The 248,562-nt window shown below is 39.7% G+C and overlaps 6 protein-coding genes across 17 annotated transcripts; 4 read left to right on the top strand and 2 right to left on the bottom strand.

The window, feature by feature from the left end:
* The first annotated feature begins 6,478 nt into the window (after positions 1-6,478).
* LOC121511213 (zinc transporter ZIP9-A) lies at positions 6,479-20,688 on the top strand. Its single transcript, XM_041789813.1, has 7 exons — positions 6,479-6,766; positions 7,022-7,127; positions 10,515-10,679; positions 10,764-10,832; positions 13,600-13,685; positions 13,771-13,905; positions 13,992-20,688. The coding sequence occupies exons 1-7, from the start codon at positions 6,671-6,673 to the stop codon at positions 14,253-14,255; spliced, it is 921 nt and encodes a 306-aa protein (XP_041645747.1). The 5' UTR covers positions 6,479-6,670; the 3' UTR covers positions 14,256-20,688.
* Positions 20,689-26,528: 5,840 nt separating this feature from the next.
* Positions 26,529-30,420, bottom strand: LOC121510621 (coiled-coil domain-containing protein 177). Its single transcript, XM_041788752.1, has 2 exons — positions 29,666-30,420; positions 26,529-27,450 (listed from the first exon to the last, which is right to left on the bottom strand). Exons 1-2 carry the CDS (start codon positions 30,418-30,420, stop codon positions 26,529-26,531), a joined length of 1,677 nt encoding a protein of 558 aa, XP_041644686.1.
* Positions 30,421-34,912: 4,492 nt separating this feature from the next.
* On the top strand, positions 34,913-40,395 carry nsmce4a (NSE4 homolog A, SMC5-SMC6 complex component). The gene is made up of 11 exons (XM_041788936.1): positions 34,913-34,981; positions 35,802-36,049; positions 36,130-36,210; positions 36,440-36,570; positions 37,364-37,509; positions 38,358-38,457; positions 38,615-38,705; positions 38,791-38,885; positions 39,421-39,469; positions 39,954-40,039; positions 40,135-40,395. Exons 2-11 carry the CDS (start codon positions 35,839-35,841, stop codon positions 40,204-40,206), a joined length of 1,062 nt encoding a protein of 353 aa, XP_041644870.1. The 5' UTR covers positions 34,913-34,981; positions 35,802-35,838; the 3' UTR covers positions 40,207-40,395.
* A 2,542-nt stretch (positions 40,396-42,937) lies between these two features.
* On the bottom strand, positions 42,938-46,068 carry LOC121511184 (zinc finger protein 665-like). The gene is made up of 3 exons (XM_041789780.1): positions 45,789-46,068; positions 45,559-45,693; positions 42,938-44,371 (listed from the first exon to the last, which is right to left on the bottom strand). Exons 1-3 carry the CDS (start codon positions 45,958-45,960, stop codon positions 43,419-43,421), a joined length of 1,260 nt encoding a protein of 419 aa, XP_041645714.1. The 5' UTR covers positions 45,961-46,068; the 3' UTR covers positions 42,938-43,418.
* A 1,763-nt stretch (positions 46,069-47,831) lies between these two features.
* On the top strand, positions 47,832-178,129 carry tacc2 (transforming, acidic coiled-coil containing protein 2). 12 transcript variants are annotated; one of them, XM_041788692.1, is made up of 27 exons: positions 54,431-54,549; positions 61,817-61,907; positions 64,598-64,666; positions 83,316-83,560; positions 86,325-86,432; positions 91,314-96,551; positions 100,909-101,739; positions 120,763-121,068; positions 148,424-148,530; positions 150,550-151,939; positions 156,541-156,598; positions 156,687-156,891; positions 158,371-158,420; positions 158,544-158,653; positions 158,987-159,140; positions 159,491-159,643; positions 161,774-161,866; positions 162,620-162,679; positions 164,810-164,890; positions 167,329-167,472; positions 169,309-169,385; positions 171,436-171,479; positions 172,036-172,044; positions 174,899-175,059; positions 175,179-175,285; positions 175,476-175,596; positions 177,167-178,129. In XM_041788692.1, exons 2-27 carry the CDS (start codon positions 61,875-61,877, stop codon positions 177,230-177,232), a joined length of 10,020 nt encoding a protein of 3,339 aa, XP_041644626.1. In that variant the 5' UTR covers positions 54,431-54,549; positions 61,817-61,874; the 3' UTR covers positions 177,233-178,129. The 12 variants fall into 12 exon arrangements, with proteins under 12 accessions (XP_041644624.1, XP_041644627.1, XP_041644623.1 ...); XM_041788694.1 differs by lacking the exon at positions 64,598-64,666; XM_041788690.1 differs by lacking the exons at positions 54,431-54,549; positions 61,817-61,907; positions 64,598-64,666 and adding an exon at positions 47,832-48,198 and having other exon boundaries at positions 150,553-151,939.
* A 3,392-nt stretch (positions 178,130-181,521) lies between these two features.
* Positions 181,522-189,664, top strand: ly6pge (lymphocyte antigen 6 family member pge). Its single transcript, XM_041789002.1, has 3 exons — positions 181,522-181,582; positions 186,657-186,773; positions 189,492-189,664. Exons 1-3 carry the CDS (start codon positions 181,522-181,524, stop codon positions 189,662-189,664), a joined length of 351 nt encoding a protein of 116 aa, XP_041644936.1.
* Positions 189,665-248,562: the final 58,898 nt, after the last annotated feature.

The following is a 248,562-nucleotide window of genomic DNA, read 5'->3' as shown; positions in this document are numbered from 1 at the left end:
TCTCTTCAGAGTCTGACTAGCTGTCTTTCTAAGGCTTCTGCCAGTGCAATAGTGATGTACAACTGCCTCACATTTTATAATGACCCACATTAAAGTTTGGAGGGAAAGATGAGATTTTTCAAAGCTGGGATGATTGAAATGTTGGAGATGCTTGCCAGAGTTTTGACATGAAAACTAAGCCATGTACTACGTTGGATGGGTTTGAGGCTAAAAGTACTTGAGTCATCTTAAAAAACGACCTTAAATCAACAATATTAGTCAGTGGGTGGCGAACCTTTAATGTGTACATGTAGTGCCTTTCATAAGTATTCCCCACCCCCCGTTTCCCACATTCCATACTGTGACAACCTGGAATTAAAATAGTTTTATTTGGGCTTTTTCTCATTTCATTAACTCAGTAAGTTTTAAAGCAACTCTCAAATCAACCTGACGGAATTGGTTATTTCAAGGGTTTCACAATTCATTTTTATTCATAAACAACTGAGCTACTTGGGTCCGTGTTCAAAGGGCACTTTGTGTACTGGCAGCACTCGCAATGTCAATTTTAGAGCTGGTCACCAGCTTTTTTTTCTAATGTTACCTCTGCCTCCTTTAATTTTATCTTCCTGGTCCATGTTCTTATGTTTTTCTTTATGAGGAAAATAGACATTGTTACATTGTAAGGGACTCCTGACCTGGCATTAGCAGGAAAGAATTTTATCCCCACAAAAAGATTTAATCAGGTTAATTTGTCCTACGCCATTGTTGTTGACAAAGCTGATATAAGAATCGACGCTTCTTCTTGATTTTGATTGGTCAGAAAGGAAGAACTGACAAGTGCAGCATGGATATAGTTCACCTTCATCAGGGATGCTGCCCCAGAGAACGTTTGGGATGGATAGGACTCTTCAAAAAATTCTGAGAAGGTGACTGGACAAAAGTTCTGTCTGTCAGATTCATGACGTCCCAATCAGGGCAAGACAAAAGTTGGTTATACACATGCCAGCTCCAAGAGTGCCATTAGCTTGACAGATGAACTGTGAGAAGTCAGGAGAAGAGCAAAAACATCTTCTCTGCTGAGAAAATCTTATGGTGCAGCTCTTAGCTCTTGTTTTAATACAATAATGCAGCAGCACCCCCCCCCCCACCCCACTTAATTATTCAGTTCACAGCTGCCAGTAGTAGTGCATTCAAAATAGCAGCGTTAGATGTCACTATTAACAAAGAGAATCCTTAAATTTACAGGGCAGAGAAATAAATATTAATAAAGATATAATAAAAAAGTTACATAAAATGTTAAAAAATACATTTTTGCTCTAAAACACTGGACAACATTGTTTTTTTATTGTGGCTGAATGCTCCAGAGCAGAAAGTGCCACGTTTGGACACAGCCCCTCATATCCTCTGTACTAAAAGTGTGGTTTATTTTGTGGTCATTTATTGCATTACGCCCGGATAAAATCTGTTTTTATTCTTAAGCATTAACACAGACTGGGATGAATACTTGTGTAAGGCATCCTTAGCGCTCATTTTCATACTTAAACTTCTCCAAACAAAGGTGATATTAAAATCACCTTCTACTGTAGGTAACACACTGTTTATAGACAAGAACCTCATACAGCTCTGACTAAAAAAGTCAGAACTGTCCCTTTAATTTTCTCAAGCCATAATAAGCAGCTCTAGATAAAAGTACATAATGAAACAATAAAAACACCAAGTGAGAAGTTATAAATAGAAACACAGTGCCCACACAGTGATGATCTTATTCAGGATTTATCAGACGTCTCAGTTCTTATTTTTTTGGTCAGAACAACATCATTAGCTCCCCTGATAAGCATTCAGAAGAATTTTATACCTGTATCTGTCATCAGGGACCAATTAATGTTGTTAGACCTTGATAAAATACAATAGAAATGTAATGTTTAGCTGCTCGGAGGACCATTGTGGAAATCATGCACTAATTTTACATTCACTTGTATGATTGACAGAGAAGGATATGCTAAGTTTTATCCTTTCTTTTCCATTTAATAAAAAAGCATAATGTGTTATTGTTTTGGTACCATCACAAGTACTACTGGATGCACTTCTCGTCATGATAAGGTGATTTCATCTTTTATACCTCTTCATTTTTATACCTCTGACATATCTTGAAATCTCTGAATGTGCTCAGTCACAATAACAAACTTTCCAGCTCTGACGGAGATTCTTTATGGTCTCATTTTGTCTAACAGCTGTTAATGTTTAAACGCTGAATGTAGGTTAATTCACAACTTTTTCTAAGGTAAAAGTGGCTTAAGCAGCAATGTGGTGGCTGTTCTTAAAGCTTTAAAGGGCAGTTCATCTGTTGACCTGAAACAAAACTTCCTGTTGTCCAGTTCCATGTCACGACATTTCATCTCTGTTTGTCAGTCTGATAGTTCAGCTTCCTCCTAATGCCTCTTTATTAGATTACTTTAGAGCCTGTATAGACAGTGGGACTCACTGGAAATAAAATGATTGTTTTTGGAAACAGTGAGGCACTCTAATAGAAGTGCTGAGCTTTCTTCAGTGTTTTTATAATGTCACTGCGTCTCAAACGGGCTCAATAAGAATGTTTCTGTGCTCTCTGCCTCTTTTTTAGTTTGACATTTTCTAGATAGAGTGAGTAACAACAGCAGCATTTGACCGTCTCATTTTCTTTTTGTTTTTTCTCCAAAGGGCCGTTTGTAAACCAGATATTTGTCTGTATATCTTTACCCCCCCCCCCCAGCTCTTTGAAAATAAATCTGTATTTAATCAAAGTGTTGACAACAGGCTTTCTTTGCAATCATTTTGTACTCAAGTCACCAAACTATACAGTATATTATTTTGAAGAAATGCTACATTTATACTACCTGGGAAACCACTCATAGACAGTGTTTGGGAAAGGGCAGAGCCTATAAAAAAGACTCGGAGGGTGATTGGATGAACATTCTGACTGTCACATCTTTACAAGCCAGTCAGAGCAACAAAATACGTGCTGCTACCGAGGTGCGCTCCTACCGAAGGAGTAAACTCCATAGAGAACTACATATCGTGATCCATGGCGACTGTAGACATGTCAGTACACAACTTTTGTCATTTTTGAAAAGAAAACACTCATTGCTGTTCTTTGTTCTTCTTTTAACGAAGAAAGGTCGTCAAGTTCTGATAAAACTGGCACTTTAGCAGCATCCATGCAAATGTCTTCTGCCATAATTGCACCGGCCTCTTGTTGCTGCTTAGTTACATCACGACTCTGCCGCTCCCAAAAGTACTACCCCTCGTCGCTGATTGGTCCTGTCACTTTTTAACCGGGGCCAGATGAGATTCAGATGGGAGCTTTGCAAGATGGATTCGCCAGTGAGAAACACGAACATGGGCGTATCCATCTGCTTTGCAAAGTTAACATTTATATATACAAATAAATAATTACATCTGTTAAATTCAATTTACTTTGGTAATTTGCCGCTAAATCTTTATTTGGTCTATTATTTTAGTAGCTTATGTTGCAAAAGCAAGAAACCTTTCACAGATGTAAGTAAATGGTAAACGGACTTGAGTTTGTATAATGCTTTTCTAGTTGTCTGACTACTTAAGACGCTTTTTAGACCACAGGTAAAACCTACCTATTCATACTCAGTCACTCCACATTCACTGATGCTTGAGGCAGCCATGTAGAGTGGGATACAGTATTAGCAGATCCCATTCACATGCATCCATACCCATTTAGCGGTCAGGATTAGGGTCAGGACCTTCAAGTCTGAGGCCATGGTTCTCTGCCGGAAAATGGTGGGTTGCTCCTTCCAGGTGGGGAGGGTGTCTTTGCCCCAGGTGAAAGAGTTCAAGTACCTCTGGGTCTTGTTCACGAGTTAGGGTAGAAGAGACCGTGACAGGCGGATTGATGCAGCATCTGCGGTATTGCAGACGTACCAGACCTTTGTGGTGACGGGGGAGCTGAGTCAGAGGGCAAAACTCTCAATTTACCAGTCGATCTTTGTCCCAGCTCTCACCTATGACCATGAACTCTGGGTAATGACCAAAAAAAACAAGATCATGGGTTAAACCACCGAAATAAGATTCCTCAGGAGGGGGGCTGGGCTCAGCTTTAGAGATAGGGTGAGGAGCTTGGACATCTGGATGGATCTCGAAGTAGAGCCGCTGCTCCTCCAAGTTGAAAGGAGCCAGTTGAGGTGGTTCAGGCATCTGATCAGGATGCCTCCTGATTGCCTCCCTGTGGAGGTTTTCCAGGCATGTTGAAGACCACGTTGAATCACAGAGCAGAGTTGCCAACACTGCTGATTCCATAGCTGAAGACTTCTGAACTTCCACTGGTATTAATGTGAGCACAAAAACTGTGCAGCAGGAGCTTCACAGAATGGGTTTCCTAGTTTCCCCAGAATTCTGTATTCACTGCCGCTGCATGCAAGCCTCACATCAACAATTCCAATGTCAAGTGTTGGATAGAGTGGTGTAAAGCACGCTGACACTGGACTGGAAATGTGTGCAGTGGAGTGATGAATCACACCTCTCTGTTTGGCAGTCAGATTGGTGAGTCTGGGTTTGGCAGATGCCAGAAGAATGTTGCCTGCCTGACTGACTGCATTGTGCCAGCTGTGAAGTCTAGTGGAGAAAGGATAATAGTATGGGGCTGTTTTTCAGGGTTTGAGCCCCTTAGAACCAGTGAAGGCCAATCTTAATGCTTCAGCATAGCATTTTGGACAATGCTATACTTCCAACTTTGTAGCAACAGTTTGGAAAAGGCCATTCTCTATTTCAACATAACTGTGCCCCAGAGCACAAAGCAAGGACTACAAAGACGATGGTCTTTATAGACCAAACTCCAACCATCTGGTTTTAGTTCAGTGTGGAAGAACTTGCCTGGCCTCCACAAAGCCCTGATCTCAACCCCATCGAGCACTGATGATAGATCATTCGGAAATTAATAAAAGTAAAAATGATAAGTTTAAAGGCTCAAATCTGAGATAAAAATTCCACATTATTATTTCAAAAGATCAGAACACGATATTAGAAATAGAAAAATAATGTTTTTAAAGAGCAAATATACAAGGAGAAAGTTGAAATAATACATTTGAAAGGTAAAAATATGAGGTCAGATTTGAAATCATGAGTTTAAAAGTCCTTTATGTCTTAAAATTTTAAACTGTGAGTCTGATAGTTCAAAATATGCGATTAAAAAGCCAAAATTAGGAGTTGAAAATGTCAAAATATGAGCTAAAATTCAAAATGATGACTTACAAGGTTAACAATGAATGATTTGAATTAAAAATTGGGAATGTAAAAGGTCAATGCATGATATAAAAGCAAAAGTTATGAATTTATAATGTAAAAATAGAAAAAAATGAAATCATGTGTTTTAAAGTCAAAATATGGGATTAAAAAGCCAAAGTAAGGAGTTGAAAAGGTCAAAATATGACTTAATATTTAAAATTGGGAATCTAAAAGATAAAAATGTGACATAAAGTCCAAGTTATTAGTTGGAAAGCTCAAAGCATGAAATGAAAAGTCAAAACCATAAGTTTGAGTCATAATCTTGAGATGCAAAATTGAAAATATGAAATAAAACAAATTATTTTTCCCCACATTCTTCACTTTTTATCTAATTTTTCTTACTCTTTACTTTTTCAGACTTTTATGTCTAACAAGGATTTTTCAAATAATCAAGTTGAAGTTTACATTATTATACTGGAGGATATCTGCAGTCCTCATACTGGTGGGCCAGTAATAATACAAGTATGGTATGATCTCGCCGGCCGGATGTAATCGTTCCATGGGCCGGATTTGGCTCCCGGGCCTTGAGTTTGACATCTGTGCTCTACAGAATGAGTGGGCACAAATCTCCACTAAACACTCCAAAATCTTGTGGAAAGCCTTAAAGCTGGGTGGAGGCTGTTAAAGCTGCAAAAGGGGGGCTGAATACTTTTGCCCATATAGTGTGTCTTCATATCAAACAGATTATTGTTGGGTAGATCCTAACAGACATATTGGGACAATGAAATGTTTAACTTGGGTATTCCTATGCCACATTTGGGTATGTCCCGTTCATCTCTGACTTTGTTACCTGTAAAGAGATGCTGCGAAATGTTTCGTTCCCTTGCTATCATTGCTTTTAGCTAAAAGGTAAAGGCCTTATATTAGGCTTTATCTTGGGCCCCAGGCTCATTAGAACAGGCCATACTTACCTGTTTATTCTGAAACATGGTGCCTGTCAGCAGTTTAGGGCTTTATTTCAGCATGTAGTTGAGTTTGAGAAGTTTAAACACGCCTTTAAAGAAGGCTATTTTCAGTCATATTTCTACATTCTGAGGTGGTGTGACTTTACACCTGTCATTAAAGGTAACTGCCACATCATATCAGTAGTTAAGATGATGCAGGCTGTGTTGGTACATAAGGAAGCAGATGATTGGAGGGTCAGGAGTTTATCTGGGCGGGTGCACTTCTCATGTCAGACACTGGGGGGAGGGAGGTGCGGAGGGAGCAGCTGTGGTGCAGAGGAGCAGAGAGAGGCGCGACGTGGAACGGCAGAATGGCATTTACGTCTTTTCTGATCCAACACATGAAACCCAGTGATTACACGATACCAGAGCGTCTGCTTTTTAGGAGGATTTAACCCTGACATGTAGCCGACAGAGTCAGCATTTTTATAAAAGAAGAAGAAGAAGAAGTGATCGCCATGGACGGAGGCTTAACTATCACTTTTATTTCTGTTGCCATGTTTATAGGCTGTTTTTTACTTGGATTCATTCCGCTTTTGTTCAAGCTATCTGAGGTAAGTTTATAGAAGTAACAGATCTCCTCAACAGTCATTAAGTTAAACAATATCAAAGACACCAAACTTGTTTTATATGGATTTATGTGCACCCTTTTCGCTGTATTTGCTTAAGTGAATGAGCTTTGGTACAGCTTTATTTGTTTATCAAAGTCTGGGAAATCCCTCCAGCTGTTTTTTCGTTGAAATAAATCAGAGTGAGAGCTTCACATGGATCAGCTGAAGCCCTGTGTCTGTCTGTCTGTCTGTCTACAGAAAAGTCTGCAGTTCGTCTCCATCCTCGGAGCAGGACTCCTGTGTGGGACAGCACTGGCCATCGTCATCCCAGAGGGAGTGGGTTTACTGGAGGAGTCGTGGAGAGGTGAGCAGCTGTGTGGACAAATATTACCATAACCTTTAAGTTTAGTGTTTATCTGGATGTCACACCCTTTGACTACAGTGGCCCTGAAGGTCAACTGTCAAAATGCTACCCCTGATTTCTTCACAAAGGAGAAAGATTTCATTAAATTCACTCCTCTCAGTTTTATCTTGCAGCCTGATGTTACAGGAAAAAAAAATACTCTCATTGATCTACATTCAGTACCCCATAATGACAAGGTGAAAACAGAATTTTAGACTTTTTTTTTTTTTTTTTTTTTTGCAAATGCTTCCCAAAAAACCTGAAATATCACATTCACATAAGTATTTGGACCTTTTACAGTTTATCCCAGGTTCCTACCATTTCTCTGGATCTTTGCTGAGATGTCTCTACACCTTGATTGAGTCCACCTGTGATAAATTAAACAGATTAAACATGACTTGGAAAGGCAGAATTGTATGTACTGTATGTCATGAAACACTGAACACATTTCACCTTGTGAAAAATATTTCCAAAGCAGATGAATTGATCTGATTCCACGGCTCAGTCCCAAATCTCCTTCTCATGAAATGGAATGATCCTTTAATGCAGGGGTGTCCAAACTATGTCCCTGGGCCAAATGTGGCCTGCGGTCCAATTTTGATTGGCCAACAGCAAATTCTAGAAATGAAATAAAACATGGCCCACATTTGAAACTGGAGCTTGTGCTTGACTGCAGTGTACTTCACACTTTCAGCACAAGGCAGCTCTGCCATGCTAATTCCATAAACAAACATCCTCACAAGAAGAATTAATTGATGTGTTTTATGTGACTAAACTGAGACAACCCTGAACATGGTAAAAAAATATGGGAAATCAAAATATTAACGTTTTCCAACTCCTGATAGGTTACAGCAGCAAAAGCAGTACCATTTATATCCCAGAGGCTGAGCCAGTGGCAAGTAGGGCCAAATAAGGCCCCTGAAATCTGATTGGTATTCCTAATAAACCTGGAAATGATTGTCTATTTTCCTTGTCACTCATTAAACCGAGCGTTTAGTGCAAGTTCAAACAGTCAAACTCTGCCCAGCTGATTTGCTTTAAGCATGCTGTTGGCTAATCATTCTCATGCTGCCTTATTTAAATTGCTCTTGCCTGGCAATGCTCTGCCACTCTCCCTGCAAGCTGCTCTTTCAACTCTTCTCCACCCCAGCTCCTCCTTTATTCTGCTTCTGACTTCATCAGTGTCATATACCTCACCTTGTGGATATTAAAGTGGCCCAAACATCCTTATGTATTTCTGAATGTGGCCCTCAGTGGAAAAAGTTTGGACACCCCTGCTTTAAAGCTACAATATGTAGAATTTTGCACTGAAATGTCAAGATTAAAAAACTTGTATTGTGTAATTTCGATTGTGATTAATTGTATAGATGCTATAGAGATGATATTAGATTTTTGCTGATTTCCTTTGTGAGGGTTCAAATCACTACCAAAACATCCAGACACTAGCATTTAGAGCATTTTATTCCACACCATGGTTATGTAGACTCATTAGTTCCTAACCTGGGTTCCTGGACCCCTAAGGAGACTAAAGATCTTGGAGCAGGCAAGGCTTGCTCTGATGTTGTGAATATTAAACTTATACATAAAAATTAAAATTATGATGAAAATTTATTAAATGGTTCATGTAAAGGTCTTTGGTAAGAATAATGTGGTTTTCTTTGGGTTTTTTAATGAAATGGTTAAGATTGCTTATCTTTTTTCACAGATGTTAAATATTTGTCTTTCTTGTGGGTCAGTTTTTATTGGATACAAGTAGGGGGCCTCCAAGGAAAAGGGTGGGAAGCACTGACATAGACCTTAAAACAAACTCCAGTGCACTTTTGATATCAAGGCAAGTTTCAACCCAGTTGTATCAGAGAATTTACTCTGGTAATTGTTACAAATAAAAAAGGTCTTAATAGTCCGAAAAGCTGGGCTTGATATTAGCTTTTTTGCTCACTGACCATTTTTTTGTGTTTTTTCAAAGTTAATAACCACTCTCAATTTTCATTAGCCACAATTTTGTTGTCAGAAAATAATATTAAATATGAATAAGGTTGACTATGGCATGCTTAAATGTACTTAAACCTGATTTACAATCCTTCAAAATGTAAATGAAGACCATACTTCCAATGTTCAAGCATGCTTCTTCATCCAACCAAGTTTGCAGTTTTATATAAAGTGTCTATAAAAAGTATTCAACCCTTTGGATTATTAACCCTTTCTGGTTTTATATATATCAATCATGGCCAATATAATTTGCCTTTTTTGGATCTTTTTTTTCTTTTACAAAACAACCCATTCAGTGTCAAAGGAAAAAAAGATTTCTACAAAATAATGTAAAATCCTTCCCCAAGCCTTGGTTCTCTCCCAGACTGAAAAAGATTGTCCTCCAGGATTTTCCTATATTTTGCTGCATGTGTTTTACCCTCTACCTATACAAGTCTACAATGGCCAGCTGCTGAGAAGCATCCCCACAGCATGATGTGGCAGCATCATCAATCATCACACTGTATAATTCATAAAGTCAATAAAAGGGTAGAACATCCAAGGGGGTGAATACTTTTAAATGGCACAGTAAAAAAAAAAAAAAAAATTCCAGAACATGTGGAATGCCTGCACAAATAAAAAATCCTGTTACAGAGAAATATGTCACACTTGGCTGTTAGATACATTCACAGAGACATTAAGGTTTATATGTTCTTGTTACTTGTTATCTTTCCACTATAGGAAATGACACCTTTCCTGTTCTGATCTGTGGTTAACACATTTTGGGCATTTTTTTCTTAAAGCAACATGTTCTACGGCAAAAAATCAGCCTCATCTGTTAGGTCGCACAACGCACAGAGAGGTTGAGCTACTTAGCAGTCATCTGGGGAAAAATCACCCCTTTATGTGAAAATCGGTCTCAATGCAGTTAACATCTGATTCACATAAAATGGCGCTTACAGCCAGGTACAGTCAACGTGAAACATAGGCTGTGATACAGATAAATTAAACCCACCAGAGTGGCATTTTGGACTTTCTTCAGTACCTACAACGGCTGAAATGCAGCCATTGTGGGTACTGCATTTGCCAGGTTGGGGGGATGTTAATGTCAAGGGGTAATCAGAGAATCATAAGATCATTTGTAAAATGTAAGAATGTGTGAGCCTGTGTCTTTCTGTGAAGGATGGGATAATGATTTTTGGTTTGAAACCTGAGTCAATCAATAGATGTCTGTTTCAGGTGAGAAGAATGCTCTAAAGATGAAGGTGTGTTAATTATCTCTGTGATGATGCACATGAGGATGAAAGCAAGCTCACCAGTCTAAATGTATGCATCTTTTTTGTGCAGATTCTAATCAAAGCTTTCATTTTATCTCCACAGCTTCCTCCTCTGATTTGCAATCCAATCAAAACTCCTCTGAAAAAAATGTCACAGAAACGACAGACGAAGGCCCTCCACCTCGCTTCTTCATTGGAGTCGCTTTAACCTTTGGGTTCACCCTCATGTTCATCGTGGATCAGATTGGGAACTATTTTTCTATGCGTGGTAAGATGGCTGAACTCTGCAACTTCATGCAGAACTTCTCAGTTTCACTGTTATTTACTACAACATGTGAATTTATCATTTCAGGCCAATCAGCTGGTTTGAATAGCAGTGTCGGCATCACAGCCACTTTAGGACTGGTTATTCATGCTGCAGGTAGGAGAAACGTAACCCCACATGGACATCTGTATTGAACTGTGTTTGCACAAAACATGCTTCAAGGAAGTCCAGGCCACAAGCACAGAAACTCCCCACAAAGCAGTGAAGTTATTCATTACCTCATGTGATTCAGCATGTGATTCTTCTGCTGTTTGAGTCTTTTATGTTTTTAAAGACTTCACTTTTCTAAGCCTGAAGGCTTAAGCTCACTTCTGCAAAATGAAACATTAACCATGGGGAAATGTTAACAACGAAACCAAAACATCTAACCGAGGGATGTAACAGTGTTCTGCAGAAAGTTTAGAAAAAGACTTACATTGACTTTTACACTTTGATACACTCATAAAAGCAGTCAGAAAAGTAGACTTCTGTTGCTCCTTCTTAGTCAGTGTGGCAGCCAAATCATTTTTTATTTTACAAACCCCCATTCCATAGATGGGATGTTGTGTAAAATGTGAATCAAATGGGTGCAATTCTTTACAACTATATTCAGTTGAGTACAGCACAAAGACAAATATATCTAATGTTCAGACGGATATATTTTATTGTGTTTTTCTTTTTTTTTAAATATACACACAACCTGAGTTTAATACCTGTTAAACACAACCAAAAAGTTTGGACAGGGGCAAAAAAATTAGGAAGTTGTGGAATGTTCAGAAATCACATGGAACATGCCATGGGTAAGAAGTTTAATTGGTTACAAGTGATAATGCCATGATTGGCCTCTAAACAGGCACACCTCATTTGTCCATGATCCACAGTGGTGTGAGGTTCTTCTTTACTTAGCAAAAGGCTGTGGGCAAAAAGTCCTCCAGTTTATGAACAACGTTCCTCAACTGGCGTTTGCAAGGTTTTAAGAGATTTTGCCGTCTACAGTCCACAATTAACCTTGCAAAGCAGATGGACTGGCCGGATTCTACATCTGTCATCAGGCAGATCCATCTTGCAAAGCTGCAATCTGAAACATATTCTAACGAGTGAGAGAGAACAAATAATTTATTATTTATGAAAAGCAATGAAATAAACTTTAAAACTGAACAGATCTTCTGCATGGATGTGTCACTCTTTTGCTTTTAATAATCAATGTATTTTTCATCAGAAGTGTCTTTCTAGTTTTGTATGATTTAAATATTAGTCTTACCCACAAAAGAAGGGTCTTTATGAAAATAAAAGGTAAAAATCACTGTATTAATAGTAAAAAAGTAATAAGAATTTTAAAAAGTCTGTCACAACATTGAAAATATCTATCTTAAATAGAATGATTAAAGTGTCTATCAATTCAGCTGCATTGTGGTTTATCCACGTGGAGTTACCGTTGTCAGCAATATTTGACGTCATTGGAAGATGCAGGACAGAAGGTGCAGGACCCTGGACAGATCTGGTACCTACACCGGTGCAGCAATCAGCTCAGATGTAGCTGTAGTATAGAAGCTATATTATCAGAGCTTCAACACCTTTCTTTATTAAAACAAAGATCCAAACTAAAAGCCTCTTTTGGCAGAGAAAATGTTTTGCACGTCTCCCTACGTCACCATTCATAAACTATGGCAGTACCAGCCTGTCAAGCTCAGGTTAGTACTGGAGCTGTGCATGTCTTCTACCTCATTTTGTGTTGTTGATTGGCCTGTAATTAATAAGATTTTTTTTGAAAAGTCCTGCCCTTCCCAAACACTTTGTATGTGAAGTTTCACATGAATGTTAAATATACCCATATCTGGCATGTCAGGTTAGTCCATAATATCATCAGAAGATTCAGAGAATCTAGAGAAATCTCTGCAAGTCAGGGCAAGCACAAAAACCAACACCGAATGCTCATGACCTTCGACCCTTCAGATGGCACTGTGTTAAAAAATCGATATCCTTTGTTGGATATTATGTGGGCCCAGGAACACTTTCGAGAACCATTGTCAGTCAACACAGTACAGTACAGTACTGCATCTGCAAGTGTAAGTTAATACTCTACCGTGGAGAGGGAAAGTGTCAACGACATCCAGACTTGTCACTGACTTCTTTGGGTCTGAGCTCATCTAAGATGGACTGTAAACGTGTGCTGGGGTCTGTTGAGTTCACATTTCAGTTTGCTTTTGAAAATGATGGCTGATGCTTCCTGTTATCAAATGAAAGTTTAAAAACCAGCATCTGTGATGGTGTGGGGGTATATTAGTGTCTGTTACATGGGTCACTTACTCATCTGTGAAGGTATCATTATAACTGAGACTAAACTCAGGTTTTGGAGCAAATCTGCTTCCATCCAGATGACATCTTTTTCAGGGACATCCCTTTTTATTTCAAGGAGACAGAGTTGAGTCATATTCTGCATGAGTTACAACAGCATTGCTTCACATTGAAAGAGTGAGAGTACTAGACAGGCCTGTATGAAGTCCTGACCTGTCTCCCCATTATACTTCAAGAAATAGTGTCTTCAGTTCCCATGCAGCTGATGGATGTGCCATGGTCGGTAGCAGTTGTAGGCTGCAGATGGCCTTGAGGTTAGGTTGAGCCACTTTTATGCAGGTTACAGGTCTTATTGACAGCAGCCGGTTCACGTCAGACCTGCCACACCAAATAATCTCAAATTTTTGGGTTGCTTTTGGATTGATCCATTCCATACTTTCTGTAAAAACAATCATATCCCTTTAAATTTGCAATTTACAACAACAACATACAAATTGATTTTTAAAAAAGCATAGTATTGTATTGAAACACTGCACAAACATGAATTGAATAAGTAAAAAGTTTTTGTGTGATTTTTCTCTGCATGCAGCTGATGGATTTGCTCTGGGTGCAGCTGTAGCAACAGGCCAAGTGTCAGTGCAAGTGATTGTGTTTTTTGCTGTGATTCTACACAAGGTGGGGAACATTTCAGTTCTAAATTCCAATAGTAGAAGTAGTAACTGAGGCTATAAAATCCCTGATCTTGTGCCTTTTCTCCCAGGCGCCTGCAGCTTTTGGTTTGGTCTCCTTCTTGATGCATGCAGGCCTTGAAAAGAAATATATCCAGGGACATTTACTGGCCTTCTCAGCTGCAGCACCTATACTGGCCATCACCACTTACTTCATTTTACATGCAGTAAGACAGCTTACATCACACTGATTATAGTGTCCTAGCTGATGGTTTGGTACATCTATAATTTTTTTTTTTTCCTGTGTCTGTAGTCTGGCAGCTCTTCCCAAAGCCAGCTCAGTGCGACAGGTGTTGGGATGCTCTTCTCGGCTGGGACATTTCTCTATGTGGCAACCGTGCACGTCCTCCCTGAGGTCAGCAGCAGCAGCAGAGCAAGTCATCAACCGTCAGACCTCCAGCAGCACACAGGGCCAGAAACCCACCAACATCGACACCTGGGGCTCTTGGAGAGCCTCACCCTTATCCTTGGGGTTGGGCTCCCAGTGGTGCTCGCTCTTGGGCTGAACGATGACTAAGACAGAAACGTCAGGGCATTTAAGTTCAGTGTGAGACCACACCTGAAAGAAAAACTGTGAGCACCTTTGAAGAGAACAGGATGTAAATCCTGAACAGCAGACAGTGATGTAAACAAAAACTGCACTTCTTCTGAAAAAAACAAGAACCTTGGAGTCTAAGGAGCTTTTTTCAAGGGACCAGAAGGTTCCACCTGCAGACTTTTGTCTGCATTTTCTCTAAGGTCTTAAGGTTCATTAAAATGGGGCAAATGATTTTACTGGCATGTGAAAAGGTCAAATCTGTTAAAAGAGGTTACACCCATAATATTTAATTGTTACATTTGTGCAACAGTTTCACCTACATTTCAGCATGGAGAGCTTTTCCCATGCCCTCTCTTCTATTTTAAAGTCTGAGTTAACATGTGTATAATTTTTTAAAGTGTTTTTAATATTTAATATGAAAACAGAAGCACAAACAAACATGCCTTTATAAAAAATCTACTTTCAAAGATTTTCTTAAAGCCTTAAGATTTACAAAAATGTTACGCTTAAGACCCAGAAATCTGACCCTTTCCACACCCTGCTGGGCAACTGGATACCAAGTTGGCTGTACTTTATCTTGGTCATTCACACTTTTCATAAACAATACATCTCCAGTGACAACCTGCAGTCAGAACTCACTTGCCACCTCTTATGCAAACAACAGCTCAAACATCCTTTTATGGTCATTTTCCACCAGTGGGTTGCTGCACTCCTCTCTAATGCTGGATTTTTTTTCTACGCTGTACAATGCCACCTATATCGGGTAAAGCCTTCTGGAGCCCCAAGTCATAAGTGGGCCTATGAACATGGTCCATCAGAAATTTAAGCAATGATACCTTTCATACAAAACATTTTTGTATACAAAAACACCCACATATTATTCAGGTTTTCATGGTTAAAAGACGATTGAATTAAAAAATATATGATTTACAGTGATTTACTTTAGAGATTACTCTCAAACCAAGTCAAACATTTCAAAACTTTTTTGTTGTAAGCTTATGATTATGGCTTACAGCTCACAAAAATAAAAAATATTCCATTCTCTCACTTTGGCTCAGTACACACCACTATGGGGAAGACTGCTGACTTGACTTTATCCAGAGGACAATCATTGACACCCTCCACAATAAGGGGAAGCCACAGAAGGTCACTGCTGAAAGGGCTGACAGTTCTCAGAGTGCTGTATCAAAACCTATTCATGGAAAGTTGACTGGAAGGAAAAAGTGTCATAAAGATCCAAAACTTAGAATTTTTGAGATTATAAAGTTGAAAATTGCACATTGCGTGGAGGAAAATCATATCAGATGACAATGTTTTACTTGCACAAGTCCTGCAGTTGTGAACCTGATCAAATTCTAATCTATAGTGAAACTTTTCAATAAGAACGTACTTGTGATTTTAGCCCATAATATCACATTTTATCATCATCAAGACCAGGGATTTTCAGACTTTTTTTTTGCCCAAGGCACACCTGAGATCATGCCAAAATCTCAAGGAACACAGAATTCATATCCATGCAAAAATCACCTCTGTAAATTTTCTTACAATATCTATAGTTGAAGCAAGAATCTATGGTTGCTCAAATCCCCTACACTATACTGTTTTGGAACAACTGAATTGCACAAATACAGGCTAAAATGTATATTTTTGCATCAGCCTTTTTCACAGCTCTTATTCAGATCTACTATAGAAAATCCAAAACTTTTTGTGCCTGTTACAAGTCATTTTTACACCAAATTATTAGGAAAAACGTGAAGTATGAAAACCACAGTAATACTACAGAATATGTTAGTTTTCTAAGAGGTTGTGCAATTTTTTGATACTTGTATAGTCATTATGAAAATGCATGGTTGTACGAATTCCCAAGGCAAAACCTGGAATAGCCTTGAGGCACACCAGTGTGCCTTGCCACACCATTTGTGAACCACTGATTTAGACTTAGAAGAAACATTTCTGTAACCTGTAGCTATACAACCACTGTTTCACTTTCTGAACTTGAAAATTTTAAGTTTATAAAGTCAAAATGTATGACTTTTGAGGAGTGTTGCAATTATGGGTGTTTGGCAATAGTTAGGTGTTGGCAAACTGTGCAGTGTGCTGAAGTACATAACGGAAACCACATAGATCTGTCATCAGATGTGAAATAATGAGCTTGTTGCACTTTGTATATGAGCTAGTACTGCTCGTCAACACCAGGGGGCAGTAAATAAAACAAAATATGCTAATTGTAGTAATGATCAGGCTAGGACTTGTATTTATCACGGAAAATTAAAAGAAGGGAGATTTTATGTTCCAGGTGTTACTGGTTTCTGCCAGTGGGTGGTGTTAGGGCAAAACCATAAAGTAAGCCTTTGAATGTGAAGAGGGGCAGACCTTAATCAAACTTGTGAAATCTGAATGAAATCAGGTGTTTTATATAAGGATTTATGCTTGCCGTCGTCAGTTAGGCGTCCGTTAATGAAACATGTCAGTGTTGTGGAAATTTATTGAGCACTTCAGTTAAAAATCTGAGCTTGAATGGTTCAGCACATTGAGAGGAATTAAACAGATGACCCATCTATATCACTTCCTGTTGGCAGTAGAGGGCGCTATGATGAGATGTTTGCATGTTGGCGTGTTCTGTGTGATACTGTTGTCTCACCAGAAACTGTAGGATGTATACAAAAGTCACAACAGGTTATGTTCATTTGGCACCATCAAAAATGCCTTATTTGGAAATTGAGGTGAAGCTAGTGGACCTCCTGTTGGGATTTTGGTAAGGAGGCTATTAATGATGCATTTGCAGACCAAAAATCATTAAACTAGGCTGAATGGTTGCGGGTGCTGATAGTTTGATTACATTTGGGAGGTGGAAAAAATCATGATTTAAACTTTGGGTCAGATTGTGGCCCCGCCATCTCCTCCTGACATTATGGCTTTCCTATAACATACAAATTTGTAATGTCCTTTGAAGTTCAAGTAATTTTCTGAGAATGTTTAGAGAAATTGCTGTGAGATTTTCCAGAATTTTCATGGAAATTTTAAGTGATTTGTTTTGATGTTTTGGGGAATGTGCCTGGAATTTTTAAGTATTTTCATCTGAGTTTTGGGGAAATGAGTGCATATCTTGGAGAGTTTTGTCTTAAGTTTTGGGGGGAATTTGCTTTAATATCTTTGGACATTTCCATGGGAATTTGTGGAATCAGTTTTGAAATTTTCTATGGGTTTGGTAGGTATTTGTTTAATCATTTTCAGGCATTTTTATGGAAATTTGGGATATGTACTGGTTACTTGGGGAATTTTATTTGAATTTTTACAGGAAATTTGCTTTGAGGTTTTAGTCGGAAAAATAACCAAGATATAGAAATCATCTATGTACACTTTAGGGAATTGGGTTGGGCATTTTCCAAAATTTTCATGTATTTTTGTTTAGTTTATTTGTAATTTTTTTGTGAATTTTATAAGAAATTTAGGAGGCAATTCGCTTTAAAAATTTTCAGATAAGCTTTCAAGAATATTTATGGAAGTTATGGGGAATTTTTTTATCAGGATATTTAGGCTTTTTAACCAAATTTCACTGAAACATTTAGAAGACAATTCTGGGTTCTTTTATGTGATATTTTAAGATGTGTTTTAGAATATTCAGACAAATTTTGGGTAAATTCTTTTCAAATCCTGGGAATTTGTGTAGATTTTGGAAAGAAAAATTCCAAGAAATTCAGAACTTTTACTTATTCCAAATAAGCAGGAATAACTAATGATGCATCCCAAACAAAAGCTCAGGTCCCAGGAGGTTATGTTGAAATGTCACAGTTTGCACAACTATAGACCTCCAGCTCGTCTAGAATGACCAAAAAAAAAAAAAAAAAAAAAATTCTTAATCAGATAAAATCCCTTCAGATGTGACAGTTATAAATCCTCCAAAATTTTACTCTATCCTCTATTCTCTCACTTCCTGTATATTTTTTAAAACATAGTACAATACTTTTTTTGTTCTTCTGGATATGATATGTACATGTGTTTACTGAATCCCATGCATCTAGCTCAAACTTTGTTGAGGGGCCCTCAAAAAAGGAAGTTTTTGGCCTTGTGCAACCTTTTTTTTTTAGGAAAATACATGAAACCACCAAAATACAGACATTTTCACCAGGACTTGTATGTCCATACATTTTTGTGAGCTTGGAGGCATGTTCAGGCTGCAAAATTAACAGTTTGTTTGGTACTCTGGCCCTTATTATTAGGTACTTCTGCTTTTGCTGCAGATAATGTTGGTTAACTTTAATGTGTGCTAAGTGTCTACACTACCAAACCAATCCAAGTTAAAGCATTGTATGCAGTCTGAGATGTTGAATATCAAACTGCTGTCAGTCTACATTTAGGTGCACCTCTATTAAGGACTAGCATTTGGTACTACCCAACATGGATGCTAATACAAGTTGAAGACAGGCGTCTGACTTACCCATGTTTACAGAGAAAATGTTAAATCAGCATTCATGCTTGTGCTCCTGTTGCTGTTATTCATGAACGATTAAAAGAGTAAGACACTGCAGGGGTTAATCAGATTTATAAAGCAACCTCATACACATTTGGTGATGTAGCTATTTGTTAAAAAAAAAAAAACAGATTTTTTGCATAAGTGTGTCAGAGGAGGATGTGCTGTTGGCCTTCTACAATTGTGGCTGCTCGCAAGTTTCCTAGATGCTATAAGTTCTTAATCATCAGTTGCGTTTAGTGCTGCTGACCCACTTTTAAATACCTTTAATGTGAAAAATTACCACCCCCAAAGCTGGCTCTTTTGATAGGTGTTTGTGACTGAATCTGGAGCCTAGTCCCAGCTCTGGAGGCGCAGTGAAAGGATGATGACCTGAAAAAGTTTACTCAGGTGTGTTCTTCGAGTTCATCTTTTGTCCGTGTATCAATAAAACCTCCATGGGGGAGAATCTGATAGCAAAGTTATTGTTTGGTGGGATGCGTTTCCATCCCAGGACTGACAATAGAAAGGCGACATCTGTTGCCAAGTTTGAGTTTAATATTCACCGTGTCTGGAAGTAAAAATTAGAGGAAGGGAGTGCCATGTTTATGTTCAAGGGTGAAATGCCAGGAAGTGGATCAATTTACAGGAACAACCACCTGATATGAACTGTCACCTCAACAATAATGAGGTCATTCATCTCTTAATAATTTCCTCGTTGTTTGTTTGTGCAGTCAAACCGGCTGAGCAGCTCTTAGACGTTAGTGAGGAATTTTAATCTGCTTATGGAACAGAATAAAATCTACTCTTACATTTCTTTATGAGCAACAAAAGACCGCAACATGATCAGTGGTTATGCCTTTAAAGGTTTAAGGCCTGAAACAACAGCAACAAACAGTAGCAGCATTATTGATTTAGGTATAATAAAGTAATCAAGGCTTCTAGTATTCATGTTATAGGCTATTCAGTAAGAGAGCTGGTGCACAAATGATCCAAACTCAATTTGTGCCTGTATTCAACATGCAAATGTTTGCTGTGCTTCTTCAGGGGCGCTGTAAATTCATAGGCACTTTTCTGCATTTTGAGTTGCCAGACTTGCTTGATTTTAATATTTTGTGAACGCTTTCTGCAGTCTCATCTCAAAATTCTGGCTTTGTTTAGCTACTTTGGACCTGTTACAAGCAAGTCATTGGTTCAAACACACCTTTAGCAGATAAACCAGTTGCAGTGAAGAAGTGCTCTCATATGACAGTAAGTCAAACCATCCCAGCACACAACCTAAACAAAACAAACCTCTGACAGCAGCTCTGACACAGGGAGGAGGAGTAGGTCTGCTTTTCCCACAAAGTCAGTAGCAGAAAAATGGGTTTAATTTATGAAATTTACCATAACAAAATCCCTCTGTTAGGTCAGGCTCGTTCTATTTACCTGCCCTGGTGGTTATTAAGATTTACAAATTCACCCGACGCTGCTCAAAAGTACCTGCATTTGGTTGGTGGTGGGTGCTAATTCCCACCCTGATTTTTAGGCCTATTTTCTCAGGGTTTTGTCAGTGAAATAATTTAGATTGATGTTGATTTTTGACTGCAATCTATTATTTATGTGGGGCTTGGGGGAGCTTGGGTTTTCTTAGATACAAATGGGCTCCAGGAAAACCCGACTGAAATGTCTAAGCCAGTCTTAGACATTTACAGGACAAGAGACATGAGATGTGCCACTTTGTCCACAGGGAGCGTCAAAACCAACACCGAGTTCTTCAAAGGAGCTTTAAATAGTTCATGCATCTGTGTTTTTGAGACAGAAACAGGAGGCTGATACACACTACTGTTTGTAACTGGACTTCAAATCATCTTATCACATGTTTTTCTGCATACTTTTCACTTTCGGTGGGTTCTTAAATGTTTTGTGAAGTTTGCACGAGATAATAAACATTTCAGCTCTCGTTATCGCTGCTCTCGTTTTTGTTTTCCTCGCTTCTCACTTTTTTTGGCACTGGGGGAAAGTGTCCAGTGTCAATCCATTTTTTATTGCCAGTGCGTCGGGTTGCACCTGACTTTAAACAACATCCCTCTACATCTTGGCATGGATGTGCCAAGTTGAGCCGTGGCAGTTTCAAACATAAACATGGAAACAAAATTCAAAAGGTAAAACACTGGAAGGTACTTAGTGATATCTGGGCTGTACTGGCAATCTTGCATCCTGGGAATTTTCCTCGTGACGGTTGGACTTTTAAAAAACTATTTCTTCTCGATAGGCTATAAAATGTTCACTGAGTATAGTAAATGAATGAACAATGAAACAGGAGTAGAATCATCTGTTTTAATGTCAAGATTTTAACAGTTCTTAATCAAATACATGAATGTTATACTTTTAGTTCAGCTCCTTGCATGACTAAAAATGGTATCCATCATGTATTTTTGTAATTTTGAGGTTGTAAACATGCAGTGCCCATAAAAAAGTATTCACCCCCTTTGATTGATCTTATAAATCAATTGTGGTCAATATGATTAGTCTTTTTAAGGGAAAGAATGACAAAAAAAATACTGTTTGGTGTCAAAGTGAAAACAGATTTCTACAAAGTAATGTCAATCAAATAAAAATCTTTGATGTGGGCGCGCCAGTAGTCGAGTGGTGAGGGCACGCACCATGTACGCAGGTGACCCGGGTTCGAATCCAACCTGTGGCACTATTTCCTGCATGTCTCTTCCCGCTCTCTTCCCCATTTCCAACTCCGTCCACTGTCCTCTCTCTAATAAAGGCACGAAAAAGCCCAAAAATAAAAATCTAAATATATATATATATTTGACGTAAAATAAGTGACTGCATAAATATTCACCTCCTTAAAAGTGACTGACCTAATTCGACAGAGGTCCAGCCAGTTGGTGCTAGTTAGTCTCACAATTAGTGAAATGAGGATCACCAGAGTGAAATTAATGTGTCCCAAGTGGTTGTAGTATAAAGACACCTGTGTCTGCAAAGTTCGGCCACTGGTTAATCAGTATTCCTGGCTACCATTACACCATGAAGACAAAAAACACTCCAAGCAACTCAGAGAAAAGGTCATTGAAAAGTATAAATCAAGGGATGGATGCAACTAAATTTCTAAGGCACTGCACATCCCCCAGAGTTCAGTTAAATCCATCATCAAGAAATGGAAGGAATATGGCATATATGTAAATCTGCCTAGATCAGGCCATCCTCACAAACTGAGTGAGTGTAAAAGAAGGAGACTAGTGAGAGAGACACCTATGACTACCCTGAAGAGTTCCAAGCTTCAGCAGCTGAGATTGGAGAGACTCTACAGACAACAACATTTGCCTGGGTTCTTCACCAAAGCTTTATGGGAGAGTGGCAAAGAGAAAGCCTCCGTTAAAGAAAACTAGAGTTCCCCAAAAGACATGTGGGAGACTCCATGGTCAAGTGGACGACAGTTCTTTGGTCTAATGAGACCAAAATGGTGCTGCTTGACCATCAGACAAGATGCTGTGTTTGATGGACACCAACACTGCACATGCACAAACACATCACACACACCATCCCCCAAGCACTGTGGTGGCAGCATCATGCTGTGGGGATGCTTCTCAACAGACAGCCCTGGAAAGCTTGGAAAGTAAAATCCTGGAGGGCAATCTTATCCAGTCAGTCCAAGAGACAACGGCTTGGGAGAAGATTTATTTTCCAGCAAAGCAATGACCCAAAGCAAACAAAAAAGCTATGCAGAAACAGTTTAGAGACAACAAGGTGAATGTCCTGGAGTGGCTGAGTCAATGTCCAAACTTCAATCGAAAACAGAATTGGTGGCTGGACAAGAGCTGTTCACACAGGATCCCGAGTAACCTGACAGAACTTGATCATGTTTGCAAAGAAGAATGGAGACAAATTACAGTGACAAGATGTGTAAGCCTGACAGATCTATCCACACAGACTCAGTGCTGTGATTGCAGCCAAAGGTGCCGCTATCAAATATTGACTTGAAGGGGGTGAGTCACTAATTTTACATCACATATTTTGTTTAATTGACATTACTTTGTAGAAATCTGTTTCCACTTTGACAATATTATTATTTTTTGTCAAAAAAAAGCCAAATTATGTTGACCATGATTTATTTATAAAATCAGTAAACAGGTTTATAGGCACTGTAGTGGTCAAGTTCTCTGTCTTTCATTGTGTCATAAACCAGGCATAAACTTTGACTTTTGGCACAAGCAGGTCATTTATTATAATAGACGTATGTCAGGTCTCTCAAAGCCACTGCTGTGGTAAACAACAAACAAACAAACAAAAAAAAAATGGTAAAACAAAAAATAATGATAACGTTTCTCATTGGTGTAGGAGATTCTTACAAACATGACATAGACATATATGATATTTAACAAGAAATATACTTGTATTTAAAAGTATTTTAGCAGATCTGATTATGAATACACAGCAAAGTCCAAAATGGCAACAAAACACAGGCTGCACTGCTCAAGTCTGCAGCGGACCCAGCAGAGGGCGCTCATGTTACACTAAGCTCCAGTCCCAGTGGAAACTTGTGAAAACAGATTACAAGCAGCATTGACTTTAGTGCATTATTAAAATGACTGATAAACTTGAGTTACTTGTACTGACTGAAAAATGAGAGCTGTAGCATTTTTTTTCAGTCAATTTAAATTGTCAATATTCCTAATAATTTTATCAGGGCATCCCCATTCTTTATATAAACAAATACAATCAGTGTTCCTGCCTTAATCGCTTCTTAAATTAAAAGAAATCTCCCAGTGGGATATGGTGATGTGTTTAGACAGTCCAAAGTCAGAGGGCCGAAGAAAAACAATTATCAGCCTCTTGTGAACCAACAATCCGGTTCGTCTTAAGTTCACCATGGCACTGCACTCTGACTCACCCTCAACCACCCTAAATTCCCCCATAATTCCTCTCTTATCTGCCCTCCACTGACTGCTCATGTCAAATTCACAACACTGACGTCAGCCTTCGAGCACTCAGATGTTTACAGAACACAAGTTAACTCCTTACTCTCTGGTCTACAGTCCTAATATGCTCAAAACATCCACATCTGTCTACTGATACAACTCCAGTGGGTCGACTGAACCAGGGAAACCCACATTTGCTCTAAAATCATGGAATAACTAACAAACACTCTTAAAAGTGACACTTATTTCTGTGGAAAATAAAGACACCACTTTACCACAATGTGAAAACTTCACTAATTTTTCCTGGTTTGTTTAAAATTGTGCGTTTTTGTATTAAAGCATCATCATCAATGCCTTTAACCTACAGTCATTTTCAAGGCTTAATAAAGATTGATAAAGTCTGATGTATTCTTACAGTGGTAGACCACTTTGTAACTGAACCCATCTTTATTATTTCAAAAGAAGGCAGCTACAAGGTCATCTCAAGCTTGTTGATGTTACATTTAGAGATTTATAAGTCAATAGAGAAATGTATGAATGGCACAATCTGAAGGACTCTTTCGGCAAGGCATTATTGCATAAGAAGCTTTGACTGTTTCACTTCTTACACCACTTTACATGTTGATCAGTTAATGATTGAAGGCATTTTTGAGGGCCCCTGTGCAGCTCTGGCCCCAGTATTCACCTTCCACCTGCACCCTGGCACACATTTGCACACTTACATGTCAGGTTCATGAAACACGCCTTATTTTTGGACTAAAAGGATGGTTTTAAAGTTTAGTTCAATTTATAGTTAATTCACAAAAATGAAAACCAGTTTTGAAGAACCTGAAGATGACCACATTCCTCTCGTGTGCTCACATGTCCATATCTCTGCTCTGGTGGATCTACACTTCATGCACATCTTGTACAACTGCCTTGCACCTGTAATTGTTTAGACAGTACTGCTGTGTACTTATGTTTACATATTTCACTGCTGCTGTCTTTTGCTTAGTGCACATTCATCATGTTAGAGGCATTACAGATTTGTCTATTTTGCTGCTGTTTTATGCACGTTTCCACATCCACTGCACTTTGCGATGTCATGCAGGAAGGGAGCGGCTGACTTGAACCTGGGCCATCCATGTACATGGGACACAGCCATACCACTGGGCCATTCGCATCCCAGTATGTCATTGTTTAACTTTTTTCCTTACAGTTTAAATAAAATATCTAACTCAGCAACTTCTCAAACAAGAAGCACCCCTGTATAGTATTTTTAAGTTGGCATGGTAGACATATACCTGACAGTCTTATCTTACTTAAAGCTGTGGTTTTTCACATCAGTTTTCCATGTAAGTCCTTTTGAGAATGCAATTTCTCTTTCTGAGAATCTACACTGAAGATATGTTTCCTCCATGTGTTTTTGGCCAATCATGACATATTATATTAGTATCAAACTTAGTAATGGACATCATGAGAGGTCCAGATATATGTAGCTAAAATATTTCAATTGCCCCCTTGTGGCTGGCTGCAGTAAAGGTGATAAGGGCTGAATATTGATTTTTGTTGTAGTTAATTTCAATGTTCGGCCCCAACAGCATCAGTCAAGAAAAATCTGGCTCTTGTGCAAATGGAGTTGATGACCCCTGCCCATCATAATTTGTTCCACATTCCATATAATGGCAATAACGCCTTGTATAGTATCCTGTGGAATGTATTGTTTTGTACTGCATCAATCATATCGTGTTATATTGCAATGCATTGCCTCATATCATATTCTTGGATTATATCATCATGGAATATCATCATAATGTATCATTTCATTGTAGCATATCCTATCATTCTCTATCATCATATCTTATCATACAGTATTGTACAGTATGGTATCTTCATATTGACTCATCATATGCTATCATTGTACTGTATCATGTCAACGTATTATATCATCTTATCAAACCATTTTACTGTTCGGTGTCGTCATATTGATCATTGTTTTGTATCATCATGTAGTATCATTATATTGATCATTATATTAAATAGTGCCGTACCTTATGATATCTATCTTTTTGTATTGTATTGCATCACCTTGTATTGTAATATATAGTGATGTATCGTTTTTACTGTATTATTACATTGTATTATGGTGGTGTACCGTATCAGTCCATTGTATCATATCAGCTAATCATATTGCATCCTACTGTATTGTAGAGTACCATATCGAATTGGATCGTATTATATCAAACTGAATCACATTATTGTATGTTATCATATTGCATAATCAAATATTGCATTGTATCATAACATATAAAATGAAACATAAGAAACTATATGGTACTGTGTCTTATAGTATCATTGTATCGTATTGTTTAATCCTATTGTATCTCTTGGTTTGACGTAGTTTGGCACCGTACTGATGGGTTTGTATCCTGATGCACTGTATTGTTTTTTTTCGTCTCTTGGTTTAAAAAGCACTTTGAATTCAACTCCATTAGCAGCATCTGTCGACCTGAAAACTTGACCCTCTAATAGTCATAATAGTCATAATAATAGTCAAGTCATAATAGTTTCTCCTCTGTCATTGCTGCTGATATTGCTGGTTTTGCGGCATTGAAGAGCATTGCCCTGTTTTTAGTTTAGCTTAATTGACCAAGTGAGAGCAGCAACAAAAAGCAGCTGATGCTGAGGGCTTTTTTGTGCTCAGGATGCTGAGCCCTGACAACACTTGTGCATGACCTTTAATTAATAAAAAAAAAATCAGTGCTACCAGTTCAAGAAGCTTCTGAACATTCAGAACCCTAAACTGTGTCTCCCCTTTACAACATATGAGTGGTGTGTTTTGTAGCCGAACTATCCTGAAGACTGTTAGAGGAGGTGCTCCTATAAACTCAGGATGGTTAGTCATGCCTTTCATAGTTTCATGTGGCTCATGGAGGCAGTCAGCTGAGCCTCCAGAGCCATCTGATCAAACGTCCGTCTGTGTGTCTGCTGCCTCACTCTGTCCCTCATGTGGAAGCAGGCCCGGGCCAGCCTGTGTGCCTCCTCCTGTATCTGCTCCCTCTGCCTTCTTAACCTCTCCCTCCTCCACTCCTTCATATAGATGTTGCTCTCCCTGACCTTCCTCTCCTCCTCCTCCTCTCTCTGGATGCTCTCCCTAAGTCTCTGGTGGCACAGCTGTCTGTGTTTGTTGTGTTGTTGTGTCTGCAGGGTTCTGGAATGGCGTTGGATGGCGGCGTACATGGCGGCTCTCTCCATGCGTCTCTGACTCAGCTCCATCAGGATCTGTTTGTGTGTGAGCTCCTGGATGTTTTGCAGCTTTGCCCTTAGCTGTGCTCTCTGAATCTGCTCTTCCTCCTGAGCTGCCCGCTCCTTCAGCTCCCTCAGCCGTTCCTCTGTAACCCTGGCCCGTTTCTCACAGGAACGCTGAAGCTTCCTCTCTAATTTGCTCCTCCTCTGCGCCTCCTCTTCCTCCAGCTGTTGTTCCAACTGCTGTTTGAGCAGAACATGTTTGAGCAGCTCCTTACGATTCTCCTCCTGCAGCCTCCTCCTCTCTTTCTTGTCCAGCATGGCTCTGCTCCTCCTGGCCTTATGCTCCCTCTCTGCTGCTACCTGTCTCTCCCTCTCTCGCTCCCTTCTCTCCAGCTCCTCCCTCTCTTTCAGCAGCTGCTCCTGGTAACGTTTGCGTCCTTCTGCCTCTCTCTGTGCAGCCTCCATCTTCTGTTTCCGCTGCTCCTCCACCTCCTCCTTCAACCTTCTCCATCTGTCCTCTTGCATTACAACCTCCTGCTTCAGTTGTACCATTTTCTCCTTCTCTTGCCTCTCTCTCAGTCTCCTGCAAGTAAAAGTGGGACCAAAACATTGATTGAATTGATTGAAAATTTCTGGGATCAACCACAGTGTGAGTTGAGATCAGACTGAAGAGACTGTGCATGCCGGCAGGAACAAGCAAGGCACAGATCTGGGGAAGGATACACAAAAAAAAAATCTGTTGCATTAAAGGTTCTCAAGAACACAGTGGCCTTCATAATTCTCAAATTGAAGAAGTTTGGCACAACCAGGACTTTTCTAAGGTGGTCACCTGGCCAAACTGAGCAATCGGGGGAGAAGAGCCTTAGTAAGAGAGCCAATCAAGAACCTGTCACTCTGACTGAGCTCCAGAGATCCTGCAAGGAGATGTGTAAAAGTTCCAGAGGGACAACCATCACTGCATCCCTTCACCAACCTGGGCTTATAGCCAGAGTACAAGACGGAAACCTTTACGCAGTGCAAAATACATGAAAGCCCACTTGGCATTCATTTGGAGTTTTTTGAAAACTCCAAGCGGGCTTTCATGTGTTTTGCACTGAGCAGAGACTTCCATTTGGGCTCAGTCTGAGGTCCTGAGCACTGCCCAACAGGTTTTCATTGAGGATATCTCTGACATGACCAATCTCCCAGTCCCTGCTGCTGGAAAACACCCCCACAGCATGATGCTGCCTTCACCATGCTTCACTGCTGGCATGGTACTGAACAGGCAATGAGACCAAAAAGTTCAATTTTGGTTTCATCAGGTGCTTTTTTTGCAAACTCCAAGTGTGCTTTCATGTGTTTTGCACTGAGGAAAGGCTTTGTCTGGCCACTCTGCCATAAAGCACAGGTCAGTGAAGGGCTGCAGTGATGGTTGTCTTTCTAGGACTTTGTCCCATCTCCACACAGGATCTCTGGAGTTCAGTCAGAGTTAACAACTGGTTCTGGATCACCTCTCTCATAGGTCATTTCCACTGAGCGGTTCAGTTCTGTGTGGCACGGCACACAATTTTTTTGTGTTTCCATAGTGCAAAAGTTGGAAAGGGTCCCAAAAAAATGGACTCACACCGTCCCACTTTTTGGCACTCTGTTGAGGTCTGATTCTCCTAATCACTCATTTTTGCTCAGTTTGGCTCGGTGGCCAGCTCTTGGAAGGGTCCTGGTTGAGCCAAAATTCTTCCATGTGAGAATATTGGAGGCTATTGTGCTCTTGGGAACCTTCAGTGCAGCAGAAATGTTTTGTAGCCATCCCTAGATCTGTGCCCTGCCTCTCTCTGAGCTCAGCAGGCAGTTCTTTGACCTCATGGCTTGGTTTTTGCTCTGCTATGCATTGTCAGCTGTGAGGTCTTCTATAGAGAGGTGTGTGGCTTTCCAAATCATGTCTAATCAGTTTAATTTACCAAAGGGACTCCAATCAAGGTTGCATAAAAATCTCAGCAATGATCAATATAAATAGGAGGGTTAAGGTTAGGGTTAGGGTGCCTTAGCTAGATTTCAAGTGTTCTTTGCAAAGGGTCTGAATACTTATGTCAAGAGGATATTTCAGGTTTTTTTATTTTTCATAAATTTGCAAACATTTCTAAAAGTCTGCTTTAACTTTGTCATGATAGGGTAATGAGTGTAGATTCATGAGAATAAAGCTGATTTCTTTTGACTGTTACAGCCTGCAACATAACAAAATAGAATAAAGTGAAGGGGGTCTGAATATTTTCTGAATGGACTGCATATATTATATGAATTTATTTTTTGGACTTTTTCTGCCTTTATTTAGAAAGTAGGACAGTTGGAAATATGGATGAGAGATTTAGATAGAGACATGCGGGAAAGGAGCCACAGGCTGGACTCGAACCTGGGCCACCCATGTATGGGGTGCAACCTAACCACTAGGCCATCTGCGCCCCTTAGTTACAATGCTATTAATGATATACAGGTGTGCTACTGACATCTCTCAGTTGGTACTGTTTAAAGAGACCTTTAATTTGCAGGAACAGATCATCTTGATGTTGCAGCTGAGTGTTTGACGGTAAGAAAAACAGATGATGAAAAGCAAAGACTGACTCACATGTGATGTGCATTGTTTTTGAGAATATTACTCATGATATTCTTTACTTGTATTATGTGACTTTTTTTTAAGGGAGTAAAAATTGCAATCTTCATTTCTATTGAATCGTAATACTTCACGATTGCAATACAAATCAAATTAGCATCCATGCATGGTGTTAAAATGGTAGCATAGCAAAGGCATACCATCCCAGTCCTACCTGCGGGCCTCCAGCTCCTCATACCAACGCTTCATACTCTGCCTCAGCTTCCTCCGTCTCTTCTTCTCAGCCTGGGCACGCCTGGCTTCCTCCTGCCTCCTTGCCTCCTGCCTCTCCTGTTCCTCTTGCTGTGAGAACTTCAGACTGGCTTCCTCCTCCTCATGCTTCACCAGCATCAGAGCTGCTATCTTGCGGTCTTTCTCAGGCAAAGTCACACACATCTCCTTCTTGATGTCTTTGGTGAGCTTTGCCAGTTTCCTCTCAGTCTTTGGGGAGTGTCTGAGGTCTCCCAGGCTGAAGCTGCACACCGTACTTCTGTCTTTGTGGGAGTTACATGGCGATCTGCTCATAGTTTTCCCTTTCAAGCACAGATCTGCATACAGGACTGGTCCTGTTGAAAGCCTTGAATCGTCCCTCGCTTCCAGGGCTGACACTCTCCCACCATGTGGCCACCTGCCCCAACCCTCCCTGATAATCCTCTCCCTCTCCTCCCGGCACATTTGTAAAAGCTTGTTTCTTTCCTTTTCGTAGGACTCGTGCATGACTCTTACAGCCTCAAAGGGCAAATCCTGCTGCTCAGCTATCAGCTCATTCAGAGATTTGATTAAGAGTTCAACCGGTTTGATACCCAACCGAGCACAGGACTCCAGAGAGCGTGGGCTCGTTAAGACATACCGACTCTTCTCTGCCTCAGCTGAGTCAAAGTTGTTCAGGTCCAAGCGGAGACCAGAGGAGGTGGACCTCTGCTCCTCCATTGCTGCCAAATTCATCCAGGTATTGGCCTCAAACAGGTGAAGTTGTCCCTGTGCTCGTACTCCAACACATTGTCTCAGGTGCTCAGCCTGGAGAGGTCATGGAGGGATTAACTGAGGATTTCCAGACATGTCTTCACCTCAGCTGTAACAAAGGACAGACTGTTAACAGTTGAGCTCTATTTATAGATTACACATGACGGGATACATTCAGTTCATTTTGTTATGTTTAATATGTTGTGTTCATCAGAGTTTTTGATGTGTTTTATATGGCACTCTTTTTAATGTATGTTTAACAAAATGTACAAACAACTGTACTTATTTCAGTGATCTAAATTTATCTAACCAGGAAACCTCACTGAGATCAATAATCTCATCCACCAGAGTGCCAGGCCAGGACACTATTTACTACTTTGTGTAAACACTGCTGATGATTTAATGAACTTCCACTGGGACTAGTACTTTGTGCAACATGAGCGCCCTCTGCTGGGGGCCAAGTTGGAAACAGGTGCCGTCATGCAGTGCTAGAGGTAATACACATGGTGCAGTTATTGACATCTATCAGTTTAGAAAGGTTAACACAGCCATTTCAAAGGCTTTGGGACTCTAGCGAACCACAGCAAGAGCTAATATCCACAGATGGGGAAAACTTGTAACAGTGGTGAACCTTCCTAGGAGAGGCCAGCCAACCAAATTACTCACTTGACTCAGTTAAGGTCAGTGCTCATGACTTCACAATAAGAGAGAGACTGGGCAAAAATGGCATCCATGGGAGAAGCCAAGGAGAAAACTACTGCTGACAAAAAAAAAAAAAAAAAAACCCACAAAGGCTTGTGTTACATTTATCAAAACATAAATCTTGATGATCCCCAAGACTTTTGAGAAAATATTCTGTGGACTGACGAGACAAAAGTTAAACTTTTGGAAGGTGTGCGTCTCATTACTTCTTGAGTAAAACTCAATATTTCATAAGAAGAAAATCACACCAACAGTGAAACATGGTGGTGGTTGTGTTATGGTCTGGGGCTGCTTTGCTGCTTCAGGACCTGGATGGCTTGCGGCAATTGACTGAGCCATTTATTCTGCTCTCTACCAGAAAAATCTTGAAGGAAAATGTCCGGCCATCATTTTGTGACCTCAAGGTCATACACACTTGGGTTATACAGCAGGACAATGATTCAAAACACACCAGCAAGTTCACCTCTGACTGGCTGTTCTGGGTGGCCTAGTCAAAGTCCAGACTTAAATTGAGATCCTGTGGTATGATCTTAAACAGATTGTTTATGCTCAAAAACCCTCCAGTGTGGCAAAATTAAAACAATTCTGCAATGCAGCAGGCTAAAAGTCCCTCACAGTGGTGAAGACTCACTTCCACTTATCACAAATGTTTGCCTGCAGTTGTTGCCACTGAGGGCAGAACAACCAATTATTAAGATGTTTAGTGGAGGAGGGATAATGGTGAGGCTGTTTTTCAGGGTTTGGGCCAGGCCCCTTATCTCCAGCGAATGGCAATATTAAGGCTTGAACATACCAAGACATTTTTAGACAATGCTATACTTCCAACTTTGTGGCAATGGTTTGGGGAAGACCCTTTTCTATTCCAACAGGACTGTGCCCCTGTGCACAAAGCAAGGACTATACAGACATAACTTAACTGGTCTGCACAGGGCCCCAACCTTAACTCTATCAAGCACCTTTGGGATGAACTTGAATGAAGTTTTTGAGCCTGGCCTTCTCATCCAACATCAGCACATGACCTCATAAATGCTCTGCAGAATGAATAGGCACAAATTCCCAGACTCCAAAATGTTGTGGAAAGCGTTCCAAGAAGAGTGAAGGCTGTTAAAGCTGCAAAAGGGAAGCAACTCCATATCATATTATATGGATCTGAATATGATGTCACTACGGTCTCTGTTGGTGTAATGGTCAGGTGGCAAAACACTTTTTCTATACAGTGCAATTCTTGGTTGATTTAAATAATTTTGAAGGGAGCTGATATGCCATTAGGAAAGTATTATTTTCCATGTTTCAGAATTTTTTTGAGCTTTAGAAGAGACTGTGAAAGTTGATTTTTTTCCCTTAAAATAAACAACATGGTGGAGCAAAAAGAAAAGGTTTATACCTGCTTCATCAAACAGTTCAAAGAAAGAGATCACAACTAGTCAACAAGTCAGACAAGTACTGTGCTTGGCATTAGGGGTGGGGTTGTATACAATATTATCATGACACTTGGGTCAGGATTCGATATTATTGCGATTTTAAACATTTTGCAATACAGAAAGTACTGCGATAACATATATTGCAGTCTATACTATTTTTTTTCAACTGTTTAACTGATTTATCATTAGTCTTGCCCTCATGTTTGTCATATTTCTGCAGTATTTTATTTCCTTGTAGCACTTCTTGCAAACCTCATGTGTCATGCCCATCTCATTCATGCTCTGCTTGCATTCCTAATGTCCTTCCCCTGGTGCTGCCATGTTTGTTGTACTAACTTTCTCCTGCTCTAGGACCGTCACCTCTGCCAACCTCACTGGACAAACAGTTGTCCAAACAATTAATTTTATTTTCCATTATCATAGACTTCAGGTCATATTAGCAATTAATTTGAAAAGAACGATACTTGGTGGATGAAACAATCGATATATCGGTAGTCAAAATATCGCAATACTATGCTGTATCGATTTTTTCTCCCACCCCTACGTTGCATGCAAAAGAACACAATGAAGCACTTTTATTCAATTCTAAAAAAACATGACATAAATGACTTAAGATGACCAAAGATGCCCATAATAACATAAAATACTGACATCATTTTAACCACTGTATGTATTAAAGGAAAAAAAACTGTCCCTGTCACTTAGAGATATCTAATAATTAACCTGGACATGCTAGAACATATTAGACTGACAAAGGAGACAGTGACAGTAAATCATGACAGGCTCAACCAATCAGCTAACAGCACAAATCACCCTTTTCTCCCCTTTAACCTCTAGCCTATATGACTGTATGTAACCTGCATTTATATTTAGATGTAGGCCTGTGAAGTTGTGTTATGCAATACGACCCATTTAGTCTTTAATTTTATGTCCTCCCTCTTTGTATTTTTTTTTTTTTTATCACTGGGAAGCCCTGATCGACAGCATACACAAACACACAACGATAATACACGACAACAAACCTGAAATGCTGTCCCAATATTTAAGGATATAACAATGATGAAATAAAATTGGAAAAAAAATCAAAGTGAAATAAACAATATTTTTTCCTACTTAAATCTCCAATACTAAGAAAGTAATCCCGTAATCAGCTGTTGTGTTCAACAGCTGATAGTGATGGGGGAAGGAGACGCTTAGGTTTCCTTGGTAACAAACCAACGAATTCGCAAGAAAGAGAGTCGTCATCAAACTGAACTTACAATAGAGCGCCCTCTGCTGGTCAGGAGACACCTGGGAGGACCGCCCCGTTGCTTACACGCTTTCCCTCTCGTCCAATGGGCTGATGTTGTCGAGGGTTACTGAAGTCAGTTTCTGATTCGTTAGACCTCAAAGAAAATCTGAGGGTAAATTACGATTTAAAATATTTTTACAACATTTTAATTTTAAACCTTTGTTTTGTTTTGAAACCATCAAACCATTACTATTTACGTCCGCATCATTCATAGCCTACAGCTGTTCCTGGATTAGGAAACTTTATTTAGATGTAAATACGTGAAAAAGATTAACATTAAACATTAAAACATTAAAAGTAATGGTTTTTATTCAAGTACATTTTGCCATGTAATTACTTGAAACATTGAAACACTTAAAACATTATGCCTTTTATGAAGCAATTATCAAAATGCCCTATTATATTATTATTTTTATAGTTGTCGTCGTTTTTATTTTTTATTATTATCGGAAGTGGAGAAACTTAAAACATATATTCATATACTGCATCTGAGTATTTTTTTTTGTTTGTTTTGTTTTATTATTTTATTTTTGTGGTTGTGTGTGTGTGTTGTACAACTCCCCAGTAGCTTCTCAGGATGATCAAAGTAGATGAATAAAGATATGTAATTCATACTGATTCATTATGTCATCCTTAATGCCCAGCCTACACGAAGGACAGTTTATGTTTAATCTATATAATATTGTGTTGTTTAAAATTAAAGATGATTTATTGCTTTTGTTTGTTGAAAAACAAAACAAAACAAAATGGGGAACTTAAAAATAATTGCATGTCACTATGCAAAATTGGGGAAAATAATCGCAGATTATTTCCCTAAATTACTTTACCCTTGTAGCTACTCAGAACTAAAATTAACTTTAGATGATCTACATTTTAACTTTTAAATGAGTAGATTTATTAACCAGCATTTTTACTTTATCTAAAGTACGTTTTAACCAGAGTAACGTTACTTTTACCTGAGTACAATAGTCGTGTACATTTCCACCTTTGTTTATTATTTTATCATTGATTACAGCCCGTTTTGCGCGTCATCTCGCTCAGGAAGGAAACTGCAAAAACAAAACTAACTTCGTCGTCATCAATGTTGATGAAATGCTAAGGCGCGCTGTCGCAGGTATGTTGCCGCTTCCTCAAAGAAAAAAAAAAACAAACAGTTTAAGTTTATAAAAAAAACGAGAGCTCCAAAGGTTTACATTTAGCCGGGCCCCCTCTACAGTAGAAGATTCAGAGATGTTAACGGCCCTAACGGCAGCTACAGCAACTGATTTTCTAGCTAAATTCGACCAACGTTAGCTCGGACCAAAGATGAAAGCGGTTGAGACAAGAGGAGTAAAGATGTGTACTTCCGTGTTATCATCAGTTGCACGCTTGGCCAACGTTTTAAGTAATTCGGAAAAATATTCCGTTAAGGGAATGTGATGTTTTGGCATTTTTGCTGCTTTTAACATGGCTCGTTAGGCTTACCACTTTTTTAGGTATAATGTAGCGTTCTACGTTGGGGAAAAGGCATCGCTAGCTTGTATTAGTACATGTTAAGTATTTATAAACTGACGGTTGGTTCACCAGATTTCTGTGGTTACAGCCTGATAAAAAAGACACATAGTTGTTATCTAAAGCCACCAAGACCAAAGGTTTGAACAAGTGGCAGTTAGTTTTACAAAGGTCTTAAACATGACTTGAATGCTTTGAAAGTGAGCTGGCGTAGCGGAGAAACATCTTGACATTTTTATAATCTTTGACTCTTGTTTCAGTCAAACGGCTATGTTTGGTTGGCGTTTAAAACAGCACACTGTCTAATTCAGCAAACGAAGAGCCACTTAGCTTTACATTAAGAGCGAATGTCGACGGAGGGGTTATATAGATTGTTTCAGCTAATAGATGCAGCTTTGAAGGGCACGTTGTTTTAAGTTTGACATCTCTCTTTCTTAACACAGCTCACACAAACGGTGAGCTAACTGACGTACGTTGAAGATGAAGAGAGTCAGAGTTGGTGATGAGGATGAGGAATGTCCTCAGCAGAATGGTACTACCAGCCGGAGGAGAGGCGGTCAACATCAGGCTAGTAACCGGGACCGAGATGAGGGTGCCTTCGACCCCGGTAACCCGGAGGACGATGACAACGACCCCGGACTCAGGAGAGAAATCCGGAGCAAGTACAGAGACCTCATCAACACAATACAACGTGAGTAGAGAGCAGAGGCAAGTTTGGGTTGTTGTGATTTATTTGTTGACAAACATTTTGTGTGTTTTCTCCTGTTACAGAAAACAGAGAAGACATGGTTTGTCTCTCCAACAACAAACTTACAGAAGTTTTAGAAGAGGCAAACAAACTGTTCAAAGATGGTAAGGATCACAAATGTAACATTCTCTTAAAAGCATACATTCTTATTGTACCAGCCACATCAGTTTATGTGGATTCATTTAAATCTTAACATAAAATCACAAAACATGGGTTATAATGCTAGGCTTTTTCATGATACCAATGGCCTGTTTCACCAGTGATGCTAGTCTTCATGCAACCGTACATCTTGCTCAGTCTGATTTTCATGTTTGTTTGTTTTTTTCTGGACAGTCAAACAAGCAAGAGAAGCAGCATTGGATGCTCAGCTCCTCGTTGTGGCCACAGACCTTGGGAAGGAGAAGGCCAGCTTGCTGTTTTCTGAGGGCACTGCTTTTGATCCCGCTGCTTACGCTCAGCACCTTGTAAGTCAGATAATGATGTAAACATTATTTAAAGTACTCGGCCTGTAGTCAACCAAAGGAAAGCTTAATCAACGGAAGCTACACCCATGCATCGACCAATCAATTGGTTATCTGGGTTCAAAGAAAACAAACACTATCTCAGGATCAATTTAAGCAGTGCCATGGTTCTCACTTTACTTTCCTGGTAGTCTGGCTGAACTTGACAATTAACCTAACAAGTTTTTTGCTGCTTCATTAATTATTTTCAAAGTTATTACACTGAAATAATAAATCACTGATGAGACAAGCAACATGCTCCTGTCTCTTTCCTGATCGTGGCAAAGTAATTACCGTCATACAAATTAACTCAAGATAAATGTTGTCTTAATTTGTAATGATAACTGTAGATAGGACTCACGTGTTCCAGCCCATGCTGTATGATTTATTAGCATTGAATATCGTGCAACATTTACTGAGATATAGCAAAAAAAAAAAAAAAAAAAAATCTGCAGCTGGATGTAAAAAGAAAAACTTTAAACAATCAAGATACACCACCTCCTCTCTCCTTTGCTCTCCATCTGTTTATACAAGAATTTAAGCTCAATGTGTGCTTACAATAGTGTCAGTGCAAATAGTTAAGCACAAAACAAAGAAGTCGTAGAACCCTAATTTTGCGAAACTAAACTAACACAAGGACAGTAGCATGATGAATAGAGAAAATAAAATATGAAATAGAAATTTGGGGTAAAAACAAGGGAACATGTTTGTTTGTGATGTTAGTATGAAAGTGACCGTCTTTATTCTTCTCTGACAGTTGTCCTTCATGGGTCTGAACCGACTTGAAGATGATGATGATCAGCAGAATGGAGGAGCTGATGGATACCTTCCTCAAGATGCTTGGCACAGACTGGCAAAGAGAGCAGAGTGCTGTTTCAGGACGGCGCCCTCCTTCCACTTCATGTGAGTGCGGCAGTGTGTAAATGTGCCAGCTGGGGCTTGAGTCCCAGGATAGGATGCACATTAAGCCAGTTTTTAATTTTGATTTTGGACACAGGAGAAAGAAGCCCAGGAGAATGTTGTTGTTTACTGCATGAATGATTAACTTTAAAAAAACACTTTCTATTGCAGACTTGATTAAATCTGAATTTAAGACCTTTTTCCCCCAAATTTTTTATCTGTATGTTTTTTGGGCTCTTTTATTTAAGGAGAGAGAGAATGGGGAATAGATCAGATTTGAGCCACAGCTTTGAGGACAACAGTCGCTGTACAAGGGCGGCAGTAGTAATGACTTTGTAATGACTTAGGTTGGGAACCAGTCTGGAAGTCTTGGTCAGTTGAAGTCTCAAAATTGGTCTGGTAGCTGGTGAGGTGCCAGTTCATTCTTGAATACTGCCGGGAGCCCTTGAGCAAGGAACCAAACTCCCAACCACTCAGGAAGTGCTCCTTCTTGTGCAGCCACTCATGCTGACACTTTCCATTCATGCATGTTCACATCATCCTGTTTGTGTTTAAGCCTATGAGTATTACATATGTCCAAGAACAGAGTGTAAACATTTAATTTCCCCATGAGAGATTAGTAAAGTGCATTTTAATCCCCCTGTTTTAGCTCTTTGCATGCTTAGTCTGTCTGTTTCTTTGTTTTTATGCTTTTATCTATTGGTTGCACCAAACCTTTATTTTCTGATTGATTAAAAACCTTGATGTATTTAAAGTACAAATAATTCTAGGAGTTTTTTTAAGGTTGTTCTTGCAGTGTCCTTGGATTATTGCTGCTACTTATCAGGGTTTTCACTCTTTTCATCTATCAGGAGGGGATCATTCCACGCAGAGCCGCCACCTCCGAGACCAAGGATAGAAAGGCAGAGACGAGTACCGAGTAAAGAGGCTAAGAGGATCATGCCAACTCAAGTAGTCACACTTCCATAGCTCCACTAATTTGAATGAACCTGTTTTAGTCCAATAATTAAATATGAAAATAAATGTATTAACCTCTCGTCATCCTACAGATCTGACCACTTCTGTTATCTATTTTCTTAAATGTATGTTGTTTGATTTTATAAATCAGCTGAAGAAAATGGAAGACTCCCAACAGGATGCCACCGTGAAAGAGGTGGAAAGGATCCTGGGATGGCTGAAGAGATACCACGAAGAAGACCGTGAGTTTAAATTTGGCCTGTTGGACATTAATCTCTTGATACTGTGTAATTATTTTTGGTGTATTTGTCTCTTTTTCTACCACAGCTACATCACCAATGTTGTATTATGAGTTCGTCATTGATCCCAGCTCGTTTTCCCGCACGGTGGAGAACATTTTTCACACGTCTTTTCTGATCAGGGTGAGCTGCTTGTGCCGAGCAGGAAAGTTCATTTCATTTGAAGTGAGGTTGTGTGAGTTACTCATCAATACACAGTAAAATACCTACAGTCGATATCCTGTTTGGAGAGGCTAACCAGAAGCTATGCTATGTTCGGCTGTGAACAAGGTTTGAAAATGAACACCTGTGGGCAACTTTTCTGTACTGTTACTTTGCCAGCATGTGTGGCAATGCAGACAGTGTGCAGGACTTAGCCTGAAAAATCTAATTGTAAATGGAAATCACTTAAAGTGTTTAATAAATGAAACAGGGGAGAGAATACTCCAAATTCAGCACATTTCTATGGAGGACTTGTATTTTACTGGCTGTGTGCGGTTTTGTATGAAACCCATCCAGCGGAAAATAATTTCTTACCATCCAACAAAGGTGAAAAAAAAGTATGTTGTTTAAGTTCCTCATATTGCCCCACTTCAAAAAATCCTGACTGTTCCTTTAATAGTAATTTTTAGCCCTCTAGTGGCTATCCATGGGTATGACAGTGTTATTTGTGTTACAGGATGGGCTGGCACGGATGTATCTGGATGATGACAAACTGCCATGTATTGGTAAGGATACTTTATTATATTTTTATTGGGGATTGTTAACTTGAAATAGTTAATATTTATGATAATGCACCCCAATCAATACTCCTTATTGATCTTAGTCCTTTTTCATACCACTATTGATCCTTTTCTCTTGCTCACTTCTCTTTGCTTTTATTTTGTTACTTTTTGACTATATATTTTTTTCATTTCAGCAGAATTTTTGTTTATTTAATTGAAATGTCAAATTTGAAAGTTTGTCAAGACATTTAAATTAATCAGTAGTAAATAAGTAAAGGTATTTGTATTGGTTAAAAAAATACATACCCTGCACCAGCAGAAAATGTGAGAGACTGTACGCATGACAGATTTAACTGTTTTCTTCTTAGAGGACAGTTCCACTCATACAGCTGCAACTGTTGTCTGCAACTGTCTTGCCGTGTTGCAAATCTGCAGTCTGACCTGGGCTTTAAGGTGAATTAACGAATATTGTCTGCTTTTTTCTTAGCTCCTGTAGAAGAGAGTGAGGAGGCAGCTGAAGGCGCAGGCAGCCGTAAACAGGGCATTGTCTCAATCACCCCAAAGATATGGAAGGTGAGATTTTCCTGTTCAGTGGAAGAACTTCAAAGAAATAAACCTTTTTTGTCTTGGGATGTAATTTAATGAACAATTTCTTTGTCTTTTCCCAGGAGCTCATTGATGCCTTTGACATCACAGGAGCGCTGATACCAGTTCCACCTTCGGACACACAGAATGAGTGATTCGCCTGCTGCTTTGTATTAACTTAACAAAAAGATTGTTTTTAAAAGCATCTCTTTTTTTATCCTTCTGCCAAATTGTTAGATAAACTAATCCTTAATGTAGGTAATACTATAACTGTTACACCTGGAGATTTACATTTTATTTTTCATTGATTTTAGAAGTTTAGATAATAAAAGAGGGAAATGAAAGTGTGGGCTTTTTTTATTTGTTTCTAATAATTAAACTGTCCATTAAAACATTTTTTATATGCAATTTTACCATCTAGAAAGTCTCATCTGAGCACCTTTCATTTTCTCATAAAGGACAGTATCATATTTTTCCACAGTCCTCTGTGGTCTAAATGAAATGTCTGTGCTATACTTTAGTCAAAATACAATATGGATCAAGCAACAAAGGTTTTTGACCCTGTATAATCCAGCTCTAAACAGTATTTCTCAGAACAGTCTGTTTTGGTGTCTCTTCAAAAACAAATCTGCTCCTTTTCACCCCGCACCTCACTTTTTTGTTACTACTTGCTTTAAGCGACACATTGTTTACTTCTAATGATATCAGAAATACCAAAATTTTAAAGAAAAAACATACACAATTATATTTCAACCCAAAGAAGCTGGGGGTGTAGAGAGAGACAGCATGCATCTTTAAAAGATATGTTTCTCATAGCTAACCATGATGAAATTTACTAATATGGAGCTACTAAAGTTAGCTAAATATGCTTGTGAATGTTATCCAGCAATTACTTCATATTTTCTTCTCCTCTCTTGATAGTAAAAAGCAGAGAAATACTTACATGGAGGAGACCAGTTGCTGGAGTTTTGGGGAGGAATGCTCTACCATTTTTTCAAAGACTTGTGTTTGGGCTTTTTATGCCTTTATTAATAGCAGAGGACAGCGGGTAGAATCGGGAACAGGGATGAGAGAGCTAGGGGGAGACATGGGAAAGTGCCACAGGCCAGATTCAAACCCAGGCCGACCCCATACGAGGGACATGTCTTAAACCACTAGACCACCTGCGCCCCCTATGCTGTTCCATTTGTGTCGGCTGTAGGCTTCTAGATGCTCAACAGTCCCAGCTCTTTTTTGCTGAATTTTTTTCATTTTGTATTGGTGAAAGGTCTGCGCTGTAGGCAAGCGAGTTCAGAACCTGGACTCTTTTATTGTGAAGCCATGCTGTTGTGATGGATGCAATATGTGGTTTAGCATTGTCTTTCTGAAATATGCAAGGCCTTCCCTGACAGAGATGCCTGGATGGAAGCATATGTTGCTCTTAAACCTCTATCTACTCTTCAGTATTGATAGTGTCTTTCCAGATGTTTCCAGAGCTGCCCACGCCATAGGCACTAATGCAACCCCATACCAGCAGAGATGCAGGCTTTTGAATTGTATGCTGATAACAAGGTGCATGGTCTCTCTCCTCTTTAGTCCACGGTAGATGCGGTTCCAAAAAGATCTTCAAATTTTCATTCAACGGAACAGTTTCCCGTTTTGCCCTAGTCCATTTTAAATGAAAGAAGACAGCAGCATTTCTGGATTGTGTTCACACATGGCTTCTTCTTACATGATACAGCTTTAACTTGCATTTGTCATGGCATGGCAAACTGTGTTGACAGAGCCACCGGGCCACCTGAGGGCCCGAAGATCACAAGCATCCAATACTGGCTTACAGACCTGGCCCTTGCTCACAGAGATTTCTCCAGATTCTCTGAATCTTACATTACATACTGTAGATGGTGGGATATTCAAAGTCTTCACCATTTTTTTCATTGAGGGACATTCTTCTGAAGTTGTCAGATGTTTTTTCCCCCAGATTGGTGAACTGAGAAACTCTGCCTCTCTAAAATGCTCCTTTTATACCCAGCCATGCTATTGACCTGTTGCTTATTAACCTAATAAACTGTAAAATGCTCCTCCAGCTGTTTTTCATCAGTACCACTTCATTTCCCAGCCTTTTGTTGACCTGGCCCTACTTTTTTGAGATGTGTTGCTGTCATTAAAGTCAAAATGAGCTCATGTTTCATGATTGGGCAACATGTCTCTGTTTCAACATCTGATGTTTATGCTCAGTTGCAGTGGCTCTCAACTGGTTCAGCCTCAGGACCCACCTGTCTGTCTTACAGCAGATCGCGACCCAAGTTTTGGAACAATTTTCAGCTATGCATATTTATTTAATTAAATATGTTGCAGTTTGGACCAAATGATTGGACCAAAACACCTGATATAAAAAAAGGACAAAACTGAAAAATTTTATACCTTCTTTCCCCATCATTATGTGTCCATTTTTGCCAATTTTTCAGAGATCTCGAGAAATTACTTCATTATCATTGGAAAAGTTGCTATATATTGCAAGAAGAGATTAATTAGTTTAAATATTGATCAAACATTTAAATTTACCCAGTTTCACAGTAAAACAAAGGTATCAATGCATGTCCAATATGGACTCCAGGACTTTTATCACCATTTTTTTCTTGACCCCTAGTCGCGACCCACTTTTGGGTTCCAACCCACCAGTTGAATACCACTACTCTACTGTGAATCAAAATATGGGTTTATGAGATTTGCATATAATTTTATTCTGTTTAAATTAATATTTGGCTCAGCGCCCCAATTTTTTGAAATTGGGATTGTAAACATAGATTACCAAATACTTGAATACAGACAAGAAACACATGATAAATCAAACGTTGTTGTAAATTTCTTTATTTACACTTTGGGTTATTAAACCATTAATTCCAAAATGGGACCATCCCCTGTGAACATCCTGCTTCTGATCCATCAGGTTTTAGTTTTAGGCTTCGTGATACTAAACTTAGTTTAGTATCAAAGTTAAAATTCTGGTATCATGACAACACCAGCGCTTATGTATCTCATTTTACCAGAGAACAGTGCAAAACTCACTGAAGACTTCCACAGTGTGGCTTTAAGAATATGCATAATATATATTTTCTAATGTGTCAAAATTCACCTCAGCATTATTTTAAAATTTTCATGCCTTTTGTCAGGTTGCCCTTAGGCAAAGGCCTAACTCTTAATTTGCTCCACAGGTTTCTTCCCAGACTGTTTGTCATCTGAATGAAAGATCTTAATGTGGTTATACATAGAGGACTTGGAACGAAATCCTTTCCCACAGGTGTTGCAGGTGTGAGGCTTTTCTTTAGTGTGTGATAGCATGTGTGCTTTCATATTCCCTTTAAATCTGAAAGATTTGCCACATGTGTCACAACGGCTTTTTCCCTGAATGAATTTTAGAGTGACTGTTCAAGGTTTTTTTTGCAAAGAATCTTTTTCCACAGATGCTGCAGGAGTAAGGCCTCACACCTGTGTGTTTATTCAGGTGTTCTTTTAGATCAAAATTTTCTCTGAAAAATTTGCCACAGATACTGCAGAAGTACGGCATATCACCTGTGTGCGTTCTCATGTGGACCTTCAAATCAAAATTCACACGGAAAGATTTGCCACATGTTTGGCAAGAAAACGGCCTTATGTTGTCATGAATGCTCATGTGTCTACCCAAGTTTGAACTCTGAGTGAATCTTCGTCCGCAGATGCTGCAGGAGTAAGGCCTCTCACCTGTGTGGACCACCATGTGAGTTTTCAATGCCTGGTAAAGTCTGAAACCTTTTCCACATGTTTCACAGGTATGTGGCCTCTCACCTGTATGAATTACATTGTGTCTAGACAAGTTTGCAGAATTACTGAATCTTTTCCCACATGTTTTGCAAGAAAACAGCTTTTCCTTAAAAACTTCACCATGTGTGCCACATTTTAAAGACTTTTTACCTCTGCCAGGATCACAAACATTGTCTGATGATTTAAGAGAGTGACTTGAATGATTGAGTGACTTTGTTTTTCTAGCAGACACTGAGTGTCCATGACTGCTGCTGCTTTCAGGATCTTGGTTCTCAGTAAGGGGAGAGCTCTGAGCGGGGAGCTGGTGATCAATGTCTGTTTCTGGTTCATAGTTGTCACCATCCTCATTGGTAAGAGTCAGTTTAATGTTTTGAGTCCCCTGTCTCAGTTCAAGCTGACTGGTGAAGACTTCCTCTAGTTCTTTTTTTATCTGTGGAGGCTGTGGGTCCTCTTGGTCCAGGCTGGAGTTCTTCACCTGGTTACAGAGCTGCTGGTCAGAGAGAACCTCCTCCTCCTTACAGACATGTTGCTCCAGGATTTCTGAAACAACACATAACAAGACTGTTTATCAGCCCAACAGATTTATGTGAGAAAAATGAGCTGCAAATGCTAGTCCAATAGAACTAAGGGGACCCCGAACAGAGGCCTGGGATCAACTGCAGTCCATGCTTCATTTCTTAACTGCATGCAGAAAATTCAAGGCTTGTGTTTAATATTGTTGTTATTCATAAGAAGAATTTGATGATGTGCATTTTTCATGGCTGGTTTTAGACAGCAAGGTTTGACCAATTATTGGTCTGGCTGATTTTTGACATTTCCCCAATTATCAGTATCTGCATTACATTCTACCGATCACCTATTTGATTGACTGCTGGAACTCCTTTGCTCACATTTCTGGTGGATTGTTGTTGTTTGTGATGTGAAACACATTTGCACCATGCATGAAGTTATCCAACGAGTTACTGTGTTTTCACACAAAGCATGAACAATGTCCTCTTCGTGATCCTCCTCCTGATCTTTATGCTGATTTTTCCATCATGTTGTGAGTGGTTCACTTGAGTTCAGATTTTTAAAAGAATTTTTGCAAGTAAGTGAATGAAGTGAAGAACATGTTGAATGCAGCACAAATTACTTGCTAAATTTGTGTGATTTTGTGTCACACAATCGTGGTGTTTGCAGTGTTTAGAGGAACTGCAGTTTTTGACATCTTTTCATTCTACTGGTTGTGGTCTGAGTTGTGTTTTGTTTAGGCGAAAAATGTGTCCTTGTAAGTTTGCTGTGATCTGTTGGCTTCAAATGGTGTGTGCCAGGACTCTGTTGATGGACTTTGAGATTGCCTTTTAGATGTTTTCCTCAGAGGAGGTGAAGCTAACTCCATATATGGGGCCTCTCAGGCTGAAAGGGTTAATTCTCCAACTTCAAATAACACTGTCAATTTAGCTGTGCATTTAACTTCATTAAAGAGATGTGAATTACCTGAATAACCAAGCTTGATATCTATTCTCATGTTGTTCTTGCAGATAAGGAAAGATCATATTTTATTGTACAACTCCTCAGTAGCTACTCAGTATTCAAAGTAAACGTTAATTACATACTTCTTACCTTCACGTGAGTAGTAATTCTACTTATACTTAAGTACATTTTAGCCAGAGTAACTGTACTTTTACTTGAATACAACAGTCGTGTACTTTCTCCACCTCTGATCATAGGTAAAACAGTCTACCAACCTATTTTATGTAAATTTATGTGCAGGTTCTCTATTGATGGTTCAGGTTGGTCCAGGCTGGAGTTCCTCTCCTGGTAGCAGAGCTGCTGGTCTGACAGAACCTCCTCCTCCTCACAGACATGTCGTTGTGGTATCTCTAGAGGAGCACAAGAAAGTCAAATGAAACTGAACAAAAAGAATTCAATGAATGGACCTCCTCTGTTAATATTTTTCTAAAGTAATATTTCTCACCTATTCTCTGTAATTTAACGTGAGGTTTCCAAACGATATCCAGCAGTCTCCTCTGACGGTTGATCTCGTCTTCATACTCGACGATAGTTCTTTTAAAAACCTCAAATATTTCTTCAGCCGCAGCCGTTAGTCTCTCGTTCACAAAACCTCTGAGAAGATCAACAGGCAACATTTCTGTTATTTACTAGTAAAGAACAAAACAAAACAAAACAAAACAGGGACATCACTCCCATCATCCTCCAATGGATAAAAACACCCGCTTGTGATTACTTCGGTTTACTTCCTTTTTCTTCTTCGTCGTTTTTTTACTCGTCTTCCTGTTTGGGGTTTTAGGTTTTAAGGCGGTTAGTGTCCGTGTACGATGCATTACCGCCACCTTCTGGATGACATATTTGATGTAAGTGCAGCTTAAATGATTGTGCAAAACCCCACCTTCTTTCACAAGACTTCTTCCTCTTTCATTTTTTTCATAGTCTATATTTTATTTATTTATTTATTTATTTCAATAAAACAAAACAATTCATATCCAACATAAAATTATACACTTTGAATGAAAAGGAGCAGAATGAAGCGTAACCTTATAATATCTGCCTCATTTTCACAAAACATATATATATATATATATATATACCCAAGCGCTACATTCATTTCAGTTCTGTCATGTTGCTGCCTGATGCTACAGTAAAAAACAATAATTCTTATTCTCATTAATCTACACTCACTACTTCATCATGACAAACTGAAGAGAGAATTTTAGATCTTTTTGTAAGTTAAGTAAAAATGCTCAGATTCCTACCATTTCTCTGCATCTTTGCTGAGATGTTTCTACACCTTGACTGGAGTCCACCTGTGGTAAATTAAATAGATTGGACATGATTTAGAAAGGCACACACCTCTCTATAGAAGGCCTCACAGCTGATAATGCATATGATGCTTATGACATTGTCTGTGGATTAGGATTGCCTCGACACAAGGAATACGGCACTTGCAGTTCGTTTCCTGGACTTCTGTGTGTGGTCCGCTGACTCCAGCGTCAGGGCTCTCCTTGTGAGTTCTTAAATCTGCTTTGTTTGACAATTCTCTGAAGGCTGAGCTCATGCATGTTGCATGTGCACCTTTTCTTACCACACTTTTCCATTCCAGTCAACTTTCCATGAGTATGCCTTGATGCAGCCTCTGAGAACAGCCTGTCCTGAGGATTGACCCTCTATGGCTTACTCTCGCGGTGGAGAGTGTCAGTGATCGTCATCTTGGACAGTAGTCAAGTCAGCAGTCTTCCCCATGATTGTGGTAGTGTGCACTGAATCAGAGTGAGATAACTGACAAGAAACTGGACTTCTTAACAATATTCTAATATTTTGAGATAGATGATTTTTTGTGAGCAGTAGGCTATGCAACAGTCAATAGGATTGAAACAAAAAAGTCCTCAAATATTTCACTTTGTATGAAATTATTCTAGAATATACGGAGTCTTAGGAGCCACTCTCCCACCTTCACTCCCCACATCTTCTCCAGTTGTTCTTTCAGCCTTCAGTATTTCTCAAGCTTCTTGTGTTCCTAATCAAAACTTCCAAAAGAAAAAATGAAGCTTGCCCAGTGTTACAAGGTGACCTATTTTAAATGTGTCCCCTTGCAAAACTGGCATTCATGATGCTCTCAAATGTTCTATCTCTAAATGCCAGTGGCAAGTCTATGTCCAAACTAGTGTATGGTTAATTGTGTTTTTTCTTTTCTTGTGAAGGCAGTGAAAAACACTCTGTGGATAAAACAAAACTCACAAAATGATTCATCATGTTTTTGCCCTAATTTCTCCTCCTGCTCTATTTCCTGGCTGAGTGAACTTCACTGTAGTCACATTTCTCTGGCTGAACACAGCAGTATCATCGTGCATTCCCATCATCATGGTGTACCACCATCATCTGCTCTCCTCCTGGGTCTTTTAAAGAGACAGGCACCCTTTTTCTGCTGCCTCTCATCTTCTCCTCTCCCCCTGTCTGTGCATTTTTTTCCCTCAGAAGCAGAGCAGGGAGGATCTCTGAGGCGGGAAAGAGAAAGAGAAGCTCCCTTTTTTTTTACGCTTATTTGATTAGGTTGGACTGCTTATGTAATGTAGGGATGTTTTTTATATAACAATGCCTTGAAAATGTATGTCACAGGAGCACCAGTGGCAAATGCAGAGCAGAGCATTTATTAGTCACTGATGCACACTCTGGCACAGACACAGAGGCGTGCACGCTCTCACTCTGTTGCTCCAGCACAGATCTGCCTGCTCTGGCGATGCTGAGGCTGACTGAGAAGGATGCAGTTCTGCAGGAAGGTGCTGTGCAAGCCGTGTAGTGCTCGAGTCACTTCACCGGAGGAGGACATGGAATACAAGATGGGGAGCTGCATCGGAATCTCACACCGACAGGTAAACACAGGGGCTGTCTGCAGCAGAGAATCTGTGCATCATAGGGATGGGCAATAGATCAATTTCTTAAGACATATTGGTATGTTTTCAAATGTGATATTAGAGTTGGAGAATATTGTTTATATCAAAATGACACCATTATTATTATTACTGGGAAAAAACAGATGTCTGGCCAAATACTCTGCAAAAGATTACTTACAATAAGAACCATTAATAGAATTCTGCTTATTGGTTATCTATAATCTACAGTGCTTATTAAAAGTATTCACCCATTTGAGTTAATTTACACTTTTATTGATTTTATGACTCAGTATAATTTGTGTTTTTGAAAAAAAAATACTTTAAAACAGCCTCTTTAATGTCAAAGTGAAAACAGATTGCTACAACAGATTACTAGTCTCACAGTTAGTGAAATGGGGATCACCTGAGTGCAGTGAATGCGTCTCAATGTATTGTAGTATAAGGACACCTGTGTCTGGAAGGTCCAGTCACTGGTTAATCAGCATTCCTGGCTACCATTGTACCATGAAGCCAAAAGAACACTCCAAGCGACTCAGAGAGAAGTATATGTCGAGGGATGAGTACACAAAAAAATTCCAAGTCACTGAACATCCCCCAGAGTTTAGTTAAATTCATCATCAGTAAATGGAAGGAATATGTTAAATCTGCCACGATCAGGCAGTCTTCACAAACTGAGTGAGCGTGCAAGAAGGAGACTAGAGAGAGAGGCCACCAAGACACCTATGACTACTCTGAAGGAGTTAAAAGCTTTGGCAGCTGAGATGGGAGTGAGTCTGCATACTTATGCTACAGAGCTTTATGGTAGAGTGGCAAAGAGAAAGCCACTGTTGAAACAAACTCAGATTAAACCTCGACTAGAGGTCACCAAAAGGCATGTGGGACACTCCTTGGTCAAGTGGGAGAAAGTTCTTTGGTCTGATGAGACCAAAATGGAGCTTTTTCACCATCAGACAAGATGCTATAACTGGCATCAAACATTGCACATCACCACAAACACCCCATCCCCACTGTGAAGCATGGTGGTGGCAGCATCATGCTGTGGGGATGTTTCTTGGCAGCCGGCCCTGCAGTCCTTGTGAAGGTAGAGAGTAAAATAAATATGGAAAATATAGGAAAAATACTGGAGGACAATCTTATTCAGTCTGCAAGAGAAGTACAGCTTGGGAGAGAATTTATTTTCCGGTAAGACAATGACCTGAAGCACTCAACAATCCAAAAGAGAATTGGTGGCTGGACTTGAAAAGAGCTGGTCACATCTGATCCCCATGCAGCCTGACAGAACTTGATGCAGTCACTAATTTCAGATTATGTATTTTTATTTAACTGACATTAATTTGTAGAAACCTGTTTTCACTTTGACATCAAAATTTTTTTTCTTTTCAAAAAAGCCTAATTATATTGACCATGATTGATTTATTAAATCAGTAAAAGGGTAAAACAACCAAGGAGTGGAATTCTTTTTCTCGGTGCTACATATAATGTTTTCCTGGTACTATAGTAATCTAAGCAGCATCTGTATGCTACATTGTGTTCTTATATCACCCCGTGCAATGTTTGACCATTTTTCTATGGCATAACTGTATGAATTTCAATAAAACCACAGGAAATCTAAATTTCTAAAGCTATGCAATGGAGGTCTATGCGCAGGATGTCTGAGTGCATTTTGTAGCTGTGAGAAATCTGATTGGCTCATGGTGTTGGAGGATGGGGCTTGGCGATAGGTGGTTCAGCGTTGCTTACTACTACTGATTGAGATACCATTATTGCCCTAATGGATCGACACATTTTACTGGTCAGGCGTGTGTTTCCCTGGCATAAGCAGAGAAAGAAGGTGCGCTTTATGATTGGAAGAGGGGTGACATCAGCAGGGAAAAGAGCTGTGGAGATGGAGAGTAGGGGGTGAGGAGGGTGAGGAGCGTTGAGCTGCTGATTATTGTGGATGATAATGGAAACCAGGTGAACAATAAAGAGGAGCTAGTGTGCGTGCTTTTCATTCACTGAGGCAGAGTTGGAGGGAACAAGTGTGTCAACAGAGAGCTGTGATGTCTGCAGAGCTGATCAAATCAGTGTTATTTATAGAGATAGTAATAATAAGCCTGCTGTGCCCACAGACTGGGCACTCAGCTGAGGATGGCCTGTGAAGACTGCGGATAAAAAGGGACCCAAAATAAATCCCCATCCCTCTGAAGTCAATATCTGGCTCATTTTTGAATCACTGCATTGTGATTCTACCCATCAGTTGGTCTGTTGCAGCAGATTTATGCTTGAGTGTTTTAACTGCAGTTTTAACCTTTTAGGCACTGCCAATTCTTTACAGATATAGGAAAGAAAAAAAAGGGATAGAAAAAGCATTGTCACATGGAAGTTGAGAGGATGAGCACATGCAGGCTTTCTGCAGAGAAAGCCACAGGTGGTATGAATATTACATTACAGTGAAGCGAGGTGAGGCAGCTTGATTTGTTACAATGTCATTTAGCAGACGCTTTTCTCCAAAGCGACGTACATTTGAGAGCAAGAACAACACAAGCAATGATCTAGACAAGAAGAAACAACATCAGTAAGTGCCATCAAGTGCTTCAGGTCCAATTGGACGCAAGTGCTGTCATGTAGAGTTTAAGGCAGAGTACCTAAAATATACGTTGTTTATGGAGTTTTTTTTTTGTTTTTTGTTTTTTTGGTTTTTTTTGTTATTAGACAGCAACAATGAATCAAGGAAAATGTGGGATCACTAATCGCCATTCATTAGACTTCACAACAACTATTTACCAAGTACCAAGTGCTGGATCATTCCCAAAGAGCTGGGCAAAGAAATCCCAGAAGCAGAGCAGGACAGTGCGAGCTAACTATAGTTGGGAAACTCATTCAACCATTGGGGGCAGCAGTGGAGAATAGTCTGGCTGAGACTCAATCTACTACTGGGGACAACAGTAGAGAATTGCCTAGCTAAGTGCAAAGTGTTCTCTGAAGAGCTGAGTCTTTAGCCTTCTCTTGAAAGTAGACAGGGAGTCTGTAGATCGAATGGAGTTGGGTAATTCATTCCACCATTTAGGGACAACAGAGGAGAAGAGTCGAGCTAGTGACTTAGGAGCATGATGTGCTGGAAGTACCAGGCGCCTTTCGCTGGCTGAGCGTAGTGGGCGAGAAGGGGTGTAGACCTGGATGAGGGACTCCAGGTAAACAGGAGCAGTTTTAGTTACTGCTTTGTAAGCAATGATTAGAGTTTTGAATTTAATGCGAGCTGCAACTGGAAGCCAGTGTAGAGAGATTAAAAGAGGCGTGACATGAGCTCTCTTGGGTTGGTTGAAGACCAGACGTGCTACTGCGTTCTGGATCAACTGCAGAGGTATAACTGTGCATGCAGGTAGGCCTGCCAGTAATGAGTTACAGTAGAGATGAGTTAGAGAGAGATGTACAGCACGCTGACCATGAAATTATGAAATTCATACTTGCTATAGGATTTATTTTGCATCTTTAAAGGGACCCAAGGATGCTTTCATGTGGGAAGAAATAAGTCAATGAAATAATGGGTAACAGCCATGTTTGCTGGGGAAGGAAATTAGATACTTAACAACCCAGAGAATAAAAATTATTTGGATAGAATGAAAATTTATAAATGAAAGGCAAGTTTTTGCCACTGTATGCAAGAATACAATGAAACTTTGTTTGACAGCAGTCCTGTGTGACAAATTTGGAAAAAACAGAGGTATAACTACCAAAATAGACATAAAAATAATAAAAGTGCTAAAATTAGTGTTTTATTTATAATGAAACAGTCTAGCCTAGTTAATGAATATGCTCATGGTTGTTTGAATGGATTCAGGGGAGTGTGAAATTCGTTCAGGAACACCTTCATCATACATTTTTCAATTTTATTGCAAAATAGATACACAGTTTTACTTGGCGGAGAAGGCTCTGCTCAGAAGATGCTCCCTGGGTTAGTCAAGCAGCATGCTTTGACTCTACAGGGAGCACATGGCTAGAAACCACACCCATATGGAGGGATACATTTTTGACAATGCATATTGAATACAATAAATTAGTTCAAAAACATTTAATCCATAGTAGCATAAATATGAATATGGTGGTGCAACAAGCTTTATGCTATAAAGGAGGAGGCTGGGGTGGAGGAGGTTAAGTTTGCCAGCAGCAGCAGTACCAGTGTGGTGCATCAGTATTAATGTGAGCAGGGATTAGTGAGAAATACGTTGTATTTAAATGGACCGCTGTGTTGAGAGAAAGAGCTGATTGGCTGTGGCGCTTGAAGGCCATGATAGGGATCAGCTGGGTGTATGACTACTATGTCCAGCTTACATAGATACAAAGCACTGCCATCAGGCCAAAACCTCCACAATCACCACTTTTATGAGAATGAAAAAAACCACTGTATTTTTCAATTTAAATGAACACTGACTAGTGATAGTCAACATCTTTTTGACACTTACATTGGTTTAGATGTTTTAAAACCCACTGATACACGTAAAGCAGGGGTGTCAAAACTTTTTCCAGTGGGGGCCACAGTCAGAAGTATATCAGGATGGGGGAGCCACTTTTACCCACCATGAGGGTATTAAAGTTAGTACAACAATTTTAGTGAAGGTAAAGATATGCTTAGTGATTAGGCATGCCAGAAATGGCTATTTAATTGCTGATGAGGCAAATAGCCGATCATTTTAAGGATTTTGGGGTGGTCAGTCAGATTTCAGGGGGCCCTGGTCAGCTCTGGATACCACTGGAACTGTGCCTGGAACATCATTGGTGCCTCTTTTGCTGCTGTAATCCATATTCAATCAGTCAAGTAAATCAAGATATCATTTTGGCTGCCAATATGTTCATTATTTACAGTGTTGTCCCAGTTTCATCAAGAAAAACAAAATTGCCTGGTCAAAATGTTTGTTTATAGGATAAGAATTCATTTAATTTCAAGAATTTGTTTGAGGGCCAATCAAAAATGGCCTGCAGGCCATACCTTGGACACCCCTGATGTAAAAGATGACCAAAATCACTGATTTCTGAAAAAAAAAAAAAAAAAATCATGAAAAATGGAGATATGAGATAATAAACTGTTTGTTTGTTTTTTGGGAAGCAGGCTTGCCAGTTCAACCTTGCAAAGCAGTTAGATCAGCCAGATTCCATGTTTGCAATCAGGCAAATCTATTTTGCAAAGCTCCAATCTGAAAAGATTGTGCCTGGTCTGTAAACGGACCTGACCAATCAGTGTTGTTTGAGGAGAGTGAGGTGGCAGCTACAGGCGGGGTTTAGTTTTACTGGAAGCTATTAGCAATGGCTGCTGCTGGTAGCAATTAGCCTGGATGTAGCTACAGTATAGCAGCAGTTTTATCACAACTGTACCAAATATCTTTATTTAGAAAAGAGCTTAGAACTACACTTAAAGCTTATCATGACAAAAAAGATGTTATCGTTCTTCTCCTGACCTGCTTCAGCATGGGTTTCTGATAGGTACAGCAGGGTTTGTTGTACTGTTAATTAGTTTATACAATGGCTGCTGCAGGTTTAGCGAATTAATAACACAAGAGCAAAGAGCCATGATGAAAGCTTTTCTTGACAGAGGAGATGTTTTTCACTCCTCCTGATCTGCTTTGGCATGAGTTTTATCCACTGACAAGTTCCACTGTTCATAAACAACAACAGCGACTTACTGTCAAGCTCAGGTTACTCTGATTCACTCTGATTGCCCCATTATGAATGTGACAGACAGAACTTTTGTCCAATCACTATCTGAAATTTTCTTGAAAAGTCAAACCCTTTCCAAACACTTTGCATGGGACGTTTCCCAGATGAGTATTAAATATATCCATGCAATGAAACAATCTATCTGTCATGTAAGGTTAATTGAAGCCTGCCTTATTTATCAAAACATACAACAACAGCAGGCCGGGAAAGGGACTAGAGTTTCCATCTAGTCTGATCTTTCTGACTTCTCATCCTGCTGTCATTCTCTCAGCCTGTTTGTTTACAGTGTTGCCTGAGAACTAACGCCCCCCTCCACAGCCTCCTGTCAGATCAGGTGCACCCCCCCTCAAACACCTCCTGGCCCAAAGCAGACATGGCTCCCCCAGCTCCGGTTCAGTCTCCTCCCTCCTCTACCCTCACCCCTGAGCCCCCCCACTCTTGCCCCCTGTTCGGTCTGTGCCCACCCTCCGTCCTTTCCTCCCACTCAGCGTGCGATGCAAAAATAGCAGCAGAGAGACTCCTCAGAAGAGAGGACAGAAACAAACACCAGCTTTAAGTCGGGCAGTAAACACAGACTGGAGGAGTTCATGAAAAGCTGCAGGTAGACACTGAGGGAGAAGAAGTCTAGTGTTTGCAGAGGTGAGTAGTTCATGAGCTGCTGCATTGCTATCGATTTTGGATTATTTCTTTGGTCTATAATCACCTTGCTGATTGATTAGTCAGTGTCTGAAGAAAGAAGGACAGTGGGGAAAAGGTAGGGTCTGTTTGGGCTGGAATGAACTTGTGTGGCATTTGTTTTGGTCTCTGTATATAATGATGAAGGTTGTCTTAGCAACTATAGGAGCATGTCTTCTAACAACATATTATCGTTCTAATCAGTACTTCATCACATGAACGTAATACTGATAATATTTTTAGAGTCAAGTGCTATTCACATTTAAAGAAAAATAAAGAGAAACTCAAGTGAGTGTATTTGTTTGCATGCATGTAGATGTATTCAATGTGTAAATATTTCAAACTAAAATCATTTTGTCTGTTCATAAAGCAGTGCTCTTCAGCCTTTAGCCTCCCTTACTTATATCTCACAAAAGTTGAGCCCCTAAAAACTGACATATATTTTTGATTTGATTATTAATTGATACTATCCAAACAGAAAAGGCCTCATTAAAACCTGTTCTAAGCAAAATACCTTTGTACAATCTGTCCACTAAGTGTGTTGATAGTATTTAGGTATGCTATTATATATATTAACTAATATAATTTTTAAAACCTCAGAGCAGTCAAAGTGTTATTCATTGTTGCACCATATTTAAAACTATACCCTAATACTGACATATCAATCAAGTTTTGAATGCAGGACTTTTACTGGTATCAGTGCGTCCCAACACTTAATATACACCTAAGAGGTCCACAGTAGACCGCATCCTGGCACTTCTGGTCCTCACTAAAAGCTATTGGGGATTCAACAGGGGATTCTTTGCAGCCTATGTTGACTTACAGAAGGTGTTTGACCCGGGGAGTAGAGATGCCCTCTGGAGGATTCAGGATAGCTCATCCAGCTGATGTCTGCCCTATATTCTGGTACAGAAAATACTGGGAAGTGTGGTGCTCCCCCTTTGACTTCTTCCCAGTTGATTCTGGGGTAAGGCAGAGGTGTGTCGTAGCCTCTCCTCTCTTCAGTACCTGTATGGACTGGATAATGGGGAGGGTAACAAGGGCAGTGAACTGTGGAGAGTCATTTGGATATCTGGTGATGATGCTGTGATCCTTGCAGAGACTGTAGATGTCCTGTGAGGAGGTTGAAGCATTGAGAATGCACATCTTCTGGGGCAAAACAAAGATCCAGGCATTTGGGAATGCTGCCATCGAGTCTGTGTCTGTGGACGATGAGTGCATGGAAGTTGTGGAGCAGGTCACCTACCTTGGGGACGCAATCCATTGACCCACTGGTTGTGAGGCTGAGATCATCAGACTTTGACAAAAGTCTTTTGGCCCTTGGTCCTCCTGGTCTTACTATACTCTTGTGAGGCCTGGATGTTGACTGATCGCCAGAGCCGCCAACTGGACTCCTTTGTGACAACTTCAGTTTGGCGCATCCTTGGGTATGGTTGACAGGACTGTGTCTTTAATGCAGACGTGCTCAGAAGAGCGAGGATGGGAAGGGTCAGCTGCCTGATACTGGAACAGCAACTGCACTTTTATAAGCACCTGGTCAGCGGCCTGATCCAGCTCACTGCATACTGAGTGCCCAGGACCGGATGGGCTGGTCCAGATGCCGGGAGCCTCTGCATACATTGTGGAAGTGTCAGCTGGGAGGACACTTGGAGAGATAGGGCATGGGTCTGGCGTAGGCCTGGAGGATGGCCATTAGGAAGCCAGAACCATAAAGGACCAAGGTTGATGAGGCAAAGTGCTGAACCAGCATATGCTGGTTATAATATAATTACTACTTTTTCTAAAGAAAACAATTTTCATCTTTTTCAAGACACTTAAGTGAAATCTCTTTAACAGAATAACCTTTAACTAAATGTTATCTCACAAAAAGTAAGCAACTCTGTTTTTTCTGCAAAGTTTCTGTCAACTTCACTCCATTCTTCAGGGCTGCTGAAATGTATTTTAGGTGTGCTTGAGCATGCCTAGAAAGGGTCTCAAATCACCCATGACACAAAATACATCTATCCGTTCATCTTCTACACCCCTTATCCTGTTCAGGGTCATGGGGGGCTAGAGTCTAACCCAACTATCACTGGGCGAGAGGCAGGGAACACCCTGGACTGGTCACCAGTATAAAAAATAACCATCCATAGGCAAAAAAACAAAACAAAGATAGAAAAAGTTAAAGCTACATTCTGTAGACTTTTTTGCACTCAAATGTCTACATTACTGAAAAAGACCTATGTCATATTTGTTGCCATATTGCCATTGCTGCTCTGTCATAGTGGCCTCCATGACAGAGCAGCCTGGACTTGACGATAGTTTTGTACTCAAGACCACACTAGCCAAGACCAAGACTTGCTCAACCAGAGTGCACTAAGCCCAAGACAAGCCGAGGCCAAGACAAAACCAAGACCAAGACCATAAAAATCAGTTAAAAAAAACCTTGACAAGGTTGAACAGTTAAAGAGCTTTCTCTTTTTCTTTTTAATAAATTTAACAGATAAATAATGTGTCTGCAACTTTTTCATAGCACAACATGCAAAAATCTCAAATCTTAACAGATTTGTTCAACTAACTTCTTGTAAAAAAATAAATCCTTGTATGCATCTAAAAACCGCTGGCAAGTCCAGAATTATTTAAAAAAATCTGAAAATTGGATGTTTATCTTGATTTGTCAGGTGGATGAAGGTGTGCAGAGGTATTTCTGACTAGAAATAAGATTGACTGACTGTCCGAGTTTTTGCAGTTGTAGCTATTTGTTGTTTTAGCAAGTGCCTCTCCTTATTATCACATTAATGACGTCAAAGAATAGCAGATCAGTGCTGGTTTCGACCGCTCTTCATGGAAAATCCTGAGTCCGGCCAGTCTGAGAGACAAAGCCGAGTAAAAATGCTCTCAAGTCCGGGACAAGACCAAGACATTCAAGACGTCGTCTTGAGACCAGTCTCAAGACTAAGACCGTTCTTGAGTACTACAGCACTACTTGATGAATAATCCATATAGCAGTTCCTCTTCTTGACAATAATTTTAAACAAAAGTGTCGTGTTAGAGGGCTGTATCTAATCAAAAGAAAATTCAGCCACATAGTGAGTAGAGTTACTGACATTTCTGTAGATTTCTACATTGCATTGACTCTGTGAGACATGACAACCTGTCGCTGTTCAGGCCTGGTTTCCCAAAATATACCAACACATGAACTCATTTCTAATGAAAATTTGGAAACATTTTATAGCAGATTCTTCCAACATTTCAAGCAGATTACTCACACTTCAGTGGACATGTTGGACAATTCTTTCAAAAATTCAGAAATTAGAGCAATAATGCAGAAAAGCCAAAATGTAATGTCCTCTTATATAAATGCAGGGTCTTAGGAGGTTTAAACAGCCATATAGAAAGGTGAGCCTTCTCACTGATGGGTTCTTCTTCATATAGCATCACTGCTCATTCCAGTCTGTTTCATAACCAGTGAAAATATTCTCCCATGACCTTTAAAAAGCAGCTTTTTGTTTCGATGAAGGCCTATTTGGGTTTTTGCATCAGTGATGGGGTCATATACAGGGCAGGAAACAGTGACCTCATCTTTAAGGGGTCCGGGCAACAACATTATGTGCTCATCTAAACCAAAGAGCTTAAAAGATGGCTCATGTTAAGAGACTGACATGCCAGCGCTGAGGTGAAAACAGACCTGGCAACTGTCTAATCATATGATTTCCCCTCAGCGCTTTCTGTGCTCTGAAACACTGTGGCCAGTTAAAGTGCACACGCGTCCACAGAGTGAGGGCTGAAATTACACCCCATTCACACAAATAGCAAAGAGGAGGGGATGAGAGACGAGCTGCCACATCACACAAGTGAGAATTAATCTGAGGGGGTTTACAGATATTAATTTCCTCGTGAGGGTAGCCAAGTAGACACGTGAGACTAGAAATTAAATAAAGAGTAAGGATGAATTTAACTGGAATAGATGGCTGGACTCGTTTGGGAATGAAGTGTGCATAGCAAATTGTGCACAAGACTGGAATAAAGTCTAACAGCAGTGGACAGGACAGATATCTATTTATAAAGTCTGATAAATTCAGGTCAGTGCTTTCTGACTACAACGTACAGTCCCCGCAGTCATATGAGGAATGCACAAACAGCCTTTCTGTGGCACGAGTGTTTGCCGCTCAGATGTAAGTCAGACAACAAAGAAATACTCCTGCGAGGCAGAGGGACTGTCAGAGGATGTGCAATAAGGCTTAAGAATGGATTCTACCTGTATATTTGCACATGAACCCATGTTTGAGCGTATTTTCTGGAATATAATTTCAATATTTAGTTCTGAAAATTGTAGTAAAAATGAGCCTGGATCATTTAAATAGCCCTGGAGTGACTTATTTTTCCTTAAACAGACACTAGAGTCATCACAATCTAATGTTTACCACTTGAAAAGCAGTTTGCAGTGTCACCCAGTCTTAGTCACTGTGCTACTCTGCTCCACTCAGTCACATGACATGCACAGACACAAACATTTGTTCCTGTTGTTGATGCCTTTTTTGAGGACCTGCTGTTCAAATAACTACAAAAGACATAGAAATAATGATTTTCTTTCAACTTAGAAGATGATTTACTACAGCTATAAACTCCACTTCCAAAAAAGTTGGTACATCATATAAAATGTGGACAGAAAAAAAACAGAATGCAGTGACTTGCAAACCTTTTCCAAATTTAATAGAATAAAGCATCAAGACAAGGTTTTTCTAGGAAACATAAAGTACTGTGCAGAACTTTTAGGCGTGTTTGGGCGAAAAAAATTGAGGCTGAAGTAAGATGTAGATGTGGTGAGGGCACCATTGGGGATGGGAAGGAGGATTGACACAATCCTGATAGTGCTCTGGATGTTCTTGCATATTACCAAGGGCATGGGAAGATAATCAGTTGAAAAAATACAAAAGTCTAGGATGGCGCAAGCATGGCCTAGCGTACCATCCAGACAAGTAGCAGGGTTGCAATGAGCTTCTGGTCACCCTTTGGATGTCCCAGGGACCCCAAAACCACGGGCCTCCAATGGGTGTATTACCAGGGGTGAAAAGGCCCAGACAAAAAAGATGCAGTCCACTTTGACCTTAGCTGCCGAGTGATGCACACTTGTCGATGTGTGTCGACCCTGACTCTGGCCACCCTCTCCCCTCACTCCAGCCCTGGGCTGTGGCACATCAGGCAATGTGATGAATCCTTAGTGCCCTGCATGCCTAAAGCTAATACACATGGCTGTACATACATTCTGAATTTGATGCCTGCAACATGCTCCAAAAAAGTTGGGATATGAGCAATTTTTACCTCTGTTACATCAACTTGATAACAAAAGAGTCTGAGGATTGAAGACAATTATTACATTGAATTCTTCACCATTCTTACTTCATGTGTGTCTTAGGTTAATAAATGCAATTAGATATTTTTTCAAAATTGTTCTGCCCTAGTTTAATCCCTAAATACTGTCTTGGATGTTTAATAAAATGATTTACTACTTTTTTTTGTTGAAAAATACATTAGATGAGCAACTCAAAAACAGTCACATATTAAATCACAATCAGGGGTAGTGGTAAGGCACGGCCCTATGCACGCAGGTGGTCCAGGTTCAAGTCCAGCTGTTTTTGACTCTATCCAGCCTGATAAATTTATCTTAAATGGCTTTCACAATACTGTGGGGGGGGGGGGGGGGGGGCATAACTACATTTATTTCCCAAATTGTTCAGCCCTGATGCAGGCCAGTTTAGTAGCCTCACTCTTACATCGTGAAGCCATGGTGTTGTAACTCATGCATGATGTGACCATAGAATTGGACAAACCCTGTGTGACGCCGGTCGTCTGCTTACAATAGAAGGACTCAAACGGCTCTTGAAGCCAATCCATGGAGGCCTCCATATTGAAATTGCGGTCTCAACCGAGCTTTGGATCAACCTAACGGCCTGCCCACTAAGCTCAACTTCCTGTCAGCCTGCTAGCTAGCATTCTGGTTGACAGAAACGGAGCCTCTGCCTGCCGAGTTATCTGTCAATCAAATGAGACGCGCCAATCAGCTTTCATCTTAAATATAATCCAAACAACTGTGGTACCAAAAAATTCACCCCCCTTACAGTGGGAGCACAATAAGACATGAGCTAATGAGACACGTTTGGTGTTTTGAACCAGGCTGTAAACCAGTTTATTTCTAGTGTCAAAACTGGCTGTTTAACATGTGTTCAGACAGGACGTCCTGTGTTCCTGCAGCCAGCCTCAAGTGGACACTTGCAGTATTGCAATTTTTTGCACTTCTGCATCGGCTTCATTTTTCAGGACCAGAGGTTGCTGCTTGGATGTGACTTGGCATTGTCTTGCTAAAATAAGCAGGGACGGCCCTGAAAAAGATGCCGTCTGGATGGAATGCTACGTTACTCCAAAACCTGTATCTGCCAGTATTAATGGGGCCTTCACAGAGGTGCAAGTGACCCATGCTATAGACACTTATACACCCCACAACATCATAGATGTCAGCTAAAGTTAGTTAAAGTTGATCTGTTTGGAAATTAAATGTGTTTTCTTTGTGCTGTATTCTGGATACAGGTCCTAAAAGTTAAACTATGAGATTTAAGTAAGAAAAATGCTTTAGAGGAATGAAGCCATCAGAAATTTCAAGTAAACTTCTGGATGTCTGAGGTGCACAGCCTTTGGCAAAACGTTGGCAATATTTGTTACACACTTCAGTAGACACAGACTAGAAGTTTCTCTTTTGGATCGCTCACATTGCCTTGGCACCAAGTCAGGTGGTAATAAAATGAACATTTATGACATGCATAAACTTTTTTTTCAAAACTTTATTAGAATTAAAAAAAACAAAAACATTCCACTCTTTTGCCAGATGAAATCGGGGATAGTTTCAGTCTTTTCAGGAGTCCTCATACCACCTTCTCTTGAATTCATTTCTAGAATTTGACCTCTCAAGACTCCTCTTCTATGAAGATTCCTCTTTCTTTTGTTTTTAAGCCTCTATCAGCGGAGGTAAAACCTGCACTTTGCCCCATGAGGGAGGCCTTACCACAAAGGCCTCTAATCTCCAAAACAACACACACTTAGAGCTCTCCCTCCGTGCTAGCTGAACCTCATACCAGAGACGTGTAATCCTGTGGAGCATGACTGTGTGACTGCTGAGCCCCACAGATCCCCTCTTCTCTCTCTGACCCTGGGTACAGCAGTTCTACTCTGATGGTCCCTCTGTGCTGGTGTCTTTCAGCCAGCTGATGTGAGAGGGTGCTAGTTTGGGCGGTTGTGGCCGTGCAGCCGGCTGAGCCATGGGGAACGACAACAGCACGACTGAGGCGTTGGTAAGGACAAGCTTGATGGTTTTGGATGGCTGGACAGCTGGTGGCTCCCCCACTTTTGCTGCTTTACATGCTTTTATTTCTTTCATGCAGAGATGACTTACCAAACTAACACTTATTGGCTTTAATTCTACCTGCTGGACTCGCTAAAACAACTCTAAAATCCTCACTGGTCTTTCTGTTCCTGTCTCCTATCAGCTTCATGGGAGACTTTTTAAACAAGGATTTCAGAGTAAAACTATTTAGAAATAAGGTTTAAATGAATATAAAAAACAGGCTGATTTTGATATGGATAGTTTTGAGGATGCCTGTAAATCATTTTCATTACCATGCTTGATTGTGGCTTTTTCTCATAAGCTTTTTGTCATGACCCATTGATCTGGTTTGTGTTTGAAAGCTTGAAAACTCATATTTTTGGGTGAATCATGAATGGCTTCTGTCTTGAAATAAAACTAGGCAGTATGGACTAAAACCTCAATACATTTTAGCTGAAGGGCAACACATGTAAACATTTTTTCTTCTGTAAAAAACACATGACAATATCAGAAATATAAACTTTGATATGAATCAAGTGATATAAATGTTTTTAAAACGTTCTACACACTTAGATACTGAAATATTTTTCAGCATGATAAAATCTCCATAATTTATTTGATCGCTGGTTTAAAAAAGTGCAGAGACTTGATGGACTTTACTCAGATTTTAACCAATAGAAACAGATCACTTTCTTAATTGCACAAATAAGTTGGCAGCATTAAGAAAAGAGGGTGGAACTGATGAATTTGGAGGGAAATCTGTGCTTCTTATCAGTGACATGTCACAAAGCTACAAAAAGATCCCCCCCCCAAAAAAATAATAACAAAGCGAACTATTCGAAAAAGTCCTTGCTCTTCGCCAGTTTTACCCACTTTTGTATTTGTAATTTGCCATTGCATTTGTGTGATTAAGACAGTGTTCTAAATCTTTGCCATCAAGTTTTAATAATTAAAAACAATAGAATTAACAAAAAATATAGTTTTGTTCATTGAGAAAAAGATGAATATAATTTGATTTTTAGTTATGACACAAATTCTTTAAAAATACATTTTTATGTATATTTCTATTAAAAATGTTGACTAGATTATCCTACAATACAATAGATCCACATTATGATGCTGTGTGAAATGACATGATATGTGTGTGATATGATATATCAGGACATGAACTGATATAATCCGTTATGACAGAACACAACCTATTATGATTGGGCAGGATACGATATGATATGACAGGATATGACAGAAAACAATACTAGGGATGCACGATATTATTGGCCAGATATTGGTATCGGCAGATATTAGCAAAAAATCCAAATATTGGTATGAGCAGATATCAAAATTTTTGCCAATATTTACGTCCGATATTTTAGCCGTGCATATCAGCATATATCAACCGTAAAATTTGGCCATACATACTAATAAATTAGTGGAGTTTTAGGCTGGACCAACACACCTATATAAGTTAAGAGTTTATTCATTCTTATTCTTATTCTTTAAACTTTAAAGTGTTTTTTAAGGAAAAAAAGTATGTTTCTTTTTTCATCCTCAAACCTAAAATTGTGGACTGAATTTTTAGTTATGTAAAACATATTTAAATATTGGTATTGACATCTGTATTGGCTAAAATGAATCTATAAATATCGGCATATCGGATATAAAAAAATTCCAATATCGTGCATCCCTAAACAATACTGTATGATACAACATGATTAAAAAAAAATGATACCATATAATGGAATATGATGATACGATAGATACAACACAATATGAAACACAAAGATGCAATATGATACAATGTTGTGCAATTTGATAATAACAATAATTGTGATATCATATAGGCTAATATAAAGATGTTATTAGAAACAATTCAACATGACAGTACACAATACAATACCTATGATATGATGATAATGATACAATACAATATGATATAAATCTGGGCTGGGCAGTTAATTACACATTAGATTTGACTGCAGTATGGCCTGCTGCAATTTTCAAATCCCAGACAGTACAATACTTCCTTAACCTGAAATGTGTTGAAATGCCAGTTTGATTAAAAAAAATTTGCAGCAGGGTTTTTTGCTCTACACATTATGAATTAATTCAGGTGTCTTTTTATAGAATAATTTCTATAAAAAAATCCAACTTTCCCTGTTCATGTATACGAGTTTCTTAACCAAAACAAGAATAACGAAACATCCTTTTCAGTACAGATTTAGAAGTTTGTGCCGTGGCTGTGATCAATGTTTTTCTGCTGATACTTCCAAACTTTCTTTGCTTCTTTTTTTAGAAATCCATCATGGTTTGAATTATCTAACAAATCCTGAAGGTTGCATGTGGAGTTGTCACTGCAATTAGATTGTTTTAAGAATTTTTTTTTTTTTTTTCAAAGCAGACAGCGTTAAAAAAAACAGACATTTCCACATGTGACTGGTGAACCTCTGCTGTGGAATTCAGGATTATTCTAATAGGATTAAGTAAACACTTCTGTCTTTAACTACAGATGACTGTGTGTGAGAGCAGAGTGGGTTTAATGTCGCTACCTCTGCCTAGTTAAAAACATGAAGTGTGTTAGTGCATACCACTAATGCTGTATGTACTGTGAAGGAGGGCTTCCCCCATTAAGATGTTGAATTCTTTCATTCCCTGTTACAGCCAGAAGAGGGCACTCCAGAGAACATTGTTCTGTTTCCACCCCAGGAAAATCAAAATGAGTCTCTGCAGGTACAACCAGAGCATGTGTGTGCAAGTGTGAAAGCCTGGGGGATTTTTTTTTATCTGGTGTGAATGTGAGCTTTACAGAACATGAAAAACTAAACAAAACACTTGTGATTATTTTGCAGAGCTCAATAATGCCACTGAAATAACAAAATGACCCTCCTGTGTGCTGTTCTATTATTAAACTAAGAATCATGTTGTCTCTTAAACTTTCATAGCTTAAAGGAAAAGACAGCCATAGGGGTAATGAAACAAATTCAGCATTAAAAAGCAGATCTAAATCAATTTCCTAATCTTAAAGATTCAGAAAAGCAAAGAAAATAGAACTGTTTGCAAACCTCATACAGCTGTTTTTGGCATCAGTTATTTAGGGAAATTCAATTCAATGCACTGTGCAATGATGCAGTTAGATAAGGTTTATTTTTAATTCTCCAGACGTTGGATTGAACTCTACGTGACACAGCAGAGTCTTGTGCTTTGAGTCTCCAGTCTGTTTATACATCTGATTGTGTATTTTGCATTTGTGTACTTTGTGTTGGCAGCTTTGAGGAGTGAAACATGAATGATTGATGGATGGATCTGTCTTATTTTACATGTCACGAACACAAAAGACCTAACCCTCATGGACTTAATAGCAGGGGTGGAAAATAACTAATCACATTTACTCAGATCACAGTTACCAAGTATTTTCTGTGGATACTTGAGTTCATTTTGAAAGCAGTATTTTTCTTCTACTTAAGTAACTTTTAACCAGAGTAACTATACTTTTACTTGAGTAAAATACTCATGTACTTTTACATAGGAGCACAAAGTGAGAAAGTGATTACACATCACATCCCAAAACAGCAAAAACTAGAGCGTTGATATCCCAGGCTTAAACATTTCTGGGTTGATTTTAACTCTATTCTGAGTGGAATTATCTTCAGAGTTATTTGACAGTGTTGATCCACCAATGTTAGTTCAGCTCTGTAAAGAGTCAATTGATCTAAGCTCCGCCCACTGGGATTTCAAATCTGGGGGGACCTCTGGGCAAAGTTTCCCATTATGCCTTTCAGCAGAGTGTTTATTTGTGTTTAGATTTTTCTCATGTCTCAAATAGATTGTTGTTTTTTATGTGAGACACATACACCATGAGTGAAGTTATCCACTGAGTTAGGGTCCCTGCCTGCGACTTTCATTGTTGTTCCTAGAGGATGCATGGGGTGCATTCTAAATCAGTATGCATTGCCTAACTCTGAGGTTGACTCTGCTTTGTTCTTGACAGAAAAGACCTACCTTGCCCCAGATTTTCAAGAGTTACTGTCATATTATAAAGTATTTAGCATTTTAAAAGTGTCGCTGAATTAGTGTGGACCAATATGGACACTTTTAAATTTAACTCATTGAGTTTGATGAATGCAGTCAATTTTGCTGTGTGTTTTATTTTATTATAGAGTGTGACTTTACCTGAACAACCTGGTTGGACATCTATCCTCCTGTTGCTCCTACCACTAAGGAAAGATCATCATCCTTTACTCAGTATTCAGCACTTAAAGTAAACTTTAAATTAGATACTTTTTAATTGTACTTGAGTAGATTTTTAGACCAGTAATTTTACCTGTACTTAAGTAAATTTAAGTAAATTTTCACCATAATAACTGCTTTTTCCACCTCTGCTTATAAAGACACCAGAGATAACGACGCAGTGTTCCAACAGAACAGTTCATAAGAAGCAGTCTGCAGTAACTGTTTGCACAACAGAGCAGTTAAAGATCCTCATATGTTATTCACCTAAGCAGAAAAGGTCAAACATATCGGAAGGAAACTCGACCTGTTTCAGATGTCAGTGCGTGCATGCAATTTCTTCTGACAGAGTTGTCTTTTTCAGCTTTCAAGTTGGCAGGTGATAATTTGTGCTCACAGATGTGTTATGGCAAGATAACTTTGTAAACATATCAAGTAAATAAGTGTTAAATTTTCCTTTTTACAGCAAATGTTAACTTTTTGTGGCATCTTGAATGCTGTGCCCTAACATCTCTTACTTTATTGTCATTGTTTGTTAATACTATCATGGATTTTTGTGTGTAATGCAGCATTTTCATGCCATTTTAAAAGTGATTTTTGTTCCATTTTTGCCTTTATGAAATGTAAAGGAAGATGGGATATTTAAAAGGAAAAATGTCAAGCAAAACATTACCATCACTTTAATGTCAAGGCCACATTGGTGACACTGATAGGTCAGAGATGGCTGTAGTAGAAACATTCCTTATTACTTATATGAGCATCTCAAAAACATTAGAATAGCCTGAAAAAGTTCATTTTCCCTGTAACTTAATTTAAAAAGTGAAACTTTCATATACTCTACATTAATCGAACATAAAGTGAAATAATCATGTATTTCTTTTTAAAATCTTGACGATTATGGCTTACAGCTCATGAAAATCAATGATCTTGTATCTCAAAATACCAGAATAGTACAGAAGACCTATTAAAAAAAGAAATTTATATTACAGAAATGTCATCTTCTGAAAATAATGATAATCTGTGCTTATTTGATAATTGTTCTGGGCTCCTTTTAGATGAAGTATGGCATCAGTGCAGCATGGCATGGGGGCAATTATTCTGTGGTACTGGAGGTGTTATGAAGCCCAGGTTGCTTTCACAGCAGCTTTTAGCTCAGTGATTCTCGACCTTTTAAGCCCGCGGCTCCCGAAATGAAAACCACAAAAAAGTGGTTAAAAGGAGTTAATAGTGGCAATAATGGGTAAACAGAAGCAAGAATAGCTGGAAAGTGTCCAGAATTGTTTAAATTGACAAAAAAATGGGTTTAAAGTGGCAAAACGTGTTAAAATTGGCAAAAATTGATGGGAAAAAGTAATGAAAATGGGTTCATATTTGGCAAGATTGGTGTTAAGTAGCAGAAGTGGGTAAAAAAAAAGAGGCAAGAATTGATCCAAATTGTGCTGAAATTGATAAAAAGTGGCAAATACTTGTAACAAAACTGGGTGGTAGACAATCATTTCAAAAGAATTCATAGTTTTTTCAGGGGGTCCTGACCCCCACGTTGAGAACCACTGCTTTCAGCTCATCTGTACTGTTGGCCCTGCTGTCTCTCATCCTCTTGATAAAACTCTGATATGGAAGCCTGTAGAGATCAAAATTTAAATGAAAAGTCTGATTTGAAAATTAAAATACAATAACAGAAATGCTTTTTAATTTTTCAATAATGGGTGCATTTGTTTTTACTCATGAATAAAACTGAAGTTCAGTTATTCATAAGTTTCATCTTCAAACATGTCACTTTCCTAACATAATTCAACTGAAAAAGAAAAGTACTCTATTATTTAATCCTCAGGAAATGTTCTTCTAAATAGCTCTCACAACTCAATTGGTTTGGCTATTTTGAAACTAAAATGCATTATTAGAAATGCTCTTTTATTTTCATTTTTGACTATCTAAAAAGTCTAATTTGAACAATACAAATGATAAGACAGCATTACAGTATCATTTATGAGTCAAAAGCACACATGTTTTTGAAAATAATGCTGTTTAGTTTTAAAAAGAACCACTCCCTTTGGATAATGAGGACAATTCAACAGAGCATTTTCTGAAATGTAAAGGTTAAATGTATTTTTCTTTTTCATTTTAATAATTTCATACATTGCGCAAAAGTGAAGATGAAATTTACAATGCTAATAAAATATTAATTTTATTTATCAATCAAAAAATGTGCACACATTTTGAAAATTAAAAAACATTTCTGTTATTCCCTTAAATGCCACTTTTACTTTTCATTTTAATAATGTCAAATATTGTGCAAATTGAAGATGAAACATAATTCACTAAATAGGTAATTGAATTTCAAGTAAAAATGTAAACACATTCTGAAAATGAAAAAGCATTTCCAAGAATGCATTTCAGTTTTCAAAATGGAGTTATGAGAGCTTTATAGCAAAACATTTTCTGAGAATGAACAATTAAGTACTTTTCTTTTTCAATTGAATTATGTTAAGAAATGTGCATGTTTAAAGATGAAAATTAAAAGGAAAGCTGAATAAATTAAGTTCAATTTTTTTGAGTCAAAAATGCATCCATTATTGGAAAATTAAAAGCACTTCTGTTACTGTGTTTTAATTTTCAAATTGACTTTATATTTGAATTTTGACCACCATCAGCTTCCATAGTATGATGCAGGAGGATGCTGTTTCTCTCTTTGCATGTATTCATACTGCATGTGTGTAGCTGTAACCAAAGCTTGTTTGAAGTGTAACCTGATCCTCCCTCTGGGGGTCACTGCAGGCCCGACCCTTGGCCTAATTCCCAGCATTCACCTGCAGAGGCACTGTCAGTCAGTCAGCTAGCCAGTGCAACCAACCAGCCAGAAAACAGCAGCAAGAGAAAGAGGAGGGGGAGGAGGCAGGAGCAGAGGTGGATAAAGGAAGAAAAGAGGGAAGCAGGAGGAGGAGGGAGTAAAAAGGAGTGGAAAGAGTTTACAGTAAAGGGGGAGGAGTCTGCTCAGCACTTCCCTGTGTCTGCTCAGTCAGTCCAGTCATCCTCAGCAGGCAGACCTCTGTGTAGAGACAGTGTAGAGTTTCTGGATTTAACGCACACTAACACACGCTGCAGGAGAGGCAGGAGGCGCATGGAAATTTAAGAGGGGAGCAGAAGGAGAATACGAGGAGAGGAGGAAGTTAGCTGAGTCAGTACGAGCAGGAGGAGGAGGAGGAGAAGAGGAGGCGTCAGCAGCATGTGTTGCAGCATGTTTGTGTCCCTTCAAAACACTCAGAGCCCTGCAGAGGTAGCAGCTCCGCACTGAGAGTCACCTTCACTGCTCGGTAAGTGAGACACAGAGGAGATGATGGGAGGGAAGTTGTGAGGAAAGGAGGCAGGATAGAGAGGATGTTGTTAACCTACCCGTGAGAGAGCACTTTGTTTATATCCCTACTGTGGATGTTTCTACCTCTGGATATGTGGCATGCTAGGGCTGTGCAATAAGACTGATAGTCCTGTCTTGATATGTGTTAGCCGAATGGCGATGCATGCAGTGGTGGAAGAAGATCAAGCCTATAGAAAAAGCATACCTGGTGAAAGTTTACTGAAGTATAAATAAAAGTACCAGCCTATAAAGCTGCTCAAGTACAGGCAAAAAGTAAGTCATTTAAAGTTTACCCAAAGTACTGAGTAGCTACTTTTGTTACCAAAGGAGCTTGCACAGTAAACTATGATCTTACCTCTGGAGACAATGAATCTCGATCCCGATCGTTTACCATAAGGTATGATGTCCTCTAAAGTGCAACAGCTGTTTTGGGATGCAATGTGTGTAGCAAAGTGCTACTGACCGTCATGCGTTTTGAAAGTCAAAATGCTGGCCAGTTTCAAGTTGGTGGAAAAAAGCTTGGACCTCCTCATTTTGGCTTTTAGTGCTTTTAATTTTCCTCAGTACTGCTTTTTAAAATGTAGAGAAGTATAATACTTCCCCCAAGAAATACTTAGGTTAAAGTAAAATTACTGATTTTTTAATGTAGTAAATATCAAAGTAAATACCTTACATACGTATATCCAGGGGTGGAAATAAACATTTATTCTAATGATTGTCACTATAGGTTGTTTGCAGATGACCTCATGGAGGAGCAGACTTCTGACGGTGTGCAAGAAGTGATTTTGGCATAGGGAAGTGCTACCAAAAGCCCATGTGTTGAGCTTTTTACGACTATGCCAATCATTTAAATTGCTAAAATAAAAACATTTTTATTTCTTAAGCTGGCCCCATCTAAAGTCTGGACAAGTGCTGTCACACAATGCTCGTGCATTGTCCGTTTCCAAAAAAAGCGGTCCGTTTTGGTTCAGTACAGTTTGTCACAGTTTAGATCATTAAACTCAAATTTTACCCGTGTTTCCTCAGCTGATGTCCATCTCACCAACCTCCAGTCTCACTCGTTATGACAGGAATTCTGTCTCTTTTAAGAGATCCACATCGTTTGGCTCAGATCAGAAGAGATAGTTGTTTGGCTCTCAAAAGCGTCTCCATTTGGTACCAGTTTGGCTTTTTAAATATGGATTAAATAATGACAAAGCACGGAGGAAAAGAAACTTGCACTCAAAGGGAGCTAACTATGGTGACTTACATAGAAGAGATGTTTCGTATTACTCCTTTGCTTACCTCACAAGGTTTATTTGATTGATAGCACATTACTGTTTTAAATAAAGGCATGATTGTGAAAAAATAAGGATTTTTTCAGGTTAAAGGGGCTCAGTTAGCCTCTTGGCTCAGTACAAGACTCCTCTTCTTGTCTCCCTTCATCTGACAAGGCTTGATGCTAGAAGGTCTCCAGGTCTGAGTAATTTACAGTAGTTATCGCCTCCATGCTAGGTAAATCTGTTAAGTGTAGAGATCGTACTGAATGTATGTAGAGCTGTAAAGGACTAACTCTCATCCGATCCCATCTGTGAATATTGGCATATCAAATATTGGCAAAAATCCAACATTGTGCATCCCTAGCTGGTACAACAAAGTACAGAAACTTAATGGTCTTCAATTGTATTTTAAATAAAAGCGAGAGAGTACTGTCCTTGCTCCTGGCAGGTTCCACATTATAAAGAAATGACTGAAACATTACAAATATAAAATATACAAAAAACACTGAGGATTATGTTTTTTTAATACGTTAATTATATGAACATTGAACAGTGGAGGGCACAGACAGTTACAGCGCCTATTAAAAGTACACCCCCTTGGATGTTTTACCCTTTTATGATTTTATAAATCAGTCATGGTCAATATAATTTGGCTTATAATTTTCAATAACCTTTTCTCTGAGTTGCTTGGAGTGTTCTTTTGTCTTCATGGTGTAATGGTAGCCAGGAATACTGATTAACCAGTGACTGGACCTTTCAGACACAGGTGTGTTGATACTTCATACTCCCTGTTTGGTTCATTGCTAATTGTTTATTCTATTAATCCCAAAGTTCATGCCTTTGCTATGTCTGTGTCTATTAAAACAATTTGTCAACATCTATTTTTTTAAAGGTGCTAATATAAATACAGCTAGTATTATTAATATATCATTATTACAGTCACTTATGATATGATACACTTTATTTGTCTTGGACTCAGAGTGCTGCACACATTCAGCTGCCAACACAATAATCTGAATAATAAATTAGAACAATAAGCACAAACTTATGACTGCTGAAGTCTTTTTCTTTGTATGTCCTCAGTCCTTATACTTTAAAGCGTATTTTAAGGACTGAAGTTTTATGTTTTTGTTATGTATTGGTATTGATATCTGCTTTTGCTCAAATTAATTTATAAATAAAGGCATTTTAAACATCCAGTATTGTTTCTCCATTACATTTTCATTGCTATCGCCCAGCTCGACTTTGGTGCGTGACAATTAGGGATCCACAGCCACAGTAAACATAAAAAACAGGACTTTCAGTTGATACATTGCACAAAACAGAACAAAAACTCCATAGTAAAAAAATGGTTTTAGATTTTAATTTAATTTTTATTTTTGCACAGTTAAAAATATAAACCACTAATAAGAATAAGAGATATTGCACAGTGCAGGGAGAACTCTGAGAGCTTATTTGATGCCCCCAACTTAAGAAATGCTAAAATATCACAGAATTAGCAAAAAACGGTTGACATACAGAAAATAAATGAGCACTTATGCATGTTAACTGTTGTAACGTCCCTTAAATGGTAAAATCTGTTGCTCAGTGGGGGTGTAGATGTTGCACAATAAGAGGCAGAGAATGGAAGAGAGAGATAAAAAAAATTAAGATAAGTAGACAAACACTGGCATTACATTTGACATTGTCTTCAGAATCATTTACAGGTAAAAACTTCTCTACGGTCAGACCTTTAACTTGGATCAGGTGCAGCCATTTCTCCTCAGGTTACCTTGTGCATCCATCAGATGTTGACTCTTTGGTCTTGTTTGCTAATGAAACGGTTTAAAGGCCAAACTAGCATGTTTGGATTCCAGGTTGTAACGGCTTTAACTGTGAAGAAGTCTGACGGGGGCAGTTCTCCTGTGAGGCTCTGTATAAATAAAGTTGAATCTGTTGTGACTCGGTGTGTATGTAAGAGCCTGTTTCTGCTCCAACACCGCCCTCTCTGTGTTTACAGCTGTCATGTGTAAAGCATTAAAGTTGTGTTAGCGCATGGGCCCCAACACATTGAATTAAAAGCAAGAAATGCTGGCTCACTGTTTGACAAGCAGCAGTTTCCATGCGGCCTCAGCTTTCTTTCTGTTTTGTTCCTGTTGGTTAATTAATAACAGGCGTTTCTTTCTGTGCATGCGGGTCAGACTAACTGAAACAAGGTTAAGCTTTTCCACCTCACTGAGCAATTACGCCCTTAAACAATGGCTGATACATTAGTGATTGAGGGGTGGTTGTAAACTTGGACATGCGAGGCCAGCTGGTGTGCTGCTTTGTTTTCTTTGAGTTGATCTGAGAAGTAAATGTGGCATTAGACAGGAAACAGGAAACCCACAACCATCAACCTCATCTCATGATATACGTGTTCATCTGTGCATACAGGACTGTCAAGGTGTATTTTATCGAGTGTTTGAGAACACAGTATCAGGAAGATCACATGCATTCAGTGTGACACTGACTTGCAGCAGTGCTTTTCTGGGCTTCTTTCAGTTTGTTCATCTTTAATGTTTTATGTTCTTTTGTTTTTCCCTAGAAAATTGGTGGCAAGGTTTTTTGTGCGAAAAAGAGTGCATCAGGAGTTAAAATTAGTACATTTAAAAATAACCAGCATGGCTTCAGCTTTGCAGACTGAGTAGAGGAGAGACAACATTTCTGACCTTCATTCTTAATAGATTTGGAGGCCCAGTACAGTTAATATTTTTTAGCTACTTCAACCCCTCATAACGACCAAAGGTTACATTCCCCTGTGAGATATAGAACTACTGAACAGTGAAAGTGCAGTGAAGACGAAGGGCTGGGTGGTTTCTGTGGTTGGTAAAAATCTTATTTCTTTAAGGGCGTAGGTGCTTCCTTTTTTATAAACCTTTAGGATGCATGATATTAATGGTGTGATGTGGTATCAGCAGATATTAACTTAATAAGTAAATTATAAATAAGTCCAATATCAGTCCCACTCTGATGCATTTCAGAAAAGAAACTCTGCTGAGTTGGAGATATGCAGCATGTCTATTTTCAGTAAATGGATCTGAACAGCCGGAAAAACTTGCAAACTTATCCGGGCAACTTTGAAATACAGCACAATGCACAGATGATCATAAATCATCACCCTAACAACATCATGTCTCATCCTGTGGTGCAAGCAAAATGTCATCAGGAGACAACTTGGTCAGAAGCAATGAAATTATGGAATCATGTTCAAAATTCACTGTACTGTACAGCCAGAGCTTGGCACAGCTGGTGTTTGTGGAAATTACGGGTCGTGGGGGGGGGGGGGGGTCACCAGCAGTCATTTGGCGACGCTGGTCACCAGTCCATCGCAGGGCTGACATACAGAGACAGATAAGCAGGCGCGCTCACACTCCTTTTACGGCCAATTTAGAGTCACCAGTGAACCTAACTAGCAAGTCTTTTTTGCTGGTGAGAGGAAGCCGGAGTACCGGGAGAGAACCCGCGCATGCACAGGGAGAACATGCAAACTTCACACTGAAAGGCCCTGACCAGCCAACCAGATACCTTCTTGCTGTGAGGCAATGGCACTAACCCCAGCCAGGTTAGTGTACAGAGGTCAAATTGGTGTGTGAAATAAATGTTATTGGCTATTGGGAACTGTGAAAAATTAAAATGATTGTACATGGTCATGAAACCAAAAAAGGATATTTGGTATAGCTCCTAAGAAGCTACAGGATGCTACAAAATTACTTTGATCGTACAGTAGGGAAGGGTGTCGTGACCATCAGTGTAGTGCAGGGTATGTGCAGATACAAAGATAATCCACTTATTTTTTAGTCTCCATTAGAGCCTGACTGATTGATTGGTGGGCTGATTAATCAAGCCAATTATAGCGTATCACAGATTACAACATTGGCCAATATGCAGCCGATATATGAACTTTTTGGTGCGCAGGATTCTGTCGCTCTACTCCTGTGTGTCCCTGCTGAACTCAGCCTGAGTGCCCTCCCCCTCACACACAAGAGTGCAGCAGCAGCTCTCCCCAACTCAGTGTTGCCAACTTAGCAACTTTGTCGCTATATTTAGCGAGTTTTCAGACCCCTCTAGTGACTCTTTTTCAAAAAAGTGGCTAGTGACAAATCTAGCGACTTTTTCTGGTGTTACTAGAGAGTTTTGGAGGCTGACGTGAAAGCACGTATCGTCGTTGCTCTTCTCAGTGAGCAGCAGGTGCTGCCGTGGGCCCCTCCCCGTCCCTAAGCACTCACAGGCAGCCCAGTCCTCGCGCAGCAGTCCCTCTCAGCTGCAGTCGGACTCAGTCGGCTGCAGCAAAGAGGGGTTAGACCAGAGAAACGGCGAGAGAAACTGCATTTTTTTTTTTTACTCCATGGTAAGCTGTGACTTTATAAAACGATGTAACACTACACTTTAGTGCCCCATGACAATAACGTCCTTGTGGAAACTGTTAGGGCACGTCAAGGAGAGCATGCTACTTTCTTCACGTACGTTTTGGAGAGCGTATTAATGGGTTTTAATGTCATCTAAGTTGCATCTTTGTGAAATAAACAATGATAAATGCAACTGTTAATTCACATGTCTACCATTATCTAATATAAGACTATTATCAGGGGTTTTAACGTCGTCTCAGTTGCATCTTTGTGAAATAAACAAAGATAAATGCAACTGTGAATTCACGTCCACATTTGTGTTCATGTACAGTATATATCCTGTGTATGTCAATGTTCTTATTTCATATATTGGCCGATATATTGGTTATCGGCCAATATATCGGATATCGGCTTTTTTTTTAGCCCTCAATACCTATCAGTATTGGCATCGACCCCAAAATATCCCATATCGGTCGGGCTCTAGTCTCCATAGAGTGAAACCAGTTCTCAGTTGCCTCTGATTCACATCCTTTAGCATTTTTTTCTTTCAAAGGATGGCAATGGCATGTCCAGCATTACTTTGCCTCTAATTGGATAGTGCTTGTTGTTTCCTTTGTTGGCTAGTTGGGTAAGAATATCATGGTTTCAGGGTAAGCCAATCAGAGGCAGAAAGGGCAGGCACTGTGCTGCTCTCTGGGATGTCTACAGACGTGAATGGAGCTGGTGGCTTTACTCTCTATCCACTTATTTTCATAATGGTCCTTCCTGCTTCAAGTCAGCCAGCAGAAGCTGGTGGTCAGTGGGAAAATACAAAGGGCCTATTTGTTGGTGCACTAATTATGTAACAACAGTCCATAGCACAAGCTGTTTATCCTGTTCTGTGTGGGTCACTAAAAAGATGTGGGGCATGAATTAAGAGTACATTTACTTCTGCTGGGACCAGGGGCAGAGTGCACTGGCTGGTTGTAACTTAGGTCGTCCTTGTCTCCTACATCTGATGTAGCTATGACAAACTTCTAGGCTCAGCTTTACAGCAAGTGCACAAAGTATGGCATAGAACAGTTTTAGCTACATTTGGTCTAATGATGGGTGTTCTCGTTAGTTTTTTAAACATACTAGCAGGGACCCAAGTAAGTCAGCACAAGCAAGCAAATAGCAACAATGCAGAATAACATACCCTTAGGAGACAGGAACCTTGAGCAAAACTTGACGTTTATGTGGACAACCATCAGCCATGACTGGTTGCTTTAAGACAGAGAAATTTATGAGCATTGTTCATTCATGTCTGTGAGAGTAAAAAGATCCTCCATCTGTGCCGAATACGTCACACAAAGGAAGCTCTTTGTAGTGGTGACACAGGTGAGGTCAGTGACTCAGAGGCTCCTCAGTGTACAGACAGCTGAACATACGCCTTCAGTTTCTGTGTCCAGGAAGTATTGCCTTGAAGGTGAAACTAGAGCAAGGAATGGCTTTTTTAAACCCAGTTAAATTTAGTTTGGCTTATTTATTGAAAAACATGCCAGAGGGGAAATCTGCACACAATTTTGACTTTTGGGCTAAAAGCCACAACAAAGTCCACAGGCTGAGATAAATACTGCAAAAGTTTAGAGCTCACAGTGAAAAATGCTAAAAAATGGCAGCAGCCTGTGGACTTTAGTGTTTTTTAGCCCAGTCGATTAGGTGTGCAGGTATTTCCTCCAGGACTGTCACACCCAAGAGTCACTTTTAGAAGCTGTAAAACCGTGGTTTTCAACCTTTTTTTTTTTTTTTTCCTTTGAGCCCCTCGTACTTGTATCAAAGAACCTGTAAGCCCCCCAGGACCGGCGCAAAGAAATAGTGACACACTGTGGTCGAAATTTACATCAATTACAATCCTTTTTTGTTTAAATTCAAACAAAATAGCCCTAAACACAAACCTTCTTACTCTAAGACTGTTGTGTGAATTCTTGTGTTATATCTAGGGCTGGGTATTCTCACTGATTGCCTGAATCAATTCAATGCTGATTCACAAGGTTCTGATTTGATTCAACTTGATTTGTGATTTGATACATGAAGGAATATTTTGGTTACAAAACCTATTTTGCGTCAACATTGAAGAAATGATCAGACAAAAAAAGTTGGAAATAGTACAAAGAGCATTCCAACCTGATACATTCTTAAAAATATCAAAGTTTTCATTTAAACACACTGAACCCAGCGAAATCGCCGGCTATGCAGTAGCACATGTGTTGTCAACAGTAAAGGGAACTGTTTGAATGTTCTCTGTGAAGTAAATTATGATCGGAAGCTTATCTTTTTGCAGATATACAGTTGGATTTTGGTGTTTGTGTCCCTTTAATATTTATTCAGAGCTTTGACACTACAAATCCACGTTGCTTAATCCATGATAATAGGACTTTATAGGATCCTTTTTATGATATAAAACTTGGCAATCTTGCCAGCTGTCCTCCATCCTGACACCGTAAGTAAAAGACATCAATTTCCCATCAACCTGCCGGCCAATCATAATGCTCAAAATTCTTCTTGTATTGTTTTGTTGGTGATAGTGACCTATCAGGGCAACCAAAGTTTAACAAGGGAGAAAATAGTTAAGAAAAAATAGTCCTCTATTTCCCAAATAATGGAAAGAAGACATCTGGGCTCCTAAAATGGGATTAATGAGCATTTTACACACTGGAATACCAAAAGACCCCAAATAAGAATTTGCTTTATGGCGATAAATGATACTGATAGTTTCTGTTGTAGTGATAGTTGCAGAAAGTTGCTGTTTATTGTCCTTATAAGCCAAGCCTGTAGGAACTAAATAAAGATGTGAAAAGGCTTGTTCAGTGTTGATCTGGGTGTGATTTTTATAAAGTTCCATGAGATTTGATTTCTGTTTTGTCCTTTAACTTGTCTTTCTAGTCATACAACTTTTAATACAGTCATCTGACATCTTAGTCCAGGTGCTTGTGCTTGAAAGGGTTGAGAGTCTACAGGCATTTTAGAATAGAAAATACAGGTGGAACAAAAAAAAAAAAGCTGAAACTGGCTTTGGGTTCTAATTTGACCCTGGACTAGAAGTATTTACATGATATTTTACGTCTCTGTTGTACATCTTGTATGTGGCCTTTCTTTGGTCCAGCTCACCTGTGTCTTTATAGTTTTTAAAAAATGCAGCCTGATGCCCTGTTTTAAGTTTTGAAGAGCCTTCAGTGGGGCCAAGCTGCCAGGCACCACCGTGTATGTTTTCAGCCAGAGATTTGTCACTTATTGTGAGTCCAAGTTAAAGCTGTAGTAAGCAATTTATTTTTAGTGTCATATGCCCACAAAAACAACACAACCTGTCAGGGTCTTGTTATTGAAGCCATCTAACAGAATAACACACTTCTGCAACGCCTCCTCGTGCTGCAGTCCCACTTGAGGAAAACGAGCAAGGGAGGATGCTTCATCCAATGAGGAGGCTAGTACTCGCAGCCAATCATGGCTCAGGTCAGAGGGAGCGTTCCTATTGGCCACTGTAGTCGGTGCGCTTCCAATTGCGAAGTTACCGGCAGTGTTCGGTCCTGTGTGGAATTTGTTCATGCTGAGACGAAGTGTTTTCTTACCTGTGATTTGGCCATTGATTTCAGTGGAAAAACGCAGCAAAATCACTTCACGAGAGCTTTGCCATCGTCAGTATTCGACCTAGTGGACATGCACATTTGTGAGGAGGTATGTGAGAAGAGGGGTGGAGCTATGGAGCTCAAACAGGGAGAAGAACAGGAAGGGAGGGGGGTAGAGTGGATTCTACATGGCCCTTATGGAATGTTACATACTCAAGCCTTAAATCGCTTGTTAAATAAACAGAAATAAATGTTAATACAGTTAAACTGATAATTGTTTCTCAGTATAAGTCCATGATGTATACTTACACTGAAGTATATAATTTTAACAAGGTGTAATTGACACAAATATGATGGTGTCATCTTCATAGAGAGTAATTTTTTTGTATTTTTTGTACTGCAACCGGTTATTTTTCGGTAAATAACAAAAATATAGGTAAAAATTGATCCTTGATGAACCCCATTATGGATTACAACCTTTTGACCATGATTCAGAGAACAGTTTCTTCTACTTAGAACCAAACATCACAAGGGATATCCAATTTATATACTTTTAAGCGCATAATAGCATGGTAAAGTCCATTTAATAAGTAAAATGTGAAGATGGTATATCTGTTTAATAAGCTGTTTAATAAGTCAGTATGCCTTAAAGCTGTCACAGAGTTTAGAGATTCTAACAAAAATTGTTGATTCTGCTAGAGAAAATTGTATTTAAAAGATTCAGATTTCTTTGATCTGTTGTTCTGTTTCCAAAGTTATATTAACTAAAAACTCAACAGTGCTGTAAATGCCTGAATAATGTCCTTGTCGTTCTAAGAGCTTCTTTAGTTCCTGCTTGTCATGGTGGTAACCTCTGCCTGTGTGCAGCCATGCTGTCTACTACTGAGTGTTAAATAATGAATGAACAGATTCATTTCTGAATCTCAGCACTGAACAGCTTCACCACAGCAAGGTTTAATCTTTCTTTACTCGCAGTTAGATAAGCTTGTCTACTAAATATCTACAAACAAGAATGCTTTAGTTGAATCTCTGCCATGATCTAGATGCACAAAATAGTTGTACCATAGCTGAAGGGTTGTTTGTATCTATTAAAACGCACATTTTTCCTGTACCTGCAGATTTCCTCTGTTTTTACCTGAGTCAGTGAAATTAGGGAAATGTTCCCTTGTGTGAAGTGGAGAAGCACGTGAGAGAGAAAAGTCATCACACAGCAGATTCACTGCTGAGTGTCGAGTGTTTTGAGGTCTGTGTTGCTGCAACATGATTCCAGAGGCGAGTGTTGTGGTTTTAGGCTGTGGTTAACTCCGTCAGCCAGATGGGGAGAGAGAGAGAGAGAGAGAGAGAGAGAGAGAGAGGAATAACAGCCAAGGGAAGCTCTTTATGTTCTCTCTGCAACTGAGATTGCAAAAAAAGATTTCTATTTTTACTAGAGTCTAATAGGGTAGGTACGTGGCTTAAATTTGGTACAAATAATTTGGAAAATTCTTAAACAGTAAAAGCAAACTATAGAGCCAGATGATACACTGATTTTGTCAGGCAGTGGAGATTTAGGAAAAGAAATAGCAAGATTTTCTTTTGGACTTCGTTGCTTTTATACCAAAGTGAAAGCCTTGTGAGACACTTGTAAAAAAATGGTGCACCTTTTACTGAAAAGTGTTAAGTGTTCTCAAACTGAAGGACAAAAAAAATCCTGCTGACTTGTAATTATTTATTATTATACCACTTACTCTGAATGGTTTAAATAGAAATAGAAATTGAACAAACATTTGATCCAAGCTCTAAAATTTTTCATCTGACACCGGTCCAGTGGAAGAGATGACGGACATTTAAACACAAATGCAGAAATGAGCAATATTCCTCTGATGGTGTTCTCTAACTCACATTGAGACAGTAGCATTAATTACAATCTGTTTGCTAAGCAGATGAAAATGTTCAGACCCTGAGTGTTTATAGATAAACTACATCCTGCACTTTCTAAGACAAGTTTTTAGCTTTCAGTCAAACCCCAAAAGAGAAATCCAGTTTACATATGTTAAATGTTTTCAATTTAATCAAAGCAAAACCTCTTTTTGTCTTTTTTCATTGTTTGTTTTAGATATTTTGTTTTAAGGATAAAGAAAAATGAAGTGACTACATTGTGCAGGGTCACCTGACACGCCACATAGCCTGTTTTGTTTATCCATTGCATGGATATGTTTGTCTTTCATCAGGGAAACCTCCCAGTCAAAGCATTTAGGGAGGGCAGGACTTTCAGAAAAATCTTGGGAGGTGATTGGGTGAACGTTCTGTCTATCACATTCATAATGGGCCAATCAGAGCAACAAGACAAAATGAGGCAGTAGATCTGCAGTAGTCCTGTAGTAATCTGAGCTCAGCAGACATGCACTGTTGTTGTTTACAATTGATGGAGCGTGGCTCTTTGCTCTTGTTTTAATAATGAAATATGGTCCAGCTCTGATAAAACTGCTGCTAAACTATAGCTACTTTCACACTGCCTCTCTTTTCCGTGTCTGTTACACCTTCGTTTCACAACGCCATTCTGTATGAAAGCGACCGCTCCGCAATGGGGGTCGATCTCGCCCCACCTCCGATCCGGATCGAGAGGTAGCATCAGAGCCGTAACAGACTTTTCCACAACGAGTGTGAAAGGACGTAAAGGCATTCTGCAACGGCGAGTGTGCGCTGCTGTCCCCATAAACAGGAGATTTAAAATCCAGCGTGGTTTAATCGAGCGGCATTTCATCAGAGAAAACAACAGGGAGATAAAACAAAGAATAACGTGGATTAACTGGAGAGACTGCGAGGTTAGAGAGCTGATCACACTCTGTACAGGAGAGGAGAGAGCAGACACATCTCTGCTCACAGCAGCTTCTGAAAAGTTCCATGATGTGTTCAAGCGAGCTCAGAAGTTTCCGACCTCTGACGTAAATACGTGCACTGTGACACTGCTTAAAGTCGGACCTCCAACTCAGAAACATGGAGGAAAAAAAGTCTATTGGATCTAATCGATCAGAATGAATGTTCATGTTAATTCCCCATATTTCATTTAGAAATACAAAGTTTTGAACTGTGAATTGTGTGAATTGCTCGTTGCGGTACAGAGACGGGCATTCCTTTTCACCTTTATTGCGGAATCTCTGTAAAAACGGCTTATAGCGACATTCAAGCTAACCGCCTCACTGGCGGCAGCGACTAATAGCAGCTTCAGCACGACTTAATCCTTCCTAAAGCTTCCGCCTCATTCTCCTCAAATATCACTGATTGGTCAAATCTGATTTCAGACCTGGCTCAATCGTTTCAAACTTGAGCTTTGAGAGATCGATCTGCCTGATGACAGACATAGAATCTGGACAATCCATATATTTTGAAAGTTAAATGCAGTGATTAATGCATTACAATGAGGAGTTAACTAGCGTAGTTCCAGATTAAGAAAATCCTTGGACATTTTAAAAATTTGGATGAGGAGAACAATTTATGTCAACATATCTCAATTTCAGTAAAGTTAGAATTTCAAGGCAGCTTGAACACATACTTCTCCAAGTTAAAATGAGATATTTTTTACTCTTTGATCATTGTTGTCCACTGAATACCGTTCCTGTAGTCTAACTGGGTCTTTGATACTTAATGCTGTATATTTGACTACATAGAACAAATGTGCGATTCTGTTCAAATCGAACGTCTCAGTTCCATACTGGAGCTTTGTTAGATAACATTTCAAATAATGTAAATATAAATGATGCTTTTGTCCAAAGCGATGTACATCTGAGATTAAGAACAACACAAAAAAGATCTCGACAGGAGGAAACAACTTGAGTAAGTGCCATAAAGGGCTTAAAGTCTGAGCAGACACAGGTGCTGCCATGCAGAGCTACAGGTATTGCACATAGAGAATGTGCAGGGTTTTTATCAAACAGTTTTAAAGTGAAGTGACACTTTATGTTCATTATATTCAGATTTGTTCATAACGTTATTGTCAGAGATCAAGGAACACTGTTGACTCAAGATAAAGACAATATATCAGGACTGAAGCGTCATACACACAGCCAAGCCTGACAATGATTAAACCTCACGTCAGCCGTCAGAGTCAAGTAGGACTGGTTTGTCTTAAATGATTATTCTTACTCTCTGTGTTGAATTTTTTTCACACCCTGGGAAAATAATAACAGTAGACCTCCTTGTTGTATTTAAAATGCGGCAGTATTGTGAACTTTGAGTGTTTTTCTGTCAGAAAAGCGGTTATGTGATGCTTTAGGGAGAACAAAGCTGCATGGATTGGTTGTGTACTGTGCATGGAATAAATTAAAGACTATATTGTTGGAAGCAATCATTTTAATCCCTATATATTTAGAAATAAGCAGACTAAGAGGCCATATTGAAGAGGAATACTTTGATTGAGATGAGCTGTGTATTTCTCTTTGCTTCAAGGTGTAACGTATGGGTGGAGTTAATTGTTTGTAATGTTGGCTGTGATTATTAAGTCATGTTTTCACACAACTTGCTCAAACCTGTTTAAATCCTCACTCTGTCATGGATCACCCTGCAGAGGATTCAACTTTTAGCTTGCTAAATTTCTCTTTGGATGTCTCACAGGGTAACGCTCAGGCCGATGATTTAACAAGGACAGACGACAGAGCGCCGCTGACTAAAAAGTCAGTCAGCCAGCAGAGTCTGCCGTCTGCACCGGTGCTCCCAGAAGTCCCAGTGATCACCGGAGTGGAGGAAAGCCAAGGAGGAGCTGGAGACACATCGGACAGAGAGGAGCTGGAGTTTCCTCATGACCTGCTGCCCAGTTTAGACTTCGGCTCCGAGTTCAACATCTGGGAGTCCTCGCTGGGGTGAGTTTAGACGTCACATACACTGGAATGAACACAGCAGAATACACAGTCATGCAGGCATAACCAGCGTCAGGAGAGAGGGAAACGTGCTTATTCTTTGTTTTTGAAAGAGTCATAACACCTCTGTGTAATAAAAACTATACTAAACTTATTTACTACATTAAAAGTGAAAAAGTACTTATTCTTACTTGTACTAAAAACTGCCCTTTGATGGCATTTCACACATTTTCTCTGATATTGTCCCATTTATTTGAGTTGGCAGCAAGTTAAGAAGGCAGCAAATCTGCAATAGAAGAAAATAGATCATTCTCCTCTTATACAAGCTAAAAGCCTGTTTTAAAAAAGGAGTAGATATTGATTTTAAAGGGTGTTAAAGGGAGGATTAGTCATCAAAACTAGAAGGACAACTTCTGGGTTGTCTTTTACAGTTTTGATGTGATGTGAATTAATGTTGTTTGTTTACCTAAATATAACACAACTGGAGAAAAGCCATGTTTCTTTGGGGGGAGAAAATGCTCTTTTTGCACCTTACAGAGTTCTATGTAACTTAATATTTGCATAATAAAAACTAACAGAAAGTTAAGTTAGAATTTCTTTTTCAACTTTTTATCACAGCAAATGTGGAAAAATGATGCACACTCACTGTATAAGTTATGTTGGAGGAATTATCCTCTATCTTTACCTTTTCTGTTGAAGTTTCCAAGATGGTAGGATAGCTACTTTAGAATAGCATCCAATTTCAGCCACTTCAACGAAGGTCAGCTAAGGACCACAAGGTCTAAGATGATTACATCAGAAAATACGTAAATAACAGTGTCAATAAATAGTTTACAGGTCAGTTGAAATGACAGCTACCACATCTCAATCGGTTTTACTCAGAGGTTCCCAGTAACAACAACCTGAAGGCATTAAACATGGTGTCTGCAGGGTCTTAAAAAATATCAACAGTTGATAAATCCATTTAGTGAAACTTTTGTCTTTTAAAAAATAATAAAAGTCTTAAAATGCTGAATAAAAAGTTATTAAATTTGTAGTTGTTTTCCGTTTTAGATTTGATCACACCTGATATTCTTATAGAACTGTGTCAGGTCTGAAAAATTCTGCCGTAAGGGGCATTTTCATTTGCTTATTTCAACTCTTATTTCTACCGCCATGTGATGTTTGATCCAAATGTCTCACTATCTAATAAAAGTTAGGCTTTTAATTTGGTAGCAAACATGAGCAGTGTTGTTGCAATGTTTGTCATCATTGTGTTTTTTTAGCTTTAGGGCAACACTCTGATAAAAAAAAAAATGAAAATGATAATCAATGATATGTCTTATGGCTTGATAAACTTCCTGCAAAGTGGCAAAAGAAAAGAAATGACAAGTACTGATTACCTGTTCAGGTATGGTTTGAATTATTTTTCTCCAAATGGATTTGCCAATTTGTCTTGACTTTAGGTCACTTTTACTGAAGGTAATCTCAAAAGCAAAAAAACTTCTTACTTCAGTGTACATTTATTACTTTCTTAGTCTGGCTGTATAGATTTCAGACTAAACTCAACTTTTATTATTTAAACCTAAATCTGTGCTCTTGCTATATTTTTTTAACTGCAGTTCAAAACTTGTAAATAAGTGTTTCTAGATTGTGGTACAACCTCTTTTTGATTGTTTATAAGGATGCACAATATTGAATTTTTGCCGATATCCGATATGCTGATATTTGCTTTTTAGACCTAAATCTTCAGTCCTTAAAACACACTTTAAGGTTTAAAGAATGAGGATAAATGAAGAAAGATTTTAACTGACGCAAGTCTGTTGGCCCAGCCTAAAGCTCCAGTAACTTGTACATATATATGGCCAATATTTAAAGTCAATATATGCTGATATTCACAGAAAAATAGATGTTAATATCGGCTGAATTTTGATATCTGCTTATACTGATATCAGGCTGATAATACCAGGCATCCTTAACTGTTTAATTTAAAAGTCTGACCTTTTACTGTCACCTCTTTTTGGTATCAAGCTAAGGTCTTTTTTCTAATAGTCTGATCTCAAAATACTCCAAAAAAATTTGTTTTGCATACTACAGTAAGAAATACTACCAAAATTTTCTTTTTATGCTATTATACACCATTTTTATCTTGCAGTTGGCACAAAATAAATATGCAACTTTATTGTTGTAATGGGTGAGAAATTGAAGGTGCGATTGCGTGATAAAATCTATGAGGAGTGTCTTGAAAAAAGGTCTTAAAAGTATTAAATGTAATATCAGATTTTCTGCATAAACCCTGTTACAGTAAACTCACTAAGGTTGGTTAATAATGGTCATTGCCTTCCTTTCACCTGAGTCTCCCAGAGGAAACACAAGACTCTTTGCCTGACTCTGATGGTCTTGGAGCCGACCTTAACAATGTTCTTCAGGCTGTTTTTATACTTAATAGATGAACCATTAAACCAGGAAATGAAGGAAAAAGATACAAGGCTTTCAATAAATAAACAAAAAAGGTCATGTAAAATAATTTTAAAGTTAAAAGAGTTGTTGACAAGTTGATAAGAGTCTCAGTTCCCAGATATCTGTATGAATCAATAGTCTGTACATCCTCACCATGAATGACACTGGCTTTATGCTCAGTTTTAATAATGTTTTGGATACTCATGTGTGCTCTATGACTGTAGGAGAGCACATTTGTAGAAATTATTCAGTTGAGGTGAAGCTACTCAGGTTTTTATTTGTTTATATTTTTCTATATGTCTGGATGCATGTGTTTTTCTGAAAGCAGAGCACAGACTGATTCAGGTGGGAGAAAATGTGAGCAGGTGAACCCCCTGCTGGACGGTCTGCAGCATCACAGTGAAGCCAGACGACCACAGTTGGTTCTAGAAACAAGGTAGACTCAGCATGATGGGGATTATCAGAGTGTGCTGTGGCTGAGTGCTACAACAAGCCAGTATCAAGATATGAGCATGGAGTGTGACAAAAAAGATGACACCGTGGCTGGATGTTTCTAACTGGTGCTTGAATTAGATGGAAATCTTTGTCTGTTTGACTGAGATCAAGGTTTGGTCTTGTTTTTTCAGTGCTTTTGGGGAAAAGTCTGCAGCTTCAGGCTGAGTGTTGGCACTGATTTTTCTGAGTCTTTAACACAAAAGCATGCCATGGCATAATTTTAGTGTAAAAAGCCTATGTAAACTCTCCCTTGGTAGGAATTTCAACAGAGGAAAAGGGACAAATAAAGAGTTAAACATAATATTTGAGGAGCATGTGCTCGTTTCCTCTAAATAACAAAAGCTAAATGAACCAGCTGAAGGAGAGCCAGGTGAGATACCAGCAATACAGGCAGGTACATGAGGTGTGCAGGGAACATGTGGTGAGGCCTGAGGCTTTATAAAGAATTTACTGACATATTAAATTCAGGGATGGAAATTATAAGTTTGTTTCCTAGTAGAATGATGAACCTTCTGTCATAAATGTTGCTGCATTTGATAGAAAAATAGAAAAAGACCTTAACAGAGCACATGTAGAGAAACACAAATGGCTCTGCAGGCTATCTTATCACTAAATAATAGCTGTGGATCAATACACTTAGTGGGGCTTACATCTTAAGATGGTCCCACTGCATTATCCTTCACTTCCAGATAAGTGTAGAGCAGTGACTCAGCAGTGGCAACCAACTGGAACAAATCTGGTCTTAAAGTCATAGACATTCACTCAGACACTCTAACACCAGGGTGCCTGCTGCTCACTTTAAGCTGTCTTTTGCAGGCATAGATTTTCCTGTTTCTCTTGTGGCAACTTTTTGTAAAATCATGGGTAAAGATATGTCGTTTTTTTGTATTTAATACTGTCGAACATTTAAAAAACACATAGCCAGGCCTGCCCCCAGAAAGCCTGGGTCCTGAAGAGCCCCAAAACACTTTGATGAATGCAGTTCAGGAACAATGTGTTCCCATCTCTATGGCAAACAACCCCCTAAAACAAAGCCATGCCTGCTTAATATTGCTGGGGTAGCTCAGTTCTGTTTTCTTTGAGGCCTGAGATGAGAAGAAATAGAAAGAAACTGTATAATTTGTTAATCAAAATTATGTATCTCTGCTGTTTGCTTTCCTGTGAACCCTTAACCTTACACTAAAAACCTCTGGTCCAAATCTTTCCGTTCATCTTTTCAGTTTTTGGTGTTGTGTCCTTCTGCTACAGACGGAAAAATTCATTTTTATTCCCATGAATCTCCACTCAGTAGCCCATCATGACCAAGCAAAAACATAATTTAAGAAATTTTAGAAAATTAATTAAAAATAAAAAAAGGAATATCACACTGATGTAAGTATTCATACCCTTTGCAAAAACACTTGAAATTAAGCTTAAATGCCTCCTGTTTCTCTTGATCATTGCTGAGATGTTTCTACACCTTGATTGGAGTCCACCTGTGGTAAATCAAATTGATTGGACAATTGATTAATTGGACCTTTCTATAGAAGGCTTCACAGCTGACAATGCACATCAGAGCAAAACAATCCATAAGGTCAAAGGAACTGCCTGCAGAGCTCAGAGACAGGATTGTTCAAGGTACAGATCCGGGGAAGGCTACAAAAATAATTCTGTTGCCCTGAACGTTCTCAAGAGCGCAGTAACCTCTATAATTCTCAAACTGGGACTCCTTCAAGAGCTAGTCAACCTCCTAAACTGAGCATTCAGAGGAGAAAGGCCTTCATCAGAGAGGTGACCAAGAACACGATGGTCACTTTGACTGAGCGCCAGCGATCCTTTGCGGAGATGGGACAAAGATCCAGAAGGCTTAATGGCAGAATGGCTGGACAGAAGCCTCTCCTTAATGTAAAACACTAACACTAAGAACTCTCAAACTGTGAGAAACAAGATTCTTTGATATGGTGAAACCAAGATTGAACTGTTTAGCCTCAATTCTAAACATTATGTCTGGAGGAAACCAGGCACCGCTCATCACCTTCCCAGTACCATCCCAACAGTGAAGCACGGTGGTGGCAGCATCATGCTGGGGGGGCTGTAATTGCTGCCAAAGGTGCTTCAACTAAGTACTGAGTAAACGGTCTGAATACTTATGCTAATGTGATATTTCATGTTTCTTTTTTTTTCAGTTTTAATGAATTTGCTAAAATTTAAAAATTCTGTTTTCACTTTGTCATGATGGGTTACTAAGAGTAGATCAATCAGAGAAAAAATATTTAAATATCGTGGTGTCAGGCTGCAACATAAAGCAGCTGAAAAAATAAATGAAGGAGATCTGAATACTTTCTGTATGCACTGTGAACACGTGCCACCTCGACAAAGAACAGCAGTCTTATTAAGTTTGTTTTCTAACAAAAATGTGGACTGCATTCAAGGCGAAACAACACAGAGAAAGAGCTGCAGTTCAACATGACATTTAAGACAACATTCTTCAGACTGGATCTATCAGCTCATCTTTGTCTGATCAGTAGCATTCCTGGAAAACATTTACCTCCTTTCAGTGCTGAAAAGTATCTGAAGTTATTTTTGGGTTTAGAAGTTCTGTGGAAAGTTGCAGTCTCTTCTCCTCATGTGCAGGTCATGGCATGGCAATGAGGTCTGACATTATGAGTAATATTCTTCAGTTCAATAGACCCTCTCATATTGTCTACACAGAAAAAAGCCAGATTCCATTAAAAAGAGCAGGACTTTAAATTTTGAAAGAGGCTTCATTTTAAGGAGTCAACTAGAAATAAGATAGGCATTTTTAGCACTGATAAGAATGATGAGTATTCAGATTAAAATAATACATAGTTATTGCAGATAAACCTTACCATGTGTTTGCTTACCTTTGTGGGCTCCCCATAAGTTTTCCACTTGCAATGAAAGTATCAAAGTAATGGCAGCCTTTGGTGCTATTTCATTGTTCCTTTCTTAACATAGCCAAGTTGTCTGCATGATCATTAACAGCATTATTCTTTGAACAGTTGAACAGTTGGCTAAACTTCCTTAAGGGAATTGGTTCTCAACTGGTGGGTAGGGGACCCAAAAGTGGGTCACAAAGCTGTTGTCAGTGGGTCGTAGGAATTGGCAGTAATGATATATCTTGGGTCATTTGATAATAGCCACAGTATTAGTGTTACAGTAGTGGTACTACTGTCATGAAGACAGTGTTTTTTAGGTGTCAGGTGATTGGCAAACATTCCATCTATCACATTCATGACAGGCCAATCAGAGCCAAAAGACAATGAGGTAGTCGAAAAATGCAGCTCCAGTACTAACCTGAGCTCTACAGACTATTGCTTCCGTAGTTTATGAACAGTGGAGCTTGGTGGTGGATAAAACCCATGCTGTTGCCTGTCAGGAGATGTGCAAAAACATCTTCTCTTCTAAGAGAAGCTTTCAGTGTGGCTCTGTGTTATTACTTTAATAAAGAAACATAGCCCAGTTCTGATAAAACTGACACTATGCTATAGCAACATCTGAGCTAAACGCTACACTAGCAGCAGCCATTGCTATCGGCTTTCAGTACAACTAGACCTCACCCTTAATTACTGCCTTGTTCTCCTAAAATGATGCTGACTGGTCAGGTCCATTTTTTGACCTGGCACAATCGCTGCCAGATGGGTTTTCCTGATGACATACATGAAATCTGGCCATACATGCAACATGCAGGAAACAGGGCAGACATTGCACAATGAAATGGATACAGTAATGCAGAAGCATCGAAAAGCATAACCTGTACGATGAAATATATGTGCTTCATCAACATCCTCTCAAGATAAGGTTCTTGCCTCCCGGTACCCTTGTAAAGCAGATGGATTTGCCAGACTCCATCTCTGTCATCAGGCAAATCCATCTAGAAAAGCCAATCAGCAAGGTTTATGCAGAACCAAAAATGTTTGGACCAATCAGCATCATTTGAGGAGAATGGGGTGGTAGCTATGGGTGGGGATTAGTTGGACTTGAAGCTGTTTGCAATGGCTGCCTCCAGTGTGGTGTTGAGCTGGGATATAGCTGTAGTATAGTGTCAGTTTTACCAGAACTTGACCATGTTTCTGCATGAAATAAAGAATAAAAACAACCCTAAAAGATTTTCTCTTCTGCTGACCAGCATTGGCATGAGATTGTGAGTTACAAGTGGAGTGATTTGCTTGGAGATAGCCACAGCAGCAGTTTGTCAGAATTGTACCACATTTTCTATTAAAGCAAGAGCTGAGAACAACACTGAAAGCTTTTCATGACGGAAAAGATGTTTTTGCTCTTCTCCCGGTCAGCACTGGCAATGGGTTTGTAATCATTATGGGTGGGGTTTGCTGGTGTATCCACTGGCTGCTGCTGTGGTAGAAAAGTGGAAGTTTAATAAGAACTGGACCACAATACATCCATGCAGAGATATTTGACACAGTCGATCTGGTTTGTCAGGTTAGTCTTCCAGAATATGACAGTAAAAACCGTCCTATTGTTCCTTAGATAACTCGCTTTTTAAACTGGTTTGTTTTGCCTGTCTCTTTGTCTAGTCATTTGTTTTTCATTCAATAAGTTTGAGTCATTGAAAAGTATAAAAATTTGCTTCAAGATTTGTCATTGAGTAGTCCGGTCCTGAGGCTAGACCAGTTGAGAACCACTGTTGTAGGGTAATGCGTATTCAAGACGAGGTTGTGTGTGGTGTGAGCATATCTCAGAATGCAGTGTGCAAGCATGGGTCTCTGCTCTGCTAATGTCAGCGCTCTGCGGCATCATGGAATGACCAGCTGTCTGTCTGCAAGTCCAGACTCTTAACTTTGTCACCCTGCCCTCATCTCAGGCCTCATGACAGCGACCCAGTTCTCACAGATGTCCAGCCATCACCTTGGCCCTCTGCCACACCCCACCCGGATGTCGGACCCTTCACCCCACCCACATCTGTGCTCCTAGACCAGGAACTCCAAAAGGCCTTACAGGAATGTGAGGAGCAAATGGCCTCCCTGGGGAGAGTTAATCCCACAGAGGCCTCCAGCACCAAGTCTGAGAGAGTTCACGCTGAAGGGAAGAAAACCGGAGAAGTGATGGTTAATAGGTCCACTGAGTCATCGTCGCTGCCTCCAGTCGTAGTCCAGCCGGGACGTAGCAACAAGAGCACAAACGGAAACAGTGAGGCAGCAAACAGGCACACAGATACAGTTGTGTTTAGTTTCAGGAATTATATTCTGGGAACTGAGAGTAGTGACGGGGCAGCTGGGACTGAGAGGGAAATAAAAGCAACACAGAGCCTAGATACATGTTCAGGGATTAAGACGGAAAAAGAAACAGAGAGAGAAGAGCAGAAGGAGACACCTACGCATGCACAAGTAGAAAGAGCAGCATTTAAAGGGACGCTAAAAGATGACTCGTTTTCTGAGTGGAGGGCTGATTTAAAAGAGAAATGTGTTGATTCAAAGGCAGCTGCAGAGGAAAATGATAGTTTTAAAGTGGTAGGGGAGAAAGACAGAGAGATAAGAGAGAGGAAGACAGAAAGTCAGAGCGATGAGGCTCAGAAAGAGGAACCTTGGAAGGAAGTTGATTCACTTAAAGGTTCATCAGAGAGAAGTAGTCTTTTAAAGGGTAGAGATGCATTAGCAGAGGTGCAGGAGGAGGATGGAGCGTCAAAAACAGACAAAATGAATACACAGCAGGCCGAGCAGGACAAAAAGGCAAAAAAGAAAGAGAAAAGGAAGCAAAGGAAGAAGAAAAAAATGTCAGATCAGAGAGAAATGCAGCCTGAAAGTGATTTACAGGCACAAGCAGACACTGAAGCAGTGATTTGTGGGCAACAGCCTGATAATGGATTCGACTACAAGCAACAGCTGAGTCCTGAGGGGAAAGTCAGCTCCAGCCCTCCGCTTTCATCCTCTCATAGCAGGCAGGATTGTGTTACCGACTCGGCCTGTTCTCCTGCGCCCATGCCGGCTTTTTCACCGGGGGCTCATCAGTCAGATAACCACAAGCATACAGACGCCCCATGTGGCACGCATCACTGTGCAGACATTAGCCGGCATGCAACCGGAGATGTCACCAATAACCAAAGCACATGCACAACAAATGTCCAAACTGCAGTTATCAATCCTGCTGCTGCTGATAAGAGATCAGTTACACAAACACATGAGGCTATAGTTACCTCAGAGGAGAGTCAGAGCCCACTCTCCCACAGCAGAACTTGTGTGGGAGAGAGCGGCGTGCAGAGTGCCCTTGAAGAGGCTTTAGTGGTGGTTGCTGCGTTGCCACTGACAACACCCACGATGCCAGAAGTGGTAGAAAGCGAGGGAGAGAGAGAAAGCGTGAGGCGTGATTCAGTGGAGAGAGTAGAAGGGATAGAAAAGTGCCTCAGCCCGGCAGATCCAGAAAAAGAAGGACCCCTGCACAGCCTCTCGTTAATCTGTTCACAAGAAAAATGCTCAAAAGAGAAACAGGCTGCATGTGAGGAAAGCTGCAGCAGCAAAATGCCACAAAACTCGACAGAGAGTGACATGAAGGGACTGAAGGAGACGTTCATTCGCAGTGCAGACACAGAAATCTCACGAGCAGAAGAGGAGCCACTCCGCTCAGAAGCTTGCATCAATACCTCTCCCCTTGGGCTACTTACTCCTCGTGATAGTCAGGATCACATTGCTGCAGGAGCAGAGGGAGAGGAAGGAGGGTTGGATAAAGAGTACAGTTCATTCAGCCAGCCAGGAGGCTCTGCTCGCGGGGTGTCATCAGCTGAGACTGAGCTGTGTCCGCCCACCAATGTTGCCGAGTCACAGCTGAAATCACAGAGCTGGAGGGAGCCGGTTGCTACCATCTCTGAAAGCATCTGCACCGAACGGGACCGTCTCTCTGGCTCCTGGCAAGAGCGGTGTGTCGCAGCAATTTCACCTCTCTCTACTCAGCCTGAACAAGTCTCCAGCAACTCAAACAGAGGGGATATAAATGGACAAAAACAGGATTTTGGTCTGGAAGAAGCACTTTCTTTAGGGCGTGATAGCACCACAGAAACAGAGAGCCAAGTTTTTCCTTCACCGCAGCCTTCGACATCTTTGACTGAGCAACAAGCGAGCAAAAATCAACAGGTAGAACCGAAAAGTAGCAAAACAGAAGGTGCAAGGGAAGTTCACTCTCAGACAGAGAGCAACAGTGGCAGCCCCAGAGTGCATGCATGTGACAGCAGAGGACGCAACCTCAGGGTTCATTTTGAGGACACGGTGAAGGAAGGGAGCAGCTCCTCTGTAGATTTAAAAAACATGGATTATGCCTTTTTGCCTCCAGTGATGGTGCACGAGAGTTTGCACCATCCTGTCGTTGAAGCCAGCTACACTTTCCCAGAATTCCTCAGCTTGAAGACACAAGACTGTCAATCAAAAGCAGCTCCTACCAAGGATGAACCAGCAAAATGGAGCAACAACGCCAACTTGGACGCTCAAAAGGATCAATCAGGTGACAAAAAGTTGGAGACGAACACTCTGGAGACCGAAACCGGCACAGAACAGATTTCATGTCCTGACAAGAAGAACCAGGCTGATAATAAAGAATGCTTGGACCTTTCACAAGCAACAGGAGATGCTATTTCTGAGGCTGATGGGCAAACAGTTGAACATGCAAAAGTGACAAAGGGAATAGAGGTGAGAACAGGAGGAGATAAGTTACAGAACAAGTCTCAGGTAGAGTCATCTTTAACTGGTGATGCTGCTAAAGAAAATGAAGGTAAGCAGCACCCTCTTGCCTCGTTGTCTGTGCTTCTGCCTGAAAATGCTACATGTGACGTTTCTATTGAGCTACATGTTGGGCAGCCTTCTTCAAAACTTGAAACTGTGACCTCTCTTCAAACGAAGCCTGATAAACTCAGCTCCACAAAATCAGATCAAACGCCTCCTTCTAGACCTGTCACCACAGACCCAACCGGTGAATTTAAAACAACGGATGAATCAGCGGCTTCAATAGCAGCCTCTGACAAGTCAATTCCTGCCATCGAGCACTGTGCCAGTAATCCTGCTTTTGTGCCGCGGCCTCCTTGCCCCATGTTGAGTCACTGGGAGTTCATTAGAGACGGTGATATCGCTCCTTCTGAGCAGACGGAGAGTGGCGCTGCCAGCAGTGATGGCACCAAAGTCTCTGGAGAAATTAACGATGATAGTGACGGAAAACAGAGACTGGATAATGTTAAAGAAGATGAGATTTGTGTGGAAATGGAGGATGGAAATGATGCTACAAAATCTGCTGTGAATCATGTGAATGTTTCATGTTCAAAGGAGGAAAATGCACCTCCTCTGATTCAGCCTTCTGGTGCAGACTCCATTGGCAAACCTGCGATCTGTGAACCATCCATTAATCATGAGCTCATTAACATCAGCTGCCCACTCAGCCTTGGTACAAACGATGGAATTAAACAGAACAAAGAGAAACAAAACATGGATTATCAGACCTCTATGATGTCTGAGAGGAAGGAGGAACAAGTTGAAAAGGATAATCGGAAGGAAACAGAAGACAGCAGCAAGATGCAAACAGGAAACAAAGGCATAACACAACAGAGTAATGAGGCAGATAAAGAGCCTGTAGAGGATGCTGGTGACTTGCAGCCACCACATAAACATAAAACACAAAACGCTGAATCACCAATAAAGGAAGATGGAGATGGGAAGAGTGGCAAAGCATCAAAATGCCAGATAGAGATGTCTTCTTCATCCTCTGACAGACCTGCAGGGTCAGCTGAAGACACTAAAACAGCTAAGATAAAGCCCGATCAGACTCAGTCACAGCCTGGACTAGATCCAAGCTGTTTTCCCCAGCAGCAGCAGTGTCCAGCATCTAAACAGGCCACAAAGGAGTTGTCAGATGTCTGTTTACAGCATGCAGAAAGGACTAATAGTGAGGTCAGACTGGCGGAAGAAGACGTAGAAAAGGAAGGGTTTGTGGGGGGTTTGTGTCAGTCAGGGAGAAGGGATGACTTGACAGATGTTGACAGCAGCAGCAATAAGCAAGTGATGGATTTAGGGAAAGGTGTAAGAGAGGAAGGGCAGACCGCAGCAGTGCTTGACAGGGTTTATGTGCCGTCTCACCATGGCAGTGATTTAAATGTGAGTGGAAGGGCTGCTGAGAAGAATGAGCTAGGAAGTTCTCAACTAGGTGAGACCAAAAGCACTGATGATGAGCAGACTGTTTCTACAACAAGCAATCTGAGCAGTAAAGGTCAGCAAAAAAGCACTTTTTCATCCATCTGTCAGACCTCAAAGAACACTGCCCTATCTGTTGAGTCTTCATCTCACAGACATGAGACTTCACCTTTCCAAACTCCTGTTTTATCAAAGGTCAGCGACATTCACGCACAAGTTCCTTCAAGTGCAGACCAAAAACTGCCTCCAGAAACAGCAGAAAAACATCATACGGCTGAGCAAAACCAGAGCAGTGAAGCTAAAGAGTGTAAAATTCAGGATTCAAAGTGTGAACATCTTGAGCTACAAAGCTTAGCAACACAAAGAAGCACAGTAGCAGAAGCAGCCATAAAAGGCCCTGATGTAGAGGAGATTACAAAAGAGGATAAAGAGGCTTTGGAAAGAGAGAAAGCAAGCAGCCAGGGGACGGAGCAAAGTGGGATAAAGGCAATAAACAATGACGCAGCAAAGAAGGAGGAGGAAAGTAGTGGATCAGTTAAAGAGTCAAATGTGAGTGAAAGTGAGCTGACACAGAGCAGCAATGCTAACACAGAGGGGAGAAATCATCCTTCTGACAACACAGAAAAAGACCGGTATACATCAAGTAAGATTGAGGCTCCATCTGAAGTTTCCTCAAAGTGCCTGGATGATTCTGACATGACCCTTCTTGCAGAAAAACCACATAATGAGGTGTTAGTGCCCCAGGAAAATAGTGTGGCAGACCCTGTTGTTACTGCTTCTGAGTGTGAAAGATCGGCTGCCCCCGTTCCTCCTGGTGATCTAGTGTCTGTGAACAAAGAGAGTCCGACTGCTGCTCAGGAGCCAGAGACAAACTGGATCAGAGCTCTGAAAGAAGCTGCATCCCGTTCTCAGAGTGAACAAGAGAACACAGAGAAGTCAAGGTAAACACAAAAGCATGGCAGTGTTTGACAACAGGACTATGTCAGAAAAATACTTAACAGCCAGACTACTCAATTAGAGGTGTTGGGGCCAGGTTAGGCCCCCTAGCTCATTTTTAGTGGCCCTTTAAGTGGACTCAGAATGCTTAGAGATGATCAACACAAGTTTATTTATTTATTTAATCATTTTTCCCACCTCACTTTGTTGTGATTGTCGTTGCGGTTATCCACTCCAGCATCTCAATGCACACATTTTAGCACCAGTGATGAAATGGTTACTGGTATTAAAAACAACGGTGATAAAGTTCCCCTTAGCTTATCATACATTCAAATTTTAATCATCAATCAAACTGTGAGCAATAACCGTGGATTAATATCACAGTAAATGTCCAGACAGCTTGCTCCAGAGATTTGTGTACTGAAATTAATGGTGAAAAAAGCACACGGGTTTACTCTGGCTTACGCCTCGTTTCCAGATTTATATGTTATTGATTAGAACTGGGCAGTTAATTGCAAATTAGATTAAATCACAATATGGCCTGCTGTAATATTCAAATCACAGAAGTTGCAGTATTTCTTTAACATGACATTTGTGTCAAAATACCGGTTCAAAACCTTTTTTGCAGCCAAGATGTTATGCATTACATATCATCCAACAACTCAGGTGCCATTATTTTAGAATAGTCTACAAAAAAAAACCTACTGTCTTTATTTTTGTAAGATTTTTTTCTGATTAAATATGAGAGTCCATACAGTTTAATACAGTAATTCATGTCCAATTTCAGCACAATTAGATATATTTTTAAAAATTGTTCAGTCTTAGTTCAATATTGTGTTGATTGTAATGTAGAATGATTTATTGCATGTGTTTGTTGGAAAATACATAAAATAGGGAACTTAATAAATAATTGCATACCAAATCGCAGTACCATTATTGGGGAAAAAAAATCGCAATTAGATTATTTTCTCATATTGTTCAGCCCTATTATTGATATGTCTGTAAATATACGGATGATGCCCTCTAGGGTCCAAAGCAGGGAGGTGCACTTTTTTAAGTATGCATATAAAGCTGATAAACTATCTGTACTCGTTGGGGAGAAAATAGTATTGTCCAGGTTTTTGACATCAAGCAGCTTGGAGTATGTGTTCCCCAGAATTAGAGAGATTAAACAGAAAAGATTTCGCATAACTGAAGATGTTGGCCAACCAGGAAAGCAGTGTATATTTCATATGGACATGAGAATGGCTGAAGGAGCTAAGCTAAGCTAAGCTAACTCATATCCATTCTCATGTTCGTTTATTTGTTAGATAACCCGTTTTTTTTCCTTAACCATGATAAATCCTGATATACTTCACATCAAAGTTATTAATCAGACTGTATTTCATGTCTAGCTAATAAATATGAGCTGTCATAGCCTGTTATCTAGTTAGCCGCTTGGTCAGCTAGCACACTGCCATACGGTCTCTCTGAAAGCTACCGCAAAAGTTCAGTTTTTTCAATGCACTTGTGGCACAATCTGTAGGAAAATATTATGAAGGGGGGGGAGTTATACAGGCAATTGGGACACCACGGAGATTCCCAGAGGAATGAAAAGACTTCGGGTTGACTTACCTTTCTAACAGTATGTATGTGGAAAAAAGGGGTTAAAGGAACAACATTCAGGGACATGAGACTTATCTGTACTCTGCAGCACAGTACCTGGCCTACCTTCGGCTTAAAAAAAAAAAATCTCAGACTGTTGGAGTGGTATGCAATCACTATCTAAAGCTGCTCCTCATCTGCTCAGATCACCCTCAAAACTTCTGCTGAAAGTATTATTTTTGAAAATATTAATCAGATGTTGAATTGGGCAGGATTGATGTTAATTAGCTCATTTAAGGATACAATGCATCGATTTTTTTTCATTTAAGTAGTATTGTTAATTCATAAAGTGACCATTCCTATGTTATATATTTTTAGTGAGTTCCTTTAGTATCTCAGTTATTTCCAAAAGTTTTCAAAGACAGAATAATTCTTGAATTTTACAGTTGTAAAGGTTCTTGTCTTGTCATGGTTGCTGCAATAGGTTGTAAGTTCATCCTAAACTCACCTCTGTAACCTGGAAACCCCCCAGACTCTGTTCAGTAATGGGGCAAATCATGAGGGATATTTACTAAACAGAAACCTGACGTGTTTTCATTCATATATTTCTCATAATGAGGGAGAAATGTACTTCTGCATGAAGCTTGAAGCAGTCCTAGAATGTTCATGTGTACTGGAAGCAACTCTAGAGCTCTTGCACTCCCAGGGACGTGCATGCAGAAGTGCACTTTTTTCAAGATACACATGTGGGCTTTTTATGGCTTTATTTGACCGAGGAGCAGAGTGGATAAATTCAGAAACAGGGATGAGAGAGTGTGGGAGAGACATGCAGGACGGGAGCCACAGGCTAACCCACATACACAGGCTGCAACTTAATCACTAGGCCATCTGCACCCAGGAATTGCACTTTTAAGTGCATTCTCCCTTATTATGAGAAATTTATGAATTGAAACAAACAGCAGCTTTCTGTTTATCCTCTTTAAATTTCGAGAGAACTTTTTATTCAACAGAATCCACAATTCAAAACAAGAAGTAAAAAGCGTTGATGGGCGGTGCTGGTCTTTACCTATTATGTGGTATGGGGCTTTTCCATCACATGCCGTGGCTCGGCTTGACTTGGTTTGACTCGGTATGGCAGTGCAGCGAGGCAGGGGATTTGCTTTTCCAGCACAACCGAGCTACCAGTTTGAGGGCATGCCTAGAGCTGATGATGTGGCGTTTTGAGTCCTCCTCGATTTCTCTACACCGTCTAGTCTGATTGACTTTACATCGTTTTACAGCAAAAATCAAACTGTAGACAGACAGCACTGCACACTGATTTTGGTCTGGCTCGGCATGGCCAAAAGTTGTAGTGGAAAAGCCCCATATTGTTTTGTCTGAGAACCTCCTCATGGCGGAATTTTACACACTGCCTGTTTAATGAGCAGAAAGACGGTAATAGTATGATATGTTCAAGGTCAGCTTGGATAACTGATGATTACAATATAAATGTAATGTCATGATATGCTCAGATGTAATGCAAGGAAAACTATGTGTAAAACCGGAGCACAGAAAAATTAAATCAAGCGTCCCTTTTAATGCACTCTCACAACCCTCGCTGATTCAGGTGACTAACACGCTAGAACGAGTTCCATGGAGGAAGGAGAGGAAAATGGTCCAGCAGTTCATATAAGGACATCTTTAGATGTGTGGAGCTATAAACACTATGGATTTGTTGCATAAAAGGACAAAAATGTGACGATGAAGTGTAAACTGTGGTCAGGTCAGAAAAAAATCTCAACTGCTGTCAACTCTGCATCAAATATTTCCAAACACATGCATTGGCAGCATACAAACACAAAGCTAGAAACTAAAGACTCCCTTGAATGAGCCTCAAGATACTTTCTGAGCAGCCAAGGCTCCATCTTTAACAGCAGCAACAGGTAACAACAAAAGATGAGATAAACAGGCTTGTGGCAGCATATACGGAGGAGGATATAATATCTACTCTAGTCTTGTTCTTGACACATTTTTCTGTGAGGTGCTGTTTTGTGATTTTCACAACTTTTCTGTCACCTTTAATGTATTAGAGAGCAGAAAGGAGAGATCTGTGTATGTCTAAATGCAGTTCAACATGTATCTAAAAGGTCAGTAGAGGTCATCATGCTCCTAATGTGCCACAGAAGGTGGCATGTTACATTAGCATGCTGTCACATATCATCTGCTCAAGCACATCACAGAAACAAAGGCCTGTGTAGCTGTGATTGGTTTGAGTCACTGGTTATAACAGTGAAAAGCATTATGAATCATTCAGGAGGAATACTTCCATTACTTTTGATATTTCTGTGGTTTTTATGCGATATTGAGCATTTTTAGCATTCCATGGGCTTCTAAGTGTTTCCTCTTAGCATTCCAGTATCAGCGTGTTCAGGATTTGTTTGCTGTGGTTTTACAGAGAGCTGTGTGACAATGAATATGAATGAGGAGGTAAACACAGAGCTCTACTTTGTATTGAGTCAGATGACTGTGCTTGTTGAAGTCTAATGGATGTAATGCAGCCCTTTATATCCAAAGAGTGACATCAGCTGTGCCATCGTCCCTGCTCTCTAGGGCAAGAATGATCCTTTTCTCACTCAGCTCAACACAATGGAAGTACTACACAAATGCACACACTTTTCAAGGGACACAAACCCCCAGACAAACACACACATTTGTCACTTGTCAGTCACTCCTTGTGCATGTGTTGTAAACCAAACAACCAGTCCATCAACCAGCCCCTTCTCTTATTTTGTTTTCCAGACGCCTCCCATCTTTGGAGTCCCCCCAGCAGGAGTTTCTCACCCCGACTGAGGAGATCGATGCTCCTCTGAAGCAGCCAGAGAGCCCACAGCTGGAAGAGAAGACAACAACAGAGATCTCACCTCTGAAGAAGCCGGTGGATCTTCCTGAACCTTTAAAGAAGACAACAGAGCTCCTGGAGCCAAGGCAGAGCACAAAAGTAGAGCTACAAGAAGAAACACTGAAGGTAACACCTCCAGAACAAATTAAGGAGCCTCCAAAGGACCTTCAAGAGCAAAATCTGAGCACAAAAGACACCTTCCTAGTTGAGACTAAGGCAGAGGAGCTCAGAGAACCATTTGAGCAAGAAGAGCCTCAAGAAGAGTTTCCTCAACCAATACAGAGCACAAAAGCAGAACTCCCAGACGACACAAAAACAGCAGAGTTTTCAGGTCCTATCGAGAGTGAAGATGAGCCTTCAGAGCAAACGCAGAGCACAAACGTAGATCTCCAAGAGGAGATAGAGAAAGAGCTCACAGAAGAACTCAAGAAGGAAGAGGAGCCTCAAGAAGAGCTCCAAGAACCAAGAAGGGAGCAGGTAGCTTCTTTGGAAACTTCACAGGAGACTTTTGAACCAACAAAAAGCACAGAAGAGTCACCAGAACCAACAAAGTATGAAGAACCAGAACCAACACAGACCACAGCAGAGCATCTAGAACCAGAACTACAAGAGGAGCCAGTGGTAAAACCAGCAGAGATCCCACCTGAGGAGCCCACCTATGAAGTACCAGCAGAGGAACCTACGGAGTTCGAAAACGTCCTGTATCCTGCTGAGGAGCAACTAGACAGTGGGTGAGTCTCGCTCTTTAAACTTTTACTGTCTTGCTCACTTAAAAACCAAAGGAAGAGATGCTGGACACTAAAGCAGCACAAGAGAGGCATCACGCTGAGAAAGATGATTGAGTCTCACTGATTCTAGTAATCCCATTCCTCCAAGTATTCAGCCTCTTCCTCTCTTTTCAGCCTGACTAAAATTGATTTTCTCTACACAGCGTATAGTGTTTATGTTGTTAAGGGCTTCAACTATGGGGAGAATCCTCAGGAGTCATTGTTTTTGTGCTTTTCATGCTGTTGCGCTAGTGATATCAGAAGAGGCGTTATGTTTTTGGGTTGTTCATCTGTACGTCTCTGTACATCCGGGCCATTCTTATGAATCAGCTATCTCGAGATTTCTTCGAGAATTTTCTTCAAACTTTGCACAAACGTCCACTCCAACTGGAGGATAAACTGATTCAATATTCAAAGCCAAAGGTCAGGGTCACTGAGCCTTATGTTCATCCTTTATTTACAAAATTTCTATGGATTACTTCCACAGAGTAAGACTGTGCATTTCTCACAGCCTCAAGATATTATATGACCACAATACACGATGGTCTTCATTTAAAAAACGTGCATAGAAACCAGCACAGATTAGGTGTAGAAATCATCTTATGACAGTGTCCACATGTGATTTATAAGATGTGCTTAAGTGGCCAATCACAGCTTAAGAATGAGTTGTTGATAAATATGATGACTGAAAACATCTTTCACATGACACGCCCCTAGGTATTAATGGTTCAGCTAGCCTGGCCCACAGAGTTTATGAAATGGAGATAAGTAAGATGGCAAAGATACCTGCTCCCTTTATTATGGTTTCTGTCTTATGGTCAGAGAAGTAGTGAAAAATTTAATATTTGTTGTTTTTCAGCCAAAAAAGTGGCATTAACCTGCGTCCTCACATAGGGTCATGACATTTTGGGTTCCTTGCACCATTTCTCTTAGTTTTGCTCAACTTAGACCTGTTTGCCTCATTTGTGGACATGTTGTCTGCCATCTTGTGGTCACCTAAGCTTATTACAATGATTAGTGTACATTAAAGATGACTGCAAAAATGTTCTACAGCTAGTCTTGACAGATTTTACACATTTTCTCATCAGTAACAAGCTACAACACTGATTACCAGCAAGTACTCACATGAGGACATCAGGACTTAGTATGTTGTTTTGTTGTTCAATAAATTTTGGGAAGACTTTGGAATGAAACCAACAGTTTTCAAGTAAAAGGGAGCATCAACGCTTTTGCATCATTGTCCCAAATAGGGGTTTTTGCACCTATTTGGCAGAATGGCCCTTTTTTGTTACACAATGGAGTCTTTCCTGTGTTAAAGTAAAGTAAACCCACTGTCCCGATATGAGGACATCCTTTTTTAAAACTACTTCTTGTCACAACACAATGTTTAGTTATTATATAATCCCTCTTGGTTGTCTTTCTTGCTTTTAAAAATATTTTGGTTTCACTCACTAAAAGTTTACTTGTATTTACAAGCATGTCTGTGTGCTTATATCTGCATTCACATAAAGTTTCTGTAATGAACTAATGAGTAGGGATTAGACAGCCTTACCTACAATCAATAAGCAGCTGTCTGAAACCTTCGTTATCAACAGCAATTAGCATCCACCACTAGCCAAATGCTGGTATTTTTGAGCAGTGTCAGGTGAATTTGCTCAACCTATAAGCCACTGGGGCAAAAATTGTCTAATATAACAAACGCAGCTTATGTAGCTTTTCTAGCATAAGCTATGTAGATAACAGAGCTACCTTGATAATGTAGCTGTATAGCTAACATAGCTTAAGCTGCAAGCTCATGAAGCATGTAGCTACATTAGCTTTAGCTGTTAGCTACACTTACTAAAGCTTGTGCTGCTAAAGATAACTTCTAACTGATTTTGTTTAAAAATAAAGTTGAATTTAAAAAAAATCTAACACTGGATATGTGTTGCACTGGGAAATTACGGCACTTAATATCTGACAGAGACGGCGTCTGACAGTAATGGTGTGCAACAGGAGCTGTCTGAGATCAACAGTCTGCAGCTAGACTGCCTTGGAAATCGTGCACAAAAATATTTAATTTTTGCTAGTCAGACACTCATAATGCAGTAAATTTATAGTCTTTAATTTGAACTACTATAAGCCTTGATTATTATATCAAGTAAAAAAAAAAGATAATGGCTGCTAAAGTTTTGAATCCACCAGCTACAGTGGCAGGTAGGCAAAAAGCTGATTTCCAGCCCTGCACTGTAAGGGTTCATGTATAAACAGTGAAGCATCTTGCATCTTCTCATCCTGTATAAAAGTTGAGGGACATTTTGACTTAATACCTTTTAATGCTAACCTTGCAAAGCTCCCATCTGAACAGTATGGGCCCAGTTAGAAAGTGACAGGACCAATCAGCGTCGAGGGGCAGTACTTTTCGGGCGAGGCAGAACCGTGACGTAAGCAAGAAGCAACAAGAGGCTGGAGCAATTATGGCAGAAAACATTAGCACGGATGCTAAAGAGTCATTTTTATCAGAACTTGACGATATTTCTTTGTTAAAAGAAGAACAGAGAACAGCTCTGAGTTATTTTCTTTTCAAAAACGACAAAGTCGTGTACTGACATGTCTACAGACGCCAGGATTTGCATCATGCAGTTCTCTATGGAGTTACTCCTTCGGTAGGGGCGCAGCTCGGTAGCGGCTACATCAAGTGTTTTGTTGCTCTGATTGGCATGTAAAGGTGTGACGGACAGAATGTTGATCCAGTCACTTTCCAAGCTTTTTTTCAAAGGCTCTGCCCTTTCCCAAATGCTGACTATGAGTGGTTTACCAGATGGATGTGTGAAACAAATCCATCTGGTGTCAGGTTAATTGACTGCTAATTAGCCTGGTGTCTTTTGTGTAGCTGGAGGGTTGTCGTGTCACTGCAGTATTTTTATCTTGTTTTTGCACTGCATGACACATGTCCAACTCCTGACTATCTGGTGTTTTCAGCTGTGCCAATAGTACATAGACTTTCTCTGCTTCTTGCTTTGTTTTGATCAGAAACGTGCATGGCCTCTTAAATAATGGCTCATACTTACTGGAAATGCATATTTGTTATTGGTCACATGACCTATGGCGGTATTGACACTAAAAAAATCAATATCAGTTGACCCCTAGTTTGTATTGATTAAAGGGTGGGAGAGAGAGAACAAAAATGGAATCTACATTGACTCTGAATGAAAGAGAGTCACACACTGGTCTGTTTATGTGCCTTTATAATCATTTTTGGGCTTCTATGAAAATCATACAACAATCAGACCAGGCAGGAATATTCAGCAATAACTCCCATCTTTCCCCCGTTTCTGTCTTTCTCACATTACATTGTGATTTTTTAGCAGTTACACATTAAAATGCCACTCAGGATGTGAAACTAGTCTGGACAGAAGCAGTGCCAGTCTCTGTGGATGAAATCAGTCAGGGAATGATGTTCATTATTCCTGTTAAGATGTTTGATTTTTACCTGAGTGAGAGTTGAGTCCCTCTCTGTCCCACATGGATCCATCTGCTGCTCAGCAAAGTGACACAATGATACATGAGCTTGTTAGTTTTACAAGCCTGAACAACTTCACACATGATAGTAGCTTTATAATAATGTCTCTACATTTGTTTAAGTGTCTTCAAATATGAATCAAAGGACAATCAAGGAAAGTCATTTTGAGGTTGGCCAGTACCAAAATGTGGGCACAGTGGACACCAAAAAGTCGAACATCTACTTCATTTCCCTCTGCTTTAGCTGCTTAATGTACATCACAGATCATTTTAGTGTTTGAGATGTATGATGGGGTTATAAATTGATGTACCAGCCTCCACTGAAACCTACCATATCCCAATAAACCTTGAAGTAATGATTCCCTTTAGGGCTGTTCCCCTTCAGTCACTGTCTGGATTAAACAAAACATAATCCTCTATTGTCTGAAATCTCAGGATTATAGCTTTGTGACATTAAGAACGGTGGGTTTACAGAGAGGGAGGCTGGTTATTATGTGGTTGACTGGTTTCCAGACAGGAAACCAGACATCACAGCGATCCGTCGGACCTGATAATTTTCTTAAAACCTATCCAAACATTTTCATTTCACTTTATTGCCGCTAACTTGTTTTTAAAAGAGGTGAATCTCAGCAGGACATGTGCTTTCTAGCTCAGCAGCTCTGCCTGTCACACATTAAAATGGATTTCCATGCACTCAGGAGAGTTGGCCTGGTGGTTTTTGTTTGGCTTTGAGACACCTCGAGGGCGTCTCGTTGGTTGCTGCTGTCTGCAGCGGTTAAATGGTGTCTTAGCGGACGAATGAAAAGGAGTCTCATAGATTTGTGCTGGTTGGGGTAATGGCAATGAACCCTTTATGCTGTTAAAACTCCTGACTGAGTTTTATACACACAGTAAAGCAGAGTGCCAGTTACTTGAACCTTTGTGTGGGCATTCATAGTTTAAGAGCCCTAACTAGACTGTCTGCTTAGAGGTGGTACAAGTGCATTTCTTTAGGTTTTTATTGTTAAAATCAATTAGTAGAAGAACTATATCAATGAGTCTTCAGCATTTAAACTGTAAAAGTAAAGAAATGCTCTGCAGTGTAAGTGTGACACATGCACTCCTGAAATATTTAGGAAATTGAAAGACTGCCTGCCCATGAAGTGTTTTGTTGTGTTTCCACCAATCAGTCTGGCTTGGTTCAGTACAGTCTGGTATGGTCTGGTACAGTAAATCCTGTTCTTTCTTGAGTTTTCACAACCAACCTTACCCTAACTTGGTAGGTCCGAGTATCAGCCAGAAGTGTGTCAAGCTCTAGCCTGTAGGGTCACATTGGCAACACCCCAACAGCGGGGTGCTGTTGAAAAGTAAGATTTTTTGAATTGTTTAATGTGGTCCTTTTCCAAATGTTTTACAGTGTACTGCATCAAACTGAACTGAACTGGACCACTTGGTGGAAATGCACCATTCCTGAGCTGTTTACCGTCCCAGTTGGAGGCAAGTAAAAGGTACTGCTGAAATCTAGGAGGGTGAACAAAGCGACGGACATTTTTGCCTTGTATAATTGGATTTATCCACTGTGTCAGTGAATGATTAGAACAACCTACAAGCAAAAAGGAGCCTCAGTATGCGCATAAAGTTCATAGAGTCAAGCAGTGGTTACAAAACATAAACTTGCTGCAGCTAATCTTGACCTAGTGGAAATTTGCCCCTTGGATGGCAGGAAAAGTGCAAGGTTGTTTGTGTTCACATATACACTATTTGGACAAAATCTTTGGCCACACCTGTTGATTACTGAATTTAGACATTTCAATCAGACCTGTGGCCGCAGATGTATAAAATATTTAGCCATGCAGTCTCCATTTGCAGAGTTCAGTGCAAAGCCTTGGATGGAGTGGTAAAGCACATCAACACTGGACTGTGGAGCAGTGGAACTGTTCTGTGGAGTAAAAAGTCACACTTCTCTGCCAAGAAAACGTTAACCTGCTTGACTGCTGTGTGCCAACTGTGAAGTTTAGTGGAGGATGGATAATGGTATGGAGCTGTTTTTGAGGGGTTGCACAAGGCTCCTTAACTACAGTGAAGACCAATCTTAATGCTTCTGCATACCAGGATATTTAGGACAATGCCATGCTTCCAACTTTGTGGCAACAGTTTGAGAAAGGCCTTTATTATTGACCTATTACATTATTGTACATAAAGAAAACAAGAAATCCTCATAAAATCAGACATCAGAGACCAAACAATATAAGCGTTAAGGCATTATACAAAGACCAAGACTATAACAAAGTGACCATTTAAGTTAAAGTGCATGAACAGTGCACATGAACGTGAATATACTTGAGGAAATCGCACATTTGCAGGCACATTTTAACCTCCTAAAAGACCATGCATGTACATATGAAAACAACACATTTTAAAAATTATTTTTGCTATTAGAATTTTCTAATTAATTGTCTAGAATGTCCATTGACTTTTAAGTAGTGGGCTTGAAATATTAGAAAATTTGCTATAATTTTTCAGGAATTTTCATGGACATTTTAGGGAATTTGTTTGGATATCTTGGGAAATTTGCTTGAAAACTTTTGAATATTTTCATAGAAATTTTGGGGATATGTTTATTTGAGGGTGTCATTGGAGGTTTTAGGAGTAAGATGCTTTGAATTTTTGGGCATTTTCATGGAAATTTGGGACATGTATTTGTAAGGTTTAAGAACTTTGACTGGGAATGGGGGGGTCAAGATTTTTTATGGAAATTTAAATGTCTTGGGGAATTTCATTTTCATGGAATTTTTGGGGAATGTATTTGCAAAGTTCTGGGAATGTGATAAAAAATTGGGGAAAGTATGATTTGAAAATTGTGGAACTTGGTTAAAAAAATTTCAGGAATTTCTTTATAGGGATGTTTAGGCATTATGCCAAAGTTTCACTAAACAATCTGGGGAAATTTTTAAGAAACTGTGGATGACTTCTTTTTGGGATACTTAAAGAATATTTTTAGGAATTTTTACGGAAACTGTAGGTAAAATATTTGGACATTTTAGGGGATTTGTGAGGATTTTTTGAAAGGAAGATCTCCAAGAATTGTGGGATTATATTTTTTTCTGCAGAAACAGAACCTTCAGAAGATTTTCAGACGTAGTCATTGATAAAAATAAGGCTAGGATTTCAGACTGATCAGGTCCTACTAATCCAAAAATCCAAAAGCTCAGGTTTTCATAGAGCTCTGAATTATATTCAAGTGTTTTTTCTATTTTTATTTTGTACCTGATTATTGCCATTTTGATATATTTCCATTAGACTAAATTATAGCCTCTCTTTTCTCATAACTCTTTATTATCTTTTCTCAGCTTCCTTGATTAGCCCTTGTCTTTGTCACTCTCTCTGCTGCTGTTTTTTGCACGCCCAGGAGGAGTCGTCCCACATGCCTCAGTAGCGCTTGCTGCCTGCCAGTCTGAACACATGTGCCATCACTGCTGTCAGGGACATAAAGGTTTGTTCAGAGAGGAGGGAGGAGTAGTGACAGTGTGTTTCTCTCTATATGTTTCATCTGCAGATAATGTTACACTCAAATACTCAGCGTGGCAGTGGGCAGAGTGGACCACATGTTTCTGTGTGGTGTACATAGTGTGTTTTTCTCCCCGCCCCCCCCAGAGGCCGTCCTAGCTGTCAGTCCCTCTCTGTCTGTGCGGCTTTGTGAACTGGAGCCTGTAGTGGGAGGAATTTGGGCAGGCGGCGCTCAGCCCCACTGAAGTCATCTACAGACAGAGTGGAACAAAAGCCAGAGTTCAGGGAAACACTGGAACATGTGCTGCGGCGTGAGTTTGTGTGACAGAGTCAGCCAGTCGCACAGAGCAGAGAAGCACCGGGACGTACGGTTATTGACTGAAGAGGAGTTATTTCTACTGCTCTCTCTGGAGTTCAGTCTGACGCCCTGTCATGACTCCCTCTTGGCTCTAATCTGGGTGAGTTGACGAGAAGACGCTGGCCTATTTTTTCTTCCAGTAGGTGTTTAAATCCCTCCAGGTGGATGCAGCAGATGGTCAGTAGGTAACTAGTGCTAATTACACTTTGCCTCTGCTGACCTCAACAGACGGGAGGAGTGGAGGGACGCATAGTGAGACGAAAGAGAAAAAGAGCAAAGTTGTGACATGAGTGTAGCACTTTGAAAAATGTTACAGGTTCGAGCATGTTGATACCCTCCTACACCATGAGGAAACTGTCTGATTGGTGGTTGGCGAGCAGCCTTTGTGGTTGCAAAAATAATCATCAACAACTGTCTGTGGGTTTGTAGAAAGACCTGTTGGCATGTTAAACATTAAACAGAATAATGACTAATTGTGTGACACATGGCACCAAAGGACCAGGAAAGATTGGAAAAACGTTTTGTAATATACTTTCTTTTTATATAAATTGTCTTACAATTAGAGCTGTGAAACTACTGGAAAATTTAATTGCGACTATCTAAGGGTTTCTAGAGTTAATCACAGTTAATCCCCTTTTGTTGCTTTAAAATGACACAATTTAGCATTTAAAACTATTTAGTTTCATGATGGATTTTTGTGTCTTTCACTAAGAGTAACTGACTTCCTGTTTGGGTAAAGACCTGCGTTTGGACAAAAGTATTTGGCCACCTGACCATAACACTATTAGGGACTATAATGACATTGTATTCAAATACATGTACTTCAATATGAAGTTTCCCCCGTTTTGCAGCTATAACAGCCTCCACTCTTCTTGGAAGGCTTTCCACAAGATCTTTGAGTGTTTCTGTGTGGATTTGTCCCCATTCATTCTGTAGAGCATTTATGAGGTGAGTCACTGATGTTTGATGAAAAGGCCTGGCTCACAAATGCCGTTCCAGTTCATCCCAAAGGTGCTCTATGGGGTTGAGGTCAGGGCTCTGTGCAGGCCAGTCTAGTTCTTCCAAACTGAACTCATCAAACCATGTCTATGTAATCCTTGCTTTGTGCACTGGGGCACAGTCATGTTAGAATAGAAAAGGACCTTCCTCAAACTGTTGCCACAAAGTTGGAAGCATAGCATTATCCAACATGTCTTAGTATGCTGAGCTTTAAAAACTCTGTAAAGGCAAATCCAAAATTTTTGTCTTAACACTCTAGATATGTTGGAATATGGTTGCCGTAAACATGTGAAAAACTGAGATATAAATGTGACAGAATTTTGGATTTACACTGTTACAAATTTATCACCTCTTTCCTGGCTTGGTTTAATTTGGGCGGGGCTAATATGTGGGCTGATGTCACCAGCCCACAGTAGGGAATGACCCCACCCCTCTAACATTATAATATAAAATCACAGAGCAGATCATCTCAGTACAGTCTGTTATTAGCTGATGTCACTGCGCTCTGAACATAAGGTCAACATTCAGATTGTAACATTTTCTGAATTTGAGAGGATTGTTTTTCTCCTGAGTGGGCGTGGCTTCAGCTCATACATTAGACATGCCCACACCATCCTGGAGCATATTTTACTGCCTTATTTGTCATGATTTTGAAGCTTATTTTATAAACTTGGAGATGTTTTATTTGACTGAAGTTTGACCTGGGGGTTCATAACACAGTGACCTGTCATACAAAAAACCTAAAAAAAGTTTCATTTTCACTTTACAGGGGCTTAAAGATTGGCTTTCACTGGAGATAAGGGGTCCAGTCCAAACCCTGAAAATAGCCCCATACCATTACCCCTCCTCCATCAAAATTTATAGTTGGCACAGTGCATTCAGGCAGGTAGCGTTCTCCTGTTATCCACCAAACCCAGACTCACCAGTCTGACTGCCAAAAAGAGAGGAGTGATTTGTGACTCCACTTCACTCACATTTAACACTTGACATTGGACTTGGTGATGTGAGAATTGCATGCAACTACTTAGCCATGGAAACCCATTAATGAAGCTCCCACTGCACATTTATGTGCTCCCATTTTTTGCCGGTGGAAGTTAAGAACTCTTCAGCTATGAAATCAGCCAGTATTTATTTTGTTGACTAAAACTATAACTAAAAATGTTCGTTAACAGCCTTTTTTTCCATGACAAAAACTAGACTAAGACTAACAAAAATAGATCTATGATGACTAAAACTGACAAAACTAAGTTTAATTTTCGTCTAAAATTAGACTTAAATGTAATGTAGTTTGTGTTGGACATTCAAAATCTGTGATATTTCTCCGCTGCGGGTAAATCTGTCAAAAAACAATGCAGCTGTGTCTACTCTGTCTTTCAGATGTAGAAAGCAGGGACCCTAGGTTTGGCAGAGTGCATAAAGCATGATTTGGTACCAGATTTAGGCAAGAAAATAAATGCTTTTTCTAAAAGTAAAGACTAAAATGTGAGGACTTTTTATGTGCTAAAACTAGACTGAAATGTTTTGAATTTTCATAGACTAAAACTAGACTAAACCTAAAAAGGGTAGAATTGACTGAAATGTGACTAAAACTAAAACACATTTTATTCAAAGACTAAAACCAAGACTAAAATTAAAAATAGCTGCCAAAATGAACACTGAAATCATCGTGTTGGTGACTTTTTTTTTTTGCATCGTGTGCCTTCGCAGTTGTTGACCCCGCTCTGAGATTTTACGTGGTCTTCTGCTTCCTGGCTGAGTTGCTGTTGTTCCTAAACTCTTCCACTTCCCTGTTAGATCACTTACAGTTGACTGTGGAATATCCAGCAGGGGTCCTTGATTGAAACACCTAAATTCAATCAGGAACAGGTGTGGTTAAATACTTTTGTTGAAGTAACAATTAAACTAGCATTAAATGTCTGCAGACCTCCAACTGGTATAATAATATGTCGCATCATTACTATAATGATGTGTTCCTGCTTTTTATAATTAAAATCACCATCAAATAAAGGTATGATCTTCACTTTGCATTGTTTATCCAACAGTGCACCTACCACTGTGTGGAATAATATTATTATTTATCATTATAAATGTTATATAGGCATACATCATGTTTGATAGCTTTATTTTGGAAACGATATGGTTTGGATTAATTAGAATGAATTATTTCATTAAATTATGTGTTGAAATAAGAAACTGCCCAGTACTGAGTGCTTAAAGCTTCCTTTTTAGTTGCCTTGATATCTGAACAGGTGTAGACAGTGTGTGAGTGTTTACTATTAATACACTAATCCTGAAATACTGATTAGTGTTAAATAATTGTCTTTATATCAGTGTACATGTCAGCTTTACATGCACAGTTCTGAAATCAGCAGGTATTTATTTATGAAAAATGAAATACTGTTTGAGTCGTGTCTTTATGTGGGATGTTCCTTATCCATATTTCTGGAGTGAACAGGAACTATGATGCACTATAGCACATATTGCACTTTAAATAGAGCTGTTGCCATGGTGATTCTAGGTTCATATGACTTTGCTGGCGTAAGTTACGTGAATAATCTCATGCCTGTTATTCATTCAAGCACACTTGACTTGAAATAATAATTTCTATCAGTAGTGGCAGAAAGACTGGGTGTATATTTATGTAGGAGTGTTTGTGATCTTTACAACGTGCTCTGTCCCCAGTCTGTGTGGGAATGTGTTTGTGAGCAGTATGAGGTAGCTGCTGGCTCCGGGACAGAATTGCTTCTTAAAAAAAAAAAAAAAATCTCCTTTACTTCATCTGGTCTCATTTATAACTCTGTGTTTATCATCAAACACTCTGCCTGGACTTTATATCTCTTGTGTCCAGCTGTTTCCCGTAGATTACACCAAATGTGCGTGCATGGCTGGAGTACAGTACAGACAAAGTCCCATGTTTATTTTATCTTAGTCGTGAAAGTGTAGGTTAAAAAAATGTGTTCTGAACTCAACATTGGTGGGAAATTACATGTATTAGCACTGGACTTGATGGTAAAAATCTGGTTCTCAAAAGCTACTTATGAGGTGCTGCTCAGTAACGCCCTGCACGCTGCTGCTAAACCAACAATAAAAACCTGCACTGGATCGCCTCCAGGTGTTAATGCCAGCAGTTAAACTACTCTGATGTGTCTACATGTGTTGCTAAAAGGAGAAAATGTGCTCTCATTAAGTAACATTCATGCACTTCACATTTTGAAGAACTCAGGAAACTCCAGCTGTTGACCTGCAGACCACATCTCCACATAGAAGCTCCAGTGTCCAGGTTAATCTTATTATCTGCAACTGGATCCTCTCCGATTGCCTGATTTATTTATTTTTATCTGCTCTGTAGTGATCTTTGTCCATCTTTGGAGGCAGCAGTGAGTCTTATGACACTTCACCGTGAGTGTTGTGACTCAGTTGTGTCTATTTCCAGGCTGCATGTGCCAACTCGGACACAGATGCTGACATATGTATAGCTTCTGCCTCACTGAGGATTAATGCAGCCACATAAAAATTCATGCACAGAATTGTATGAATGTCAACTGTTCATGCCACCATCCTGCAGCAATTAGAACATTCTTCAGTGTTACAGTAGAAAGAAAGAAACCAGAGCAGTGTTGGATGTAAACTGTACGCCCTCAAGAAAAGCACACGCCCTCATTTAAAGTTATTAAGCTCTGAGAATAAGTGAGCTCCGTTCAGCCTGAAACAAGCTGGAGGAGTATTTGGAAACTTCAGCTCAGCAGACAGCTGGCCTGATGTTAGAGTTTAGTGAATAAACTTTGACTCATTTCAAGTGGCAACTTCCACTATTGAAATGAAGTCAGTGCAGTCCAGTTCCTCCAGTCTTTGGCTACAAAATAAGGAAACACCATTAGGTTTCATAAAAATAGCCTGTATTTACAGCAGAACAGGTTCACAACACTGCTTTTGTCTCAATAATATATGGGCAAAAATCATCAGGGAATGTAATAACATGGTATTCAAATGTCCTTTAATTTGAAGACCCCCCCACCCCCATTTGCAGCGCTAACAGCCTCCACTCTTCTTTGAAGGCTTTCCACAAGATTTTGTAGTGTTTCTGTGTGAATTTGTGCCCATTCATTCTGCAGAGCATTATGAGGTGAGGCACTGATGTTTGACAAGAAAATCTGGCTTGCAATCTCTGTTTCAGTTCATCCCAAAGGTGCTTTATAGTCCTTGCTTTGTGCACTGGGGCACAGTCATGTTAGAATAGGAAAGGGCCTTTCCCTGACTGTTGCCACAAAATTGGAAGCATGGTATTGTCAAAAATTTCTTGGCGTGCTAAAGCATTAGTATTGGCCTTCACTGGATATAAGGGGCCTAGCCTAAACCCTGAAAACAGTCCCATTATCCCTCCTCAACCAAACTTCACAGTTGGCATAGTGCAGTCAGACTGGTAAAGCTCTCAGGAATCCACCAAACCCAGACTCGCCCATCTGACTGCCAAACAGAGAAGCGTGATTGTCTCTCCAAGCCATGTTTACAGGCTTGCATGCAGCCCTTCAGCCGTTGAAAGCAATTCCATGAAGCTCCTGCCGCACAATTTTTGTAATAACATTAATGCCAGTGGAAGTTCAGAACTCTTCAGCTTGGCAGCTATTTTTAATTTTGGTCTTAGTCTTTAGACGAAATGTCTTTTAGTTTTAGTCACATTTTAGTCATTTCTTCCCTTTTTAGTTTCAGCCTAGTTTTAGTCCATAAAAAGTCTTCACGTTTTAGTCTTTACTTTCAGTCCGAGCATTTATTTTCTTGCCTAAATCTGGTACCAAACCATGGTAGTGTGTTCTCTGCACTCTGCCAAACCTGGGGTCCCTGCTTTCTGCTGCTGAGAGGCAGAAGAGATACAGATGCATTGTTTTTTGACAGATTTACCAGCAGTAGAGAAATATCATGAATTTACAATGTCCGACGAAAACTAAACTACATTTTAGTCTAGTTTTAGTCATCTTGACAAAAACGAAACTTAGTGTTTGTCAGTTTTAGTCATCATATATCTATTTTTGTTAGTCCTAGTCTAGTTTTTGTTGTGGAAAAATTGGCTACCGCTGAGTAGTTTTAGTCATAGTTTTAGTTGACAAAATTATCACTGATTGGAATGATCAAATCTGTTATTGCCAAGTCAGTGGACAAGACGTTGAAAAATAGCTTTACATATTTACACATATAATATAGATGAAAGAAATCTGATTATGTAGATAAAACAGTAGAAGAATATACATTCTCTCTTTGTAAGTTTGTAGAGTTAAACAATATTAATAGTCAATGAAATAGAGTGTTGATTGGGAGGAGACCGACAGGATCTGATGTGTTTAGTTAACCTGACACACCAGATGGATTTGTTTCACACATCCATCTGGAAAACCTCCAATACTTAGCATTTGGGAAAGAGTTTTGAAAAATACTCAGACTGTGATTAGATGAATGTTCTGTCTGTCACATCTTTATGGGCCAATCAAGAGCAACAAAACATGTGACATAGCCGTAACCGAGGTGGGCGTGCGCAGCTACCGAGGAGTAACATGAACCATGGCGACTGTAGACATGTCAGTACATGACTTTTGTCGTTTTTGAAAAGAAAACAACTCAATAATGTTACTTGTTCATCTTTTAACAAAGAAAATGCTGTCAAGTTCTGATAAAACTGACGCTTTAGCAGCATCCACGCTAATCTCTTCCGCCACAATTGCACCTGCCTATTTTTTTTTTTTTCATTTCTGAGTGTGTCTGTAGACTTTCAGGGCCTCCCAGTACTGGAGGTGGAGCTCAGCATTGTCAGACTGTCTGTGTTTTTGGTTTGATAGATTTCTGAATGATTTTCTCTGATGTCTGCAGTCTTTATCAAACCACTCCTCATAGTTTGTTTTGGCTTGTGTTTTCTTCAGACTGGATAAGTCGGCCACATGGTCAAACAACATGTAGATATTGTGTGCCGCCGGGTTCATACCCTCTTAACTGATGGGGATATGAGGTGTTCATAAAATTATCTAAATGATTGGGTGTTGGCATGCTCTCTGGTGTTTGTCTTTGCTTGTGTTTGTCCATCTGTATGGTTGTTTACTAAAATTCATCTTTCAATCCAGAATTTAATAATTAACCGTTCTAGCCAAATATTCTCGTTCATGCAGTCTACATTGGCCACATTGCAGTTCCAAAATGTTGCCAGTGCAATTTGAATGTGGGACTTTGCATGCTAATTTTAATGAAAAACAGGAAATGACCAAATTTGGGCTGTCTGGGAATACTGTAGTGTTGACATGGTTTCTAAAGAGATGTTGCTATTGTTTGATTTTAACTGACATCAAATTTAGCTTTAGAATTCTGTCGTTATGACAACCCTAGTCAGTGGTTGATGGAGGTGTTGTACAGCTTCATCCTGCAGAAGAGGCTACAGGTCTATTTTTAGAGCTTAACAAGAGGCATGTCCCAAGTGGGGAACAGCTGCATGGGCGTCCATAGCATCGGCTGTCAGATTAGAGAGCCTACCACTCCTGATAAGAAGGGTCTGGATCAGGGCCAAATCCACTCCACCAGGTGGCCACTGATGACAGAGGCAGACACCCTTAGACAGACGGGCTTCTTCACGGCAGAGTAAGTAGATCAGGCAAGGAAAACATGAACCAGGAGATGAGATGAGAGGAGTTTCTTTTCTAGTTTCTTAGTCTTCTTAGGATGGTGGGAGTGAGCTTTTTATTCTTTAAGTCACTGCTCGGTCTAGGTGACAGCGCAGAACAGGGCGCTCCATCTTTCTCTGCTTTGAGGTAAGTTTTGGTCACTGTTGGGTAAAAAGGAGGAGAGTAGTGCTGGGGGATATGGACTAAAATTCATATCTAGAAATGAATGACAAAACATGCTGAAATTACAATGAGTTGTCACAGCAGAATTTCAAACCTTGATATGATTCTAGTATAAATTTAAATGATATTGAAACCTGTGTGATACCGTGGCAGCAGAAATAAAAAGTCCTGAACACCTAATATTGGACATTAAAAAAAAAAAAAAAGTTATTTAAACTAACTAAATAAGTAACATTTCAAAATGGTCAAATCATGTTGTCATCGTATTTGTGCAATATAGGCAGAGTGTAGGAGTTTACTTGCAAGTTTTGCTTTAGGGGTTACCAAAATTTTCTAGACTCCCAAATTTGTTAAAATGATAAAATATCCATTATTTTAAAAATTGAATAAATTATCTTTTTTCAGCTTTTTATCCAATAAAAAAAGGCTGTTCTCTAAATTGCAGAAAGGTATTGGCAACATTTAGAAATGTGGGTGGTACTGGTGAGGAGGGCAGGAAACCCTTGCTCCTTTCAAGTTTCAGCCACTTTTAGATTGTTGCCAATGCATATCTGCAATGTAGACATTATGTAGGAGTTTACCTACAATTTTTGGCACTGAGGTGTCAAATGTGCTGTGCAATTTAAAAATATCAAAAGTATGGAAATATAATGATCTTTATAGGGATGCATCACATTGGGTTTTTGCTGGTTCTGTCAAGACCTGAAACTTAAGCCTTTAAACACACTGTCAAGTTTAGGATGGACAAATTTTCAAATTTTAGTCCTTAAAAACACTTTAAAGTATAAGGAATGATGATAAATAAAGTAAAGACTTCAGCTGAAGTAGATCTGTTGGTCCAGGCTAAAACTCCTCTTCCTTATTTGTTTGTACAGCCAATATATATAAATCTGACTACATCAGATTTTAAAAGCGAAAATATTGGTTTTATATATTGGCAGAAATGTTCATATATGCCAATACAGATATCCTTCCAATAATATTGTACATCCCTAATAACCTTTAGTAGCATTTTGAACCAGAAGAAGTAGAGTGAAAAGTGGCAAAGAGCAAGGATTTCTTCCACTCCATGCCAGTTCTGACCACACCAGTTCCTTGCCATTTTCATCCATTTTTTTAAATATTGCCAACAAATTAGTGCAATGTTGGCAGTGAGCAGGAGTTTGCTGCTGACCTTTGCTGTGTGAAAAATATCATAATCTTTATTTCTTTAAAAACACAGAAATTAAATGGCCTTCATTCATAAATTTTACCCAAAGAGAGAGCGCTGTCTAAATTACAGAAATATGGGAAAATGGGCGGAACTGGCAATGAGAGAAGGAAATCTCACTCCTCACCAATTCCACACACACCAGTTCCTTGCCAGTGTTACCCACTTTTCCAAATGTTGCCAAAATGTTTTTACATATTTGACAAGAGTTTGTCTACAATTTTTGTCATTGAGGCTGTCAACATTTTTTGACCCTTACATACAATTTAGATCTCCTAGATTTTAATATTTAGTAATATCAAAATGGAGAAACAATCATTTTCAATCACGACAACCTCAAGAGTGAGATAACTGTCCAAATTGCAGAAATACGTTGGTAACATTAATGAAAGTGGGTGGAACTGGCAAGGAGTGAGGGAAAGTCTCACTCTTCACCAATTCCACTGACGCCAGCTCCGTGCCAGTGTTACTTTTCCAGTGTTGCCTACATATTTCTGCAAAGAAGACAATGTGTATGAGTTTTTCTACAACAATTTTTTAGCATTGAATCTAAGTTGCACAATACGTTGGCAACATTTTGATAAGCTGAAGTAGGAGGAACTGATGTGGATTGAGGATTTTTTCTTGCTCCTGCCAGTTTTAACAACTTTTTTTGTAGTGTTACCAACTAATATGTGCAATGTAAAGAGTGTGCAGGATATGTGGCGTTGACTTTTTCTATACTCTTGGCTACCAAATGAAATCTCTTATGATTTTGATTGCTGATATTGAAAAGAGCAGAGACTTTATGATCTAAGGCATATACTTTACTCAAAGAAAGAGAGCGCTGGCAAAGAGTGAGGGAAAATCTCGCTCCTCACCAACTCCACACATGCCTGCACTTTTCCAAAAGTGTCTGACATTTTCAGCAAAGTAGACAATGTGTAAGAGTTTGTCAACATTGTTTACACTCTTTCATGTGAAGCAAAGTCTCCATCATTTAAATAATCAGTGGTATCAAAAGTGTAGAAAATTTCAATTTTCTCAAATTGCACAAATACGTTGTCAACACTTGGATAAGTTGAAGTAGGAGGAACTGGCGTGGAGTGGGGATTTTGCTTGCTCCTTACCAGTTTCACTTACTATTTCAAAAGTTACCTGTGCATATGTGCAATGCAGACTGTGCAGGAGATGTGCAATTTTTGACAGTGAAGTTGTCAACACTTTCTTTACCCTTGGTAACCAAATAAAATCTCAATGATTTTAATTACCGGTGGTATAAAAAAAGTGCAGAAACTTAATTCAAATATATTCTCACATCACAGAAGGTGCAACATCTCTCAAAATAGTAGTTTTAAACTATTTTTTTGCAGCAAAGATGTTATGAATTACATATCATGCGGTTATCCACAGGCATTTTTTTGGAATAGTCTACAAAAATCCTACTTTTTTTGTATGTTTTTCTTATTAAATGTATTTCATCTCAATTAGATATTTTTCAAATTTTGTATAGCTCTAGTTTTATCTAATGTTGTGTTGGTCATAATATAGAATGATTTTTTTGCTTGTGTTTGTTGGTTAAAAAAACACAATATAAGGAACTTAAGAAACAATGCCATATCAAATCTTAATTGCAATACTGGAGAAAAAAATTGCAATTATATTATTTTCACAAATTGATCAGCCCTAATCTTCAGTCATTATTTTTACCCAGAGTGAGAGCTGTCTAAATTTTAGAAATTTTTGTCAACCTTTGGTTTGGGTACAATTTTGTTTTTTTGGTATCAAAAGTGCAGAAACAATAATTTTGAATCATGTCATCTGAAGGAGTGAGAGACTGTCTAAATTGCACAAATAATTTGGCAACATCTGGATAAGTTGAAGTAGGAGGAACTTCTCTTGCACCTTGCCATTCTAACTAACTTATTCAAATGTAAAAATGTGTGCAATGTAGAGAGAGTGTGCAGAAAATGAGCAATTTTTGGCTTTGAAGTTGTCAACATTTTCTTCAAAATAAAATCTCTGATTTACTGATTGATGTTATCCAAAAGCGCAGAAACTTACTGATCATAAGTCCTTGTTTTTACATTTTGAAACCCTTACTCCTTGCCATTTCCACCCACCTTTTTCAAATGTTCCCCATCTGTTTGCACAATTTAGACAGTTTGCAGGAGTTTGCCTGCAATCCTTGCTGATAAAAAGAAAGCAAAAATTGCTCATTATTTGGTGTTTAGGACCTCTTCTTTTGTTGCTGTAATATCAAACACATTTCAATCTTGTTTAAATATTTATAAAAATCAAACACTTCTTAGTTAAACTGAGTCTCTATAGTAGATTATCTTGTGGTAAATATGCATACAACTGTTATTGATTCTTACAAGTAGAAAAGAGAGAAATTTTAAATGTTATGTTCATGCAACATAAACAATATCAATATATATAATGATTTTTTTTTAACCTTTATCTTGTTTGAAAATATATAAATTTATCTTAAAAGCTCATTTTCCCCCCAGGCTTAGGTTTTAGTCATGGTTCAGTTAATCAGAGGAAAGTGGCCTCAGTGGACTCTCTTAATGGCAGTACTTGGCATTCTTGTTCCTGTCTGTGTTGATGTTTTGTGTTCCCTCCTCCTGCAGGCCCTCCCTCGCTGAGCAGGCAGAGAGAGGTGACCGTGCCCCTGCATCCCCTCCACCTCCCACCTCAGAGTCCAGCTTCCTGCCCGCTCTCCCGCCTCACCTTCAGGACACTGTTGAGTTCCCCACTCCTCCTCCCACTCCCCCTGAGAGGCACAACCTCGAGACTCTACCGACCCCACCTGCATCACCCACCTTCCCTCCCCCTTCTCCTCCCCCTCCCCCAGCTCCTGCCTCCCCTCCTCTTCCCTCTGTTCACCGGTGTGAGGACAACCTCCCTACCTCTGCACCCTGCCACCCTCCTCTAAGGTATGAACTCTGCCTGAATGAAGCATTAAGTTGTTGTTAAACATATGGTTCAAATCTGATGCTAGTCCATGCAATTAGATCTGCTTAGTTTCTTACACACCACAGTAGATTTGTCCAGCACTGACACTAGTCCCTTTAGCCTGATTGACGAAAAGTAGTCATGTCCTTATCCTTTCAACCCCAGATCAGTCAAATTAGGGCATTAGATCGGCATCTTGGCACACTGACACACCTTTCACATGTTGATTCACAGAGCTGTAGTAAACAGTCGACTAAATTGTGCCCTAATTTGAACTTAAAGAAGTAGTTTGACTCTTTTGAAAATCTGTTTGTCTTCATTCTTGTGGTAAGCCAAGGCAACTTTATTTAAAAAGCAATTCATGTGCTTTACAGAGCCAGACTCAAGGCATCTGTAACATCAAGCTTATCAAAAGTTATGACACAGAGCAAAAATAATACATTGAAATAAAAATCATGCTTAAATATAACATAAAAAATTGTAAAATTATTTAAATAGTTTATTTAAATTTGTGAAATCATTACAGTTTATCAAGTTAACTGACAAGGGTCTCTTTCAAACTACATTCAAGTATCAAATCAACTAAAAAAGTGTAGAGTAAGACTGTAGACCTTTGCATACAGTCCATCCAGCCTGTTCTCCCCTTTCCTAGAGGGCAAAAGGGGAAGGTTACAGACTGGATACCAGTGCTATGGATTACTTGTGTCCATAAAGTTCCTATGGTCATTTTTGGAGTACATCTTTTGTTCACAGGAAGCTTAGAAAACTTGAAATGTCAGATTAATGCCTGCAACAAAACAGCACTTCATTCATAAAAGAAGAACTGATGCTAGTACATGGTCTAAACTTTGACCCGCTTTACTGATGACTTAGGAGTTTGAATATAGAAAGACTACTTGGGAAGGCTTCTTAATGTACCCTGATGAGCGTATCTTTACTTTTAATGAAACACCTAAACGTACACCTAAATGTATTCTTGTAGACTGCTATGTTGGTATCAGGGCTATTGTTGGCTTTAGGAGCACTGTCTGAGACACCTCTTTCATTTCTGTCTTCACAAGTTTCTGTCTCATTTGACAGAGTCACTTACGTTTTAGTCAAGTAAACTAATTCAATTTGTTTACTTTTATGGCTCCCAAAACACACTGAGTGTAATTATTGATTAATATGCATAGATGCCTAATGCCAACACCCAGCCCTCTGCCATCCATTGTAGTGAGTGATGTCATACAGTGCCTATAAAAAGTATTCACCCTTTTATTGATTTTATAAATCAATCGTGGCCAATATAATTTGGCTTGATGGTAGATTTAATTGACATCTGGGGAAGTTCAGTACCTTGGAAATGTTTTTGTATACATCCCCTGACTTATACTTTTTGATAACCTTTTGTCAGAGTTGCTTGGAGTGTTCCTTTGTCTGACAATGGTGTAATGGTAGCCAGGAATACTGATTGACCAGTGACTGGACCTTCCAGACACAGGTGTCTTTATACTACAGTCACTGCACTCAGGTGATCCCCATTGAACAGCAGCGCAGGGGTTACCAGAGTTTCCATGCTCTCCCGTGCACTGGTGTGTTCTCTCCAGGTTCTCAGGCTTCCTCCAACCACCAAAAACATGCTTGTTAGGTTAACTGGTGACTCTAAATTGGCCGTAGGTGTGAATGTGAGAGTGCTTGATGGTCTGTCTCTATATCAGCCCTGCGATTGACTGGTGACCAGTCCAGGGTGTACCCTGCCTCTCGCCCAATGACAGCTGGGATAGGCTCCAGCCCCCAGTACAGAAAACGGATGGATAGACCTTAAATGGGATAAAAATTTATGCAGTTACCTATTTTATCTCACATATTTTTTTATAATTAACATCACTTTGTAGATACGTGTCACTGTTAAAGACATCCAAATTATATTGACCATGATTGATTTATGAAATCAAAAAAAGGGTAAAACATCAAAGGGGGCAAATAATTTTCATAGGCACCATGTGCCACTTTCTGTTAACAAACTCTGCACTGTTACAGTGAGTTTGGATAACAATGTGAGTCTTCTTGACTTAAGGCTAGCTGACTAAATGCTGTTATAATTGGTGTGTAATTGGATGTGAAATTCGCTTAAGAACTTCCCTGCACGTAAACAGTACAAAAAAAGTGGGCAAAGCCTTTGCAGTATAAACCACTGGTTTCTAAACAACCCTTATCAGTGATAGTGCTGGACTACATTCTTTTTTCATTACAAATAAGCGCTACAAAAATGTTGGTTATTGACACATTGCCATAATTGTTGCGCATGATCTAGAGAAAGGCTGCAAATTAAAATTTTTAAACCAACTGTTTTAAGCAGACCAGAATACGTTATTAATTAATCTCCAAAGCTGCTGTTAGGTTCTTGCCGTGTCTCTCTCTCTCCTTAGCTGTGACCCTTTGTTTCCAGTATATGCTAAACTACACTCAGCAGTTTCTGACTTGTAGGTCAAATTTACCTCACTGACCCTTGTGTGGTATTGATCTTCTCTCCAACACTCCACATAATCATATTCTTTAAACCTGAAATGCTTACTATAATGTTTTCTGCAGTGCTCACCATGTGATACTTCATATGGAGCATGACTGAAGTTGTCTGTGTGAAAAAAACTGCCTCCTCTGCTATTTCAGAGATTTCTTTTCATAAAATTACAGATTAACTTTGCCATGCACTTCAACCACATGAAGACATAGGAAACAGGATTAGCTAATGTATGAATTTAGCGGTCATGGAAACTCATATGTATACTGTATAATTGTGGCTTGTTAATGGTGGATATAGAAAGAGAATCCCTGAAATATTCTTTTTAAGGTTGTTTTTACGTTTCAGGATACAGCTGAGCACTTAAACAGCTCAAACAGAACAGCTGAGCCCTTTAAAACCACTTAAAGTGTTTGATTTTATGCAGTTTAATGTGAGTGTGAAGTACCCACGTTATGGCATGAACAGAAGGGTTTTCATTCATAACTCTGGCGCTGATTGCACATAAATATTCATCATTATTTTGTCATTATTCCTCTCACTCCTCACAGTTCACATTCCTGTGGAGTACTCCTCCTTTTTGCAATTTAGACTTGACTTTTTAAGAGGGAATGACTCAGCCACTTTGACAGTGCTGTGCTGTTTTCAGCCAGCAGATGGAGTGCAGTGTTTGTGTTGTGGTCACAGGCTTTCTACACTCTGTTGTATGAATTCTGCAGGTTTATGAGGGAAAAAGGAGAATGCTTGTTTTTATGATTTACAGCATACATCAGCATTTTGTTGGACTAATTCTCAAATCTCCAAACTTGACAGTGATATGCTTATTGACTCAGGTTAAACCGTCCAAGGCAAACAACTGTAGTCTCTGATTCTGCTGTAAGAATTTGAATGATTAAAATTCACTTAGGCTCAAGAATTTCAAGTCTAATGTGAGGTGAAAGACTGTATACTTCCTCTGCTCCAACATATGTACAGAGACCTCCTCAAGACCTCCTACCCAAGCAAAACACTGCATATAGGCTGCAAAAACTTCACCAAAGGAAAGGAAAGGAAAACATTATTCAGCTTTGTATGACCTCTATGATAAAGCAAAACAAAAAGCAGTATGCAATTAACAGCAACATTTTCTTAGTGTAGAATTATTCATGTTTTTATGTAACGCTACTATTTGTCTTTCTGAGAGCCTCCCCTACTCACCAGAATTTTTATGAGGCTTGGCTTGAACATTGTTGTTTATTATTTATGATATCGGAGGGGGCTGTTTTATGGCGCTGGAGAAAAATTGAGTATTAGCTCAGTTACGTGGACTTAGAATCCTGATTGGGTGTTTGTGATTAATTCCAGCACAACTGTGCTTACATGAGTGTATACATAAGGTAAACTTTAATAGTAGTTCAACATGCAATGCAGAGAATGCATTGTTGTATTAAAAATCCTTTATTTGACATGGAGTGAGTGTGTAGGCTGTCCTTTACTCATTGATGCTGTTGCTGTGATTCGCCTGCACCGATATGTGTTGTGCATATCAGGATTTTTACTGCCACTGAATAAAATATGTTTGAAGATGCTTTGATGTCCACACAGACAGATGAAGTCCAGCTCAGCTTTAGGAAATTGATCCCATGAGTGAATGTTTATGGCAGTGAGGCAGCTTTGTCTTCATGTTTGACAAACAAAGCTGCTCTGACTCACACAGTCTGATCTCCAGAACACATCTGGCACCTGTCTGTCACACAAAAGCTTCTCTGTCTGATTGGATAAAGTATAAATTACAACTGACCTGGTCATCAAGCTTACTCTTGATAATCAACTTTATATTACCTGAAATGTCTGTGATATTTGACTGAAGGATGGCAGCAGCATTTCAATGTTTCATCACAAAAATCTGTGCATCTATCTGTAGCCTATTTGTAGGGTATCATAGTCTTAATTTTTTTGGATAGTCTTTAGAGGTTTGTCATTGAAGTATGAACCCTAAAGCTTCAGAAATTGATTTTGAATTTAATAATGCAAATCAAAGAAAAGCCACTCAACTTCAAAATATTTGGTAAATGCAAGAAGATAAATAGAGACAGAAGAGGCCTGTTTTGCAGACTCGGGCTCAGATCTCGTGAGTGACCGCTTCTGGATGAAATGCATCAAAGTTTGGCAACCAAGGCTGTGCAACAACTTGCAATGACATCATTGTTGAAATGTGAGCATTCACAATAAACATCAGGGAAGGCTGGATATATTGTCGTAAATTAGATATTTAACCCTCAGATGGTGTAAAAGAAATTGTAACACTGGTTGCAGTTACATGAGCATTTTTTTCAGTTTATTCTGATTGGAGATTTAAACTTCCCTGTTCACATGGATGCTTAAAGATGCGATCTGATTTAGATGTTCATGCATTGTATATTAAATTGAATAAAACTGCTCTGACATGCGCAGTATTGTCCCACCAGTCAAATCTACCGAAAATTTTCCATAGAAGAAGAAATTCTTATTCACCCTTGTTGTAAATAAACCACCAGCACTCGCTCGTTTGCTTCAACTCCTGCCCACACGAAATATTGGATTGTTCTACTATTTCATATCTGTACCTCATACTATCTTTCACTCAGAATGAGTTTCTTTCTGAATAAGCCAAATCGGAGGATTTTATTCAGAACACAGTGTTTATATCAAGCATTTTTATTCAGATAAAAATTTTTAAAAAGTGGTCCATAGTGTTTGTTGCTAAAAATGGCAGCATACAAAAATAGCAAAAAATAAAACTATACATTAAAATGTTTTCCCACTTTTTTGCATACATTTTTCAGTCAAGATCAGACCTGATCATAAATATCAAATGATGGTTATTTTTAGGGGTTTAATCCTTTAAATGCCAGTTTTAGTGCAAAACCCTCATGTTTGTAGACATAAAAAACACACACACAAAAAAATATTTTTCATGTAATACATGCAAATTGAATTTCCCTGAATGTGCTTATCACAGCCTTGATTATGTTTATAATTAGCAACGACTTTGATTTTTTTTTTTTTAATTTCAAGATTTTAATGAATTGGTTCACTTGGGATGATTGTTGCCAAAAATAGACACCCACATAAATAGCAATAAAAGTACTATACAGAAAAAAATCCATCTTTTTTGCATTAATTTTTTAAAAATCAAAATTAGACTTAATCAAAAATATTAAACATTGATTTTTTTTTTCTGGGAATTTAACCCTTTAGATGCCAATGTAAGTACAAAACCTGCATGTTTGTGATATTAAAAAACTAAAATGAAATATTTTTCATGTATCACATGCAAACTGGATTTCCTTAAAGAGGATTATCAAAGCATTGAATGTGATCATAATGAACAACAGCACTTATTTTTATGCACATTTATTTTGTAAGTTGAATAAATTATCAGTACCCCTACTGGAAACAAGGAAAAAACAAGCAGTTGTCCAGCCATTAGTTTGGGACCTCAAGCTCAAGAACAGTTGGGTTCTGAAGCAGGAAAATGATCTGAAGTTATATTTCTTTACTGCCTTTTTCATTTAAGTCTGTTTTCAAACCACTTTTATGGCCATGAAGCCTCAGATTGTTCTGTTGCATAACAGCCTACTCAGAAAAACCCACTACTGTTTTCAGTTTAATAAGCCTTATCTACTAATATAGACAGTACTGCTAAATCCTCTAGTGATAATCAGATAAAAGAGATGATAAAGACAAAACATTTAACTAATAGATTTAACCATGACAACAGCAGAGAATAAAGGGACGTTCTGGGTATTGTAGAGACTCATATGTGGCTCTGGTGAGTGACCCTGATTCCTCTTGAGCGCCGTTATGAATCTTTAAGTAAACTGCCACAGCCATATCTTCCAGTGCCTGCGTTTGTTGAATATTTTATTCCTTCATTTCTTCAGTCTACGGCTGAGAGCAAAGTGCAGGGCCAGACTCTTTAACACTGAAGGTGTTTATCTCAGCCATACGGTACAATAGGAAGTTCACATGCACATGCTCTGCTGCCCTGGTTGCATGTTTGAACTAGAAACAAGGGTCTCCATGGATTTAGCAATCAATATTTTTGCTTTAGCAGGGGTCCATGAGTGGGTGGGATTTTTGCTCATCCCCTCAGGGTTGGAAACGTCAATACTCAGCAGATACCACAATCCCATTGATATTCAAAAGTTAATGGACTCCATGTTTACGTGTAAATACTCATCTTCTCAAATGAAATGTTAGGCGGGACACAAACACTGAGGTTTTTGTGTCTGTTGTTCATTCAGTCTTCTCAGCTCACAGGTTTTAAGGCTGGGATTCGACACCTGAAACCTGCAAATCTGTGAATACAAGCGCTGCGGGCTGGTTCCACTATTGTAGTAAGCCCTCGTTTCCTCACTTTCCCATGAGTGCACAATAGATTTATTCTTCTCATATTTCTAATGCTCTGCTTTCTCATCGCTCCCTGAAAATCAATGGAAAATTTGTAGAAGCAGTCACGTTCATCCCACAGGACACCCTGTGTGTCACACGTGGCTAGACTGAATATCATTACTGCTCTTACTGTCTGTGGGGCAAGTCAAGGTTTGACGAGAGTGCCAGTAAATTAGATCACCAGCTCAGCCTGCTGCCTGAGGAGTCAACGGAGACTGTATTCATTTAGAAATAGACGCTCATATGTCAGAAGGCATATTTCTCTGTCTCTTTAGCTTGGACTGACAGATGTGGATGATGATTCGACTTGATATATTATTCTGTCATAAATAAATGTTAAAACAAACTCAGGACAGGCTGATAAGACACCACAATTTAGAAAAAGGAGGCCCAGTTTTTCCTCATTATGATTAAACATCCGTTATGCTGTCTTTATTATGAGAATATCTGACTTCATTGCTTTATTTTTACAGCACTTTCCGAACAAGAAAAATGGAGTACAAAAAGCTTGAGATCCCAATAAAATGAACAAAATCAACCAATAAACCCCCTGAGTCATGTAGAAGATAAAGAAAGAGAAGAGATTATTTTCCTTTATCTGTGATGAGGCAAAAGCCTCTTTAAAACTGACATAATTTCTTCTTTTGGACTCTTTTGGAGTTTTATTCCAAGTCCATTTTCGCATACAGTGAATTTGAATTGATTTTTTGATGCAAAAGATATAAACTGGAAGAAAAAAATAGAATGAGGCTATTAAAACAACATTACTGAAGTAGATTAATATAAAAACTGAAGTAGCAATATAGAATAGAGCAGAACAATCATAAAAAGTATGCTCAAAGGTGCGATGGAGGAGCCTTTCAGATGTATAGGTATGTTAGGGATTAAGCTATAATGCAAATATCAAAAGTTATGTAGTACACAAATGACTGTCAAAGTTTCTGAATAAAATAAAATCACCAGCCATAGGTATTACTCTATATCCTAGTTGTACAGTGTGAGCGAGTGTCAATGACAAAATCAGCTTGATTGATTCCTGTTGTCGTGTTATCAAAGCATAGAAGCTATGCAGTGTGAAGAAGAGCGACATGGCACGCCTTTTTACCCCCGTCATCTTCTTTCTAATTTCCTCTCTGCTGCTCACATTGAGATGAGCAAAGTACAAAGAAACAGGTAGATAACAAGGCACAATGTTAGATGGAGTGTTTTCTTTCTTTCTTTCACTTTCCCTGCTCTTCAGAGCTTATTGTCTTGTAAAGTGGAGATAGCTGTGCTTCAATAATATCCGTATCTGTGTTTAAAATCTTTTGTGTTCTGACTTGTGTCAACATGGAGAAAAAACTATTCAGCTCATAGCTGTTAGATGCTAGGGGTAGACTGATTATTGGCCTAGCCAATTATTGATGCAGATATTCGATCATCCTTATCGGCATTTCATTTTCCCAATAAAGGTGTGCTATTTTGGCTTCACTGCAAGACGTAACTTTCCCCTCTGGTTCATTCTCACCCTCTACAGTCCTATTGTTCTTCCTACAACACAATCTGAATGGCTTTACGTCACATGACCACCAGCCAATCAACACTGAAGCCTGAGTGGCACTGGTACGGGGAGTTTGCGGCATCACTTACTGTTTCCTGCTGCTACTGTGCTGCTCTGTGATGTTTCTCATATTGTCAGCTAGTGCTAAATTCTTTATTTCCTTGATTTTTAAAGTGATATTTCAGTATTTTTGAAGTTCAGTCTTATGAGGTACGTAGCAGTAGCAATGGAATTCGCCTCCAATGATTTCAGTAAGCATTGTTCTTATAAGAAGGACTTGCTGGTTGTACCAGCCAGGAGGCTAGACTATACAGTGTAACAGATGGGTACAGTTTCCCCTTGGAATTTTGCAAGTTTTTGGTAAAAATGGGCCACAAAAGACTGTGGTTCAAACGTGGGCACTATTGAAAACATTTGAAGCATTTTATTTTATACCCAGCAAGCCTCTAACCTGACACGGATTTGTTTCACACATCCATGTGGTAAACCTGATGGTGTTTGGGAAAGGGAAGAGCCTTAGAAAAAAACTCGGAGGGTGATTGGATGAACATTCTGTGTGTCACATCTTTACGGGCCAATCAGAGCAACAAAACACGTGACGTCGTAGCCCCAAACCAAGGACTGAACTCCATAGAGAACTGCATAATGCGAACCATGGCGACTGTAGACATGTCAGTACATGACTTTTGTCGTTTTTGAAAAGAAAACAACTCACTGCTGTTCTTTGTTCTTCTTCTAACAAAGAAATATTATCAAGTTCTGGTAAAACTGGCACTTTAGCAGCATCCACGCTAATCTTTTCTGCCATAAATGCACTGGCCTCTTCTCGATACTGGCTTACTTAAATATGTAATGGATCCAGTGTGGACAGCAAGTGTACGATGCAACGCTTGCTTGCAATTAGGACATGGTAACAAGCACATAATTATTGTGTTTCAAATAAACTAAATGCTGCACCTTTGACTGCTGCTGCAGGACAATCATCCTCCTCCACTCAGAGCAGCTGTGGTAAGATCAACTCAACTAAGTAATAAGTCCTGTTCGGCCAAAATATAACCAGTGTTGAAACATCACATCATGATGTGTTGATAGGTGGGAATGTTAAACTTTAAAGTCAGTGTAGTCAGCAATTGTTAAGATTCAGTCATGGTGCAGAGCTGAAAAAAATTACAATGGAGAAGCCTCCTTTCTCATCCATGTTGACTCCTTTGTCTGTGGTAGTCTCAGATTAGAGCCAGTCTTTATATTGGACAGTGCATGTCATCACAGAGCTATGGATTCATATCATCTGTACTTGTTACAGATCTTTAGCCTGGTAGGTATCGTATGTGTTTGTACTGGTACCATATTGGTACTGAACTTTGGTACCCATTCCTAGTAACTGCATCAATAAAGAATCAGATTGTAATTGAGTATCAGTAAGGTTATAAATAAAAACAAATGTTCCCCATCCCTAATTTTTATGTAAAAATTTAATTTATTGTCTTAAATTGCCTGCTTCATTAGCATGTGCTGCTACAGACTTCCTGTTGGAGTTGCTTGAATGAAAGGGGATATAATAGGGTCAGAGTTGAAAAATGCACACACATAGTTTCCCAGAGTCTTTTGTTTACCTCAGGCATCACTCTGGTTGGCCATGCTGAGTGCTGGAAGCTTCCATTGTGTGAAAAGGAGGAAAGGAAATGTCATTTTCCCTATGCAGCTCACTGGGAAAGAAGGGGGGATCCTTGCAGCAGGAAGGGAGAGTGGAGTGACACGGTTACTCTAAGAGGGAAAGAGAAGGAAGAAGGTGACTGGCAGATTGAAAAAGAAAACGCCAGTTAAACATTGTGGTTTTGGGGCTCTGCTATTGTCTGGCTCCCCTGCATAGAAGAGAAAGCGCTGCTCGTCTTTTTAAAGGCGCAGGAGGCTGGAGTCAGGAGAGAGAGAGTGAGGAGAGAGGGGGGAGGAGGCAGTGAGAGCAGCGACACAGCTCAGCGATATCAGCATCCAAACAGAGGGGAGGAACCTCAGACACGCGTGCAAGGCAGCAAGAAAGCAGGATTATTTTTCATCCTATCTGTTTCGGATTATTTTCTGTGTGCCATTTTGCTTTTGGAGATTTTTATCGATGTTATGTCATTTCATCGCCACATGAGAAGCAGGAGTATCCACTGACTGTTGAAGGGAGCAGAGGCTGAGGGATGCAGTGCATAAAGTCAGGAGTCCTCGATCATCCACCGCTCTGCTCCTGATGCGAGCAGGAGTCGCTCATCCTCTGCACTGCAGCACAGAAAGCTCTGCCACTGCTCTCCTCCTCTGACTCAGGCTGCCAACACCAAAGAGAGAGGGGAAGGTGTTTTTTAGGGGGGGGCAGGTGGATGTTGAGGGTGGCTGGAGAGCAGCAGCAGGAAGGGGGGGAAGGGGGGGCAGAGATAGCCAAGGATGGGAGCCAACGAGTCCATGGAGCAAGGACAGACCACCTGTCCCTCTCAAGAACACATGTGAGTCAGACTTCACCTGCATGCTGAGTGTTTTGGGAGATTAAGTGAACAGGAAAGCAGAAGATAAAGCTCAGCTCTTTGTTTTGGGGTGTGGGAGCAGCTGCTTCTGCTTTGCTGTTATGTGCAGTTTTTTTATTTATCATGGCTTTAAATTAGCCTTACATGCAACATAATGATCAGTCAGAATAAAAATCACCTGCATGTTATCGGTAGCTGTTCTGCTGTTGTTGTTTACTGTTGCTGGATGGAGCAACCACTGGGAGGTGAGCTCCGTTCCCTCTCTGTTCTTCATTCATGTTTTGAGACATATTACACTCATTTACCACCTTTTATGACAGTCTCCTGTCGTCTAGGTGAAATGTCAAATGTAGAAATTATATGGATCAGGCACTAGCAGAGGTTTCATACCCTCTAACCAGCTGTAAACATCCTTTCTCAGAATGTTCAGGTTTGGTGTGCATCTCTTTAAATGCAAATGAGCTTCTTCTCTCCCCACCCCTCTGGTCTACGTGGTACGTGTACAGCTGTGTGCTTCCAAGTCAGCATGCACCTGGGAGAAACATGGCTGCTGCAGGCCGGTCCAGCTGTATGTTTATTTACATGCCTTGCATGGGAATGAAACAGCACAACTTAAACTTTGTATGCAAAACAAAAGCTAACGTCTCTGCCCAGACCATGCAAATGAAACTAATTTACATCCAGGCCGGCTGCTAACGACGCTAATGTCATTAGACTTAACATCCTAAGAAGCACAAAACACACAGGCGTTATATTAAAGGCAGTTAGTACCGACCTGTCTTTCAGGAGAAATTCAGCAGCCTTTCATGCTTGTCCTGCCCAAGTTGATGAAGAAGTCAGGTGCTGACACTCAAACTAGTCCAACCTCTTCACTCTTAAGTTCTCTGAGGCTGGAGTATGATGTAGAGACAAATGTTAAGACAACAACAAAGCAGCCTCTATACTGAGCTATTCCAGTCCACTTTACTCTAATTAAGTATTTCTTAACTGGTAAAGTGTCAGGACCCACCACCATCTCCCTGACAGACTGCAGTCACACAGGATAGTCACATCAGCTGTATTCATTTAGCTAAATGAATCTCAACTGTGTCTGTGTCATCTTCGCCCCCTGATGAAGACCCTATGTAGGTCGAAACTGGTCAGCATTCTCTCTAAATTTTGTAGATTTTTATTAGATATGCCCTGAGCCAATAAGGGCTTTTTAACTAAAACCGAGCGAGTTTACCTGAAAATATCCCAGGTGGCTTTCCTTTTTTGTTATTCTAAACTACATGTGATGGCTGGTATGGTCTGTATCTGGGATTAAAGAGTTTGTTAAACAAATGACCTATCATTTTTTTTACAAACACGAAACTGAAATCTCAATCAAAAGCTCTTTTGAATACTTTAGTGTAGCCTCCTGCCAGTAGTAACTGCTGTGACTCCAGAACTGTCAGACCTTCCCGGGATCTCTGCCGCATTTTGGCAGCTGACGCAACGACTCTGTGTTGAATTTGACTGTTTTATAAGTATTTTAACCTCTCTATCTCTTTAAAACCTATCATGTCGCTGAGGCCGCGCTGTTGGAGCACGCTGCATTAAGATATTTACACAACTGTTGTGTTATCGTACTTCACAGCCAACATGTGGTTATTACCATAATTTCACCTTTTCTCTCTAAAAATTTAGCATAAAGATCCCCCCTTTCTAGATGTCTTTATTTTCAACTCGTAAAACACTCTTAAAATGCACTAAAATGTAAATAACTGCCATTTATTAAAAGTTCTATGTATTGTACAAAATGGGCAAAAGCACTAAATCACAGGACATTTTCTGGGCCTTTTATGGTTAAAATAAGAAAAAGAGTCCAGAAACTCAGGAGTTAAAGGTTTAAACTAGTCAATTCAATGCAGTTTAAATGGCAGTAAGGGAAATAGATGCCTGGGAGCCTTCTTGGAGCAGCAGCAGATGTATACAATACAATAGGATGTGATACAGAACAATATAGTAAGGTGTGATATGATACACTTTATCGTGTCCTCTGGGAATTTGTCTTGGACTCAAAGTACGGCACACAATTGACTGCCAGATAATAACATAAATTACAGCAATAGGAACGACAATCCACATACACACAGGGTAGCACATATTAATGAAGATGGAGCCATATAACTCACATTTATTATATGTAACCAATGCACAATATTCTCATAGAAACAGTAAATGATAATAAATCACAACATTGTAACAAAACTGTGCTAAATCACTGCTTCCTAAGCCAGTAACAGACCGCAACCTGGTTTATGTAAACACAGAAAGGGATGTTGTGATGAGGCTTGAGCACTTTTGGTACACAGCTGGAGCCAGGCTCCTTTACTACAGTATATTTGCACGTCACTTCATCATCATACTATGTAATACCATCTATAAAGAGTTCAACCTTCTCTGCTTTCACATCCTGAGGTTTTTTAAAAACAGCATAGAGGAGTTAAGACGAGGATGAGAAACAGGCTTGACTTGTAGCTCTGCCGTATCTCCCTGTTAGTTTCACCTGCAATCATTTCTTCTTTGTGTGTTGCCTGATTCTGCTTTGTCTGTTGTAAAAGCAGTTAGCAAGTAGTTAAGAGCATTACTGTCTTCAGGATTGGGGTGTGAATATCACATAGAGGCTTTGTGTGACTGCATGCATCAAACAGTGACATCTGAACCGTCATGTTACACCCTCATTGTGATGTCACAAAAAGAGCAGATTCTGAATGGGCTGTCAGATTTGCGTTTTCAGACATTAGCGACCACAAACAAAGGACTGGGTTGCTCATGTTCCATTTCCACAATTGTAGACGCTCTGGATACCCAAATATATGTGCAGAAACAGTCTGAAAATATATATTTTTTATCATACAAGGTCTCCTTTAATTCTGTCTTTTCATCTGTGCAACAAACCGTTTCTGACAATGGCATGAAATACAACATGCTGAGCGCCTTATCATTGTTGATGTTTTCTTTTGTGATGGAAATAAGAATGTGAGAACCAGCGCATGTGCACAGACACTTCATTGTGCCATGACTGCAAAACAGTACGTATGGATGAAACATAACAGTGCTTCAGGGGAGCCTGTGGGAGTCAGAATCAGGCGATGAGCGCAGTCGGTGCCACTGGGAGGCTGGTGGGGTGATGTTTTTGTTCCGTGTGAAGGAGGACGAGACAGGCGCACTGGGACCAGGAGCTGGTGACGGTGTGGAAATAGAGCACGCTGTGTGAGGATGGAAGAAGATAACTCAGGAGAAAGAGTCAGAGGGGGAGAGACGGAGCGAGAGTGCTCCACTTTGCTGTGTTTTATTTATATCTCAGACACACTACTGCACGGGGGAACAAGAATCTGGGGAGGAACAGAGGGGAGGGAGAGGGTAAAGAAGGGAATGCATGCGTGTGTGGGCCTCCTGTGATGTAGAAATGAATAATTTATATTTATATTTTTAATACTCAAAGCTCCTAGTGCTACTTGATTATAGCACAAAAACCCTTAAACAGAGCACATACATTCTGCCACCAGGGGGCTCTCTATCAAAACAATAACAAAAGATGACAAGTGAGACCAATGCTACTAAGCTCCACCCACCTCTGCTGTTTATGTCTTTTTTTTAAATGGAGGACTGTTCAACAAAAACAACACCCTATACATTTACTAAACACTTAACCAGTGTTTTGGTTTTATTGATCGATAATAAGGGAGAAAAGCTGTTACAAGTGGCCCTTCTTGCATTGTGAGCTACCCACAAAGCACTCATGGACCTCTGCAGAGCAAACCATGAAGTGTACTTTAATCAGCGTTATAAATGAAACCAAAGCATATGTTCAAACACTGTTTGGAGTGCCTTTCATAATGAACAGAGTCTCAGTTCAACAAGAGTTAAGATGCAGAGGTTGACAGGATGAGCATCTGGCCTGGTCTCTACTTGACACTGAAATGCTGAGTACAGGGGTGAGCTTGGGCAATCAACCTCACAAAAGCAGCATAAACATGAATGAGGTGCAGCAACTCTACAGCAGCTTCTAGTAGCAATTCCAGCTGCAATATGTAGCAGTCTCTCACTTAACATCATCACATCATAACAACATTTCCATAAAAAGACATGTCCTGTAAAAACAAAGAACTTCTCTAGCTTTGAAAACTGCTAGAAATATTCGAGGTAATTTAAGAACCCAAGGAAAGAATAAATAAAACCTAGGAGTTGTCATTTTTGAACAAATAGTGAAATTTCAGTGCTAAACAATATTGTAACTTTAACACGTTCCTGATCTAAACACCTTCATTGAATGCAATTTCTCACTTTTCGATAAATCTGTCTCTACAAGAGATATGGTATTAACTTTTTTCATGTGTTTTCGTTTACATAATAATATTGGTTCTCAGCCTTTTCCCTGCAGTCCCCCCACCTGTGTCTAATGGGGCTTTCTTGCCTCCAACTTTTGATCATTCTCTTCTTTTGATTGAGGAATCACTCAGGATTTCTAGGATTTTCACTATAATTATAAAGAAGTTTAAAAATCTGATATTGTGATAACTACGGATGTAACGGTTCATTGATCTGGATCGATATATTGTTTGTTTGAGCAATGATTCAGTCAAATCGATTGAAAGTATAAACATCGATATTAATTGCCATTTCTACCTCACGCTTTTAATTTGAAAGTCCCCCCACATGCTTGGTTATGACAGTTTCCGCCCATCCACGAGTCACAACACCACCTGGCGCGGATAGCAGGTAATGGCTAGCAGCCGAGAGAGTATCAATATTGTGTTTTTTTCTTTTATGTGAAAACTAGCAGATTGTGGTAAATGGGTTCACAAAATCGTCTGATATCGATCGTAGGCCTCTAAATCGAATCAAATTGAAATCGAATCGTGGCAGACTTTTTGATATCAGCAAATATCGAATTGTTCTTCTGAGAATCTATATTGTACCGTATCGTGATGAAACTGGTGATTTACACCCCTGGTGCTAACCCTGCAAAGCACGGACCTTTTGCGCTGATGGTTGCCCTTGCCTTTTTGATACAGGTGTGCAGAGTTGAAGCACAGTGGCGACCATCCCAGCCGTCACTTATAAGGCTTTTACCGAGCTCACTCACAGTCAAAGGCACTTAGCAAACACCACAAGGCTCTGATATGCAAGTGTAAAGTCTTCAGAGAGGACCCATGCTTATACTGAAGGTCATTTATTTTACTACTCATCTTATCGAAGCAGCTTAAGTCCAGATTGTGTTGTTCTCTTTTTTTATATGGGGTCTTGAGTTCCCTTCCTGATATTTCAGCCCCTTCCTTTCTCCAGCGTTGACTCCCAGAGCTGACCTGTTGTTGTTTAATGTGCCATCTGCTTACAGTCAAAGAGTCAGATTAGGCTAAATGAGGTATTACCCACAGAGATTATCTTAGTTGGGCACTCTTTTGGTCCTTAGTGGTTCTTTTGTTTTGTTACTAGAAGGATTTCCTGGACAAAGGGACACTTGGCTTTGCCTTGATTGAAGCTGACATCGGTCTGGATGGAGATGAGACATCAAACAAGTGAGACATCTGCTCCTTGAGACAAACACTCCTCATGCACGGCCTGTTTATCTGACCTGCAGAGGTGAATCCCCGTACGGCTTCATTTGAGGCTGAGGAGTTGTTTTCATAGGACAGAGCCACTGTGTGCTCTTCTCCTCTTCAGAGCCTCTCCATGTTGCTTCCTGCTCACCACATCACCTCTGAGTGACTGGAGAGGCTCTTGTCAAATGAAAAGGTTTTTTGTGGTATTTCACAGCGTGTACAGTGCCTATGATGTAACACTTCATCATAATTCATCACAGAGATGAAAGTGCAGGAGCTCCCTCTGTTGGTCTCTCTTGTTCTTCATTGACTAGAAGCAGTGGAACACAATTATTAATAAGAAGAACTCAATTATTTCATTTTATCACCAACCTTCCCCTTTCCCTCATAACAAATCATTCATACAGCAAAGATCACACTGTAAAGTAGCCACACCAAAAATCTGATCTAATTTTACTGCTATATGCCATAATACCAGGGTTTTAAACTTCTTTATGAAACTAGTGAAATATCAAACAATGTTGATGCTTGATTTGAAACTGTAATACTTTTATTAGCAAAATATGTATGCAAACTACCTGAATTGAATAAAACATGCAAGTGATGTTTGGGTACTGAAATGTTTCCAATGTTTTTGACAGTTTTCAGAGCTTCTTCTGCAAGTTTAGATGCATAAATTCCTCCAAAATTTGCATGTCTCAGTATAAAGATGCAGTTTATTTAAAGCTATAATACCATCATGCATTGCACCAGTGAAGATTTTATTGCAGATGGTATTGAAAAGCATTTAATACTGAAAATTCTGACAACCTTAAAGGCATAATATGCAAAATTTTCAGAAAAAAATCTCTTTAATTAATCATAAAGCCAGTGTTACCTGCAGTATGTAAAGATGAAATGACCTTTGAGCTCTGAAATCTATTAAATCTAAACTCTACAGTATTTCTCAAAGAATGACACTTTACTTGGACAGTACTGATGGCCATTTCACCCTGCCAATTTATGTATGCTTATTTTTTGTTTCTGTTTTTTTGAAAGTATTCCTCATCTGTATGTTTACGCAACATCTATATTCTGTAAATATAGCAGGCAATATGAATGAAGGCTAATTATTGAGGAAACAGCATCACAACCATCATCCTTGATTGCAGGAGTGTAGATAACATAGACAGCTAGAAGCTGCATAAAATTGTTGAAATCAGGGATAATGAAACTTCCTTTAAAACATGAGGCATTGCACTGTAATCAGTGCAATTACAGGAGGGACGAACTGGTAACCTTGCAAAGGGGATGGATTGGCCAAATAGCATGTCTGTAATCAGGCACAGTCATCTTGCAAAGCTCCAAACTGAAACAGTATTGCAAGGTAAAAGAATGGACCTGAACAAACAGTGTCATTTAAGCAGAACAAGGTGGTAGCTACAGACATGGTTTAGTTATTCTGGTAGCAATGGCTGACGCCAGTGTAGCATTTAGCTCAGATGTGTACATAGTTTTATTAGAGCTGGACCAAATTTCTTTATTAAATAAAGAGAAAGGAACTGCACTAAAACTTTTCATTAGAAAACATTTTCACAGAAAAGATGAATCCCTCTTCTCCTGATCTGCTTTCACATGAGTTTGGACGGTTCTGGGTGGGGTTTAGTTGCACTGCTAGTTGGTGTATACAATGGCTGCTGCTAGTGTAGTAATTAGCACAGATGTAGCTAAGTATAGCAGCCGTTTTATCAGAACTGGTCCACATTTCTTTTTTAAAACAAGAGCAAAGGGCAACCCTAAATGTTTCTCTTGAACAGCCTTGGCATGAGTTTTATCCACCAACAAGCTCCAATGTACACAGACTCTGGCAGTGCCAAGCTGTCAAGTTACTGCCTTGTTTTGTCTTGTTGCTCTATGTTCTTTTAAAAGACGTAAATACTTAATAGCCTCTATGTCAACTTTTGTTTTTGTTTTGATGGTGGGCCCCATGGTGGCAGAAAAAAAAACTGAGCACTTTAGTTAAAAGTATATTTAGAAATAATTTCGGACTAACATTTGGTGTTTCAAAGCTTCCAAGTGATTTAGCTCAGAAGTGCAGAATTAGCCCACTTTCTGTTGACATAAGCAATGACTAAGCTGGTTATTTTTATCTTTTTGTCCAACAGGCAGCCTGTAGACTCTTAAATGCCAAAAATCGCAAATCACCCTGGTATTAAAGCTGCAAAACAGACCAGAAAAATCAAAGGCAGAGGAAGAAAAAGACAAGAAAGAGATACATTGTGGAGATAGAGCAAAAGGTGGGGAATTAAAGGTAAAGGAGGAGCTAAATGCAAGGAAAAGATGACAAGAGGGAGGGTTTAGAGAGGGAGCAAAGTGAGGAAAGATGGAGGAATGCAGCATCAAACCCATCGAGGCTAATCACACAGCTGCTTGGAGACCAGCAGCCTGCCTTCAGTCATCCCTCCTGTCCAATCACAGTCGACTTCTTATCATTTTTCGCTTGTGACATCAAATTTAGCATTTTTTGCAAAGAGCAGATAAGAGTCTTCTTTGATTTGCAAACAAGATTTTCAGAGTTTTGGTAGAAAATGAAGCCTAAGCCTTGCTCAGATGGCGACGTCTGTGTGCTTGATGTGTTTGATGTGTCAGTGCAGCCTTGTTTCCACCCCTTCCCCAGGGGATTTTTTGCAATGGCTCCCCCTCCAGCTCTGTTAAAGCTGTTTAGACAGCGCTGTGTTAGATTCAGCTGAGAGCGCGGACACGTCTGGCTGTCTGTAACGTGGCGTCGCTCTGCTTCATGCTGCAGAGTCTCTGTCTCCAGGCAGTCAACTCAGCCTGCGAGACGTTGCTATTAACGGCTGCTCTCTTTGTTTCTATTCGCCCCCGTATCCTGACTCCTCACCCACATGCTGTATTTCCTCTTTCTAGGTTTTGTCTGTATCCAGGTAACATAAAATCTGCCCAAGAAACTCTAACAGAAACAATCTGAAGTAGATTTTTGATTACCTTCTAGATTTAGTTAACTACAACACTAATTTCCTGATGTTTTATTTTACATCAATAAGAAGCTTCTGTTTTGAATTTCCATTATAGTGATCAGTTTTAATCATTTTTTGGAGAAATGGAGATGCAGGATTTCAAATATCCCTCCAGTTTTCTTCTTTTCTCATTCAGTGATGCAGAATGATGCTGATGCAGCAGATGTTGCATCATAAACCTACAATGCCCCCCCTCCTTTTGAAACACATTTCACTGAATCTTTTAGGGAAAGCCTCGCTTGTATGTTTGTGTTGGACAGCTCGTCTTTTCCCCCCTTTTATCGTGGTGGAACATATGGTGGGAGCAACCTCCTGTTACCATAGCAACACAGTGTTTGCAGTCACATGAAAAATGCGCTCTGCAGGGACATAATTGTGGCACTGAAATGAGCTCTAATTGCTCCATTGTTTTGGTTTTATCACCGTCTTTTACCAGATAAGCCGTTTTTAAATACACTTTAAAATTAATTTCCTGCAACCAGGAAATTTTGTTCATTTGACAACTTTGTGGTTATTTTGGACCAATTTTTTACCAAGGGATTTGTTCAGGGGGGTTTCATTCCTGCATTTTCTGCATATAGCAGTAGTCATAGCAGTTTGATTTTTTATTGCTTCATGCACCAAAAAGTTGCCAGCACAAATGGGCTTTTGAAACACAAGATAACAGCGCAGATTAAAACACAATGGAAAAAGAAAGAAATGATACAAGCTACACTATATGGTCAGAAATATTTGACCACACCGGTTAATTATTGAACTCAGGTGTTTTAATCAGACATGCTGCCACAGGTGTATAAAATCAAACATCTAGCCATGCAGTCTCCATATGCAAACATTGGTGATCCTAAACAGATCGTTCTGAAGAACTCGGTGACTTTAAGCATGGTGCTGTGATGGATGCCACCTTTGCAATACTGTGGTTTGTCAAATGTCATCCCTGCTGGATATTCCACAGTCAGCTTTAAGTGATATCATTAGAAAGTGGAAGCATTTAGGAACAAAAGCAACTCAGCCACAAAACAGCAGACATGTGAAATCACAGAGTTGGGTCAATGACTGCTAAAAACTATTGAGTGTGAAAACTCTGCTGATTGCATAGCACAAAAACCATGGCAGGAGCTTCATGAAATGGGTTTCCATGACCCAGCAGATGCAAGTCTCACATCACCAAGTCCAATGCCAAGCATCAGATGGGGTGGTGCTAAGCACACCAACACTGGACTGTGGAGCAGTGGAAATGTGTTCTGTGGAGTGACAAAACACGCTTCTCTGTTTGGCAGTCAGATAGGTGGCTTTGGGTTCGGCTGATGCCGGGAGAATGTTAGCTGTCTGACTGCATTGTGCCAACTGTGAAGTTTAGTGGAGGAGGGATAATGGTATGGGGCTGTTTTTCAGGGTTTGGGCTGGCCATTTATCTTCAGTGAAGGCCAATCTTAGCACTTTAGCATACCAAGACATTTGTGACAATGCTATGCTTGTGGCAGCAGTTTAAGGAAGGATCTTTTTGATTCCAACATGACTGTGCCTCAGTGCACAAAGCAAGGACTATGAAGGCATGATTTGATGCGATCGGTGTGGAGGAACTTGACTGGCCCTCACACACACAGAGCCCTGACCTCAACCCCATTGAGCACCTCTGGGATGAACTGGAACAGAGATTGCGAGCCAGGCCTCATAAATGCTCTACAGAATGAACGGGCACAAATTCCCACAAAACACTCCAAAATCTTGTGAAAAGCCTTCCAAGAAGAGTGTGTCAGAAATAGAAATCACTTAACGAGGGTTGCAGCAGGGCTGGGCAATATGGACCAGAGAGCGTATCTTGTATTTTTGGGGGGGCTTTTTCCACCTTTATTTGAAGGAACAACTGAAGAGAATGAATGAGAAAGAAAAACCAAATGGTTGTCACAATACCAGAATTTAAACTTTGATATGATTTCAGTAAAATCAAAATATATATCAAACCTGTTTGACACTGCAGACACAAAATAAAAATAAAAGTCCTATACACCCAATACCGTAAAGTTTTTTGTTTTAATGATGAAAAAAATTGCAGACAAACTTCTACACACTGTTTAAATTGTTCAAAACATTGTCAGCATTTCAATAAATTAAGGCTGTTACATTTTCTGTAGTCTTAATACCATGTGCTTCAAAATAATGAAATCTCTGTTTTTTAATGATCAGTGGTAAAGAAAAATACAGAAACTTGATGATCTTCAGTCATAATTTTAACCAAAAGAGAGGGAGTACTGTCTGAGTTGCAGAAATATGTTGATGTGATTTTTAACGTTCAACTTCTATGGTTAACTCTTTAAGACAGTACAGTTGATTCTTATATTATTTCCTTTTGCACGTATCTATGCTTGTCCGGTCCTAGGAGATGTCTTTGTCAGACCATCTGACACTGTGATCCTGATTCCCAGTGACTGATCCAGATGGATTTCCAGTCAGGCCAGTCTGATCCTGCTGGGACTCTCTGGTCCCTCGCTGAGATTACAGCTCTGGCACTGTCTTGGCCATGTGCTGTCTAGTTTTGCATCACAAAAACCTCAAAATACAGATAATACAGAGGATTTTGGTCTGATGACACATCAAAGTTAATCAACTACAATCTGAAGCTGTTTACTCTTTAATGAAGTTTAAATAGGCTGGTTAGACAGTTTGCGAAGCTCAGAGAATTGTTGCTACTCCTACATTTTTCCATCACTCATAGGAGCCATAATCTCCACTGTGATCTGACCCCAGAGATAAGAATGGATGTCTTAAGTCAGCAAAGATTTTTATTACCAGTCTTCTCTATCGACCCTTCTATCTCAGCTCTGGTTTTGTTGTTCAGATATTGAAGCTCGGTGTTTCATGCCTTTCATACTACAGGCTTTTATGAGATCCCTGTGTGAGCGTCTGTGACAAAGGACTCCCATCGGGTGCTGAATGGCTTCAGCAGAGCCTGGAGGTAGATCCCTTTGGATTGGCTAGATCAATAGGACATATAGACCAGATAGTGTCATCTAACTGCCTGGGGGTGTTATTGCTTTTCGTATCTGTGCCTGTGCATTTGTGAGTGCTGAAAAGGAAATCTAAAATCTAAATCCTTGCTACATATTTTCTTGGCTTGGTTTTTTCTTACTATTTTTACGCAGGTAGAAAAGGATGCTGTGGTAAAGATAAGAGAACATAAACTGTACATCAGATGTTGAGCTGAAACTTTCAATGGTTGCTGTATTTTCCATATCCCATAGTGTCATCATTAATGGACATGGTCATCATTGATTTTCTTTTATAAACAGAAACAAAAAGAAAAAGACTATACAACATTTGAAATAGAAAGTGAAGGTGTTCTGTTGACCTATTGCAGAGATTTCCAACAGTGTTTCCTTGCAGCCCTCTCCTATTTCTATCCAAGACAAGCTGAATCTCTCTGAGGACCCGCACGGAAAAATGTGAGAAATTGTCATCAAAATTAACATCAATGTTACTTACCACTTACGGTACCTGGAACCCAGGTCTGGTCCAGTCTTGAGTACATTCGAATAGTCTCTTCAGGTTAGAAGGGTTCCTTTACAGAAATGATGACCCGGATGTATTCAAGTGTCCGCCATGATTAAAACGGTTCCAACTCTCTAAACCAGGGATGGGCAACCTAGGTAACAAATTTGTCAATATTCTCAATTTAATTACTATAATTACAAATATTTTAATAAAGGAAAGTCTCCAAGCGTCTTGTTGGATGGCCAAAAGGCATTTTGGTCTCATCAGACTAAAGAACTTCCTTCCAGCTGACCATGGAGTCTCCTGCATGCCTTTTGCAAACTCTAGTTTAGTCAAATTTTCTCCCAAGCCATAATTCTCCTGTTGATTGAATACGAATGTCCCTCAGGATTTTCATATAATTTTCTGCATTTATTTTACCTTCTACCTTTACAAGAGCCAGCTGCCGAGAAGCATCCCCACAGCATGATGCTGCCACCAGTGTGCTTTACGGGGGGATGATGTGTTTGTGGTGATGTGTAGTGTTTGGTATCTGTCTGATGGCCAAAAAGCACCATTTTGCTCTCATCAGACCAAAAACTTTCTTTCACTTGACCATGGAGTCTCCCACATGCCTTTTGGCAAATCTAGTCCATTTTTTTGATTTTTCTTCAACAGATGCATTATATTTGCTACTCTCCCATAAAGCTTTGACTGGTGAAGAACAGGGTCAACAGTTGTATGCAGAGTCTCTCCAATCTCAACTGCTAAAGTTTGCAATTCCTTCAGAGTAGTCATATGTGTCTTGGTGGCTTCTTCTACTTGTCTGTTTCTTGCACAGTCACTCATTTTGTGAGAACAGCCTGATCTAGGCAGATTTACACATGTGCCATATTCCTTCCATTTCTTGATGATGGATTTAACTGAACTCTGGGGGATATTCAGTGCCTTTGGATTTTTTTTTTTTGTATCCATCCCTTGAATTATGCTTCTCAATAACATTTTCTCGGAGTTGCTTGGAGTGTTCTTTTGTGTTCACGGTGTAATGTTAGCCAGGAGTACTGATGGACCAGTGACTGGACCCTCCAGACACAGGTGTCTTTATACTACAGTTACTTGAGACACATTCACTGCACTCAGGTGATCCAATTTCACTCACTGTGAGACTACTAGTGCCAGTTATCTTAATTCAATTGAATTAGGTCAGTCAATTTAAAGGGGGTGAATATTATGCAATCACTTAATTTACATTACACATCTCATTAATTGACATTTCTTTGTAGAAATCTGTTTTCATTTTGACATTAAACAGTTTTTTCTGTCAAAAAAAAGTCAAATTATATTGACCATGATTGATTTATAAAATCAAAAAAAGGCTAAAAGATTTGAGGGTTGAATACTTTTTATAGGCACTGTATCTGATTCTCACCACTGTCCTGTTTAAATAAAGTTATAAAACGCCCCAAATAAATGAAAATGTCATCAATTTTACTTAAGAAATCACCAAAGCATTCACTGATTGTTAAGATATTTGTGCATTAATGTTCTCTCAGTTGCTTGAAGCTCTAATCAGATGCAGTGGAGGCATAAATAATGAGCAGGTTTCATCAGAAGAGGTGCATCTCGATCACCTTTCCTTTGTGTTGATACAGCAAAGATGCTCAGGAGTGAGAGGAGAGAGGGAGGGAGGAGAGAGAGAGAGAGAGCCAGAGTATACAGTATGCAGGAGAGGCGGTGGTCTTCTGCAGCCCTTCTTATTCAGATTGGGAGGCATCAGCTTCAGCTGGGGAGGAGACGGACTAGTGAGGCTACAGATGACAAAAGGAGCAACGTGAGAGGCCTGAAACTGTAGATAGGAGACAAAGAGAGATGGATATCAGACAGTAGAGGAAAGGAGGTGCCGTAGAGGAGAGAAGAGGTGTGATCTAGTAGTCGTCTACCTGCACGTCAGGCAGCAGCATCGTGGTACAGAGAGGTGCAGCCCACCGGCAGCCATGGCAGTGAGTGCGTGGCAGGCTCTGTCTCCTCTGCAGTGGGCTCGCTGGGGCTGGGATACACTGCTGGGAGGGGCAGGAGACGGGGACAGCCCCGGCTCGGATCCGGCTTTGGGGCTCCTCCGAAGCCTCTCCTGGGGCTCGCGTCATGACAACCTGATCAGAGCGGCTGGGGAGCCGGTCAGACAGAGGTGAGACAAGACGTAGGCTGGGGCGAGATGGCATCAGATAAAACATGATCAGCGGAGCGCAGTAGCTGGTTTTTAGGCTATCTGGTGAGCTGGCTCTGTGCTTATGTGGGTGCTGAGGAAGAAAAATCAATATTTCTTTTGTTCAGGACGATAAATGGATGTGACTTGTATTTTTAGCCTATTGTCAAGCAGAATTCAGTCTTTTTATTTTTAGTGGCTTGTTCCCCTTAGTTATACCTGTTTGTTTTATAGCTGTGATACCTAAGGATTCTAGGGGGGTTTTGTGTGTATAGGGGTTTTGATTCTGAGGTGGTTTTGTGTGTGTATTGATATTGCTTATGTATTTAGAGGTGGGCCATTCTGTGTCTCAGATGTGTAATTATATGTCATCCCTCTGCAGATTCAGCGTTTTCATTGGAAGCAACGAAGTCTACAAGAAATGAAACTGTAACTTATACATGACAGGGGCTTTTTGAAACTGATAACACATGAAAATGTGGAGAAAAATCTTTGGAAAAAGAGTTTTATTATTCACAAAGCATACTAGAAAAAAGATCCCTCCTTGTCATATCAAAAAAATATATTTTTATATCTGACCACCTTACTCCAATGCATCTTCTGTTTTGCATAAGAGAATATGGGAGTGAACACCCCTTTTCAAGTCCAGCCACAAATTCTCTATTGGATTGAGGCCTGGGCTTTTTCTCAGCCACTCCAAAACATTCACCTTGTTGTTTTTTCAACCATTTCAAGCCATAGTTCTCTTGCAGACGGGATAAGATTGTCCTCCAGGATTTTCCTATATTTTTATACATTCATTTTAGCATCTATCTTTACAAGGGCTGGCTGCCAAGAAGCATCCCCACAGCATGATGCTGCCACCACAGTGCTTCACAGTGGAGATGTTGTGTTTGTGTTACACAGATGTTGGTATCTGTGATGTTACACTGATGTTGGTATCAGACCAAAGAACTTTCTTCCACTTGACCATGAAGTCTCCCACATGCCTTTTGGTGACCTCTGGTGAAGATTTAATGAGATTTCATCAACAGTGTCTTTGCCACTCTCCCATAAAGCTTTGGCCCAGGCAGCTGTTGTATGCAGTCTCCTCCTACAGAGTAGCCATATGCTTCTTGGTAGATTTACACATATGCCAAATTCCTTCCATTTCTTGATGATGGATTTATCTGAACTCTGTGGGATGTTTAGTGTGTACTTTTTGATAACCTTTTCTCTGAGTTGCTTGGAGTATTCCTTTGACTTCATGGTGTAATGATAGCCAGGAATACTGATTAGTCAGTGACTGGACCCTCCAGACACATTCACTTCACTTACATGATCTGATTTCACTAACTGTGAGACTACTAGCAGCATTTGGCAACATTTAAAGGGGATGAATATTTATGCAGTCACTTATTTTACATTACATATTTTTGTTTGATTGACATTTCTTTTTAGAATCTGTTTTCACTTTGACATTAAATACTTTTTTTGGCCAAAAAACAAATTATATTGACCATGACTGATATATGAAATCAATAAAAGGCTAAACATCTATAGGGTGTGAATACTTTTTATAAGCACTGTATTATCTATACATCAGCTTGAATCAGTCTTGTCCCTCTTCTACTCTGACATCTTAAAAGGTGTGTTTGCCACTCATTTGATAGATTGTCTCTTATTTGCAAACTGCAGTAGAGCAGCAGTATTTGGAATACACAGACCAACCTGTCTGACAACCATATAAGTTCAAGGTCTTTTCTCCTTTATTCTGATGCTTGATTTGAACTATAGCAGATCTTCTTGACCATGTCTAAATGCTTAAATGTGTTGGTTGCTACCATGTGATCTAATTAGATGTTTATTAAACAGGTGTAATAAAATGGCCAGTGAGTGTATACTTAAATACTGCCCTTGGTAAATCTACATTACAACATTTTTCCTCATATATTGCAGGGATATTACCATATGTCTTTGATACCAAACTACAATGTAAAATGATGTGTGTGAGCTCGTCCTTTCATGACGTCTATGTCCATAATCCTGACATAGTCAGAGTCATTAGAGTTCAGATGATATCAGTGTGATTCAGAGCAGCTTAAACTGAATCTGTCCGTATCTTTTAAATTACAGGAGCTCAGATTCTGATGGAGCATTTGAGACACCTGAATCCACAACTCCAGTGAAGGCTGCTTCACCAACAGAGCCTCAAACCAGCCAACTACCATCTCATGACACAGGTATTGTTGCAGATTTATTCCATGATAAGTGTTTTGCTTCTTCCAGTAAGATGCTCTTTCACAGCAACACAAAGAAGCATGTGTTAGAGTCTTGTTGCACCACCTAGTGGAGTAAAGCACAAGTTTCAGTGGTGTGGTCTGCTTTGCTGGAACAGGAGGATTTAAAGAAATCTAGAGCACTTTTGAAACATTCTCCCCAAACAGTGGATAAGTTAGTAAATTCAAGCTTTAATATTTACAGGAACTTGGGTAGAATACATGTTTTGCAACAGTAGTTTCAGTCTCATACTGGTATTTAAAAAAAAAAAGTTTGATCTTTCATGAATCTGCTTGGTATTAGACTGGCAGTGTGACCATTCTTCTCAAAAGGTTTTAATGCATTCTTTACTTAAGGAAATTAATGCAGTAAATTTTGAGGAATTTTAATGTCAACATTTAAATGTAAACCTTTATTATTGTGTGTTCTTTTGATTTCCTTTTAACATAAAAGATTAGAGACTGTTTATACTAGCTTAGCTGTTGGTAAAATTATATCAATTAAACATTAAATATTGTTTTGTCTCTGGACTGAAAGAGGTAACAGAATCTGTGTCAGTTCCTCTGCAAAATGTTGAAGAGGTTTTAAGAATACAGACACAACAGGAGTGGTGACATAAAACATTTGACAAACACTTTATGAACAAAGGTATTTGGCCACACCTGTTAATTTTTGAATTCAGGTGTTTCATTTAGACCTGTTGCCACAGATGTATAAAATCAAGCACCTCCATTTGCAATGGACACTGCATGGCTAGGTGCGGGGCATGATAATGCCCTGCACCTAGCCATGGAAGGATAATGGTATGGGGCTGTTTTTTCAGGGTTTGGGCTAGACCCCTTACTCTTTATCTCAAGTGAGGGACAATCTTAATGCTCTAGCATACCAAGATGTTTTGGGCAATGCTATGCCAACTTTGTGGCAATAGTTTGGGGAAAGCCTTTTTCGAGGACTGTACTAAATACTTTTGTCTAAGTGTGTGTATTATACTGATACCAATCAATTTTGAACTGTCCCAATCTTTCCTGATGTGCCAGATAGACTTGTCTGTGTTTTGGAAGGACAGAAGCTTAAAAAAAAAAAACAAAAGAAAAGAAAAGCAAACAAACTCTGAGGGTGACTGGACGAACGTTCTGTCACATTCATTCAGAGTCAATCAGAGCCCCATAGCATATGAAATAGTAAGGATGTCCCACCTACATAATGCAAGCTTGTTAGACAGTTATTATCTTTGTTCACTATCAGTGGAGCCAGTGGGCAAACTCTTGCCATAGTTGATCAGGAGATGAACAAAAACAAGTAAATATCAAACATGCTGCCTTCAACAGAACATCTGTTACAGCCAACAAGAGCAGGCAGACCTGGAAAGCATGGCTTCTGCCATATTTATTTTTCTGCTTGCCACATATTCCATGTGAGTTTTAGTGAAAGTGGTGCTGTGAGAAGGGTTAATAGAAACAACAGATGAGTGGTTCCACTGTATGGCCAAGCTGTCTGTGTTTAAGAGAATTAAAATGTCTTAACATTTGCTGCAACTGTCCTTATGTTTTTGGTCTCTGAAATTTTTTAGATTAATTAACATTTAAAACCTGTCTAGTGTGTTGCCAGCCTAAGCAGAGTCAGCCACTGGTGTTCGCTCTCGCCCCCACCCAGACAATGTCAGGAAATTTCCTGGAATATGGTGCATGTGTGAAAAGGGCTTAAGAAAAGAAAGGGCTGACTGTTAAGCTCAGTCACCCTCATATGGCCATTTTTCATGCCTTTCAGACTCCTATTGAATTATTTAAAGCACATTCGTCTCTATAATTGCACATGTCAGAAGCCAGCTGCAGCTTTTATAGCTGCAGGTTTCCAAAATCGCACCTGCCTTTTTTCACTCCCCCCGCTAGTTAAAATATGATAATCTCAGTTTAATTTTTCTAAGATTGCATATTTTAAGCAGCTGAATAAAGCGCTTAACTTTGTCTCTCCATCTCTTGCAGCAGCAGACGACTCAGTCTCCAGTCCTGCCCCGGATTTGACCTTAGCTGATAGACCCTGCAAATCCCCATCTATTGTGTTCGATGAGGACAGGCCCATCGCAGCCAGCGGCACCTACAACATCGAACTTTTAACCTCAGAGTTTTCAAGTCATAGTCTAACTCGTTCACAAAGCCTCCAGGGAGGAGAACTCGACAGTGTCGATCTGACTGAAGGATCAACAGCAGGAGGCTTTCGTCCACATTCTGAATCCTTCAGCGTGGGGAGTGAGAGCGCACCTGGGACCCTCCACAGGCCTAAGAAAGTCCGCCCTGGTTCACTGAAGAAGAAACCATTCCTCAGACAGAACTCCAACCCAGAGAGTCCAAGGCCGGCCTCATCAAGCAGCACCCCAGAGAGCAACAGGCGTGCAAAGCCAAGAACCAGCAGCCCTCTGCAGGCTCAGGAGGAAGCAGAGGAGGGATCTGCAACTCCGAGTCCTGGGGGAACACTCAGAAAGACCAGGAAGAGCCGGGTAGTGACTCCTCCACCTCTGCCGGAGGAGACGAGTCATATTACCTCTGCCTTACCATTGTGCAAAGAAGAGACCCCGATTTCTGGAAGTCCACCAAACACAGAAGAATCCCCTATCCCTCCAGCTAGCTCCTACCAATGGGATCCAGATAATTTTGAGAATATCAACCCTTTCAAAACTGGAGGAAGTAAAATTGCCAACTCCCCTGTTCTGGGCCGTAAAGATTTTGTTCCTGCCCCTGTTTCAAACCTTCCAGAAAGTCCACCATTCTCTGCCGTAGAGCCAAGTCCTCCAGCTCCTCCTAAAGAGCCGATCACCAATCCCGAAGAGCAACCCATCCTGCCAAAACGTCAGCCGGTAAGGCTGGAGTTTGACTACTCTGAAGAGAGCAGCGAGGCATCACACCAGGCCTCGCCCCCACCAAAGAAAGTGGGCAAGAAGCCGGGTGCCAAGATGCCTCTGAGGAAACCAAAGCTGGGGCTGAAGAAGGCCCCTCCAGCGCAGACGGAGCAGTTGGACAACAACCCTCCAGAATCTCAGAATGGAAACGAGGAGATCCCCATTCATAACAGCTCATACAGCTTTGAAACCGACAAGTGGGATGATCCAAACTTCAATCCTTTTACTTCTAAGAAAGGCATCGGTAACTCGCCAAAACTACCCAGGCCATCGTATAACTTTGACCCAAATAACTTTGACGACTCTATAGACCCGTTCAAATCCTCCAATAAGATGGGCAACTCTCCTCCAAAGGCCTCTGCCTCATTTGAACTGTCATCCAATGACTTTGACAATGAGAACGAAAATGATAACATCGCAGAACTGGAGGACCAGAATCAGAACAAACCAGCCAAGAAGAAGAAAACCCCGATCAAATCGTGAGTTCAGAGTCGATTACTAGTATGGGAATGTTTAGTGCATGTGTTTGTGAGTCTATTTAAGGCTAGTCTGTGCAGGTCTTTTGTCTTTTGCACTCTGTCTGTCTCTCTGTCACTTGTCTCTGTGTATTCTCATATGTCACAGGAAGTCCAAGGGTGTGTCTTCTCTGTGTTGTCTGTTGTAAGTACAGAGACAACACAAACATCCTTTTTAACCCTTAATTTAGCTCAGTTAAAAAAGCATTTGTTACCTCTCCCTACTAACATCACACTCTTAAACTCACAGTCAGCCAGTTCTATCATGATGACAGATTTTTAACATGCCAACCCAAATTAAGCCATGGTACAACTTTAACACCAATGCATTTTTAAGCTTAATCATCTCTTAAATTATTTTAGAATTTCAAAAAGCATGTCAACTGACTTAAAGTGAGCAATTTAAGCTCTTTTTCAGTGCCATGTAGTGGACTGGTTCCCAACTTTTTCCATACTTGTAGCCCTCTGACTCGTTGCAAGAATGCCTGAATGCCCCCTTGGGGTCATATAAAAACGGGATACATTACTATTAAAAATTTGCTTTAACTTTGATTGTTTTATTGATAAAAATCCCTCCAGAATAGGTTGATACGCACTTGTTCTTATTAAAATGTCTTTAGATAAACTATCCAGTAGGACTGGGCATTTAATCGCAATTTAGATTAAATCTCAATGTACAAATTGCAGAAAATTTCTCAAACTTGAAATGTGTCAAAATGCCAGTTTAATACATTCATTTTTTGCAGCAGCAGAGATTTTATGCACATTATGCAAACATTCAAGTGTCATTTTTAAAAATGGTCTACAAAAATCCTCCTTTCTTGCTTTATGTAAGTTTTTTTTAAATCAAAATGATTGACAAAAAATGATTATCCCCTTCAATAAAGCAGTTGGTATCAAATTTGCAATATGAGCACAAATAACTAGTTCATTCTATCCAATATTGATGAAGCTTAGGACTAGTTCATACCCCCAGCTGTGGTCAGCTAATAGCCAGCTTCACCTCCCCCACCCCAGCCGCCTCCTGTTGCACACTCATATTCAGATTCATGCTACTATGGATTGAATGCTTCTTAAATAATTTTATTGTTTTCAAAGCACATTGTTGTTTATATTTCTATTTATATCAGGGTTTCTAGCCATGGACTCCCTGGAAAGTCAAAGCATGCTGCTTGACTAACCCAGAGAGCATCTTTAGAGCAGACCCTTCTCTACCAAGTAAAGCTGAATATCCATTTTTCAATTAAATGGTTAAATGTATGAGTGTTCCTGACTGAATGTAGGTTATAATGTAGAATGATTTATTGCTTGAGTTTTTTGGAAAATGCATGAGTAGAGGAACCTAATAATAATTGTATATTGAATTGCAATTGCAGTATCGGAGTGAAAAAAAATTGCAATTAGATTATTAATGCAAATCGTTCAGCCCTACTATCCAGTTTGCTACCTTGATATAAGCTAAAATGTACAGATCTAATTGTTCAGACAAAGCCTTACGTCCCCTCCTGATCTGCACAGTAGAATCAATATTTCAGCTGCCACTCTAGTTTTACTCATGCAATTGAGGGAATTGTTGCATCGTTGCACAATTAATTACCCAAATAAAGTAAAATGTGAGGAAACAGTACTGTTTAGGACTTTAAGGCATGTTTGGGCCAAAAACTTTGGCTGAAGTTAAGTGTGTAAAGTGTGTAAAGGAGTAAGCTGCCTGAGGGCACTATCAGGCAGAGAGGAGGATTGACACAACCCAGGCTGTACTCTGGATGTCCTTGCACATTACCAAGGTCATGGGAAAATACTCTGTTGAAAAAAATGTGGCGAGTAAGCACAGCCTAAGGTATTGTCCGGGCAGGTATTAGGGTTGCCACAAGTCACAAAGGGCCTCAAAACCTTGGACAGTCTATGAGCATATCAACAGGGATGAGAAGGCAAAAAAATGCCTACAAGCTTGACCTTGGCTGACAAAAATGTGTATATGGTGTGTAATGGTGTTTTATAATGGTGGTTCACAGCATTTGAGAATCACTGGTTTAGCTGATCTTAATTATTACAGTATTAAACATAATTTAAAAACAGCAGTTATAAAATAGCAATATGGGTATTTAAAGAAAACAGAAATAAATCTCAAGATTTAAGAAGGAAAAACAAAAACTTATTTGAGTGTGGCTAAGCCCTTTATAACCTGAAGTAGCCTAAAATTGCCCAACATTAATGCAAAATGCCCAAACAAGAGGGGCACCCTGCATGTCACCCTCCTACAACACCATAGCATTGAGCAAGATGCAGAAAAGTGCAGTGCTGCATCAGTGAAATGTTTGTTGTAGTTAAAACTGTTGTAGTTTAAAAATGTAGGAGAAACTAAAGAGGTCAGAGCAGCAGGGCTTTATTTGACTGACTGGTTAACTAGGGTAAAATTAACACATTTGAATTAGTTATTGATGTTTATCGTTTGCAGCCTTTTCCTGCCACCCTTTAAATCACTGAAAAGGAAACAGGCTATCACTACATCAGTTCTCTTTTCAAACAGTGGTGAAATAATGGCTCCAGTTTTGGTATTAGGTGAAGTGTTTTACTTACACTTGTCTAAGAAGTGTTAATATTTTGTCATGTGTCTCTCAGGCACTCTTTCCCATTTAACTGTGTAACATATGAGGTGCTGTGGCTCCCCCTTGTGGTCTTTATTGGCACAGTAACAATATGTTGTGTTTAAACTTACTTCATTCACAAAGTCAATTTAAATGCAGATCAGTTGTGACTTCTCATAGAAATAATCCATTGTCATTATTCTGAACTTGGAAGTTCAGGGCTTAGACATCACATAACATACTGTTACATTCATGTACAACTAGTGGCATCTAGTATTAACCTAAAACTCCCCCAAAATTCTGAGTATCCTGTTAAGATCCTAAAATATACTGACATTGATACAATACACATAGACAAAAGCACCTAGAGAATAGCAGTGTACATTTATTATCTCTCAATAGGAAGCTCTTTAGAGTTGAGTTAAAATCCTGAGCCACACAGCTTCACGACTGAACATATGTCAGTAGCTGCTGTTGCCTTGCTCCTTTAAAAAAAAAAAAAAAAAAGACAAAAATGATGACTTTTTTTGTGCTTTCCAGCTTGTTCAAGATTTGTGGACTTCAGCAGAACAAACTAAAACTTGTATATTTTAGTTCACATTTCTTACCTTGAAAGAAAAAATCTTTTTCCTTGTGTTTAGTGCATGAGAAGGGGGTGATTTAGGGTGAGATCACAGTCCATCATTCTGTCAGAAAGTATTCTGACCCCCTTCGCTTGTTTTAATTTTGCTATGTTGCAGCCTGATGCTATTTATATTCATTTTCCCCCTCAATAATCTAGACTCAATACCCCATCAGCTTCTATAGAGAGGTGTGTGCCTTTCCAAATCTTGTCCAATCAATTCAATTTACCACAGGACTCCAGTCAAGATGCAGAAACATCTTGGCAACAATCAAGAGTAATGGTAGCTAAATTTCACGTGTCAAGGGTCTGAATACTGATGTCAATGTGGTAGCTCTCACTTATTTAGTTTTCAGAAATTTGCAAAAATCTCTAAAATTCTGTTTTCACTTTCTCATGATGCAGTACTGAGTGTAGATTAATGAGAATAAAAATGACTTTTTTTTTTTTTTTTACTGCAGCACCAGGCTGCAACATACTGAAATTGAAAAAGTGAAGTGGGTCTGAATACTTGGGTCTGAATGCCTTGTTTGTACTACATTATACATTAAAAGGCTTTTTGAAAAGTGTTGTATTCAGAAAGCTTCATAAGTCTGTAGTGTGTCAGAGGGAGCGTTCGGCTCTTTTAACTTTCTTTTGTGACATTTGTCATTTTTACAGATAACGAGCATATTTATTTAACCATTTGACAGGATAATTTTATTATAATGCATAACACAGTCATACAAGTCTGTTATAACATTTATGAGGAAAACAATTCAGCTGTGATTGGCTTTCTCAACCTTTTCTGTGGCGTTTGCAGACTGTTGGAGAATGAAGTTTAAACAACAAATGTGACATTAACATCAATTCATAAAATAGGATGAAGTGATAAAGTCACATCCAAGGACGACAAGGCTTCACAAAGTCCTTTAAATAAAAAGATAGGATAAAAAATAATAAGATCCTTAGCAGTCATAACACTTGACATTTGCACTGTGATCATAACTAACCTGCTGCTTTACCATCACCTCCGCCCAACACGCATTCCTGCCTATTTGTGGAGTCTTTTGTTGAGTTGTGTAAAAGGTAAACTGGTCATAACCTATCTGTGGTTCACCAACAGTGTGGACTTTGCAGCTGCTAACAAGTGATTTAATCCTCTTTAACAAATTCCTCTGTTTCATTCATTCCAGCTTCACATAGACTTCTGTTAGTAAAACTAAAACACTGCTTGTTCACATCATGTTTTCAGTTTTTGCAAAAAACCCTGAAAATTTAGCAATATGTAGAAAATTCAAGATACTTCACCTTAGTCAATTACTGAAGAGCCTGAACGACTCTGGATCTTGATGGCTTATAGTCTCTCTTTTTCTCAGTAATACTTTCAGAGTGAAGAGGTCGCCAAAGAAATCTCCATTGTCAGAAGTTTGCCAGGTGTGTATCACATTCTCTTTACCAGTAAATTTATTCCATCTAAGTGGCTGTTTGTGCCTCTTTTGATTCTTCATCTTTTGTGTTTCAGGATCCGCCACCCACAGATGAATCCTCGTCCCTGCACATGCAGGACGACCACGCCACAGATGAGGAGAAGCTGGCCTCTTCCACTGGTCACAAGTGGAACCTGCATGACATGGAGGCGGACTTGAACTCCGACCAGCAGGACTTCCCTCAGCCCAGTGACCTCACGTCCTTTGTGAATGAGAGCAGTCTCCCTCATGAGGCTCCAGGTGAGGCTAGGGATGGGAGATACATCAAGTTTTTGAGCTAACAAGGCCTGACTCAGTAAAATACTGTTTACTGCAAGATCACTGAAAGTTACATGACCATAAGATAATCTATTGTCAAGGAATCATTTTATTTATTTTGCAGTAAAGGACTTAGAAATAAAATTATAGAGATAATTATATTCCAAGGACCGGAAAACCGCCAGCAGTCTTTGGGTGTGTTACCAGGGGTGATAAGGCTCGGATAAAAGAGATGCCGTTGAGCTTGCCTCTGGCCACCCCCCTCTACCCTGGAGTTGTGGCACATCAGGCCTCATGATGAATCCTTAGAGGCTCACATGACTCAAACAGGGTTTCTGCAGATTCTTGAAAAGTCTCAAATAGTCTTTAATTGGACATCTGAAATTGAGGCCATATAATGTCTTAAAAAATCAGATTTTTGCTTGTGAGAGGTCCTGAAGCTTGGTTAAGGACATGTCTCAGACAAGGTGCCTTCCAGACGATTGAAATCATCTTCCTCCACAAATTATTGCATAAATATTCTCCATAATTCAGGGAATTCAGTGTTGTATGTTCTAGATTTCCAAGGGGAGAACCCCTGACTCCTCACTAATTTTATCTGACTCACTGTGATTAAAACTGTTTTGAAACACTAGTCCAGGCTACCAAGTTGCCTAATATAAAAACAAGTAGCCGAGCCTTAATTTGACAGGGCTTCCCTCACAAAAAAAGCTTTTGAATGGTTAAACTGTTAAGCAGCTCAGTAATCCTGAAAAAATGTGTTATGAAAAATATCACTATACAACCTATTTATAGAATAAAGGCATTTAATATGCCAAAAATCATCAAATTGTGGCATTTATGACAAAAAAATATTTTGCCCTGTGTCATTAAACATTTCATAAACAGTTAATCAGATAAGAAAATTCAGCCCTGGTTTGGAGGACCAAGAAATCTCATGCCTCTCATTTTTGCCCGTTAACAGTGCATAAAGTGGCATTAATATTTATCAGTTCAGGTCTAAATGTGTGCAAGACTGCGTATCATGTATTCCCATTCAGATAACATATGCTGAGATGTGATTTTTGGTCCATATCGCCCAGCCCTATGTTAGGCTGAGTTGTCTGACTCTGCACCTTCGTACACCTGTGTCCTAATAATACCAACAGTGATCAAAGCATACCACAGACAAGCACTGCTCAAAGGAAATTCAAAGCTTGTGTGTAGATACATTATCATGTGCAGAACAAAACCTCCTCACCCTTCATTCATCCAGCAGCTTTGGAGCAACCCTCGGCCTCATTCTCTTCTGACTGCTGACCTCGAGAGGAGCCACCTCTGCCCAGTGGCGGCTGTGTGGCTCGACTCATCTGGGTCAGACATGACGGAGAGAAAGGATAGCTCTGACTCAGTCTTTGAGGGCTGAAATGCTTTTTTATGTCTTCCTCTGAATTTATTTATTTTTTCCTCTTTCTCTGTCAGCACAAGACTATGAAATTGAGTACATGGAGAAGATCGGCTCCTCTTCACCTGTGAGTGTTTCCTGTTATTTGCTTTGTTTATACTTCTGTATTTTCTTATCTCTTTCTGCAGAGACACCAGATAGTTGGCATTTAGTCGCTAACGTTTCCTCTTTGCTCTTGTTTATCTTGCAGCCACTATCAGTGAAGAAGCCTTCTTTGTACCTGAAGCTTGACTCTGTGTCTGACAACTTAACAAAGAACTCACATGAACATGGATCAGACACTGGATCCCCCTGCACAGGGTATGACATTCACTATTACACTATGCTCACCTGTAGTCATAACCAAGGTTATTATAGTTAAATAAAACTGACCAAAACTAAAATATGAAAATAATTTTAGTTAATTAAAATGAGCCATCTAACTTAACATGCCATTCCCTTGCTTCATATGTTCACGATTAAAGATGTCTTGCAGTTTTTATTGCTTGTCTCAATCATACAGATTTAAATTTCATCGTACGTCTGTTCAAGCATTTCTTCATTAACACACCCATCCATCACACACAGTTCATTACATACCACGTCCTTCTCACTCCCTCTCCTAATCTTTTCTCTTCCTCTCGCTATGTGCAGGAGTTTTGAGGAGATGGAGGCTCAGATATCGGCTGGAATGAAGACACCGGTGTTGAGCCCCCGCCCTGGTCCTGAGGGATCTGCTGGGGATAAAGGCCGGAAGAGAGAGAGCGAGGTGCTCAGCCGAACACAGAGCACAGAGAGGGATGAAGAGGTGAGCCAAACGCTTTCATGAAGTGTCATATATGATGTCAAAAGAAGGAAAATCTGTCATGTCTGTGTTGTCACTATCATAATAAAGAGAATCTGTCAGTTTTTATTTTATAACACAGACATCTTATTGTAATCCATGACCCAGGCTTCATTTATACCAGCACCATCAGTCACAGTGATTCTCATTAAAGCCTTGTCACTGATAACACATAGCCTCTCTGCCACATTAGATTCCACTTTTAACTCAGTGACTCAGCTCCCACTGCTGCCACTCAAACACTCAGCGCTTGCTTTGCCTTGCTGACCCCTCCCCTCCTGCCCTCTGCCTAAACCACCTGCTGCCCCCTGTAGCCCCCTAGCCAGGGCCCTGTGGAGGCCCCTGCTCCAGCTACAGCCCCGGCCATGCCCCAGTTAGACAGGCTGTCTGAGTGCGACGACCCCCTGCAGTACCTGGAGCCCGACCTGGCTGAGACCAACCCCACTGCATTCGCCCAAAAACTACAGGTGTGTTCTCAGACCTCATATGACCCCTCTTTAAACACCATGGGCTGGAGACATACTTGCTGATTAACTTTGCGTTCTTGCGAGCATTCTTGTAAATATATCCTGATATATGCAGACGGCACACCAGAAATCTCAGACTGTATACAACTAGCTGATGTGTGGGATGTAAACTACAAACATGGCAACACTTTAGGAGGTGTTTCTGGGATCGGAACTAACATAATAAACATCAGTTATTGACAATAACATTAGCACAGCTTAGGCGACTGATGACTGGTGATCCCAACATACATTCAGAAATGTCTGCTCTCCGTTTATCCAGCATTTTCTTCTGACAACAGGTCTTATGTTTTTGGTGTCATTAGTGACTGTTTTAGCTGGTGTCTTTCTGAAAAATACATTCTTGCATGTTGTCATTACAGAACTGGACAAGTCAAAAGTCATTTGCGCATTATGTTATCAATATGTTTACTTATTCAGTCCATAACATTGTGTCCTACCAGCATGCAATGCAGGCAAGTGTCAGCGATAAATCAGCTTGATTACATCAATTCATATTATAGTGTCATCGCAGGCGAGCGATGTGGCGTGCCGATTTTCCTCCCCCTGCCCTTCTCCCATTTTCTCAGTCGCTTGCATGAATATGAGAAAAAAAAAAAAACAAGGACATTGGTAGACAAAAAGGCCAAATAAGTGCTGAACACAGAGTCAAAACTATTTAGCTCAAAGCTGTCAAATATTAGTCAATATATTGCACCACATGTCTTTTTCTCACCCTTTCAATATAAAAGCTCTAGATGCCACATTTCTATACAATGAGAAACTGAAATTCACAGTGCAAAGGATTAAAAATTTAATAGATCCAGTGTGGACAGTGAGCGTGAGAATACAATGTAAAAAGTTCCTTTTTTAATGTTTAAGTTCATGCAAAAATCTTCCATCTACCTATCAAATCAGGTCTATAATCAAACAGGAAGTCAGTAACCCTCAGTCTACGAGAGTAGAAAAACCCCAGATGATGCCATTCTTTCGTGGCATTTTGGCCCAATAAGAGCCATGAAGTGACTATACAAAAGTTCACCTGAATACCTGACTAATCGTCCAAAATAGTCTGTGACAGTTCAACTATCAAAAATACTTGTTGGCTGCATCCTTGCATTTTTCGCTGCAAGCGTTTGTGTCCATCGCTGTCTTTTTTAGCACTTGCAGTGCCAATTACTTCATTTTCAGAGTGCTTCTCACAGCATTCCTTGTTGCTACATTGCAAAAAATCAGTCTTGCTTTCTTCGGTAGAATCTGTAAAATTGTTTTGAAATAGCTCTACGTTCTTGATATTTCTGTATTCCAAGGAAATATCACACAAAAGACATGCAGACAATGTAAAGGAATCCTGTCCTGACACAGGCAGCAGCTGCAGACCTGAAAACCACCCTCGTGAATAGATGAAGAAGACGAGTCGGATCAGTTTCTCTTCTGCTAACGTCAGAAGTCTTGCCCCTTTTTGATTTTGATGAGAAGTTGGGGAGAATTGACAGTGTTGTTCCAAAGTTGAACTGTTTTCAATCGTTTTTTTTTATGCACGGTGACAAAAATAGCTGATGCTGAGGGCGTTTTTTTCTGCCCAGGGTGCTCAGACAGGACTGCATGGGTTTAGAAATAAAAATGAATGCTGCAAGCACACACACACACACACACACACACACACACACCCACAAAAGCCAGCTATGGACATAGGCCCCTACATGTTTTAAAGACATGCACAGCCAAAGAGATGCAGGATGCCACGTGACAGCCATCATTCGTACTCGTTGCTCTGGTTAACAGCAAGTACCTAAACCTCCAGCCTTACAGGGCTTTCCTCTATTAGTGGCACTCATGTTATTGTGTGTAATCCCATTGTGTCACCTTTTTAAGTTTCTTTCCCATTTTTCCTGTTCTTATGTTGACATTTTGAAGCTTTGTGAGTGAAATAGATTGTGTGTGAACTGTAGGCAGCAGAAGTGTGTGCGCAAAACTCAAGTCTATTTATGTTTTCCCTTTGCTCTCTCATCCTTGGGCCGCAACCCCCTTTCCCCCCTGAAATCCATGAACCCTCCCCCTCGACCCCATCCCATCACGTGTGCGGCCCAGGAGGAGCTGGTGCTTGCTGCCCTGAGGATAGAGGCACTGCAGGTAGCCAAAAGCATCTCTCAGTGCCCCTCCCTCTCCAATGTAACCCCCCAGGTACTGCGTTGAGTCCTGCACCTGCTGTACGCGAGTGTGTATGTGTGTGAAAAAGATGCATCTTGAATGAGTGATTATGGAAACACAGGTGTGTGAGCATGAGTGTGACTCAGCTTGACTCCCCCCTCAACACACCGTTCTGAGTGTGGCTGTGAACTCAGCGGCTGCTCCTCTTCATCTGCAGTCCTGCCTCCTCTTCAGCCCCCTCATGTGAAATCTTTAACATGGCTTTTTGTGTCAGCTCCAGCCCCAACTAGCAACGAGCTTTTCTAGGTCGACTCCTCAGGACCGGAGTGCCATGCCTTTTTAGCCCCCTGCCTTTATGGTGCATGTTGGGCAACATGCATGTTGCCTGTCCTTGAGAGGCTTACATGAGCATGAATGTGACTGGGAATCACCTACAGCAGTAATATCTGAAGCAGAGGACTCTTTCGGATGTCATTCTCCTGGATCTATTGGTTAATGCCTTTCTGTCATCTCCGCAGTCCCAGTCACATTCTTGTTTTGCGTTCTAGTCCTTTCCCAGACTAACAGCACTAACAAAAAGCTGCATCAGGTAGGTGTCAGGATTCAGTTTGGTGGAATCTTTGAAGGACTGTTTTGCTGGTTCAGTGGCTTGTACAAAGCAATGATGAGTGTTGAATTTACATTTTATGGCCCGCGGGAAAACATGCATAAAAGTTGGAACAGCACAGGTGCCTTCTTATCTTCTTTCCCTCTGTGTCTCATTCTGTTGTACCAAACATTTTTCAGTCTCGACTCAAGAAACCCAGCACTCGTCGGTGGAATATCAACGGTTCACCCTTACTGAAAGTAAGAGTAACTTTAACCCCTGACACATATCCTTATCCTCATCCTCATCCAATGGCAGTGCAGCCCAAATATTTGGTCAAAAACCTATTTACATGGATTTTTACTTAAAACAACAGCACACTCAGGGCCTGGTTCGTGAAAGGATTTTAAAGTCTAGTCCACTCGTGGATGGTTATTTTTGAAAATGTAGGTTTTCCACCTCAAAAATAATGTAAATAACATCATGAAAACTCAAAAACGCACTGTCACATGATGTGAAGAGTCAACAGTTTCATTTTCAGAGTTGACCCATCAATCCAGATCTGATCTCCAATGTTGGTGGTGTGTTTTTGCATGTTTGGATTAGTGTTGTATGAAGCAGCAGTGACCATTCAGGCATCTCTGTTCATCAACATAGTGTGAAAGCAACTGTGTGTATGTATAAACATGCCTAAAGTCCAGTTAGCAACATTAGATGGATAGATAGACCTCTAAGGCTAGTGTAAGTTTGGCATACATGACTGCAATATAAACAAAAGTGATAACAATGGACACAAGTGACATCAAGTAGAGTAGAAACTGGTGCACAGTGTAACTTGACAAGCCCAAATCTGTTTTACCATTCTACACCTAGACAGTGTAAAAGGAGCTTTTAGAAATCTTAATCTTATAGGAGTTTTCCAAAAAGTGCATTTTCAGTGCTATTTGCATGCATAAGAAAAGCCAAAATGCACTCAAAACCTTAGCTTTTAAAAACCTTCCCATGTGTAGATTAGGTGTCAGCTTCTGGGCCAGCTAAATCTGTGCAAATGAGTCAGAGAGACAATTCACAAAACACACAAAAGATACTAACAGCTACCCAAACTGTGCTGCAGAGCAGACAGTGTCTTTTTGCACTGGTGATGTTTTGTATTATTATTTCACATGCACAGATTTGGACCCTTTCTATGTTAATCAGGGGCGGAGTGCACTAGCTGGTTGTTACCTGGGCATAACATTACATCGGATTTGCAGCCACACCAAGGACGAGGCAAGTAAACGGCACGAAAATGCAAATAATTTGGAGGTGAACTTTGTTGTGCACATAAGGAGCGACGCAATTTTCTGAATAGATAAAAAAATTCTTTAAAAAACCCATCTGTGCTGCAAAAGTTGAGCCTAGAAGTGGGTTGTAACCTCATCGGTCGTAGGCGATAGTATTGACTTAAGTTACCACCAGCTGGTGCACGCTCTCCCAGCCTGTTTGCAGATATGCCAAACTCACAATCACTAGCACTAACACCAAAACACAGTTCAGTTAAATACTGTCTGATCAGAATTAGCAGTTACTGCACTAGGGAAGATAAAAGATGTCATTCACAAACTTTACAGTGATCAGGAAAACAGTTTTGTCTCTACATGACATATATGAATAAGTACTGTAATAAATCATCTGTAAATAATGGATAGAAATATTACATGACTGTGGATTCAGGCCCTGAGTTTATGAAGCTAAAGTCAGTAACTTCAAGCTCCAAATGTGACTGCAGTTGGTTTAACTCACAAAGGTAAAGACTCTGACCTTTTATGCATATTTCCAATAATTTTCATATAGAACACAAAAGATTTAGCTATAGTTTTTGATGCAAATACCTTCAAAGTAAAGGTGGATTTCTGCACCTTCTTGTCAATCAGCACAAAAGTGAAACGAATGTCTAAATATCTGCAGACTGCACTGTGTACAGTCACTCCTGTAGACCCCAGACCGTCCTGAACACTGAGACCAAACCCTTTCTATATGTCCGCCCTGAATTCCCTGTATAGCATAGCTGCACTTTATCCTTGATAGAGAGGTATGTGTTCTGTATGTAGCATCTCTCCAGTAGTCTTCATAGAATTAGTTATTGATTCTAGTTTCACCTTCATGCTGCTCATTCTTTGTTCACATTAGGAGTTGTTTTCAAAGTCTGTGTGGTCTTGCTCTGAAAGATTCCTGCAAGCATTGCTAAAAACAAATGTTTGCACATTATCTGACATTCAATCTGGGAAATTTGGTTAAGGTTGCTTTTCTGTCAGACTTGTAAGCACAGTTTATCCACTTAACCTGAAGAAGCAGCCATCCAATAAGGGTGCATTTTATTTTTTTCTCTTTTTCTTCAATTCATGGTGCAGGCATTTTGTAAGGATTTCCTGCAGCATTTCTCTTCTGGACAGACCTCTGAGCAAAAGTCACTTCAGAAAAGTGACCTCGAAGTAAGCTTTGGATAATTTTATTTGGATACATTTAATGTATAAACCTGAGGTGGGAGGTAAGCCCATCAGGATCTGACTAATAACAAAGGAGTTTATCCCCGGTAACAAACCTAACCAGTCTGAACCCTTAATGAACTAACAGAAATTATTGTTCCAAAGACTTAACTCTCTTCTCCACTTACTAGTGGATATCAGTCTACTTGTCCCTGGTGTACCCCCCACGACTTAATCAAATCTTTCCTTAATCCAGCTCTCCTAAGGATGACTAAACCCCTCTCAGAGTTTTAGCCCAAAATAGTTACAACAATGAGGACTGATTTGCATTTAAATGTAAAGTTTTGTGCAAGAATCTAATGTTGATAAAACCTTCTCACTGGCTGTTTTGGTCATAGTTGATATGTTTAAATATGCATCTAGTAACTGCTGGGCCTCCTCCCAGTTGAGTTAACAAGCAGCTAACTGGTTGTTTGTGAAACAGTAAAACCATGGAAAATTTTACAGCTGTATACATTTCACATTTATTCTGTTCTCTACTTTTTGGAATGTATGTAATGCACACTACCCTCTAACTTCTGGTAAACAACAAAGGCTAGCTATGCTGTCCAACTTCCAGGTTAAAGACTAGCACAGCTATTGTGACAAGTGCACCGAACGCTAAGGTCCATTTTGATCCAGTAGAGCTGTATACATAGAAGAAAAGTTGTACTAATGTCTTCACATGTTAAAAGTCCAGTTTTAATCATCGAGTAATTTAACTTTGTCCAATTTAGGGTGGCCGTATTCCATCCTCCAAAAGGGGCACCAGGAGACCTCATTTATGGGAGGAAAGTATAAGTGGATGTCTCTTGCAATGGTGGCTATGTACCAATATTTTAGAAAAGAAAAAAATGGTCAGCAAAAATGTTTGGGTGGCTAACCCAGGTACCATCAGAGTGTGGGGAACACTAGGAGCATGCATTTTACTGCAAACCTACCCATATGAGCCCATGGGACAATTGTAGTTTTCATCAGTTTACCTTTCAACAGAATGCGAAATAACTCAGCAGATAAAAAATAATAACTATAAAGATCACATCTCATGCAAATTGGGTTGTAACAGTTATACTTCCTGTATCAGTGGTATGCTGTACTACCTGTACCCACCAATTGTATTAGCGCTTTTAAAATGGCTGTGGCCTTCAGTGTGGCAGAAATTTTTTTGTGGCCTTCCCCAGATCTGTTCCTTGCAACAATCCTGTCTCTGAGTTCTGCAGGCAGTTCCTTTGACCTCATGGCTTGGTGTTTGCTCCGTTATGCATTGTCAGCTGTGAGGCCTTCTGTGGAGAGGTGTGTGCCTTTCCAAATCATGCCTAGTCAACTTCATTTACCACAGGTGGACTCTAACCAAGATGTAGAAACATTTCAGCAATGATCAAGAGAAAAGGGAGGAACCTGAGCTAAAAGGGTGACGGCTAAAAGGCCCTTTAAACCTGATAACATAATTTAATGTTCTTTTGATGCATTTGATTTCTAGCATTTTTTTAAAAACTGCTGGTAGAAGAAAAGTCTGGTTTTCTGGTGGTGTCTCTTTACGTAAATGCTGTTAATGACTGTGGATGGAGTATCTGGAACTTTAAGGGTCATCCCATTTTGTTTGAGAAGATTTCACCACTGCCCCTTCTAACTCTATTTCACAGGGCAAGGGGACACTCAAAATCGAGGGGTAGGGATAAAAGATAGAAATGGGACTGACTCTGGGATATATAAGTGTGGTTGAAGGTTGAAATGGGAAATCCCTGGTCAAACTGGGATGGTCACCCTTTTGCATGTAAACATGCATATTTGGTTTTCAGTGTCTCTTTGTGCAAATATGTTAACAGTCCAGCTCTAATGATTTTTTTCTTATTTCAAGCCGTAGTCTTAAAACTTGTAAAAGATTGGGGAAAATGTACCATCTTGCAGTTGAAACTATGATTCTTGCCACAAAAGGTAAGATGAGTTTTCTGTTTTAATCTGCTTTAACATGAAACTAACATCAGTTTCTGATGCTGCCCACTCCCCGCTCTCCCCTCCCAGTTTTCCCCATATCAGCTGCTGCCCTCCTTTCCCTCTGCCTCTTGCCTGGACCCAGTCATATCCGAGCTCCTGCAGTGAGCCGCAGATCATGAGCGCTCAGCTGGGGGCAGCATCAGCCAAATTACTTGGCTTATACTGTGGCTATGAAGACGGTTTCATCCAATCATGTGGCGGCTGACCGAGTCTTCAGGAGCATCACTAGCCTGCCTCATTTACATACTGATTTTGCTGTGTGGTACTTTTTAAAAAGAGTTTGATGCTGCCCTGTGATTTGGTTCAGGGATCCTGTGGAGGACATGTCTGTCCTGTCTGAAGCTCTGTCTGATTTTTCACTGATTATGTTTCCTTTCATGTCCCTCCTCTCTTTTGTCTCCTGGAAGCAGCACAGAGACCTGACCTCACCCACAGAGAGCGGCGTGTCCAAGAACTCCTTGTATGCTCGGACCACAAACTCCAGTTACATCGAAGGGGAGAGCCCCCACCTACCCAAAGAGCTGGACCACTCACTGGAAATCGCACGAGAGGAGGTACCCCAAAAATTCTTCTCTTTATCATTTCAGTCTTTATTTTTAAAATCCCAAATTTATAAAATGCTATGTCAAACCAAGCAAAATTATTGTACCTCAGAGGAAACAGAAGATCAGAAACCCAACAACAAAGTTAACCTAGTTGGGTCATATTAACGTAAACTCGAAATAAAGTTGAAGCTTCAATGAGGAAATTTTGGTTTTGGTGGATAAAGTAGCATCTTATATCTCATCGCTGATCTTGTCCTGTGCTCTGAGAACATTTTTTTTTTTGCTGAAAAAATCTAATTTAACAGTCAAATGCACCACTCACTGGGAATTTCTGCTGTAAAAAACATCTAAAAGGGCTTTTTCAGATTCACAACCTGGTGTCAGCATTCAAAGACATTAAAAATACCTTTCTGTACCTTTCTGAATGGAGGTGGCTGGGGTAGAGGAGGGTTGCACAGCCATACTGAAATGACAGGCTGACAGTGGAAGAAAGAACGACAGACTTAAAATATTACAGGTGATTAGATCAGAGCAGGTAGAGAAAAGAATGTAAGAAGGGAAAGTTATGAATAAGTGGTGACTAATGAAGGAAGGAGAAACTGTCTTCCTGCTTGAACTTCCTCTGAGCTCCATTTGTTGTTATGGATTTATTTGCAGACATCAAGATGGAGACATCTGTTAAGATAAAAAAATGTAAAACAGATGCAACAACATGAAAGGAGAAGAGCAGATTGTTTAAAACTTACTAAAACACAATAAAATTGATTTTTAAGGTTTTGAAAATATTTAAGTGTTAAAGGTGTCACTTACCAAGACTTAGTTTGGATTGCGTTGGTTGAGGAAAGAGGAAGTTGGTTGGTTGAGTTAAGCTGAGTTGGGTTTAGTTTAGTTTAGTTTAGTTTAGTTTAGTTTAGTTTAGTTTAGTTTAGTTTAGTTTAGTTTAGTTTAGTTTAGTTTGGTTTAGTTATGCTTGCTCTGGTTGAGATGAGTTTGACTGGGTCGAGTTAAGTTAGGTTGGATTTATTTTAGTTTAGTTTAGTTTAGTTTGGTTGATTTTTGTTTGGTTTAGTTATGTTTGTTTTGGTTGAGATGAGAGGAGTTTGGTTGGGTTGCGTTAAGTTGAGTTGGATTTAGTTTAGTTTGCTTTGGTTGAGATGAGAGGAGTTTGGTTGAGTTGAGTTGAGTTTAGTTTGGTTATGTTTAGTTATGTTTGCTTTGGCTGAGATGAGGGAAGTTTGGTTGGGTTGAGTTAAGTGATGTTGGATTTAGTTGAGTTGTTTAGATATCATCCTCCTCTTTTTAAGAAAAACAAAGTTTTAATGCCCTTCAAGTGTCCTGGATGTTAACAGGTTAAAAATGTTAAATTGAGATAAATTCGATGATAGCCAGATGCTGTGAAATTAATCAGTTATTGTGTTGACTAGTTTTGATGTCAATATCATCAAAATGATTGTGTTTATGATTTTTCACATAATCAAGTAGTCCCAGTTCCTCGATATAAATGTAAAAAAAAAAAAAAATCCAGATACAAATATATTCACTTATTTACTCATGTAGCACCGAACAACACAAATATCTGATTTTTAAGGAAAATCACAAAATATATGGATTTCTAAGTAGTTGTGGTTTATGGATATAACATATGGATATGACGTTTCTGTACAAATTGCTCCATAGAAAAAGAGTAAATAAAAGTAGTAGGTTCCAAAAAATAATTTTGTAATGTTCTTATGTTAAAGTAGTTACTTTTTTAATCTGAATATTGCATCTTAAACTTAGCTTTGTAACATTTCTAGTTAGTTAAACATGTCATAGTGACCATGCTGGTGTTTTTCCTCCTCTCAGATCGTGTCAAAGGAGAAAGAAGTGCTGGAGTGGCAGAGGAAGTATGAAGACAGCCGACAGGAGGTGGTGGAGATGAGGTAAGAAGTAACGCTGTGTCATCACAGCAAGGTGTCGCCTTTACACAGCAGAACGTTAAACACCTGGATGCATTTGTGTTCAATTGTATTCAGTCTTAATGCTCACAGTCTTTTTTAAGACTCGTCCTATGATCGCTGTTTAACCGCTTAATGGTTTAAGTCAATTTAAGGGTCACCTGTGCAGCTGAGGGAGACTTGCTTACATTTTGCATGAGTGTGCTGGAGAGGCGAGGGTTAGACTGAGCTGTCATGATACTCTTTAACTTTGAGAGTTAAATTAGAAAACAAGTAAGAATTAAAATGTCTTTTACATAGATTATACGCCACCTGCTGCCTGAAAAGAGCTCAGATACTGGATTAAGGCTGTTTATATTAATGTGGACAGATGATCAATTTGTGTCCAACAAACGATGACTAATTCAGGTTCATGGAGGAGGAGATGCTTGGTACTGAAACCTTGTTTTCTGTCAGCAGGTGGTGGGTGTGGGCCAGCTGTCTGGGGCTCAGTTAGTGTGGATAAGAAAGAGCTTACATCATTTGACTGATTGGGCTCAGGATAAGGAGGAGCTAAGAAGCCAAAGGGCAGGCACGGCTAATCAATCCTCTTACCCCTGGCAACCTGCTTTTACCGAAGCAAGGCTTCCTATTGGACTGAGACAGTTGTTGGCTTGGAAAGCAGAGAAATCGCTGGAAGCAAGACTCAAAACAGAAACTTGATACAACGTGCAGATTAATTAAGGAATGCAAAGATGATTAACAATACAGCCATATAATTACAGCTATAGCAAAATATAAAATAAAGGCATTTTGAGTTTGTTAATAAGGGACTTATTATTCAAAAGTTAATTAAAAACAGAATATGGAGAACATTTGGAGCACTCTTCACCAAATGACAGGCCATAGTCTGAATCCAGACCTGGTTGCCTTGCCTTCTGGGCCCAGTGTTATTTGAATGAGTGCTTCCCATATTAACAGCGCTGTTTTTGATCATTTATGGTCCCATACTCTTAGCAGCCCAGCTTTTCTTGTCTCTGTTATAACAGTTTCAGCTGCCAGGAAGGTCACCAATCAATTAATTTGTCCAAAATCTTCACACATAACTCTGCTCAGCCAATCAAATCCTTTCCTATAACCGGCCTTGCGAGTGAACACAGCAGGTGTGTGATAATCAGTGTTATGTAGCTCTGATTTTTAAAGTAACTTGTTATCTTAGTGTGTTACATAGTGAGTAGTGAGCACAGTTACATAATCACTGTTGTAGTTCTGAACAAAGATAAATAAGTTATAGTTAACAAAGTTTCATGGTGGTTAATCGTAGCTTTTTCAGTGAGGATTTTTATGAAGAGGTGACAACATTAGACTTGAGTTGCATGTCTAATGCATATGAGTTACGTTATCTGAGTACTCTAACAGATACCTCTGTAATATGCTACCCCACCACCAGTGATAATACAAAGGAAGTATTAGAGTGGATACCCGCACATCAAGGCAGCTGGAGCTGAAAAACACAAAGTAGATACAGAAATGTGTCAGTGAAGTTTATGTGGCTTCTGTCCCAGCCAAACTGTCATGTCATCACAAGGACTGTGGTCTTTTAACATGTGGAGCACGACCTAATCAACTACCCACTGGATGAATTTGTTAGGCCCAGTGGCCTAAGGTGCTACCCATGTACGTGGGTGGCCCAGGTTCGAATCCAGCGTGTGGCCCTTTACTGCATATCTCCCCCCACTCTCTTTACCGTTTCCAACTCTATAAACTGTCCTCCTCTATTGAATAAAGGCACTAAAAGCCCCAAAAAAATCTTAAGAAAAAAAAAAAGGAATTTAATATGCCTAATAGCAGATGTTCCTTGCAGAATTACCGCAAACTCACTTGCTAACAAACAAAGAAATAGACAAATCGGCATGTAGATAATTCAGGTATTTTCATGGGTGAAGATGTTTGTAAGAACAAGAACATTGTTTCAGAGGCATTTTTACCCTTAAATGATTTGTTGTTTCATGACAAACTGTCTTGATTCTAATGATATTCATTTTCTTCTCCACAGGAGAATTGTTGCCGAGTATGAGAAGACGATTGCGCAGATGATAGGTGAGTCTTCAATGCCAGAAAAGCTGAGTATTTGTCCCAGGTTCTAGAAACCTCTGAGTTTGCAGCACATATGGTTATTTTCACTCCTTCTCTGCAACTAGTGTTTGCTACACTCTTTGATTTGCAAACTGAGCAAAACAACCCATAGAGAAGTGTGTGTGTAACACTGAATTGGGTGTAATTTTTCAATCCTCTTACACAAGCTAGCTTTGCTTTTCGCTTGGCGTCATGTTTGATTGATCTGACCTGAACCTCGATGTCTTCGTCCAGCTTCTCTGGGCTCATTAAAGCCCACAGCAGGTTCACTATCTGCATAATGCCTGCTGTCATTCACTCCACCAGCCCTGGACATCCTAAAAATTTGATTTCTGCAGCTGTCTTTAATTTCATTTCTGACTCTCATTAAAACACCGTCACATAAAGGAACAATCTGTCTCTGCTTCTGTCTAACACTCGGCTCTCTCACCCGTCCTGCCCTCCCAGCTTGACTTAACACACTCCCTTCTTTTCTGTTCTGCTCCCATCTTTGCCCCTCACTCTTTGATAACCCTGACAGGCATGCCAGGTGAGTAATGCGGCGTTGTCCTTCACCTATTTCAGCTCACATCTTTCCATCCGTCCGTCAGAGAGGGAACAGATGTACTCTCTCTCTCTTCATCTCATCCAACGACATTTCTTTGTGCATTTTGTTGCATTTCATCCTGTTTGTGAACACTGTTTTAGTGTGTATTTATATCAAATGTATGCAGGGACTTTTTCTTACGTTTTATTGTCAGCTGTGCTTTTTTTTTTAATTCTTCGGATTTTAATGTAAAGTAATACAAATTTGATCAACCTTTCTAAATTTTTCCTGTTACAGCTTTCAATTTAGACACATTTAATTGGGGTTTTGTGTAACTGACCTCAACAAAATAGTGAATAATGTTCCCCAGTAATGACGGTTGACAGTTTTATTTACGTGTCATGCACACAAAGTGCCCAGCCCTCATCGGTTTACAGGACAGCCGAGATAGAGTATCAGTGGTCCAACGTTTCATTACAAGACATTACAGAGTTGTGTCCCATTTACAGCTCAGTTTTAAACCCTGTATTCTACATTTTCAGCAGATGCTAAACAAAAAATGAAGAACATAAAGATTAGGGCAGCTCATGTTCACCCAAAGACTACATAAGGGTTTGGGTCATTTTATTGATTTAGGTTTATATTGGTCTTAGACATGGGCATGTTGAATTAGCTTAGTAACTCCTGTGAACAGTTTTTCAAAATGGAAGACATTTAACCTTGAAATGAGAGATTTGGAAGACATATCAAGCATCTTGAAACAATTATATATGTACACTAAATGGACAAAAGTATTTAGCCACACCTGTTAATTTTTGAATTCAGGTGTTTCAATCAGACGTGTTGCCACAGGTGTATAAAATCAAGCACCTAGCCACAAAACAGGTCTTTCTGAAGAGCTCAGTGACTTCAAGCATGGTACTGTGACGAATGCCACCTTTACAATAAGACTGTTGTTGAAATTTCAGCCTTGCTGGATATTCCACAGTCAACTGTAAGTGATATTAGACAGTGGAAGCGTTTAGGAACAACAGCAACTCAGCCACAAAGCAGAAGACCACGTTAAATCACAGAGGGTCAATGACTGCTAAGGTGCATGGTCTGTAAAAGTCACCAACACTGCTGATTCGACAGCTTAAGAATTTTGAACTTCCACTGGCATTAATGTAGGCACAAAACTGCAGCGAGAGCTTCATGGAATGGCTTTCTGAGGCCGAGCAGCAGCTTGCAAGCCTCACATCAATTCCTTTGCCAAGCATCAAATAGAGTGGTTCGGAGATGGAGATCTAGTGGAGGGCAATCTTAATGAATGCTTCAACTTTATGGCAACAGTTTGGGAAAGGCCCCTTCCTATTCCAACATGACTATAAAGACATGGTTTGATGAGTTCAGTTTGGAAGAACTTGGCTATCCCGCCCAGAGCCCTGACCTCAACTCATCAATCACCATTGGAATGTACTGGAATGGAGATTGCAGGCCAGGCCTTCTCGTCCAACATCAGTGCCTGACCTCACAAATGCTCTACAGAATGAATGGGCACAAATTTCCACAGAAACACTCCAAAATCTTGTGGAGCGACCAACTCCATATTAAAGTATATGTATTTAATTACAATGCCAATACAGTCCCTGTTGGTGTAATGGTCAGGCGGCCAGATACTTTTGTCCCCATAGTGTATATATCATCATGGTGAAATCTGAACAGGAAGTCAGCCATTTTTTAGAACCTGGTTGATTGTAGGAGCATGTCCAGGCCCTCAAAAGTCCAAGGAAAAATGGAAAGTGTAATCACAATCATCTTTGGAATTTGGTAGGTCCTTGCTCTAAAGTCAGAGGTTGGGACCCTAATAATAATTCCTTGTTCCAAAAAATGTCATTTTATATATTATTTGATTTTAAACAGTTAGAAGCTTAACCATTCCCAGTATGTGACAATGTGGAAAAGTCAATAGGGGTTCTTTTGATGCGCATACAGTTTACTCTGAAAAAAAAAAAAAAACACTTTCACATGCACATCTGCCCTTTGTTTCTGCAGCGCAGACTGAAGCAAAAGTCCCTCCTTCAGAATTAGCACGCTAAGCAGGTTGGACATCTAAGCTCATGACAAGAGAGGAAAGGGAAAGCGGGGGGGGGGGCCTTGCAGTGTAATACTGACGGATCTAGAAGTCACTTAAGGCAAAAGAGCTTTGTCTCCGTGGAATTATTCTATGCTTTATGCACTCTTCAAGTTATGTGCCAGTTTTTAAAATGCAAAAGCAGTAAGCACAGATAATGGTGAAAAATGTGCAGTGTTTGAAAATGATTAGAAAAATTAATACTCAAGAAAAGACCAGATACCTAAAATGTTTTATATTTCCCCATCATTCTGTGTTCTGTTTGCATGCTGCATTGGTTCACTAGATAATCTCATATAGTGGAGAATAAATGGTAGTAAACCATGTTAACCCATAATTTCATTTTGAAATGTTGTAAAAATAATGGTTGTATGTGTTTTTGTAATCCAACAACAGCTGATTCTTTAGTACAGAAGCCACAAGAGGACACAAATCCATACATCTGATTCAACTCTGACCTATTTAAGTTGTTTTCTTGAGATCCTGACTTACTGACCTTGTTATTTGAAATGGACCTATAATCATGGATAAACCAGAGTTGTCCTTGGGAGTTTTCTTGCAGAAAACCTGCAAGGTGATCTTGGGATACTGAAATAAGCAAGTTTAGATCTTGAGAAAACAACCAGATATTACCTGTAATTACAGGAAAATGGTGACATAAGATGTATGAATTTTTGTCCCCTTAGGGCATATGTACTTCGCACAGTCTGATATTCTGATCTGCTGTATCTGTGTGTTCATCAGAGGATGACCAGAAGGAAAAGTCTCTCTCCCATCACACCATCCAGCAGCTGATCATGGAGAAGGACCAGGCGCTTGCCGACCTCAACTCGGTGGAAAAGTCTCTGGCTGACCTCTTCAGACGTTATGAGAAGATGAAAGATGTTCTGGAGGGCTACAGAAAGGTGACACTAATTATTCACATCTAATGAGTGTCTTTAGCGAGATCGTCCTTGTAAATCTTCAAAACCACATCTTAACACCTCTTCAGGCAAGTAATTAAAGTGTTTTTAAATGTGTTTAGAATGAAGAGGTGTTGAAGAAATGCGCTCAGGAGTATCTGTCCAGGGTCCGTAAGGAGGAACAGCGCTACCAAGCCCTGAAGATCCACGCAGAAGAGAAACTAGACAAGTGAGTTTATAATCACTCTAATTGCCTCGTCTTTGTATGGATGTATGGATATTGGCTGTTTCTATAGATTATATCTGCTCCATTTAAAACAATGAATAGTGTTGATATTCAGTCCTGAGTTTTTGCTTTCATGACTTTCCAGACCTAGAGAGGTTTTTGGGTTCTTATTGTATCACTTGTTTGATTCCAGGGCGAATTCAGAGATTGCTCAGGTGCGAGCCAAAGCAAAGCAGGAGCAGGCTGCCTACCAGGCCAGCTTAAGGAAGGAGCAGATGAAGGTGGACTCTTTGGAGCGCACTTTGGAGCAAAAGGTGGGTGTAATTCTCTGCCTGAAGAGTCCTGGGATCTCATTTATAAAACTGTGCATAAAATCCATTCTTTACAGTGTTTGTTCACCATCAAAAATCTCCAAAATATGTCAGATTTTTAAAACTAGCCCCCCGTATAAAAGCATTTTTTTTAAAGTATTTCCCAAGTGTTAAACAGAGTAAGTCATTTTTAACACAGCATTTCCAAACATCCTAGTTTTATTTTGGATGCTTACATTATATTACTTTACACACAGAAACAAAATTATTGCACAAAACCCAAAACCTCCCTGGGTCAAAATTAAATTCCCCCCTGATGCTAACAGTCAGTTGTGTCTCCTTTTGCTGGATAGCAGCGTAAAGTTGTTTTTTTAATGGTCTTCTGGCATTCTTTGATTAATCCACTGCTGCCACAGTGATTTCAAATAAGTCCACCACTGCTCCTTGATGCCTAATTTCTATGCAAAAATAACTCAAAGTTTAGTGGACAAGTTAAAAGTCATCTGCACATTGTTTATCAAACATTTACCTTTTTATTGTCCTCTTATTTCCTTTTCGATCCATAACACGTTCTTTTTTCCTTGGTTAAGTTCATGTCATAATCTCAGCTCCATCTATAAAAGAAGAACTGTATCCAAAACATCAAGTCTTTATCAAAGACAGAAGAAAAAAGACACATTAAACTGTTTCAAATGGAAAAGAGCAGAATTTTAAAATGTGCTAGAAAGATTACCTACAGAAAATGTGATTTCTTAAAAAACTGTCCAAATGCAAACCTACACCAGTATTTAAGTAACACAATCAATTTGAATAGACAAGACATCATGGGTGAAACTGAAGCCTTTTAAACAAAGATTCACTACGTGGACAAATGTATTCAGCCGGCTGACCATTACACCAACAGGGACTGTAATGACATTGTATTCAAATACATGTACTTTCATATAGAGTTGGGCTTCCTTTTGCACCTTTAACAGCCTCTATTCTTTTGGAAGGCTATCCACAAGATTGTGGAGAGTTTTGTGAGAATTTGTTCTCATTCATTCTGTAGAGCAGTGGTTCTCAAATAGTGTGGCACACTAGTGTGCCTTGAGCCAAGTCTTGGTGTACCTTGGGAATTTGCACTTTTTGCCACTTGTAACCTATTTTTCCCACCATTTTGTCACTTTCAACATATTCTTGCAAATCTAAACCCATTTTTGCCACCTTTTTAAACCTTTTTGCCCTCTTTTACTATTGTTTTGTCAATTTGTTAAACTGTTTTATTGCAAAGGCGGCATCCATCACAGTACCACGCTTGAAGTTATTTGTGATACAAAATGGGTCGTTCTGAAGAGCTCAATGTTTGTGAATGGAGACTGCATGGCTAGGTGCTTGATTTTATACACCTGTGGCAATGGGTCTGATGTAAACACCTGAATCCAAATACTTTTTGTCTATATAGTCTATGTAGTTAAAAGTGATTTAAACTGACCTGCCCAAACAGTGAACACTTGATTGCCTTTTATTTTCAATTTGAGGTAAGAACCATCTACAAGGCATATGATTATTCTTTCAACGCTTATTTTGGCAGAACAAGGAGATCGAGGAGCTGACGAAGATCTGTGATGAGCTTATCGCCAAAATGGGGAAGAGTTAGCGACAACGACGCTCCCAGGCCAAACCTCACTGAGAAACTGAGCAGTTTTGTTCAAATAAATCTTACAAAATGAAGCAGAATAAAACAAAGTTCTACTCACCACTCTTCCAAGGACTGGATGGACTTTGAAAGACCAAGCGATCTTTGGTTTGATTTCCTACTGACTTTGTGTAAACAGGATCCACAGGATTGGCTTCCTCTTGTACATTTTTGATGTGTCAGTGTTCTGTACTGTATTGGGGTCTGCTTTAAAGTTTTAGAAAATGTATCATATCACTTATAAATGTGTGAGTGTGAGTGAGTGAATAAGTGAGAGCGTTGATTGTGGGTTAAATGATGTATAATGATTTTTGCCATGACAGCCACTGAGGGAGAAGACTGTTTACCTGCTCCTGTTGTTGTTTCCTCCTAAAATGAGAGAAAGAGACTTACAAACCAGTAACAACAACTTAGATTCAGTCTAAAACTACAGTATGGTACACCACAAAGAGAACACAAACTATCACAATAACTTACTGCATGTAAGAGAGAAAGAACAACCTGTAATGTTCATGTTTGTATATAGTGTACTGTAGCAGATTCCACATATGAAAATGACTCCTCTGCATCATTTTTTAAGGTTATTCTTGTCACCCTCCACCTGCTCCTCTTCATGTAACCTTGTAGATAATTGTCATACTTCTCATAGCTTTCTCGATGAAATTGTGGGACTTATATTTTGGATTTTATTTTGATAAAAAGCGAACTAATCGTGAGTGTATTCCGTTGTGACCAGGAGTTATTTAATTTTGGATGTACTAGTCCTGCTATGGTCGTTGTGTCACACTGAGGAATAATGTCCCTGCACAGCTCCTGTACAGCATCTGCTTACAAAGTGCAATAAAAGATGGCAATACAGCCGACTGTTTCTTCCTCTTTATTTTTTCACAGTCATGTGAATATATTAAGGCGCTAAAGATTCATCACAGAGCCCAATGTGCTACAACCTGGGAGCTGGACAGGGGAGCTCAGCAGCCAAGGTCAAGCTCAACGGTATTTCTTTTGTCTGGACCTTCACACCCACAGTAATATGCCTGTAGACTGAAAGCATTTTTTCAGGGCCTTGGGACATCCACAGCATGACCAGTGGCAACTCTATGAGCCACTCTGGTGGTACCCAAGGTCAGGAGGTTCCCAAATTTTTAAGACTGCGTTCCCCAAAATAACAAAAGATAGGGGATCCCCACTGTACATAGGAGTGGTTGAGGCATAGCTGAACACAACTGTTCACATTCAAGAATAGGCATGTGTCGACTTACAATGTCAGGATTTTTTTAAACATTACTTTGAGCATAAATCTCACCTATTAGCATTTTTTATTTGAAACTGAACTTATTTCATTCATATATATATATATATATATATATATATATATATATATATATATATATATATATATATATATGTATATATATATTTTTTTTTTTTTAAATTGGCAAACCATTTAAAGTGGTGCTGTTACTCAATTAAAAAAAATTAATCAAGTCAATTACATCACTATGCTGTCATTAATCATGATTAATCACAGCATTTTTTTTAATAGTTTAAGTATATTTTTGTGTTTTTAGATTTTTAAATGTTGTTATTGTCAAGTATTTTATTTTTATTCATTTAATTCTACATACAGCACATTGAAAGTACTGATCTAAGTTCTTATTGATACCACTATCGATACCTTTGTGGAAAGACACAATAATGGCAAATATCTAAACTACAAGTGGCCTTAGCTGAGTAGTGCTTAAGTTAAAAAGCTATGATTAAGTCAGTCACATCTTTTGTATATCCCTCAAATATAAACACATATTCACACTGTATTCAAAAACTAAATTTTCCCATTATTATGTGACATTTGAACACATCATTACATAGAATATAGTTGTCTAATTTACTGAGGTTACCTGAACGCATCATATTTTCCGTCTTCAGCTCGTGAAGTTCTCTAATTAACTTTAATTTTGACAATTCCACCGCGGATTTCTACACTGGATTAATATTTTTAACAAACAGGACTTGTTCAAAGTTTTGGAGCCCTTTTCAGCATTTATCTAAGCAGCTGAAGAAGAAAACTTTCCTGAAGCGGCTGAAGAGAGCAGTATGACCATGGCTTGATCCCCTGTTGTTGTTAGTGTCTTTGCTAGCATTAGCAAAGATGTGCTTTGCCCGAAGGTATGTAAGGCTTGCTCTGCTTTGGTGCAAAAACAGTTCATCACTTCAGCATGTACCCACAATTTTGGTTTTATCTTAACTAACATTCACCAGCTTTTTAAAAAGAAAATTGCCATTAAGCAGACCTGGGTCTGTCTCCTCACTCATCACTGCTGGCTGTATCTATCCCCCCTCTCACCTCTTAACCCCACAGCATGAAAACATCTGTGCTGGAGGAATAAGGGAGCAAGTTGTGGTCAAACTTAGCCATATGATTAAATTGCGCTATTATTATTTTTTTTTTTAACAAGTTAAGGTTTCAAGATTAATCACAAGCATTAATGTTATCAGCCCTAATTCAAATACATGTTCTTTAATATAGAGCTGGCCTCCCTTTTGCAGTTATAACAGCATCCACTCTTCTTGGAAGGCTTTGCACAAGATTTATTCATATATTTAGAGCATTTATGAGGTCAGGCACTGATGTTGGATGAGAAGGCCTGGCTCACAATCTCTGTTCCAATTCATCCCAGAGGTTTTCAACGGGATTGAGGTCAGGGATCTGTGTGGCTAGTCAAGTTCGTAACTGAACTCGTGAAACCATGTCTTTATAGTCCTTGATTTGTGCACTTGGCTACAGTCATGTTGGAATAGAAAAGGGCCTTCCCCAAACTGTTGGAAGCATAGCATTGTCTTGCATTAAGTTTGGCCTTCACTGGACATAAGGGGCCTAGACCAAACCCTGAAAAACTCCTTGCTGGATATGTTTTTTTGTTTGTTTTTTACAGTAGTTATAGTTTTGCTAATATAAGTTAAGTTGAGTTTTAAAAAATCCAGCAACCTTTAATTACCTGGTGGTTTAGCAAGCTAGAACAGTTGTAAATAGAAACCTAGCCTACCATTCCGGGAACAAGAAAACTTTCTTCATCTCTAAGTTTTAAACTTTAGCAACACTTACCTATCCTGAGGTGAATTAATGGTAGGATTCAGAAGCCTTGAGGGACTCCCCGGTTTATGGAGATGGACTATGAACGAGGTAGACATAAATGCTGGTGAAAGACAAATCTGGTAGATTTACAGTGGATTTTAAGCAGTCAACAGTTTAGAGTGAAGTAAATGTTAAGGAGGCCAGGTGACTTTTACAGGTCATTTTTGTACTTTCCATCTCCTTTGGTGTTATTTTATGCAATCTGGCTTCATTACTTACATTCTAAATATTTATTCTACATGTTTCTATGCATACCTCACATTTGATGCACACCTTTGCTTATGCTTTAAGGCTCCTTGGTACATGAAGCCCCAGACAATTACCTACCTTTGCCTGCAGATAAACCCCAATGAAAATAAATTAAATGAAGCAGTTTCAGTCAGCATAAATCAGTGTTATTTTATCTTTCATCAAGCTCCAGGGCTCAGAGGCTGCAAGCTGAGATGCCAATTAATTTAGCTCATTTGCTGAATGTAATCCTCTAACTTGTTCAATTATATTCACAGAAAAAAAGATGGAAACACAAGGTTAACATTTGGAAAGCTGTTGGAAGGAAATGTTTTAACATCAGACCCGTGGGAAATTGCGCTGAACATGTGCTTTCAGGTTAAAACGTGACTCATGCTGGCTGGTAAAGGAGTTTTAAAAACAAAGCGTCCAGACTTGTGTTGAGCTTCACAATTGGATTTGAATCACAACATTGTGAGGCGGGTACAGCCTTATCCTCTAATAATCTTGTCTGGTATTAAATTAAGTGAACACCTTCAGGATCACAGGCCGGTTACAGTTCAGGGGTCAGTTACATGGTGTCCAGCCCCTCTGCAGCGGGATGATGTAAAGGCTGCACCGGGTGGTTACAGGGATGAGATAGGGCCACACTCGGGATGGGCGTGGCCTGAGCAGAGGTGAAAGGTGCAGGATGAACCCTGCAGAGTGTCTTTTACCCATCCCGGCTGAAGAAGCAGCACAGAGCCCCATGTGGAGGGCCTGTTAATCTGCTGGTCAGTGCAGGAGGATATTAACCCATCAGATACCTCAGATTAAGCTCAGGGGGCTTTTGGAGGCAAACAACCTTCTTTTCATTGTTTGATCGGGACGAGAGAGGACCTCCAGCAACATGAGAGCCGTCCAGTACTGTCCACTGCTGCTGCTTTCCTTTATTCTGCTGGCAACCAACTGTAAGGACTATTTTCTATTCTTTATTGTCTTCCCTTTCACCTCATGCTTTCCCCTTGTAGAGCTCTGCCCCTTCAGTTCAGACTTAGCTGTCTCCTTTTATGCTCTGTTTTTATCCTTTAGATGCAGGAATCTATTGCATAAATCACCTTCAAAACTCAGGAAAACAGCCCAATAGGGGTGTCCCCTACTTAGCAATTTACACCGTCAAATCTGAGTTGACTAGCAATCCAATATCTTTTTGTTTTTACTCATCAATCCAATTTGTAATATAATAGCTAAACCACATTTTTCCTCTAGACTTTTAATATCACAATACTGTGATTGAACCTTTTTTTCTCACTCCGTCAGTCTGCATTATAGTGACCTTATAACAATGCTACACATGGCTATTTACAATACAGAGGGCTCATTGCTTAATGATCGTCCTCAGCCTGTAGGCGACTTAACGTTTTAAGAAGTTGGCCATGTTACTTGTCGAGTGATATGACAAAAGCTGTTGGCACAACTTGCATTTTATCTTATTTGTTAGAAATGCTTTCAAACTTTGAAGGTTTTTTCTTTTTGACACTGTGAGCTAAAAAAATGAAAGACCAGCTGAGATGCCGCTGCATCAGTGGCCCCAAAATGAAGTAATCAGCAAAGGAAATCAATTGAAAGTACATTAGTAATGATCATAATTGCATTAAAAGTATTAGTAAGTAAATATGCATACTGAGATAGGTTATGAGCAGTGATTAACTTGGAGAAAAAAAGCAAATCTATGCAAAAGTAGACATTAAACACCTCCTCATAACTGATTTGGATGATCCTTCTATGATAAGCAGGTGTTCAACTGTGAGATTTGCATTAATTAAATGTCAATTATTTGACTATTTGGGGTCCCCTCCCTACTCCTGTTTACCAAACGTTTAGCATGTGCATTGCATCCTCTACAACTCCAGTAAGCCTACTTTGGAGTGACACCTCCCATTGAGGCTTTTCTCATGTGTAGTTGTCTAATTGCTGCTAATTTCTTTGCTAATTCATCTCAGTTTTGCCTCTCTCCAGTCTGTCATCCTCTGTAACCAGCATGCAATCCCAGCAGCTAATCTCTTAATAGGCCTGCAGGCTAATACTTCCAGCATGTGAGTAGAGCGGCTGTGCTGCGGGGATAGATTGGGGTCAACTGCAAAAACAGCAGGGGGGAATTGGCCGTGCCATGTCAGCACAGAAAGGGGGCAAATAAAAGAGATCAATTCTTAACATTTGTGCAAGAAGTGCTGGTCTGCTGGTTGTTTTAAAAATTCTTCTACTGTTAGAGCTGTGTCATATTTTTAAAGGGCTAAAGGTGTGATAAGTTACTGCCTCATTAAGTTGTTTTTGACAGGCCTGATGATGCATTTCGTTTAAAAGAATAACTCCTCTGTTCTCCCTATATCAGAGCTGCATGCTCTAGCAAAAGTCCAGGTTCAGGTTCAGGTTCACATTTTGAATACCAAGACAAGAGATGCGAGTCTGTCAGGGATTTCTATACGTGCAGTTCTCTTTGATCCTCTTAAAAAAGCAGCATCGAAGGGCCATTTAACAGTTTCCAAGACAGTTTCAAAATGAAGTGTTAAAGTAATACTTTAAAGGTCAGTTGGTTTTAAAGTAATTGCTCCTTCCTCTGGAGGAGTAGTAGCCTTCTGAGCACTTTATTTGTTATACTGAGCTCCTGGAGCTTCAGCTGAAGGTCAAAAAGGTGTATTTTTGAAATCAGAAGGTTATTTTCTCATTATTTGTATGATTTGGAGGGAAACTTGTACAAGGAAAGTAGAAAATGACAACTCTCTCTTCATTAAGTGACTCATCAGTCACCTGGAGGGGCTTAACTTCCACTGTTTTTCAAAAAGACAGATCCAATGTAACTTTATATTTTAAAGATTTATCTTGGGGGCTTTTTTGTCCTTAGAGATAGGACAGAAACAAGGATGAGAGAATGGGGAATGGCATGTGGGCTGCCTTGCACATACCCGCTCCAGTGTTATTTTGTCATCTATTTTAATTTCAGTCTTAAGGTGTGGTATCCATTGTTTTCGGATGTGATTTTTCGGAACTCTTTTCCAAAAAAACTCAAACCTTGCACACTGAGACCGTTGCATTTCATTTACAGTCACTGCTAAAATTTGTAGAATGTTGCAAACTATTTCGTACTGTGACGAAAATTATAAGTGAAGACGAGCCTGTGGCTCCGTCACTCCTTTAAAACACACTAGATCCATCCACCCTGAGAGAGAGCTTCATATGGCGTCAGATCGTACGTCACAGCTGAGCAAAGGTGGAGAGACTGAGATCAACTTTTTATTTAGTCGCTGTTAGGCGGCTGTGAGCACAAACTTCTGCCTTTATCTGTTATATTTCCATGGTTGATATCCACACATTACACGGACAAATCCTGTGTTTAAAGCAAGCGGTAACCTCCAGTCCTGAAAAATGAAGCCCGTGTGGAAGTGCAAAAAAAATTGCAATACCGCGAGTGTCCACTTGAGGCTGGCTGCAGGAACACTGGAAGTCCTGTACCAAGGTTGTTATAGTTAACTAAAACTAACTAAATAACTAAAACTTAAATTCAAAAATCAATTTAGTTAACTGAAACTAAATAAAAACTAAGCTTTACCAAAAAAAACGAAAACCAACTAAAACTGTATAGTGCGCTTACAAAACTAACTGAAATAAAATAAAAAAATGGAGACAAAATATCCTTAGTTTTGGTCTTTGACACAACCATACTGACTGGCACCTTCACACAAGTCTGGGGAGTGTAAAATTGCCTGATCTGATTGGTTAAGACTTCAAATAGTGGTAGTTTTATGTCTGGAGTTGTATTTAAACATCAACATTAAGTAAATAAAATGATAAGTGAAGAGTTACCTGTTTTATATGTTTTTAAAAACACTCACTCAGCCCCGACATCTATCTGTAAAAAACTGAAACTATCACTAAAAATAAAAAAAACTGAACTAAAATGAAACATTTTTGCAAAATAAAAACTAAACTAACAAACCAGCAGTCAAAACTAATAAAAAGGAAACTGAAATCGAACACAGAAAGTGAAAATGGACTAAGGAAAAATTCAAAACTATTATAGCTTTGTCCCGTACACAACACATCTTAAAAAGCCGTTTTTTACAGTAGAAATGAACTGGTTTACAGCCTGGTTTAAAAACAAAACATGTCTCATTAGCTAATGCCTTCATGTGCTCTCACTTTACAAGGAGTTAATTTTTTTTTTTGAACCACAACCGTTTCAATTATATTGAGGGAAAACTTCACCGTGCACTGATTACAGTGATTGATTGAGAGATAGCTCGACAGGCAGAAGCTAGCTATCTGTCAACCAGAATGCTAGCTAGCTAGCTAGCTGACAGGAAGTTGAGCTTAGTGGAAGGGCTCTTGTCTGCTGTTAGGTTGAGTCAAAGTTTGGTTGAGATAGTGGTTTCATTATGGGGGCTTCAAAAGCTGTTTGAGTCTGCCTATTGTTAGCAGACGGCTGCGTTACCCAGGCTTTGTCTTGTTCTTTCAACAGTCTATGGTTATACATCCTAATCTGCCTTACAACACCAGCACTAACATCAAGCTAATGCTAATGCCAGTTAGCTAACATAAGCAGCATGAACATGGCATTGTACTCACGTTTCTAGCAATGTTTTCTTAGCAAATTTGCTTTCTGTGATTTTATCCCTTCCTTGGTACTGAAGAAACATGCGAGATGTAAAAATCTAAGATGGTGGTGTCCATGGAGGGGACCCTCCCTACGTATTAATAAAAGGCTTAAAAGTTTAAATAAATCAATAAATAAATATACTAGTAGGTTATTAAACATTCATTTAGATAGGTGTACTTACCAATGTTACGTTTAATTTTTATAAAGTGTGTTGCACTAAATGTTATTAGGCTACAGATCACACACTACACTATTAAGTCAGTGATTCCCAAAGTGGGTTCAAGACCTTAGAGGAGGCTAAAGAAAAAAAACAAGGTACGCCATTTTACACAGCTACAAATACACATCGAGTGTTGCGAGCACTTCCAGCTAAACGTGGAGCTTAAAATGAATTCACAATGAATTTTTCAAATCAGTTCATATTTATGTGTTGATGTTTAAGATGATGGATGGAGGGGGCTTGCAATATTTTCATCTGTCAAAGATGGGGGCCAGCAGAGAATCCTGGGAACCACTTTTTTAATTAGTGGGGATGCTGAACATCCACACTATTGATATTTAAAAGTAAAATTAGGCCACCAGGGGGCTCTCAACGAAAACAATAACACCACATGATGGACAGACCAGTGCTGCCCAGCTCTGCTTTTTTTACTTCTTGTCTTTGAATCTAGAACTCAGTCCAATAACTTGTCACCTCATAAGACATGTTTAGTAAAACCAAAGTTTTGTTTTTCATTTATAAATTTCTCACAATGAAGGGGAAATGCCTTAAAAAGGCACTTTTGTGTTAACCAAACTTTCCCAAAATGTGCCTGTGCTCTAGGATTGCTTCCAGCTCACATGTACATCCTGGGAGCACTTCTCACGTGAAGGTGGAAGTGCACTTTTAAATTTATGAGTAATAATAAACTGTTGGGCTTGTATGTAGTGAATACGTCTTATGAGATGGCTTTTTAATTGAACAGAGTCCTCTGTTCAATTAAAGAAGTAGGATTGAGAAGGAGGCTATGGAAGTCCGAAGTATCAGCGTGGTCGTCCACACAGTTAAACCATGGGCATTTTCTAATAATTAACCTTCGGTTTCAGAAACAGGATAAAAAATACTCTTGAATTAAGATGTTGTTACAATCTGACTCACTCCTGCAGAGCCCCAAACACACCAGTTAACCATGTTAAGGTCTAAATTTCACTCCTGAATAAACTTGGCCTAGGCAAAAGTTAGTCTACCTGATTGGTGGTTGGTGGGTCAACAGATCAATCAGAAAGCCGACAAAATGTAAGTTGTTGCTCCAGTTGTCTAACTTTTTTTTGTGGACACGCAATGCTGCTTTGGTTGATTTTGTCAGAGTATCGGCCTGTTTTGTAAATTATTTCTTCTCTGTTTCCCTCAGGTGAAGCTCTGCAATGTTACACCTGTATGGGCTCAAACAACGAAGACTGCAACCGTCAAGGAACCAAAACCTGTCCCAGCTACTCTGACGCCTGCGCGGTGGTGGTTGGCCATAACAGTGAGTCCAACAGTGACAGTGTAGCAGCATTTCTTTCTCTAGCTGCCTATTTACCTCCTCCACTAACAATATATAAATAACATTCAGTAGTGGCTGTTTGAAAGCGTCCCTGAGCCTTGTGTTTAATGGAGGACAGGCTGCTGTCTGGAGGCACATCTCAGTCAGCGGGGGGTCCGAGGCTTTTAAGGAAATGAAGAGCTTTGCTCTGCTTTGACGCTCCTTATCGATCAATGTCTTTAATTAGGACACCATGTGTTCACTGTGCATAGAGAATTCCTTCTGTCTGCTCACTTTAAATCTGCACTAGTTTTACAACCCCAATTCCAACAAAGTTGGGCCGCTGTGTAAAATGTAAATAGAACAGAATGCTATGATTGTAAATCTCATAAACCCATATTTTATTCACAATAGAACATGAACAACATATCAGATGTTAAAACTGAGACATTTTACCACTTCCTGAGAAATCTCTGTATGCACTGGACAAGGTTGAAGGTCAGTATTGTCTGCTCATGATCTCTGGGTCCCTGAGGTGGCGCTGCATTAAAAACAGGCATGATTATGGAAATCACTGCATGGACTCAGGTGGAGCAGGTGGAGGTGAAGGAACACTTCAAGAAATCACTGTCTGTCAACACAGTTCACCATGCAAGTTAAAGCTGCATCATGTAATGAAGAAGCCATATTTGAACACCATCCAGAATCGCCATGTCTTCTGTGGGCCAAAGCTTGTTATAATTGGACTGAGGCAAAATGGAAAACTGTTCTTTGGTCAGGTGAATCAAAATCTGAAATACTTTTTGGGAACTACAGACACCGTGTCCTACAGACTAAAGAGGAGAGGGACCCTCCAGCTTGTTATCAGTGCACAGTTAAAAAGCCTGCATCTCTGATGGTATGGGGTTGCATTAGTGCCTATGGCATGTGCAGCTTACACATCTGGAAAGACACTGTCAATACTGAAAAGTAGAGAGAGGTTTGAGAGCAACATACTCTTCCAGACAATGTCTATTTTCAGAGAATGTCTCGACTATTTCAATAAGACAATGCTAAACCACAAACTGAATCCAGCACAACAGAGAAGTCCGCATCATAATATGAGACCCAGCAATGTTGAGCAGCTAGAATCATACATCAGACAAGAACGGGACATCTCTCTCCCAAAACATGGAGCATTCACTGCTTTTTAAAATGTGATACTGCTCACCAGCAACTGTGGCTACTAGTGTCCTCAAGTTACTAGCCTCTCTGAATTTTCATCATTGGAGGTATCGTTTTATATGATAAAGATTGACTATAGCATGCTAAAATATTTTGACTAGATCTGCAGTTCTTAGAAATGTAAAGAACTTAGTGTACTTCCAATTTTAAATTACTTTTTTTCATCCACCTTAGAGAAATTGACTAAAAGTTTGTGGTCTAATACTTAATAAGCTCATATCTTGAACTTAACAGTTGGCAGCCGTCAAGCCCTGCACATGTGTTCGTAGCTGTTATGCTGAAGTTTTCTCTCCCCGCTCCTAGATGCACTAACATCATGGTTACATTTTTAGTTTCTAACTAACTTGCACAGTCTTAACTTGAAAAGTTCTGTCGTTTTGTGGGGTCACAGTAACAAAAGTTCAATGATGAAAGTGTCCCACAAGGAGAAGTTCCAAAAATTTACAGCAGCAAAAGTGGTGCAAAGAAAGCACACCATTAAGACACCAATAAGAAAAAAAATAATATAAACTGAGAACAAAAAAATAGTGTAAACAAGAGTTTACAGTTAAGACAATGAATAAATACAAAGTATAAAATATAATTTGCAGATATAAATAGTATTTACAGCTGTTATGTACAACATGTAATAAAAAATATGAAGTGATAAAAATGCAATTCAAGTTAAAAAATGAAGTATTGAGTTCTGGATTGATTTGATCAATTTAAGGTTCATTTGATGAAAAATGTTTCAATTTGATGAAAATAGTGGCAAATGTAATCATTCTGATTGTTTTTCTTATATCATTCATCATCAACAGCTCAAATGTTTTCATTTATCAGTTCAGGAAAAGTCCTCAAAAAGCAATGATTAATATGAAGGTGATGAGAATGTACGTGATTTGAATTATTAAGCATCAAAAAGGCATTCGAATTCAAATACTAAGTGATGAAAATGTTTGTGGGGAGAAAAAATCAATAATAATCCTGAGATTAAATCATCACTCCTTATTATTTGCAAAAATGCAATTTTTGTGACTTGGACATTTGGATATTGTACAACTCTCTGTCTGAACTGCAAGCAGTGAAGGAGGTGAGCGACAGAGAGTTTTTGAAGACTTTTGGTCAATATTTTATCACTAAATTATCTTTTGGGAATTTTCAAGGTGAGACGTTGATGTTAGTGTTTAATAATAGTTACATTTTCATGAAATGTGATTTCGAGTTGGAATTGTGCATTGTAGTTTTCAGAGAAAAGGAGCTCCAATAGCTCAGCCAGGCTCGTAAGACATGCATCCTGCCTGCAGTCCCCTTCTATCATTTAACTTTTGTTACACCCCTCATAGTATTGCAACATTTGTGTCTGTAAACTTACAGAGAGCATACAGAAATAGAGATATAATGAATGCAGAGAAAATCCTGGAGGATCGCTCTGTATCCGTATCAAACGTAGAGCACACGTGTGGCTATCCAGCTGCTAAAGCATCATAACAGCTTCTGTTTCTGTCTGATTCTCAGGTGGGGTGATGAAGTCCTGCTCCTACAGGTCTTTCTGCAGTCAAGCCAGCAGTCAGGGTGTCCGAGTTCAATGCTGCTACAGTGACAACTGCAACGTGTCGGGCGCCAACAGCCTGCCAGGACTCAATTATCTGCTGCTGCTCCTGCCTCTTTTGTTCCGCTGCTTCTTCTAGTAGATATACACCTCAACATCATGATGTCTACAAGAAAACATCTATGCCAACTTCAGAACCAACTCTGATAATGCCAAATAATCCGCCTAATTTCACACTACTGCTTTGATTTTATCTTATTTATGTTGCAGAAGAGCTCGAGGTGTGACTGTGTGGATTAAACGCACAATGTTGGAGTGAATCCACTAAGCTGTAGTAAGGTAGAAGCATCTTTTAATCTTTCAACTAAGCCGGTAACTAAAAGGATGATAGGGCAGAGCTGGAATGAAAGGCAGTCAGATGTTATTTGCCTCCTACAGAGGAAGGCATGCTTTCTAAGTTCAGGAATCCCTGTTTCAATGTTCAGAGCAAACAAGAGGATAACAGGAACACAACTCTCGGTGGGTTTTTCTAATCACTTTTAAATTTAAGTTTCAGTGTTTTTTTTTCTTTTAACCCACCCTTCCTATACACCCAATTATTCCAGTGTAGCAGCAGATGTTATCGAGGCTAAATATGTCACCAAATGTTCAAGCAGCTGCTGTGTCGTTACCCTTAGCCTCCTAGCTGTCAGTCACACATCTGACGAGCTGTGTGAGATACTTAGGAACGTGTGTGTGTGAAACTCTTCTCACACACTGCAAATCCACATAAGCCTTTAACATGCATGTGGTCAGGTGCTGATGAGGTTAATCCACTGCGTTTGGAGAATTAGTTTCTAAACTGAGCCCACCTCACTGAAGGGTTGTCATGTCTTCTGTACATAATGTATAAAGGAAAAAAGAGTTATGTCCAAGTGGTGACAAATAACCAACACTATTTTCTCTCTGGGAACTCAAGCTAGGAAATGTTGTTTTTATTCTATGACAAGTGTTAGCCATAGATTGTATAAAAAAGAGGATGTAGCCATCATTTTCTTGCTCATTGGTTTGTGGATTACTCTTTTGAGGGCCGGAAATCAGCATTAAGGTCATCGGTCAGGTGGATACACTTTGTTATGAGTACATCCTGGTTGACCTGTAAACCTAGAATAAGTAGGCCATAAAGCTGACACTGTTGATCATCATTTTACTGCAGATTTCACCATAATTTACTAAATGAATATCCTGTTTCATTCAAAGACTGAAAATATAGAAATAGAAAAAATAGCAGGAAAAGCTGCATTATCATCTGACTGTGTCCTGAGACAGTTAAACTATATGGACAAAAGTGTTCAGCTGCTTGACCAGTACACTAACAGGGACTGTAATGAGATTGTATTCAAATACATGTACTTTAATTTGGAGTTGGAGATAGATATTTGGTCCCATTCATTATGTAGAGCATTTATGAGGTCAGGCAAGTGGTGTTGGACAAGAAGACCTGGCTCGCAATCTCCGTTCCAGTTCATCCCAGAGGTGCTCAGTGGGATTTAGGTCAGAGTCAGTCAAGTTCTTCCACACTGCACTCATCAAAACATGTCTTTACAGTCCTTACTTTGTGCTCTGGGGCACAGTCATGTTGGAATATAAAAGGGCCTTCCCCAAACTGTTTCCACAAAGTTGGAAGCATAGCATTGTCCAAAATGTCTTTATATGCTTACATTAATGCCAGTGGAAGTTCAGAACTCTTCAGCTATGGATTCAGCAGAGCATTGGTGACCCAATGTGATTTTACATGGTCTTCTGCTCTGCAGCTGAGTTGCTGCTGTTTCTAAACACTTCCACTTACTGATAATATCACTTACACATCCGTGTGCAATATCCAGCAGGGATGAAGGAAACAGAAATCTCTAGCAACATTTGTAGTTTAGAGAACAACTTTCCAGCAGGGATGAAATTTCTCAAACCTTCTTATTGCAAAGGTGGCATCCATGACAGTTCAGGGCTTGAAGTCACTGAGGTTTGCAAATGAAGACTGTATGGCTTGGTGCTTGATTTTCTACACCATAATTAACAGATGTGGCCAAATACTTTTGTCCATATAGTGTGTTGTGAATTTCGTCTGCAGGTCTTGATGGTCTTGTTAGCTTGTTGCTGGCTTGGAATATGTGTCTGATGAAGTCACATGACTGCAGTTTAGTACAGTGGTTCTCAACCTTTTCAGCCCGTCACCCCCAAAATAAAGACGCCAGAGACCGGGAACCCCCACTGTACCTGAGGGTGGTTAAATAGCCATGAACATTCCAGAATGGTCGTGTGCAGACAAGGTCGTCCATAAGGGGGGATAAAGAGGGGGGTTTCTGGGACCCAGCCAAACTGGGGGACCAACCATAATCTGTTGTGAAAATAACCTGTGAAAACCATATCTATATCCCAAGGTTGAGAACCATTGGTTTAGTATACTGCTTAAGGCCTACTAACAGTCAGTTCAGCATGCAGTAGCAGAATAAACTAAGTATGTAGAGGCAGTATGTTAGTATGTGGTTACAGACACATTCACAGACTTTTGTAACTGCCCTGTACTGGCCAATAGAAAGATGCATGCTACATCCATTTTTATACAGTCTATGGTGCTATCACACTCAGATCTCTTGGTTATTTATTGTCATTTATTACTCATTACTCATGGAAATGTTATCAGCAGGTTATTTCATTTTTTACATCATGAATAAGAAAATAGGATGCTCAGTCTTTCTTTATTGTATATGATATAATTTAAGGAAATATATTCAACTTTTTAAATGGTGTAGAGTGTGAGATCTGTTATTGGATGTACAGAAGAAATGATAAAAATGTTCTTTATTAAATGTCAATGCAACCAGGTCTTTTTGTTTCTGCCTCTTTCATCATTTAATCCTACATAAGATGAGTCAAATATACTTGGTAACTCTTTATTGTGAGCTGCGTTTATTCCTAAGTGGTTGGCTGAAATTCTAGTTTGCCTTGAGGCAAGGCACACCAAGAATTAGCACAACCACATTACTACAGCTACTAAAGATAACGTAGCTTGTATTTATGAGGCTAGTTTCCATGGGCATGAATATGGTGTGAGCTTTGGCGTGCCTTTGGCAAAAAAAGATTGAAAACCACAATAATACTGTACCAACTGTATGACTCAGATCACCTTGGTCTGGTTTGAACATCTTACCAGCGACATGAAATACAGTATTGTGCAGAACTTTAAGGCATGTTTGGGCCAAACATTGAGGCTAAAGTAAGGCGTGTAATGGCGAGTAAGCTGTCTGAGGGCACAATTGGGCAGTAAGGAGGATTGACACAACACTGGTCGTGTTCTGGATGTCCTTGCATATTACTTGGAAAATACCAGACCCTGAGACTGACAAGTGGATTGGTGCAGAGTCAGCAGTACTGCAGACATTGTACCGGACTGTTGTGGTGAAGAGAAGGCTGAGCTGGAAGGCAAAGCTCACAATTGACCAGTTAATCTGTGTTCCAGTCCTCACCTCTGGTCAGGAACTCTGGGAAATGACAAAAAGAATGAGATACTGAATCCAAGAAGTCAGAATGACTCATGGGCTCAGCCTTCGAGATAGGGAAAGGAGCTCAGACATCTGGATGGAGCTCAAAGTAGAGCTGCTGTTTCTTTGCGTCAAAAGAAGCCAGCTGAAGGGGTTTGGGCGTCTGATTAGGATGCCAACCAGCCTGGTCTGCTTCCTTTGGAGGTCTTCTGGTAGGGTCCAACTGGAACGAGTCCTAGGGTCGAACCAGAACTTGCTAAAAAAAAAATTCTGCGCCGAGAGATGTCTCGGTTGACTTGCTCAGCCTGCTGCTTCTGCAGCCCGGCCCTGGGATAAGTGTAAAAGAAAGGATGGGAAAATAATCTGTTGGAGTTTACACCTTTAGGGTGGCCTTAAGAGTTGGTGGGACAAGTAAGCATAGGGTAGTAGAGTTTCCACGAGTCCCTGGTTGTGCTGGGGATGTCCCAAGGGCCTGAAAACCAGCAGCTGTTTCCGGGCATATTAGAATGGGTGAGTATGCCCTGATAAAAGAGATGCTGTCAAGCTTGACCTTGACTGCCAAGTGACACGTGTCAACATGTGTGAAGTTTGACCCCTTTCAACCCCAGGTTGTAGTACATTGTGTCATTTGATCAATCCTACATGCCTAAAACTTATGCACATGGCTGTACTCTACAGTGTTAACGTCAAAATGTAAGCAGACTTGAGCAAATCAGAAGATAGGTAAACTAAACCCAACACGTAACCTCATAGGACTTTGTGTTTATATCTCTACAAGAGTGACAAACCTTTGCAAGAGGAATTGTTTTTCAGGACTGTCTATCAGTCTTCCTGAGTGGATTTTACACAAATACAGCGTATCCACTTAGCCTCAAAGATAAACTGATTATAATTTGGTGGTCCGAAGGTCGATGCAGCTGTGACGTCAAGTTCATCCCTCTCATGAGTGCAGTCGCTCACGAGCGTCCTTGAACTACAAATGAACTGATAAGATTCTCAAAGCCAAAGATCAAAGTCACTGCGACTTTATGGGGGTCAAATTCTCAGTGGAAATCTCAGCAACAGCTAGAGGAACATTTTAAACATCTCTTGTATTTTGACAATACAAGAACATTTCAGAGAACATCTGTGATTGATTAACAGGTGTTTTCTTATCCTTCTGTGTGATTTCTTTCTTAAGATGAGTAAAGAGGGTAGCTTAGGATAGATAAATATTAAAGGATCACTTCCCTTTAATAAATGTTTTTAACAGATGGAGAATCTTTTTTAAAAGTTAAAGGTATCTTTATTAGTACATTTAAAGGTCTTTTTTTATGCAGATAGGAGTTTCTGTGTTCCAGAGATAAAAATAAAAAATAACAGCAATACCAGTTCACAGCTCAAGACAAATTCAGGAAAAATACATAAATAAAAGGTTGTCAGACAAATAACATTTTTAATGACGTTTAATCTCAGGATTTCTGACTGAGGATAATTACCTCCCTGTTTTAATTTAAACATGCTTTTATTGACAGATTGAAGATTATAACATAAAGTTAACCTTGGAAAAAGAAACTTGTTATGGATTGAAAAGGACTCAAGTGAACAGTAAAAAGGTACATTTTTGATATTATGAGGTGCAGATGACTTTTGACTCATCCACTGAGCTGTCTGTGAGTTTTTTTGAAGGGAAATCAGACATTAAGGAGCAGCGGTGGACTGATTTTACATCACCTTGGCTGCAGGGAGATGCTGACATGTCTTAACTAAGGTGTGGTGAAAGGGCCAATAAAGCATTAGATAAAATGTGTTTAAAAAAATAAATGCACTAATTGTGGATCTTAGTTAATCATGATGAACTAATCTTGACAGTTAAGTAACATTAAAAAATTAAGCAGACATCACTGGTTATGCTCACAAAAACACCCACTTTAAACTTTAAAACATCCTATCCTTAAAGTACGTCATCTTTCACTATTGTTGAGAAGCTGCAGGTGCAAAACTGTTCCTCTATGAGCAACAAACTGGCGGCCAGAGCAAAGAAGCTGAAAGTAAAAAGATCTGTTAGGTTAAGCTGTGGTTGACCTGTAAGCTTGCTCACCTACTTCACAACTTGGTTAAGAGCATTTGTTATGGCGATTTTCATAACCAGCGTGAAGTGCAGGGAGTATGCAGTTATACAGAGTATGCCCTCTTCTAAACCTCCTCTGATTCATCATTCAGTGATATGCTGCATTGTTTTTCTTGGATGCCAAAGGCATGACCACCCTTACTCAGCCTCTAATTGGCTAGTACTTGTTATTGCCTCGGTTTGCTGGTTGGGTAAAAATATCAGGATAATCCAATCAGAGGAAGGGTAGGGTGGGTCATGGTTTAGAGTTCTCTGGGGGTGGGTGGCACAGAGCTTTTCCCTCATTGTTATCTCATAATGATCTCTGATATCTGAAGTTGAACAGCAGAGGTTTCAATCAGAGTGCAAATACAAAAGGCAAGTTTTAGGTTTGATAGATATGAAAGAACAGCCTGGATCTCTGGGCATTTATAGTTTCCTGGCTGTCGCTGAGTAGAATGTGGGGCATAAATTAAGACTATAATCAATTTATCACTGTATCATTAAAATGGCACTTTTACAAGAAGACAATCTGCTGCTTATTTCTGATGTATGCCCACAAATACATTGCCGTAAAAGTGTCTGCCCCTTTCCTGATTTCTCATTTGTATGTGTTACCAGAAGCTGTTTCCACTGCTTTGACTGTACCAGTTTGGTATGGTTCCTATGGTAAGCCCCAAAATAGTTTGCATCTCCACAGACGCCTGAGCCCTCACTTGGTGTGTGGTGTGGAATTGGCACTTTCTCACAGTGCCACCCAGTTCCCTCCTCACCACTGACAATCAGCAGGAAGGTCTGCACCTCTTAAAGTCGCCCACAGTGGTTTCCATGTTTGTGTTAATAACAGCTGTCACTTGGGAAGTGATGATTCTTTTGACCCATCAGTGAACTGCAATGTGCCTGTTGAGCACAGCTCCACCGAATAGAGATGCATAGGTAAGCCATGCACCCTTATGGAAGGGTGCCAAAAAAGGACAGTACGGGTCGGTCATTTGGGACTCTTTCAAACTTTTGATAATGTAAAAAATAAAATGAATAAATATGTACTGTGCCATACTAAACTGAACCAGACTGCTCAGTGGAAATGACCTAAAGAATTTACCTTGTTCTGTTCCTTTATTTCCTTTTCAATCCATCATAAGTTCCTTTTTCTCTAGTTAAACCCGTCGTATAGTTCTTAATCAACCCAAAGTTCCCTTTTTCCTTCAAAATAAAAGTAGGTCTCTACCAAAACAGGAAGTCAGTTACCCATTAAGAACATAAAAACACAACAATAGATTCAGATGCAAAATAGGTGATTTTCAAAATTTGACAAAAAATTAGATTTATCAGGATTAACAGACAGGACAGATGATTTTTTAAATTTCACTACAAAACAGACATGAACTCTCCAAACCAAGAAACAAGAAACCCAAACAATGTTTAAAGTCTCCAAAAGAAACGTAACCCTTAAAACAAAACAACTTTAGAGCAGTAAATATCCTATACATCCAATATCACGTAATTTTAATTTCTAATGAATATTTCAAAAGGAGTGGAAGAAAAGTCCCTGATAGCAACTATTTTACTTCATGGCAAAGATTATTATAGAAGCCAAAGGCAGACTTTACCACTAGGTAGAGGTAGGCAATTTCCTGAACTAACTTAAACCTTTCTCCTGCACCATCCTGTCTTTTTAAAGTTTAACATTTTAAAGATCCTGTAAACTGAAATCCATAATTTGTGTCTTAAACAAATCCTTTGACCTGGGGGTTCAAAACACAGTGACCTGTCGTACAACAAACATAAATACAGATTTATTTTCACTTTGCAGGGTCTTTAAGGGGTTAACACATTCATTACAAGTGTGAAATATAAAGTAAACCTGGCCATGTTATAGTGGCATTAAAACTTCAAAAGTAAATTGTAAATATTTGTGTCAATCATTTTTACCTTTTCATTTCAAAAAGATCACAAACTGTTTATCTTGTGTGACTTTTTTTTTTTCCCAATTATTTATGATAAAAATGTCACAAATACATGAAAAAATTAACATATTTGGCTGATTTTCTGAATGGCTCTGGTTGGTAAAACATTATTCCATAAAAAAAAAAGAAGAAATGAAAACAAATCCAAATTGGAACTAAATAAATCTATTTTTTGAAAAGAATGTTATTTAGATACATTTTTTAAAATGAACTGTATTTTAAATTTCTCTAAATAAACATCATACTTAATATCTATAATGAATAAATACATTATATTATGCACAACTTGATACTTTCTATTGAGTTTTTAATTTAAATTTGTATAAGTTCATAAAAATAAAGATGCAAATTTAGTATCGCCTATCTGCGGTGTAATTTGGCTGACTGATGCCCATGTAGAGTCTCCAAATATACATTTTAAATTCCACCTGGGCATTTTCTGCTCAAAAACATTGCTAAACAGTGATTCAGGTTGATTTTAAATCAAGCTACAAGTAAGTGAATAAATTTGATAAATAAGAATTCAAAAGGGGGGAAATAATGGATGTGGAGCGCCCGATGCATGTGTTCACCTAGGGCCCCAACATTGCTAAATCCACCACTGACAGAGAGTCCAGTTTTTGTCTTATTTTGTAATAAAATATACAGTACTCTTAAGTGAACCCCACAAAAGACAAGAGGTTAGACCCACAACATTCAATATAATATTTGTCAAAGTTCTCACAGTGATAATTTGTTACGTATGTGACCACTTAAATCAACATAAATTCAGTATGAAATGCTATATAACTACAATCCTTATAGAGTATAAAAGTATCAGATATTCATGGCAGACTTTTATTTCTAGCAATAAAAGAATAATCCATGCTTACTGAGTGAAATAAAGTATTTAAAGCTTTCTATCTTCTCTGGTTAATGTGTTTGTGGAGCTTTTACGGAACATGAAAGGTAATAGTCTTGAGCTGTTGTTGAAATATGGAAATCCTGACACGGCACTTATATTTGCAAACAGAAAAACAACAGGTGGGGCAGAGCAGCTGCCGTGAGGATGAGCCGTGTTAACGTTTATGATCAGAGCTGGAGACGACATCGCAGTGACATCTGTTGGACGGACGACTCTCTACTCACACAGCAGATTACTCAGACACATTACTGAGGTGGAGATGAACTGACAATGCCATAATAACAATATGATGTATGATGACCCAGAGATGTTAAAAACTAAGATATTTAATGTGTTCAATATGAGAAAACATCAGTCTTTATGATATTGAAAATATAACTACTCTGTCTAAAAAGTTGTGATGTCACATAAATCTTAATAAAACAGAATGAGGTGAAACACTTTTTCAAAACAATGAGAACTGAGACAATTTAAAAATAAGAAAATCAACCTAAGGGAAAAACTAAATGACTGGAAACAAGCAGTCTCTGTTAAAATGGATTAAATGTGCTTCCTTTCATCATATTTTGCAAAATACACTTTTCAGGTTTTTCTCACAAAAATGTGTGCCCCTGGTCTGTCCACAATCCCCTCAAGTACCAGAACCCCCCCCCCCCCCCCAGAAAATTTGTGCTGAAACAAGCCTTTCTCAGATTTTTCCCTCATGATGTCATGTGGGGAGCTAGCTCCGCCCCCATGTTTGGTTGGTCCTCCCCAATTAGAAGAAAGTTCCACCCTCTCCTGATCCTTCTCTCAACTGGCTGCTGAGCAGAGAGCCACATCCATTTCCTAAGAGGGGTGTGGTCAGGGGCGGAGTCAGACAGCTCACTAACATTTAAAGCCACAGACACAGAAACAGCTCATTCTGAGCAGGGCTGAAACAGACATACAAAAATCCAATACTGGAGTGTTTTTTCAGCAACAAACTTCACAGGCATGTTTTGAGGACCTCTGAGAACAATATGAACTTATCTTTAAAGGTAAAATATGTTCCCTTTAAACCTACTTGCTTTTGTGTTAAATTGCTGAATTACTTACTTACTACTTACTTGCTTAGGTCCTTCTACTTGATGAGTAACTTACACTATACGGACAAAAGTATTCGGATGCTTGACCATCACACCAACAGGGACTGTGATGACATTGTATTTAAACCCATGTACTTTAATATGGAGTAGGTTGCCCTATAACAGATTCCCCTCTGCTTGGAGAGCTTTCCACAAGATTCTGAGGAGTATTCAGAATAAACTCATCAAACCATGTCTTTAAAGTCCTTTGTGCACTGGGCCACTGTCATGTTGGAATAGAAAAAGGCCTTCCCCAAATTGTTGCCTCATAGTTGGAAGCATAGCATTGTCCAGAATATCTTGGAATGCTGAAGCATTATGATTGCCCTTTACTAGAAGTAAGGGTCCAAACCCTGAAAAACAGCCCCCTACCATTATCCCTCCTCCACCAAACTTCACAGTTGGCACAATGCAATCAAGCAGGTAATGTTCTACTGGAATCTGCCAAGCCCAGACTCACCCAAGCAGAGAAGTAGGAATTGCCACTTCACAGAACAGGGTTTCACTGCTCCACAGTCCAGTGTCATTGAGGATGCAGCTGCTTGGCCACAGAAACCCATTCTGTGAAGCTCCCGCCACACATTTTTGTCCCTTTCTCGTTCTCTGTGACTGTACATAGTCTTCTGCATTGTGGCTGAGTTGCTGTTATTCCTTAACGCTTCCGCTTTCTAATAATATCACTTATAGTTGACTGTGGTATATCCCCTGATTGCTCAGTTTGGCTGGGCGACCTGGTTGTGCATAACTTCTTCCATTTATAGGAGGTCACTGTGCTCTTGGGAACTTTCAGTTCAAAATAATTATTTCTGTATCCTTTCCCAGATCCGTGCCTTGCAACAATCCTGTCTCTGAGCTCTACAGACAGTTCCTTTGATCTCATGGCTTAGTTTTGCTCTGATATACATTGTAAGCTGTGAGGACTTCTATAGAGAGGTGTGTGTCCTTTCAAATCATGTCCAGTCAATTCAGTTTACCTCAGGTGGCTCCAGTTAAGGTGGAGAAACATCTTAGCCATGATAAAGAGAAATAGGAGCCACTTGAGCCAGTCAAGACACCATCGTCATACATTTTACAATTTTATTGCAAAATGGATAGTTTTACTTGGCGGAGAAGGCTCTGCTCCCTGGGTTAGTCAAGCAGCATGCCTTGACTTTCCAGGGAGCGCATAGCTAAAAATAGTAGGGGTGTAAAGGTACGTGTATTCGTAATGTACCGATTCGGTACGGGCCTCTCAGTACGGTACAGACATGTACTGTACGGATACATGTGGAACGAAGCTCATACACAGACGGAAAACCAGAGAACAAATCAATGTCACACTGTCCTGGCAACCACACAACCACAGCAAACAACAGCAACAGCCAGAATATTCCCAGATGAAAGTGTCCCGTTTAGGAACACTTTGTTTCCCAGTAAAATACAACAGTGGACAAAGACACCAACAGTAGCACTGACATTATTCAGCAGGTGTGTCACTGACAGCACGTCGTCCAGAGAATCAATCAAAGCATTTGAAAAGACTCAAACAAGAACGTCACTATAACGAGGACGAACAACAAAAAGTCTCAGCAGCCAGTTATGAATTTCCCATGACTTAAGATCTTTTATAACGTGATAAGAATGGTGCTCTGGTTTTATGAATCAAATTAATTCTAAATGTGGTAGTACCTTCAACTGTCAGCCCCAGAGGAGGGGGAGAGGGGACTCTATCATGTCTGCAGCTGAGTCATAAGTAAAGTTATCCTCAGATTTCACACGGCTCTAACCTATTTATCCGCTAAGATGGGCTGTGAAAAGTTCTCCCAAACTTTGTAGTAGGTCCCATCGGTCAAAAAAGTAATCCAGTGCTGAAGTCCATGTTGAAATTGGCAGGATAGATGCTAATTAGCATACAAAACCCTGGACAGGCTTCAGTACGTCCAAAACTCTGCAGCTAGAGTTCTCACCCGCACTAGACCCTGGCAACACATCACTCCGACCCTCATCCACCTCCATTGGCTCCCTATCAAGTCCCGTATCAACTACAAAGTCCTCCTTCTCACCTACAAATCTTTCCATGCTATGGCTCCCCAGTACCTTTCTGATCTTCTCCATCCATACACACCATCCCGCAACCTTTGATCTTCAGACACCGGCCTACTTTCCATGCCCAAAACCAAACTCCGAACCTATGGAGACAGAGCCTTCAGTGCTGCAGCTCCCACCCTCTGGAACACTATTCCTGCAGACATCTGTAGCGCTCCATCTCTGGACATTTTCAAAAAACGTCTCAGGCACCACCTGTTCACCACAGCCTACAGTCTTCACTAAACCACCCCTTACACTCATCCTACCCCTCACATAGTTTGTCCATGTCTATGTGTTCCTTTAAAGCGTCCTTGGGTTTCTTGAAAGGCGCTATATAAATTCAAGATATTATTATTATTATTATTATTATTATACTTAACAAGCTAACTTACGGTTGTATGATGATGTGTTCAAGTTGGCTGGGAAGTTTTGGTGTTTAAAGAATGGGTATAAATAGGTCAAAGTACCAATTAAAGTAACCTAGTTATTAAAAAAATGTATTTATTTATTAATATTTGTATTAATTGAAGACCTTTTGGGAGGAGGTTGCAGCATTATTAATAATTTAAATGTAATTTATTCAGCCTATTTATTTTGATACAATTTGAAAAATAAAAATAAATTCTGTTATTTATTCGCTTTAATTACCGTACCGAAAACGTACCAAACCGTGACTTCAAAACCAACGTACATACTGACTCCTAATGGATAGCTATATTAATGACAATGTGTACTGAATACAGTGAAATTAGTTCAAAGCAGGAATCTTTATGCTATAAAAGGAGGAGGCTGGGGTGGAGGAGGTTAAGCTTTGCCAGCATCAGCGTGTATGAATGCAGGCAGGGATTAGTGAGAAGTACGTCATATTTAAATACACCACTGTGCTGAGAGAATCCTTTGTAATCAATCAATTGCAATTATTGCTTATGTTGATAATTTGAGAAAGACTGCATTATAGATTTGATAATAACAATAACAAAATAATCAGAAAGGGCATGCTTCTGAATGGCATCAAAACTCACTTTGATTAATCAGCATACATTTTTTCATTACATTTTCGCCCCTGTGATTAATTGAAATTAATTGAAAATTTTGACAGCACTAATAAATGTATATATAAAGCTGTAAAAATCAACAAGACAAAGGGTAACCTTTCATTTTGCACTAAGGAGTAATATTAGGTTTTTACAACAGTACATGCAGCATGCTCATAAACTGCATGTTCATTTTAATTCCCTAGCCTTTAATTTTAAATACAGATAAGCTCTTGTGTGCGCTGATTTAAAGGCTACATTTAAATATGATTTCGTAAATAAACTTAACTTTTAAGATTTGATTGTGCTTCATCTTCCTCCCCAGCCCATGTCCGCTCTTGCAGTTCATACAGCCTCCACTGTGAGGCAGTCTAGACACATGTATGATTTCAGAAACTGCAGACAAATCTGTTGCCATTCATATTGACTGCCTGTGCCTCGGGGGGCTGCTGGCTGGAGTCAATAGTGATAATCATAATTGTTCTGTTTTAAAGCAGTCTGCCGGGGTTTTTACTTTATTTTAAATATGTTAAATCTCTCTCCGTCTGGTTCATGCTTTGATTAAATCTCTTTTATTTTCCTCTTTCTGCTCGTTTCCTGCTGCTCTCTCCTTTGACAGGCAGGTGTGAGAGTGTGAATGGGCTGCCCTGGAGGGGGACAGACACTGACCCCAAACCGAGAGTCTCCGGGCCGATCAGTCGGAGCCTTGTTGTGGGTGCTCACGTCCGCCGACAGCCTAGAGAGCGACCCCACGTCAGCCCTCATCAGCTTTATTTGAGAGAAGTCTTTCACCTTAATTAGAGCAGGAGTGGGACGTTTGCTTAAAGTTGAGGGGCTGATGGAGGGTCGACGGGTTAAGGTGCTGCTGAAGTGTGGGTGAGGGTGTCTGAAGTTTGTCTTTTGGGGCACATAGTTCAATTCAGACTGTTCAACAGAGTTACGCTCAGGATTCCCCTGAGCAGGACTGTTTGTGTGCTGTGTAATATTCCTTCTGTATGAGTGAAATGTCACCTGTAAATTCCACTAATCCACATATTGTAGGACAGAGTTTTTAATTCAGTAAAGGATTTGAAACTGCAATCTTGTCCAAAGCCCCCTGAAGATACAAACCATCTCTGGACAATAACAGTGGACAGTATATTCCCCCATGTGCGCACTATCTGAGCTGAAACTGAAGGTCATCCCCATGGCAACTTTAATGTTTAAATAGGAGTATGTTTAATCCCAGTCCTCTGGCACCTGAAGACATTATCACCGCAAATCCCACCTCCAAGTCATCAAAGTGATGAGCTTTTTGCCCTTTAAGGGAGGCAGTGCAAAAGCAACAAAAGCCGCAGGAAAACTTGTGTCTACAGCTGTTCCTGAAGTGAAGCCGACAGGTTTCCATCCTCCTGAATGCCACTGAATGTCCCACAAACTGACATATGTGTGATTATTTTGTTTTTGTGTGGGGAGTTTGTGCTCTGCTGTTATCAGTGAGGATTTATCAGTTGTTACGTGTGTTTTGATTTGTCTGTGCCCTTAAAGATTGACGTTTCCTGAGAAACTGGCCTTCTGTACAAGCAGTCATGCTTCTGTACATTTGTAGTGAGATTGTCTGTTAATTATTCAGTGCATTTATCTTCTATTTATGTAACTGCGGTATTGATTTTGTTTGAATGACAGCAGGCTGCAGAACAACTGATTAGACTGGTCAATAAAAGATGTTTAAAAAACATGGGTTGGGTTTTCCAGTAATGATACTTGTATTTTTGCTTGTGCACAAATCACCTCAAAGTAGACTCTTCTCAAAGACCAAAAACCAAAACCCTTTTGTGACTCATTGCATGCATTGGTTATACTTGGGTATTCTCCATACGAAGGCCCAAACAGTGCCTATAAAAAGTATTCATCCCTTTATTTCTAATTAGTGAAATGGGGATCACCTGGTAATCTATATTCCTGGCTATCATAACACCACGAAGACAAAGGAACACTCCAAGCAACTCAAAGAAAAGGTTATTGCGAAGTGTAAGTCAGTGGATGGATACAAAAAAAAATTTCCAAGGCACTGAACATCCCCTAGAGTTGAGTTACAATACATCATCTTTTAATGGAAGGAATATGGCACATGTGTAAATCTGCCTAGATCACGTCGTCCTCACAAACTGAGTGACCGTGCAAGAAGGAGACTGGTGAGAGAGGCCACCAAGACACCTATAACTACTCTGAAGGAGTTACAAGCTTCAGCAGCTGTGATGGAAGAGACTCTGCCTACAACTGTTGCCTGGGATCTTCACCAGTCAAAGCGTTATGTGAGAGTAGCAGAGAGAAAGCCACTGTTGAAGAAAACTCATTAAATCTCCACTAGAGTTCACCAAAAGGCATGTGGGAGACTCCATAGTCAAGACAAGACACTATGTTTGGTGGCATAAAAAACTGCGCATCACCACAAACACACTGTGAAGCTCAGTGGTGGCAGCATCATGCTCTGGGGATGCTTCCTGCCAGTCGGTCCTGGAAGGCTTGGAAAGGTAGAGGGTAAAATGAATGCAGTAAAATATAGGAAAAGCCTGGAGGACAATTTTATTCAATCTGCAAGAGAACTCCAACTATGGAGAAGATTTATTTTCCAGCATGACAAGGAGCCAAAGAATTCAGCGAAAGCCAACAAGGTGAATGTTTTGGAGTGACCAAGTCAAAGCTCAGACTTCCATCCAATAAAGAGTTTGTGGCTGGACGTGAATATGACTCTTGCTGCTTGTGTCCAGAAGTGCAAGCCTGATTGAGACCTACCCACACAGACTCAGTACTGAAAATCCACCAAGAAGAAGAAGTCATTAAATCAACAACAACTGTTTGTTTCATGCTGGCAGAGAAGTTCGTCCTGCCACCGTGGGTGTTTTGTTTTTATGGTCTACAAGATGCCAGTGTAACAGATATATATATAAAAAAATAGTTATTATTGTGCAAATTTTTATTTTCAGATGTTTTATTGCTCAAAAATGTGAGGTGAAATACCAAATATGTTCACATGGGCATGAAAATAATCATTAAAAAATTGTCAACAGGTTGTGTATTTCTGCTTCTTACTGAATCGACATTGAAGCATTTAAATCAATATCGAATCGAATTGCAACCTAAAGAATCAAAATCGAATTGAATCATGAGGTTCTTAACAATAACCAGCCCTAATGAAAAGTCAATTTAATATTCATTGTTATAAAAATGTGGTTTCAATGCACAACACCTTATGGAAGTAGGAGTTTGCAGACTATTTTTTTTCCTTAAATATGTATTTTAATTCATGGAGATATGTTGAGGCTTACATCGCTGTATCACTGTAAGCTAAATATTCATTATTCATATAATGTCTTTTTTATTTATTTGTATTTTCTTTTAAATTTACCTTGTAAGAGACTGCTTAGAGCTTGACTGCAAGAGGTGTGTTATGAAGATACCTAGCTGACAGCGTTTTGCTCTCTCTGAATTTGCTCAGATTAAATTCAAGCTCAATGGGACCAGCCTGTGTCCTTGTTTTCTTCAAACACTTGAACACAACGCAGCGTAGTTGGAGTGGGCAGCGCCGTGCCGGCTTCACCAACAACGGCACTCTTCATATTTGCGCATCTACTGTACAGATCAGATGATGAACTGGGCCTGTGCTGTGCAGATATGACAGCTTTTTTCAACTTGTGGCCATCCATAAGGTGAGTCATAACTAGGCATTTGTCGACCACATTCTGATGATTTCTACGGTGCGTTGAGAAAAGTGTGGACACATTGCCGAACCAGTGAAATTTCATTGTTATATTGATAGCTACTTCAACTCTCTGTCCCATACTAGGGCATGGCTCTGTCCACAACTCCTGTGTACTGTGCCAAAGGCCACTTGAATTGTGCCTGAGACCACCTCTTCAAGCAGGCTCAGGCCCAGTGCCTGAGCACAGGACATTTGCATTCGCAATGACCAAGCAGACTTTGGGTTTAGGTGTCTTGTCATGGTGGCTGTCATGATGGGACCTTAATGACAGACAATTATGTTCAATCCCCAAAGCTCATTGTAGCATGGGACTCTATAAGACCCCTCCTCTAACATTGTGGCCAAATTATACATTTCCATATTAAGTGGAGATCAGGCCCATTGCTGAGCACAAACAAAATAAGCCATATACCATAATCCCTCCTCTAAACTTCACAGTTGGCACAACACAGTCAGACAGGTAACGTTCTGGTGGCATCTGCCAAGCCTGGACTCACTGACTGCCAAACAGAGAGGTGTGATTCATCACTCCACAGAACATGTTTCCACTGCTCCACAGTCCAGTGTCGGTGTGCTTTACACCACTCCATCTGATGCTTCACATTAAACTTGGTGACATGAGGCTTGCATGCAGCTGCTCGGCCAAGGAAACCCATTTATGAAGCTTCAGCAGTTTTTGTGCTTACATTAATGCCGGTGGAAATTCAGAACTCTTCAGATGTGCATGGCTTTGTTGCTTGTATGACACCCGTGATCTTGACTTGCAAGTTTTGCTTTGCAGAAAACCTAATAAAGCTTAAGTATAACTTCATAGATTTTTACTTCAGACCTCTGTTCACCCAGCACAGAACCCCTCTATTAAAGAGGCAGTTTTGACCCGTCCCAGGACTGGTCTGTGTGTCTTGACAGTATCAAGCTTTGGATTCAGTCCCTCAGAGTAACAAACTGGCAGGCTGTCCAGGCCAGAAATCCACTTTAAAATCATTGATCATCTGCCCTCAGCCAAATGACAGCCGATGTCCCTGATTGGAACAGACACGGTGACCAGTGGTTGCAAAAACAAACAAACACATCCCAGCTAAAAGAACGCACACAGCCCAACATCAAATACTTGTGCCATTGTGGGGAGGGAACAAAAGCGCTCGGGGGGAATGAGAGCGTGTGAGACGTTGGCTGTGTTTACAAGCGACCGGGTCCTGGCTGGTCGGCCCGGGTTCACCCAACGGTCACCGGTTCTGAGGTCTCCGGGTCTCAGGTCTTTTTGAAAAAGATCTGTGAAGCAGAATTAAAGTGATCTACCTCCGGACCCCGGACGGAGGACCATAAGGGCTTTTCGGTCTTTGAAACGGGGAGGAGGAGAGATACAGAGAGCGAGAGGGGGGAGTAGAAGAGAGAGGGAGCCAGGGGGGGAAAGAGGAGAAGAAGAATTATGTTTAATGAGTGTGTTCCTCTGCCTGAGCTACTTTGAAATGTGACTAAATGGCCCACCTTCTGTGAGGCCAGTCCCTGGCTTGAGGGCAGAGAGGAGCCCACCGAGAGAGAGTGAAACTGACAGGAAGCAGTTCATCCACTCCAAAAGTTTACATGAGAAATGTGTGGATAACATCTCCCTTTACAAGCCTTTTTAAGAAGTGTGAAACAGCATAGTTGGCATAGAATCACTGCAACAAGTTTTGTTATTTTGCATAAAGCCCTTTCAGTATTTACCTCTGTTGTGTGCCTTAGTTAAAATGTCTCAGATTTGGCTGTTTGGTGCTAGTTGTTTGACTTTGATTATTTTAAATAAAGGAAAGAAGCAAGTAACCAAGAATGACTTGCTGTAAACAGATTTCATGAACAATATGAGCAATGTTCCCATTAAATAGCACATCTCAGATGTCAAAACTAATTATTGGTGGATCAATTCCAAGTAAACACACTTTCAGCCAACATACAGCATCCAGCATCTCCACCATATGTTCTCTCCAGTTTACACCTCCTTCCAAGTTTAGTCTCTCTCTTTCTCAAAAAAAAAAAAAAAAAAGAAGTGTTTTCACCATTTCCATTACAGCTTTACTTGTTATACAGGCTGACTATTTTTAAAATCCCCCACAGGATGAACAAAGGAGCAGGATTGTGTAGAGAAAGGGCCCCTGTTATGAGCTGGTTGGAGAGTCACAATGGTTTCTGGTAATTTTGTGGGTTTTTAGGGGAGGAAGAACATGCTCAGTCAAATGAACATGGAAACTTATAATAGAACCAAGACATGCGTTCATGAACATCTGAGGTTTTAGATTTCTACAGTATAATATGATCAAGAGACTCAGAGAATCTGGAGAAATCTCTGCGTGCAAGGGAAAGGTTGAAGGTCAATACTGGACATTTGTGATCTTCAGGACCTCAGGTGGCACTGCATTAAAACCAGGCATGATTCTGTACTGAAATCACTGCCTGCAGAAGTCTGATGCCATAGTTGCATTCTTGAGAAAGAGCAGCTAGCTCATTTAAATGCTTGCCAAATTCTTCCTCAGAACTGCAGATGCTCATCTCTCTACCCAAAAGGCTGTAAGGTAAGCTCCTTTTAAGCTCTGTGGATGGTAACTGGAAGAATATAAATAAATATTCCTGTCTATTGTTTTACCAGTGGTAAGTAGAAGCTCAGCTTTCTTCACTTCTATATCTAGTAAAATCTGTAATTCTTTGGTTGCCTCTACAGAGAAAGTTATAGCATAGTCAAGATTTAAGACAACAGGATGGCTCAGGAACACTTCCAGAAATCATTGTTTGGCAGCACAGTTCACAGTGCAATCCACAAATGCTAGTTAAAGCTCTATCATGTAAAGAAAGGCTCTGTCTTCTCTGGGCCAGAGTTCATCCAAAATGGGCAAAGGAAAAACGGAAAACTGTTCTGTGGTCAGACGAATCAAAATTTGACATTCTTTTTGAAAACCATGGACGCCGTGTCCTGTGAACTAAAGAGGAGCAGGACCATCCAGCTTGTCATCAGTGCACTGTTCAAAAGCCTGAAATCTCTATGGGGTTGCATGAATGCCTATGCTGTGGGAAGCTTAGATATCTGGAAAGTCACTATCAATGCTGAAGAGTATAGAGCAGGCCTATTCAGTTAGCTGCCCTTGGGCCACATGCAGCCCAGAACCAGCCCCCGAGTGGCCCAGCCTGTGGTCACGCCAGAGAGTTTTCATAAATTCCCACAGTATTTCAGACAGTGAATGCAACACTCCGCAAAGCCTAGCAACAGTCTACCTACAATGCACTGCGTTGTTTTGAAGCATGGCTAGCAATAATGACAGCAGTAGCCCCAAGATACTGAGTATGTCCTTTTCAATTGTAGCTACAACTGTGCAAATTTAGTTTTTGTGCACTCAAAGATATCCCTGGGTAAGACGTTACCAAAATTATTGTTTTCAGAATTTGATTTTATTTTCTCATTCTATTGATTTTATTTTTAAAAACATGAAAAAGACATTTCTACTACCTCAGGTTAAGTTCAAATGCAGCTCTGTTGTTATTTTATGTACTTTTTGTGTGCTTTTGTCATGTTGGCAAATTTAAAAGGGAGACAATGATATGCATACTTTTCATCAAATTGATCTGTATAGTTTTAAATTTTGACATTACCAGCTACTCACGGGGTGCCGAACACGTCTGGCCAGGCTACATTTCTTGATTTTAAAATTTGGCCCCGTTAAATTTGTAATTGAATGGCCCTGATATAGAGGATTTAGAGCAATACACAGGTGCATCTCAAAAAATTAGAATATCATGAAAAAGTTCAATATTTATAATTAATTTAATGGGAACCTAAGTGAAGGTACTCAGGTTATATTCAGAGTAGAGCTGAAAAAAAAAATTAAGTTAATCACATCAATACTTAATCATGATTAATCACAACATTTTTTAAATAGTTTAAGTATATTTTGATATTTTTAAAGGTTTAAAGGTTGTTATTGTCAAGTGTTTTTTTTTTTCTTTCTTCTAAAGGTGCAGTGTGTAGAATTTGGATTTTAGCGATATCTAGCGTTCAGATTTTAGAATGAGCCGATCTGTTACCAAAACGTCACATCACTAAGCGTCGAGAGCCTGTGAAGACCAAAAAGGATCGTGAGCCGGACATCATTTACAGCAGTGACGAGGTGAGGGTTTATTCATTCATTTTTGTAACCATTATTTTTATAGATTATAGGTCAGTCTTCTTCACCACCTGCCTTCCAGGTAGCTTTCAGGACCGGCAGACAGGTTCGTATTTAAAAATCGCGTTTCGCTCTTTCTGTCCCCAAAACGTTGCCGTAGACAACATGGCGGTTCGTTATGTCAGCCTCCGTGAGGGCGACCCGCGGTAATGTAAATTTAAAAAGCTTTTTTCTAATTTTGTAAAAAGAATACGAAAGTTTAAAGGGGATGATTGTGCACTTATTTTAACATACTTCACATAAATATATAAATATTATATCCCATTTACACCGTTTCTGTTTGGTGAAATGCAGCCAAATTCTACACACTGTACCTTTGATTCTACGTACAGCACATAAGTGCTGATCTGAGTCCTTACCAACGCCACTACTGGTACTTTCTATAATTTGGTGGAAAGACAAAATAATGGCAAATATTTAAACTACAAGTGGTCTTAGCTGAGTAGTGCTTGAGTTAAAAAGCTATGATTCAGTCTGTCACATCTATTGTAAATCTATTGTATAATGCTAAAGTATTACAATTAAAATTGCAACTGAATACTTTTAGCAGTGAGCAAGTAATGCAATGCACCATGAAATAACATGCAGACATTAAATATCACAATTTTTAAAACTCTTTAAAAAAGTTGGGAAATGGCTTCAGGCTATGCCCTTGTTGGTTTTAGAAATAAGGAAACCTCTTGTGATATAAAAATGAAGCCTGTGTGGAAGTGCTACATAGAAATAAGTGGAGTTCCTCCAGTTCAAGCTGCACTATTAATTGACTTTGAACTGTGGTCACAACATACTTGAAGGAAAATTTGAGCTTTCTTACATTATGTTATGATATACTTTGTGTTTTCTATTTTCTCTCTTATGCATTTTTTTCCTAACCTTGCAAAGCAGATGGATATGCCCCTTTCCGTGTTTCTCAGTGGCAAATCCATCTCGCAAAGTTCCCGTCTGAACCGTTTAGCCCGGTTAGAAAGTGACAGGACCAATCAGCAAGAAGTACTTTCAGGTGCCAGAGAGTCGTGACATAAGCAAGCAGCAGCAAGAGGTAAAAACAACAAAAGTCATGTACTGACATGTCTACAGTCGCCATGGTTCGCAGTGTTATGCAGCTCTCTATGGAGTTTACTCCCTCGGTAGGAACGCAGCTTGGTAGAGGCTACGTCACGTGTTTTGTTGCTCTGATTGGCCCGTAAAGATGTGACAGACAGAACGTTCATCCAATCACTCTCCAAATTTTTTTTTCAAAGGCTCTGCCCTTTCCCAGATGCAGTCTACGTGGCAGGTTTTTTTTCCCTGAAACAACCTAAATCTGCTCGACTTTCTTCCTTCAGTTCCCTTACGATAGATAGATCGATAGATCAATAGATAGATATATAGCCAGATAGATCATGTTTTTATGAGCATACACATGGGGGTAAGGGTAATCTTTTAATAACTTGCCAGTCTTGGTTTAAGAAGGATACCAGTTGTACATGATTAGGTACTTGGCAGATATAACTGCAAGCCAGCGCATTCTAACTGTTTGTCAAGAGGCTTAAGGCCCACTTTGTCTGTTACTAAGTTGACCAAAAGCAGGTCTGAGATGTTTTCAGCACAGCGACTGCTGTGGATTTGCTTCAAATGACAGCTTCAGTGACCTAAGCAATAAGTTCCTGCAGGCATCACTGACATGCATCTATAAAAGTGAGAAAAGGCAGCAGAAAACAACTTGCTTTCAGTCAGTATGACTTTTCTGGTCTTTCAAAATAAAACCCTGCAACATGCAAAAGTTGGGGATAAGTCAGGACCCTAAAGTTGCCAAAGTCGTATTTCTACCAAGTTTTAGATTTGTACATTTAAATTTAGTCAAAGAGACTTTCTTGGTAGCTAGCGAGTTGCAGAAAAGAGTCTACATACATTGTGGGGATCAGTAAGGGTCTTTTCTGAGAAGGCAGCGTTGTCTGTGCTGAATGAGTGCAAAGGGAAAAGAGGTTAACAAAAGAGAGGAGAGGAAAGCAGACCTCAGAGCCAAAACCAAATCACATCAGTAACTGCTGCGCCCCGGGGCGAGGGCAGGCTCAGTCAGCCGTGCCATTCAACTGGGATAATTAGTTTTGGAAAGGAATATCAACTGATATAATTGAGCATTCTCCGCTAATGAAGATCCTCTGTGTTGTCACTGGTGAGGCGCTAATTGACGGGAAAGGGATGGATTGGGTGGATGCAGGGAGGGGGGTGAAGGGCTGTGCAGGATCTGATGGAGGAAGTGTTGCCAGAGCTGGCAACCGAATGTTTTTCAGGTTCGTCAATCTCCATTACACAGGTTTTATTTAGTAGTCAGTGACTCACTGTCTGCTTTCATTCAAACAAAGCCTTGTTAGTGTGTTTATGACGGGCTCATTCACCACCGTGTGTTGATGTTCTGTTTAAAGCTCTGCCGGCAGATGAAAGAAAAGTCGCCTCAGTTTGGACAGATAAGAGTGGTACAGGAGGGGGCGGGGTTTAAAGAAATCACAGGAGTCCACAGGACGGGAGTGGAGGGGGTTTAGGGGTTGCACAGGTCGTGTTGGGAGTTTCGATTGAGGGAAGCAGAGGGTCGAGGATTTGTGTGGGGAGGGGTCATGGTGGAATCAGTTGAGGGAATAATAGGAAAGCAAATTGGTTTTGACAAGTTTGGGGAGCTGGAAGTAATGAAGTCCTTTTAAAGGGGAGATGAGGGAATATCCAGCAAAACTATGAGATAATCAGGGGAGCCATTCAGGAGTGGGGTGAGGGGAAGGACCTGAGCCAAAACATGGGGCCTGCTGGTGACCCTGAGGAGCCCCTGGAAGAGGGTCAGTGCATAAGTGTGGCCTGCAGGGGGCGACATGGTGAAAGAAGAGCAATGTGGTTATAGTCCACAGCTCCCATACTTGAGTTAAAGACATAAAAGTTTAGATACTTCGGGTCGATATTACTCCGATAAGAGTGAAACCTGGCCAGTCACATTTGGGCGGAAGTACTGCAGAGTAAAACCCCATAAGTTAATAGAACTTTAAAGATTAAAAAAAAAAATTGAGTAAAATTGATGACTTGGGAAACTGATAGCTAATACTTTGATGACCACTCAGCGGTCACAGAGTTACTGTGGTTACACTTCCGTTAGGGTAAGAGTTAGGGTAAGGAAGGGTTATGATAGGGTGGGAACGGCTTGAACATTTAATGTATCAAAACTGTGCTTGCAGACTAAAGCACATCCTCCTTGAAAACACAAACGTAACTAACAAAGTGTAACAGTACTACTAAATCCCCAAGTATAGTAAGCAGATGGATACGCCCGTTTCCGTGTTTCTCACTGGCAAATCCATCTTGCAAAGCTCCCGTCTGAACCGTTTGGGCCCGCTTAGAAAGTGACAGGACCAATCAGCATCGAGGGGCAGTACTTTCAGGCACGGCAGAGTCGTGACGTAGGCAAGCGGCAACAAGAGGCCGGTGCGATTATGGCGGAAGAGCTTAGCGTGGATGCTGCTAAAGTGTCAGTTTTATCAGAACTTGATGGCATTTCTTTGTTAAAAGAAGAACATAGAACAGGAGTGAGTTGTTTTCTTTTTAAAAACGAAAAAAAATCGTGCACTGACATGTCTACCATGGTTCAAGTTATTCCTCGGTAGTTGCGCACGCGCACCTCGGTCGAGGCTATGTCTCGTGTTTTGTGGCTCTGATTGACCCATAAAGATATGACAGACAGAATGTTTATCCAATCACGCTCTGAGTTTTTTTCAAATCCTCTGCCCTTTCCCAGAAGCTTAGTATTGAAGGTTTTCCATCTGGTGTGTCAGATTAACACTCATCATGACAAAGTGAAAATAGAATTTTAGGATTTTTTTGCAAATCTATTACAAAAAACCTAAATATCATATTGACAGAAGTAGTCAGACCCTTTACTCAGAACTATCTGAAGCACCATTGGCAGCTAATACAGCCTCGAGCCTTTTTTAATTTGACACAACAAGCTTTACACACCTTGACTGGGGGATTTTCTGCCATTCTTCTTTGCAAATCGTCTCAACTTCAGTCAGGTTGGATGGGGACCACCAGTGGACAAACTTCTCAGATATTTGATAGGGTTCAAGTCTGGGCTCTGGCTGGTCTGCTCTAGGACATTCACAGATTTGTCCCTCCTGTTGTCTTAGCTGTGTGCTTAGGGTCATTGTCATGTTGGAAGGTGAACCTTCAGCCCAGTCTGAAGGCCTGAATGCTGCACAACAGGTTTTCATTGAGGATATCTCTGTACTTTACTCCATTCAGCTTTTCCAGTCCCTACTGCTGAAAAACACCCCTGCAGCATGATGCTGCCACCACCATGCTCCACTGTTGGGATGGTACTGAGCAGGTGATGAGCAGTGCCTGGATTTCTCCAGACATAACATTTAGAACTGAAGCCAAACAGTTCAATCTTGGTTTCATCAGACCAGAGAATCTTGTTTCTCACAGTCTGAGAGTCCTTCAGGTGCTTTTTTGCAAACTCCACACAGGTTTGTTGAAAGCATTTCCTCAATGCAAAACACATGAAAGTCCACTTGGTCCTTCTGAATCTCTGTCACATCTCCACATGACATCTCTGGAGCTCAGTTAAAGTGGCCATTGGGTTTTTGGTCACCTGTCTTGCTGCAGCCCCTCTCGCCTGCTTGTTCAGTTTGGGCAGGAGACCATCTCTTGAAATGTCTCTATTAATCTTCTGATTAATAGAGACATTTCAGTGCAAAACTTCAACATATTGGTCCTTCACTTACAGTTATAAAGTGAATTCACTTTGCCACTGTCCAGGACTGAAGGAGAGACAAAAAAGAGGAAGCTGTGTCTGTGCTTTTACAATTTATATAATCTGTACAATACAAATGATGACCTTCAGTCTACGAAACAGTCTTAAACCCTGTCAAGAGCTTTCAGACATTAATAAATCAAATAATAGAAGCTTTTCGACTTGATTAATACTTCTCATAAAGATGTTTAGGACATCCTTGGTAACTCAGAAACCAGACAGAGTCAGAAAAAGAAAGGAGAGATTCAAAAAAACACAGACAGGGAGCTAGACAGACAATTCAAATCCACTATCCTCCATCAAACAGCCCTGGATCAGACTTCTATCCCAACAGCAGGCCATCTGCCAGATCAGCTCCATCGGCAGCCAGCTAGACAGAGCGTTCACAGCAGCCAGCGTGGAGACAGACTGACGCAGAGCAAGCAGCCGAGGTGTTTGAACACAAACAGAGGATTAACAGAGTTCTGGGCACAGAGGTGACGGTAAATAAAACACCAAACAGGCCCACGCCACGGGACAGCAGGCCCAAACACTAAAATGATTTCACACTCATTTCAAATTAATGTAGGTGGGTAATGGAGTCATGGTTCAGCTTTATGCCGTCCAATATTTTCTGGAGCTGGTTTAATATGGAGAGCAGAAATTAGTGCTACCAGTTAGGACTGTACATTTCAACAGAGGTGTTTTCTCCTGTCAGAGATGGGGGAAAGCAGAGGATGGTCTTTTGTTAGGCTGAAATTGAAAACTCCTGCTGCTGTCAACATGAGGAATAAACAGCTCTGATAAAGTCAAATCTCCTCTGTTCGCCTGCTGACACCTGCACGGTTTGATCTCACGTTTTAGATAACGTCTCATATTTACAGCAAGAGCAAAAGACACATGTAAGAGTGCTGCCTCAGCCCTTCAACCCACGAGTGTCTGATGCTGAATGCAATTTGCTGTTGTTGTCAAGCCTGACAAATTCTGAATGAGAAGAAGATGCACACTCCCGTGTGTCTTTGCATACACATGCCTCCTTAACATCCAGCCTCATCTTCTGCCAGATCTCGGTCGAGTATGTGCCAAAGGTGCTTGTTTTCACCTGCACAGAGCAGCAGCTTTGTGAGGCTACAGCAGCTGGAAACATGGGGGGAGGGGGGTAGCACCAAGACAGATTAGAGAGTAAATTTGGTCTGTTGCACAAGCTATGAGAAAGCCATGGTGTAAAATCCACTCTAAACCCTATGCTGCTGGTAGTTAGGTTGCAACACAAGCTCTGGTATTTTTTGGTTAAACCATGGAGTGGACCGCAGAACCAGTAGGGCCAATAGTCCTAGACTTCCTATTTTTAAATATATATATTTTAGGCTACAATGCTGCTAAAAAAAAAAAAACAGAGGCTGAAATAAGGCATTGATGTGGCTAGTTAGCCAACTGAAGGCACCATCAGGTGGGAAGGAGGAATGACACAACCCCCAGTAGTACCCTGGATGTCCTTGCATATTACCAGAGGCAAAGGGAAATAATATGTTGAAAAAATAACAAAGTCCACACCTTTAGTGCCCAGTAGAGGTGGATGTGGCAAGTAATCATGGCCTATGGTGCTGTCCAGGCAGGAAGTAGGGTTGCAATGAGCCCCAGGTCAGGCTGTGGATGTCCCAAGTGCCTGACAACTGCCATTGGTCAACAGGCGTATTGCTAGGACAAAAGAAATGCCACTGAGCTTGACCTTGGCTGCGCAGCGACACGCATATGAATCCTCAAATATAATTTATATATATATATAGTAATTATAAAATACTGGAAGATAACAGATGGTTTAGAGCCTAGTTGGGCCCTACTTATCGAGAATTTATTTGATGGTCCATGCACCAACCAAGAGCATTAAATCCACATTTCCAAAATATTGTAACAGATATAATGTTAGCACTTCATTTGACCAATCAATCAAAAGCATTTTCCTATATTAAGTGTATTTTAAAGAGCTGTCTCTCCTGTCACTAAAGAGTTTTACATCTAAAGTAACCTTTATTAACTGCCATTAAGTCCTCAAACAGCTAGAAAGCGTATAAAAATATATGAGAAAACATAGGTCATGACAAAATTTTACATTCTTAATCTAAATACAGTGTTAAGGTTACCTGATAGATAAGGCAGGTAACTATAGATTCTGAACTGTCCAAATGCTATCACATTAGGGGAATAATTGGATGTCAGTGAGTCATTTTGTACATGCACTCCTGCATGTCTCCCCACTGGTGACACAGTGCAGAAATTTAAAGTCTCTGTAAAGTGAAATCCAAAATGTGCGTCTTAACACACTAAATATGTTGGAATAAGGTTGCTGCAAACATGTGAAAACACTCAGATCTATGTGTAACTGAATTATAGATTAAAACAATCTATAAAACTGTACACCTCTTTCCTGGCTTGATTTTATTTGAACAGGGCAAACATAGGGACCCACAACATCACCGGTCCCTCTGGGGAATTACCCCATCCCCTAATGCTCCAATGATATAAATTTACCAAGCAGTTCATCTCAATATAGTCTGCTGTAAGATGACACGTGCTATGTTTTTGTTCACTGTGAGTCATAATGGAGAGATTTGTGCCAGAAAACAGTAAATTTAATCCCAACTTCTATCTCTGCTCTGGCACAGAGCCAGACAGCTTCTCCTAGCAGAGTTCACATTAAGGTCAAGGGCCAGGCTAATTGCTGGAGATCTCATCTATTTTTTATTTGAACTAGAGGCATCAGGAACAAACATCTTACCTGCTGAAGGTGTGTTTTAATCCATATTTCTCTTGTCTTTAGTCCTGGATGATTTAAGGAAGCAGACTCTGAATGTCTCTTTCCAAGCAGTCACAGTTCAATCCCTCCTGTCAGAAAACTTTAGTAAAGTAGACATGTTCTATACCCACCAAGACTCACAATAAAAGCCTCTAATGCTAATTATAATTGAGGACTTTCATTTTAAGGAGCAACATCAAGAAACTCAAGAAGTGTTGTCAGCAGCAACTTAACAATAAAGATGTCTCATAAATAGGAGAGAAACAAAACCTAACATAGCTCAGAAAAGTACATATTAGGAAAAAATACAATATAAAATACAGTACGAAAAAAAGAAACAGAGGCTTTTTAGATCTAAACTTTCATGACATACATTGCTTAACAAATTTATCAGACCATCTGTTATATTTGTCTCAGAGACCATCCAGCATCATGAAGTGCTTTAATGTGGACTCTTTAATTTTCCGTGAGCTCTCCACGTTTTACCATTTGGAACAGGAATGAGGAATTTCAAACTGAATTCACCTTTTTATACCCAAATTTGAGCCGGCTCACTGGGCTTCTCTGAGAAGTCAGAAATTAATCAAGCATAACATTCAAGCACTAAAACTCATTTTTCTGTTCAGGAATGCAAGTAAATAACTATGATTTGACATATTAATCAAGAAATAATAATATGCTTTACTTTTTTTCAGTCTTTTTGTAAATCAGTAAATTTGAAAATTCATGGATAACAATAATAATATTTTAGCATTAAAATTATCATTTGGGTTAAAGAGCTTCTACATATTGGTGTATTAACCATTGCAGAAACATAAAAGATGATTTTGGTAATTACCAATGCTGTCAATTTAGGGCAGCTGTATGCTGTAAATTTAGGACTGTATATGTTACTGTTTCTATAGTGGTTGACACAGAAAGCTGGAAGGTCCTGTAGAGCAGATGTATGATTCCTCCATTCAGATTGTGGCATTTTTTTTATTTGAGAGGATCATACTTCCATTCTGGAGCAGATATTACTAGGAAAGACGAGTTTCTTTTTAATTTCCAACAAGTGGCCTTTTTTTTTTTTTTTTTTGCAGTTTCTAGCCTCAGTTTTTAATTTATTTTAAGCTTCAAATCTTCAACCCCTCTGGCTAAAGGCCCATTTATACTACCTTTACGTACGAAAATGTATACGTCCTTTTCAAACGATGTTACGGTCGCTGCTCACATACTTCCATGCGTCCTTTACGTTGGCATGGATGTTAACCAATACATCCACCAGGGAAGGCAGCCCAGAGTCAAAAGTTTATGACAACAAAAAAACTCAAAAACAAACGTGGCGACTGTGGAGGAGGTATTGATAATGTACCGCTTGCATAACAGACAAAAACGGAGGCAGCATTTCTAACCAACTCGCACAACTTTTCTTCAAAAAGTTCCGCCATTGTTATTTCTTCTTCGTGTCCCACTACGTATCGGGGAGTGACAGTAGCACTGCCCCCACGGTTTACAGTGGTACTGCTCCGTTTGGCCCGTATCTGTAAGCCTTGTGGAAACATGCAGAAATACGGACAAAATGAATGTGGAGCATGGACAGAAGGTTCCGTCCTTATCCATATTTAACGTTGAGCATAAATGGGCCTTAAAGGCTTGAGTCTCTACCTCAGAAATGGCTTACTTTGGATCCACAGGGCCACTTTTTACATGTTTCTTCGTTGGAGGGGATCAATATTCATTTAGTATGCCAGACAGGGGATATGTAAAGTAATACGGCCAGTGTTAGGGTTTCACTGACAGTTCAAAAATATAATCTGGTTGCGGACAAGATGACTACCTTTCTTTTAAAAGCACTTTTTAATCTAACAATCCTGCATTAAAAGTTTCCTCCATACCTACAGAATGAAATAGATAAAGTAAGGAGGTTGACCTGGCAGTCAGGAGATGTCTGTTCCAAACTTTTGGTTCCGTGTTTTCCATGTGACTCCATATCCCTTCACATTAGTGCAGTCCGCCGCAAAGTAGCTGCAAGAATCAGCACGCGGTCAACTGTGGCGGGGGAAAAAAAGGGGAAGAAAGAGAAAATATTTAAGGCCTTGCTCCCTCTGTCAGCTTTCACCTCCTTTCCCTTCGTGTTCTTGTTTTCACAGCCCTTAATCCTGGCGGCTCCAACGCGGAGCGGTCACAGGTTTTGACAGCAGACTGTAATGACCTAAGCTGTTCTCTGCAGGGGTTTGAGGAGGGGAGCTGGGCTAGGTGCTTTGGGAGGGGGAGTGAGGAGAAACAGGAATGTTTAATGAGAGGTTACTTGGCATTTATTTTAAGGTGAAATGCAGTTTCATGTCTTGGCCCTTAGGGGCTGAGCGGACGCTTTCCTTCAAACTCTTTTTGGAGATCGTCGGAGGAATTAAAAACAAAAATTCAAAAGAATGGAGACAAAATCAGCAGTTCTCTGGAAAATAATGCCAGCACTACTTTGTGATAATATACAGTGTCTGTAAAAAGTATTCACCCTCTTGGATGCTTTACCTTTTTATTGATTTTATAACCCTATCATGGTCAATATAATTTGGCTTTTCTGACAAAAAAACAATAAAAAAAAACCCCTCTTTAATGTCAAAGTGAATATAGATTTCTACAAAGTAATGACAAAATAAAAATGAGTAAATAAAATATATAGGGAAAAACAACTGATTGCACAAATATCCTCCTCTTTAAAGTGACTGACCTAGATCAGCAGAGTTCCAGCCACTTGGTGCTAGTAGTCTCACAGTTAGTGAAAGGGGGATCACCTGAGTGCCGTGGATGTTTCTTAAGTGATTGTAGTATAAAGTCACCTGTGTCTGGAAGGTCCAGTCACTGACTAATCAGTATCCCTGGCTGCCATTACACCATGAAGACAAAAGAACACTTCAGGCAACTCAGAGAAAAGGTTATTGGAAAGTGCAAGCCAGGATGCATTAAAAAAATGCCAAAGCACTGAACATCCCCCAGAGTTCAGTTAAATCCATCATTAGGAAATGAAAGGAGTATGGCACATGTGTAAATCTGCCTGGATCAGACCGTCCTCACAAACTGAGTGACCATGCAAGAGCGAGACTAGTGAGAGACCACCAAGACAGCTATGACTACTCTGAAGGAGTTACAATCTTCAGCAGGTGAGATGTGAGAGACTCTGCATACTTATGCTACAGGGCTTTACAGTAGAGTGGCAAAAAGAAAGTCACTGTGGATGAAACCCTAAAGGCATATGGAAGACTCCATGGTCAAGTGGAAGAAAGTTCTTTGGTCTAATCTGACCAAAATGGTATTTTTTGGCATCAGAAAAGACGCTATGCTCTGGTACTAGTATTGTAACTTGAGAATGGTCTTGGTTTTGAGACCGGTCTCAAGACCACATTTTGAATGTCTTGGACTTGTCTCGGACTTGAGTGAATTTTTACTCTGTCTTGTCTCAGTCTCAGACTGGCTGGACCGTCAAGACCGGCACTGATCTGCTATTCTTTGACTTCATTAATGTGATAATAAGGAGAAGCTAAAACAACAAATAGCTACACCTGCAAAAACTCTGACATAAGTCTATCTCATTTCTAGTCAGAAATGGCAGAGCTTGAGCAGTTTTACAAAGAAAAAGGGAGTAAATTGCAGTGTCCAGACATGCAAGCCTGACTGAGACCTATCCATACAGACTCAGTGCTGTGATTGCAGCCAAATGTGACTCTACTAAATACTGACTTGAAGGGGATGAACATTCATGCAGTTAATTGACATTACTTTGAAGAAATCTGTTTTCACTCTGACATTAAAGAAGTTTATTTAATTTTGCATTTTTTATTTTAAAGAAAGGTCAATTATACTGACAATGATTGATTTATATAATCAGGAAAATAATGAAATATCCAGGTGGGTGAATACTTTTCATAGGAATTGTGGTTGATTGTTTTTTTTCTGGGAAACTATAGGAGAAGAAGAGTGGGGAATGACATGCAAGGGTGAAGATTTGAACTCAGACCACCTGCTTCAAGGACAGCAGCCTGTGTACATGCAGACATAAACACTGGGCTAGCAACGCTCCATCAAATAATGTTTGTGACCTTAAGTAGCACTAAGAAATTCAAACAAAAGATGGTATGCTATAAGAATAGATAACATTTTCCTGACCTTTCAGCATGAAATCCCTACAATCTGTGATAAACATAAGTAAAAGCTGCCAATTTGAAATGCCAATTTACATCCTCTTATCATATTGCGAGGCTGCATCTTCTGGCTTTTTCACATGCAGCATAACAACCACAGATAATCTACTGTAATGACATTGAAAATGGCTTGTTAACAAAATATTTTGGGTCACATTTGGACAAAAAGACTTAAAACAAATCAACAAACACGTTGATTTAATGCATGTCTTAAGCACACTACTCATTATGCATACTCATCAACCTTTAAGCTCTGTTACCATTTATGTACACCTTGAATAATCTACAAGTAAAGAGGAGTGCCTAATTCACTAGACCGCAGTTCATGTGCAACAATCTTTGACTGTGAGCCATTAAAGATCCAATCATTCAGTGTGAGATTACATGCCACCATGACTCCTTTCAGTCACAAAGCAGAAGCCTGCTCTAGGTTCACACATCAGGCAGAAAGCTGCTGCAGTAATTCTCACCTTTGTCTTAAAAAAAAAACAATAGCACCTTTAACTACACTTCAATCAGGCATGTCACAGCAGGTGTTTTATACATCAGCATGCCATAATGCCATGGACTTACTGAAGGCTAAGCAGGTAAGGAACATGTACAAAGTTTGAACCTGCCATTAAAAAACTGTTGAAAGTTTGAAGGACTTTATGATTTCATTGACTTCTCCATTATGATTGGTAAGTTACGCATTCATGAAAATAAATATAGTTTAATAGTCAGGTTTCAGAAGTAAAATTCCTATTCATTTTCTCCACAGCAGGTTTGATTATTAGTCATATTGTCAGAAATGTCAAAGTTATGCTGGTCTGAGACTTTGCTAAAACTTTTAAAAGACTCTAAAAAGGCAGACATCTGAGACCCTCTCAATCTAAAGACAATTTGTCAGCAAGTCAACTCTGACTGAGATTTCGCAAAGACTGTGGGTCACTAACTACAAGACTAGAATACAGTTCCTTCTGAGATTATTTTCCCATCATGCATCTAGTTGAAATTCACAGCAACTTTTTTTGAGCAGAGAACAAGATGAAGAGGGAGATGGAGATTGCATTTAAGTTAATATCTTTTATAGTCAGATGTTTTTAAATCATTTACATCAAGTACAACTGGAAGGAAAGTTCAACACAGAAGCAACGTTTCATGTTACTGCAAGAACCGAGGAAATATCCCAGAAACACTTCAGAATATATTACACCAGGTATATCTTAAGATGACGTTACGTCACGGAGTCCATGAGACTCAGTTGCAGTATCAATAAGCCAAAACATTGATTCTTGGGTTTTTGAAAAATACAGAACCCCATCCCAGTTGTCATGTGGTAAATTGTGCCACTTTAGTGTAGAAGTTTGTGTAAACGATATTGTGGTTAATGGGGGGGGCTTAAATGCAGGAGACTTCTCATGTGTTTGTAAGCAGCTACTGGATGCCTTCCTTTTCCCTTGGGAAAGTAGATCCAACCATGCATCCATAAGTTTTTTCTCAGCGGGTGTGTCGCTGAGTGGGGAAGATCTGGTAGAAACGTGAAGCAATCGTAGTGATCTGACTTGATCGGCTGGTCCCAGCTACAGGGGGCTGGCTAGAAGGGCAGAGAAAAAAGGTTTGGATACATAATACACATGTAGCATTAATGGTGAAGGAGGATAGGGAGAATTTGAATATCTGGCACAGCAAGGAGTCTGAGGCAGACACAGAAGCCGAGGCTCAGCTAGGCTAAGCTGTGGTAGAAGAGTACAGGGAAGCTAAGAGAAAAGCAGCTAAACCGCGAGGGAGCGTGTTGTTAAGTATGTGTACGCGTAAATGTACAACGGCAATGGGAAGTAGAAAAAATAACTGTAGTGCGATCGAGATGTAGTAAAACGCAGCATCCTCTCCGTCTTCGGGTGTGTAATGGCAGTTGGCAAAGAGAGACACAGGAAAAGAGCAGCTGTGATGCAATATGCTCACTCTACGGCAGCACGTCAGCCATATTGGTGGATGGGGACCAACGTGAAGCGTGAAAAATGCAATTTTGGAGTTTTATACAAATCTTTACATTTTTATGATTTTATCGTGCTTTCAGTTTTTACCCAGTATACCCAAGAAGTCCTCTGAGAGGTATGAATCAGAATTGGAGCAACAGGGAGGTTTGCAAATCAAGACAGACATACATCCAGACAGACAGACAGCTCTCCTATTATAGTAGTAAGATAAGGTGGATTAGCAGTTGTATTATTGCGCTGAAGAGAGGTAACAGGTCTGAGAGAAAGATGGGAGATTGGGTGGGGTGGGGGTGGGGGGTTTGGGGGTCTTACTTCCCTCATTTTAACAGCTTCAGTCTTTGACTTTAAAACAGAATTCATCAGTCACAGCTGGTTTAACAGACATGTTTGTCTCTACGCTGTGACAATTGCACATCATAACGGTTTGGATCATTGTGGACTTCCTGTTTGTCTTTAAAACTCTCAGCTGTTGTCTCTGCTGCTGTGTTGACTGTTGCAGTTCCTCCGCCTCCACAACACATGCATACTTCATTTCCCAGCATGCCTCAAACCGGCATGCGTGTGGTTAACAGCAGGATCAGACACTGTAGTCTCTGTACATGATCCTTGTCTTAAATTCAAATAATGAAGAGAGTGAACCCAGCTGCAGAATGAAAGGCTGTGAACATAAGCCATGCCATTTCCTCCTCCTCAAGTAAAGGTGAACATCACAGGTAACTCTGACAGCTTAATTGGTACGTGGAGCCTTTGGTTGCCATGCAACTGTTAGCTAATGTGGAAGAATGGATTTTTCTGAAGATGGAAAAAAAAATCAACAAAAACTTTATTTAAAAAGAACACAATAGCTGTGCACTACAGGGTAGTTTTAATGGATATTATTATATGGGATAAAAAGCAGCTGCTGTTATTCTCACCATGGTTTGGAAGAAAATAGCTCCCATCGCCATACTTCAATCAGAGATGTCACAGCAGGTTTTTTACATCAGCTATAATTGCAAACACCTGCTGTGAGGTAAGACCAAGAGGAGAGCATGAACAAAGTTTAAACCTGCCAATGAATCAGTGCAGCCATAGTTTTATAGCTGGATTTCATGTAAGCTTAACCTTTAAAGTTTAACCTTTAAATTAGTCACTGAGAAATAAGGGTCTCCCACCAGGTGCAGCTATTTTATCATTGACAGGAAGCTCGACTCAACAAATCCAGGTGCTGATTCTATAAGCACTAAACAGAAAAAAACCAAACAGATCAGCACGCGCCGTCGAGTCTCACACTTCTTCAAAAATCTGAGGGCCCGCTCAGATTTCTCTTTAAGAGTCTTCAGTTTTTTGCAGAACAACTGCTCATGCCACTCCTATACACCACCAGAAAGCTCTGATTCTCAGGAATCTGATCATATAAGCCATTCCAGGATAAAACCACCACAGCAGCCACAATTGATGCATTTGTCAGGCTACAAACAATAATTAAAGTGGCACAGCTTATCATGAGAAGCTCTCTTGTACTCACCTGATCATGATATTCAATCAAGAACAGTCCTGCAGCATCAGATAGTCCTTACAATCTAAGTCCAGTCAAATGTTTAGTCCAAAAACAGGATCACAACCATAAAGATCCTTTAAATTGAAATTGTTCTCAATAGTCCACTGCATTTGCTGTAATGTTGTATTCCTGTTAGCAATGCTACATAGAAAACTATCTGCCACCCTCTGACCTTTCAATCGACAGCTCATCTAACCAATGGGGACCTTCCTTACGCTGTCTGTGGCCTACAACAGCCAATGAGGGCCTGGGTTGAAGAGAAATCCCCGCCTCTCTTGTGATGTCATCAGCCCCAGCCACATAAGGACTGACATGCTGCCAGGAACATAAAAAAAATGAAAATTTGTAAATAATCTGCAGTCACATAAATATGAGTGCAAATGCAAAATTCACATTTCTGTTTCTCCACAATAACAGCTGCTTTTATCATTTTTAACCTGTTTAATTATGCACTTTATAATATTCATACCTCCATTACTGGGCCAGTAACACCAGAGATTCTTCATAATGGACAGGAATCCTCAAAGTTTCACTTTAACACAAAGCCAAACATGACGTCTTTGTGTTGAAGCATTTAACATTCAACATTTTCTTTTATGTAAATGTTAGTGGTCACCATGGTAACCAAGGGTACTTTTTGGAGTCTCCACTTTGAAAACGTTTGGACTCTTTCCTCATAAAACAGGCGTAGAAACCTCCTCCCTCATTTATCAAACTTGATTTGGGTGTAGAAATCATTTTTGAAAATCTCTTTAATGTGAATGATAAGATCTGTATCCATTTGAGAGTCATTTAATATAACTTTCATAGTTTTTTTTCAAACCTTTATTTATTTATTTATTTATTTTTAGAGCAAAAAAAAAACTTAATTTGTCAAAGGTCAAAATGTCTTGGCTTTCAAAATAACCATATCACAGAGTAAAAACAGGAAACAGTGTTTGAATTTAAAGACAAATCATCAGTAACACACTCAGATCCTCTGACTGCAAAGTCATGCTGCTAAATGCATCCTGAGACAAAACACCAACAAACCTTGAAAGCTTATAGACAACTTGAAAGAACTTTCTTTGCATGATAGATCCATTATCTGTTCTCCACAGACCTTAAACTCTCATGTTGTTCTTCTTGCTGCCCAGAGAACATTCTCAGGGTTGATCTCTCTGTGCTCCAGAAGTATTCCCTGCTGTCCTCGACCAATGACCAAGCACAAAACCCTCTCCAAAAATGTTTCCAAAGAAGCCTGTCCATCCACGTGCCGACACACACAAACCTCAGCAGACCCTACCCTCTTTCCCGGGGTACATCAAATCTTGTCATCCAAAAAGATTTCCATTTGAGTGCTCCTATGTGATTGATTAGTTGGGGGGGGGGATCTTTATTCCATACAACTCTACCAAAGCACCACATGCATTCATTACTCATGCTTGTTGGTGTAACATTAAGGTTTTATATCATTTGCATGGTGTTTTGGGGAGACGTTTTAATTTAAAAAATAAAATGCCATTTCATCAATTCAAAAACTGAGCATAAGCGGAGTGAAATACCAGCTTAAACGCCAATCACTGCATGACATTGCTAAACTTTACCAGTGTTGAAAAGTAACAAAGAAGTTGTACTTGAGTACTGCACTTATGTATTTTTTAATATTATCTGTACTTTACTTGAGTTTGTTCATTTTAGATGTCATGACCGGGCTCAGGTGGTCACAACAAAGAAGGGAGACAACGCCATGGCAAAGTTTTTAAACAAGTCTTTATTGTTCATATCAAGCCAAATTGAACATTTAAATCAAACAGTTCATCTAACTGAACCAAATCAGACCGGATTAAATCAAATTAGACCAAATTAAATAATCAAATCAGGCAGTTTACCATTAATCTGAATTAAACCAAACTAAGGAGTCTGAAAAGCCAAATTAGACCAAATTACTTTAAGTTATGTCAAATCAAAACAAATTAAATACTTACAACATGAAGTAAGTCAGTAAAGTCAGTAGTGTGGGATGTGCATGAATGAGGACAATGTGTGTAAATGTTGTAAAATGCAAACATAACTAAAGCTCAACCTAATCTAACATAACTAAACCAAAGTGTGCTATACCTGTGGAGGCCAGGTCAAAGAGAGTGAGTGTGTGACTGCAGGAGCTTAAATAACCTCAACACACTGGGCCCAGGTGTGTGACATTACTCTAATCAAAGAGCTGCACTCACAGAAGCTGTTTCTCAAAGTCCAGGATCCTTCCACTGTGGGAAGGATCCATGAGTCAGGACCCTTGGAGGCCAGGCCAGAGTCCTCCCTCGCAACTCTTGAACACACATTTGGAATAGGCTAGCGAATGTGTGTGATTACATCATAGGCGGCAGCAGCAGAAATCAAACTGGGAGGGGTACTAACAACTTCTTTTTCAAGTTTTACCCAGCTCAGCCATCAGACTGTGTTATCACATATCACAAGTTATCGCTTCATCATATATTCAGAATATATATGATAATATGATCATATAACCATATTGATCATTTAATGTAATCATATAATATAATTCAATAAAATATGGCTGTACTTTTAGGCTACCTGTCCAGCTTTACTTGATGATATGAAATCATGATCCCAACATATTTACAGTGGAAACAGGACATTTGAAAGTGTATTGAGCGCGCTAGGACCTGACTTTCTCCTTATATTATGCTATTTTATTTGCAAGAGAAGGAAAACAATGCTCATTGGATTGTGGGTAATTCTTGCAAGCGAAGGATACACATGTGCATCCTTGGAAATTCTCTGTTTGAAGGACTCAGTCCTCGGAAATATTTTGAGGAGCCTCGAGATTGGAACAGTCCTCTGATGGCAGTCAATGACGTAGTATCCGTTTGAGGGTCCTTCCTTGGCTTTGAGAAACAGCCTGACATAGGCTGGAGACACTCAGGCTTCACATCATGACATCATCACATGATGTCATGGACATCACACAGACTACTTCTACTTTTACTTCACTCGTTAGTTGCTATTTTTTAATTGAGATACATTTTGTGGCTAAATGATTTTATTCAGCCCAGAAATGTGGCTTGAAGAGAATGGAAGCTAAGGGGTTAATGCTGACGGTGGCAGTGATGCAGCATCTTGAATGCCAAGCAGCATAAAAACCCAGTAACAGACAAAGAAGAAGAGGAAGCAGAAGAAGAAAAGTGAGGAGCCTTCACTAGTCCTTTCTTTTGGAGTCTCTAGGGATGAATCCAGCTATGTGCAGAGTGCTGCAGACAGAGACACTGACAGACCGCTGCCTGCTGCAGCTGACTAGTCTTGTTTGATCACATTTTTTTAAATTAAAAAATGCATGACCTAACTAACAAAAATTCCCCTCCAAAAACTCCAGCAACTGGTCCGCTCACCTCCCAGACGTTTACTGGCTGTTAAGAGAAGAGGCGATGCTACACAATGGTAAACAAGGCGCTGTCCCAACTTTTTAAAAAATGTGTTGCAACCAACAAATTCAAGATGAGCAAATTTTTTCATGAAATGGTCAAATGTCTCAGTTTCAATATCTGAAATGTTGTTTATGTTCTATTTTTGCATGTTTTTTAGATTTACAATCTACACAACACTCCAGCTTTTTCAGAATTGGGGTTCTGTCTTTTATAATCTCAGACAAGTTTGAAATACTCAGGACTGCTCAGGACTACTTTAAAGAGTCTGAATCCCCTTTGTGGTTAAGGATTTGATTTGTAAAAGCCAAACTCTACCGGATTATCTGGGCCAAAGACAGACTCAGCACAGATTCTTCCACCAATAGTTGGTAAAAGGCAATTTGGGCAAAAAAAAAAAAGCCATGTTCCTTCTGTAGTTTGAGTACAGCCAAAAACAAATTAAGCCACTTGCTGGTAAATATAGTGAAGCCAAAGAGACATATTTCCCCCAGGAGTTAGGGCAAGATCACATATAAATGATCATTTTGCCCTATGAGAGCTGGCTGTGCAAATAGCTTGCTGTTTGCTAACGCTGTTCACAAACAAACTTCAACTAGTGTGAATACTTCATTAGTTTTCCTGCTTGTGGATGTATTCCCACATGGCCAACACCAAGTTAATGCAGGCTGAAGGTAACTATTTTGACTTCTATCATTTGTAGTCTCAATGTGCTTTTGTAAAGTTACAGAACTTCTGATGTAATCGTTTGCTGTAATCCCTCTCCTCCCTGCTGCTCATGGTTGGTGTTTATGCATTCTGTTTGTCTACATGTCCCTGTACGGTTTCAGACAAGCTGTGACCCAACGCTGATGGTCAAGCAAGATGGTTGAGCTCAAATAAATTGGGGTGAAATCTGGCAAACATGTGTGGAGCAATGTGTGCACCGGCACAGCAGTTCGGTGACAGTCTGCATAATTTATCCATCCGCCCAACAACAAATGGTGAGAAATGAGGCAATAAGTGGTGATGTTTGATGCATGTTTCATAGATGTGCTTAAATTAAAAAAAAAATGCATCACACCTCAACTCCCGAGTGCTGAACAAATATTCCAATATTGAAATTCACAGTGTTGTTCACCTTCAAAAGATTTGTTCCTCACTGCTGTTAATGTAATTGCTTTCTGCCCCCCGGTCACTGGAATAAAATGTCCAAGGTAATAAGGCTGGCTTCTTTCTGCAGCGTTGAAGTGTGGATGTGCAATAATTCAGAGCCAGACAGATGCAACTTTGCATCATGCCATCCTGTAGGTAAAACATATAAGATTCTTTATGAGGACTGAATTGCTCTGTTTTGTTTATCAGTTTCATCCCACCTTCTGCTTCTCAGATTCATTTCACTCTCTTTCCACAAGCACCGTCTCATTAGTTTCCATGGTAACACTTTACAGTAAGGCAAACTGAAAGTGGCATAGTTCCTGAGTATTGAATGAGTTACTTATGTAAGGGTTAATGCCCGACGAGGTGTCCAATTATCAGGGATTAATGGACGACGTGGAAGCGTGACCGTGCAGCGTTTGGGCCCAGTTAGAAAGTGACAGGACCAATCAGAGACGAGGGGCTGTACTTTAGGGCGCGGCGAAGTCCTGACGTAAGCAAGGAGCAACAAGAGGCTGGTGCCGTTATGGCAGAAGACATTAGCGTTGATGCTGCTAAAGTAGTTTTATCAGAAATTGACTACATTTCTTTGTTAAAAGAACAAAGAACAGCAGTGAGTTGTTTTCTTTTCAAAAACGACAAACGTCTGTACTGACATATCTACAGTTGCCATTTTCCGCATTATGCAGTTCTCTATGGAGTTTACTCCTCGGTTGCGGCTATGTCACATGTTTTGTTGTTCTGATTGATATGACAGACAGAGCGTTCATTCAATCACCCTCCGAGTTTTTTTTCAAAGGCTCTGCCCTTTCCCAAACGCTGTATATCAGAGGTTTCAGGTAAAGAAAAAAGCATTTGTGATTTCAAATTTGAAAGCAAGAATAATATAATATAATATAATATAATATAATATAATATAATATACAATGATTAATATAATATAATATACAATGATATAATGATATAATAATTAATATAATATAATAATACAATGGATTAATGGACAACGTGGAGGCATGAACCATCCGACATGCAGTGGAGGATGGTTGCCTCTGCGAAGTCCATTAATCCCTGACCATTGGACACCTTGTAGGGCATTAACCCACTTATACCATGGTCACTTGCCAATAAAAATAATAAATGAAACTGCTAATTTATAATTTCTTACGTTTTGTGATCAAAATAGAAAGTTTTACTTAAACAAGAATTCATTTCCCCTAGCAATGCCTGAGGGCTTGACTATTAACTGGAATAGCCATTCCAATCCCATAACGTTCTTAGGGAATGTAAACGTTATTCAGTACTCCAGTAAATAGGGCGGGCCATAGATACAAAGTCATAACTGAACAAACACACTAGTCCACTCAGCGCACTTTCTGAATGGATTTATCAATGAAAAGACATGAAGAGGAGTGAGACTGAGAGTCGTCTGTGGTCAGACTATAAACCTCAACGTTAAAGTGAACAGTCATGAAAAGTCAGTCTCTACAAAGAAATAATGGCTTTTTTATTTTGTTTATGTTATTTGAATCTTCTGACAATAGTTCATAGCAGTTAGAACAGGAGGGAAGTAAGTTTTTGCGACACTCACCTCTCAGAGTTAAGGTGAGCGTGGAAACGAGACTTACATCGGGTATAGGAGATAAGACCGTCTTATGTTACTGGTCTTAAACCTGGAGTCTGTCATTTTATTTATGTCAGTTAAGTGGTGGTTGATGCTGGTCCACAGGCTCCTTAGGCTGGCAGCGCTGTACTCCCTGCTCAGAAAATATGACTGTCTCAGGTTCCTATGGTTACTCCTAAAGGCGTAACAGCTAATGGCTGCTGCGCATTAATTTGGAATGTGTAATGATTTTTTGACCAGAACTACTTGTGAAGTTCGAACAGTATCCATATATGAGGAGTTAATGGACACCAATGGAATTTCCAGAGCCAATCAGAATCAAGTATTCACCAAGACTGTGGTGTAATGCTAATTACACAGCAATGGGGAATAAATGAGTAACAAACTGGTAGCTAGAACACAAATAAGCAATTTACTTTGTTTTTTCACAGTGCATTTCCTTCATGGTGCCATAATAAAGCTCTGCTGTCTTGCATCATTCATACTGATACTAATACGGTATGGTGATTATAGTGCATTTGCAAAGTATTCAGACCCCCTTCACTTTTGTCAATTTTGTTATGTTGCAGTCTGATGCTACAGTTATTTCAATTTATTTTGTTCTCTTAGAAATCTACGCTCAGTATCCCATAATGACAAGGGGAAAACAGAATTATAGATTTTTTTTTTGCAAACTCATGAAAAATAAAAAACTGAAATATCCCACTGAAATAAGTATTCAGGCCCTTTGCAACAACACTTGAAATTTAGCTCACGTTCCTCCCATTTCCCTGAATCATTCCTGAGATGTTTCTACACCTAGATTGGAGTTCACCTGTGGTAAATTAAACTGATTGGTTATGATTTTGGAAAGGCACACACCTCTCTATAGAAGGCCTCCCAGCTAACAATGCATATCAGAGCAAAAACCAAGCCATTTGGACAAAGGGACTACCTGCAGAGCTCAGAGACAGGATTGTTGCAAGGCACAGATCTGGGGAAGACTACAAACAAAAAATCTTTTGCACTGGTTCCCAAGAGCACACTGGCCTCCATAATTTTCAAATGGAAGAAGTTTGGTACAACCAGGACTCTTCAAAGAGCTGGTTGCCCTGGAAACCTGAGCAATTGGGAGAATGGTCTTAGTAAGAGAGGTGACCAAGAACCCAATGGTCACTCTAAATGATCTCCAGAGATCCTGTGTGGAGATGGGACAAAGTTCCAGAAGGACAACCATCACTGCAGCCCTGCACTGATCAAGGCTTTATGGCAGAGTGGCTACACATAAAGTTTACAAAAAAAAAGCACCTGAAGGACTCTCAAGACTGTGAGAAACAAGATTTTCTGGTCTGATGAAACCAAGATTGAACTTTTTGCCCTAAATTCTAAACATTATGTCTGGAGGAAACCAGGCACCGCTCATCGCCTGCCTAATACCAACCCATCAGTGATGCACAGTGGTGGCAGCATCATGCTGTGGGGATGTTTTTTAGCAGGGACTGAGGGACTGACTGGGGGAAAGTTGAATGGAGCAAAGTCCAGAGAAGTCCTCAGTGAAAACCTGGTCTGCAGCACTCTGGGCTTCAAACTGGGCTGAAGGTTCACCTTCCAACATGACAATGAAGGTAAGCACACAGCTAAGACAACACAGGGGTGGCTAGGGACAACTGAGAATGTCCTTGAGTGGCCAAGCCAGAGCCCTGACTTGAACCCTATCAAACATCTTTGGAGACCTGAACATGGCTGTCCATTAATGGTCCCCATCCAACCCAACTGGATAAGGATTTGCAAAGATGAATGGCAGCAAATCCCCCAATCCAGGTGTGCAAAGCTTGTTGTATCATATTCAAAAAGACTCAAGGCTGTGATTGCTATAAAAGGTGCTTCAACTAAGTACAACACTGACAGAAGAGGAGGGGGGTCTGAATAGTTACTGATTATGTGTCCCTGCCCGTCAGCTATCAGGGTGTTTTAGCTTTGCAGGAAAGTGAGCAGCATGCTACAGCTGGGGCAGCTGCGGTTCAGCAGAGTTGGTTGTCCCTCAACCAGAAGGTTGGGGGCCCAAACTGCTCCCACTGCTGTGTCAGTGCCGTGAATGTGGGTAAATGGGATTCATTAACATTAGGGGTCTAACAGTTCACAAAGGTTACGGTTCAGTTCGTACCTTGCTTTTGGGGTCATGGTTTGGCTTTTGGTTTCGTTCAGAGGGAAAAACATGTGACCGTGCAGGCCAAACCGTGACCCGAACAAGCAGTCAGTTCCTCACATTTTATCCTTTTTATAACTTATTTGTTACCTGCTATGGGGTAGTTACTTATTTAATACCTTTGAAATACTCAAATTTTTCTGTGTGTTATTGTATAATGTTGCCATATCCATCCCTGCACAGGACAGCTGTCTGCTTTTCCTCCTTAAACCTCCAGCCTTTACAGGCCTGTGCAAACTATGGCAGCAGGCATGATGCTCAGATTATAAAGACCTACTCCCTTGGGATGAAACCAATGGAGACCCAATATGAGATAGACTTAACCCTGTGCCTCCTTATATACCAATCAAGTAGATAAATAAAGGTTTAATTAAGACTCCTCCTCAAAGGGGTTATGGGTCTTGGGAGATGGTGACTGAATGGGGGAGGGGGTATAAAAGGCACAAAAGAGGCAATACTTGAGCTTCACCTATGGAATAAAGCACAATAAAGGGATATTTATCAAATTTCAGGGAGCCCACAGGCTATTGAACACCACATAATGAAAAAAAAAACTGGATTACCGCTTGTTCATTACAAAAAAAAAAAAAAAAAAAATTAATAATAAAAAAAAAATCAATTCAATTATTTTGCATTTATCACCTCTCCCAACGAGCAGAATGCGTCTTATAGGTGAGGCATCAAGATTAATTGCTGTGGAAATTAATTTGCAGAATAATTTTCATCATAAGCAGAATTACATTTCTGCTTTATCAGGATGAGTCAGAGGATGTTTGTTGTGTGGATGTCCTCTATGCTGCGACTACTCTGTGGGCAGAATCCAATCTGGCACACGCTTTATATTAATTTGGCTGTTTGGAAATGCCTGAACACAAAAGTCATCTCATTCAGTCTGCCATGCACATTAAATAAAAAAATGCGGAAAAATAAACAAGCTAAAACTGTTATTTTTTATGTTTAAATGTGAAAATATAACAACCCCAATTCCAACAAAGCTGGGGCACTGTGTAGCTTGTAAATAAAACAGGATACAATAATTAGTAAATCTCATGAACCTATATTTTATTCACAAGAACATATTATATGTTGCTCATATATAACATATCAGACGTTAAAGCTGAGACATTTTACCATTTAATGAAAAATATTCGCTCATTTTGAATTTGATAGCAGTGACACATCTCAAAAAAGAAGGGACAACGGAAGGCTGGAAAAGTAAGTGTTACATATGAAAAACAGCCAGAGGAGCATTTTGCTACAAATTATGTTAATTGGCAACAGATCAGTAACATGACTGGGTATAAAAGGAGCATTTTAGAGAGGCAGAGTCTCTTAGAGGTAAAGTTGAGCATAGGTTCACCAATCTATGGAAAACTGTTAAAAATTCTCGAACGTGAAGCCCATCCGAGGTCTGAGGCGTTTAAGGAAATGAAGAGCTTTGCTTTGCTTAGCTGCTCCTTCTTCATCAGATTCTTTCATTTGAACACCATATGTTCACTGTGCAGATATAACACATTCTGTCTAATCAAATTTAATCTGCACTAGTTTTACAACCACAATTCCAAAAAAGTTGGGGCGCTGTGTAAAATGTCAATCAAAAAATTGCAATGATTTGTAAATCTCATAAACCAATATTTTACTTACACTGGAACATACACAACCTATCCGATGTTAAAAATGACACATTTTACCATTTTATGAAAAATATCAGCTGTTTTGATTTTCATGACTGCAACACATCTCAAAAAGGTAAGGACGGGGCAACAAAGGCTGAAAAAGTAAGTGGTGTGAATGAAAAACAGTTGGATGAATACTTTGCAAGAATGAGGTTAATCAGCAACAGGTCAGTAGAATAACTGGGTATAAAAGGAAAAAAAGGCATTTTAGAGAAGCAGAGTCTCTCAGAAGTGAAGATGGGCAGAGGTTCAACTATCTGCAAAAAAAAAAAAAGTCTCAAAATTGTGGAACAATTTCAGAAAAGACTTTTAATATCCAACCATCTACAGCAGGGCATCAAACTCAATCACAGTAGGGGCTGGGTTTTGGATTTAGGTCTAACCTGAAAGCCTAACAGGGTTGTAAATTCAAAAAAGTAAAAATGATAAGTTGAACAGCTTAAATCTGAGATAAAAATTCCAATTTATTAGTTCAAAAGAAAAATAGAAAATAATGTTTTTAAAGAGCAAATATATGAAGAGAAAGTTAAAATCATAAGTTTGAAAGGTTAAAATATAACATCACATTTGAAATAATGAGTTTAAAAGTCAAAATAGGACTTTAAATGTTAAATTGTGAGTCTGATTCATCCAAATATGGGATTAAAAAGCCAAAATTAAGGAGCTGAAAATGTCAAATTATGAGCTAGAATTCAAAATAATGACTTAAAAAGCTAAAAATATGACTTAAATTCACAATTGGGAGTGTTTAAAGGTCAAAACGTGATATATAAAAGGAAAGACTTTTAATTCAAAATGCCAAAATATGATACAAAAAATTGATGTTATGTTTTTAAAAGTCAAAATATGGGATTAAAAAGCCAAAGTAAGGAGTTGAAATGTTAAAAATGTTACTTAAATTTAAAATTAGGAATCTGAAAGATAAAAATGTGATATATAAAGTTCAAATTCGGAGTTGAAAAGGTCAAAATATGAACTGAAAAGTCAAATCATAAGTTTGAGACGTAATGTTGAGATGCAAAATTGAAAACATGAAATAAAACACAAATTATTCAGATTATTATCGCTTAACAAGGATATTTTAAATAATCAAGTTGAAGTTTACATTATTATACTGGAGGAAATCTGCAGACCTCTTACTGGTGGGCCAGTAACAATACAAATATGAAATGATCTTGCAGGCTGGATATAATCGTCCCACGGGCTGGATTTGGCCCCCGGGCCTTGGGTTTGACATCTGTCTGATTTTTCTGATTTTCTGGGGGGATTGTGGACTGGCCAGGGGCACATACTTTTGTTAGAAAAGCCTGAAAAAGGGATTTTTGCATAATATGTCCCTAATTGGCATTGTAGAAATGAAAAAGGGACATACTATAGGCTACTTCCTGTAGTAATGCAGCGTGTCACAACACCTAAATCATCTCAGACTGATTTCTTGAACATGAAAATGAGTTCACCGTACTCCAGTGGCCTCCACAGTCACCAAATCTCAACATAACAAAGCACCTTTGGGATGTAGGTGTTTGTATTATGGATGTGCAAACAACAATCTGCAGCATCTGTGTGATGCCATCATGCCACGATTGGACCAAAATCTCTGAGGAATGTTTCCATGCTGAGTCTGTGCCATGAAGAATTAAGGCAGCTCTGAAGGGTGTCCAACACTCACCAGCAAGGTGTGTCTAATAAAGTGACCAGTTAATATACGTAACATGTTAGAACAGCTTATGAAACTTGTTCTGTTCATATAACTGCATGTCAGAGTTGAGTGAAAGGTTTTATTTTTGATCATGTCAGGGGGAGCATAGCAATCATCTATTGTGTCTTAATGGTAGACTTTGTCCAGCTCTGCAGTTTCACAGTTGAGCTTTTGTGGACTATTGTCATCCTGATTGCAGTGCCTTAGTGGAAAAGTTTTAGTTCTTTTCCAAGGATTTAACTATCCACTGCAGAACTACAATAACAGCCATGGGCGCCATATGAGGCATAATTGTTGAGGGCTAAATTAGACCAGGTTGAAAGAGATCCTTGTTAGAAAAAATAGCAAAGAGAGCAAACTACAATAAAGTATCATTTTATCATGAAAGATCATAAGAGAAACAAGCTATAGGTGTAAAAGGACCATTAAAATTGCGAGGCAGAGGAGCTTAGCACCCACTTTGGCTATGATAAATATTATCTTTGCAGAATTATGTATATCTTGTCCTATTTCATTAAGAATGGGATTGCCTTTGTCACAATTTCATCAATATTCTTGGGTGCCAGTTTGATTTGTGCTATGATAGTAAGGTACTGAGACTCTTTTAAGTATTGGGATTCGATAGTGTTGATTGATGCAATTTTCTTTTCCTTTATAAACCAAACTAGTCTGAAAACAAAGCACTTCATGTCAGTCAGTAAGCCTGAACTGTTTTATCATCTAATTTTGTATTTCCGATCTGTCAAACAATCAGCTGCAACATCAGGATGACTTATTCCCACCAATTCACTTCCTCTGTGAATAAATATTTCCAGCATTTATGAATGATCATAGAAAATACAACAGTTGTGTTTTCTCAGATATTGAATCTTTAGCTACTGGGGATGGGTGTTCATTGTATTTTCAGTACAAATGTAAACCAGGGCTATTAACAGTATAGATATATTGAGAAGATCAACACAGAGATCCATAGTATGAAGGAGATGGTTGAAGCTTTATTAGCTGGGTTTCCATTACAGTTTTTGGCAAAATAAAAGTGATATTTCTTAAATTTGGCAGGATTACAGAATCACAAGTGAAACTTTTTTATCCATTTATTTAATTACCTACCTACCTAGGGAGGCGTTACAATACTGCAAAGTGAGAACAGCTGAGAACAAAGACAGGAAGTCACAGTTGCTTGTGTAACTTGTTCTGTTTCATTTCAGCATTTCAGTTCTAATCATTTGATTGATCAGTGGGACATACTGCAGTTTTTAATTTGCAGATTAAGTGCTCAGTCCTGATGGGTGTCTACTCAGTTAAATCCTAAATCATTACTCTCGGTCAAATCACCCTGCTGCCATCACATCTTAGCACCTGTCTCCTCTCCTCTGTAGTCAGTCTGTTGTGTCATTGTGACTGCTGCAACCCTCCTCCACCCCAGCCACCTCCTTTACATCTTATCTGTATCTGGGTTCAGCTCCATAGAAGTCCATCCATTCCTGCATCCCTTCATCACCACCTCCAAGTCATCTCATCAGTTTTCCTACCAAACTCCACAGAAGTCCACTCCTTATCTTGTACTACTCCTTTAATCGACACAAATGTCCAGACTCCATAAGAAGGGTATCCTATCCTGCTGTAAGCCTTTCTAAGCCTACAGAAAGACTTGTAAAATAAAATATTCTTAAGTGGTATTAGAGCTCACAGCTATTTTTTTTCACCATCATGTCTCGTCTGGACTTTTTTCTTAAAAAGTTTGTAAAACATCAACGCTGTGGTGCACAGTCAAGCTCTATACATCTGTTTTTTCAGGACAACCTGGGCTTTAAGAATATATCAACTACAGTAATGTCACTTGAAAAAGTTATAAGACTCTTAAGACAAAATAAAAAGACAAATCGGAATTTGAAACCCAAAGATCTTCATTGATAACACACAGTAAACAATCACGACAAAGCATTTTCTTTGCATAGACTTGTTCTCCCATCTCTTGGGGACAAAACAATGAAAAAATAAACTTTCTGTGACTAACGGTTTTCAAAATATGTACATATATACAAAAAAGTCCATGCACTATTTTGCAGTTAGAATTATTTGTGTCATTCCTTTTAGCAGTAGAGAAGCAACTGGTCGACTACAACTCCCACAATGCTTTGCATCTAACAGTTGCTCTCAACAGATATGGCCCACCGAAGAAAGCCAAAGTACATGATCGAAAATGGAATAAAAATGGACAAGAAGACGCTTATTATCAGATTTAACTCCATGGATTTAATATATAAAGACCCTGAAAAGTCACTGAAGTTCCGGGCTCGCTAGAACGGCGTCTTTAAGGGCAACGGAGACATCGAGGGTAACGGAATAATGGTCAGCTTTCAGAGGAAACAAAGAGTGTCTACGACATATGGTTCGAAAGTTATTTACGTTTTTCTAAACTGTGTTGCTTCTTGTTATATATGACAACGCTGTCCTCAGAGACCCCGGGAAGTCAGCCTAGTTCTGGGCTCACTAGAAAATGTTCTGAGGAATAATGTGACGAAATGTGATAAAATAAAGGAATACGTCAAATTTTAATTGTTACACTACAATGAATAAAAATTACAATTTTTAAATAACATTGAGATATTCAGTCTTTAAAAATCTGATGGGGTTGATAAAAAGGGCATCTGCGTCTGGTTTCAACAGATATAAGCACTTTTATAATTCCTTTTTTTCTGAGCTTAGGATCCATTATCCTGATCCATTAGGGAAATATGAACTGGTACGGTTTTACAACCTCACAAATCAAAGCATTCCTTTTTTTTCCAGCTGCAACAACTGGGTTATAAACCAGACTAAAACACAGAGGTGTCAATACGGAACCAGGCCAATGGTGTATCACGCTTTCATGTGGATTCACACCTTCAGTATTGTCCGTCTGCCAGTGTGTCTCTCTCCCTCTCACACACTCTCTCTCATACACACCACAGTCACTCAAATGAGTATTATTGCGTGGTTGTATCCCACTGCTGTGTGTGACACAGTTTATAGGCCTGCTAGCTTTTAAGTGGCCTTTAAAGATGTTCTGCTGAGCCATTAGCAGCACTTCACCATAAAACTACATCATTTAGAGAGCTGATTCACTGAATTGTGGCTGTGCCCTTAAAGACTGGAGTTACTAGTCTAAAAGTAGGTCTGTCCTTTCTGAAGTCAAGTTTTTGCGTGTGCATGCTCTTGATTCTGAATTCATGTGTATACTTTGCGTGCTGTGTTCGTCCAAGTGTGTAACAGATAGCAGTGGAAGATCTTTTTTTCTATATTTAAGAGAAGTGAACAAAAGGCCTGGTCAGACTTTGCCTCAGGTTACTATGGATCTCTGTATGCAGCATGGCTGTCTCTTGGCCCTCCGTCCCCGTGCCACCTCTACAAGCAGCCCCCTTGGGTCCAAGTGACCCACCTCCCACCATCCTCAGTCCTTCCATCTCCGTCCACAGCAGCACTACTCGTAGCTCGCTCCTGCCCGAGGCCACGGCTGACTTTCTCTGCAGTTTGCCGTGATATAGCACAGAGTGCAGACAAGCCATCTCCTCCTCTCCTCCATCCCCTCGGAGAGGGGGGAGCGCTAGGGTTGACCGATTTAACAGCTGCTGGGTAATACACAGAAAGTCATTTGTTAAAATCTAATTGATCGCTCCATTTCCACCTCTACACTCGGAGGATGTTCTGTGTGAGCGGGGTTGAACAACAGATGCTGTCTGTCCTATAAAGGCAGGAAAAAGGACGCAGCAGTGGAAGGAGATCAGCATGAGACTTAATGAGACATTGTGTATGCCGTAATCCTGTGTGGCTTTGAAATGAATGAATGAATATTAAGGGGCACTGTCAGATAGATGGATGGATGGATGGATGGATGTTTTATTGATTCCGGCAATAGCAGTGTACAAGACACATGACACGAAAATCAGTCACATCTAACATCCCCAATGTCCCCTCCATGTTAACCAGTACAAAAATCACAATTAATTTATATGTGTAGGCCCTGACAGGAATCTTACCCAGAAATCCTGTGGTGTGGGGAACAGTGAGGACAGCCCACAAGGAACAGAACGCAGTAATGGGGTAGCCTTGCAAAGCAGATGGATACGTCCGTTTCCTTGTTTCTCACTGGCGAATCCATCTTGAAGAAAGTGACAGGACCAATCAGCGACAAGGGGCAGTACTCTCAGGCGCAGCAGAGTCGTGACGTAAACGAGCAGCAGCAAGAGCTGGTGCAGTTATGAAGGAAGAGATTAGCGTGGATGCTGCTAGAGCGCCATTTTTATCAGAATTTGATGACATTTCTTCATTAAAAGAAGAACAAAGAACAGCAGTGAGTTTTTTTCGTCGTGTACTGACATGTCTACAGTTGCCATGGTTCACATTATTCCTCGGAAGCTGCACATGCGCACCTCGGTCGTAGCTGTGTCACATGTTTTGTTGCTCTGATCGGCCCATAAAGATGTGGCAGACAGAACGTTCATTCATTCATACTGCGAGTTTTTTTCAAAGGCTCTGCCCTTTCCCAAACGCTTTGTACTGAAGGTTTTCCAGATGGATGTATGAAACACATCACAGCATAACTTTCAGACATTTAAGTCAAGAGTTGAGAGGAAGCATGCTTTTTTTCAAGGCAGAAGTCACAAACATTACTTGTTGTAAATGATATACAGTGATTTCTTTTTTATTTCACAAAAATTTGATTGCTTAATCCACATGCATCTTTGATGCTTAATAGCTCAAATCACATACATTTAAATCACCCTAATTTTTATCATCACTTTATTCAAATACTAAATAAAAATGTTTGAGTTGTTAGTGAAAAATTATCAAAACAATAAGATTTGCTGCTATTATCATCAAATCACAATGATTTTCCTCATCAGTCTCAAGTTAATCAAATCAATTTATAATCTATCACATTTATTTATTCAGTTTTTAATCATCTCTTCTATCATTCATTTTTGTTGCTTTCACCCCTCATATTCCTCCGTTCTCTGGCATTGTCAGGACATTACATCAGAAACTGAAGAAGCGACCTTCTAACCTTCATCAGGATGACCTTTCTCTCTGTTTCATTTTCACCTTCTTGCTGGAGCCTGGATCTTTTATCTCAAGGCTTTACCTGCAGCTGCAACCAACAGCTGAGTTCTCACCGTAACATCCTGTTTATGAACCGGCAGCAACACCTGCCCCCAGCCTTCTGGATCCTTAGAGAGCCAGATCAACCAACAGCGCCAGAGCCATGTCTGTGGTCCACGCTGATCAGAGCCATATCATTATATCAAATCGAAGTTATCACCCACCTCCCCCAAGTGCAATTCTCACCTGCTGAGCTGTGACACGGCAAGCACTATCCATCGCCCACGTTTGTCTCTCACCTTGCTCCTTGTGGTCACTGGTCAACATATACAACCCTGCCTAACATATATTCAGCACATGTTGAGTGCCTGGCAACAACCGCTCCCTGAACATTAGTGGAGAGCAAGTAGCTAATTATAAAACCACTCTGGGTGCCTGGTTGTTTCTCGGCATCGCTGCTGTGCCGCTCCATGCAGAGTAGGGAAAATGAGCCTGTCAGCCCAGTCCCAAGCTGCTGTGATGAGTGCAAATGAGGTAAGGCCCTGGAAGCCTCTTGGGGAGCTCCATGAGGGAAGGTGGTGCTGGAGGGTGTAAACACACTCACACAGAATCACACATGTACACCTAGAGCACACAGACCGACAGCTCTGATTCCTAAGCTGTCAAGCAAAGTGGGTCGATATGTGACAAACAAGAGGGACTTTAGATCCTGGTGCCAGCCTGCACAGTGTGATCAACCAACAGGTCTGTGTCACGCTGGGGGCTGGGCTCAGTCACCCAAAAACCTACAAAAACATCTACTACTTCAGGCTTAAATGAGAAATTAACATCCCTGCTGAATGCCACCACTGTGCTCCTGTTGATAAAAAAGAAAAGACATCGGAGCGACCTGATTAAAAAAAGCAGCACTGTGTCTGAGTCCATGTGTGGATGGTGCTGTGTAATGATGGTCAGGACCAGCCTGTCATTATTAAAACACACAGGAAGTCCCATCACTGCTTTTAGGAGACAAACTGCTGACAGCAACCTGCCTCTAAAGAAGATGATAAGCACCATAGACATGTTGATGCTGCACTGACTAGCTGGGTCGTATGTCAACGTCATATCGGTAGTAGTAACCTGAAACACCAGATGGGTGTGTGAAGATTGAAGGAGATTGAAGGAAAAAAAAATTGTATTGTATGTTCTTTTTAATAGCCATAACTTGTTCCCTCGTTCACTCTCAGGTACCTCGTAGTATTTTTGGAGACTTCTGATGATATGCCTCATAATCAAATCTGGAACCACACTGTTGAGCTCTATCTCCAACACAAGTTAGTTTGGTTTAATCCTTGTCTTTATTCTTATTACTTCATTAAGTCTATCAGAGCATTTCCACAGCTGGTACTCCAGACCGGCAGCAGTGCTTGCCTGGAGCGCCACTTCGCTCTGCTTCTTTCGAGATTGCTGCAGGTTTACTTTTAGCGCCGGCCGCTGCCAAACTGCATCAAAACCCTTAGATCAGAAAGCTTCTAAAAAGAAGTCACAAGTGTAGAATATCTGGTTCTTTTAAAATACAACACAATGCAAGGACTCCTGGTCGCAAATCATCACTATATCGATATTATGTCTCATCCTGCAGCGAGAGCAAAGGGTCACTGAGAGGTCAGTGGGTCACAGAGCTACAATGGTGCCACTGACAAGGAAAAGTTAACTTTTGATATTTAGCCAAAGAATTTCACATAAAACCACAGATCCTTTAATCAAACATTTACCTTTTAACTTCCTAATGTACTCCTCCAAAGGCAGCATCAATAATATCATGGACTTATACCAGAAAGGATGATAAATTAAGCCCAAAAGGTAAAAATGTCCGATGTTGACATACTATTCCTGCGTGAACTCGCAGTTCTCCTGTGATCTCACTCGCTTACAGTGGGCGAGGTCGCTCGCTTTCAGTCAGACCAAACTGCTCTGGCGCTCCGGTGTGCAGTGCAGTCATCCTGTGTGGAAATTGCAGGTAAGCTGTAATTATCAACATTAAAACAAAAAAGTCTTGGAATGTTTCATTTTTTGAATCACATCACAGGAAAAAACACATTTTTTAATGATATTGTATCTTTTTGAGATACACTTGTGTGTTCCCCACGACATGTCAGCCCATGCTAACAGCATGGATGTTGATATTACAGACCAGAAAGTGACCTTAACACCATTCAGAAGTAAATTCAGGGTTTGACTGCTCTTATGCTTTGTCGTGAGGAAAATCCAGCTTGTTGATCTACGTAATCAATGAACCAGTTCAGAGATAGAAAGACCATTTGATAAAAAAAAAAAAAAAAAATGAGGATGCTACCACAAAGTTAAAAACGTGGTCAGACTGCAAGTGTAGTGCCCAACGCCAGCCCGTCCTGTCATTAGCTCCCATCAGTGTCTGAGCTCGCTCCACACAGACTGCCTTTTTGTGCCGTGATCACAGCCTCACATGAGTGCAGGCAGGCTAGACACCTTTGATTCCTCGCTGCTTTCATTTCTCTGCTCTGTACTTCTCTTTTCCCTCTTTCTTCATCCACATACCTCCACCCCCTCCCTCCCTCTGGCATGGTTTTATTAGTGGCTGTCCTAAGTTTTTTATTTCATTTTGGTGACTGACAGCTGAGGTGATACCTTCCCATCATTTGCATATTATTCCTTTTACTCTCCGTACCTGGCACTAATGGCGGTGATTCCCAGACCGCCATTCCTGAATTAGTGTGCTCCTGCCTGGGAGTGGGGGGCTGCTAATCAGGCTGTGGTGAGAGGAGAAGGACGGCTTCAAATTACATCCTTTGCAGTCAACAGGAGGTGCACATGAAAGTGCGACATCCTGCCGTTTTTCTCCGAGCTAAGGAAGTTTGCAGATCGACAGTGACAGCACCCCGCTTACCTTTGAGACACCCACTAGAGCATCTCCAATTAAAAGCCTCCTATGATTTCCTCTATTAATAATAAATGCCTCTGTGCTCAGTGGAGCTGTGATTGCCATGTGTCTGTGAGGCTTTTTAGTACATTTTTGTGAGACATATATTTGCTTGAGTCGTCCCTGCGGTTTCCATGAGAGCTTCCAAGAGAGCTTGCATGTGCTGTGCCTTTTTGATGTGCATCCACTGGGGTGTTGGGTTTCATGTGGTCTGCACCTCCTGTCTGTGGTGGTGGTTTACCCTTATAATCACGACTGAAAAGCCATAACGTGCCTCTCTGGAAACTAAAGATGCCACATTGGATTTCAGCTGGAAATCTGAAGAGGTGCCTCTCTCCTCGCTGCTGAGGTAGATGCCGGGAAGGCAGAGGCAGGTTTCCAGGAAAAATGTGTTGCTATGAACACAGTCTGCCCTGTGACATCTGCACAAATATTAGTCAGCTTTTAAATCACCTGCTGCAGGTCCTTATTAACAAGCACATTACTTTTGTAGCCATGATAACAGCTTCATAACAAACTGCATAAAGAGCAGAATGTAATAATTTGAAGCTGCCGAGCAATGCTAAGCTTTATCGGAGTCATTTGTGGGGGAAAAAAAAAAAAGAGGTGTGATTTTGTGAGGTGAAGAATGAGTCCCTGAGTGCTTTTTAATCAGGGGACAAATGAGTCAAGTATTTGCCCCCTTCACTTTGATTTTTTTTTTATTTGCATATTTGTTACACTCCAGTGTTTCAAGTAAATATACAATGCAGTTTTTAAATGATGATTTCATTTTCTAAGGCCCGCCACACTCCAGACGATTTTTTAATCTGAAACGATTTTAAAACCGTGGGTGACCACAGACTTCAGGACAATCTCCAAAGATTTTTCATCTTTAATCCTCTGAACGCACACACTAGAAGACTCAGCCAGATTGTCAGATGACAAGAGACCACACACCTGCCGACCTGCCTACGACCTCGCATGATCACGTGACTTCAGGGAAAAAAAAAAAAGACACGGATGTCTGTCGATACCGTCTTGCTGTCTCTCCACAACAGGCTGCCCTGGCATGTGTGACACGTGCAGCAAACATCATAAAATAAGGGAAAGACTCAGGACGAAATCCTGGCTGGAATTAAGCTACAATTGTGTCTATGGTTGTGAGTAGTAAATGTACGTATGATCTGTCTGGTGATGCTACCCAGTGTGCTCGCTCTCATTGGTTATTGTGGGTACTTTGCCAGTGGCACTAAGACCTAGAATCGTAAATATCAAACATGTTTGATATTTATGATTCAGGGTCTGGGAGGCTATGACGCACTTTGGAGCAGTAAATTAATCGTATTGACACCACACACATGCAGACTAATCAGACAAATAATTGTTTACGACGAGGCTCCAGTCAGTATACACCCCCACAATTGTCAGGGGGGTCAAATCTTGCCTAAAATCGGGCATAAAATGCTGTAGTGTGTGGCCGGCCTAAGGGGGAAAAAGCCCGGATTGAGGAAGTAATAGCCCTCTAAACCTAATGACTTGTGGTTCCACTCTTGGCAGCAACAATCTGACAGGACCGGCCTGCCAGCAGTCCTGTCCACAACTGTGCAACTGTGTCTTAGTCTTGAAGTGAGAAGGTTGTGGGTTCGATCCCCAGCTCTTGCAGTCTCATGTCAAGGTGTCCATGGGCAAGATACTTTGCCCAAATTTGCTCCCACAGCTTCGTGGGTGGCGTGTAAATGGGTATTGATGTATGGATGGGATTAGCTAAAAGTGATGGCCAATTCTCCATACACTGCAAAACATGGAGTGGCCTTTGGTGTTGGAGTTGGTTAACATTGTTAATTCAACTCTGTAGAGAGTCACACATCCATGCACTGAACACTGCCATATCAAATCTGGGAGAAGCAGCATTTTCTCATCATGCATTGTGTTTAGATGTGTTTTAGATGTATTTATATGTGTTAAGATGTCATCTGTTGTACTGTTATCATTACTGTGACTCATTTGCTAATGTTTCTAGTGTATTATTGTTGTTTTTCTATGTCAGACACATCTGCACCATGAGTGAAGTTATCCATTGAGTTAGTGACTTCACACATGTGGCATGTAGTCGAGGGCAATACTGCAAAATTTAATATCGACCCAATACCAAGTAAATACAGGACCAGTATCACAGACACTTGATACCGATACATTTAACTAATAAAAGCAGCAGTATACATAATTATTAAATTGATATAAATAAGGCTGGTAAAAACTCAAAAATTAATGTAACATTTATTTATCAGTCTTAAAAAGAGATGGGTGATACCATTTTTTAAAATTCGACACAGATACCAATACTTTTAGATGTAATTTTATCGATACTGATACAGATACCAATACCTTTAAAGAAAGAATAAAATATTGAACTTGCAAACTTTAAAAAGGTACAATTTTCAAGCAAATAAAAAGGCGTATGCATATCATTCAAAAATTCATGAAGGGAGAAACTTCAATTAAAATGAAATATTTGTTCAAACAGGTAAAAGATAAAATAAATCAAATATTATCATAGCACAAACGTGTATTGAAATATCAGCAACTTAAAAATGCCCATTTCATTTTTAATTCAGATAGAAGGGCTATATTAGCCACCTATAGCCACTAGTTTCAAGCAAAAATGTGAGAAATACAAGTCATCAGTGATTTTCATAGAAATATTTATCTTTTTATGTTTCTACAACTTTGTCTTTATACATTTTATGGTACTGGCATCTGGTCTCAGTATTTTTTTATGTTTTCGTACAATTTTCAAATTTACTTGGGGACAACACTGAGTGAGAAAAACAGCCAGGTTCACATCACAGACTATAAAATGAATTCATATGCGAGAGAGTAGAGAAAACAGAACCAAACACAAATTTGCTTACTTTTTGTGCCAAGTTTAGACAGAGGATTGGACCAAGTATGGAACCTTGGGGGGCACCACTGGATAAAGTAGCAGAGGATGAAGATGAGTGTTTAATTAAACACAAGTTTGTTGCAAACAGCTCTTAGTTACTCATTCCTTTCTGAGTAACTATGGCAGTTTTTGTGTATCTTATTGTAAAGTGTTGCTGAATGACTGAATACTACTGTCGTCTTCCTGGAGGTCAAGCCTTTTCTCAGGGTAATTTGCACAAATGAAAGGAGCTAGTGTAGTGAGAATAAACTTCCCCATAAAGAAAAATTTCCACAGAGGACAATAAGGCTGCCTGATGAGGGCACAGTGTCAAAATGACTCATCTACCTGCTCACTCTGTTTCTCATTTAACCACGCAGTCCATCATAGCGTGTGCTGTCCCAGCACTCGAGCTGAAGCTAATGCATCCTGATTGCTGGTTTATTTACATCTCCTATCACTACAGCACAGCCCTTTATATTCAAATGTCTTTAAGTGTCTTTCATTCACT

Source organism: Cheilinus undulatus, linkage group 6 (assembly GCF_018320785.1).
Source record: "Cheilinus undulatus linkage group 6, ASM1832078v1, whole genome shotgun sequence".
Taxonomy (NCBI): Eukaryota; Metazoa; Chordata; class Actinopteri; order Labriformes; family Labridae; genus Cheilinus; species Cheilinus undulatus.
This window is presented reverse-complemented; position numbering and strand designations above follow the sequence as displayed.

Coding starts and splice junctions, on each gene's coding strand:
- LOC121511213 (XM_041789813.1), top strand. CDS start 6,671: ATGGACGGAGGCTTAACTATCACTTTTATTTCTGTTGCCATGTTTATA. Junction 7,128..10,514: donor ACTGGAGGAGTCGTGGAGAG/GTGAGCAGCTGT, acceptor TTATCTCCACAG/CTTCCTCCTCTGATTTGCAA. Junction 13,906..13,991: donor CTTACTTCATTTTACATGCA/GTAAGACAGCTT, acceptor CTGTGTCTGTAG/TCTGGCAGCTCTTCCCAAAG.
- LOC121510621 (XM_041788752.1), bottom strand. CDS start 30,420: ATGGAGGAGCAGAGGTCCACCTCCTCTGGTCTCCGCTTGGACCTGAAC. Junction 27,451..29,665: donor GAGGAGCTGGAGGCCCGCAG/GTAGGACTGGGA, acceptor TTTTACTTGCAG/GAGACTGAGAGAGAGGCAAG.
- nsmce4a (XM_041788936.1), top strand. CDS start 35,839: ATGAAGAGAGTCAGAGTTGGTGATGAGGATGAGGAATGTCCTCAGCAG. Junction 36,211..36,439: donor AAACAAACTGTTCAAAGATG/GTAAGGATCACA, acceptor TTTTCTGGACAG/TCAAACAAGCAAGAGAAGCA. Junction 40,040..40,134: donor TCACCCCAAAGATATGGAAG/GTGAGATTTTCC, acceptor GTCTTTTCCCAG/GAGCTCATTGATGCCTTTGA.
- LOC121511184 (XM_041789780.1), bottom strand. CDS start 45,960: ATGTTGCCTGTTGATCTTCTCAGAGGTTTTGTGAACGAGAGACTAACG. Junction 45,694..45,788: donor CGTTAAATTACAGAGAATAG/GTGAGAAATATT, acceptor GTGCTCCTCTAG/AGATACCACAACGACATGTC. Junction 44,372..45,558: donor CATAAATTTACATAAAATAG/GTTGGTAGACTG, acceptor GTGTTGTTTCAG/AAATCCTGGAGCAACATGTC.
- tacc2 (XM_041788689.1), top strand. CDS start 48,088: ATGCAGTTCTGCAGGAAGGTGCTGTGCAAGCCGTGTAGTGCTCGAGTC. Junction 101,740..120,762: donor GAGGAGCAACTAGACAGTGG/GTGAGTCTCGCT, acceptor CTCCTCCTGCAG/GCCCTCCCTCGCTGAGCAGG. Junction 175,060..175,178: donor TTCTGGAGGGCTACAGAAAG/GTGACACTAATT, acceptor AAATGTGTTTAG/AATGAAGAGGTGTTGAAGAA.
- ly6pge (XM_041789002.1), top strand. CDS start 181,522: ATGAGAGCCGTCCAGTACTGTCCACTGCTGCTGCTTTCCTTTATTCTG. Junction 181,583..186,656: donor TATTCTGCTGGCAACCAACT/GTAAGGACTATT, acceptor TGTTTCCCTCAG/GTGAAGCTCTGCAATGTTAC. Junction 186,774..189,491: donor GGTGGTGGTTGGCCATAACA/GTGAGTCCAACA, acceptor TCTGATTCTCAG/GTGGGGTGATGAAGTCCTGC.